Source organism: Narcine bancroftii, chromosome 6, assembly GCF_036971445.1.
Source record: "Narcine bancroftii isolate sNarBan1 chromosome 6, sNarBan1.hap1, whole genome shotgun sequence".
Lineage (NCBI taxonomy): Eukaryota > Metazoa > Chordata > Chondrichthyes > Torpediniformes > Narcinidae > Narcine > Narcine bancroftii.
This window is the reverse complement of record NC_091474.1, coordinates 234,708,644-234,997,001: the sequence shown is the minus strand read 5'-3', so window position 1 is coordinate 234,997,001 and position 288,358 is coordinate 234,708,644. Positions and strand designations below refer to the sequence as shown.

General features: G+C 44.5%; 1 protein-coding gene across 2 annotated transcripts; it reads left to right on the top strand.

Moving 5' to 3' along the window:
• The first annotated feature begins 55,415 nt into the window (after positions 1–55,415).
• plb1 (phospholipase B1) lies at positions 55,416–247,440 on the top strand. Of its 2 annotated transcripts, XM_069887716.1 has the most exons (56): positions 55,416–55,474; positions 67,152–67,210; positions 67,301–67,329; positions 73,289–73,332; positions 75,734–75,833; positions 77,141–77,192; positions 79,262–79,342; positions 84,296–84,361; positions 85,252–85,343; positions 85,490–85,565; positions 86,481–86,585; positions 88,010–88,105; positions 97,145–97,219; positions 97,352–97,432; positions 101,097–101,157; positions 102,766–102,824; positions 102,910–102,983; positions 105,583–105,626; positions 106,525–106,633; positions 107,728–107,779; positions 109,484–109,564; positions 113,493–113,558; positions 114,381–114,481; positions 116,457–116,538; positions 124,262–124,366; positions 125,535–125,630; positions 129,251–129,322; positions 133,420–133,515; positions 147,574–147,634; positions 151,903–151,961; positions 166,634–166,707; positions 169,168–169,211; positions 172,482–172,590; positions 174,264–174,315; positions 182,423–182,503; positions 183,158–183,223; positions 185,003–185,103; positions 186,460–186,541; positions 188,008–188,112; positions 191,303–191,398; positions 204,912–204,983; positions 207,213–207,290; positions 207,965–208,025; positions 209,905–209,963; positions 211,987–212,054; positions 212,227–212,270; positions 219,298–219,397; positions 221,032–221,083; positions 225,974–226,054; positions 229,722–229,787; positions 234,550–234,644; positions 238,038–238,119; positions 241,108–241,212; positions 243,371–243,466; positions 245,791–245,865; positions 247,159–247,440. In XM_069887716.1, the coding sequence occupies exons 1-56, from the start codon at positions 55,417–55,419 to the stop codon at positions 247,384–247,386; spliced, it is 4,404 nt and encodes a 1,467-aa protein (XP_069743817.1). In that variant the 5' UTR covers position 55,416; the 3' UTR covers positions 247,387–247,440. The 2 variants fall into 2 exon arrangements, with proteins under 2 accessions (XP_069743817.1, XP_069743819.1); XM_069887718.1 differs by lacking the exons at positions 219,298–219,397; positions 221,032–221,083; positions 225,974–226,054; ... (5 more) ...; positions 245,791–245,865; positions 247,159–247,440 and adding an exon at positions 214,002–214,275.
• The last annotated feature ends 40,918 nt before the right edge of the window (positions 247,441–288,358 follow it).

Below are 288,358 nucleotides of genomic sequence, written 5' to 3'. Positions count from 1 at the left end.
GAGTTTTGTGTGCCCGATGGAGATGTGGGGGGGCTTGTAGTCATGGTGGGGAGCTGGCTGATGGAGGACCTCAGTTTTCTTCAGGCTGACTTCCAGGCCAAACATTTTGGCAGTTTCCGCAAAGCAGGACGTCAAGCGCTGAAGAGCTGGCTCTGAATGGGCAACTAAAGCGGCATCTTCTGCAAAGAGTAGTCCTTCTATACCTTCTGGCAAACCAACAATTTTCACATTATTCCTTCTGCTTTGATTTTCCAAATAATCTATTTTTCTTTCTAGCTCCTTCTCACGATCTCCTAATTCTATGACTGATTTTTCCACCTTCAACACTTTTTCTGTGTTAGAAGTCACTTGTTGTTTACAGTCCAAAAAAGCAGTCTGTAATTTTTTAAATTCTTCAAAAGATGCATCCACACGTGTCTTAACTATATTTAATTCTGAACTTATACCAGCATTCATTTGAACCATCTCATTCATTAGAGATGTAAACATAGGTTGAATAACTGCATTTAGTTGCATACAATGTGAATCCGTAAATCTCAGCTCTGCTCTCTCTGACATGGTGGCAGAACAAGGTAACTGGAGCTCCTGCTGCAATTCAACAGAAGGCATTTTAAAAGTTTTACTGCGGGTCTGGACTCCCAGCAACAGCATCCCGACTTCTTCAGGGAGTCGCCGCTGGTCTCCCCCTGCATCTTGTTGTCTTCTCATCCATTCGCAAAGAAAAATGACTTCTTCAGATTGTAATGCTGCCTGATGCATTTCCTTTTCAGCCTCCACAGGCGATCCTTGGGATTTAGGCAATGAAGAAATTGAGCCTGGGGCTGCTTCAAGTCGTCTAGGTCCCAAATCTTCAGCACTTCGAAAATGTATTTTCTTTTGAACTTGAGATTTAGTCTTTTTACTATTAGTGGCCATAATAATTACTTAATACTTTAAACTAAAATGTAAAAAGTTTAAACTTGGAAACAAAGGGTTAAAAAACGGGTATTTAAAAGTCTGGCCAGAGAGGTCGAGATTGCACGTCTAGAATCTACGCCATCTTGCCACGCTCCCCTGGAAAATTTCTAAAGATGTGTGATGGAAAGTGTGCTGACCGGCTGCATCATGGTCTGGAATTGGGACACAAATTCCACTGAGCGTAAAGCCCTGAAAAAAGGTAGTGGACACACCCTAGAACATGGCAGGCAAAACCCTCACCACCATCAAGAACATCGACAGGGAACGCTGCCGTCAGGGAGCAGCAACAATCATCAAGGATTCAAACCACCCAGGACATTCCCTGTTCTCGCTGCTGCCATCAGGAAAGAGGTCTAGGGGCCACAAGACTTGTGCCACCAGGTTCAGGAACAGCTGCTCCCCCTCCACCGTCAGACTCCTCAACAACAACCTCAATCAGGGACTCATTTAAGGAATCGTAATTGTGCACTTTATTGTATTTTTTCTCTCTCTAAATTGCAGTTTGTTTATGTTTCTTTATTTGCTTACAGGTATATATACCTTTTTGTGTACAGTTTTTTGCACCACCAATTAGTGGCAATTCTGCCACGTGGCTGCAGGAAAGAGGAATCCAGGGTTGTAAGTGATGTCATGTATGTATTCTGGCAATAAATCTGAACTTTCGACATGATTAGACCAGAGGAGAGTTAAGCCAGAGCGTCTGCAGAGCTGGGGTCGAGTCCAGTACACAAACTTGCTGGAGAAACTCGTTTGTATTCTGGCAATAAATCTGAACTTTCAACATGATTAGACCAGAGGAGAGTTAAGCCAGAGCGTCTGCAGAGCTGGGGTCGAGTCCAGTACACAAACATGCTGTAGAAACTCAGCAGGACACACAACATCCATATGAAGCTGAGGTATATAAAGGCCTGTAGTGCTATCAATTAGACCCGACAGACCAGAAGTCGAGATTAATAGGCTTTAATCGCTATAAATTTACAGTCATATCCTACATGCTGTTGACAAGGCAATACTAAGTGAGGGGATTGGGTGGCGCTACCTTTATCAGGAATCCTGAAGGGGAGGAGTTACAGTGTCAGGGGCGGGCCAACCAGTACAATGACTACAACAATGTTCTACCATGTTCACCCCTTCTTTTGGCAGGGTGAAGTGTCAAAGTCCATTCAGAGTCTATTCACAGGTTTAGCCTGTCCAGTGGTTTCGCCGGTCGAGCTGACCGTCACAGTGCCAGTTGTCGTGTTGGTGAAAGCTCCTGGGCAGTGCTCTGTGTGATTGGCTGTGATTTGGCTCAGTTGGAGCTGGTTCTGGGGTGGGTTTGGGTTGGGGTTGAGGCGGTGCAACTGGTGCCAATGATGCGGTCAGATCTTTGATCGTGTCTCTGGTAGTCACGGGGAAAGGAAGGGGTGCTGGTTGATCGACCTTGGTCGGTTCAACGAGTGCCTCAGTGGCAGGGGCTTCAGGATTTGTTAGCGTCTCACCATCCATCCTGGTACTGCATGTAGGCATACTCGGGGATCGCATGGAGGAGATGGACCTTCTCGACCAAGGGGTCTGCTTTGTGAGTTCTGGTGTGTCTTCAGAGTAGCACAGGTCCTGGGGTCGTCACCCATTGTTCCCAATGCAGACCTCCTGGGGAAGGAGAATAATTTTTCATGAGGGGTATTTGTTGCAGTACAGAGGAGGGATCTGGTGGCATGGAGTGCCTCTTGGCACTGGGAAACGGATGACCCTTTTGACTGGAGGGCCAGGACTGCCCTCTAAATGGTGCTGTTCTTCCTTTCCACCTGGCCATTCACTCAGGAGTTAAAGCTGGTGGTCCTGCTCGTGGCTATGCCTTTGGTCAGCAGGTATTGGCACAACTTCTTGGTCATGAATGAGGACCTCCGGTCTCTGTGGATGTAACTCAGGTATCCGAAGATCGTGACGAGGTTACAGAGTGACTTAATAACAGAAGCTGTAGTCATATCTGGGCAGGGGATGGGGAATGGCAATCATGAGTATTTGTCAACAATGTTGAGAAAGCACATGCTCCGGTTCGTGGAGGGGAGGGGGCCCTTGAAGTCCATACTTAGATGTTCAAAGGGGTGAATGGGCTTGCTCAGGTGAGCTTTCTCCGGCCTGTAGAAGTGTGCCTTGCACTCCCTGCAGAGCAGGCAGCTGCGGGTCAGCTCCCTGATGTCCTCAACCGAGTACAGGAGGTTATGATAGAACCTAGTGACCCTGGGATGGCAGAGGCTGTTGTGAAGGGCTTGGAGGTAATCTGCTTGCACGTTGGATAGGGGATCGGGAGGCTTGTTGAGCTTTCCAGGCTTGTTCAAGCTCTCATAATTGTAGATGGACAATTCAATTCTCCACCTCATAATCTTGTCATTCTTAATTTTTTTCCCCTCTGGTTGTTGTTAAAGGTAAATGCAACTGCACATTGGTCAGTCTGGAGGGTGACTGATGGTTTGATAACTAGATAATGCCTCCAGTGGTGCACAGCTTCCACTATGGCCTGGGCAGTTTTCTCAATGACTGAGTGCCAGAGTTCGGGGCCCTGGAGGTTACGTGAGTAAAATGCTACTGGCCTGCCTGCCTGGTTCAGCGTGACAGCCAGGGTGAAGCTGGATGCATCACTCTCCACCAGGAATGGAATGGATTTGTCTACAGCGTGCATCACCGCCTTGGGAATGTTGCCTTTGATGCGAGTGAAGTTTGCTTGGGCTTCTGCTGACGGGAGAAAGGTAATGAGCGGGCATTGTCTGTATAATTAGGGACCCATTATGTATAGTATAAAAAGAACCCCAGGTACCTTTACAGAGCCTTGTGGTTATGGGGGAGTGGGAGCTCCAGCAGGGGCTGCATAAGTTCATGGTCAAGTCCAATGATTCCATTCTCCATCATGCACCCTAGTATAGCCAGACGTGAAGTGCAGAACATGCATTTCTTCTGGTTATATGTGAGGTTTAGGGCTTTAGCTGTCTGACGGAATTTTTGCAGGTTTGCATTGTGATCGTGCAGGTCATGGCCAAAGATGGTCATATTGTCCAGGTAGGAGTCCACCATTCAGTCCATCTCCCGCTCGAAGACTGAAACTCTATTCATGACTCCAAAGGGGACCCTGAGGAAATGGTAGAGACGGCTGTCTGCCTTGAATGCTGTGTATGGGCTATCCCCTGGGTGGATTGGGAGCTGGTGATAGGCCGTCGAGGTCAATGGTGGAGAAGGCCCAGTACTGGGCAATCTCATTCATGGAGCGAGGGAGTAGGTGTCCAAGAGGGTGAACCAGTTGATAGTCTGGCTGTAGTCTATGACCATCCTGTGCTTCTCTCTGCTCTTTACCACCATACCTGCTCTCCCCAAGGGCCGGTGCTGAGCTCTATGATGTCCTCTGCCAGGAGTCACTTAACCTCAGCCTTGATAAAGGCTCTGTCTCCAGGACTGTAGCTCTTGCTTTTAGTTGCCACAGGCTTTCAGTTGGGAGTGAGGATTTTGAACAGGGGGGTGGTGGGACCTGGACGGTAGACAGATCTCCCATCATGAGTGGTCGGGTCACTGATTGGCTCTGTTCGGGGAGACAGGTGGGTGGTTTAAGAGTTGGTTATTACAGACCATGAGGGATGGATATGGGCTGTCATATTTCATCAGAACACTTTTAAGTTGGCACTGGAAGTCCAGCCCCAGTATGACCAGTGCGCAGAGTTGTGGCATCATGAACAGTTTAAAATTCTTGTGGTTGGTGCCACCCTCAGGTAGCGTTACTGTGCAACTCCCTCAGATTTTGGTCGAAGGGGACTTGGAGGCCAACGAGATTTACACTGGACTGGGGTCACTGTGAGGGAGCAGCACTGTGTTCAGTGCCTAGATGCATGAAGGTTTCTGTGCTTCTTGTGTTGGACAAGCAGTTCATAATGTGGCCATTTACCTCGATATCCATGGAGGACCTTGCTAATTGATGTGGGCTACTCTGGTCCAGAACAATAGACGCCAGTGTCAGTTTGTTGTTTGACTCGCTGCTACTGTATGTGTGCATTGGCAGCCTCCAAGATGTCCGCCCCGAAGATGGGTGCCCCTATGGTTTGTACACGGTCACCACTGAAAATGAATCCTGGGCATGGATGAGGACCTGATGTTAGGCCGACTTTAGGTCAATGGTGGAGAAAACCCTGTTCTGGTCTATCTCATTGACCATGTCGGCAATACGGAGTAGTGGGTGGGCGTCCAGCTGGGTGTATCAGTTAATGGTCTGATTATAGTTGATGACCATCCTCAGTTTAATGTCCCCTTTGACCACCAGGACCTGGGCTTGCCAGTGCTGAATTCTATTACTTCTTTCAACAGAAGCCATTCACCTCGGCCTTGTCACCTGCCCGGTAACCCCTGATCTTGGCTGCAATGGGCTTGCAGCCTGGTGTCAGGTGGTTGAAGAAGAAGGGAAGGGGTACCTGTAGGGTGGACAAACCACAGGTGGGGCTGGGGCGGTTGCTAGGTTAAGTGTTGTGGACAGTGAGTGGGGAAAGCTAGAGTGATACGATGGAGATGGCACTGGAAATCTAGTCCCAGAATAATCGAGGCACAGAGCTCTGGCATGACCAGAGCCTGAACTCTTTGTACGTTTCTCCTCCCATAGTTAAATTTACAGAACATGTAATGGCGTGGTTCTGGGAAGCAAAAGTGATGGAAAAGTTCGTTGGGTTTACTTTGAGCTCTATTGTACAGACCACATGCAGGTGCACAAAGCTTTCAGTACTACCACTATTGAACAGGCATTTTATTACCTTCCTGATAACAGTAATGTCCATCATTGAGCAATGGCGATGTTGTCGGACAATGTGGTGGATGCTAGGACTGACTCGGGATCCGTGTCACTGCTCCAAGCTGGCGGCGGCGAGTAGCAGTTTGTAGGTGCAGTCCCGATTAGCTAGGATGGTGGAGGCATCATCAACTGTGCGGCGTGGTGGGTCTGATATGATGCGTGTGCTGGCGTGAGGTGCATCGAGTGCGCAGTCTGGGGCTGGCTGTGTGCATACACGTTGACCACGTTGTCAGGTCAGTGGGGCGGAAGTGATGTGTTCGGTGCGGATGGAAGTCAGCCTGTCCAAGATGGCAGCAGCGTGGTTTGACGGCCGAGCCGGATGTGACGTCACCGGTGCAAGGGGAAGTGACGGGCAGAGCAATGGCGCTGCCCAATAATTGCAGGTGGAGGCGCCGGAGGGTCGAGGGGAGCTTCCAACTGGTGGTGGAAGGCTGCAGCACTCCTGGCGGGTTTGGAGAGGCACACTTTGGCAAAATGGCCTTTCTTACCACATCGGAAGTAAAGCGAGTTCCTCACAAGGCAGTTCTTCTGGGAGCATTTGTTGGACCCACATGAGGTCCCGAAGTACTTACAGCAGCAGGATGCATCACTGGTGGTGATTGTTTCTCCACAGTAGGGCCCCTCAACGGCAGGGGTTGTCTGCATCAGCCAGGCCGGGGGAGGAGGCAGGCAAGCATTGAAGACTTCTGTGTGATGGGCTGCAGCTTCCAGAGAGCAGATACATCAATGACCCTCGCAAGGGAAGCATTGCTTTTCTCTAGCAGTTTCTGTTGCGTCACCCTCAATCGTAGGCCTTGCACACATGCATCCTGGATGAGTCCCTCCACTTCCCCAGTGGGCACCCTCAGTTATGCATGGACGCACCAGTTCACGCAGTGCCCCAAGGTAAGCCTCTACGGTCTCACCTGGTTGTTGCAGCCTGATGTTAAGCAGGTATCTGGAGTAGAGTACGTTCACTGGAGGCTGGTAGATATTTTCCAAGATGGCCATTGCCAGTTCGTTCTCGGTGCAGTCACGGACCACCTGGAATGCAAACAGCCTCAGTTTTGTGTGCAGAACCGTGTCTCTTTTGGACTGAATTGATGACCTCAGCCTGAATGCAGATGATTGCCCTGATCGCATGCTTCCAGATCTCAAAGTGGGCTGGAGCTTCCAGGCATTAGGGGTCACGATCCAGCATTTTTTATGCTGAGAAACTTCTCCATGGTTCTTTAAAGTTAAGCTAATTAAATTGTGATGCGCTGCAGTAAAACAGGATTTAATTAGCTTGAAACTTCCATACAAAGTTCAGTATCCCTTCTGGGTCCATGTGCTCTACTCCTGCCCAAGGGCTGGCATGAGCCTTTATATGGGGCTAGTGATTGGCAGGGAGTAGGTGGAGTCAGCCTCCCAGGTTACCTCCCTGCAGATACAGTGTGATTCCCCCTGAGTAGGCAGGAAGGAATGCAGACAGGTGTAGGCAGTCACAGACAGTCCAGTGGTTGTATCACCACACAGGGCCATCCACATGACCTCACCTGTGATTGGGAGGTGAGGCGACTTCCGACTAGGTTCTTGATGGAGAGGCCACATGACCTTCCACAATCCAAACTACAAGTGAGACCTGAAAATTCAGGAATCAGGACTGATAGAGTTTGGCTTTGAACCATTTCTGGGATGTGTTCTTGTGCAGTTTAAGGAGTACCCCATGAAGGCAGCACATTCGGTAATTTGAGTGTCCAGGATCACAGAAGGCTGCTCAAAGCGGCAAACCAATGTGACCTCCTCTACGTCGGGGAGACTGGATTCAGACTGTTTCATTGAGCACCTTCACTCTGTCCACAGCTACATCAAGGACCTCCCGGTGGCCATCATTATAATTCCACGCACCGACATGTCTGTCCATGGCCTCGTGCACTGCCATACCGAGGCCTCCCACAAATTGGAGCAACAGCACATCACATTCCTTTTCGGCACTCTTCAACTGGTGCCCACTGGGGAAGTGGAGGGACTCATCCAGGATGCATGTGTGCAAGGCCTACGATTGAGGGCGACGCAACAGAGACTGCTAGAGAAAAGCAATGCTTCCCTTGCGAGGGTCATTGATGTATCTGCTCTCTGGAAGCTGCAGCCCATCACACAGAAGTCTTCAATGCTTGCCTGCCTCCTCCCCCGGCCTGGCTGATGCAGATGACCCCTGCCGCTGAGGGGCCCTACTGTGGAGAAACAATCACCACCACTGATGCATCCTGCTGCTGTAAGTACTTCGGGACCTCATGTGGGTCCAACAAATGCTCCCAGAAGAACTGCCTTGTGAGGAACTCGCTTTACTTCCGATGTGGTAAGAAAGGCCATTAACATCGACTTCACCAATTTCGATGACCCCCCCTCCCCCAAGTCTCTCTCTTTCCCCATCCCTCTGTCTCCTTTCCTTCAGCTCCCCCTTTCCCTTCATTCTATCCCCTCTGCCCTCTCCCCCTCAGCTGTTTTCTCTTTCACTTTCTCACCTGTATCCACCTTTTACCCATTGGCCTGTGCTCCTCCTCTGCCCCTCTCTCCCTCCTCTCCCCCTCTTCCCACCTTTTTTTATTCAGACGTCTGCCTGTTTTTCTTGGGACGAAAGGCCCAAGCCCAAATTATTGGTTACCGTTCACATCCTCTGGATGACCTACTGAGTTTCTCCAGCACTTTCCTGTATCGCACTCGCCTGCAGACTTTCACCAGTGAAATTGTTTTGTTTTTCTCTGCCCCAGCTGACCTCTCTCAGTCACCCGGCTTTACCTGCTGTTGTGTTGACTAGCTGGACTGCTCGCTAAACACGCTTTCCCACTGCCCCTCGGTACATGTGACAACACTGAACAATTTTCCATCAACGCCCCCCTGGATTCTCCACACTCAGGACACTTCCAGTGGGCCAATCGACCCACCAACCCTCACATCTTAAAGACGTGGAAAGGAACCAGAGGACTTGGGGGAAAAACCCACCCGTGCACAGGAAGAACATGCAAACTCCACCACAACAGGAGCTGGAAGGTCTACTAGCTGCGGTCTACCCCTGGAAGTTTAGATGAGGGCTGATTCTGTAACACCTTGCTCCCCCTTTTAAAAGGCAAATGGTAAGAACTTGATCGGAAAGTGAAAAAGCAGGGAGAATTAATCTAACTTTTTATGAAGGGGCTGGCAGTAATGATAAGATTTCCTGCTGTTGGGACAGACATCATTATTTAAAGGACAACTTCCTTCTTCAATGACAGTCACTGGTTGCAAAGTCCAAAATAAATTAAGGTGATTATTATGGCTTCCCTTCCTTTGATGGATCAGACTTGCATTTCTATAGCATCTTTTGCGTCACTTTCAAGCCATCCGAAAGGACATTACAGACCACGTGGTCGTTTCTAAAGTGCAGTTATTGTTTCAATCTAGCTAACGTTTTCACTCAGCAATTTGTTATAGATTTAGCTGGCGTAGTGGTTCACGACATGCTGTTACAGTGCCAGCGATCGGGTCCGTGGTTCGAATCCCGCGCTGCCTGTAAGGAGTTTGCACTGTTACGAGCCCAGAGGACCCCAAAACTCGGCAGCAATAGATATTCACCAAGAGAAATGGTTACTTAAACAAAAGTTGCCTTCAACCATCCCCAAACATAAAAATAGAATCAAACTCTAACATCACTAATTGACTTACTGAACCTAACTTAACCCCTCTTCGAATTCCAAGCGCACGTGTATGGAATGTGTGTGTAAGTTCAGAAAAATTCTTTGATTCACACTCCAATCTCACTTCTCATTCCTCCAAGTTCACTGGTTGCAGGCAATTCTTTTACTGTGCACAGAATTTAACATTGATAAAGTTCCCCAGGCTTTGTTGCTTTAAAATAAATGGTTACCGCTCAGGAAGGTTCTTGCCAGCTTTCAGAGAGAGATTTGTTGTACAATGGACACCCAGCCACTTCAGTGTCTTGCTGACGAAACTTGCCCCCTTCAGGGTTCTCCAGATGATAACCTCTTCCTTTCAGGTCCTTTTTGTTTCCCTCATTCCAAGTGAGATATTAGACAGTCAGTCTTCTCCTCTTGCATGAACCACACGGGCTTTGACCAGGCTGAGCTAAGAACTCACAACTCATCTTCCAAATGGGGTTTTCCACAAGCTTGTCAGCTTGTCCTGTTCCAGTCCCAGCTGCTGTTGCTGCCTGTAACACTGTAGAATTGAACTCTGTGTATGTGTCTTTCTTTCTCTGTCTGTCTGTCTATCTCTCTCTCTCTCTCTCTCTCTCTCTCTCTCTCTCTCTCTCTCTCTCTCTGAGAGAAGGCCTGTTTGACTCTCTCTGCTTGCAACACCACATGACCCTCTTAGAACAGCTCTAGACAATCTGTGGCTCCAACAAGATCTTTCATCTGTTGCCTTTTGTAAACAACAATCTATTAGTGAAGTCTCTTGGGCACTCTCCAAGGCTCTTGCAAAAGCTGCGGAGCTGATATGTCTAGCATTAGCAGGGTTCCCATATTTCAAATAAGATCTGTTTTAAAGTGTTTGTATGTGACCTACACTAACAAACCTTACAAAGGAACATAGGAAGTAGAAACAGGAGTAGGCCAAAAATGGCCCATCGAGCCTGCTCCACCATTCAATATGATCATGGCTGATCTAATTTATGACCTAACTCCACCTACCTGCCTTCTCCCCATATCCCCTAATTCCTCTATCATGTAAAAATTTATCTAACCGAATTTTAAATATGTTTAATGAGGCAGCCTCAACCACTTCCCTGGTTAGAGAATTCCAAACATTCACTACTCTCTGGGAAAAGCTATTTTTCCTCATCTCTGTCCTAAATCTACTCCCCCGAATCTTGAGACTGTGTCCTCTCGTTTTAGTTTCCCCGGCCAGCTCAAAAAACCTTCCTACATCTATCCTATCCATACCCTTCATAATCCTATATGTTTCTATAAGATCTCCTCTCATTCTTCTGAACTCGAGCGAATACAATCCTAGACGATTTAATCTTTCGTCGTAAGTCAACCCCTTCATCCCAGGGATCAACCTAGTAAACCTCCTCTGGACCGTCTCCAAAGCCAGTATATCCTTCCTCAAATATGGAGACCAGAACTGGACACAGTACTCCAGGTGCGGTCTCACCAGTACCTTATACAATTGCAAGATTACCTCCCTACTCCTGAATTCAATTCCTCTAGCGATGAAGGCCAACATTCCATTTGCCTTCTTAATAACCTGCTACACCTGCAACCTAACTTTTTGCGATTCATGCACAAGCCCTCCCAAGTGCCTCTGCAGTTGTTTTTCACCCTTTTTGAAACATGCTTAACAATATCAGATATATTAGTGGATACATCGGGCCGTGTCCCCCACGGGCAACTCCCTCGGAACGTCCTCGACATTACAAATCCAATTGTTGGCATCAAAGCAGCGGTTAAGCCAGATCAGCAGGAGCGCAAGATGGAGGACCTGCAACAAAGAAGCCTGACATATGTCACTCACGATGCCGTAAGTGTTCAGTATTTAAACAAACTAAACCATTCTGCCCTCAATAGCTACCCACCGAGGGTTACCCTGGGCAGGTGTCACTATTTCCCCTTTTACAGGAGGGCCACTACCTGGTGGTGCCACCCATACCTTTTGCCGACATTCTCTAGCTCGGGAATGGGGGGCAATGACAGTTTTTCCTCTGGAATAGGCTGTAGTTCAGAAGCGTGAAGAAGTCGGTGAAAAGGTGTACCTCCTTTTAAAGAGCGATGATTTCAAATTGTCGACTGCCTGCTGCAGCACATGGGACCACCCCTTCAGGGTCCCCAGTGGTGTTAACAAACGAATTTGTTCCTTCAGTAAGCCATTCATTCGTTCAACTAACCCGGCAGGCTGTGGATAATAAGGAATATGGTGGACCCATAAGATACTGTTGTCAGCTGCCCAATCACAGATTGCCTTCCCGGAGAAGTGCGAACCATTATCAGACTGAATTTCTTCTAGTACATCATAACGAGAAATCAAATGGTTTAGTCCTTGGATAGTGCTAGCTTGGTCAGCCGTCTTGGTGGGAAAAGCAAAAACCAGGCCCGAAAAGGTGTAACGTTTACCCATACAGTCTGGCATGAGGCCTATGTAATCAATTTGCCAGACTGCATCTGAGCGAGCTCCCCATCTTATTCAGCCTTGCGGACCAAGAGGAACGGTGCGGAACTTCACAAACTGACATGTTGGGCATGTACGCACGACCATGCGGACATCGTCCTGATGGACGGGTAAGGCAAGTGTACGGGCCCACATAGCTGATCCCTTCTCCCCCAAATGGCCACTCTGTTTGTGTGCCCATCGAGCCAGGGGGACAGTATCGGCACGGCTGATAGTGGCAAGCTGATCTGCTACTGTATTATGTTGTGCCATGTATGTCGTCGCATTGGTATGGGCGTCAATGTGATATACGGTTATCTCACGATGTTGGGAAGCATCCCACAACAGCTGCCACAACTCTTTGCCCCATACTGGGCAGTCATGTATCAGCCAGTCATTCTTTTGCCAATCAGGCATCCATATCACTAGTCCATTAACCACAGCCCAGGAATCAGTAAACAAGCGAAAAGGGAGATCATGGGGGTCTAGTGGTAAAGTGACCGCCTTCAACTCAGCATACTGACTGGAGCCACCATCCCCCTCCTCCAATAAGTGAGTTCCTGACCTGGGATGGTAAGCCACTGCCTTCCACTTCTGCTTTCCTTGCACCCACCGGCTGCTACCATCAGTAAACCAGGCATCCTCTTGTTCTGCTGGAGTGAGCAAATCATATGGTTTACCCCACTGAATTGGTAAAGGGGGTAGGGGAGAGGGCAAGGCGGGTTCAATGTCCTCATGAAGATCAGCAACCTATTCATGTATGCGGCCCACCCCTTCAGGCCCTCTGATTGCACGACTCTGAATATACCACTTCTATTTAACAATAGAAGACTGCTGAGCCCGCCCGATCTTTAGATTAGCGTCATTAGCCAGGACCCAGTTCATTATTGGAAGTGCAGGTTGTAATTGAACATCTGCATCGCCTGTCATTCTTTCAGTTTCCAGCAGGGCCCAGTAACAGGCTAGTAACTGTTGTTCAAAAGCAGAATAACAAGTGGCAGCCTTGGGCATGGTACGTGACCAGAATCCCAGTGGGACTCGGCGGCCCTCTTGTTTCTGCCAGAGGCTCCAGGATGCCACATCATCAGTAACGGAGACCTGTAGTTCGTAGGGTGTATCTGGGATGCGGGGAGCAATGGGCAGGGCCTGAAGTATAGCCTGCTTGGCGGACTGGAACGCCCTTTCCTGATCGTCACCCCATACAAAGTCTATTTTCTTTTGGGTAACCTTATATAGAGGACGTAAAAGCAATGCCAAGTGTGGAATATGGCGTCGCCAGTATCCCAATTAGCCCAGGAAACACTGGGTCTCTTTTTTTTAGTAGGAGTGGCCAAGACTGCGATCTTATTGCGAACTTTATCGGGAACCACCTGTTCTCCAGCATGCCACTGAATTCCAAGGAAGATAACTGTCTGGGACGGGCCCTGCACCTTGGCGGGGTTAATGGCCCACCCTCTTTGCATCAGGGTATCAGGGTATCTTGGACACTCTCCATACCTTCCTGTACCATCTCTTCCGTGGCCCCTTGGATCATCACATCATCAATATAATGGTGAATTGAGAGGGAAGGCGATACTGTCACCGTCTCCAAATCACGGGCAATTAGGCTGTGGCAAATAGTGGGAGAGTGTACGTAACCCTGAGGGAGGCAGGTGAAGGTATACTGGCGCCCCTTCCAGGTAAAGGCGAACTGATCCTGTGAGACTTCGTCTATAAGAATACTGAAGAAGGCATTAGCGAGATCAATGACAGCATACCATGTTCCCGAGTTCCCAGTAGCAATGTTTTCAATAAGGGTAACAATGTCCGGAACTGCTGAAGCAAATGGTGGGGCATGTTTGTTCAAAAAGCGATAATCAACTGTCATTCTCCAGGATCCTTCCAGCTTCTGGATTGGCCAAACAGGGCTATTAAAGGCGACGTTGCGGGCCTCACTACCCCTTCTTCTTGCAGAGCATCGATGGTGGCAGTAATCTCTTCCTGCCCCCCAGGGTGGCGATATTGTGGAATGCATACAGGTTTCATGTGGGGGGAGGCACCATCACAGGATCCCACTTAGCCCGACCCACCACTAGTCTTTTAGTAATAGTCCAAATTCCAAATGCAAATCCCCCTTGGCTCGTATTAAGGGCCGTACCGGCCAACATATTAATACCCAGGATACACTCGTCAATGGCAGCCACCAGGGCATGTAACCATATAGGGGAAGGGCCATCACCCACCGTGGCGCAGACTTTTATTTCCTTCGCCAGGGTGATCGCTCCTCCCATCCCCTCTATTCGAAATGTTGGTCCAGTCCAGAGATCAGGGTTACCAGGAATCACCGAGTGCTCCGCACCGGTATCGACCAAAGCCAAATATTGGCAATCATTACCCCCACCCCAATGGACTGTTAACAGTATGTAGGGCCGTGGGTCCCGGTGTATCCGCCGTATCTCAAAGGAGTAGACACGGGGGCCCTGCCCACACCCTCATGCTTTAGTAGGGTTCGGGGGCTTCCAGGCCCACATGCCACTATTATCCATAAGAGCCTTTTTAACCATTTGTTGTATCTCATCACAGGTAACTTGAGCAGGAGAAGCCGGCTCGATAGAAGCAGCAGTAGGAGCAGAAGGCACAGATGGGCCAGAAGGACTCAGCAACTGGGGAAGATGTTCCCCTGCCTTCCTCTTATAAAGGACCGCAGTAGGTTTCCCATCAATATCACTTTTAGGTACGCCCAACTTTAACAAGGTTAGAAAAAGGTCCTTTCTTGTCGGTCCGTTACTAGCAGCAGCCCCTCTCTTTTCATCCTGCTTGTCTGATTTAACCTGGGTTGTACGTGAGTGGATTTTACCTCCCAACTCTAATTCTCGAAGCCCAGATAAGGCGTGCACCGCCTCAGACACAGGGTGCCCAATTAGCGGACTAGTTACGGACAGAACCAGTCCCCGTACAGTGGGTTGGGTGGAACGAACCAATCTGGTATGCATTCCGGCTGTGAATATCTCTTCATCAGGGCTCCCCCCATGTACCCACAGCTTCAAACGCCCTGGATTCAAGGCAGAGGCCAGGGCCTGCTGATGAATTACTGCTATATCCTCCTCTGGGGTGCCCCAATTGTTCTGCAAATGTAAATCCCAATCTACTGGTGATGGGTATACTCGTAGCAGGGCATCCCCTAGAGTGGCAAGTAAGTAATCCACCTCTCTTCCTCTACCCCGCAGCTCAGCAGTGACCCGGATATCAGTAGTCAATGTTCCTAATCCCAACAATTCCTCAGGGGTTAAATATACATTACCCCCTCCTTGTTCCCAGACACGCAGGATCCAGGCTGTCAGAGTTTCTCCTGCCTTTTGCCTATATCGATCTCCAATGGCAGCCAGCTCTTTTATAGAGGTCACGTATCAATGACTTCTCTTGACCTCTGCTCCCACTTTGGCCCACAGGGTCCTTTGCCCAGTGGACGGGACGAGGCCTAGGTCATCCCGTAGAGGGGGTGGGAGATTGAGCATAAGCAGGGGTTTGGGTATTTTCCCCTGGATCCTCTTGGGAGATCGGGGTATCTATCCCTTCAATCTCTACCCTTACATCATCCCCCCTTCTGTCTGTTTGGGAAGTCCGCTGCCTTATGAGGTGAGTGTGAATAGCAGAGGAGTATCTACATTATTACCATGGTCATCTTTCCAGATATTCCCGTCCCATTCATCAATTACATCAGATCGTCGCCATTCCTCATCATGACACGAATACGATGTGGATCGGGTTCTGCTCCATGCCTTTCTTTATCTGCACAGAGCTGCTGCCGGAGTTTAATATTACGGCAGATCGTTTGGACATGCTTATCCTCCCATTCTTTTGCTCGGTCCTGACTGGTGCAAACAATCTCACTCATCATGGAACAGCGTTGTCGCAGGGCTTCTAGCTCCTCCTCTAGTTGCTCTCTCTTACGCTGAGATTCTACTTCTCACTGAACTGATTCTACTTCACGCTGAACAGAGTGGCGTAAGGCTGTGGCCAGCAGCCAAAAACCATCCATCGGCGTCCCGTTTTTAACAAGAAATTTACCTTCTCGAAGGAGAGTGGCAACCTGCTCTCCCAGAGGCACACTTGATGGATCTAACCTCATCCCAACTGAGGGGTGGCCCCAATAAAGACAGGGTATTGGCCAACATGCCAAACCCATCGTCTTTGGAAGTCCATCCTGGAATCAAGAACTGCTCAGGGCTCACCTCTTTCTTTTGGCGAAACATCTTGAGACCAACCCTGCTCACTGTGCCAATTGTCTTGGGTAAACTTGTACCTCTCACTTTGTTCGTTTTAGATTGGTCACAGTGTTTTAGCTACCGAAAGAAAATAGACACACACACCGAGAGCAGTTCAGTTTATACAAGTCTTTATTACTAAATCTAAAGCTGAATTCACACTACAATATGCAAGCCCTTCCCAATTATACTTATCGATGCCTGGACTGGTCTCAACTGCCGAAGCGAAGCAACGACTGCACACTTGTAGTAGGTTGTCGGGGCGCCGGTAGCAGCTTCTCTAACTCCTAACTCCCTCGACCGGGACGTTAGCTGGACTCTTGAAGTTCTTCTTCTTGCTGAGAGATGTTGCCACCTCTTGGAGAGTCTCTCCCTTCAGCAGTGGGACCATGGCTTATATTACCCAAAAGTTGTTTACTTCAGAACTTATCTCTGAACAAATGGTTTAATTATCTTCAAAGTCTCCTGACAGTCTGCGACCAACAAAAGAAAACTGCAACTCTGGGCCTCATGGTGGAATTTAGATGTGTCTACTAAATATGCATCCTGGGCCTCAGTGTAAACCAGATGTGTCTACTAAAAAAAACAGGCAATTTCTCAGCCTTGCAGAAGCAAAGACTGCAAAAGTAAGAAACACGGTTTAAATCTTCCATTACACTTTTCCTCTGCATTTGGATCCTTGTATGCAACTTGCTTCCTTCTTTCATCTCACATTATGTGAAGGTGTATAGGTTCCATGTCCAGTATACAGATGTCGGAATCCTCATTATTGTTTCCTTTTATATGGTGGATCTTCTTGTCTTTTTCCTTCACTGGAATTACTGTTTTCTTCACACCAGACATGTGTCGGACTCTGGCTTTACCTTACTCTTAATTTAGTCTATGTGTAGTCTGAGTCCAGCGTGTTTTTTGAATGAAGTGATAGGAGAAGGTATTCGGTTCAACAGTCAATTTATTACACAGCACAAGAATAAAACTTAACAGAGCTCTGGGTCACTCATTAGTTCATAGGTCACCTGCACAGTGAGCTACTCCCCAAGACTGACCCCTATTGTCCAGTTGGCTCAGTTTATATAGATCAACCTTATCATACAGAACAAAAGTTGTCTTCCTTTGCTAGATCTTTTTGCATAAGGGTTATCACAAGTCATCTCCTGTTTTGCAGATATCTGGGGTGTAGCGCTCCCATCTTAATCCTCCAAGCCAGACTATCCTGTTGATTGGATCAGAAATTAATTCATCCCCAGACATTTATAATCACCATTCTGTTCTTGTCTGGCCAATTTCTGCTGTTCTCTTTAACACCTCCTCCTGCCTTAATCTTCCTCCTAGACTGGTTTTCCATTCCCTTTGTTTCTTGCAGGCCATTCTTTGTTCTGATCTGGCCTGTGTCTCCTGTGCTTCTCACCACCTCCTTTAGTTTGAGCATTCCTCCTAAATCGTTTTATGCATTTCCTCTCCCTGTATTTGGGAGCAGACCATTTTGCTCAGCCAACTTTGCTCCATGCTGTGATTGCCACTTAATCACATTCCTCTTTTTCCCTGACCCATGCAGTACATATAAACTTATTAATTAATCATTTCTTTCATAATGTTTTAAATCCTAGATTCCAACACATGCACATCTTTGCCCAGTGGTTTGCTTTACCACAGGCTCTACTTTCAGAACCATATGAGGGATGTTTGTTTCGGTTATCGAAGGGGTGTTGTCTGCCGCACTTCCTGCAGGTCTTGGCCGTTTGCACTTTTCTGATTGTGTTCTTCATAGCATCAACCCTTCCTTCTCTTTGCTGTGGGTGGGTCTGCATAGGTAGGGATTTCATTTGCGTCCTCGTGGCTTCAAAAGCTCTGGCTGTGTCCATTCCTTTGGCCAGCTTCAAGCTATCCTTCCCTATAAGAGACTTTTGCACTTTGGAATGGGTACTCCCCCATATTAGTTGATCAACTAATCTATCCTTAAATCTGCATTTTGCAGCAACAATTTTTAGTTGAGTGAGGAAGTTATTAATAGCTTCCTCAGTCTCTTGCATTAAGCCTTGAAATTCATAGCATTTAATTCTATGATTAGACCTGGGCTCAAGGTGAGAAGCAAACTTTACAAATATCTGCTCTGGATCATTTTTCTCCCCCTCTGTAAACTCCCAGCTATTAAATAAGTCAAGGCCTCGGTCCCCTGTCCAGAGAAGTAAATAACTGACCTTCTCCTCTGCTGTTACATTTCTTTAAATAGCTCTTGAATGGTAAATTCCACTTCTGCTGAAACATTTTAAACGATTCAACAATGTCTTCACCCTCCACGTCCATCACTGGGTGAACTGCTGTTGTTCCAGCCATTTTTTCTCAGTAATGTTTTTTCTCTTCTTCCCCTTCGTATTTCAGTGACTTACAATCAATTGTATGACTTTATTCCTGTTCTCTTATACCACTGCCACCATGCTATGTCTCTGTGTTACTTAGAAGGCTTCTTAAAAAACTTAGAGATGCAAGGTTCAAATTACAAAAGAGACTTTACTTACTGATGCCTTCCACCATCTCAGGAAACTGTTCACACCCACACATATACACACGCCCCACAGTGGTGCACTACAGTAACCACAGTGAGAAGGGTGTATTGTTATGCAGCTACAAAATAGTTCACATTATCCTGACTATATAACACAGGGAATGTGAAGGAACACAGACAGATGGGGAAGCAGTTGATTGGCAGGACCCAAACCAGAGAGAGGTAAGAGGAAAAGGAAGATGAGTCATACAGGGTGTGATTGGAGGTGACTTGAGGTGGGGGTGGGTGCTTTTGGGGAGGGCACTGGGTGATGAGTGGAGATCAAATGCTACAGGTGCTGTCATCTGAGGAATAGTGAAGGCGATCATGTAAGACATTAGGGGAGAGACAAATAGTCCAGATGCAACTGAAAAGGGGGAAGGGAATCCAAAAGGTGGAGGAAGATGGAGAAAGGGAGAGGGGGATAAGAATGGGTAGGTTGTGTTGGATTGGGGGTGGGTATCATGGACAAAACGGAAGTAGCTCGGAAGAAGAAAGAGGGAATGTAATATGTGATAATTAATTGTGATAATGACCTTGTTGGAGTGTTACTGTTTGAAGGATAAAGGAGACCTGATCTTTGAAATTCATTCGTGGGTTGCGGTTATCACTGGGAGGGCATCCCTGATTTCTCTTTGTATTGTGTCTTCTTGTGCCATTCAGAGGGTAGGTGAAACTCAACCCCTTTTAACTGTGGTCTGAACCCAGACAGAGGTCAAGATGGACAGAGGCAGTGAATCTCCTATCAGAGGGTAATGAGCAAATGGATTTTACAACAATCTGGTCATCAACACCATTCCTAAAACTAGAATTTTACTCTCTATTTACTTGGCTACTAAAAATTCCCCCATGTTGAGTTTTAAACCCATATGTTCGGATCTGGAATCCAGTAAATGGAACTGAATCCTACTATGCCAGCAAAGGTGTTTTTTTAGACATATAGCATGGTAACAGGCCCTTCCAATTAAACTACAACCCCTGTATGTTTTGAAGGGTGGGAGAAAAGCAGAGCACCTGGAGGAAACACACACAGGCATGGGGTGAATGTACAAACTCCTTACAGACAGCTCCAGATTTGAATCCAGGTCGATGGCACTGTAACAGCATTTGCTAAACTGCTACGCTAACTGTGCCAACCAGTTTTATCAACTGCTTGGATGAATGAACAGGAACTTAGTTTAATAGCTCATCAGGAAGGCACTGTCGTGCCTTGACAGTGGACTCTGTGCTCAAACTGCTCGGAGTCACACTAAAAAGTCTGCAGATGCTGGGGTCGAGTGCAACATTCAAGCAAGCTGGAGAAACTCAGAGGGTCTCGCAGACTTCATAGCAAGTAAATAGTAACCAATGTTTCAGGCCTGGTCCCTTTTTCAGGTATGACCTGGTGAGTTTTCTCCAGCACGTTTGTGTCTCGCACTCAAACTGCTCCAAGTGCATCACGAGTACATAATGTTCTAACTCAGAACCAAGAGTTGGAGTCACTGAGTGCTTGGCCAAAGTGCCATCTGAGAGAGCACATGGAACATGGGCTAAAATATTGGAAAATGTGATTAATTTGCTTTGGTTAGTGTAGTAGTTAGCACAACTCTATCGCAGCGCCAGCGACCCTGGTTCGAATCCGACGTTCTCTGCTAGGTTCCTCCCCATGTCCAGGTGGATTTCCTCCAGGAGCTCCAGTTTCATCCCTTGTTCAAAAGACATGCAGGGTCAGCAAGTTAATTGGTCACATGGGTGTATATGGGGCAGCACAGGCTCATGGGCTGGAAGGGCTGTGTTTCTAGATTTAAAAAAAATTAACACATGATGGCATTGACAGGATGGGCCAAAAATCTGCCTTCTGCACAATATGGGTCAATACTCAGAAGCTGAGGATGGTGTGAGGGGAATCTGCATGTGGTGGTGTGTCTTTCCTCCTGCTGCCATTGGTTTATTGGTTCATAGGGTCCATGACTTTAAGAGTGCTGGTTACAGAGGAGGAAGTGCTTGGTGTCTTAAAGCAAATAGGAGTGGATAAATCACCAGGGCCTGACAAGATATTCTCTTGGATGTTGTGGCTTGTGTAGAAATTATAGGGGCTCTGGCAGAAATATTTAAAATGTCCTTAGACATGGGTGTGGTACCAGAGGATTGGAGAGTAGCTCACGTTGTTCCGTTGTTTAAAAAATGCTCCAAAAGTAACCCTGGAAGTTATAGACTGGTCACCATGATGTCAGTAGTAGGTAAATTATTGGAAGGGGTTCTGAAAGATCGGAATATCAATTATTTGGATAGCCAGAAACTGATTAGATATAGTCAACATGGTTTTGTGCATGGTAGGTCGTGTTTAACTAATCTTAGTCTTTATCGAGGAGGTTACCAGGAAAGTTGACAAAGGGAAGGCTGTAGATGTTGTCTGCATGGAGCTTAGTAAGGCCTTTGACAAGGTCCCACATGGGAGGTTAGTCAGGAAGGTTCATACGTTAGGTATTCATGGTGAAGTGGTGAATTGGATTTGACAATGGCTGGACGGGAGAAGCCAGAGAGTAGTGGTGGATGATTGCTTCTCAGACTGGAGGCCTGTAACTGATAGTGTGCCTCAGGGATCATTGTAATGTGTCATCTATATCAATGATCTGGATGATAATGTGATAAATTGGATCAGCAAGTTTGCAGATGACACTAAGATTGGAGGTGTTGTGGACAGCGAAGAAGCTTTTCAAAGCTTGCAGAGGGATCTGGACCAGCCGGAAAAATGGGCCGAAAAATGGCAGATGGAATTTAATGCAGACAAGCGTGAGGTGTTGCATTTTGGAAGGACAAATTAAGAAAGGATGTACACATTGAATGGTAGGGCCACTGAGGAGTGCGGTAGAACAGAGGGACCTGGGAAATCAGATATATAATTCCATGTAAGTGGTGTCACTGGTGGATAGAGTTGTAAAGAGAGCTTTTGGCACGTTGGCCTTCATAAATCAAAGTATTGAGAATAGGAGCTGGGATGTTATGGTGAAGGTCTATTCGTTTGTGAGTTGTACAAACACTCAGCTTAATGGTTTAACAATTTGGTTCACACATTAAGTTTAATAATTCAGCAGGTTCAGTTCAAATGTCATTACCATGGTAGAAAACACAAGCTGACATAGAGAGAGGAAAACCAATTGCCCAGCCTCGCGCTACCAATCTACTGCTTCGACCCCATCACGCACCAGGCACCCACTCTTGTGAGGGCCGGAACCTTGAGAATGAAGTGGCACAATCTGCCACATGACACCCCCCTTCCCAGAACCGGAGTATTAGAGGTGGTTAGGTTGCTGACGGGAGGGTGGGTTTAGTTGTGATGGTGGACACCCCCTGTGGCATTTGTTGGTTAACGTCCAAATATGCCGGCTTGAGATGGTCCACAGGAACAGCCTCGTGTATGCCGCCCATATTGAATATGAAACCGTGGTGTCATTTTGTAGTAAACTGAACGGCCCTTTCTATGGCTTTTGCAGAGGTGTGCGGTGGGAATCTCGGGGAAAGAAAACATACTGGCAGTCCTGGAGGTTGGGTGGGATGGAGGCGGTTGAGAGACCATGTCGAGACATTGGGACTGGATAAAGCGTGCCCACCTTCTCATAGAGGTGCATCAGCATGGTCGTGGGCATTTCTTGAAGTCCACGCGCTGCCGGGATGAAGTCCCCTGGACCGTAAGCGGGGCACAATACACCACCTCGGCCGAGGAAGTTGTAAGGCCCTCCTTTGGGGCAGTGCATATGCCTAGCATGTCCCATGGCAATTCATCCATCCAGTCTGGGCCCATAAGCCATGTCTTGAGGGAGGCCTTTGTGCTGTTGAAAACGTTCCACTATGCCATTTGCTTGTGGGTGGTAGGCCGCTGTGTGGTGTAGCTTAGTGCCAAGCAGCTGGGCCATTGCTGACCACAGCCCAGAGGTGAACTGCGCAGCTGTCGGAGGAGATGTGTACTGGCAAGCCAAAATAGGTTATCCAGTGGGCGGTGAGGTTCACAGGTCACAGTGGAGGTGTCTGAGAGTGAGACAGCCTCTGGCCATCTCATGAATCTGTCCATGAACTGCCAGCTGAAGAGTTGAACGCAGGCTCAATTTTAACATTTAAGAAGAATTTGGACAGGTGCATAGATGGGTGAGGTATGGAGGGTTTTGGACGGGGTGCAGGTCAGTGGGACGAGAGAATCATAGTCTGGCACAAAATAGAAGGGATGAATCGGCCTGCTTCTGTGCTATAATGTTCTATGGTTCTAAGAAGAAAAACCTGGCCCTTTTCTTTTATCAGAAATAGATACAGGTGCATGTAATTTATTCTGGTTTTTTAATTTTTTTTTATTTTTCACACTATGAACCATATTAACCAAAATACACACAAACATTTCCTTCTTGAATATACACAGTGTCATTTACCCCCTCCCCCTCCCCCCCTCCCCCCTCCCCCCTCCCCCCTCCCCCTCCCCCCTCCCCCTCCCCCCTCCCCCTCCCCCCTCCCCCTCCCCCCTCCCCTCCCCCCTCCCCTCCCCCCTCCCCCTCCCCCCCTCCCCCTCCCCCTCCCCCTCCCCCTCCCCCCCTCCCCCCCTCCCCCCTCCCCCCTCCCCCCTCCCCCCCCCCAGACATCAAGCTAGTTGGCCAATATTTTCCAGTCTTCTGCCTACATCCCTTCTTAAAAAGTGACGTGACATTTGCTGTCTTCCAGTCTGCCGGGACCTGCCCAGAATCCAAGGAATTTTGGTCTATGACCACCAATGCATCAGCTATAACTTCTGCCATTTCCTTCAGAACCCTTGGATGCATATCATCAGGACCAGGTGATTTGTCTGGCTTTAGTCCCATTAGTTTCTCTATCACTACTTCCTTTGTAACAACTATTTTATCAAGGCCCTCTCCAACATTCGCATCCTGAACTCCATACTTGGGCATGCTGGACATGTCTTTCACTGTGAAGACTGACACCAAATATTTGTTTAATGCCTCGGCCATTTCCTCATTTTTTGCTACCAGTTTTCCTTTCTCATCCTCCAAGGGCCACCCTCTTCCATTTGATATATTTATAAAATTTTTTGCTTTCTGTTTTTATATTTTGTGCCAATTTACTTTCATAATGCTTTTTCCCATTTCTTATTACCCGCTTTGTAACCCCTTGTTGTCTCTTAAAGTTATCCCAATCTTCCAGTTTCCCACTGCTCTTTGCAGCTTTGTACACCTGTGCCTTCAATTTTATATTCTCCTTTATTTCCTTTGTTAACCACGGTTGATTTTTCCCTCCCTTGCTGCCCTTTTTCCTGACCGGAATATATTTTGTTGAGCATGACAATATTTCTTTGAAAATCTTCCACTTTTCCTCAACTGTTTCATCAATTAGCCTGTGCTCCCAGTCCACTCTGCCCAATTCCTCCCTCATCCTATGGTAGTCACCCCTGTTGAAGCATAATATATGAGTTTTAGATCTAACTATTTCCCCTTCCATCTGAATGAGAAATTCAATCATACTATGATCGCTATTTCCCAGTCTCTGACTATTACATCATTTACTCGACCTATCTCATTGCACAACATGAGATCCAGAGCATTTTCTCTTGTGGGTTCCTTAACATGCTGCTCAAGAAAGCTATCGCAGATGCATTCTATGAAGTCCTCTTCCAGACTCCCACGACCAACTTGATTTTCCCAATCTATGTGGAAGTTAAAGTCCCCCGTGACGACTGCCGTATCATTATTCCATGCCTCACTTATCTCTCTATTTATTTCCTGTGCCACTAAACTATTGTTATATGGTGGACGATAGATAACACCCACCAATAATTTTTCCCTTTGTTATTCTTTATCTCTACCCAAATGGACTCAACATTATGCTCTTTAGATCTTGTATCATCCCTCACTACTGCCTGGAGCTCATCTTTGATTAAGAGTGCAACTCCACCTCCCTTACCATCCTGTCTATCTCTTTGCACCACCTGATACCCTTGAAAGTTTAATTCCCATTTAGGGTCACCTTGTAGCCATGTTTCCGTGATGGCGACCCAATCATAGGCATAGGTACCGATTTGGGCCTCAAGTTCACTAACCTTATTTCTAATACTGCCGGCATTCAGATAAAGTGCCCTTATGCTCTTTGTCCTTTTAATATCTAGTGACTTCTGTAACCTTTTCTTTTGATTTTTCTGCCCACTATTTTTCTTTGTAATTTTCTTAACACTGTCATTGACCCGAAAACTCACTGCACCATCTGATTTTTTACTTTCTCCTCCCAACATTACTTTTCCTATTTTACTTTTCCTGGCCATTACTTTATCTTCCCTACCCTTTTCCCTATCACTCTGGTTCTCATACCCCTGCCAAATTAGTTTAAACCTTGCCCCACTGCTGAACCAAACATACTTGCCAAAATGTTGACACCTTTTGGATTTAGGTGCAACCCGTCCCTCTTGTAAAGATCATGCCTTCCCCAAAAGAGATCCCAATGATCCAAGAAGCCAAATCCTTGCCTTGTACACCAGCCCCTCAGCCACACGTTCATTTTCCTTATCCTTACATTCTTTTCATCACTTGCATTTGGAACAGGTAGTAATCCCGAGATCACCACCCTAGCGTTCCTGTCTTTCAGCTTTCGTCCCAGCTCACTATAATCCCTTTTCATTATCTCCTCCCTTTTCTTGTCAATGTTGTTTGTACCCACATGTACCAAGACATCAGGCTGCTCTCCCTCTCCTCAGAATATTTTGGACCCGATTTGTGATATCTCGTACCCTTGCACCAGGGAGGCAGAACACCATGTGGGTATACTTATCTGGCTCACAGAAACTCCTGTCTGTACCCCTGACAATGGAGTCCTCAATAACTACTGTATTTCTCCTTTTCCTTTTCTTTTGCACCACTGCCAGGCTCATTGCCATTGACCTGGTGCCCGTGGCCATCTTTTGTCTGGTCATCTCCCTCAACAGAATCCAACACAACATAACTGTTGCTGAGTGGGATAATCACTGGTGTGCTCTCCGTTTTTCTCACTTTTTTCTTTCCCCCCCTGACGGTTTCCCACTGAGTTCTGGAGTATTTATCGGCCTGAAAGTTGAGTCGATTAACTCCTCACTCTCCCTTACAAGCTGCAGGTCATCAATCTGCAACTCCATATCCCTAATTCACTCCCTTAGTAACTGCATCTCAGTACACCTCGTGCAGATGTGGTCATTTGGGAGGGTGGAGGTCACCCATTGTTCCCACATCTGACACCCAGTACAGAGCACTAACCCTATTGGCATAACTCTGAATACGAAGGCAAATAACTCAGCTTACCTTGTCTCCTTGCCTGCTTTCGCTGAAGCCTGATAAGCCAAAGCCAGGAAGTCTCACTCCTTCACTGCTCCACTCACTCACTGAGCCACTCCTCGCTGGCCGCTCCCTCCCCCTTTCACTCCTTTTATTGCCCCCTTGACCAATTAACCCTGTCACTTTCAGCAAGCTCCTCCTCCTCCGACTCACTTTCAGCAAGCTCCTCCTCCTCTGACTCACAGCCCGACTCTCCCCAAGCTCCTCCTCCCACTCCCAGCCGAACCAAGTAGGCCTGGGATGGAGGTCCGCGGTAGGCCCTCTCTGTTGTGTTCCATGTACGGTTTCCAAATTTGTTCAAATAATGTAACTTTATTTTTTAAATTATATGTTATTTTTTCCAATGGAATACATTTATTCATTTCCATGTACCATTGCTGTACTCTCAGGCTCTCTTCTGATTTCCAGGTTGACATTATACATTTTTTTGCTACAGCTAAGGCTATCATAATAAATCTTTTTTGTGCTTCATCCAATTTGAGGCCTAGTTCTTTACTTCTTATATTACTTAGAAGAAAGATCTCTGGATTTTTTAGTATGTTGGTTTTTGTGATTTTATTTAATACCTGATTTAGATCTTCCCAAAACGTTTCCACATTCTCACATGCCCAAATTGCATGTACTGTTGTTCCCGTTTCCTTCTTACAGCGAAAACATCTGTATGATACTGTTGGGTCCCATTTATTTAACTTTTGGGGCATGATATATAGTCGGTGTATCCAATTATATTGTATCATGCGTAACCTCGTGTTTATTGTATTTCTCATAGTTCCGGAGCATAGCTTTTCCCATGTTTCATTTTTTATCTTTATGTTTAGATCTTGTTCCCACTTTTGTTTGGGTTTACAGCTTGTTTCCTCATTCTCTTTCTCTTGCAGTTTGATGTACATGTTTGTTATAAATCTTTTAATTATCATTGTGTCTGTAATCACATATTCTGATTTTTATCAAACAAGGGAAAAACCAGATTGGACCAGGTTAGAGCTAGATAAAATAGGGGAGAAGGTACCAGAACATATACTTTATAAGTGGGATGAAAAGATGGTGCAACATAGAAGTTCACCAGTACTGCACCATCTGCTCAACATTTGGAAGAAGATTCAGGTAGAAAGGAAAAAAAACAAATTACCAACTACCAAAATTATTATTGACGCAAAATCAGCTAATCCCTTTCACAATAGATAACCTTTCCTTTCGAGAATGGGAGAGAAAAGGGATCAAAAGAATAGAAAATTGTTTTTTGGGAAATAATTGATTATCTTTTGAACAAATGAAGAACAAATATGGTATAACTCATGGTAGAATGTTTGCATACCACCAACTGAAAACCTACTTAAAGGACAAATTGGGAAGCAGGCTGAGGTTACCAGAAGGAAGCAGCTTTGAATATGTGATTTATTCTGGTTTTTGAGTCCAGGAAGATCATTAGCTGAACTGAAAGCAGCTCTAGTGCAAGTCTCACCATTTAGAAATGTGACCGAGCTCCACATTAAATTCTAACTCAGTGTTAAAGGCGGGGTCAATTTTAACATTTAAGAAGAATTTGGACAGGTACATGGATGAAAGAGGAATGGAGGTCTTTGGACTGGGTGCAGGTCAGTGGGACAAGGCAAACAAAAATGGTTTGCCACAGACTAGAAGGGCCAAAGGTGCCTGTTTCTGTGCTATTTTGTTCCATGGTTCTATGTCTGAATATTTGTCATGCGTATGGCTGGCGTATGGCTGGCGTATGGCTTGCATATGGCTGCGTATGTGCGTTATACCCTGTGTGTCTGCAGGTTTTGCACCGAGGACTGGAGAAAGCCATTTCATCAAAGTTACCATCACATGATGGTAAATCTGAACTCGGGTGGCTTTGTTGAAGGAACCCTGCTGAGTCATGCCTTCTGCTGGAGTGAGTGTCTTTCTGGTTCTAATACCTCCTACTTGTGATTGTGCAATTGTTAGAGAAAGTGAATCTTTATTGCTTGATAACACCAGCACCGTTTATTAAGAAATTCTTCACATGATATATGTTCGGCATTGTCCTGCTTTGCAATCAGTTATTTCTGGACATTTGCCAAAGCAGCAAAGTCTGGTAGGGGTAAGGGGAGGAGAGTTGACCTGATATAAGCCAGTTGTCAGCGTTTGGAAGCAGAGTGAGATCTATCTGACTTCCCCGTGTGACAAGTTCCTCTGAGAGTTGCCAAACTAAAAGATGGGACTTCGGACTACAAATGTATTGATTCTATCTATTTTTTTTCAGTTAATTCAAGGTAGGGTTTTCCTGGTTTAACTTGTTAAGACTTTATATCATAGGTGGCCTTCTACAAATGTTTAACCTGTTAAGACTTTATATCATAGGCAAATCCAAGAAGGGATTGAATTGAAGTGAATTGTTTATTGTCACATACAGATCAATACCGTAAAAAATTTCATTTTGAGCGTTATCTCAGTAGATAAATGGTGCACGAGGTAATGTAAGGGATGGAAGGGAAACTTTTGGAGAAAGAGAGACGCAGGGCTTTAGAAGAAATTTGAACATCACAAATGAGAATGAATTATATTGGGGCAGATTAAGTGGAGTGAGTTGCACAGAGTTTAATGCAGAGCAAGTTTGAGTTTCAAGATTAAATTTATTGTCACATGTTTTGAACATTCAGTGATGAAAGTTAATTTGCAAGCAGGCCTGTTGACATCTCATACATGGTGCAGCAGTTAAATCACAGTATAAATGTACAAGGGTGCAGAGTTACATGGAGAGATCAGTCGATATGGAGCAAAGGCAGCCTAACTTTGCTCTTTCGGAGTTTAATCAGGAATCTGATAATGGCAGGAAAGTATCTGCCCTTGAATCCGATGATGCGTAATCTTACACTGGTGAATCTTCTGCCTGACGGGGTTGGGGGAGAGTGGGGGTGGGGGGGGTGGGGGGGAGGTGAGGAGAGTGTGGCTGGCGTGGAATGAGCTTTTTAATATGTTAGCTACTCTTGCAAGGCGCTGGGAGTTCCAGATAGAGGAGGGGAGTGTGTGCCTGATGGGCTGAGCTAGGATTACAACCCTCCGCAGTTTCTTGCAGTCTTGGCCAAAGCAGCTCCTGTCCCACCCTGACAGGATGCTTCCAACAGGGCCCCTCCCCCTCCCCGTGGAGAGGCTGATGGGCGCTAGTGACGTGCCAACTTTCCTCAGGCTTCTGAGGCAGTACCTGCATGGATCTATTGGGCTAAATGTCTTGATTCTGTCATAATTAGGTCCACGCAAAGACTGAGGCAACCGGGTTCAAGGACAGTTTCTTGCCAACATCTGACGATCTAGCAAACCTCAGAATAGTAAAAAGGGGCAGCCCTGCAAGCGGATCTCTCTCTATATTCTGCACTTGTCCGTGTCTGGCATGGAGTAACTGGTCTCTTCGCATAATAACCTCTTCACTGCATCTTTGCTACACGTGACTGAAGCATCATCAATTACTTGAAAGACTGTTGTTGAGAAACCAAAAAACAAAGGCATGTCCATGCTGCTCGACTGTCCTGAATTCAGGAAGTGGGTGTGGAACAGTCACCTTGATACAGGAACCTGTGGGGAGAGACCACAAGTACAACCAGCCAAAAGGTGTGCCTGACCAGACAATTACATGCAACAGTAGTTTACCACATTCACTCCTTGGGGTGAAGTGGAACTTACAAAGCCACAAGTTTATTCTTTCAGGTGGTCTGGGACCATCGTAGTACCGGTTGTGGCTGCGGTGCAGTGGGTCCTGGATGATCTCAGGTGTGGTGCTGGTGGGTAGGCACCGATGAGACTGCCGGTGTATCCTCCCTCGGGGCAGAGGTAGGGTACCAGGGCTCAGGTGCATCATGTGTGTTCAATGGTGAGGGGGCTGTGGGGTGATCACAGCAGTCTCTGCAGTCCCTGGGGGAGCCGTCCCTGACAGAGATGGTGTCTTCATCAGGGTATACCACGTAAACACACTGGGGGTTGGTGTGGAGGAGGTGGACCCTTTCGACCAGGGGGTCAGACTTATGGCTCCTCACATGTTTCCGGACAGGTCCTGGGGTCATCAGCCACCCCGGTAGTGTGGTCCCTAGCATTTGTGGCAGTACATAGCAGGGACCTGATGGAATGGAGAGCCTCTGGGAGGACTTCTTGACGGGGGGAGACTGGGAGGCCATTAGACCACAAGGCTAGGAGGACTGCCTTCCAAACTGTAGCATTCTCCCTCTCCACTTGCCCGTTACTCCAAGGGTTGTAACTAGTGGTCCTGCTCATGGCAATGCCTCCGGCCAACAGATACTGGTGCAGCTCATCACTCAATAAGGAAGTCACTGTGGATGTAACTGGGGAAACAAAACAGAATGAAGAGGCTGCACAGGGCCTTGATGACTGTGGCAGCAGTCATGTCCGAGCAGAGTATGGCAAATGGAAAACGGGAATATTCATCGACGATATTAAGAAAATACACATTGTGGTCAGTGGAGGTCCTTTAAAATCGACACTGAGTCGCTCAAAGGGGCAGGTGGCTTTAATTACATGTTCCCTGTCTGGCCAGTAGAAATGTGGCTTGCACTCAGCGCAGACCTGGCAGTTCTTTGTCACGGACCTGACCTCGTCGATGGGGAATGGCAGGTTGTGCACTTTGACAAAATGAAAAAACCTGGTAACTCTGGGTGACAGAGATTGTTGTGGAGGTTTCGCAGTTGGTTGATCTGTGTGCATGCACAGGTCCCACTGGACAGGGTGTCTGGCGGCTCACCTACAATATCGTAATTGTAGGTGGACAGTCCAATCCTCCACCTCAGTATTTTGTCATTTTTGATTTTTCCCCACTGTTAATTATTAAATGTGAACACAACTGCTCGTTAGTCAGTCAGGAGGGTGAATCTCTTACCAGCCAGGTAATGGTGCCAATGCCGCCCTGCCTCGACAAAGGCCTGGGCCTCCTTCTCAACTGTCAAATTTCTGGGCCCTTCAGTGTATGGGAAAAAAAATACGACTGGCCTGCTTGCCTGGTTAAGGGTGGCTGCCAGGGCAAAGTCTGATGCATCACTTTCCACCTGAAGTGGGGTGGATTTTTCCACAGCATGCATCATGGCCTTGGCAAAATCTGCCTTGATGCGATTGAAGGCAACAAGAGGGAAAGATGTAGATTTGATGAGGGGGCTGGCCTTGTCCGCATTATGCCCCATTGGGCATAATAGGAAAAGAACCTAAGGCACCTCTTCAGGGCCTTGAGGCTGTGTGGAAGGGGAAGCTCCAGGAGTGGCCAGACACGGTTCGGGTCCAGGCCAATGACTCCAAGGATGGCCGGACGGGCTGTGCGAAATGCACACTTGGCCTTATTATATGTAAGGTTAAGGAGCTTGGCTGTTTCGAAAAATTTATGGAGGTTGGCGTCATGGTCCTGCAGGTTGTGGCGACAGATGGTGATGTTATCAAGGTACGGGAAAGCAGCCTGCAACTCGTACTGATCCACCATGCAGTCCATCTCCCGCAGGAAGACCGACACGCCATTTGACACTGAAAGGGACCCGCATAAAGTGGTAGAGGCAACCATCCACCTCAAATGCCGTTCACTGGTGTTCTTCTGGGCAGATAGGGGGCTGATGGTATGCTGACTTCAGGTTGATGGACGAAAAGACCCGACACTGGGCAATTTGGTTGACTGTCGATGATGTGTGGGAGGGGACTTGCATCCAATTGCGTGAAACTATTGAAGCGCAGCACCTCAGATGAAATCCCAGGTTGGCGAATAGCATGGGGGGCGGGGGGGGAGATAATTTTAAGTGTGGAGAGCCTGCAGGTCATGCGTAGCGAGCAGTTGGGTTGTTGGCTGTGTACAATAGGGGGCTGTGGAACACGGTGGTCCGTGAGGGGTGGATGGGGCCCATCGAACTCCATCGTCTCGCTTTTAAGGTGACACTGAAAATGCAGTCCCACTAGCGCAACAGCGCAGATCAACGACAGTACCATCAGTCTAAAGCAGGGTTTCCCAACTAGGGGGTGCGAGATAGCATTCCAGGGGGTGCAAGATAACATTTCAGTTTTTTTGTTTATATTAAGGGTACTGTCCTATATATTCAAGATAAAAATATCGATTTTTAAAAAAAAATCCAAATTACAGATGGAGATGTCCTCTTTTTTCTCTATTCAATAGAATGAGATTCTCTATGAATTTTAGCGCGTTTCGACACACTGTTTCCTTTAAAATGGCACCGCCCTATAACTTTTTTTTAATCGGGACATTCAAAGTGGGGGCCAAACTTCTTGTTTCGTGTTTTGTAGCAAATTACATTCGATTTTTATTTCTTATTATTTATTTGTGTTATGTAAATTATTAATTAAACCTTCATTATGTCAAAGAAAAGGAAATGGAATGACAATTATGTGCAGTTTGGTTTCACTTGCACTGGAACAACTGAGGATCTGCAAAAACCCCAGGGCATGCTTTGTGACGCTGTCTTTTCAAACGCAAATTTGAAGCCATCTAACACTTCAACAACCGGCATGGTGGAGCAGATGTTGCAGGCCATGATGTTGAATCATTGAATGCTGAAAGGGCCCGCTTTGATTCTCGAGCAACCCTTCTAAAATTAGGTTTTATATCTGCTGACAAACCACCGCTGATGGCTTCATACCATGTGGCATATAAAGTAGCCAAATCCAAGAAGCCCCATACAATTGCAGAAGAGGTGATAAAACCATGTGCATTCGAAATGGCAACAATTGTTCTTGGAAAAGAAGCCTCAAACAAGCTTAAATTACTGCCATTATCAAATAATGTTATTCAGAGCCGAATTGGTGATTTGAGTTTGGACATTTTGGACCAAGTTATCACAGATATCAGGTCTAGTCCCTTGAAAATCTCTCTCCAGTTGGACGAAACAACTGATATTGCAAATTGCAGTCCACTCATCCCATTAGTGAGGTATGTCCATGATGGTGTCATAATGGAAGATTTCCTGTTCTGTGAAGATCTGAAAGCAACCACAAAAGGAAAAGATGTCTTCCAGTGTGTGAAGGACTTCTTTGCAAAATATGACTTAGATATCCAAATTATTGGTTCTGTGTGTACTGCCGGTGCCCCTGCGATGCTAGGAAATAAATCAGGATTTTTTGCACTGGTGAAACCAGAGATTCCGCACTTGCAAGGTACCCACTGTTTTCTTCATTGACATGCTTTGGCATCAAAAATATTGCCTCCAAAGTTGAAAAATGTTCTTGACACTTCTGTGAAGACCATCAACTGGATTAGGGGTCGTGTTCTGAACCACTGCCTCTTCAAGTCGTTTTGTGAAGATTTTGGAAGATTTTGGATTTCCACACGGAAATCCGCTGGCTGTCACGTGGGAAAGCTTTAACGCACTTCTTCGAAGTGCAAGAAGAAGTCAAAGCTTTTCTGAAGGAACGTGTCTAAGATCTGCCCGGGAAAATGGAATCACAAGAATTGCTAGCCTATTTGAGTGATATTTTCACTCGTATGAATGACCTGAGTGTATCTATTCAAGGGAAAAACATAAACCTATTGAAATTCTGCAAAAAGTTAAATGCTTTCAAAGAAAAGCTACATCTTTGGTGTCGATGAGTTGAAAGAGGGAATCTTTCAAGTTTTCCACATCACTCGAAGAAATGGTTGATGACGATGAATCCCTAATTCCAAGTGTGTGTGAAGAAATTGTGGATTATTTGGAAATACTATCAAAGTCATCTGATGGATATTTTGGAGGAGGAGAACTGGAAACTTCTGAAGAATGGATTATAAATCCATACTCCTTCAATTTGGATAATATGTCGGATGATGAAGAGCTGAAGGAAGATCTTATTGAACTGCGTACAAATCGTGTTCTTGAAATGCAGTTTGAAAGCAAAACTTTGGAACAATATTGGAGTTCGGCGATGGACATGTTTCCAAGACTTTGTGAAAAAGCGCTAACTGCTCATCTCATTCGCGACGACATACTTATGCAAGTCTGGATTACGTGCCCCTTTGTCAATGAAGTCAAAATCTAGAAATCGCTTGGGTGCACAGGCAGACCCGCGGATTGCCATCAGCAACAAAGTGCCACGTTTTGAATAACTCGAGCAATAAACAGGAACAAAAGAGTCATTAAATTTAAATTGGCATTTGAACATTAGTTCTTTAAATTTTTTAAAAGAAATTTCATGCATGGATGAAAATTTAATCTTTTTGTAGGGTTTATACATCTTTTAATTTGTTGTAATATTTTTTCTTTTCCATATGTTTCATTTTTGTTTATATATTATTAAAAATTGATTATACAAATTTGTTTTGGTCACCTTCACCTTTATTCTTAAATAAATTAATACTTTAAGGGGTGTGAGAACATATGAAAATTTTTTAGGGATGCGGGGAATAAAAAAGGTTGGGAACCATTGGTCTAAAGTCTTTATATTCAGTACCCTGCACTATTAGACTCACTATGCAGAAGCCCCGGGTGTCCGCTGTGTGCGACTTGGATGCCAAAGAGACCTTCTGGTTCACTAGTAATACTGTAAGGGAAAGGCGCTGCACTGTATCCAGCTGTATGAAGCTCTCCGCGCTCCCACTATCGAATAAGCAACTCATCACGTGGCCGTTTACCTGAATATCCATCATCGACTTGGTGAGTTGATGTGGACCATTCTGGTTGAGTGTGATGGGGGCCAGTGTCAGATCATTGCACATTGTTGCTGTGGAAGACTGCAGTGCTTGATCCCAAAGATGATGCCCAGGCCTGCACGCAGTGCTACTGGTTCCCGAAGGTGATGCCCAAGATGACAGCCCCAATGAGTTGCACATGGCGCTGCTGGCCCCGAGTATCTAGGACAGCGGCCCCCATGACCCGCACGCGGTGCTGCTAGGAAGAGGTTTCAACTTACACACTTTGGTGATGCTTTCCCAGGCTGCAGAAGTAGCACTTTGGGTGCTCCCGTAGCACCGCGGTTGTGCTTGGGTCACCACTGGAGCCAGACAAAAGTGACGTGGTTGAGTCGTTAGCGGAGCGAAGGGGTGGCGGTGCATCCCAAGGTGCTGGTGCCTGGGGTAACCATGAGGCAGCTGCATTGTCACAGTGTACCTGCCAGCTCGACTGCTCTCCACAGACAGAACTCCCGTTGCTCCAAGAGCCTCTGTCAGGTGTAGTTCAACCTGATCCCCACAACGTAGTTGTCCTGGATCAGGTCCTCTGTGTACTCCACAGCGGACACAGCCTTACATTCGCAGATCCTGCCGGAGGCTTGCAGGGCCCAAAGATATTTGGTGTTGGACTCACTGGGTCATTGTTTGCGGGCCACTAGATGGTGTCTGGCACAGACAACATTGATCTTGTGCAGATACTGTCCTTTGAGTATGTCCATGGCTTCCAGGTACAATGCAGCATCTCTAATCGTGGAATACCCAGGATGCCGACCCAGGAGTGCAGCACTTGTAGTTTTTCGGTCTCTGATCGCACATTGGGAGAGGAAATCCTTCAAAACAGCTCAGCCAGACCACTCAAAGTTGGTGGATGCCTCAAGTGATTGAAGGTTCGCTCTCCAGCTTTTCTGGCTTCAGGATCTGCCCCATTGTGGGGAAAAAAAATGTAAGTGAATACAATTGACTGCTGTTGAGAAACCAATAGGCTTTTAGTCACCTAAGAACAAAGGCACATCCATACTGTTTGACTGTCCTGCACTGAGAAGGGGGCTGTCCTGCACTGAGAAGGGGGCCACCTTGATACAGGGGTCTGTGGGGAAGGGCCACGGGTGCAATCGGCCAATAGGTGTGCCTGATCAGACAATTAATGCAACAGTGGTTCACCATAGTGACAAGTTCACAAGGTGCTGTTGCCAACTCCTCTGCTCTCTGCACTACAATGGCTCCCAGCTGCCCCCAGCTTCAGTTCCTATGGCCCCTCACTCCTCCTTGTCTCTGAGCCTCCAAGCTAACTTGATGAGCATTTACCACCTTCTTTCTTAGTTTTCATTCCCTTTCTCCTGTGATTGGCTTTAATATTCTGGCGTGCACCCATCAACAGCAAGAACTTCAACCACACATGGAGGGTGCCATCACATGGAGGGCAAGGCAGGGAAGGATAGCGGAAGAGAAAATTGGAAATGCTAAGGCCAGGCACCATCAGTGGAATGAGAAATAGTCAAGATTTCAGGCTTTCAAAGCTTGCAGCAGGATCTGGACCAGCTGTATTTTTTTAAAAAAGGGCTGCAAAATGGCAAATCTAATTTAATGCAGACAAGTGCGAGTTGTTGCACTTTGGAAGGACAAACCAAGGAAGGAGATGCACAGTAAAAGGAATGGCACTAAGGAGTGCAGTAGAACAGCGGGATCTGGGAACACAGATACATAATTCCCTAAAAATGGTGTCCCAGGTAGATCGGGATGTAAAGAGAGCTTTTGGAACATTGACCTTCAAAAATCAAAGTACTGAGTACTGGAGTTCGCATGATGTGGGTAAAGTTGTATAAGGCATTGGAATTGAGTCCAATTTTGATGGAGAAAAACTACCCTGCATTACTGATGATCTTTGCATCCTCCTTGGCCACAGTGGAGGTGCCAGAGGATTGGAGAATGGGAAATGCAGTTCCCTTATTTAAAAAAGGTAATAGGGAGAATCCTGGGGATTATAGGCCAGTTAATTTTACGTGAGAGGTGGGCAAACTATTGGAGAAGGTTCTTAAGGACAAGATTTATGTGCATTTAGAGAAGTTCAGTCTTCTCAGGGAGAGTCAGCGTGGCTTTGTGAAGGGAAGTTTGGGCCTCACAAATTTAATTGAGGTTTTTGAGGAAGTAACAAAAGAAATTAACGAAGGCAAGGTGGTAGATGTGGAGTATATGGATTTAGTAAAGCATTTGACAAGGTCCCCCATTGGAGACTGATTTAGAAAGTCATGACTCATGGGATCCATGAAACCTTGGCTGTGTGGATTCAGAATTGACTTGTCTGTAGAAAGCAGAGTAGTAGTGGATAGAAAGTATTTTGCCTGGAGATCGGTGACTCGAGGAGTTCCACAGGGATCTGTTTTGGGACCCTTGCTCTTTGTGATTTTTATAAATGATCTGGACGAAGAAGTAGAGGGATGGGTCATTAAATTTGCAGATTGGTTAGATGATTACAAATGTTGGAGGTGTTGTGAATAGTGTTGAAGGCTGTTGTAGGGTACAAAATGATATAGACTGGATGCAGAGTTGGGGGAAAAATGGCAGTTGGAGTTCAATCCGGATAAGTGTTGTGACAGGTTATATTTTATATATGCTTTAAAGGAGATAGATTGTGGGGTTTTTTAAGTGTAGGTCACAAACAAACAAACACTTCACAACACAGATCTTATTTAAAAGGCCAGAGCTCTGTTCAAGCCAGACAGTCCAGGCTCCCAGTGCCTTTGTAAAGACAATGGAAATTGCTTTGCTAATAAAGGGCTTCACAAGTAGGTATTAAATGGACATGCTGTGGAGTAATGGATTATTGTTTTGGAAAGCAATAGATGAATGGACTCAGTAGAATGGGTCTAGTGCCACAGTCTGTCTGAAGGCAGTTTGCTGTTCTAAGAAGGTCATGTGGTTTTGGAAGCAGAGAGAGTCAAACAGGTTTTTTTCTGAGTGTGATAGAGAGGGAAACTTCTGGTTTTCTGTAATAGCATTTGGAAGCTTGTTTGAAACCCCATTTTGAAGATGGGTTATGAGTTCTGAGTTCAGCCTGGTCAAAGCCTTTGTGGTCCATACAAGAGGAGATGTCTGGCTGTATAATGTTTCACCTGAGATAAGAGAAACAGAAAAAGAACTCTGTGGTGACCTGAAAGAAAGAGGTTATCATCTGGAAAACCTTGATGGGACAAATTTCTTCAGCAAGACACTGAAGTGGCTGATCGGAAGGAATCAGTTTGTGTGTGTCAGACGAGCAACAAATCTCTCTCTGAAAACCAACAAGAACCTTCCTGAGCGGTAACCATTTACCTTTCAAGCACCAAAACCTGGTGAATATTCATAAATGTTAAATTCTATGCACAGTATTAGAATTGCCAGATACCAGTGAACTTGGAGGAGTGAGGAGTGAGATTGGACTGTGAATCAAAAACTTTTCTGAACTTATACACACATTATATTCATGTGCACTTAGAATTAGAAGGGGGTTAAGTTAGGTTAGTTAAATTAATAGTAATAAGTTAAAGTTTGATTCTGTTTTATGTTTAAAGAAAATTAAAAGTAACTTTTGTTTAAGTAACTATTTGTCTTGGTGAATTTCTATTCCTGCTGGGTTTTGGGGTCCTCTGGGCTCATAGCAGTGTGAGGATATGCATTTTGGTAGGTTAATCTTGAAGGCAGAGTACATGGTTAATGGTGTGAGTGTTTAACAGTGTGGAAGGACAGAGGGACCTTGGGGTCCAAATCCATAGATCTTAAGGTTACCATGGAGGTTGATAGGATTGTCAAGAAAGCCTATGGTATGCTGGGCTTCATTAATTAGAGGATTGAGTTCAGAAGCAATGTTGGAATTCTATAAATCTCTGGTGTGATCACACCTGGAATATTGTGTTCATTTCTGGCTACCTCATTACAGGTAAGCTGTGGAAGCTATGGAGATGGTGCAGAGGAAATTTACCAGGATGTTGCCTGGATTGGAGAACATGTCTTATGAGGCAAGGTTAGCAGAGGTAGGGTTTTTCCTCTTTGGAGCGTAGGAGGATGAAAGGTGACTTAGTTGAGGTCGAGAGGATTATGAGAGGCATGGATAAGGTACACAGCCAGCTCTTTTTTGCTAGGGTGGGAATAGCAAACACCAGAGGACATCTGTACAAAGTGAAGGGAGGAAAGTTTAGGGAGACATCTAGGATAAGTTTTTTACACAGAGAGTTGTTGGTGTCTGGAATGCATTGCCAGGGGTAATGGTGGAGGCTGGAACAATCGTGGCATTTAGAAACTCTTAATCAGGCACATGGGCAAAAGGAAAATAGAGAGTTATGATGTAGGGAGGGTTTAGTTTTTTTCTGGTAGGTGTACAGTATATGGGTCGGCACAAAGTCATGGGCTGAAGGGCCTGTACTGTGCTGTAATGTTCTATGTTCCAATAAGATTGAAAGGGAGCAGAAAAGATTTACAAGGATGTTGTCAGGACTTGAGGAGCTGAGTTCCAGGGAACAGTTAACAGGTTGGGATTTGATTCCCCGGATCTCCGGAGAGTGACAGGAGATTTGATAAAGATATTCAACATAATGAGGGGTATAAATAGAGTAATTGTGAGCAGACTTTTCCCACGGTGGTTAGGTGAGACAAGGATTGGAGGACATGAGTTCAGCGTGAAAGGTGAAAAGTTTAAAGGGAACTTTGGGAAGGAGCTTCACACAGGGAGTGTGGAACAAGCCGTCAGGTGAAGTGATGAATGCGGCTCATTTTCAACATGTAAGGTGCATGGCTGGAAGGGGTATGGAGGGCTATGATCCAGTGCAGGGCAATGAGACCAGGCAGAATGGCACAGGCTAGATGCATTGAAGGACCTGTTTCTCTGCTGTCATCTGCCTTAAATCCTGCCCCCCCATCCCCCACTTTAAAACTGACTGATCAAAGAGAAGTGAGAAAATCCAACACATTAAATACACTGATTATATTTTTTAAGTTTACCAGTAAATATCCTGCTTGGCTGTTTCGTCTCCCCGTCCCCCACTTTTTAAATAGGGATAAGGTTAAATTATCCCAGAGGTGTGATTATGGAAGTAGGACTTGGCGCGGACGACGTACCTGCCCTTTTCTTTTCAGGTCCTTAGTTTTCTTTTTCTTTTGGGTTTCTTTCTTTTCTTTTGTTTTCTTTGAATGGTGTTGCCATTGTGATTTCTTTTCATTACAGGCCTTGATGGGGGTCGTGTACCCCAGGATGAGTGGGATTGAGATAAGTTTCTGGAATATATTTGCTGTGGTGGGTGGGGGGGGGGGGGGAGGTGGGGAAGGGTGGTTTGGGATAAGTACAGACTCTGGGTATGGATATGTACATGAATGACTTTGTTTGTTGGATTTTGTAAGTCTTTGAAAACTAAAATCACATTTTCAAATAAAAGTTTCAAAATAAACCTATTACATATATAAATTACCAAATCCATGTCCATTAAAGACATCAATGTGAAACGCTGCCTCAAGGGACCCCTATCAACCCTGGTCACAAACCTCTTCTCATGGCTACTTTTAGGCAGAAGGTACCTGAAGACCAGCACCTCACCGTTCAAGAGTAGATTTTCTTTCCACCAGGTAACGGGCTCTTGATCCTTCCCGTAGTATCCCAATTGGAAACTGCTCCAGGACCGCAAGCATCCTGTCTGCACTATTGACTTGTCACTGTTCATCGTGCACTACGTGCAACTGTGAAGATTTATTTGTTCTTCTCTCTCCCTCTCGAGGCATATCACGGTAATTTAGTTTTTCTGTTGTAGTTGGTCCATTTTGTGTGCCAGAGTGGCGGCAGCAAGTACACATTCTACTAATGTGTATGACAATAAATATCATACGGGTTTTTAATTTAAAAGTTGGTAGCGCTTTAATACACAATTTACCTAGTGTAGGAAAGCTTGTAGCACTCAATTTATGTAGTAACCATATAACCATATAACCACTTACAGCACAGAACAGGCCAGTTCGGCCCTACTAGTCCATGCCGTAACAAATCCCCAACCTCCTAGTCCCACTGACCAGCACCTGGTCCATACCCCTCCAGTCCTCTCCTATCCATGTAACTATCCAGTCTTTCCTTAAATATAACCAACGATCCTGCCTCGACCACATCTGCCGGAAGCTCATTCCACATCCCCACCACCCTTTGCGTAAAGAAATTTCCCCTCATGTTCCCCTTATAATTTTCCCCCTTCAATCTTAAACCATGCCCTCTAGTTTGAATCTCCCCCACTCTTAATTGAAAAAGCCTATCCACATTTACTCTGTCTGTCCCTTTTCAAATCTTAAACACCTCTATCAAGTCCCCCCTCAATCTTCAACGCTCCAGAGAAAAAAGCCCCAGTCTGCACAACCTTTCCCTGTAACTCAAACCTTGAAATCCTGTCAACATTCTCGTGAACTTTCTCTGCACTCTCTCTATTTTGTTTATATCTTTCCTATAATTTGGTGACCAAAACTGTACACAGTACTCCAAATTTGGCCTCACCAATGCCTTGTACAATTTCATCATAACCTCCCTACTCTTGAATTCAATACTCCGATTTATGAAGGCCAACATTCCAAATGCCTTCTTCACCACACCATCTACCTGAGTATCAGCCTTGAGGGTACTATTTACCATCACTCCTAAATCCCTTTGTTGCTCTGCACATCTCAATAGCCTACTATTTAATGCATATGACCTATTTAGATTTGCATTTCCAAAATGTAACACTTCACATTTATCTGTATTAAATTCCATCAGCGATTTCTCAGCCCACACCTCCAGCCTTCCTAAATCACCTTTTAATCTACGGTAATCTTCCTCACTGTCCACAACACCACCAATCTTTGTATCATCCGCAAACTTGCTTATCCAATTCTCCACCCCTACTTCCAGATCATTAATATATATAACAAACAATAGTGGACCCAGGACCGATCCCTGAGGAACTCCACTAGTCACCGGCCTCCAATTAGACAAACAATTTTCTACCACTACTCTCTGACACCTCCCATCCAACCATTGCTGAATCCATTTCACTACCTCCTTATTTATACCTAATGCCTCCACCTTTTTTCCTAACCTCCTGTGGAGAACTTTGTCAAAAGCTTTACTAAAGTCCAAATAGACAACATCCACAGCTTTCCCTGGTTAACATATCGGTTAGCGCAATGCTGTTACAGCACCAACGACTAGGATTAGAACCTGACGCTCCCTAGAAGAAGTTTGAACATTCTCCCCGTGACAGCGTGGGTTTCCTCTTGGCGCTCCAGTTTCCTCCCACATTCCAAAGACGTGATGGATTTGGGAGGTGCAGCCACATACCTAGAAGGGCCTATTACTTTACTGTATCTCTAAATTAATTTGAACTCTCACCTCATTCCACCTGGCACCATTCCGGCAAAGTCTCTCCTCACCTGTAACTAATCTCATTACCTGCCTCTCCACTGGCAATGAAGAACCACTACATTTTATCCAATCTATGTTGGTTGAAGAAGAGGTGTCCAGCCACAGTTACCATCCGGCTCTCGGTCTGTCGGCCTGCCACTCACAGTTCTTACAAGCACACAAAACAGAAATCTAGAAGCAGCAGGATCTGGAAATCTGAGATAAAAACAGAAGATGCAATACAAAGGGAACCATTGTAGGCCAGGCAGCATCCATGAAGACAGGGTTAATGTTTGAGATCAAACATCTTTTGTCAATGGTGAAATGTTTAAAGGGATAATTGGAAAGAAATTATTCATATATTTCAAATAGGAAGACCACATTTTAACAAAAATTTTATAATTTTATGCAAATTACATGTAATTTTTTTCTATATTAATACAAGCTCTCAATTCATTAGGCCAACGTGCTATATTAACCTCCACATTATCTTTCCAAGCACTAGCTGCACTTTTTCGTGCTACAGACAACACTAAACGTACAAATGCAATTTGAAATTTATCCAAACCCAATCCCTTCAAAGAGACCATATAGCCCAACAAAAAAAATCGATGGGTCTAATGGTAATTTCATTTTAAATAATTTTTTCCAAAACCAACTTAATTCCTTCCCAAAATGTTTGCACTTTAGCACAAGACCAAACGGCATGTAAAAAAGTTCCAGTACATAATCCACATCTAAAGCAAGAGTCCAAATTACTAAACCCATATTTTTTCAGTTTCTCTTGAGTCAAATATAACTGATATAAAAAATTATAATTAACCATTCCATATCTTACATTCATCAATTCACTTACACTTTCATGACACATAACTTCCCAATTCTCTTGAGGGATAATATAAGTTAAATCTCTTTCCCATTTATTCCTAGATTTCTCCCATTCCGGTTTATCCATAGTTTCTTGTAACCATTGATACATATCCGAAATGTAGCCTTTCTTTGGTACAGGGGAAATCAAAGATTCAAATTTCATCAACTTAGGTAAATTCATCTCTTTACCATAATTATCTTTTATCAAAGCTCTGAGTTGATAATACACAAATAAAGAATTTACAGATATATCAAATTTCTCCCTCAAATGATTAAAAGAAAGAAACGGAACTTATTCAAAACAGTCCTGAACTATCGTTATACCCTGAGAATTCCATCTCTTTAAATGATTATTGAACATTGAAAAAGAAATAAGCTTGTTATGTTATAATGGGGTTTGAATTGATAATTTACCCTTCAATCCTAAAACCATATTTCTTTTAACCCATATCTTTAACAAGTGTTTTGATACCGGCATGTTACATTCCTGCAATAAGTTCATATTCTACTTAAATATAAACTGATGCACCTCAACTTCAGAAATACAAGCCATTTCCACCTTCGCCCAACTCGAGGGTTGGTCAATATCCATCAATCTACTGACAAATTTCAACTGAGCAGCTTCATAATAATTTTGAAAATGATGTAACTGAAAAGCAAAGCTACTCGTGCTAATTTTCCCTTCCATAAAAATTCCCGCACTGCCCTGTTCAAATCCTGAAAAAAACCCTTTGGAAGTAAACATGGTATCGACGGCAGAACAATTGTTTGGCACAGACTAGATGGGCCTGTTTCTGTGATGAGATATGGTACTAAGGCTGATCTGAAATGTTAACAGTTTTTCTCTCCTCTGAGTCTGTCTGACCCCTTCAAATGCATGCATCCTGAAATTGTTTCAATGAGTCTTTCTGAAAGACTGTACCAGGTCCTGACAACCTCAAGGTGACAAAATATCACCTCATGTGGCCTCCAAGCCTTCTGTCTCTGATGACCTTCCCTGATGGTGAGTGCAGATGAATAAAGGAACTGTCAGCTCTGCAAAGAGCAGGAACGATAAAAGGGCTGGAAGGAATACTCAAAATCACAAACGACTAGGCCTTGATATATTATTGGGGCATATCCTGTCATTACTGTGGTTGGCTGGCAATGTTATGGTTAAGTTGCTGGACTGGCATCCCCACGCTGACCCGGAATATGTTCAAATCCTACAATGGCAGCCGAGTGATCTCTTTTTAATTTAATGTCTACAATTGTAGTTGTTCTCTTTTAATGAAGTTGCCGTAGCAGTTAGCGCAACACCTTTACAGCACCAGCGATCGGAACTGGGGTTTGAATCCCGCACTGTCTGTAAGGAGTTTGTACGTTCTCCCTGTGTCTGCATGGGTCTCCCCCAGGGGCTACAGATTCCTCCCACCATTCTGAACTTACCAGGGGTGTAGGTTAATTGGGTGGTACAGACTCGTGGGCCGAAATGTCCTGTTACCGTGCTATACATCTAAATTAAAAAAAATTAAAAGCACATGCTTGCCTGAATTTTGGTGCATTTGTACTTTCTACAAAGTGTATGACAATAAACGTATTTAATTTTATATTTAGTGTTATGAGCCCAGAGGACCCCAAAACCCAGCAGCAATAGATATTCACCAAGACAAATGGTTACTTAAACAAAAGTTGCTTTTAGTTATCTTTAAACATGAAAACAGAATCACTCTTTAACTTATCACTATTGACTTAACTAACCTAACTTAACCCCTTTCTAATTCTAAGTCCACGTTTATGTAAGGTTAGAAAAGTTCTTTGATTCACAGTCAAATCTCACTTCTCATTCCTCCAAGTTCACTGGTTGCAGACAATTCTTATACTGTGCACAGAATTTAACATTTATAAAGTTCACCGGGCTTTGTGCTTGAAAGGTAAATGGTTACCGCTCAGGAAGGTTCTTGTTGGTTTTCAGAGAGAGATTTGTTGCTTGTCGGACACACACAGACAAATTCCTTCTGATCAGCCACTTCAGTGTCTTGCTGAAGAAATTTGCCCCATCAAGGTTTTCCTGATGATGACCTCTTTTTTTCAGGTCACCACAGTTCCTTTTCTGTTTCCCTTAACTCAGGCGAAACATTATACAGCCAGACATCTCCCCTTGTATGGACCACAAAGGTTTTGACCAGGCTGAACGAAGCAGTCACAACCCGTTCTCCAAATGGGGGTTTCCACAAGCTTTCCAGCTTGTCCTGTTCCAGTCTCAGCTGTTGCAGCTGCTGACTGTAAAACTGCAGGACTGAATTCTCTCATTCTCTCTCTGAGTGAAAGCCTGTTTTACTCTCTCTGCTTGCAAAACCACATGACCCTCTTAGAACAGCAAGTTCCACTCCAGTCAGCCTGCAGCTCCGAGAGTTTTTTATTCTGTTGTCTTTTTGAAACAATAATGAATTAGTGATGTCTCTTGGGCACTCTCCAAAGCTTTTGCAAAGGCTCTTGGCGTCATCATGTCTACCGTTAGCAGAGCTCCAATATTTTAAATCAGATCTGTTTTAAAGTGTTTGTGTGTGACCTACACTAAAAAACCTGCCCCAATTTATCTTCCAAAATCATATCTATTTCCAATACAAACACAACATAATCTATCACATTGGACATTCAGCACAGTAACAGGCCCATTTGGCCCATGAGCCCATGCCACCCAATTGACCTACAACCACCGTACATTTTTGAATGGAGAGAGGAAACTGGAGCACCTGGAGAAGGCCCACACAAACACGGAGAGAACATGCGAATTCCTTACAGACAGCAAGGGATTCAAACCCTGCAGTTGGCACTGTAACATTGTTGTGGTTAGCACCATGCTAACCCTGCCATTCCTCATGACCAGGTTATGATAGCAACTGGTGCTCGGAGACCAGCTATTCACCGCCAACTGACCGAGGTAACAAAATATCATTATTTCAAACTTGCTCACTGTATCAAATGGGAGTGTGATTGCAAAGGAGGAAGTTAAAAAGACATCGTGGATATGGAGGAGTCATTTGGTGAGAAGATTGAAAATAATGAGGAAAGATGAATAGTTGCCCTGTTTGGTGCTGGGTAGTTGTTAAGCGGTGAGAGACTGGGTAGCACTGCTGTTCCAAGGGATGCAAGTTACTGAAGGTCAGCATGCGGACAGCCGACAAGCAAATGCACCAACACCTTTACTTCTGCAGGGGCCTGAGGACATTTGGCCAGTCACCTGCATCCCGCAACAACTTACAAAGGTGCATCATTGAAAGTATCCTACTGGGAGGTGACACTGCATGGTGCAGGGAATGCTGCACCCAAGAAACTGTAGAGGATTGTGAACTCCCTCTCTCGCACGCATGCACGCACACACGCACAGTCCCCTCCCTCCTAGATGGAGGATGAAAATCTGAGGTATAACTTGATGAAGGTATTTGTGGAGAAATGGGGCAGCCACAAAGGTGGAGTTAATGAAAGGGAATGCCCCTGCCTGGTGTAACCCAGGATACCACAATGAGCCATAGAGACCCTCCCATGCCAGAAATCCTTCCCATTGCCTGGGACCTCCTCCTCCTTCAATACTACTAATGAAAGTGAATTCCCTTCCCTAGAGTAACCACGGCTACCACAATAAGCCAGAGATCACTCCCATGCTACTAATTGCATTGACACTCGAACATCTGGAGCACCCATCAATGTAAATGGGTACCAGTTATAGATGATCAAGGTTCAAGGTTCAAATTTATTGTCAGAGTACATGACATCACGTACAATCCTGAGATTCTATTACCTATGGGCATGGCAGAATTTCTAATTATCGGAAGTGCTAACTAAAAAAAAAAAAGCATCTCCAGGACATTTTGGCCCATGAGTCCATGCCGCCCAATTTACACTCTGTTAGCCTACATTCTCCGGTACGTTTTGAATGGTGGGAGGAAACCAGAGCCCCCAGAGAAAACCCACACAGATTCGGGGTTAATGTACAAACTCCTTACCGACAACATGGGATTTGAACCTTAGTCCCAAATGCTAATGCTGTTAGGCCAATGCATTAAGCAAAAAAAAGAAATGTAAACAAACTAACAGTGCAATATGGAAAATGAATATTCAATAATAAATAATGTGCAAAATATGAGTTCTTAAATTAATCTCTGATTGAGTTTATTGTTTAGGAGTCTGACAGTGGAGGAGTAGTGACCCTGGTGGTATGACCCCTGGATATCTGTACCTCTTTGCTGATGGCAGCAGCGAGAATACAGCAGGCCCTGGGTGGTGTGTATCCTTGATGTTTGCTGCTTCCCTCTGATGGCAACGTTTCATATAGGTTTTCTCATTGGTGGGGAAATTTGCCTGTGATGTCCTGGGCTATGTCCATTACCTTTTAGAGGGCTTTCCTCTCAGAGGTATTGGTGACCCCCATACCAAGCCATGAGGCAGCTGATATAAATCTCTAACCTTTGTGAAATAAGGAGAGGGTGATTTTGAAAAAGGTAGCCCACCATCACACTTTGGATTGATCTCTCATGGAGGGCATGTCACTCGACACGGTATGGATAGGAATAGACATTGTGACCACTTAAAGTTCACCCTTTAGTTAGACATTCTCTCATCAGAGGAAACAGGCTAAGAGGAGTCACGTGATGGAGTAGTGGCCGGACGGTGAACTCCAGCCCTCTCCAGAAAAGTCGGGAAAAACAAGAGAAAATACAAAGGCACAGAAATAAAAGTTAAAGAAAAGTGAGTATAAAGGTGGAAAGAAGATGGCGACAAAAAAAGAAAAATCAAAATCAACGGTAAGAAGAGAGGAAGAGAAGACAACGGAGGAAGAAAGAGAAGGCCTTACCTGTCCGAAGAGGCCCGCTGTGGAGAGAGAAGCCCGCTTCCTCAGGTCGGTAGAAAAAGAACTACAACAATGGCTCGCAGAGCCGAGTAAAAGTGCGCAACCGCGCATGAAAAAACACACACCGACGGGAGGGGGGACCAGCTGGGGAGTCGATCTCCACAGCCGGCAACGACAGCTGCAGAACACCTGCAGCAAGAAGAGACCACAGAAAACAATGAAAACAAGAAAGAAGAGAAGGAAAGGGCATCAAAGAAACAACAGATGGCCAACCCAGAGGAAGAAGAAGAGGAAGAATACAGTGAAATAGATGAAGGGAAAGGCAAGGTAAATGATATACTTTCTCTTGTTAAGGATACATGGAGTCATTTAAAGAATGGCAAACACAGGAATTCAATGATTTAAGAAGAAGAATAAACAACACAGAAGAGAAAGTGAATAAAATAGAGATGACCTTAACAGAAATGGGGAAAAAAATGGACAAGATGGAAGAACGGGCAGTAGCAGCAGAAATGGAGGTAGAAGACTTAAAAAAGAAATTGGAGGATTCTAATAAAAAAACTAAAGAGACACAAGAACTACTAGCTCAAAAAATAGATATAATGGAAAATTATAACAGAAGAAATAACATAAAGATAGTGGGCCTTAAGGAAGATGAAGAAGGCAAGAATATGAGGGAGTTTATAAAAGAGTGGATCCCTAAGACCCTAGGATGTCCAGAACTACAGCAAGAAATGGAAATAGAAAGGGCACATAGAGCATTGGCCTCTAAACCACAACCACAACAAAAACCAAGATCTATTGTAGTAAAATTCCTAAGATATACTACAAGAGAAAAGGTTCTGGAGAAGACAATGGAAAAAGTAAGAGAGGGCAACAAACCACTGGAGTATAAAGGGCAAAAAATCTTCATTTATCCAGATATAAGTTTTGAACTCCTAAAGAAGAGAAAAGAGTTCAATACAGCAAAGGCGATTTTATGGAAGAAAGGGTATAAATTTATACTGAAGCATCCTGCGGTATTGAAAATATTTATTCCAGGACAACAAAACAGACTGTTCTCGGATCCAGAAGAAGCACGAAAATTTGCAGAACAATTACAAAAATAGACTGAGGGATGAAGACGGGTAATGAGAGTAAAAATGACCACGATTGATATGTATGCGGGTAAAGAGGTATAAGAGTGAATAGAGACAATGTGCATACGTGAATGTATCTGTAATTAGAGCAAAATATAGATAGTATAGACAAGAATTAATAAGGGAAGGTAATGGAATAGAGAGAATAAGGAGGGAATTAAAAGAGTGACCTTTGTGACATATGAAAAGTGAAATCTTTTCTGGGGGGGGCTGGGTGGGGGAAAATAGCGGTCACTGCAAAATCAGTTGACGCTTGCGAGTGGATTCGCAAATCCAAATGGAGAGGGGAGATGTGGTTGTCCGACAAGGGATAAAGGACAACTCAGGAGGGGAAGGGGAGATTGGGGATAAAGAAGATAGAAATAGGAGAATAAGGAAAATGTTGGATGTTGTAGGAATGTTGTCTGGTAAAGAGTTCAAAATAAGAAAACAGAAATGGAAAAGGAGGAAAGGTAATGATGGAAAAACGGAAAGAGAAGATAAACAAAATATAAAATGGCTACGCTGAACTATATGACTTTAAATATTAATGGAATACATAACCAAATTAAAAGGAAGAAACTACTAAATTTACTGAAAAAGGAAAAAATAGATATAGCATTTGTCCAAGAAACACACTTAACTGAATTGGAGCACAAGAAATTAAAGAGAGATTGGGTAGGACATGTAACAGCAGCATCGTATAATTCAAAAGCAAGAGGAGTGGCTATATTAATTAGCAAAAATGTGCCATTTAAAATAGAAGAGGAAATAATAGATCCAGCAGGGAGATATGTTATGATAAAATGTCAGATATATTCGGAGCTTTGGAATCTACTTAATATATATTCACCTAACGAAGAAGACCAAAAGTTTATGCAAGATATCTTTTTGAAGGTAGCTAATACGCAAGGGAACATACTAATACGAGGGGATTTCAATCTGAATTTGGATCCAAATATGGATAAAATGGGGAAAAAAATTAACAGGAAGAACAAAGTAACCAAATTTATAATTAAATCAATGCAAGAAATGAAACTTGTGGATATATGGAGGAAACAAAACCCAAAAGAAAAGGAATACTCATACTACTCGACTAGACATAAAACATACTCAAGAATAGACCTATTTTTGTTATCAGCTAGTATGCAGGATAGAGTAAGAAAAACAGAATATAAAGCGAGAATGCTATCGGACCATTCACCCTTAATACTGACAGTAAAGCTAGAGGACATCCCTCCAAGAATGTATAGATGGAGATTAAACCCCATGCTACTTAAAAGACAGGATTTTAGAGAATTTATTGAAAAACAATTAAAAATGTATTTTGAAGTAAATACGGAATCAGTGGAAGATAAGTTTATACTATGGGATGCAATGAAAGCATTCATTAGAGGGCAAATAATAAGTTATGTAACCAAGATGAAGAAGGACTATAATCAGGAAACAGAGCAGTTGGAAAGGGAAATAGTAAACATAGAAAAAAAATTAGCAATGAAGGAAGATACAACTAAAAGAACAGAATTGGCGGATAAAAAAATAAAATATGAAACATTACAAACATATAAGGTAGAGAAGAATATAATGAAGACAAAACAGAAATATTATGAACTAGGTGAAAAAACACACAAAATCTTAGCATGGCAGCTTAAGACAGAGCAAACTAAGAAAATGGTATTGGCAACAAGGAAAAAAGACAAACAAATTACATATAATCCAAAAGAAATTAAGGAAAACTTCAGAGAATTCTATGAACAATTATACCGAACTGAAAACGAAGGGAAAGAAGGGAAAATAGATGAATTTTTGACTAAAATTGAACTACCAAAACTACAAATAGAGGAACAAAATAAATTAACAGAACCATTTGGAACAGTAGAAATACAAGAGATAATAAAAAAATTACCAAATAATAAGACACCAGGAGAGGATGGACTCCCAATAGAATTCTACAAAACATTTAAAGACTTAATAATACCGCCCCTCCTGGATGTAATCAACCAGATTGATGAGACACAAAACTTACCAGATTCATGTAAAACAGCAATAATTACAGTGATACTAAAACAAGGGAAAGATCCACTCTCACCAGCGTCATATAGACCAATATCTTTGCTAAACACAGATTATAAGATAATAGCTAAACTATTAGCAAACAGATTAGCAGAACAGGTACCGAAAATGGTAAATTTAGACCAAACTGGATTTATCAAAAAAAGACGCACAACAGACAATATTTGTAAATTTATTAACTTAATTCATGCAGTAGAAGGAAATAAAGCACCTGCAGTAGCAGTTGCTTTAGACGCAGAGAAGGCCTTCGACAGGGTAGAATGGAATTATTTGTTCAAAGTATTGCAAAAATTCAGTTTACTGGAGAAGTATATTAATTGGATTAAAGCATTATATAAGGGACCGTTAGCGAAAGTGACAGTAAATGGACATGTATCAAAGCAATTTAACTTAAGCAGGTCAACGCGGCAGGGATGCCCACTATCACCGTTATTGTTTGCGCTAGCTATAGAACCACTAGCAGAATTGATAAGAATAGATAATAATATAAAAGGAATAAAAATAAAAGACAGGGAATATAAAATCAGTCTATTTGCGGATGATGTGATAGTGTACTTAACAGAACCAGAACTATCAATAAAAGAACTATATAAGAAATTGAAGGAATATGGAGAAGTGTCGGGATACAAGATAAACGTAAATAAAAGTGAAGCAATGCCTATGAATAACGCGGATTTCTCAAAATTTAAGAAGGAATCCCCATTCAGATGGCAAATGCAGGCAATAAGATACCTAGGTGTACAAATAAACAAAAATCTAGGCCAATTATATAAACTCAATTACAATCCACTAATGAAAAAATTACAGGACGATTTAGAGCATTGGAAAGAGCTACCACTAACACTGATAGGAAGGATAAACTGTATTAAAATGAACATTTTTCCAAGAATACTATACTTATTTCAGGCATTGCCAATACAACTGACAGAAAAATTCTTCAAAGAGTTAAAGAAAATAATAAGGAGATTTTTATGGAGAGGGGGGAAACCGAGGATAGCACTAGATAAATTAACAGAATGGTATAAACAAGGAGGCTTACAATTGCCAAACTTCAAAAATTATTATAGAGCCACACAATTAAGATACCTATCAGATTTTTATCAAACAAGGGAAAAACCAGACTGGACGAGACTAGAATTAGATAAAATAGGGGAAAAGATACCTGAACACATATTATATAAATGGGACGAAAAATTGGTACAACATAGAACTTCTCCAGTATTACACCATCTCCTCAATATATGGAAGAAGATTCATGTAGAAAGAAATAAAATAAATTATCAAATACCAAAACTAATATTGACGCAAAATAAGCTACTCCCTTTTACAATAGACAACCTTTCCTTTAGAAAATGGGAAAAAAAAGGGATTAAAAGAATAGAAAATTGTTTTTCAGGAAGTAGATTCTTATCCTTTGAACAAATGAGAGATAAGTACAATATAACTGGAGATACAGCGCTGGCATATTACCAACTGAGATCCTACTTGAAAGATAAATTAGGAAGCAATTTGAGTTTACCAGAGGGAAGTAACCTTGAATATGTGATTACAGATACAATGTTAATCAAAAGATTTATAACAAATATGTATATCAAACTGCAAGAAAAGGAGAATGAGGAAACAAATGGTAAAACTAAACAAAAATGGGAACAAGATTTAAATATAAAGATAAAAAAGGAAACATGGGAGAAATTATGTTCTGGAACGATGAGAAATACAATAAATACGAGGCTGCGTATGATACAATATAATTGGTTACACAGACTATACATTACACCGCAAAAGTTAAATAAATGGGACCCAACAGTATCTGATAGATGTTTTCGATGTAAAAAAGAAAGGGGAACAACAATTCATGCAATCTGGACATGTGAGAGAGTAGAAAAATTTTGGGATGATCTCAATCAGATATTAAATAAAATAACAGAAAACAATATACCAAAGAATCCAGAGATCTTTCTCCTAAGTAACATAAAAAATAAAGAATTTGGAATTGACTTGGAGGATGCACAAAAAAGATTTGTTAAGATAGCCCTAGCCGTAGCAAAAAAATGTATTATGTCAACCTGGAAATTGGAAGATAATTTGAAAATACAACAATGGTATATAGAAATGAATAAATGTATTCCATTAGAAAAAATAACATATAGTTTAAGAAATAATATTGAAATATTCGAACAAGTATGGGAGCCTTACATTAAATACAATAGCGAAAACCTACCGGGAACAAACATTACCTAAGTTGATGGAAGGAGAAGAAAAGAAAAGAATGGACTCAGTAGAATTTCTGGTGTATTTTTGTTGAATGACAACATTGTCTGACTGGCTTAATGCAACCTAGATTGTATACCTAAAATGGATGAGAGGGGGGGTGGGGGGGTGGCTTGGGAGGAGTGGGGGGGGGGGGAGAAAAAGACACTGTATATGTGTGAAAAAGAAAAAGTGTATATCATGGCTAACGTGATTTATGGTGTGAAAAATAAAAAATTAAATAAAAAAAAAGAGGAAACAGGCTTCAATTCCTTTCCTCCATGGGGAAAATTAATTGTAAGTTACCATCAGTCCTTCAGCTAACTTTAAAAAGTCACCTCCTATCATGTTAATGAGACCTTTCCTTTATGTTCTTGTGTCCCATGTCCCAATGTTTCTGATTTACTCAAGCTTCGCTCTGTGATCTTTCTCCACAGGCCTTACAGAGAATGCAGCTGAAAGGAAGTATGAAGGAGAGAAGGAGAACGACATTGACACACTGAGAAATGGGGGGGTAAGAATGGAGTGCTCAGCTTCTCTCTGTTCGACCTTACTGTGCATGTCGTCAGAATCCCTGTTCAAACTCTTGTTTTAAGGAGACTTTGTCCCACAGTAACCTCACACATAAATTGACCAAACACAATTTGATCTATTCTTGATGAGTTGTGTGTGTGTGTGTGTGTGTGTGTGTGTGTGTGTGTGTGTGTGTGTGTTTGTGTGTGTGTGCGCCCACGCGCGTGCATGTGTGTGCTTGTGTATGCATGTATGTTTGTGTGTGTCTGTATATACGTGTGTATGTGTGCGTGTGTGTATATGTGTGTGTGTGTCTGTGTGTGCGTATGTGCATGAATGTGTGTATATTTGTGTGAGTATGTATGTGTGTATGCATGTGCATGTGTGTGTGTATGTGTTGATGCATGTGAGTATGTGTGTGTGCATTTGTGTGTGTTACAAACTAACTACTTTTGGGACTAAAGGGACTTTGTTAGCACTAACACAGGAACAGCAATGGAAAATTCACCAACAATGGTAAGTTCAAAATAATAGTTTTTTTAATTAAGCTATTAATAATATAATATTTCTTACTTATATTTGAAATTACTTAACTCTAAACTTAACCCCACTATGTTCAAATGTAAGTGTGTGTGCGCGCGTATAAAGTCCCACTCTGAAATGTCCATCGTTAAAAGTTCAGCATCATTTTAGTCTTGCTTGAAGGTCTTAAATTCTCCATTCAGAAATAATTATAAAGTGCTTTTAAACATTATTCAGGCCTATTTATTCACAATAGTTATTTTCTTCCACGATGAATTCACAAACCCAGACAAGGGTTAAACAAATGTGGTTATCCTCTTCCATGGTGAAGTCACATACCAGATAATGGTTAAACAAAGTGGCCAAACACAAAAATAGATCCAGTAGAAATCTGTCCAAAGAGAAAGCAAAAAGGTTTTCCTTATTTCAAAAGCCACTGATTCTATATTACCCTTTTCCCAGGAGTAACACTCAACAACAGCACCATTTCTGGTTACTGTAATTCAAACCTGTCTTTCACAAGGTTTCAACCCCTGAGTCACAGGGGTTTTGACTTCTGTCCTATCCAAACTGAACTCTTCCAAAATTGAACTCAAAATGTCTGAATTCGGTAACATAGTTCTCCAAACCATGTGACTGTTACATCATCACTGAGGTGAGTCCCAATTCTTCAAAACCACAACTATCAATTTTATTTCTACCAAAATTCTGTTTCTTTTTCAAAACCATTCCATATCCATAACAACCTCTGACCTCATCTCTGTTCAAGAGGCTTAACTGGCTTTGATTAAAAACAGATGGCTTCCTCAGCAGTTCTTGAATAATTAAGACCCTCTTGAAATCCATTAGCTCTGTCTGTCCCAGACACGTTGACTCCGAGAATTAACACTTTTATCAGAAGATGATGGTTCTTTATAAGTGTGCTGTGACGTCTGTGTGACCCAGTACCAACCACCGCTAACTTACCAAAAATACAGATACAATATTTTAACTCTATAATTTGGTAAGGCATTTTTATAAAAGAAATATTAAATTAAAGGTTAACATAAAAGTTAACATGTGTGTTTTTGTGTAGATGCGTCTGCTTTTGTGCATATTTTTTGTGTGTATTTTTGTCTGTGTGTGTATGTGTGTGCACACACATGTATATGCATGTGTGTGTATGTGTATGCATGTGAGTGTGTGTGTGGCTGAACTACCTTCATACCTAGGCATAACCCTGCCCCATTGTGTACCTCTGTTGTGTTGATATGAATGCATCTGACTGTGGACCTTTCTCTTCTAGTGCCTCATGGATCCTTGGATTGGACAGATTGAGGGGACACTTTCTAGCCCAGCTTCTGATTCTGGTAAGTGTGATTTGGAGAAATGAACAATATCGGGTCATGGGCAGGAACTGGAGAAGTCTAGAATGTTCTTCCTTGGGTTAAGATTACCAACAGATTCAATACTCCTCAAGTCTGTGAAGGGTTCTGATCGAGCACCTTGGGAAAACATTTTGTCAAAATGCTGCAGGGAAGCCAATGGGAATTATATTTCCTGGCCAAGCTACGATCTGGTATGTGCTGCCTGGAAGAATATTGGAGGCATTTGGGATCATCACTGACCAACACCTGAAAAGGAAAATATTCACTGGGCAAAGGGCAAAGAGGGTAAAGAATCAGGATGATTCTCCTCTCTTTCAGAGAGCTGGCATGGGCACAGTGGACCGAATAGCCAGATTTTGTGCTTTGAACTTACCTCAATGAATGTTTCAAATCTGAAGTGAATGGCAAAATGTGCTGGTAAAGTGTGGCAGCTCCACTTCATGCTGGTGTACAGAGTCTGGGCAACAAGTGGGTGGTCTACACGTCTCGAGGTGTGTCACAAAATGCAAGTTGTTGTTGTTGCTGGTGAGGGTAGAGTGCAAAAGGGTGAGGGGATTGATAAAGTAGATACAGCTATTTCAGATTTCAGATGTATTGCCAGAGTACATACATCACATCACATACAACCCTGAGATTCTTTATCCTGCGGGCAAAACAGATTTACCACTTATTGGTAGGCAAAAAAAAACCCCGATTCAACATGCACATGTAAACAAGTAAACACAAACTGTGCAATACAGGTAGTCCTCAACTTAAGATGGGGATATGTTCTGGCACTCCCATCGTAAGTCCAAAAAATTGTAAGTTGAAAAAGTGCAGTGGGATCAGTGTGGGAACCGACACAGGGCTGTAGGGAGAGAGCAGGACAGTGGAATCAGTGTGAGGTCTGTTACGAAGTAGCAAACTTTATTAGTACTAACAAAGGAACAGCAATGGAAAATTTAAGAGGACAATGGAAAATTCAAAGTAATAATTTTTATTAAAATATAAATAACAAACTGTTTCTTACTTATCTCTAAGCTTAACTCTACATTTAACCCAACTATGTGTGTGTGTTGAAGCGCAACCCATTATAGTTTCAGCTTGAGACTGAAAAGTAAATTTTTAAGTCCAGTTTCAAACATTTTGTTGAACTTGAGGATCTTTTTAAAATCACAGTTCAAAAGTAATTATGAAACACTTTTAAACATTATATCTTCAGATCTCTTTAAACTCACAAGTCTCTTGATGAGCTGCCTTTCAGAGACATATTTCTTCTTACGGGTTTTTTTTCACAAGTTTCTCCCCATCTTGTTGCGAAACTGTGATTTTCCTGATTTCTTTTTCAAACAGGAGTGACCATCTTCTGGATATAAATGAGGCTGCCTCTCTTTTCTTAAAAGAGCAGTCGGAAGTGGTCTTATTTATTTCAAAGCTACTTATGTTGTGTATCCCCAATGATAAGGAGGATAGAATACAGAGCAGCATCTCCCTCCCTTTTCAGAAACTATTGTTTCAATCCTGTCTTTTCACAGGAAGCATGGTTTCTGCCATCTGGTTTCAAAATGTCTCTCTGCCTTCATTTTATGGTTCTCTGACATTATATAATGTGACATCGCCACAGTTTTAGTTTCATTTCTGCAAAACCTCCTGCCTTTCCTCAAATTCACTCCATATCCATAACAACCTCTGATCTCATCCCTGTTTCAAGAGGCTTAAGTGGTTTACTATGCTGGGAACTCTGATGACCACAAGCAAAAACCTGTTTTTCTTTAAACAGATGCCCTCCTTTAACACTTCTTCTTGAATACTTGAACACTTCTTCAACTTTATGGCTTTGTTTTTTCCCAGATGCAAAGACTCTGAAAATGAACTCTCTCTCTTAGTTCAATCGTGTATCTGGAAATGTGCTGTCACCTATGCATGATCTTGTATCCAACCCACAATTCTCTCACTAGAAATATTTTATAACTTACTTTTACTAAGAAATACATATTTTATAGCTAAAAGATTTTAATTTTAAAGATCAACACATATCTGTTACATGGGGCTGTGGGGAGAGAGCAGGGCAGTGGGATCAGTGTGGGGACTGATATGGGCTGTGGGGAGAGAGCAGGGCAGTGGGATCAGTGTGGGGACTGATATGGGCTGTAGGGAGAGAGTAGAGCAGTGGGATCAGTGTGGGGACTGATATTGGCTGTGGGAAGAGAGTAGGGCAATGGGATCAGTGTGGGGACCGATTTAAGGCTGTTGGGAGAGAGCAGGGCAGTGGGATCAGTGTGGGGAGCGACACGGAACTGTTGGGAGAGAGCAGAGCAGTGGGATCAGTGTGGGGACTGATATGTGCTGTGGGGAGAGAGCGGGGCAGTGGGATCAGTGTGGGGACTGATATGGGCTGTGGGGAGAGTGTAGAGCAGTGGGATCAGTGTGGGGACTGATATTGGCTGTGGGAAGAGAGTAGGGCAATGGGATCAGTGTGGGGACCGACTTAAGGCTGTTGGGAGAGAGCAGGGCAGTGGGATCAGTGTGGGGAGCGACACGGAGCTGTTGGGAGAGTGCAGAGCAGTGGGATCAGTGTGGGGACTGATACAGTGTTGTTGGAAGACACTGAACATCATAGCTTAGCCAAAATTCAAAGTACATGTACAGTATGGATTTGAACCATCAGAGAAGTATAGAACCATCGAACATTACAGCACAGAAAAACAGACCATTCAGCCTTCTAGACTGTGCCAAAACATTACTCCTGTAGTCCCACTGACATAACATAGCATAACATAACAATTACAGCACGGAAACAGGCCATTAGGCCCTTCTAGTCTGCACCGAACCAAACACCCCTCTCTAGTCCCACCTCCCTGCACAATGCCGATAACCCTCCATCTTCTTCTCATCCATATACCTGTCCAACCTTTTCTTAAATAATACAATTGACTCCGCCGCCACTATTTCTCCCGGAAGATCATTCCACACGGCTACCACTCTCTGAGTAAAGAAGTTTCCCCTCATGTTACCTCTAAACCTCTGCCCCTTAATTCTTAACTTATGACCTCTTGTTTTAATCTTTCCTCCTCTTAATGGAAATAGTCTATCCACATCCATTCTGTCTATCCCTTTCATAATCTTAAATACTTCTATCAAATCCCCTCTCAACCTTCTACGCTCCAAAGAATAAAGACCCAATCTGTCCAATCTCTCCCCATACTCCAGATGCTTAAACCCAGGGAACATTCTGGTAAACCTTCTCTGCACTCTCTCCACTCTGTTTATATCCTTCCTATAATTAGGCGACCAGAACTGCACACAGAACTCCAAATTAGGCCGCACCAACGTCTTATACAATCTCAACATCACCTCCCAACTCCTATATTCGATGCAATGATTGATAAAGGCCAGCATACTAAAAGCCTTCTTCACCACCCTATTCACGTGAGTTTCTACCTTCAGGGAACGATGTACCGTTACTCCTAAATCTTTCTGCTCTTCTGTATTCCTCAATGCTCTCCCATTTACCACGTATGTCCTATTCTGATTCTTCTTACCAAAATGAAGCACCTCACACTTATCAGCATTAAATTCCATCAGCCCACTTTTCTAAGCAGCCGAAATCCCTCTGCAATCCTTGAAAACCTTCTTCATTATCCACTATTCCACCTATCTTAGTATCGTCTGCATATTTACTAATCCAATTCACCACCCCATCATCTAGATCATTAATGTATATAACGAACAACAATGGGCCCAATACAGATCCTTGAGGCACACCACTGGTCACCCGCCTCCAACCTGACAGACAATTATCCACTACCACTCTCTGGCCTCTCCCTTTCAGCCAATGTTCAATCCATTTGACTATCTTAAAATTTATACCTAAAGACTGCACCTTCCTAACTAACCTTCCATGTGGTACCTTATCGAAGGCCTTACTGAAGTCCATATAGACAACATCCACTGCGCTACCCTCATCCACATTCCTAGTCACCTCTTCAAAAAATTCAATCAGATTGGTCAAACATGACCTTCCTCCCACAAATCCATGTTGAGTGCTCCTGATCAGACCCTGTCTATCCAGATGTTTATAAGTACTATCTCTAAGAATTTTCTCCATTAATTTACCTACCACAGACGTCAAACTTACAGGCCGATAGTTGCCAGGCTTCCTCCTTGAACCCTTTTTAAATAACGGAACCACATGCGCAATGCGCCAATCCTCCGGCACTATCCCCATATCTAATGACATTTGGAAAATTACCGCCAGAGCCTCTGCTATTTCCTCCTTCACTTCTCTCAATGTCCTGGGGAAGATCCCGTCTGGTCCCGGAGACTTATCCACCTTTATATTCTTCAAAAGCCTTAAAACTACACCTTTTGTAATCTCTATATTCCCCATATTTACCCAATTTGCTTTTTTTTATCCCACACCTCCCAATATCCTTCTCCTTAGTGAATACCGAAGAAAAGAAACTGTTCAATATCACCCCCATTTCTCTAGGCTCCACACACAGTTTTCCACTCTGATTTTCTAAGGGACCAATTTTGTCTCTAGCTTTCCTCTTACCATTAACATATTTGTAGAATTCTTTTGGATTAGTTTTCACCCTGCTTGCCATAGTTTTCTCGTACCTTCTTTTAGCTTTCCTAATTCCTCTCTTAAGATTCCTCTTACATTCAATGTATCTTTCAAACATCTCCTTAATTCCATGCTTCTTATACCTAATGTACGCCTCCCTTTTTCTTCGAACCAAGTTTCCAATATTCCTTGAAAACCACGGCTCTCTCAAACCTTTTGCCCCTCCTTTTAACCTAACAGGAACATAAAGCTTTTGCACTCTCAAAATCTGATCTTTAAAAGACTTCCATCTCTCTACTACATCCTGCCCATAAAACAAATTGTCCCAATGCACACCCTGCAAGTCCTTTCGCATCTCCTCAAATCTAGCTTTTCCCCAATCAAAAACCTCAATCCTTGGCCCTGATTTCTCTCTTTCCATAATGACATTGAAGCTGATGGCATTATGATCACTGGACCCGAAGTGCTCGCCAACACTAACCTCCGTCACTTGACCCATCCCATTTGCCAACAGTAGATCTAACACTGCTCCTTCTCTGGTCGGCACCTCTACATATTGTTGTAAAAAACTATCTTGCACACATTTCACAAACTCTAACCCATCCAGTCCTTTCACAGAATATGTTTCCCAATCTATATGTGGAAAATTAAAATCTCCCATAATTACAACCCTGTGCTTATCACAAATATCTACTATCTCCCTACAGATTTGCTCCTCTAGGTCTCGGTCCCCTCCGGGTGGTCTATAATACACCCCTACAAGTGTAACCTCTCCTTTCCTACTCCTCAGTTCCACCCAAATAGCCTCCGTGGATGTGCCCTCTAATCTATCCTTCCTAGGCACCGCTGTAATATTTTCCCTGACAAGCAATGCAACCCCACCTCCTCTTGCCCCTCCGACTCTATCACACCTAAAACAACGAAACCCAGGGATATTCAGTTGACAAACACATCTCTCCTGCAACCATGTCTCACTAATCGCTACCACATCATACTTCCAAGTATCAATCCACACCTTCAGCTCATCCACCTTTTTTACAATACTCCTGGCATTAAAATATATGAATTTCAGGGATTTCCCAATTTTTAATCCCTGTTTTCCCTCATCTTTAAGAACAACATTATTTACTTTTCCTGCAAATTGCCCTTCATCTTCTTCCAGAGCATTTCCCTTCTCTATCACCTGCCCATCCATATTCAAATACTTACTCCAAACTTTCTTTGTTTGCATTCTAACCTTCTCCTTACTGCTCTGTACTATTTTGTTCCCTCCCCCCAACCATTCTAGTTTAAAGGATCCTGAGTAGCCCTAGCAAATACCTCTGCCAGGATTCTGGTCCCCCTGGGATTTAAGTGTAACCCGTCTTTACTGTACAGGTCACATCTCCCCCATAAAAGGTCCCAGTTATCCAGAAACTTAAAACCCTGCCCCTTACTCCACCCCTTCAGCCACGTGTTAATCCTCCAGCTCATTCTATTTCTATTCACACTGTCACGTGGCTCAGGGAGTAATCCAGAGGTTACCCCCTTTGCGGTCCTTCTTTTTAACTCCCTACCTAACTGCCTGTACTCACTTTTTAGGACCTCTTCTCTAATTCTCCCTATGTCATTGGTACCTACATGTACCACGACCTCTGGCTCCTGTCCCTCCCACTTTAGGATATCCGGGACACGAGCAGCAACATCCCGGACCCTGGCACCAGGGAGGCAAATCACCATCCGGTTCTCCTTGCTGCGTCCGCAGAATCCCCTATCCGTCCTCTTAACTATGGAGTCTCCTACCACAATTGCCCTCCTCTTCCTTTCCCTCCCTTTCTGAGCTACAGGGGCTGACCTCGTGCCAGAGGCACAGCCACTGTCGCTCCCCGCAACCTTGATGTCCCCCTCAACAGTACTCAAAGAGGCATACTTATTGCTGAGGGTTACATTCACAGGGCTCCTCTCTGGTACCTTACGTTCTTTTGTCCCTCTCCTAACAGTTACCCACCTTTCATCCTCCCGTGGCTGTAACTCCTGTCTATGACTACCTCTGTTTCCCTAACCAGCCTGAGGTCATCGAGCTGCAGCTCTAGTTCCCTAACACGGTCCCTGACAATCTGCAACTCGACACACCTAGTGCAGATATGGACATCCAGGAGTCTGGAAGACTCCAGGACCTCCCACATCCGGCACTCCCGACAACACACAGCCTTAACACTCATCCCTTACCCCAATGAAGAAGTAATGAAGACTATCTTAGCTTTCTCTCCGCCTGCTTTCGCCGAAGCCTCATGAGCCAAAGCCTGGAAGTCCCACTCCTTCACTGGGCCACTCACTCGCTGGGCCGCTCGCTGTCCCTCTTATTTATTGGCCTTTTACCAATGAACCCCTTCACACTCTCCTGTACGCTGGCTCGACCAATGGCCGCCTCCGACGCCGACTCCTCCCCGCAGACCCTGGTAAGAGACTTTTAAAAAAGTTTTCTTACCTGCCCCGGACTCTTTTCTTTTCTGTCCTTCTCCTCTCCTCTCTCCTCTCCTCTCCTCTCCTCTCCTCTCCTCTCCTCTCCTCTCCCTACTGCTAAGCTCTGTCCCCAGTAAGAGTCTTTAAAAAGACCTTACCTTCCCATCACACTCTCCTGTATGCTGGCTCGACCAATGGCCGCCTCCGACGCCGACTCCTCCCCGCAGACCCTGGTAAGAGACTTTTAAAAAAGTTTTCTTACCTGCCCCAGACTCTTTTCTTTTCTGTCCTTCTCCTCTCCTCTCTCCTCTCCTCTCCTCTCCTCTCCTCTCCCTACTGCCAAGCTCTGTCCCCAGTAAGTCTTTAAAAAGACCTTACCTTCCCGTCACACTCTCCTGTACGCTGGCTCGACCAATGGCCGCCTCCGACGCCGACTCCTCCCCGCAGACCCTGGTAAGAGACTTTTAAAAAAGTTTTCTTACCTGCCCCGGACTCTTTTCTTTTCTGTCCTTCTCCTCTCCTCTCTCCTCTCCCTACTGCTAAGCACCCAATCCATAATCCTCCAGACTTCTCTCATCCATGTATCTATCCAATTTATCCTTAAAACTTAAGAGTGAGCCCACATTTACCATGTCAGATGGCAGCTCGATTAACACTCCTGCCACTCTCTGAGTGGTTCCCCCTAATGTTTCCCCTTTCACCATAAAGCCAACGTCCTCTCATATTTATCTCTCGTAATCTAAGTGAAGCCTACTCGCATTTACTCTGTCTATCCCCCTCGTAATTTTGCAAACTATCAAATCTCCCCTCATTCTTCTACGCTCCAAGGAATTAAGTCCTAACCTGTTTTGTCTTTGTCTGTATCTCAACTCCTGAAGACCCAGCAACATCCTAGTAAATCTCCTCTGTACTCTTTTAATGTTTTGTAATTTTGAAATATCGTAAGTCGGGGATTATCCGTGCAGCGAACGAACTTTCACAAAGAGGTGGCTCGCGACTGGTTAAAAGAAACCAAACGATTAGAGAGAGAGAAGAAAAATATTGCATGTAGCAAGCTTGAATTTTACTCCATGAGACTCTCTGTGGGTGTAAAAGCATGGTTCAATGACTATTAGTTTTTTGCCCTGCTTGTCAGCAATGGAATGAAGGCAATTCCTGCCGGGGGTGAATCTGTCTGCCTTGCAGCAGGTAAAAATTAATTTCATGTAATACGACACTGTTTTATTACTATGACAATAAATTGAATTTTGAGTCAGCTCACTTCACACCCCCACCACTCTCAGGGGAAAGTTTAATTAATTGCTCACACACAAATTATAGCTATTAAATTAGAATATGTGATAATGCTGTCTGTTGTCAATACATGAAGATTCAAAAATCAAGATTCCAGATTGCTTTTATCGTCAGGTAATAAAACAGGTGTAATATTACACAAAATTACATTTAGTCGGCTGTAAGACAGATTCTCCATCAGCAGAAATTGCCCGGCACTCCTCACAATCAGAGAACCAGAAGCAAGAAAAAGGCCCTTCAGAGTCACTGAGTGTCCATGAATTCACCACCCGCGCTCCCCTAGCCTCCGCAGCCGCACAGACTTCGCTCCAAACCATCGACGATCCAAGCTCTAGATCCAAACCTCCAATACGATCAGAAAGCCTCCGGCATCCGACGCCCCTCGGGAGGCCCTCCCGCGCTCGACATCCTCTTGCGTCCCGGTTCCGATACCTGGTACGCCTCCAGCCCGCCTTGTGCCAGTCACTGGCAGCCTGCAGCCTAGGTGGGTTCTTCGCCTCGAGTCACAAAAAGCCAGCTGCCTGTGTGTTCATCAGTCGCAGAGCCCCTCCCTGGTTCGCCGTCTCATAGGGTCATCTGATCTGCTTCTCCTTCTCCAATGGGCAGTATTCTCCCCATTTTAACATTTTTTTTAAACTTTGGCATACAGCACGGTAACAGGCCATTTCAGCCAATGAATCCGTGCCACCCAATTTACACTCCATTAACCTATGCCTCCAGTACATTCTGAAGGGTGGGAGGAAACTAGACCCCCCTGGGAAAACCCACGAGGAAACGGGGAGGATGTACAAACTCCTTACAGACAGCACAGGATCTGAACCCCGGTCATGATCTCTGCTGCTGTAAAGGCGTTGCGCTAATCGGAACGCCGACCACGCCCCGCTTTGTAATGCCCTGCACCAGTCCTCTGCTCCATCCCGCAGAGTCTGCACCCCCTCGAGGCCGCTGCCGAATACGGGTGGCACCATCTTGTGGCCAGACCCAGGGCTGCAGGATTTTACATTTGAAGCCTGTACGGAGCTGTCAGCAGTCGGACTGGGCGGTAGGACCCTGCAGGGGAGCGCTGTGTGTCTGCTCCCGCTCTCCCTGAGTCCACACCAGTGGCAATGCTGCCATAGCACCAGCATTCAATTATACTATTAATTATAAACAGAACACTAAAAGATAATCAGAACCTCGATATCTGGGACTAAGACACAAAGATTACATATCTCGCTCCTGTAAATAAATGGCATTAAAATCATCTCTACATCTCTATTGAAATGAGAGATAATCTTTAATTGTATTAAGTTATTCTGGATTTATTGCACAATTCATTTTCTTGGTATCTTCAATGGCTTTCTGCACCGGGGAGATATTTGTTTACCTTATCTCTGACATTCTGTATATATGGTAAGGATGCCTTTTCTTACTGAACAGGGCTTGAAACAGATCACTGTCACCCTTAAAGTTGCTGCGTTTGCTGATATTTTGGTAATTTTTAACAACCGAATCAACCACACCTCACACCCTCCCCTCCCCCACCCCTCCATCCTCCTGCCCCATTATTACGGGGCTATTAACCTGGAACCTTGAACGCGCACAACAGGAACAGGTCCATTCGCCCACGCATCTGCGCCAAAGATTTTGCTCGTTAAATTAAATCACTTCTGCCGCTGCATTTCCCTCTGATCCTGCATACGGTTTACAGAATCAAGGGGTCAAGATTCAATATTCCTTCATTGTCATGTCATACTACAGAACATATACTACAGGGAGAAGGCCACAGTGTGGGGTTGAAAAGTCAGCCATGATGGAATGGAGCGGTGATCACGATGGGCTGAACGTCCTATGTTTTATGGTCTTATCAAGCCCAGATTGAGGCCAGCTGAAACCCTAAGCACAGCCCAACAATGATCCCCCCCCCAGACCCTCCATTTGTCTAACTGACAAGACAATGAGACTCAATTAGTACTGAATGTGAAATAATAGATTAAAAATTCCGCTTTCCTCCAGGCCAGGCACCACTTTGAATATAACCTGTATATATGTTTTTTTTTTCCATTTATCGTGGAGACCCCCTTTTGGTGGGGCTCTAGTCCAGTTGCACCATGGTAAATCCGACACTGGAAAAAACTCTGTGCTGCCCCTTCCCTTGGTGCCCTAAGCACATGGTTATTTTGCTTAATGGTTAATCCAGGCCTGGGTCTTCTAGACATAGAACAGAGCCGCCCCTTCAGCCCATGATCTTGTACTGACCTACTCCAGAACAATCTAATCCTTCCCTATCTCACACCCTTAACACTCTATAGGCTGCGTGTGTCTATTTCAAAGCCCCTTAAACACTTTGAACGAACCTGTTTCCACCATTACTTCTGGAAGCCCATTCCAGACCCCTGCCACTCTGTTTAAAAGAAAAATCGCCCTGCTCATCTCCTTTCGCCCTAATCATGTTGGAGAAAGGTACCGGAGACTTTCCTTCCAAGTTCCTTTGAGTAAATGGAGTTAAACAAGAAAGTCTGCAGATGCTGGGGTTGGGTGCAGGGCACAAACGTGCTGGAGAAATTCACACAGCATCTGGTAGCCTGGGTCTGAATTGGGTCTGAACTGACTCATTTTAAAGCATAGGTTTTGATTATCTTTTGCGATTCATCTTTTTTAATTTTCAAAAAATATTAGCTTTGATTTTCTCGAGGTAGTCAAAGGTAGCCTGCCAATACCTAGCCTGAAACATTGGTTACCCCTTGACTTCCTATGGATGCTGTATGACTTGCTGAGTTTCTCCAGCACCTTAGATACATTGAGAGGTCAGATTTTCCATACCCATTTCTTACTGTGTATCTTTTGCGTGAAAATGTGGATAATTGGGGACCAGTGATGATATCCTGATTTTGCATAAAACTCCACACCAAGCACACATTTCAAACAAACGATAAATCTGTTGGGTTTATTTTTCACCTGTTCTAACTGCTGAAGGCGTCAATGTGAGACGCTGCCTCATAAGGGGCCCTGACACCCTCTTCTCACTGCTACCTTGAAGCAGAAGCCACAGAAGCCTGAGGTCCACCATCTCGAGGTCCAAGAACAATATTTATTTCCAATAGCTCTTAGGCTCTTGAACCTTTCTGTAATGCCCTTATCAAAAACTGCTCCAGGGCCAAAGTGTAAGATCTGTGCACTATTAAAACGCTCCTTTATTCTTGCACCAGCTGCTACTGTGAATATGTTTTTCTCAATCCTTCCATATTTACTATCTATGTTTGTTTTTCGGTCTTGGCATTGTCATTTCATTTACACGTTTGTTGCTGGTATGTCTCGTGCACCTGCGTGCCTGCAGCAGAACCTCGATTCCTTGTACCTCTGTGCATGACAACAGACTCTCATAATTCTCCACAGTCCACACTTTGAGACCGTCGGAGATCAAAGTTGTTGCAATGATGGGAGCTGCATTGACTGTGAGTAGCAACATTTGCATAATTTTTCTTGGGGAATCAGTCGGGGTGGAATATATTAACTGTTCATTAATACCCAATGTTTACTTCCAGGCAACAGAAGGCACCAGACAATTGGCAAGGTAACGGTTGAACCAGAAGATTACAATTTATTTTGCTTTGATTTCTCCCCTTCCCCACCCCCAATTCCCCACCCCTCTCCTCCTCCTCCCTTGCGATTGCTATCACAGTAAGTTGCTAGCCTCAACATAAGGGGGAGTCAGGATTTCGGGACAACGGTATACTGCAGTGAGTAAGGTAACAGTGGCAGGAATGAAGTTAACCACTTGTAACTTGCAATTGTACAAAACCAGGGGTGTAACTCTTACCACCTGGATGGATGAACAAACTCAAGGTAAAACCGCTAATTGCAGAAACTGCAAATGCTGGAATCTGGAGCAAAATACAAACTATCTACTGGAGGAAGTCAGCAGGTCGAGCAGCATCACTGGGAGAAAAAGAACGGTCGTCGTCTCGGGCCGGAACTCTCCATCAAGACCGGAAGCGTCGACTGCTCTTTATCTCCCACTGATGCTGCTCGACCTGCTGAGTTGCCCCAGCAGACTGGTTGTTTGCGCCGCCATCTGTGGCCTCCCTGCCTGGGCAGTCGAGTTCTGATCTGGAAGTATATCATCAGTTCTGCTCAGCTTCTGGATCCAGATTGTCAATGCTAAGCACCTCCATCTTGCAGAAAATCATGGAAAAGATGGCGGTGCTTACACCGCTTGAATGAGGGCAAGTTTCTTCGCACTTTGGCATAAATGCAGCAATACCAATGGTTCACCTCCAGGATCCAAATTGAACATGCTTCCTGCAGTGTGGGTCCTAACCTGTTTAACCTTCCCCTGTAACCCAGTCTCTGAAGTCTGGGCAACATCCTAGTAAATCTTCTTTGCACTCTTTCTATCTTATTGATATCTTTCCTTTAGTTAGGTGACCAAAACTGCACACAATACTCCAGATTTGACCTCACCGATGTTTTATACAACTTTACCATAACATCCCAACTCCTGTAATCAGTACTCTGATTTATGAAGGCCAATATGCCAAAAGATCTCTTTACAACTCTGTCCACCTGCGATGCCACTTTCAAGGAATTATGTATCTGTATTCCCAGATCCCTCTGTTCTTCCACCCTCCTCAGTACCCTACCATTTACCACCTATGTCCTTTCTTGGTTTGTCCTTCCAAAATGCAACACCTCACACTTGTCTGCATTAAATTCCATCTGCCATTTTTCAGCCCATTTTTCCGGCTGGTCCAGATCCCTCTGCAAGCTTTGAAAAGCTTCTTCACTGTCCACAACACCTCCAATCTTAGTGTCATCTGCATACTTGCTGATCCAATTTGCCACATTATCATCCAGATCATTGATATAGATGACAAATAACAATGGTCCCAGCACCGATCCTTGAAGCACCCCCAAGTCACAGGCCTCCAGTCTGAGAAGCAATCATCCACCACTATTCTCTGGCATCTCCCGTCCAGCCATAGTCAAATCCAGTTCACTACTTTACAATGTGTGTCTAGCTTCTGAACATTCCTGACTAACCACCCATGTGGGACCTAGTCAAAGGCTTTACTAAAGACCATACAGACAACATTCAAAGCCTTTCCATCGCCAACTTTCCGGCAACCTCAAAAAACTCTGTAAGACTGTTTAAACATCACCTACCACGCACAAAGCCACGTTAAGTATCCCTAATTAGTCCTTGGCTGTCCAAATAATTGTATATCTATTCTCTTAGAACATCTTCCAATAATTTACCTATTACTGGCATCAGGCTGACCAGCCTATAATTTCCAGGGTTACTTTTGGAGTATTTTTTAAACAATGGAATAATGTGAGCTACCCTCCAATCCTCTGGCACCACACATGGGGTTAAAGACATTTAAAACATTTCTGCCAGAGTCCCTGCAATTTATACACTAACCTCCCTGAAGGACCAAGGGAATATCTTGTCAGGCCCTGGGGATTTATCCCCCCCTTATTTGCTTTAAGACAGCAAACCACTTCCTCCTTTTTAATCTCTTTAGGTTCTATGACCTCACTGCTTGTTTTCCTTACTTCCCATGACTCTGCCATTTTCCTGAGTGAATACTGATGAAAAAAGACCTCTCCCATCTCTTTTGGCTCCATACAAAGCTGACAACTCTGATCTTCAAGGGGACCAATTTTGACCCTAAATATCCTTTTGCTCTTAATATTCCTATAGTAACCCTTAGGATTTTCCTTCACAATGTCAGCCAAAGCAACCTCATGTTTTCTTTTAGACTTCCTAATTTCTTTCTTGATGTTTTTCTTGCATGTTTTATACTCCTTAAGTACCTCATTTGTTCCATGTTGCCTATACCTTCTATACAGCTCTCTCTTCTTCTGAACCAGATCCCCAATATCTCTCAAATACCAAGGTTCCCTATGCCTGCTAACCTTGCCTTTAATCCCGACAGGAACATATAAACTCTGCACTGTCAAAATTTCACCTTCAAAGGTCCTCCACCTTGAAAACAACATCCCAATCCATGCATTCTAGATCCTTTCTCATTTCCTCAAAATTAGCCTTTCTCCAATTTAGAATCTCAACCTGAGGCCCAGACTTATCCTTCTCCATTATTCTTCTTCTTCTTTGGCTTGGCTTCGCAGACGAAGATTTATGGAGGGGGTAAAAGTCCACGTCAGCTGCAGGCTCGATTGTGGCTGACAAGTCCGATGCGGGACAGGCAGACCCGGTTGCAGCGGTTGCAGGGGAAAATTGGTTGGTTGGGGTTGGGTGTTGGGTTTTTCCTCCTTTGCCTTTTGTCAGTGAGGTGGGCTCTGCGGTCTTCTTCAAAGGAGGTTGCTGCCGGCCAAACTGTGAGGCGCCAAGATGCACGGTTTGAGGCGAGATCAGCCCACTGGCGGTGAAGGCATTATGATCACTGGACCCAAAATGTTCCCCTACACATACTTCTGTCACCTGTCCTATCACATTCTCTAATAGGAGATCCAGTATTCACTCTTTTTTTGAACATTTTATTTTCAAAATTATACATAGTGACATTTTAAATATGCAATATATTAAACTTTTTCTCACAAGCACAACAAACAAAACAAAAACAAAACAGTCGCTCCCTCTGTATTGCCCTCTCTTTAGTTAGTACCTCTATATATTGATTTAGAAAACTTCCCTAAACATATTGGACAAACTCCAAACCATCCAGCCCTTTTATAGTATAAGGGTCCCAGTCAATATGTGGAAAGTTAAAATCCCCTACTTTCACAACCTTATGTTTCCTGTAGCCGTCTGCTATCTCTCCACAGATTTGCTCCTTCAATGCTCACTGACTATTGGGCGGTCTATAGTACAACTCCATAAGTGTGGTCATACCTTTCCTATTCCTCAGCTCCACCCATGGTAGATGAGCCCTCTGGTCTGTCCTGCCTGAGCACAGCTGTGATATTTTCCCTGACAAGAAATGTCACTCCTCCCCTTTCATCCCCCCACCTCACTCCCTCCCACCCCCTCCCCTGCCTTGTTCTATCGTGTCTAAAGCAATGGAAGCCCGTGACATTAACCTACCCGTGATGCCCGTCCTGCAACCAAGTTTCACTAATGGCCACAATGTCATAATTCCACGTGCCAATCCACGCTCTAAGCCCATCTGCCCTTTCTACAAAACACCGTGCATTGAAATAGATACATCTGAGAACATTTCCACCACGTTCAACCCTTTGACTTGAAACAGTGCCTGCAATTTTAACATAGTCTTTTCCCTCCTCCACTCCTCTATCTGCTTTGGCACTCTGGTTCCCCTCCCCCTGCAAATCTAATTTAAATCCACTGGAGCAGCATGAGCAAACCTTCCTGCAAGGATATTTGTCTCCTTCCAGTTCGGATGCAAAACATCCCATTGAAACAGGTCCCACCTTCCTTGGAAGAGAGCCCAATGATCCAGAAACCAGAAGCCCTCCCTCCTGCATCATGCCTTTAGCCACATGTTAAGCGACATTATCCTCCTATTTCTAACCTCACGAGCTTGTGGCCCAGATAGCAAAATGGAGATCACTACCCTGGAGGTCCTGTCCTTCAACCTAATGCCAAACTCCTTGAACTCTCCTTACAGGACTTCCTTCACGTTTGCTACCCATGTCATTGGTCCCTACGTAGACCACAACATCTAGCTGCTCACTCTCCCCCCTGAGAATGCCGTGAATTCAATCTGAGATATCACAGAACCTGGCACCAGGGAGGCAACAGACCATCTGGGATACTCTTCTGCAAAACCTCTTAACTGTCGCCAAAACTATTGTTCCTTCTGCAATCACAGTGTCTGCAGACTTCGTGTTTCATGCCACTCCATAGAGTTCTGTTCCAATCTCGGTGAAAGGCTAGTTCATTCAAGTTTGTCAAGTTCAAGTTTATTATCATCTGACTTTACATATACAACCAGAAGAAACAGCGTCCCTCCAGACCGTGGTGTACACACATACGCACACAATGCACATCACATAATAAAAACACAGAAACGCTGGAGGAACTCAGCTGGTCTTGCAGCATCCATAAGAGGTAAAGATCTATTACCGACATTTTGGGCCTGAGCCCTTCTTCAGGGTGGGAGAAGGGTAAAATATTTTTACCTCCTAGAGATGCTGTGAGACCTGCTGAGTTCCTCCAGCATTTCTGTATTTTTACTACAATCACAGCATCAGTCTTTCATGCCTCTTCGCACTTAATAAACTGCTACGAGCCCAGACAACCCCCAAACCCAGCAGCAACAGACAACGTTGCCATGACAATGGTAACTTAAACAAAAGTTGCTTTTAATTATCTTTAAACGTGAAAACAGAATCACACTTTAACTTATCACTATTGACCTAACTAACCTAACTTAACCCCCTTCCAATTCTAAGCGCACGTGTATGTAATGTGTGTGTAAGTTCAGAAAAGTTCTTTGTTTCACGGTCCAATCTCACTTCTCAATCCTCCAAGTTCACTGGTTGCAGGCAATTCTTATACTGTGCACAGAATTTAACATGTATAAAGTTCACCAGGATTTGGTGTTTGAAAGGTAAATGGTTACTGCTCAGGAAGGTTCTTGTCTGTTTTCTGAGAGAAATTTGTTGTTCCAGGACATCCACAACTGATTTACTTCCATCAGCCACTTCAGTGTCATGCTGACGAAACTTTCCCCCTCAAGGTTCTCCAGATGATAACCTCTTTCTTTTAGGTCACCACAGACTTCCTTTTTGTTTCCCTTATTCCAAGTGAAATATTAGACAGCCAGTCCTCTCCTCTTGCATGAAGCACAAGGGCTTTGACCAGGCTGAACTAAGAACTCACAACCTGCCTTCCAAATGGGGTTTTCCACAAGCTTGTCAGCTTGTCCTGTTCCAGTCCCAGCTATTGTTGCTGCCTGTAACACTGTAGAAGTGATCTCTGTGTGTGTGTGTCTCTCTTTCTCTCACTCTCTCTCTCTCTCACACACACACACACACACACACACACACACACACACACACACACACACACACACACACACAGAAAGCCTGTTTTACTCTCTCTGCTTGCAAAGCCACATGGCCCTCTTAGAATAGTAAGTTCCCTTCCACACAATATGCGGCTCCTCTTTCATCTGTTGCCTATTTGTAAACATCAGTCCATTAGTGAAGTTTCTTGGGCACTCTCCAAAACTTTTGCAAAGACTCTGAGGCCCTGACATGTCTAGCATTAACAGAGCTCCAGTGTTTTAAATAAGATCAGTTTTAAAGTGCTTGTGTGTGACCTTTACTAACAATATCTGCCCCAATCTATCTCCCAGAACCATAACTACATTCTGTCACAAAACACATACTGTATAAACATGAAGATATAATTTTAAATAAATGTATATAAATATTTTGGGATGATTTACACACTTACAGGAAACTTCAATTTTACAGCCTGTGGGAAGAAACTAGTTTCCCAGAGAAGCTATTTCTAAGAGCCAGCATTGGTTGGTTGTTTGGTTGATACCAAGATAGTAAACATAATCCTCTTCTTTGTTTTTTTTTCTTAACTGAAGCATCAGCAAGGATCCAAATCCCACGACGCAAAGTTCCTTTCCAGGTACGTGCCAGCAAGAATTAACAGCACACATATTTTCACTCAGTTAAGCAGGACTGAGTGTAGGATCCACTTTACTTTCTGGGCTTGATAGAGAGATTGGCCTGCGGCTGGGTCGAGGGTTGGGGAAGTGATACACCGGCCCAGAGCTGAAGAAGAACCACGCTTCACGTGGAACCAAGTTCTCCTTTGCAACGGTGAACAGCTCAGTAGTGGACCAGGAAGTGCTGCTGCCTTCCAGCACAACTAGCCGGGCTCCAACCTGACCTTTGGTGTTCTCTACATAAGTTCAACCCTATGGGTTTGACCCCCACCCCCACCCTCTGCATCCTCAGCATCCCTCTCACATCTCAAAGGCATGCAGGTTGGGAGGTAAAGATTTGAAACAGATTCTTGTCACGAGCACCAGGTAACTTTGTTTCACGTGCTAGCCAGTCAGTTTCCACTCAATGCCACAGATGGTGCACTATTTGGCCCCAGTGTGCAGGTGAGTGGCAGAATCAGTGCTGGTGGGGGATTTATGGGAATGTGAGAGACTTGGTTACCAGGGACCAAAGGAATGCTCCAGATAACCAGTATCCACTTGATGGGCCAGATGGCCTCCTGAGGATTCCAGTGGAGCAGATGTGTCACTCGTCAAAGAGCAGTGAGTCCTGTCCTTGATCACCAACCTGTTTGACCAGTATTCTTGCTCTGCTTCGATGGTTGTGTGTGCCTGGGCTCTGAAGGCACACTACATCAACTACCCAATATTCTGCTTTGATGGAAGGGTAGGTTCACTGCACAGCCACTGACCAACTTCATCTGCTTTTCCCTCACACAGAGGTTGCCTCCATGTGTAAAGGCGAACCTTTTAAGCCTTTTAAATATTTTTACAAGCCCCTCTTGTGTACACAACCCAACACTCTGTCATTCAGGCTTATCATCATCTGTACATATACAACCAGATGAAACTGCGTTTCTCCGGATCACTGTGCACTCGTGTACGCACACAATGCACAGCACATGATAATCACATACATACATAGAAATATAATATAAAATAAATATGTAGCAATATTTCAGAATAATTTATTTGTTTCATTTAATGCAAGAGCTAAAGTAACAGTTCATCAATCTCACAGCCTGTGGGAAGAAGCTATTCCCCAGTGGTAGGGATCCTCGATAATTGTCTATCTTAGAAAAGCACTTGTTTATTGGCCTATTTATTAAAATTTAGTGTCCACTTTTTGCATTGTCAGAGGTCCCCTGGAGTTTTTAAGTTCAGTTTCAGTTTATATCTGAATCAGAATCCTAATCAGAATTTATTGTCATGAACATGTCACAAAATTCATTGTTTTGCGACATTACAGGTGCAAATATTGACATGTGCTACATTTTAAAAGTAAATAAATCAGTGCAAAAAGACGAGAACAAAGTGAGATAGTGTCTGTGGTTCATTCAGGAATCTGATGGCGGAGTGGAAGAAGCTGTGCCACTGGGTGTTCGTCTCCAGGCTCTTGTACCTCCTTATTGATGGTAGCATTGTGAAGAGAGCATGCCCTGGGTGGTGGGGTCCTTGAGATTAGAGGTGCCAAGGTACCCAATAACGTCAGAGCCTCAGGAACTTCGTGTTGCCCTGGCAACAGAGGTGCACACGTTCTACAGAAGCCGAGAACGTGACTGGGTACCATATGCACACAGGTATCATGTGAGCTCAGTGATGATGTGGCGTCACTGTGATGCCCGATGCAGGCAAGCATCCCAGGCACCCAGTGTTGCCGTGGTGCCAGAGATGGGCAGATATCCCAGGAACTCAGTGTTGCCATGGTTCTAGTGGTGTCAAATATGGACAATTGTCCTGGCATTCCAGGTGCTGTGAAGGTGATTCCTGTGAACCACAGATACACCAGGAGCTCGGAACTGCTGAGGTGCACACCCTGTAGAACAAACCAAAGCTGCAATTTGCTATCTATTCCTGTGGGCCTGTCTACTGGAGAGAGGACATACCACATCACTGTCAGTGCAATCAGTAACCCTGGAAGATCAGGTGAACGCCTTAACAGCACCTGAGTTCGAATCCCGCGCTGTCTGTAAGGTTTTCCCCGGGGGCTCTGGTTTCCTCCCACCATTCGAAACATACTGAGGGTGTAGGTTAATTGGGTGTAAATTGGGCAGCACGGACTCATGGGCTGAAATGCCTGTTACCGTGCTGTATGTCTAAAAATTATAAAAATTGTAAAAAAAATCCACCAGTGTCTGAGGCACCAAACAGAATTACGCCTTAATGCCAGGAGTCCTGCATCATCCAACTCAGCTCCCTGGGGCTTGTGGGAACACTCCAAAACAAGCAATCTTGTTTGAATGACCATATCTGAGAAATGTTGCAACGGATAATATTCCTGACCCTGTTTCTGATCCACAGATATTTTAAAATCATTTAATCCTGACCTTGTTGGATACTCTCCAGGCAGCAGAAACTTCGACAGCTCGTTGGACCAGTCTGCCCTGAATGGAAAAGCTGAGTATGTTAACTCTGTTTGGGAATGGCGTGCCTTTGTTGGCTTGTGCATGTGTATGAGCAAGTGATTACTCAATTTCTCTCACTTTCAAAAAGCCATGAAGTTGCGAGATTCAAGCTAAGCTAAGTGCCATGAATACCAAACCTGGCAAGAGCCTTTGCAGCAGCGTTCCTCTTCTGTCTGAGTGTAAAGGAAAATGGAAAGGGGCAAAATAGCCACAGGGGAGTTGATGGGCAACTGAGTGGGGTACAGGAGAAATTCTACAATCATGGAATATCTGCAGCACTGAACGAGAACATTCAGGCCATCCTGTCTATCCTAAAGACATATTGATAGATGGAGTCCATGTGAGCACTGAGGTTGGGTGAGACAAGAACTAGAGGCCATGGGTTAATGGTGAAAGGTGAAATGTTTAAAGGGTGTATCGGGGGGGGAACTTCTTCAATTAGAGATGGGAACGAGCCGCCAGTGGAAGTGATGAACGTGGGCTCAATTTTGACATTTAAGAAGAATTTGGACAGGTACCTGGATGGGAGGGGTATGGAGGGTGATGGTTTGGATGCAGGCCAATGGGACTGGAAAGAAAAATATTTCTGCATGGACCAGATGGACTGAAGGGCCTGTTTCTGTGTTGCAGGGTTCTGTGATGCATTAATTAGTGTACTTGTAGGCTAATTGACAGTGGTAAAATTTATTCCTGAGTGTAAATAAGTTACAAAAAGAATCAAACTAGAATATACTGTAGAATATAGAACACTACAGCACAGTACAGGCCCTTCAGCCTTTGATGTTGTGCCAACATATATTCCTACAAAAAAAACTCAACTCTTTCTACCCTCTATTTTTCTCCCATCCATGTGCCTGTCTAAAAGTCTCTTAAATGTCCCTAATATTCCAGCCTCCACCACCATCCCTGGCAAGACATTCCAGGCACCCATAACACTCTGCGCTTTAAAAAAAAATCTTACCCCTGATGTCTCCCCTTCACTATGTACAGATGTCCTCTGGTACAGATGCCCCAGTGAAAACACAATGCTGGTCAAACAGCTTACTGTATATAGCAAAGATAGAGATACCTAACCAAAGTTTCAGGCTTGAGCCCTTCATTAAGGTATGAAAGGAGCCCTAGAGTTGAGGGGATTTTGAAGTGAATAAGTTGCAAGGAAATAAAGCGAGAGGGAAATGGCTCTGCGAGGAGCTGGAATGGACCTGATAGGTTGAAAAGCCTCCCCTTGTGTTGTAATGTGTAAGCATGTGCTTGTCTTCTATAACATGAATTCACCAATAGTCATATAATCTGTTTTTTTCAGGGATTTGCCGGGGCAGGCTCTAAAACTGGTGAAGAGTTTAAAAAATAAATCGGTGAGTATTTGATTCTGTTGGTTAATGGAAATTCATTGTTCAGTTGAAGTTACAGCTTGATAACCAATGACCAGGGCTTGCAAACTGGATTATGGTGGTGGTTGTAAAAACACAATGGTGGAGAAACTCATGAGGTCAAACAGTGTACTTTATATAGCAAAGATAAAGATACATAACCAAAGTTTCAGTCTTGAACCCTCCCTTAGCAAGCCCATACCTTGATGAATTTGTTTCTGCTGGAATGAGACATGAACATTGAGATTTGTTTTTAATAAGGACTCCCAAATCTGTTTACCTTTAGAACCTTGGGGTCTAGAACTTTTTAATTTTATGGCCTCTTGGATCTGCAGTGAAGATTTAGCTTTCTTTGTGATGTGGGGGCCAGAGCTCAAACGGATTTCTCCTCGACCAACTTTGGCATGACCCCAGAGCCTGCAGGTCCTCTTGAATGTGTGGGCCAGTGGGAAACAAGAGGGTGTCAATTGTCCCTGAACCATAACATCCAGATGGGGGAAAAAATGAATTACTGACTGCAAATCCCCAACAACATTTAATACATTTGCAGTGAATCACAAAAGTCTGCAGGACACAGTGAATGAAGTAAAACACAATGGTGGAGAAACTCAGCAGGTCATACTGTATATGGCAAAGATAAAGATACATAATCAACATTTCGGGCTTGAGCAAGGTATGAGCAAAATGTAGGCAGATTTGGCAGCGAAAGAGTTGAATATATTTGTGACATATTTAACACATAAATTCTCTAAGGTTCTATGGATAGAGAGGGCTAATTGACAGGGAAATGGCGAGAAACAGAGAGTGGAAGGTTATTTATTGAACAAGGAAGGGTGTACCGTGGAGTTTCTCAGTAGTACAGGTCACCTAACTACAGGAAAGATATCAATCAGATAGAAAGAGTGCAGAGAAGATTACTGGGATGTTGCAGGAACTGAGTTACAGGGAATAGTTAGGGCTTTATTCCCTGAAGCTTAGAAGAATGAGGGGAGATTTGGTATTTAAAATTATGAGGGGGGTAGAGAGAGAAAAGGTAGATAGGCTTTTTTTCCACTGAGGGAAGGTGAAATACAAACCAGAGGACATGAGTTAAGAGTGCAAGGGGAAAAGGTTAAGGGGAACATGAGGGGGAACTTCTTCACACAGAGAGGGGTGGGGGTGTGAAATGATCTGCCAGCTGAAGTGGTGAATGCAGGCTCTATTTTAATATTACTGGAGAATTTGGACAGGAACATGGATGGGAGAGGTATGGTGGGCTATGGTTCTAGAACCACCTTTATACGTTTATTAATAATTCAAACATGTGTAGAAATAGCCGTGTCTGAATTTGCAAATGAGGCAAAGCTTGGAGGTGCAATGAGTTGTAAGGAAGTTGCTGAAATGAGCATACGGAGACTGGGCAGCCCAATTGTCCTACCAACCCAGTGCGTTTGGAGGGTGGGAGGAAATCGGAGCACCCGGAGAACATCCACACAGGTCACAGGGAGAATCCGGGTAGTTGACACTGTAACGGCGTTGCATTGACCACTACGCTAGAGTTGCTTGGTACATTGAGGAAAGGGTTAAGGAAAAAGTCAAGATCCTAGACTTTACAAATAGAGATACAGGGTTCATTAGTCATTCTCAAGTAAGCCACATTATCTGGTCTTTGGAATTGTGATGTGGATGAAGATGGTTGATTAGACCAGGCCTTTGCTCAAAAATTCCTTTCACACAGTTAGCAGAGACGTTGGGATGTTGCAGCATTAGTGGTCCTTGATTCTTAATTTTCTTTACCTCTTCACTCCCAATGCTTTTTCTTCCACGGTCATGAGGACGATCCAAGATTGTTGTTTCCAATTGTGCGTGTCATCAGTGAAACTCCTCATTGTGAAAGAGAAGAAGAACTTCTTAACTTCTCAACTTGAAGAAAGACTCAGGCCTGAAACATCGGTCATACATCTTGACGTTTCAAGGCCGTCTGAGTTCCTCCAGTGTCTCTGTTTACGCTGCAGTTACGCTGCCTGCAGACCTTCATGTTTCACAGCAGTAACCAGAGCCTGTTTCTTTTCCAGCATATTGACTTTCAGCGTGATTGGAAGCTGATTACTGTTTATATTGGCGTGGCTGATCTCTGTGCCTACTGCACAAATAAGGTAACGTGCTATATACTCTTCTTAAGGAGAGAACATGGATGAAAGAAAAATAGAGGGTTATGAGGTAGGAAGTGTTTGGTACTTTATTTTTGGTAGGAATATATAGGTCGGCACAATATTGAGGGCCGAAGGGCCTGTACTGTGCTGTAATGATCTATGTTCCAACGCTGTCAATACAAACTGGAGCAATTTTGTTCTGGAACCAACAGGAGGCACATCATTCTGGTTAAGGGTGCTTGTGCCAGATTGAGCCAATAATATAACAGTAATGGAACTTTATCTACTTTGAATGTTTAGAATTTGGGAAAGAAAGAAACAATTTAAAAGAGTTGATACATTCCTGCATTATGGCAAGGCTAATTTTACCATAAAATATAGGAGCAGAAATAGGTCATTCAGCCCATTGAGTCTGCCCCACCATTTAATCGTGAGCTGATCCATTTTCCGACTCTACCCACCGCCTGGCTTTCACCCCCAGATCCTTTAATGGCCTGGTGAATCAAGAACCCTATCCATCTCTGCCTTAAATACACCCAACGACTTGGCCTCTACAAATGCCTGTGGCAACAAATTCTATGGAATCACCAGATTGGGAGAAACAAATTGAACTGTTCAAATAAGAAATAGACTTAGCATCAGGTTGCATAAGAGCTCAGATACTATCAAGTACAAGGTTGCTTGTCCGTTGACTTGCGTGAATGAGTTATTCTGCACGATGCAGAATAAAGGAATGTTAATTATATAATTAATGGTCAAGTATGCCCACACCAACCAAAATGTCCCACCTGCACTAGTCCCACCTGCCTGTGTTTGGCCCATATCCCTCTAAAGTCTAATCCCATCTTATCCATGTGTCTGTCCAAGTTTTTCTTAAACAGGGCAATAGTACCTGTCTCAGACACCTCCTCCGACAGCCCATTCCATACACCCTCAGATTTCAATTAAATCTCTCCCCTCCTCACCTTAAACTGATGTCCTCTGGTTACCAATTCCCCTACTCTGGGCAGAAGACTCATTGACCAAGGTTCCTCTCTCTGGTGGTTCTCTCCTACATCCTCTGCTTCTTTTATTTAACTATAAGTAGTCTTGGTGTTATCCTTAATGTTATCTTGCTGGAGCTACCTTTTGTCCCCTTTTTGTCCTCATTAACATCTGTGGAATGTACATACATTTGCAGAAGGGGTTAGGAAGGGTTTCACTTAAGAAAACATAAGATAGAATTAACCCTGATGGAACTGAAACATAAGAAGTAAGTACTTTATTATCATTGCATAAAAAAACACAATGAAATTAAAAACGCAACCCGTGGTACTCACAAATACAACATACAAGAGCATATTAAAACAAGAAAAATACCCCAGAAGCATTAAAACAATACAAAAATACTCTAATTGGCAGAGTTTAATTCTCAAATCGCTCTGGGATAGAAACTGTTCTTGGGTTTGTTCATCCGTGATTTAATGGACCTGTATCGTCTACGCGAGGACAGTAAGTCAGATGATAGCCCGGGTGAGTAGGGTCCTTAAGGATATTGACTGCCTTCCTGATACAGTAAGATCAAAATAAATCCTCCAAATGGGACAAGGAGGACCCAATGATCTTCTGAGCTGCACTGCACAGATCCCTCTTATCTGCTGCTGTACAGAGGGCAAACCACAAAGCACGCTTTCAATAGAGCAGCAATAAAAGGACACCATTAACTTCTCCTGCAGATTGATTTTCCAAAGAATTCTCAAGAAATGGAGATGTTGATGTGATTTCTTGACTATACCGGTGGTATTCATAGACCAAGAAAGATCCTCGGCCAAATACGTTCCCAGAAACTTAAAAGTCATGACCCTTTCCACACAGTCACCATTAATATACATTGGAGCTGGGGCCATAAGAAATAGGAGGAGGAGTTGGCCATCGGGTCCATCAAGTCTCCTTTGCCATTCAATTAATTCATGGCTGATCTCGCCGTGGACGCAGGTCCATCTTCAGAATCAGAATCAGAATTTATTGCCATGAACAAGTCATGAAATTTGGTGTTTTGCGGCAGCGTCACAGGGCAAACATTCATACCATCTTATGATATTACTATAATAAAATTAAAATAATAGGGCACAAAAAGTAAGGCGGTGTCTTTGGTTCATTGAACATTCAGGCATCTGACGGCAGCGGGGAAGAAGCTGCCCTTGTGCCGCTGAGTGCTCGTCTTTAGGCTCCTGTACCTTTTTTCCAATGGTAGCAGAGTGACGAGGGCATGGCCTGGGTGGTGGGGGGGTCTTTGAGGATAGAGGCTGCTTTTTTTTTAAAGACACCTCTTCATGTAGATGTCCTCAATGGAGTGAAGTCTGGTGCCTGTGATGTCGCAGGATGAGTTAACAACCCTCTGGATTTTATTCTTGACCTGAGAGTTGATGCCTCCATACCCAGGCAGTGATGCAACCAGCTCTCCACAGTACACCTGTAGAAGTTTACGAGAGTCTTTGGTGACGTACCGAACCACCCCAGATACCTCACAATGTATAGCCACTGGTGAGCCTTCTTTGTGATTGCATTGACATGGAGGTTCCAGGACAGATCCTTGAAGATATTTTCCCCAAAACCCATCATTCCCTTACGATACAAAAATCCATCTAACTGCATCTTAAATATCTTTAGCGTGGCAGCCTTTGTGGCTTCCTTCAGCAGAGAATTCCACTATTCTCTGTTCCTCCTCATCTGTATCCTAAATCTATTCCCCTGAATCTTGAGAAATGTCCTCGAGTTCTAGTCTCACTATCAGTGGAAACAAACTTCCTCTCCTCTACCTTGACCTCACATTAAAAACAATTATGAAATATGAGTGGCATCACGGCCAGAATAGCAGTTAGCAGAATGCTTTACAGCTCCAGTGACTCAGGTTCGAATCCCGCGCTGACCGCAAGAAGTTTGTACATTCTCCCTGTGTCTGCGTGGGTTTCCCCCGAGTGCTCCAATTTCCTCCCACCCTTTCAAATATTCATGGGGTTGTGGATTCATTGAGATATTTGGGCTGCTTGGGCTTGTGGGTTGGAAAGACCTGTTTCTGTGCAGTATGTCTAAATTTAATTTTTTTTAAATTAAATTTCATATAAAATCCAATAGAATCATTGCCAAGAAATAATTAAAAACTAATAGATAAGGAGATTTGCATTTTAAAATTTATAAATCAGTTTAAAATCTTATGTTTGTGACCATACCAAGTTTGAATTCCTGTTTGTCCACCTCCAACTAATTTTAAAGTTAAATTATTGAAACATGAAATTAGTTCAATCCCCCATTTCAACCAAAGTAAACCTGAACAACACAGGGCTAGGATTTATGTTTAAAGAGCTTTGCCTGAAGAACACTTGCACTCAGCAAGAAAGTCTCCCATCTTTTTCAAGAATCACGTGGAGTTAATTCACTTGGCCAATGACACAGGTAAAATAATCCTTAAATGATCAACCCCTATCTTTTGGATCTCAAAGAGGTTTGAGAATTTGAGAATATTCTTAGGTTATAGTTTATTTCAGACGACTGCAAGAGCGCTCTTAATACTTAGGTCAGGCAGCATCTGTTGAAAGAGAAACGGAGTCAATAGGCCCTTTCAGGTGGCCTGAAAACCCCCCCAGAACCCCCCCCCCAGTGTAAAGCCGCATAATCTCCCACATTGCAGCTAAAGACATACTCACCTGAATGCAGCAGAAGCCTGGAGGTGGACTAATTATTCCATCAGCTGGCGACCCATTTCACCGCTGCCTGACAGCACCAACCCTGCCCCGCTACCTGACATACCCCTGCCCTGCTACTTAACAGTGGCTTGTGTGGGCTGTCACAGCCCAGCTGGCTGCTCCTCACCAGGGCCACTCTCTGTGGCTCAAAACGTGGCAGAGCAATGGCGGTCTTCCCTACCCATAATCCCCCATGCAGCTGGAACTGTTGTGGGAAACACAGCAGTTCCACCTGCATGGGAGATTTTGGTTATGGAAGATGGCCATTGCTATGCCGCATATTTATGACGCGTGGCGCTGCGGCACTAGTCGCCACCACCCCCCCCCCCCATCAGATCCAGAGGTGCTACAAGGCTCCTCGAGATATGAATAGGTCCTTTCAGTTGGACCAGGCAATGCTGCAGCAGCCTTTTAGGGCTGCCACCTGAAAGGTGAGTCCGCAAGTTTAGATCCACTCCTGCAGCCGCCCTCAAGGTGGAGGGTCCACCTGAAAGGGCCTAATGTTTCAGTAAAATCATTCAAATTTCATTTAACTTTAATTTAGAGCTATGGTTCTCAACCTTTTTCTTCCCACTCACATACCACTTTAAGTAATCCTGATGTCATTGTTGCTCTGTGATTAGTAAGGGATTGCTTAAGATGGTACGTGGGTGGGAGGGGAAGGTTGAGAATCACTGCTCTAGACCCAATTGTGACTGAAATATTTTGCTTGAGAAAAATAGTTATTGGCCCATTTCCTTTGGAGTTCTGAAACCACACACATAACGAGTCAATGAGGGACAATTAAAACAGTGGTTTTCAAACTATTTATTTCCACCCATGTACCACCTTAAGCAAACCCTTACTGATCACAGAGCTCCGATGGCATAGGGAATATGTAAAGTGGTATGTGAGTGGAAAGAAAAAGGTTAAGGACCATTGATTTAGAGATAGGCCTTTGCAGCCTATGTGCCCACACCGTTCAAATACACCCATGTGACCAATTAGCCCACTCACCCTGTAAGTCTTTGGAAGGTGGGCGGAAATCGAAGGGCCCAGAGGAAACCCATGAAGATAAGGGGAGAGCGTACAAACACCTTATAGACAGAGTTGGAGTTGAACCTGGGTGGCTGGTTCTGTGATAACTGCTACAGTAACCAATCAATTGCAGAAACACCCAACAGAATTGAGCAGTAAAATTATACATTGGGAAGGGGTGCTCTGCAATATGTTTTAAGTCTTCTGTTTCTTTCAGGAATATTACTCACCGGAAAATGTTGTATTCAGAATTAAAGAGGCTCTGGATATATTATATCAAGAGGTAAGCGTGATTATAGCTTTTCACTTTGATGAGCATTCCTGCAAATGTAACTACGGGTTTGTGGTGATAGAACCACTACACTGGCCGCATGCCTACCGGCCTATTGCAGGGGGAAACCGCTGTACCTGAGGGTAGGCCACCTGGGAGACTGGCTCCAGCTTCCTGCTGTCAATCACCAGCCTGTAGAAAGACTCGAGCCAGCCCCTTTGGGAGCAGTCAGACACCTGGAGCCAGAAGTGTACTGAGACCTGGTGTGTGCAAGCTTAAGCTAATTAAAGCCTGTTGTGCAGGCTGTGGACTTTGTGTCAGAATTATTCATGTAGCAGCACTCACAGGGTTAATACAAACATTCTTCATGATCAATCATTTACCTTCTATCCTCAATGGAATTGAGATACTTCTTAAGTGTGGTGAAGATTTCTGCCCCCCCACTTTGTTTTTTCAAACATTGTGTTCCAAACTCCCAAGATTCATTGAGTAAAATAAGATTCCTCAACTCACCACACATTGCTTTATAGTTTCCGCAGTGTAAAGGTAAGGGACAAGAAGGGGAAGGGAAGTTTCGACTATCAGAGAGGTTGGAAAACCCATGATATTTTCTACCCAAGGTTCCCTCTCGTTCATCTTAATAAAAAAATCCCCGGCCCTCTTGTTTCACATTTGTTCTACTTTAACATAGCCTCTGTGAGGTTGGAAGTTGACCAAGGAACATGGGCGAAGAAAAGGTCCCACCTCCCAACCTGTGCTCTGTAACAAGAATGCACAAATACAAGTAAGCCATTGAACCCTCTAGCCTGGACCCCCATCCTGCAGCGCATGACACTTATCCATTGCCTGTCATTTCTCTGCATCACCCCTTACGCGAACCAATTCTTGATTTCCCTCTGCAGGTGCCACGAGCCTTCGTAAATGTTGTGGAGATGCAGAACATTGACAGCGTCCTCCAGTGTCATGACCCAGGTCTCCTTACACATGAACCAAGGTAAAACCTTCAGTGAGGATGTATGGTTCTACTCGAGCTATCAATTATAGAATGAAAACGTGTTTCTAATCTGTCTATCCCACAGGGATATTTTGTGATTTTTATAATCTGCAAAGACATGTTTATGATCTTTTTTTGAATCCCAGGAATATTTGTGAGTGCCTGGTCAAACTCCACAACTCAGGAGAGTTATCAGTGCACAACATTAGCAGAATCTACAGGGTAGGTAACACTGCCATTTCTTTAATCGCCATCAGTAAATTCTGCAAGAAATAGTATTTACGAAATAATGAATTGACAAGGCAATTATAGACACTTGAATGGCAGGTGAGTTTGATCTGTACACACAGAATATGAAGACCCTGTACTAATAAATTGCATCCATATTTTGGTTGGGTAACTATTTTGGGAGAGTATTTCCCTGCCTGGGCGAACAACTTAAAATGAGTGACATGTATGTTTGTGCATGAGGTGTAGGTGAAGTTCTCCATCGCACCCCTGAATTTGGTGTTGTAGTTGCCTTGTGTACTTCTGACTTTGTGCACGCATCTTTGTGTGACTGGGTTGTACTTCTGTCTTTGTGGCTTTGGGTAAGTGGTTCTACGATTGTGTGTGTGGTTCCAATGCCCAGTCTTCTCTAAGATGAGTGGTTTTCAAACTTTTTCTCTCCACTCACATACCACCGTAAATATTCCCTATGTTATCGGTGCTCTGTGATTAGTAAGGGATTGCTTAAGGTGGTATGCAAGTGGGGAAAAAAGTTTGAAAACCACTGTTTTAATCATCCCTAAATGACTCATTATGTGTACAGTTTCATAACTCCAAAGGAAATGGGCCAACGACCATTTTTCTCAAGCAAAATATTTCAGTAACAATTGGCTCTAGAGCAGTGGTTCTCAACCTTCCCTTCCCACTCACAGACCATCTTAAGTAACCCCTTACTAATCACAGAGTCCCAATGGCATAGGGATTACTTAAGGTGGGATGTGAGTGGAAAGAAAAGGTTTGAAAACCACTGCCTTAGACTGATAGAAATGAGGCATATGGAACTGCCCTACAAGGTGACAGAAGAAAAGGCAAGCGGGGTTTCTGTTTTATCGAGCAATTAATAAGACGTTGCTGTGGTTGTTGTTGCAGAATGCCCTTCAGGAACTGGTGTATTCTGGAATCTATGAAAAGCGTAAGGATTACACAGTGGTTCTGCAACCCTTCCTCGGAAACCTGGAGTTCCCACTCACTGCAGTAAGTTTATCAATTCAATTGGTTCCAGTGTGCACGGAGAGGCAGGCGGGGTACATGGAGAGCAGAGATCGTAAGGGAGAACCTTGAAACATAGAGCATGGAAGATTAGAACACAAAACGTTACAGGGCCCTTCACCATACTGATGTTCTGCCAATCTATATGAACATTCTCCACAATCATCTAACCCTTCCCTACCACAGACCCTTTATATTGTCTTACATGCATGTTTCCACCACCATCCCCGGCAATATATTCCAGGTACCCAACACCCTCCTTTTCTCATGAGACCTGCGACTCCCACCAATCCAATGGATAGACCAAGAGAGGTAGGCCTACTTCACAACAATCTAGTTTTTCCCTACCTAATACCCATAAGCCTCTATTTTTCTTACATCCATGTGCTTATCGAAAAGTCTTGTGTATGTCCCTATTGTACCAACCTCCACCACCACCCCGGCGATGTATTCCAGGTGCCCACCACTCCAAGTAAAATAATTACCTCTGAAGTCCTTCAGTGGACTTCCTTCTCTCAACCCGACAGATAGACCAAGAGAAGCAGTGAGAGAGAGAGAGAGAGAGAGAGAGAGAGAGAGAGACAGCCAAACAGACATAAAGATAGATAAAGAGATGAAAATGTGAAAATATGTTGTCAGAAATAAATATCAGTAGCTGGCCGTGGCTCCAACAATAATTGTCAATAAGTCAGGAAGGCACAGTGCCACAAGCTGTGGTCAGGAGAATGTGCGTGACTTGGGGCAAAGATGATGGTCGTTCCATGAATTCATTGGTCCTCAGTGGCAGGACTCTCTATGGCAGGGAGCTGCTATGACATAAGCCTTATGAAAGACTGCACCACAGATTGTACATAATACAGCCACAGAGCATGTGAACAGGTTGTGAATATTGATTGCACAGAATGTCGAGCAACCTGTTCTGTTCTGAGAGTAAATACAGACTGGAGAAGTTCAGGTAGTTTATTTATAGAATTGTAGATATCAGCCAGTGGGCTGATATCACCTCCAACCGTGCATCTTGGTGCCTCACAGTTCGGCGGGCAGCAACCTCCTTTGAAGAAGACCGCAGAGCCCACCTCACTGACAAAAGGCAAAGGAGGAAAAACCCAACACCCAACCCCAACCCACCAATTTTCCCTTGCAACCGCTGCAACCGTGCCTGCCTGTCCCGCATCGGACTTGTCAGTCACCAACAAGCCTGCAGCAGACGTGGACATACCCCTCCATAAATCTTCGTCCGCGAAGCCAAGCCAAAGAAAGATACCCAGAACGGATTACAGACTAGAATCTGAACTGGTTTCTACATAATCAGTTGTTATGTGTCCAAAACTGCAAAACGTTTGTTTGTTTGTTACATGTAGCATTGTCCATGCTGACTTAAATTTGTCTGTGTTTAATTTTTCTTGCAGAATGGCAAAGCTGATCTCAGGTACCTTTCACCGGATGGCCTCCGTTTCAGCGTCAGGAGCCGCAGCCTTTTAGCCAGGGGTCTTTGGAACAACATGGTGCGTGGAACTTACCTGCTGTGCAATCAGCGCTGCCTAGCTCAATTCCCTGATCCTTCAAATATTTGCTTCCAGCTGATCCAGCTTCACCACCCTCTGAGACAGAGAATGCCAGAACTTCCCCACCTCTCTGTGAAAATAAGTTACTGCACGCCTCAGTTTTAAATTACGGCCAACTAATCTTACAACCACACCCCTCTGTCCAAAATGGGAAATGTCTTGGCACCACCATGTTTATGCTCCCTCACAATCTTGTATGTTTCAATAAGGTTACTCCCACCACCCCTCGTGTTCTTAACTCAAGAATAAATAACTAATTTATTTCATTGCTGACGACAGTACCACCCTCTTGTGCCAGCAACTAGCCCAGAGAATCTGCATCCAATGCCAGCACATCCTTTAAAAACAGAAAATACAGCACAGCTACAGGCCCTTCAGCCCATCTACCTGACCTAATCCCAATGACCCAGCCCACTGCCCTCCATGCTCCTCCAACTCAAATTTTTCTTAAATGTCAAAATTGAGTCCGCATTCACCAATTCAGGTGATAGCTTGTTCCACACTCCCACCACTCTCTGCATGAAGAAGTTTCCCCCAATGTTCCCTTTAAACATTTAACCTTTCACCCTTAACCCATGTCCTCCAATTCTTGTCTTACCCAGCCTCATTGGAAAAAGCCTGCTTGCACTTACTTCATCTATACTTCTCATAATTTAAGTACCTCTGTCTAATTTCCCTTCATTCTTCTACGTCCAGGGAATTAAGTCCTAACATGTTTAACCTATTATTGGTGTAACTCAGCTCCTGAAGTCCCAGCAACATCCTAGTAAATCTTTTCTGCACACTTTCAATCTTATTGATATCTTTCCTGGTGTTTGGTGACCAAAACAATACTCCAAAATTGGCCTCAGCAATTCCTTAAACAACTTCACCCTAACATCCCATGTCCTATATTCAATACTTTGATTTATGAAGTATACCACAAGCTCTCTTTACAATCCAACTTGTCTGTGATGCGACTTTTAGGGAATTATGTATCTGTATTCTCAGATCCCTCTGTTCTACTGCACTCCACATGTGACCTGCCACTTACTGTGTATGTTCTACCTTGGTTTGTTCTGCCAAAGTGCAACACCTCACACTTACCTGCATTTGTGATGCGCTATCGAGCAGAAAAGCAGACATAAAACATAAAGACTGTTCAATAGGCTTTATTCCACACAAACCTCCACAGAGCTGGCTGTAAGAGTAGGTGTGCTGGCTCTGAGACTGACCTCGAGGGGCCAGATGTAGCTTATATTCCGGAGGGTGATTGGCAGCCAACCGGGTGGGGCTTGGTCCATTCAGGTCAGCTGAGTGACACCCTTTACTCCAAAATTCCTTCAGCAACTTCACCCTAACGTCCCATGTCCTCCAGTGCTCTTCCTGCAGGTACACAGGTCGCCCCCTGCAGTAGGCTAGTGGTGTGTCACCGCAGCATTAAATTCCATCTACCATTTGGCAGCCCATTTCTTCAAAAAGTTTTGAATGCCTTCCCTGCTGTCCACTACACCCCAACCTTTCTTAAATAAGGGCCACAAAGATGTGGCTTCACCAACACCCTGCACAATTATATTTATAAGATACATGGTTAGCGCAATGCTACCAGCAACACAGGTTTGAATCGGCGCTAACTGTAAGAAGTTTGCATGATCTCCCTGCATCTGCATGGATTTTCCTTGGGTGCTCCGGTTTCCTCCCACCCTCCAAAACGTACGGGGTTGTAGTTTATTTTGGCGTGAAATTGGGTGGCACGCACTTTAATGGATGGAATTGGATTCCTTCGTGCTGCAAATAACATTTAAAAATTTAAAATTGAAATACCAGCCCTCTTGTAATAAAGCCCAGGTGCCATTTGCTCTCCTGCTTAAACCTGCCTGGTAACGTTTGGCGATCCAAAAAACATTTCGACCCTTTGCATTTTGCTTGTTTGCACCTATGTCCACATCTCCCCTTTCACCAAAGTGCATGACCGCACTCGAAACTCCTCTTGCCCTGTCTTTACACACCCACTAAATGTGCATTTGCTGAGTCTGGACATTGCAACATCTCCTGCCACCTAATTTTAATCTGAATGACCAAAAGCCAACAATTGCTCGATAGACAACTGCTGCTCTCCAATCTTTGCAACTCACCTTGATAACAGCAAAGGCCTCTTTCTTGGCAAGCACATCAGCAGCAATTTTGAAAGATTCCACATTAATGATTGAGGTCCATTGTCCTGTTAGATTGCTGCTTTCTGAGCGGAAAATAAGCAAAACAACATTATCTCATTTGGTGACGCTTTGGATAAGATAATTGTTAATCGATGAACTGTGTTATCTGTCATTGTTCTGTTTTTCACTGTGATGTGGAGAGATTTGTTCCGATCAGAAGGGTAAATTCCTCAGTTGTTTGCATATCTGTTTTATCTTTCTAAAAAATGATAAGGATCCCATATGGTTTCTGAAATCAGGACCACCAGCTGAAATTTGGAAAATGATAACCCATTTGAATGAAGATGTCGATAATTACATTGGTGCTGGCTCAGGCACCCATGATAAGCTTGTTGACTTTATCCATGTTCCTTAAAGAAGGGCTCAGGCCCAAAACATTACGTATTCCCTATGCCATATGTGCTCTGTGATTAGTAAGGGATTGCTTAAGGTGATATGTGGGTGGAAAGAAAATGTTTAAAACTACTGTTTTAATCGTCCCTAATTGACTCATGATGTGCACGGTTTCAGAACTCCAACGAAAAGGGGCCAATGACCATTTTTCTCAAGCAAGATATTTCAGTAAAAATTGGGTCTAGAACAGTGATTCTCAACCTTCCCTTCCCACTCACGTACCACCTTAAGCAATCCCTTAAATCACAGAGCATCAATGGCACAGGGATTACTTAACGTGGGATGTGAGTGGAAAGAGAAAGGTTGAGACCCATTGATTTAGGTGTTGAGTTCCTCCAGAATATTTGTGTTTTTACTTCAATAAAATCCGTAACCTGTTTAACCTTTCCCTGTAAGTCAGTGCCTCCAGTCCTGGCAACAAAATGGTTAGTTCATGAGGAGATTAATTTTACATTTGTGATTGACAGAGGTCAGGATTTCACACCACCAAGGAGTTTTGTGCCTAGAAACTCCCTCTCAGTCAGATGCCCCTAGTCTGGTCTAGTGCTTCTCAACCTATGGTCCACAGTGCACTGCACTGCACTAAGGTCTGCAGCATTGGGAAACCTAGGCCTGGAAGTGGGTGGGGGATTGGGAAATGACCAGCCAAACCTCCCCCCGCCACCCAAGTCCTCGCGGCATCTGTAAATTTAGTGGATTAGTCGAAAATTCTCAAAAAAATGTTCCCACCCTGTAACAACCTGTCTGTAGTCAGGGAAAAAGTTTGAGCTTTCTAACAATTCCCTCCACCCCCACAAGTGGTCCTTGAGTTTGTTTCAGGTGATTTGTGGGTGAAGGAAGGTTCAGAACTATGGGAACAATTTTCAAAGGGTCAGCTCACTGATGCTATGGCAGTGTTGCGGAAGGGATGAATCTTGTCAGCTGAATTTCCTAAGTCAAGAATTTTAAAAGATTGAATGGAGGTTTTTGTTTCAGGTTTTGGAAAAGTTTAATATTGGGCCCGTTTTTACTGGTTGGATTAAGGCTTTGTATAAAAATCCCACTGCTAGAGTGGTGACAAATGGACAGATATCTTTACCTTTTACATTATCTAGATCAACCAGATACAGCTGTCCTTTGTAACCAGCTCAGTTTGCATTGGTTATTGAATCTATGCCACAGATGACTAGGCAGCAGGATAGTGCTGTTACAGGTATTAAGGTGAATTCCGATAATTTTAAGATAAATTTGTTTGCAGATAAAATATTTTGATATATTTAACACAGCCTTTACAATCTTTGGAGATCTTATATAAATGTTTGGAATAGTATGGAGTGTTATCTGGTTATAAAGTAAATTGGGAGAAGAGTGAAATCATGGGATTACTCATCATGTAGACAGTTTGTGAAGTTTAGATGGTGTGATCATATTAAATATTTGAGTATTATTATTGATAATAATTATGATCATTTATTTGCATTGAATTATTTACCTTTATTGACTAGAATTATGAGTTATTTAAATAGTTGGAAGGATTTACCTATAACGTTGATGGGACGGGTGAATTGTATTAAAATGAATATCTTTCCCCAAGTTCAATATTTGTTCCAATCTATTCCATATAAGATACCTCATAAATTTTTTGAAAATTTGAATACTTTGGTGAGAAAGTTTTTGTGGAAAGACAAAATGGCGAGAGAAATTAATTAAAAAAAAACCCAAAGAACTCTAGTTTGTTGACAATAAGAATAAATCCGATGAGTTTATTGTCAAATACATTATACAATGTGCACATGCTCTGGAATTCTTACTTTCTGCAGCCAAATATTTTGTAAAGGAAGAAAAAAGCAGCCACAATATTACACTTTAAATTAAAAATATATATAAATAACAAATATTCATGGTGCCAAAAAAGTGGTATTACAATAGCGCTGACAGTCCTTTTAAGTAAAAACACAAAATGCTGGAGAAACTCAGCAGGTCAAACAATGTCCTTGATGTAGCAAAGATAAAGATACCGAACCGATGTTCTGGGCTTGAGTGTTTTTACTTCAACCACCATGTCTGCAGACTTTCATGTTTTACATCGGACAGTCCTTTTGTGGTGTCAGAGCAGTCCACGATCAGTCTAACAAGGGAAGTTCAAGAGCATGATAGCTGTTGGAAAAAAACTGTTCTTGAACCTTGAGGTGGTGATCTTCATGCTTCTGTGCCTTGTATCTGAAGGTAGCAGCAGGAATGGGTGATGGCCAACTTGACTCTTTCATGGTTTCCTGATGAAATCCCATTTTTTCTACCTTATATGAATATGCATATCTAATGTTCTTCTCGCAACAGGGCTCCAAGTCTTGCCCTTCATGGTCATTTTCACAATGAATCCTTCTAGGCTGCAGTCGCTTTCCTCAGTGGGCCAACATTGAGTGGCCACACTCAGACCCCTAACTGGCCACAGGTTACCAACATGTTGGCCACTGTAGCTCCCTCCAAGTTGCCCAATGGTCCGTCAATGTTTCAAAGTTAAGGAAGCCCCTGGTCAAACCCTGAGATGTCCTCAACCCTTCGGCTGCTCCATTCCATGGTCCTGTCTTGTTAAACCTCACTGTGTGTGGGAAAGGTTTCTGACCTGCTCTCTGCTTCCTCCCAGATTCTGCCTGACCCACTGGGAGTTTCCCAACTCTGTTATCTCAGGAACAGCCTGGTGCAGGTGTTTGGAGGAATAGCCTTGCCCTCAATTACCCATTTGTGATATTGTGTGCTAAAGGTTATTGGAGATCAGAGAACAGCAATGAAGTTATTGAGGAAAGATGTACCAATCCCTGATAATGTCAAGTTAATTGGTGCAGTGATATTGATACAGTCCCACAGTTTAACTGAGATAAACATCAGCTGCTGGTGTTATCTTCACTTCCCTCTGTCATATAGCTGTTCACATATCCTTTGAATATTTTTGTTTATTGCCATCAACAACCTTCAACCCACTTCCAAGCTATCACACCCCTTTTTACATTCCTCTAGATGAGGCCAAATTGGGTAGGTCAACATTAAAGGCCAATCTCCTATCGCCCTCAATGAGCTGTGAGGTGGTGAGCTGTCCTCTTGAACCACCAGAATACATGGAGCAAAGGACCTCACACTGATCTGTTGAGGAGTCAGTTCCAACTCTTTGCAATGCCTCAGACCTTCCTGCCATTGCCACCATCACAGGAATGATAGGAAGAGCAGAAGCCCATGACCTTCCCATCGATGATAGCTGACCTGGCCCTTAACTCTACTTCAGCTACGTGCACCTTGCTAGTGTTCCATTATCTTTTGGGAAGAGGAGTTGAAAATTCTGATGATCTCTACAATTTGGGTAAAGAAGGTTGACAAGAGCTAAGCATTGCTCTTTGGAGTGACAAAAGATGAGAGGTGACTCAGTAGAGGTGTAAGAGATTATGGGCTGCTTCTATAGGGTAGACAACCAGCACCTTTTTACTGGAGTGACAATAGCTAGAACCAGAGGACATCCATTTGAGGTGAACTGAGGAAAGTTGAGGGGAGACATCAGGGGTACATTTCTTTACACAGAGAATGGTGGGTGCCTGGAATGCATTGCTGGGGTTGGTGGAGGAGGCTGGTACAATTGAGAGGTTGAAAACATTCTTAGATAGACATGGGTGTGAGGTAGGGAAGGATTAGATTGTTGTGGGATTAGTTTACATGAAAGCCCTGCACTAGGCTGTAATGTTCTACGTGTCAATCCCAATAATTGGACTCCCACTGCAGGCAGCTCCTCGACGTGCTCATCAATGACATGCATATGCAAATTTAGCCTTTGCAGATTCAACGATGGTGAGCTCCCTGAAAGCTACGTCCACGTCCCAAACAATGCAACCCTGCACCGCAACCAGTCCTGGACCAGGCCTGCACTCCACCTGCTCATACTTCAGCAGCCAACAGAGCTACGTATCACTCCCTCCTCCTTCACTTATCTGACCGTCAAACCTATGCTAAATGTTGACTACCCCGAGAGGCTTTGAAACATTCAAAGACCATTGAAAGTGTTAATATTGGTCAAAAAATATTTTTAAAAGTAATGACAGAAAAACAGAAGTAAAAAAACACTATATATTATACAGAAAAGGTTTATGGAAAATTCAGGAAATGCTCAATAGGTCAGGTAGCCTCTGTGGAGAGAGAAACACAATGTTTTATGTCCAAGACCCAACAGGCAAAGAAAGAAAATGAGTTTGTGAAGGAGGCCACATAAGTGTGAGAGAAGGATGGGAAATTAATGCAGCAGGCAACCAGAATCTCTGTGTCAGCCTTGCAGAGTGAACGCAGGTGCTTCCCAAAGCAATGGCCCAATCTGCAGCCTTGCGGACTCGATTATGACAGAATATAGACATGTTTTTGGGAGATAAATTGGGACAGGGTTTTAGGGTAGGTCACATACAAACACTTTAAGACAGATCTTATTTAAAATACTGGAGCTCTGCTCATGTTGGAGCCAACAGTCTTTGCAGAAGCTTTGGAGAGTGCCCAAGAGACTTCACTAATGGATTGTTGTTTACAAAAAGGCAACAGATGAAAGAGCTTGTCCGAGCCGCAGATAGTCTGCAGTGGAATTTGCTGTCGAAGAGGGTCATGTGGTTTTTCAGGCAGAGAGAGTCAAAGAGGCTTTCTCTCTGAGAGAGAGAGACAGACAGTCAGACACACACACAGAGATCAGTTCTACAGTAGTACAGTCAGCAGCTGGAACTGGAACAGGACAAGCTGGCAAGTTTGTGGAAAACCCCATTTGGAAGATGGGTTGTGAGTGCTTAGTTCAGCCTGGTCAAAGCCTTTGTGGTTCATGCAAGAAGAGAGGACAGGCCGACTAATGTTTCACTTGAAATAAGAGAAACGAAAAGGCCCTTGGTGGTGACCTGAAAGACAGAAGACCCTGAGGGGTAAGTTTCTTCGGCAAGACACTGAAGTGGCTGATTAAGAAGGAATCAGTTGTGGGTGTCCTGGAACAACAAATCTGTCTCTGAAAACCAACAAGAACCTTTCAAGCTCCAAAGCCTGGTGAACTTTATGAATGTTAAATTCTGTGCACAGTATAAGAATTGCCTGCAACCAGTGAACTTGGAGGAATGAGAAGTGAGATTGGACTGTGAACCAAAGAACGTTTCTGAACTTACACACACATGACATACACGTGCACTTAGAAATAGAAGGGGGGTTAAGTTAGGTTAGTTAAGTCAACAGTGATAAGTTAAAGTGTGATTCTGTTTTCATGTTTAAAGATAATTAAAAGCAACTTTTGTTTAAGTCACCATTTGTCTTGGTGGATACCTACTGCTGCTGGGCTTGGGAGTCCTCTGTCTCGTAACACAATATTAAATTCTCAAGCCTTGTGTAACTCGCTCTTTCCATCTGAATCAGAACCAGCCATTTCTTGCTCTACTTGTATCATCTGGCCTACTGTGCGTGTAAGTCATGCTGTAAGCACCACTTCACAAAGAAACGTACTCTAATTCTAACTGCTACATGGATTTATTTAGTCTCAATCTATCAAAGATATTCCCTTTGTTCTACCCACAGCTCCACTCCTCCACCTCTGTCAACTGCATTCTTCTCTCTCTTTCCTAATTCTGAAGGGTGCCAGACCTGAAACGTTGAATGCTTCCCTTTCCACAGATGCAGTCTGACCTGATGAGTGTTTCCAGCATTTTATCTCAGGTTTTTGGCATCTGCAGTTTTTAAAATTAATTTTCACCTTTTACTTGCTTGTTCTTCCTCACCAGCATTGTCCTTTCAAGTGAACAAGCTTGTGGACCCTGATCTGGATTTGAACAGGTACTGTCTGTGTGGAGTTCACATGTTCTCCCTGTGAATACATGGATTTCCACCCAGTGCCCCCATTTCCTTCCACGTCCCAGAGATGTGCTGGTCAGTATGATAACTTGTAAGCAACTGCAAGTGCAAGGATAAGTAGTAAGGGAGCAATTAATGGGAGTCTCTGCCCTACTTTGTATTATTTCTACTTGCCCCTGCAAATTATACTCTGTTGGAAACTGGTCATTGGACATGGAACCAGGTTCTTCCACCCACTAAGTCTTTGTTGACTCTCAAATCTGTTACACACCAGTTCTTCTCTAACCCTATTTTATCTTTCCCACATTCCCATTAATTCTTCTCACATTCTACCTCTCATCTACACTGCAGATACCAATCACTCTACCAACCCACACGTCTTTGTGGGGCAACCAAATCACCTGGACAAAATTCATGCAGTTCACAGGGAAAACATGCAAACTCCGCACAGTCAGCACCTGATGTCAGGATCAAACCCAGGTCTCTGGTGCTGTGAGGCAGTGGTTCTACTAGTTGCGCCATTGCATTGTTTTTTTTCTGCTCAGCAAGGAATATCTGTTCCTGTTCACAGCTCGAGCCTGTTGGACAGAAAAATGCAATCCTGAAATTGTCACCCACAGCTCCTCAGCTGCGCTGTCCAACCCAGGTAAGATCAGATCAACGATGCCTTCTGTTTTCAGACACCAAAAGTGTCTCTGTGCTGTCAATAATTTGTCTCGTCTTTACTGTATACATGGGAAGTATTACTGAATTGCTTCAACTCCTCTGACTTTCACAGGAAAGACCCTACCTCTTCACTTATCAGAACAGTGACTACGGACTAACCTCGCCAACGGAGGCCAGGCAGTCATATGGGAAGGTAAATATCATAAGAAAATAGGAGCAAGAATAGGCCACTCGATTTCTCAAGCCTGTCCAACTGATCTGCCCCAAGCCTCAACTCTTCTGTACCAGGTCCTCATTGTCCCCTGATCTTTCAGTAAGTTCACCCCTTCCATCTTAAATATTTCTAAAATCCAACCTTCACATCCTTCTGGAATGGAGATTTTCAGAACTTCCTACCCTCTGCAAAAAAACATTTCGTCGCACCTCCATTTTAGATTCCAGTGTTATGATCTTGTTACCATGTCCTTTCGTTTGACACTCTCCCACCATTGAAAGCATCTACCCCGTCAAGCCCCACCAGGGAACATAACTTTTAGAAACAGGAGCAGGAGTCGGCCATCTGGCCCATCGTGCCTGCTCCACCATTCAATAAGATCACGGCTAATCTGGCCGTGGGCTCAGCTCCACTTACCCACCTGTTCCGCATAACCCTTAATTCCCCTACTATGCAAAGATATATCCAACTGTGTCTTAGATATATTTCATGAGGCAGTCTCTACTCCTTCCTTGGGAAGAGAATTCCTCTGATTCACATCTGGGATGAGCAGTCCCCCTCCCCTCTCTGTCTTAAATCTACACCTGCACACCTTGAAGCTAGTTCCAGCCTCACCTGCCCATGGAAACAACTTTCCCGATTCTCTCTTACCTACTTCTTTCATGATGCTCTTCTAATTCTGTGGGATCTCCGCTCATTCTTTTAAACTCCAAAGAATAGAGTCCTTGGTGGCTTCATTTCTCCTCATTAGCTACCCCTCCTCATTTCCAAAGTCAATCTGTGCACTGCCTCCAAAAACTAGTTTCTCCATTCTCAAGTAAGGAGACCAGAACTGCACACAGTCCTCCAGATACAGCCTCACCAGAACCCCGTACAGTTGAAATTCAATCCCTCGAGCAATGAAGGCTAGCATCCGATTTGCCTTCATGCTGCACAAACACTCCGGATGTCTGCACAACAGCATGCTGCGACCTTTAAAAAATAATCCAATCTGTCTTCTCTTCTTCCAAAGTGGATGTCCTCATATTGTACTCCACCTGCCTGACCCTTGTTCATCCCTTTAACCTATCTCTATCTCTCTGCAGGCTCTCTGTGTCCCCTGCACAATGTGCTTTTCAAATAAGTCTGAGTTATTTTAAAATTTAGCACAGTAACAGGCCCTTCTGACCCATGAGCCCATGCCACCCAAATACACCCATGTGACCATTTCACCTGCCAAACCAGTGCATCTTTGGATTGGATTTTTGAAGTTTCTAAACTCCTGCAGACTCGATCTGTTTAGCCTCGCTTGATGGGTCCATCCTCTCACCCCAGGTGAATCTCCTTGGACAGCGTCCAATGCTTCTATATCCTTGTTTATAAGGTTTGGGGAACAAGTCTGCGTGTCGTTCTCCAGGCATGGTCTCGCCAACACCCTGAACATGGTCAGCATAGCGGTTAACGCGATGCCATTACACCACCAGCGACCTGGGTTCAAATCCAGTGCTGTCTGTAAGGAGTTTGGACGTTGTCCCGATGGCCCACACGGGTTTTCCCCAGGTGCTCTGGTTTCCTTCCACCCTCCAAAATGTTCGGAGTTCATAGGTTAACTTGATGGAATTGAGATCTCAATAACCCACATTTGCTTTTTGCAAGTTGAATATAAAATTATAAAAAAACAATTGTAAAAAAGAGCATCTGAAGAAACTTCCCATCCCCTCAAACCTCTTTAATACTGTGCTTGAAAGCCAGGTATTAGCCACCTTTTGAGCGCTGTGTGAACACATTGAAGGTGGATTGGAGGGGTGTAAACTTAGCTGGCTTCAATCCACCAAGGTACGTAATATCAGAGGTGGAGTGTATTGATGCGGGACCAGTCTAAACGGGCAAGCCGTGTTGCCAGGCTGGTGTGTTACACGTCCCGCCTCTTTTGCTTCAGGAAGCCTGCTTGTTGGGTAAAAGGACTCACAGACCCAGCTTTTCTTCTGCTTTGTGTGAACAAGCAAGCGGTTTTCAGAGACGGGTCATGTATACTTCAACCTTTATCACTTTCCTCCCACTTCCCAATTTGTGGCCGAATCTCCCCAAACATGTTGATCTGCTTTGCCACCACACACATAATTCAGCACAAGACTTTTCTCTTGAGCTTTACTGCTGCAGGGATGAGCTTGCATTGGGATGTCCTGGCCCCACCACCTGTGGTCATGGTGCCACCAAAGAACCTCTGCCTGCACTGTACTGGTCTATGCCCCAGCAAGGAGAACACAGCTCTATTTATCATCTATTCTCGCATTTGAGTAACCGTGGAGGGGGGTGGGAGGGGCACAAACTGCTGTTCAAGGACTCACTCAGTAGGGGTGTGAGCAGGTACCATACCATATCTACTGTGGACCTTCTCCATCCAGCATGCCATCACACTTCCCCTTCCTTCCGACGCTTCAGACAAACACGCATGGGACGAAACCATGGGATTCATTTTGGTGACACCCCCTCTGATGGCGTCACCCGCTGTGGTCCTCAACACCCTAGTGACACTAATGCTGCAGGCTGATGGGGGAGGGCACAATAACTTGGCCCGCGAATGCCTCCCAAGATGCCGAGCCTAGATCTAGTCAAACATTGAGCTGTTTATTGTCATGTGGGCAACGATAAAGTGAAATGTTTTGCGTGTTGTTTTCAATTCGCTAAAGAGTGTTCTCAGAAAATGGTAGCAAAATGAAGAATGATCATGGTAGCATTTAATGTTAACATTTCCATTAACGTAACAAGCAAATCAAATTTAAAATTTAAATGTAAAATGACAGCTGCTTCCTGGCGGGAATCAGGAAGAATCCTTCACTCCAGTGATGATCCCAGGTCTGGTCCGATCCAGCCTCTGACGCCAGAGACCATCCTCTTGCTCCTCGTAACTGATACCATTCCCTCTCAGGGGTTCCCCGACAGACTCTCCTCCACCGTGCCACTAGGGTGGTCCCCAATAGACCACCCCTACCCTGCACCACTCAGGTGGTCCCTAATAGATCCTCCTCTGCCATGCCACTCGTTTTCCCCAATAGACCACCCCTACCCTGCTCCACTCAGGTGGTCCCCAATAGACCCTCCTCTGCCATGCCACTCAAGTCTTCCCCAATAGACTACCCCTACCCTGCATCACTCAGGTGGTCCCCAATAGACACTCCTCTGCCATGCCATTCATGTTTTCCGCAATAGACCACCCCTACCTTGCACCACTTGGGTGGTCCCTGATAGACCCGCCTCTTGCACACCACTCAGGTGGTCTCCAATAGACCTTCCTCCCCTGCACCACTCATGTGGTCCCCAATAGACCCTTCTCCCCTGCACCACTCGGGTGGTCCCTGATAGACCTTCCTCCCCCGCACGACTTAGGGGTTCCGCGATAGACCACGCCTCCTCTACACCACCATGGTCCCTTGGATAGACTCAGTGGAATACAGGTTCGCCGAAAGGTGCCTCAGGCCCGATTCTGGTCCATGTCGCCTCTGCCACCATTAATCCTGGCCTCAGTCCAGATCTTGACATGAACACAGATCCAAGCCTACTTGCTCACTGTCCAGTAATCATTGGGTCTTTCCCAATAACCTCTATTAATCCATTCATTTATGTGCATTGTAAACCAACAAATTTGCATCTGATTTTTAACCAGGAGTGTGGCAGTGAAGTGACCTGTATAGACCGTGAACCGTCCATAACAGTTCCGACCTCAGGTATGGTGAAAGTATACCGTTTGAAGGAAAAGAGAACATAAGAAATCAAAGGCTCTCTCATGCCTGTTCTGCCTTTCAATGAGATTCCAGCTTATCTTTATCTCTGTGTCTCTCCCCTGCACTAACCCGTTAATTCTCTTAATATGTAAAAAATGTTATCGATAGGCCAGAATGCAGGAGAGACTCAGCAGGTCAAACCATGTACTTTATATAACCATATAACCATTTACGGAGCAGAAACAAGATAGACACATAACCAACATTTTGGGTTTGAGTACTTCACCAAGCTCTTCGCCATGCCTGGATGAAGCCCAAAATGTTAGTTATGTCTTTTGATCTTTGCTATATAAAAGCCACGGTTTGGCCTGCTGAGTTTCTCCAGCATTGTGTTTTTACCTCAGTGTTTTACTATTGTAAATTATGCTTAATTTTTCATCACTGCATTTCCTGAGATTCCTCTTATCCAAATCCAACATTCAATTGGTGATTCCAAATTGGAAAAGTCATGTGTTCCACGCCATTTACTGTTGAAGTCAGCCCTGTGCTGTAAGAAAACAAACAGAAGAAAACACTGCAGAACCAAGTAAACGCACAACAGCTTCTTTATGAACCCTTTGTAACGCTAGTGGGGGTAAGAAAGAGTTCAGTGACTCGTTTTCTGAACTGAGGCCCACACACTCAAAGCATCCAAGTGTTCACTGTACATTTATACACCTTTTGGGCAGGGGTCTTCGCAAGACCCTGACAAGAATCATATGAGTTAAGCACACCTGCATTTTGCGTTTACCATTACGTTATCCTGTAATGCAGTGATTCTCAACCTTTTTCTTTCCACTCACGTACCACTTTAAGTAATCCATATGCCATCGGTGCTCTGTGATTGGTAAGGGTTTGCTTAAGGTGGGATGTGGGTGGGAAGGGAAGGTTGAAAATCACTACTCTAGACCCAATTGTTACAGAAATAGTTTGCTTAAGAAAAATTGCCATTGGTCCATTTCCTTTGGAGCTATGAAACCATTCACATAACAAGTCAATGAAGTACGATTAGAACAGTGGTTTTCAGACTTTTTCTTTCCACCCACATCCCACCTTAATCAATCCCTTACTAATCACAGAGCATGTATGGCATAGGGATTACTTAAAGTGGAATGTGAGTGGAAAGAGAAAGGTTGAGAACCACTGGTTTATATCCCAAGGCATATGAACATTCTTGTGGATAAGTTACTATCTCACTTCAGCAGAGATGTTAAGAAGCAATTAGGTTCCCACCAACTTAGAAGTAGCTTCTGTATTTTCCTACTTAATTCATTAACCCTTTGTAAAGCATATTTGTTAAATGTATTATTTCACATGACAACACCCCAAGGTGACAACAGAAAAATAGACCCTTCAGTCCATTGTGTCATTGACCCAAATCAACAAATCTATCTCTCTCTCCACAGATGCCCCCTGCCCTGCTGTGTGTTTCCAGCACGATCTATTTTATTTCAGATTTCTGGCATCTGCAGATTTTTCTTGCATTTCATTTGGATAAGTGACTTTTGGCCACTTGCGTGCCTCGATTAATGTGTTTTGGTCGCTCATGAGATCCTTTCTTTCTTCCACCAGTGCACCAGCTCAGACCAGCAGACATCAAAGTGATTGCTGCCCTTGGAGACTCGCTCACAGTAAGTACAGTGACAGCCTTGGGTACTGTAGAACACAATCCAATTCAGTATTTAATTAAGCATTATCTTTTATTCGATGGCACAGGCAGGTAATGGGGCAGGAGCAAAGCCCAATGATCTCATTGGAGTTATCACCCAGTTCAGAGGTCTCTCGTGGAGGTCAGTAACATTTTGCTGTTCCTTTGCAGATTAACTTTGTGAATATGATTCCACCAATTGTAGATTTTCTCATCACAAGGCAGGGAGGCCATTTGGGCCATCGAGTATGTCAAACCGCAGGACATTCCCATCAAGCCTCCAATGTTTCTCTTGCATCTCTCTTGCATATCCAGCAACTCTTTTCTCCTCCCATTCCCATCTCTCCTTAGTTCTCCTGCCACCCACCCACACTTGGGGCAACTTGGGGTCAATTAATCAATCAACCAGTGGGTCTTTGGGATGTGAGACCGGAGCCCTGAGAGCTCGGGTCACTAGAGCTGTGAGGCAGCCGCACTAACTGCCATTCTGCTGCGCCACCTAGCTGTTCTCAGCCCCATGTTTATTTTAATTAATTTTTAATTTGGGCCCTTCCGGCCCATCAGTCCACGCAGCCCAATTTCACCCATGTGACCATTTAAGCTAACCCTGTAAGTCTTTGGAATGTAGGAAGAAACCGGAGCACCCGGTGGAAACCCACAGGGTCACAGAAAGAGCGTACAAATTCCTGACAAACAGCGCCAGATTCTAACCCGAGTCACTGGCGCTGTAACACATTGCGCTAACTGCTACACTAACCGGGCCGGCCCATTTGCTGCTCTTGAAATAGATGATGACGACGATGCCATATCGTTCAAAACTAACCCTCGTGAATCACAATCCTGATCTGAAGTTAGATCTCTGAGTTGAGTTCGGAATCTTGTCACCAAACATTCTGCTGCTTAGAGCTTAGGGGAAATTGTCCCACCACCGTCAATTACAATTAAAACCCCACCAGCTATGTGGAGTAACTGAGAGATCCATAGGACACTCAAAGCTGCTACACAGGTTAATAGTGAAGATGTACTGTGCGTTGGCCTTCATTAACTGTAGGATCAAGTTCAAAAGCCATGAGGCAATGCTGCAGCTATACAAGAACTTGGTTAGACCCTACTTGGAATACTGTGTTCAATTCTGGTCACTGCAGAAAGGATATGGAAGCTCTAGCAAGGGTGCAGAGGAGATTTACAAGGATGTTACCTGGATTTGAGTGCATGCCTTGTAAGGACAGGATGAGTGAACTTGTCACCTTGGAATGACAGAGCATGAGGGATGACCTGATCTTTTAAGAGATTATTCAACAGGTAAAAGGAATTATAAAAATGGAGGGTTATGCAATAGGGAAATTCTGGGCAGTGGTAAGAGTAGGTTATTAGGTCAGCACAGCACCATGGGCCGAAAGGTCTGTGCTGTGCTCTAGATTTCTATATTCTTTGTTCTAAATTAAGGGAAAGCACCAAGGCATCTCATTATTGTTGGCTTGAATTATAAGGACAGGCTGGGATTTTTCTCCTTGGAGTGTGGAAGGGTGAGGGAGGGAAAGGGGGGGAGTGGGCCTGATTAAGGTTATAAAGTCATACATAGTCATAATCTTTTACCCAAGAAATCTAAAATAAAGGACAGATTGAATAGGACTCGAGGGGGATCTTTTCATACAGAGGATGGAGGGAAAACTGAACAAGTGGCCAGAGGAAGTGGTGGCAATGGGTTCAATTGACATGTTTAAAAGGCTCATGATTGGAAAGGTTTAGAAGGTTATGGGTTGCAGAGGGATCTGAACCAGCTGGAAAAATTAGTATATAAATGGCAGATAGAGTTTAATGCAGACAAGTGTGAGGTGTTGCATTTTGGAAGGATAAACGAACGCCAATGGTAGGGCACTGAAGAGTGTGGTAGAGCAGAGGCATATGGGAATACAGATACATAAATAGTGTCACAGGTAGACAGGGTTGTAAAGAGAGCTTTTGGCATCTTGGCCTTCATAAATCAAAGTATTCAGTATAGGAGATGGGATGTTATGTTAAAGTTGCATAAGACATTGGTGAGGCCAATTTTGGAGCTTTGTGTTTTGGTCACTTAACTACAGGAAAGAGATCAATAAGATAGAAAGAGTGCCGAGAATATTGACTAGAATGTTCCTTGGACTTCAGGAATTGAGTTACAGGGAAATATTAAACAGGTTTGGACTTTATTCCCTGGGGCATAGAAGAATGAGGGGAGATTTGATAGAGGTATTTAATATTATGAAGGGGATAAATAGAATAAATGTAGATAGGCTTTTTCCACTAAGAGTAGGTGAGATGCAAACCAGAGGACATGGGTTAAGGGTGAAAGGAAAAAGTTTAGTGGGAAACATGAGGGGGAAATTCTTCACACAGAGAGTGGTGGGGGTGTGGAACGAGCTGCCAGCTGAAGTGGTGAATGTGGGCTCAATTTTAACATTTTAGAAGAATTTGGATGGTTCTATGATCCTTTGGGTTGAGTGCAGGCAAGTGGGACTAGCCTAAGTAGACATCTTGGTCAGCATGGACTTGATGGGTTGAAGGGATCATTCCTGTGCTGTAAAAGTTCATTAACTATAGTCGATCTACACCCAGCAAGAAGGTCAAAATGCATGACTTTTTGTACCCCGACATCTCGAGGGCATCAATGACTGTATTTCACTCCCATTCGAGAATGGAAGAATTTTGCAGAGGATAACAATAAATGTGAAATGAACTTTTCCATCTTTTCTTTCTCGCAGCATCGGGGGAGACAACAGTATTTCAACTGTCACTACACTGACTAGTAAGTGAGACAGTTCCTGATGATTTTGTTTAATCGTGGCCTTTCTCTTCATTCACTCACGTACCACTTTAAGTAATCCCTGTGCCATCGGTGCTCCGTGATTAGTAAGGGATTGCTTAAGGTGGGATGTGAGTGGGAAGGTAAGGTTGAGAATCACTGCTCTAGACCCAATTGTAACGGAAATATTTTGCCTGGTCTTGAGCCAGCTACAACAGTCCACAGCCAGGTTGTGAGTCCTTTGACTACAGTTGCCAGCAGCCCACGGCCTACGTGGGTTCCTCGTCTCGAGTCACCAAAAGCCCTCCGGCCATGTGTTCTTCAGCCTCAGAGCCCTTACTGGTCTACCACTGTAGTCACCACCCTGTAGGATCATCTCCTCTCCTTCTCAAACAAGTGGTGTTCGCTCTTTTTTCTGGAGCCCCGCGCCAGTCCTCTACATCCCTGGAGTCTGCTGCTGAATGTAGACATCCTGGGCCCAGATCCCACAGTCACAGGATTTTAAAAGAAATCATCGTTGGCTCCACCAGGTCGTTTAAACCCTGGACAGAGCTGTGAGCCATGAGAAAGCCACGCACTCCAACACACAAGCACAATGAGAGCTGGATAGGCCACCACACCCCTCGAGCTTGTACTACTGTTGGACATGATCATAACCAATCAATGCTCATCTCAACTCCCTCGTAACAGCAACGCCACATCTCAAACCTATTAAGGAAAGAGGTGTGTGGGTCAATAGCGCACATGGATGGAACTGATACCTGATCTTCCCTGACCCAGTGAACTTCCAAAGTTCTGTTAATATTTGTCAGGTGCTGATATCAGTGACACCTCTTTGGTTTGCAGATATTTAGCAGTTTAGTTTTTCAATGACTGGATTTTCATCTGATTTTCTATGTAGACATTCTCCGTGAGTTTAACCCTTTGTTGTTTGGATATTCCTCTGGTGTTGGTAATGAAGGCACTCCACAATCTTTCTTGAACCGGGCGATTGCAGGAGCTGTTACGGGGTAAGTCTATTTCATCTGGATGCCTGGTCATTTCATTTTCTTGTTATTGCATGGGGTGCCTGATGCTCAAATACCTGAGTTAATACCTGGGCTGTCTGGTGCTTATACCTGTTCACATGTCTATCCATGGCCTCATGTACTGGCCAACAAAGACCACCCATAAATTAGAGGAACAACTTTTGATTTTCTGTCTGGACACTCTCTGGATGGCATTAACATCGATTTCTCTGGTGTCTGCTTGCCTGCTCTCCATTCTCCCACCTTTCCCTTTCACTTTGTCTTCTTTCCTCCAGCTCTCCACCCCTTCCCTCTCCATTCTCAGAACCATCTCTCCTCCCCCTGCTTGCTGTCATGCCCTCTCTCCCTTATCCACCTATTCCCTCCTGCCTGTGGGACTGTGCTCCTCCCCCTGTCCCTCCCCCCCCCCACCATTTTGTTTGGGCACCCGCTGAGATTTTGCTCATACATTGATGAAGGACTCAAGCCTGAAACATTGGTTATATTTCTTTATCTTTGCTCCATGAAGTACACTGTTTGACCTACTGAGTTTCTCCAGTTTTGTGTTTTCACTTATTACATGGGACTGCCTGGTGCTTGCACCTGGGTTATTACATGGGCTGTCCTGTATTTACACCTGGGTTATTATTTGGGGTGGCTGATGCTTGGACACCTGGATTATTACATGGGGTATCTGGTCTTAGACAGCTGGGTTATTAAATGAGTCCTTAAACACCTGGTTTTCACACAGCAAACGTCCACAATATGCAGGGTAATAATGACATGATAAAATACTTCAGAACGGGTGTTACTGTAGCTGGGATAGTGTGGGATGTGGGAAGTTTGCTGAAGGTCTCTGGACAGATTGGGTTTGGCAGGTGAAGGGTGACCATTCATCCCAGATTCATTTCGTCACTGGTCCACTGATGATGGAGAACCTTCTCGGTGTCAGCTGTCACAGAGTTGTCCTACCTTGCACTGGTGACGTGGACATTTTTAATCAGAAGGGAGAGCCATTTTTAAAAATATCTAAATTCACAACAGATTATACTTATACCTTCCTAATGTGTCTTCTTTTATTTCCGTACATTTCCTAGGGATTTGATGGGCCAGGTCAGAAAACTACTGAAGCTGATGAAAAATGATTCGGTAAATATTCTTTTTCAATCTCTTTATAAGGGTAATAAATAATAATAAAACAAATTAATATTGAGTTACAAGTATCAAATAACAATGAACAAGATACATGTGAACCCATGTTATTAAATGGAAAGTAAAAGGAAATAAAACATATATTTCTAACCCCACCCTATGAGGGTTGCTTGCCAAGTTAAGGAGTCCACTAGGTAAACATTAATTACATCCTGAAACTTTAATAGTCCACAAAGGTGTGGGGGGAGGGGGGGGGGGGGAAACACACATCCCTTACTGAGAGATTAGGCTGTTTTGTGTTAATGAGCTATAAATTCAAAACTCTGAACCAATTCACTTTGGAAGGACTAACCAAGGTAGAAACATACATGGGAAACAGCAGGGCACTGAGGGACTGGGAATACAGATACATAATTCCCAGAAAGTGGCGTCACGGGTAGGTAGAGTCGAAAAGGGAACTTTTGGCAGGTTGGCCTTCATCAATCAAAGTATTTAGTACCAGCGTTGGGACATTATGATGAGGCCAAATTTGGAGCATTGTGTGCAGTTTTGGTCAAACTGTTCTTCTGCCTTGTCCCTTTGAACTGGGCCAAGTCCATACCCCTCCATGCCCTTCCCATTCATGTACCTGAACAAATTATTCTTAAATGTCAAAATGGAGCCTACTTTCACCATTTAGGCTGCCAGCTCATTCCACACTCCCACCACTCTCTACCTGAAGAATTCTCCCTTCTATTCCCTTCAAACTTTTCCCCTTTCATCCTTAACCCATGTCCTCCAGTTTTTATCGCACTTAACCTCAGTGGAAAAAAAAACTGTTTGAATTTACACTCTCTACACTGTACCCATCATCATTTTGTATACTTCTATCAAATCTCTCCTCATTCTTCTATGCTCTAGGGAATAAAGTCTTACCCTATCCAACCTTTCCCTGTAATTAATTTCTTTAAGTCCTGGCAACATCCTTGTAAATTTCCTCTGTTCTCTTTCAAACTTATTGATATCCTTCCTGTGGTTAGGTGACCAAAATTTCACACAGCACTCCAAATTTGGCCTCACCTCAGTTATACAACTACACCATAGCATCCCAACTCCTGTACTCAATACTTTGCTTTATGAAGGCCAACATGCCAAAAGCTCTTTTTAGACCCTATCTACCTGGCAGGGGAGACGAGAACTAGGGGATGTAGCTTCATGATTCAGGGAAGTAGATTTAAGACGGACAAGGAGAGTAGTGAATCTGTGGAATGCTCTGTCCAATTAAAAGGCTGCCTCATTAAATGTATTTAATGCACAAATAGATTTTTTTCAAGAATAGGGGAACTAAAAGGTCAGGTTTATGAGGTACAGAGGGAGGGGTAATATAGAGAGGTGAGTCCACGGCCAGATCAGCTGTGATCTTATGGAATGGCTCCATGAGCCAGACAGTCAATGCCTGCTCCCATTTCTCATGTTCATAATGTTCACCAAGATGGCTAACAACAGTGGTGCTCAATCCCTGCAGGCTTCAGATTCATCTTGGACAGCTGGCTACAAGAAAACCAACCAGATTATGGGAGGAATTGGCTATAAATCCAGGCAGCAAGTGGGACCTGGTGTGGAGAGATCAGCAGGATGATGAATCAGTGAGAAACAGGGAACTGGGGTGTTACCTGGGTAGTGAGCCAATGTATTAATTTCCATGTAATTGTGTTTCAACAGAGAATCAATTTTCAGGAAGATTGGAAGATAATTACCTTGTTTATTGGAGGGAATGATCTTTGTGACTATTGCAAGAATACTGTAAGTGGCATTTATACAGACTAACATTGAACCCTGACGACAGAACCATAACATCTGGTTCCTGTTAAATACCTTCTCCTTCCTTTCTCTCCTGACTGCAGAAGGGCTCCATGGATTGAGTTCGTTTTGGTCAGATTATGTAAAAGCAAAGTTAGAGTCTTGATGCATGGAAACAGACCCTTCACCCCACTGAGTTCACACACCATTTCTACTAATATTTTATTCTCCCCACATTCCCAGATGCACCTCTCTGACTGCCACCCATTTACACATGAAAGGTAATCGCTTGTCCTGACTGAGAATTCCTGGGTTTCTCCCGGGTGCTCCAGTTTCCGCCCACATCCCAAAGAGGAGCAGGGCTGTTCTGTTAATTTGGCCGTGTGAATGCCCCTATTGAGAGGGGCCAGTATGAATGGGTGGTTGAGTGTCGGTGTATTCTTAGAACATTACAACACCGTACACATCCTTCAGCCGACAACGTTGTGCCGACCTATGTAAACCTACTCCAGAACAATCTAATTTTTCCCTACCTCATACGCGTTACCTTTTAGTTTTATTACATCCATGTGCCTATCTTAGAGTCTTTCGAATGTCGCTTTTGTGCCAGCCTCTACCACCACCCCCAGCTATGCATTACAGCATTGATAGGCCAAGGACCTTCTTTTGGTGCTGTATCTCTCTGACTGCCACCATCCATGGAACATAGAACCACAGAACATAGAAACAGGCACTTCGGCACATCTGGTCTGTCTCAAACTATTTTTCTGCCGAGTCCCACTAACCTGCATGTGGACCATATCCCTCCCATCCATGCACCTGTCCAAATTTTTCTTACATGTCGAATTTGAGCTTGCATTTGCAATTTAGCTGGCACCACATTCCACCACCCTCTGCATGAGGAAGATCCCCCTAATGTTGCTTTTGAATTTTTACCTTTTCACCCTTAATCCATGTCCTTTAGTTTTTCATCTCACCTTCTCTTTCTTTGGCTTGGCTTCATGAACGAAGATTTATGGAGGGGTAATGACCATGTCAGCTGCAGGCTCATTTGTGGCTGACAAGTCCGATGCGGGACAGGCAGACACGGTTGCAGCGGTTGCAAGGGAAAATTGGTTGGTTGGGGTTGGATGTTGGGTTTTTCCTCCTTTGTCTTTTGTCAGTGAGGTGGGCTCTGCGGTCTTCAAAGGAGGTTGCTGCCCGCCGAACTGTGAGGCGCCAAGATGCACGGTTTGAAGCGATATCAGCCCACTGGTGGTGGTCAATGTGTCAGGCACCAAGAGATTTCTTTAGGCAGTCCTTGTACCTCTTCTTTGGTGCACCTCTGTCACGGTGGCCAGTGGAGAGCTCGCCATATAACACGATCTTGGGAAGGCGATGGTCCTCCATTCTGGAGACGTGACCTACCCAGCGCAGTTGGATCTTCAGCAGCGTGGATTCGATGCTGTCGGCCTCTGCCATCTCGAGTACTTCGATGTTAGGGATGAAGTCGCTCCAATGAATGTTGAGGATGGAGCGGAGACAACGCTGGTGGAAGCATTCTAGGAGCCATAGGTGATGCTGGTAGAGGACCCATGATTCAGAGCCAAACAGGAGTGTGGGTATGACAACGTTAATCTTTGTGCGGTTTTTCAGTTGGTTGTTTTTCCAGACTCTTTTGTGTAGTCTTCCAAAGGCACTATTTGCCTTGGCGAGTCTGTTGTGTATCTCGTTGTCGATCCTTGCATCCGATGAAATGGTGCAGCCGAGATAGGTAAACTGGTTGACCGTTTTGAGTTTTGTGTGCCCGATGGAGATGTGGGGGGGCTGGTAGTCATGGTGGGGAGCTGGCTGATGGAGGACCTCAGTTTTCTGCTGGGACCAAGGAAAGCTGCCTCAGGACCTTCGTGATGCCATCATCATCACCCTGTACAAAAACAAAGGTGAGAAATCAGACTGCTCAAACTAAAGGGGAATCACACTGCTCTCCATTGCAGGCAAAATCTTTGCTAGGATTCTCCTAAATAGAATAATACCTAGTGTCGCCGAGAATGTTCTCCCAGAATCACAGTGCGGCTTTCGCGCAAACAGAGGAACTATTGACATGGTCTTTGCCTTCAGACAGCTTCAAGAAAAGTGCAAAGAACAAAACAAAGGACTCTACATCATCTTTGTTGACCTCACCAAAGCCTTCAACACCGTGAGCAGGAAAGGGCTTTGGCAAATACTAGAGCGCCTCGGATGCCCCCCCCAAAGTTCCTCAACATGGTTATCCAACTGCACGAAAACCAACAAGGTCGGGTCAGATACAGCAATGAGCTCTCTGAACCCTTCTCCATTAACAATGGCGTGAAACAAGGCTGCGTTCTCGCACCAACCCTCTTTTCAATCTTCTTCAGCATGATGCTGAAACAAGCCATGAAAGACCTCAACAATGAAGACGCTGTTTACATCCGGTACCGCACGGATGGCAGTCTCTTCAATCTGAGGCACCTGCAAGCTCACACCAAGACACAAGAGCAACTTGTCCGTGAACTACTCTTTGCAGACGATGCCGCTTTAGTTGCCCATTCAGAGCCAGCTCTTCAGCGCTTGACGTCCTGTTTTGCGGAAACTGCCAAAATGTTTGGCCTGGAAGTCATCTCACCTAACCACAGTGGAAAAAGCCTGCTTGTATTTACTTTACCAATATCCTTCATAATTTGTATACCTCTATCAAATCTCCCGTCATTCTTCTACACTCCAGCGAATAAAGTCCTAACCTGTTTAACCTTTCCTTGTAACTCAGTTCCTCAAGTCCCAACAACATCCTTGTAAATCTCTTCTGCACTCTTTCTATCTTATTGATATCTTTCTTGTAGTTAGGTGACCAAAACTGGACACAATACTCCAAATTTGGCCTCACCAATGTCTTATATAACTTTACCATAACATCCCAATTCTTATTCTCAATATTTTAATTTATGAAGGTCAACATGCCAAAAGTTCTCTTTATGAACCTGTCTTTCTATGATACCACTTTCAGGGAATTATATATCTGTATTTCCAGATCACTCTGTTCTACTGCACTCCTCAGTCCCCTCCCATTTATAGATCTCTGGTAATCTCTCATCCCCCAAGGTTGTCAGGCATTCATTTTCTCTAACCTTAAAATTATTCAAAGACTTTCTGGAGTACTGCGTGCAGTTCTGGTCTTCTTACGTGAGGAAGGATGTACTGGGTTGGGAGCAGTACAAAAGAGGTTCACCAGGTGGTTTCCAGAGATGAGGGTGAGATTGAGTCATCTAGGACTGTACTCGCTGGAATTTAGAAGGAGGAGAGGGGATCTTATAGAAACATATAAAATTATGAAAGGCATTGAAAAGTTAAAGGTAGGTAAGTTGATTCCATTGGTGGGGGAGGCCAGAACTAGGGGACAAGATTCAGGGTAGTAGATTTAGGATAGAGATGAGGAGGAACTGCTTTTCCCAGAGGGTGATGAACCTGTGGGAATTTGCTGCCCATTGAAGTAGTGGAGGCGGCCTTAGTAAATGTATTTAAGACAAGAGTGGATAGATTTTTACATAGTTGGGGAATTAAGGGATATGGGGAAAAGGCTGGTAGGTGGAGATGAGCCAGTCATCAGACCAACCATGATCTCATTGAATGGTAGAACAGGCTCGATGGGCCGGATGGCCGACTCCTGCTCCTATTTCTTATGTTCTGATGTTACTGCTCTAGTGCAGGTAACTGATGCTGTGGTGCCTTTTAATGAATGGAAGTGCTGGTTCAAAAGGACACAGCTCTTTCTTTGTTCACATTCTTGGGTACACAGAGCCTGCATATAGAGCAGCACTTAGACTCTGAACAACAGTCATTGCACTTTAGATCTTATTTCGTGATGTACTTTGTGCCCATAATTGCAATTGGGATAATTATGATTAATTATTATCTGTTCATTTGCAAAACACAGCCCAACTTCTCTCCAGATAACTTTATCAAGAACATACAGGAAGCATTGGATACTCTGCACAGTGAGGTAAGGGGATCAAGTTCTTTTATTTAACATACCACGGTTTAGGATGATCAGTGCCTATCAAGCCATCCTCCAGCCCTGCTGCTTGACCTGTGTTCAGCACCCATCTGACACCGAAACCCAATCCAGACCCGAACACTTCCACAACATATAACACCTGGCTCAAAACTGACCCTTTAAGCAGAATGTGCTCCCAATATAAACCCAGGTGTCTGAGCAAATGTATTAACATCTGAGTTCATGATATTTTAAATCCTGACATTGATGGCTCTTTGTTAGAATATTAAGTATCAAAGACCAAATAGAATCCCTCTCATTTTTTTTGTTTAATTTCAAAACTTCACTTTATCATAAATACAATCAGAAAACATCTTTTTCTCCATCAATTCAGTGTATTCTCTTACAAGGCAACATTACCATTTATGTCCTAGTGAAGCATTTTGGAGACTGTTAGACGGGGGCTCTGTGGGAGCCTTGAGGGGTTGTCGTTGTCTCCTATTTCAATGTGTTAGACGCATCAGGATCAATTGCATTAAACACACACCTTTGTACATTCAGACTGAGTCACAGTTCACTACAGAGGAAATTGCTTGAGATGGCACATTGACGAACTAACGATGAGGTGTGCCAATTTTAAACTTCTGCATCTTTTACTTAATTATTTTCTACGATTTGTTTGCTGGTTGAGAGCCACCATGACCTTGACCTGACTCTTTGCATTCCCTGATCAAACAGAAGTCAGTAGTAATTCATAATGAGTGCTTGCAGTTAATTAACTAGCAAATGCCGGAATAAACCAACCTTTCATTTTCGTTTTGCTTGCAGGTCCCGAGAGCCTTTGTCAACTTGGTGACAATTCTCAATATTGTCCCATTACGGGAGCTCTTCACCGACACGCGATTGAAGTGTCCACAGATCCTTTTGAAGTTTGTGTCCCAGTTTATCCCCTACAATTTAAAAGCTTCACGCAAAATTGTGTTTTACGTCTGTCGAATTTGATTGGCAATCTTAATAACAGGAAATGAGGGAGGGAGAGTTGAGAGTTAAAAGGAGCCCCTGTTAAACACTAAGTGGGCCATTCCTGAGACCCCTGGAATCAATCTTTATATAAAGTCATTCTGATAATAAGAGTCATTGAGAAGCCGACTGGTGCTGTCTGTGTGGAGATTGCATGTTCTCTCTGTGATTGTGCATGTTTCACCTGAGTTTGGTCTTTGAAAGTGGAAATGTAGGGAAAGAGTACAGTTAAAAATGTATACAGAATGCTGGGCTTCATTCATCAGGACATTGAATAGAGGAGCAGAAAGACGTGATGGCACTGGAGAGGGTGCAGAGGTGATTCACCAAGATGTTGCCTGGGATGGAATGTTTCAGTTATGAGGAGAGACTGGAGGGTCTGGGTCTGTTTTTCCAGTTTCAGAGGGACTCGAATGAGAGAGAGGTATATACAGAAAACCCCTGGTATCCAGCGCCTATGGAGGTTGGTGGATGCCAGATGTGAATTTTCCAGTTGCTTGAGATCACACGTTGCGTGATTGGCGAACTAACGATGAGGCGTGACAATTTTAAACTTCCACAATTTTTACTTATTTATTTTCCACGATTTGTTTGCTGCTTGCTTGAATTCCAGATTACAGGGGTTTCACTGTAATCACAAGAAACTTTGCTCTATCTGATAGGTAGCTAAAACTATATCTTCTTGATTTAGGGTAAGGCATGAGGGACTTGAGGAGATTTCAGGAGGACCGTTTCACTTCGAGAGTGGCGAGGGCCTGGAATAAACTGCCCAAGAGTGTCGCTGATGGAATTTAAGAAGTGTCTGGATAAGCACTTGAATCACCAAGATATTGATGATGGAATTAATACAAAGGGGTCTCCACTGGTTAGCAGGGGCATGACAGGGCGAATAGCCTGTTTCCATGCCATATGAACCCCCCCAACCACAACATTCCCAAGGTGTGAGAAGATGGGTTGGCCTCTTCATATTACCCTTCAGTAAGCAAAAGAATTTGAAAGGGAGATGATGGGTGCATGAGAGGAAAATGTTGCAGGGATTCAAAGAAATAGGACCAGTGGAATTGCTATGCTGTGAGTTGGCGTGGAACCAATGGACTGAATGGCTTCCTTTTCTATTGAGCTGAGTAAATTACCCAGCAGGAATAAAGGAAGTGGAGCCAAGCATGTTGATGAGGAGGTAAAGCAGTATCACTTTAATGACAATTAGTTTGTTGTTATATACATTATGCAATGTACTTACGCACCAAAATTCTTACTTGGCTAGTGGAGTGGTAAGTTGAGGATGAGGGGAGCCCTGTCCTTGTTGAGTCTTGGAGGGGGAGAAGGGGAAGGGGTCAGGCCAGATGTCCAGGAAACAGAGGAGATACGGGTGAGGGCTAAGTTAGGGGTGAGTTGAGGGGAAGCCACATTTTCTGTAGACAGAGGATATCTCAGATGACCTTGAGTGGAAGGCCTCATCCTGGGAGCAAATGCCCTGAAAAGGGAGGGACTGTGAGAAAGGAAAGAGGTTTAGTTGAGGGAGTTAGTGGATTTATAGGAGATGCCTGTGGATAGTTTGTCTCCTGAGATGGAGAGAGAAAACAGGCACAGATGCTTTCAACTTCAAGATGGAAGGGCATCTGCTTAGAACAGAGATGCGGAGGAATTTCTTTGGCCAGAGAGTGGAATTCGTTGCCACAGATTCTTGATTAGTCAGGGCATCAAAGGTTATGGGCAGAAGGCCAGGCTGTGGGCTGAGTGGGGAATGGATCAGCTCGTGATTAAATGGCAGAGCAGACTCGATGGACTGAATAGTCTATTTCTGCTTTTATATATCTTATGGTCTTATTATCTTACCTAGTATCCTACACATTTGATTGGTATCTACGATTTGTTTTTCCACAGGCTGCTTTGTAAGTGTGTTGTTAGTCCTCCAAACAACTCGACACAGCTGAGTGAACTGCAAGCCCTGAATCTGGAATATCAGGTATTAGAAAAAGACTTGCATTCAGGCCCGACCTTCCAAGATATTAGAACATCCCAAAATGTTCCACAGCTAACAAAGTGCTTCAGTGAGATCTTTGCTAGTAGGTCAAAAACAATTGATTCACTGTGAGCCCCCATTGACACTAATGCAGTTATCGCTGGATACTCTGTTATTTGGCATTAAATGGGAATCATGGAGTTGTACAGCAGAGGACAGGCCCTTTCGCTCAAGTAGTCTATGCCACCGAACTTGATATCCTGGACTAATCCTGTTTGCCTGCATTTGGTTCAAGCCCCTTGTTACAAGCCCAAAGGACCCCAAAACCCAGCAGCAATAGACATTCACCAAGACAAGTAGTTACTTAAACAAAAGTTGTTTTTAATTATCTTTAAACATGAAAACAGAATCAAACTTTAACTTATCTCTAAACTTAACTAACCCAAATTAATCCCCTTCTAATTCTAAGAGCCAGTGTATGTAATGTGTGTGTAAATTTAAGAAAAGTTCTTTGGTTCACAGTTCAATCTCACTTCTTCTTCCAAGTTCTCTGGTTGCAGGCAATTCTTATAGAATTGTACAGAATTTAACATGTATAAAGTTCACCAGGCTTTGGTGCTTGAAAGGTAAATGTTTACCACTCAGGAAGGTTCTTGAAGGGTTTGCAGAGAGAGATTTGTTGTTCCAGGATTTCCACAACAGAGGTACCACCATTAGTCACCTCAATTTACCGCTGATGAAACTTTCCCCATCGGGGTTCTCCAGATGACAACCTCTTTCTTTCAGGCCACCACAGAATTCCTTTATGTTCCACTTATTCCAAGAGAAACATCAGACAGATAGCACTTCCAGCCATCCACGGCTCTGGAGCTTTTAATCAGTTTCAACCAGCTCTTCCTGGCTTGCACTGTTCAGCAGCTTTCAGTATCACACACACTAGCTGACTGAGAGAGCTTGTTGAACTACTCTCTCTCTCTCTCTCTCTAACTGAGACTCCCAGAAAGCCCATGTGACTCTCTCATTTGCAAAAACCACCACCTTCTTCAACAAAACACAGGAGATCTCCCCCTTGGCCAAGCTGTTGTCTTAGGTAAACAAAACCCAGGGGTGACCCTTCTGTGAGCACTTTGCAAAAAACGTCAGAAGCCTTATAGTTATCCAACCATCCAGCCTGTCTCCAATTCCAAACAATGGTCTATTCATTTCATGACATCATTTCAATTAGCACCTACTTGAGAAATTTGCATAGAAGTCTCCAAAGATCCTGCAATGTTACTGAATATGAATTTTTCAGTCTTTCAAGTAAGATCTGTTTTAAAATGTGTGTATGTATGTAACCTACTCTAATTTTACCAAATTCCTCGCAATATTTATCCATTGCACCCTCTAATCTATATATCTGTCCAAATGCCCGGTGAATGTTGCTTTTGTACCCATTTCTACAGTTTCCCCTGGCAGCTAATTCCAGACATGGACACCCTCTGAATGAAATAATTGTCTCTCAGGACCCTCCCAAATCTCTCCCTTTTCATCTTAAACCAATCTCTCATCTATAATCATCTACCCTAGGAAAAAGACTGTTTACATTCACCTTATCCCTGCCTCTCACGATTTGTAAACCTGTGATATTACCCCTCAGCCTCCTTCGCTCAAGGGAATAAAGGCCCAGCCTAGCCAGCCTCTCCTATATAAATCAACCCCTCCTGTCCTGCACCTCTTTCAATTTATTGATGCCCTTCCTGTAGCTGGGTGATCAGAATTTTGCAGAGTTCTCACCAACGCATCACAAAGTCCCAACACTTGGACCCTTAAACACTGCCCAATGAATGTCAGCAAGCCAAATGTCTTCTACATCATCTTATCCACCTGAGAGAACTAAACACCTGTACCCTGGGTCAATTTTTAAAAATTGTTTTTATAAATTTAGAACCACAAATAAAGAATATACATGATTAAAAATAATGCAAATCAATACAAATACATGTGGCAATAAAAAAAAGAAAGACCCCCATCTCCCCCCTCTATCCCCCTACTAAAGAAAAGAGAAGAAGAATGGGACAAGAGACCCTCAACAGGATCTTTAAAGTTTAAAGTTTCTTATAGTATACTGAGACCTTAAGGAGAAAGGAATGTCAGAGCTTCATTTAAATATTTACATCTATATTTTGTTAATATGGACTCCATAGCTTCCAAAATATATAGTTTTTGTCCCTTAAATTATAAGTAATTTTTCTCGAGTGGTACACAACTCCAAACCTCAGCACACCATCTTTCTACACCCAGGTCCATATCAGACTTCCAAGTTATGCCAATGCATTATCTTGTTATTGCAAAAGTAACTTGAACAAACTTCTTTTGGACATATTGAATTTCAACTTGGGTTCAACACCCTTAACATCACTCAACAAAAATAACATTGGATCCTGTGGAAACTTATACTTCATTATTCATTCCAATAAATTACCTATTTCTAACCAAAAAGGTTTAAATTTAGGGCACTGCCAAGTAGAATGCAAGAATGTACCAATTTCCTGTCCACATCTAAAATATAAATCCAAAAAAGTCTGATTATCCCAGGCCTCTCTGTCCTCCAACACCCTCCTAACACTTGCTGTGTAAATCCTACCCTGGATTGACTTACCAAAGTGAATCACCTCACACTGCCAAAGTTAAGTTCCATCATCCACTCCTTCCCAATTGATCTAGACCCTGCTGTTATCTCAGCTATCCTTCCTCTCTGTCCATCACACCAGCAATTTTGGAGCAGTCAAGTTAATTACATGGCCTTCCAAATCATTAACAGTAGTGGATCCAGTACTGACCCAGATCAGAAATATATCTTTCTAGTACTGCAATACACACAGGTGCTGGAGAAACTCAACAAGTCACGCAGCATCCATAGGGATGCCTTCCACTACCACCTCCTTTCACTAAGCCAGTTTTGAAACCAACAGGCCAATTTACCTGTGATTTAACCTTCCAATCTAACCCACCAGGCAAGATCTTGTCAAGGCCTTGCGAAAGTTCAAATATACAGCAACCACTATCCTGACCTCATCAGTCCTCTCTGTCATTTCTTCAAAAAGCCCTATCAGATTCATGAGACAGGATCTACTGCATACAAAATCCATGCTGCCTACCTCCAAATCAGCCCCTGACTATCCAAAACCCAGTCGATCCTATCCCTCAGAATCCCCTCCAGCAACGTTCCGACAAATGAGGTCGAGCTCTCTGGCCTACAGTTGTCTGGATTGACCTTGTTGCCCCATTTAAAGAGCAGCACAATGTTAGACAGCCTCCAGTCTTCTGGCCCTTCACCTGAGCCCAAAGACGACGTAAATATCTCAGGAGTGTCCTCTGCATTTTCTTCACTTCCTTCTCAAATAATGGGAGGATGCACTTCATCAGGCTCTGAGGATTTGTCCTCACGCCAAGGCTGCTAGGATCTCCTCTCTGGTAGTTTTCAACACCTCATCGTTTGGTTCCTCCTATTCCCTTGGCCTCCACAGTCTTCTCCACAGTACAGACTGATGAGAAATAATCATTCATCTCCTGTGGGAGATGACTGGGGTCCATGGCACCTCCCCTGCTCTCCTGCAAAACAGTGTTACAACACAGAAGATTACAGCACAGTACAGGCCCTTTGGCCCACATGTAGACCTACTCCACAATAATCTAATCCTCCTTCACACCCCTAACCCTCTATTTATCTTACATCCATGTGTCTATCTAAGAGTCCTTTGCTGGTCCCTATTGTACCAGCCACCACCCTTGGTAATGCATTCCAGGCATTGATCACTTTTTGTGCAGAAAATGTACCTCTAACATCTCCCCTAAGCTTTCTTCCACTCACCTTAAATAGATCCCCTCTGGTATTGCCGTTGTCACCCCAGGAGAAAGATGCTGCCTGTCTGCCCTATCAAAGCCCCTCATAATCTTATATGCCACTATTAAGTTGCCTCTCATCACTCCATAAAGAAACGCCCATGCTCGGTTAACCTTTCTTCACAAGACACTTTCACCAATCCAAGCAGTATCCTGGTAAATCTCCTCTCTATTTGTGGAATATTTGTTATTTATTCATTTTCTGAGCCAGGATTTATTGACCATCCGTACCACAATGCTCCTGGCAAAGGAGGTCCCTGATTTCATGTCAGGAAGGGAGTTTCGGGATGTGGGCCCAGTGACGCTAAAAGAATGCATGGCCAAGACAGAGTACCAGGGACTTGCAGGGGAACCTGTAGATGGTGGTACACTCATTGACTTGCTGGTATGGGCTTGAGTAACTCTGATGGAGTAACCCAGATGAAGAAGTACACTTCGATGGTGGGTTGTTTATGTTAACCTAAGTGGGGGGGGGGGGGGGGGGGTGCAGTCAGGACCTCAAAATCTTACCTCCAGTGGCATAGCTCTCTATACAGATGAGATGAAGGTAGGTGGAGGAGCAAGTAGTGTTGAGGAAACAAAGAGGCTTAGTCAAATTAGGAGAATCGGCAGAGAAGTGGCAAATAAAATACAATGCTGGAAAATGTATGGTCATGCATTTTGGTCGAAGGAATAAAAGGGCAGACTATTTTCTAAATAGAATTGAAAATATCCAAGTGCAAAAGGACCCGAGGGTCCTCGTGGAGGATAACCTTGGCAGGTTGAGTCAGTGGTGATAAAGGCAAATGAAATGGTGGCATTCATTTTGAGTGAGCAGGGATATGATGTTGAGGTTATATAAGGCATTGGTGATACCTCATTTGGAGTATTGTGAGCAATTTTGAGCTCCTCACGTAAAAAAGGATGTGCTGACATTAGAGAGAGTTCAGAGGAAACTCACAAGGATAATTCCAGGAATGAAAATGCAATGCGATGCCTTTATTGTCATTTAAGGCCAGACTGTAAAATAGTGCACAGTAATAAACCAAATGACATTCCTCCAAATGTAATGCTACCTACACATCACGAAATTCCACAAAAACAACGTGGATAACACAAGACTACGCCATTCCTACACCAGACAAAACAAAATAAACTGAAACACACCTACACAGAACCAAATCGTGAATAAAAGTGCATTCAATACAGCAAAAGATTTAAAAAACTAGACAACAGCGGAGACAAGTTACATTTCATAGACTTAGATTTTAAAAAGTCTAGTAGCTTGAAGTGAAGAACCACCACATAGTTCAAGTGTCCATACAGACCTGCAAGCTTCACCACAATAGAGAAAGAGAGATCCAATGACCTCCTCACCAACCCCACTATCCACTGTAGGGCCATGCTCTTCAAGACAGCAAACCCTCCAGAACCTCTGGGCCTGGCACTCGACGCGGCTGCTCTAAGCTCTCCGACACTTCCACCGCAGAACACACAGACTTCCACATCCTCCCAGCCAGGCGCGCATTGCAGTCCACTCCAGCGCACCTCCTCAAAGCCCGCCACAGCGTCTCCTCCCCAGCTACCGGCACCAAACGGCATCAAAGTCTGGAGGGCAAGTCCCCACAACAGAAGCCTTATCACCACAGCAGACCAGGCTGCGCAGCTTCATAGGTGTTTACCTTACTTTGCAGTTCACACATTTCCACAGCTCCACATCTCCATATCGCTCTACCATCCAATGTTCATGAATTAAGAAATGTTGCATGGCACCTTCCTTAACCGTTGCTATAGCATCAGGTTCAGAGAAGCCGCTGCAGCCACCGCCACACCGCCACCATCCAGATCATATGAGGAATGTTTGATGGCTCTTGGTCTGTACATTACAATTTAGGAGAATGGGGGGGGGGGGGTCTCATTAAAACATTTGGGATGTTGATAGGCATGGACAGACTAGATGTGGAAAGGTTGTTTCACATGGTGGGAGAGTTTCGGACAAGAGGGCACAACTTCAGGATTGAAGAGAGGCCACTTAGAACAGAGATGAGGAGCAATTTCTTCAGCCAGAGGGTGGTGAATCTATGGAATTTGTTGCCATAGGTGGTCATTCAGGAATCTGATGGCAGCAGGAAGAAGCTGTCCTTGTGCCTCTGAGTGCTTGCCTTAAGGATTCTGTACCTTTTTTTGATGGTAGCAGAGTGAAGAGCACATGGCCTAGGTGGTGGGGACCTTGACGGTAGAGGCAGCTTTCTTAAGACATCGCCAAGAATCCTCAGCAGATGCCCAAAGGTAGCCTGAGATGTGATTCCTGAACAAGACCCATGGGGGTTGCAAAGGAGCCACATTCATGTAACATGGAACGGAGAACAGCACAGGACAGGAACTGGCCTTTGTGGCCCACAATGCTAGCATGAAAAGGATGCTAAATTAAATGACTGTATATTTTGGAGTATAAGGCAACCTTCAGATAAGATAGTTCCCCATTTTCAGCCTGATTTTCATGGTTTTATCATATGTGGGCGTATCCTTGTCTGCAAGGAACGGCATGTAGACTGGTGTCCGGGCATCCCAGCAGCAACCCAAACTTTGTTAACACATTCCAATTGCCAAATAACAAATCTGTAAATTAACCAAAGAAGTGATTTCAGTAAAAAAAAAAGCCTTTGCTTCTAGCTGGGAAGATGCCAAACGGAGCTGGGTCCAAATCTTCAGGATCGGGTGCAGCTGGAGTCGGCGACAGCGACTCCATTCTCAACAGCGGGTGCGGTGCCGTCCGCATCGAAGAAGTTGTCTCACTTCCCAAATGTGACAATAGACAATAGGTGCTGGAGTAGGCCAATTGGCCTTTTGAGCAGGGATCACAGCCTCGTGTCAGCCTTGGGGGGGGGGGGGGGGGGGGGTTGGGGCACCAGTTTCCAGGTAGGAGCAGGGTCTCAGGCTCCCCAGCAGGAGTGGGAACCTGGGGCTCTACAATTGTAAAATATCTGGGTGGGTTATGGGGGTGTTGGGGAGCAGTGGCGCCGGCAGTGGGGAGGTGCTTTAAGGATCATCTTATATGCTGAATAGACGTTGAGTGGTTTTTTTGAGTAGAATTTAAGGTCTTGTTTTTGTCTTTGGCATATAAGGCAATCCGTATTTTTTGTGTGTTTCAAGGGTTGTCATAAGCTGAAATTTACAGTGCCCTGCTGCAAACCATATCCTTCCATTCCCTGCATCTACATCTAAGAGAAGCCCATTAAATGCTACAATCGGCTGCTTCCACCACTATTCCTGACAGCCATTCCAGACATCCACCATTCTCATTCTAAAAAAACTTGCCTTGATTATCTCACCCCCATCCCCCATCTTGAATACATGCGCTCTACTATTTGACATTTCAGGGAAGGATTCTGACTGTCTACCCCAGTGGATCTCAACCTTTTTCTTTCTACTCACACACCACTTTAAGTATTCCCTATGCCATACATGCTCTGTGATTACTAAGGAATTGCTTAAGGTGGTATGTGGGTGGAAAGAGAAGTTTGAAAACTACTGCTTTAACTGTACCTAATTGACTCATTATGTGCATGGTTTCAGAACTCCAAAGGAAATGGGCCAATGACAAATTTTCTCAAGCAAAATATTTCAGTAATAATTGGGTCTAGAGCAGTGATTCCCAACCTTCCCTTCCCACTCACATTCCATCTTAAGCAATCTCTTACTAATCACAGAGCACCAATAGCAGAGGGATTACTTAAAGTGGGATGTGAGTGGAAAGAAAACGGTTGTAAACCATTGGTCTACCCTACTTACTCTTCTCTGAACCGTATAAACTTCTATCAAGAAATATGCTGCTTAAAACTAGTGCATTTGTGTCTTTTAGAAACGAACACACTTGCTGGTCGAGTCAGGAAGATATGATAGCAGGGAAGACTTTACCGTGGTCATCCAGCCATTTCTCGAGAACACTAAACTACCAAGAGACAAGGTAAGCACCTGCCTCCGGACCTACTACTGGAACCAGAGAACACCCAGCACTTCATCGATCCTTTGTCTACTGTTACTGCGCCTTTGGCCAGAGGAAGGTTCTGTGCTGCAGGCAGGTGTAGGAGACCCTGGAAGCCATGCAGGTGAAGCCCTCACGGGTTTCCGCCCACAACCTCTCTGACTGGCAGGCAGGAGGCACCTCAGGCAGAAGAGTCAGGAGATGTCCAGTTGGGTTAGGGGGAAAAAGATGGGGGAGGAAAGGGATTGGTTGGATGATTGTGAGGCTGGGATCCCAAATGCAGCTGAGGTTCCCATTGTATTAGTCCTGCAGAGAAAGCTCAGTCCTGCTCCTCCTGCCCCAGTGAGTCATCCCCCCCTCCCTTGTGTCGTCGGCTGTTTGCAGCCAGTGGTCTGGGATAACACTTGCCAATGAAGCTTGATCATGGTGAATTGAATTATTTGTCACATGTACCAAAATGGAGTAAGAAGCTTTGTATTGCATGCTATCTAGATGATTATTTAATAATAAAAATAAACTAGTTAATTCTCCGGCCTGCTTTCTACAAGCAGACTAGTTGCTGGCCCCTTTATCCTGCCTCTATTAAACTGGCAAATGGGTGTGCTTCAAGCTGCCACCTTTTCTGTGTTCTGTCCTCTGATGGCCCTCAAGTTATTTGGGATCCATGATTCCTATCGGGCTTGCTTTCACTGCTTCCCTGGGGAATGGGAGCACAGTTCCCCTGGCTGAAGAACCATACCCTTCTCCCATTGCACACATGGGTATGTGTGAATGAAATTTAAGTACTGAGAGAGATATGGAGGGTGACAGTTTGGAAACAGGTCAATGGGACAAGTCAGAAATGTAGTTTGGCATGAACTAGATGGGCTGAAAGGCCTGTTTCTGTGCTGTCCTGATTTGTGGTTCTCACTGCAGCAATTGGAATCTTGAGCAAACAAAGAGAAGTTGGAGGGTCTGAGCAGGTCAGGCAGCGTCTGAGAGAGAAATGGTCAGTCAACATTTCGGGTTGGACCTTTTACCGACATGATAAACCTGGCTCCTCATTTCCTTCCATGGATGCTGCCCTGTCCTGCTGAGTCTCTCCAGCTTCTGTGTCTGTGCGGGTGACCACTGACTTACCCTGTTGACAAACCTATCTCCCTCTCACCAGAATGGCATGCCAGATAAAACCTACTTTGCTCCGGACTGCTTTCATTTCAATGTGAAGGCCCATTCACAGGTAGCGCGAGGTCTGTGGAAGAACTTGGTGAGTATTAGATCATTGGACGTTCAGGCTTGTTGTTCATCTGCACTTGGGCATGCGCGCGTGTGTGTGTGAGAATATGGGTCGATGTGCACAAATGCACATGGGTGCAGGTGCTCTTGGCTTCTAATAAGTTCCAAGTCATACAGCATGGAAACAGGTCATTCGGCCCACCACATGCAGACTCATCAGTAGGCACCCACCTGATTTAATCCCTTGTAGCACTTGAATTGCCTAGAGCCCTCAATGCCCAGACAATTCAAGTGCATGCTTTGTAATGGCATCAGTGATTCTGCTTCCACCACTCTTTCTTTCAGGCAGATCCTCAGATCCTCTCTAAATATCTTACCCTTTACCCTAAATCTATATTCACTTGTTTTATTGACCTCTGATCTGGGGAAATGTTTCTGTCAGTCTATCCTACCCATACACCTCATTATTTTAGATAGCTCAGTTATCTCCACTTCAGGGAAAACAGGTAAACAGTAAAATCTGCAGATGCTGGGGTCTTGCACAGTGTGCAGAATGGGGCTGGAGAAAATCACCAGGTCATGCAGCATCATGTGATGCAACAGGTTGTCAACATTTTGGGCCTGAGCCCTTCTTCGGGAACATTGAAAAACAGCCAGACTGCTTTAGATGAAGATGGGGAGGAGGGGAGAGGAAGGGGTAAGGGAAGGAGCCCAGGTCAACAGGTAAGATGGACACAGGTGAGCGGGCAGAAGAGAAAGGAACTGAGAAGCGATAAGGGAAGAATGATAGGAGAAAGAGGGAAGGGGTGGGGGTGGGAGCTGGGGTAAGGGAGATGGGGGAGGGAAAGAGAGAGACTAGGGTGAGACAATGGAAACTGGAGAAGTTGACATTGATGCCGTCTGGTTGGAGACCGCTGAGTTAGAATACAAGCTTCTCCAACTTGTGGTGGCCTCGATTTGGCAGTACACGAGACCATGGACAGATATGCCGGTGTGACATTAGTTTGTGCAGCAAATGAGAAAATAGAGCAAGATTAACCAGTCTCTCCTCATAACTAAACCCCTCCATCCCAGTCAACAATCCCGAAGAATCTCTTCTGCACCCTCTCCAACGCTATCACATCCTTCCCAAAGAGAAGCCCCAACAATAAGCTGCTGGTGGATTCGCTCTCCAAGGAATGAAATGTTGCTTCCCACATGGTCATGCACAGGTTGTGTCGAAGGGCCTGTCTCCACACTGTATGACACCATGACCCGTGCACTTGAGCAGAGGCCAGGTGTACACACGAGGGAGGAGAGCGGGGGGTGGGGGCGCCATGTTAATTGGGTACAATGAAGAAGTATGGGAGGAGGCTTTTGGAACCACAATCCCCCCCCCCCCAACCCACCCCGAAAGGCCATCTCTGTGCCATAAATTACATGTTTAAACTTCAGAAGCAGTTCCAAAAACAGGAACCACAGGTTTAGCTTAAAGATTCAAGAAATAGTTCAGCCCTCTCCTACTCTTGATAGGGAGTAGAGTGTTGAGTCTGGAGTAAGTATTCAGCAATACAGTAACACCCCTGTTATCCAGCACCTACGGGAACTGATGGATACCAGATAAGTGTACAGGCAAACCCCGCTTTACGCGATTAATTCTTCCCAATTTTTACTCGCGTAAGACAGATTCCCGTTAAGTGGAATATCAGAATCAATGGGAATAATTATAATGAATCCTTCCAAATCGCCCATCAAGACTCCTAAAAATGTGTATTAAAAACAACTTTTATCTATATTTAATACCAAAACTGTCAAGGTTAATAAAAATAATTATGATATTTTTCATTTATTTCATAATTACATCATAACTGAACTATTAGAAAAAATACTTGTCCAAAGTTGACTGCACCGATTTCATTGTACAATTTCCTGTAGCTAGCGATTGTTTTTTCTCAATTGTTGTGGATTTCCACACTTCTTTCCTCGTTAGGATCGACATTTAGATAAAATTCCTTGACGACTTCAACAGGTTCAAATCCTTTTTGAGACATTTCTGGAAATTTTGCACCAGCATTTTTTTTATCATGGCCGGCAGCGTCCCCTGTAACTCTCACCCTGTGTAATCCTTTTCAATATTTAAAGCGGTCAAACCAACTGAAACTTGCAGCAAAAGTTTCCGTGTCCCCTCGAAATTGATTTTCTTTAAGCATCGAAAAGATGTTTAAAGCTTTGGTTTGAATGTTTTTTTGTACAAAGTGGTATTTGCTTTTGGTTACAATCTTCGATCCAAAGATGAAGTAGTTGTTCCATTTCAATCCTTAATGTTTCGAGTCATTTGAAAAACCAACGCACCTTTGTTCTTTATATTTGTGCTTCTTAGTTGAGATTTTGCGGACTGTTGACTCATTGTAGCCCAGACCGTGTCCGATTTTTACATTGCTGGCACTATCTTCATGTCACTTAATGACCTCAAGTTTTTCTTCTATAATCATTGCTTTTCTTTTCCTTTTAATAACACTGTCAGATTCTTTTCCACATTTTATTTTATGCCTGAGGGGGAGGGGGGGCACACACTGAGCCTGACTGTCATTTGCACATATTTTATTTAGGGCCGTTCACACCATCTACCCGTAACTCGAGTTTTCCAGAAATTTCCAGAACTGAATAATTACAGGCATAAAACAGGAAATGGTTGCAGTTTTCCAAATCTGAATTTCGCGTTGATTCAAGTAGCGTACTGCAGGGTTTGCCTGTATTTTCCAGTTGCTTGAGATTTCCTTTTCCAATGCCCAACTAATACACCTGCATTAGGAATAAACAGTTTAAAAGACAAAAATACTAGACTGTAATTACTCTGGACAAACTTCACTTGCATGAATATATAAACCTTAAAGCATTTTACTTTATTTTCATCACATTCTTTGAAAATATTTAACTGTTGCTGCATCTGCAGGTTCCTCCCCCTCCACAGAGCCATCCAAAAGACAAATTATATTATATTATAATAAAGATTACAGCTATACTCTGATTTAAGAATAATCAAACTGCGAAAATTCGCTTTTGCGAAAGGATTTGAATGGGTTTTTGTTTTTATAGAAATAGCCTCCAATAGTAGTGAATGGGTCTTTGTTTTGGCTTATGAAAGATTTCCTTGGAATGCTCTAGTTTTGTAAAGCGGGGTATACCTGTATAGATAATGAACACTCCCTCCCTCTAGTTTACAGTTAAAGCCTATGACCGAGACGACCCTTACTAAGCAGGGATAAGGAGACACTTTAAGAGAATCACCCCAACAGTGAAGTGACATCAACCATCTCCTGGATGGCACCATTTTATTCAAACACACCCTAATTCAGACAGCTGCTATGAGGAAAGCCCAACCAAAGCACTCCGCTGGCCAAATATTTGCTCCCATCTTTACCAAAGGTTTATGCATTAGTTCAGAGAACATTTACTTTTACAATTTTAAACTTGCATATTTTTTACCTATTGCCCCTTATTCTTATTTATTTAAATTTTTTATGTTTATTTTCCTCGATATTTTTCTTTTGCTTGAGGCTGCCAGTGGCTTGAATTCCGGATACCAGGGGTTTTTCTGTAAATGGTCAGTCCAGGCTCAGAAATGGAACCGGTTCAATCAGATTAATTAACTCCCAGGTCTTTTTTTTTCAGCTGGAACCAGTGGGCTGGAAGACCACTGGCCTGTCGCTTGATAATCCCATTTCTATTGCCTGTCCTTCAAAGGTATGGACTGTATGAGAAACGTTCTCTTTAGGTACAATCAAAAACAAAAATGAGAAGACAATGGAGTCCAACAGGGAAGTGTGCAGACGCCATGGTTGTAGTCCAATGCATAAAAGTGTTGGAGAAACTCAGCAGGTCACGTAGCATCTACAGGAAGTTATGGTGAACTAACATTTTGGGCCTGAACCCTTCATTGAGAGCAAAAAGCAGGCAGGCACCTGAATGAAAAGGTGGGGATAAAGAGATGAGAGGAGGTAAGAAGGGACAGACAAAGAAGCCCAACAGGCAAGCGGCCAAAGGTGGATTTCTTGGGGGACTGTAGGGATTGCAGAGGGAAAGCAGTAAGAAAGATCCACCTGTGGCCTGTCCTCCTTCCCCTGTCCCTTCTTCCCTCTCTGCTCTCCTCCCTGTGATATGCCATAGACATAGACCAATCAAGTATTATCCCAATGTAGGGCTTTTATTAACAGATTAGAGCCACCTCTAAACTGGCCAGTGGGAAAGCATTTCCATCTGTTATACCAGTAGAGTGGAGTATCTCCAATAGTAAGCGGTCAGTGTCATAAGCTCCCCCCATTACATCATCAAACCCTGCACCTTTTTTAGCCTGCTTTTTGCTCATACCTTGACAAAGGGCTCAGGCCTGGAATGATTATTACTCTTTACTTCCTTTAAATGCTGTGTGACCTGTTGACGTTCTCCTGAACTTCTGTGCATCGCCCAGAGATTAGAGTTTAATTTAAAAAAAAATTCAATATATTATTTCCATAAACAGTCACAATTTCCGAATGGTTTGAGCAGTCCATCCACTCCAGGACCCCGTAGATCTATCTGCACCTCTGAAACAGTACAATTTTTGCAATGATCATTATTTATCTTTTTATTTATATCTGGTTTTTTTGCCTTTTGCGGTATGTTATGTTAATTTAATTTGAACTTCTAGTTTGTTAGGGATTTTTACGTCACTGCAAAAGTCTTCCCCTGTATCTACATTATACTCATGTATATAGAATCATAGTTCCACTGACCTGAACCTAGAGCATTGCCCTCCATCCCCCTCCCATCCATGTACCCAGTTGATAGGCTCTATCAATAACCACTAAGTCGAGAGCAGGGGAATGATAGGATTTAATAAACACAAGACATTGGCTGGCCAGGATTCAGGTGCAGGAATGCCAGCAGGGGGGAGGGAGGTCGACCTTTATGGCCAGGTCATAAGGGGAGGAGACATAGGAGATGAGTCACTAGTAGGTGGGCCAGCCTCATAAATACAACAGCATAGGTAGGGGCTAATGTACAAGGAGAAAACAGATCACTACACCATCCATATTTTCCTTATATGTCAAAATGGAGCCCACATTCACCACTTTAGCTGTCAACTTGTTCCACACTCCCACCACTGTGTGAGAAGTTGTTCCCTCCAATGTTTACTCTAAGCACCTCACCTTTCATCCTTAACACATGTCCTCCTGTTCTTGTCTCACACAACCTCAGTAGAAAAAGCCTATTTGTATTTATTCTATCTATTCTCCTCATAACTTTGTATACCCTCATTCTTCCGTGCTCCAGGGAATAACCTGTTTATCTATATAATCAATTTAACTTTTCCTTGAAACTCATCCACACAGGTCTTGGCAACATCCTTATAATCTGCTCTGCCTCTTTCGGTCTACTGATATCTTTCCTGATGAACAAAACTGCACACAATACTCCAAATATGACCTCATCAAAGTCTTAGACAACTTCACCAAAACATCCCAATTCCTGTATTTAGTACAGTACTTTGATTTAAAAGGTCAATACACCAAAAGTTCTCTGTATGACCCTACCTACCTGTGACACCATTTTCAGGGAATTATTTATCTGTACTCCAGATTCCTCTGTTCTACTACACTCCTCAGTGCCCAACCATTTACAGCAGTGGTTCTCAATCTTTTTCTTTCCACTCACGTACCACTTTAAGTAATTCCTATGCCATAGGTGCTTTATGATCAGTAAGGGATTGCTTAAGGTGGGATGTGAGTGGGAAGGGAAGGTTGAGAACCTCTGCTCTAGACCCAATTGTTACTGAAATATTTTGCTTGAGAAAAATTGTCATTGGCCCATTTCCTTTGGAGTTCTGAAACCGTGCACATAACAAGTCAATGAGGGATGATTAAAGCAGTGGTTTTCAAACTTTTTCTTTCTACCCACATCCCACCTTAAGTAATCCCTTACTAATCACAGAGCACCAATGGCATAGGGATTACTTAACGTGGGATGTGAGTGGAAAGAGAAAGACTGAGAACCAGTATATGTCCTACCTCAGTTAGTCCTTCCAAAGTGTAACACCTCCCACTTGTCCCCATTTGCCATTTTGCAGCCCATTTTTCCAGCTGGTCCAGATCCCACTACAAGCATTGAAAGCCTTCCTTGCTCTCTCCTGCATCTCTAATCTTAGTGTCATCTGCAAACTTGCCAATCCAAATTACCAGAATTATCATTGATACAGATGACAAAAAATAAAGGACCCAGCAGGGGTCCTTGAGGCACACCACGAGTCACAAGCCTACAGTCAGAGGGGCAATCATCCACCACCACACTCTGGTTCTTCCCATAATGCCAATGAAAGCCTTCCTCACTGTCACCCTTGCCCCCAAACCGGGTGTCATCTTCAATAAGCTCTCCGTGGTTCTTATCACCGCCCTGCAGCCAGCTTTGTCAGAGACGGCTTCAGGTGCAGATCAAGCCTGCGAGCTTTCTCCCAGGTGTTTCAGGAGTTGCTGGAAATCTGCAAGATTTTGTGGAAAGAGGAACAGAGATAACATTTCTGGTTGGTGATAGTGGAGCTTTGGTGTGCACGCCAAGCTGTGCCGGTCAAACATTACGCAAGAGAAGAAGAGCAGACGAAGGATGTATATTGAGGGGGGACTCAAGGTGATGACCGAGGAAAATGACAGTCATGGAGTCATAGAGTTAATCGGCACAGAAACAAGCCCTGTGACCCACTGAAAGATGCCAATTTTGCCCATCCCATTTATCCTCGCTCCTCATAATTTTACAAGGCCACCCTCAGCCTCCCATGCTGCGGAGTGAAATGCCCCATCCTCTTCTAAAACGTTAACTTAGCACTTCCACCCGTGGATGGTGCCTGATCTGCGGACTCCTTCCAGTTTCTCGTTGTTTGCTCTTCTCACAACATGAGTCCCAGTAACCCGTTTATGCTGGAAGAGTGCGTCTACAACCAGGTGAGAGGGTTCAGGCAAGAAGAGGCCACTTCATGGAGCTGGAAGATGGAAGATGACCCTGGCTGTGTTGACCAGAGAGGTTATAAGGAATAACACATCATGAATAGCAGCCAACAGAATGAGAATGGATGCACAGAAAATACCAAGGGGAATTGAAAGATTGGCCTGCACTCATTGGAGTTCAGGAGATTGGGGGAGGGGGGGAATCTGATTGAAATATTCTGAATGTTGAAAGGCATGGCAGAGTAGATGTAGAAAGGTTGTTTCCCATAATGGGAGAGTCTTAGACAGGAGGGCATAACAGGATTGAAGGGTCTCCACTTAGAACAGAGATGTGTAGGAATTTCTTTAGCCAAAGGGAGGTAAATCTGTGGAAAATGTTGGCCACAGGCCATTGTTGCAGTTTAGTGGCTGCATTTAAGGCAGAGATTGATAGGTTCTTGATTAGCCAGGGCATCCAAGGTTATGGGGAGAAGGCTGGGCAGTGGGGCTGAGTGGATAAATGGATCAGCTCATGATTAAATGGTGGGCAGGCTCGATGGGCTGAATAGACTACTTATGCTCCTGTGTCTTGGCAATATTTTGAGAATGGCAGGGTATTCAGTGATAATGAAACAATATATACAGATCACAATTTGTAAGATATATGGAGTGAATGCTAGAACCCAGCACTGAATTTCTGACCAAGGTAGAGTGGTTTCCAATCTCTCTTTTGGAGGCAGTGATCAAAAGAAACATTCTTTGAGGGATGGGGAAGAATAATTAATTCTAAGCAGTTAACAAATGAAAATACAAATATTCAGTGAAGTGCAGTTTGAGGTTCACAACAAGCAAATAACATTTTTCTCATTTCTCCTCTGGCTACCCTAGGACTATCCTTACTTGAAAACGTACAGAAACAGTAACTCCGAGCAAAAGTCTCCAGTGACCACTGAGAAAATGAAGACTACAGGTGAACCATCACAGGTCAGTGACCAATCCGGCCTTGGCTTGCTTCATTGAACTCTTCTTTAAACAAGGCACAAAGCCTGGCTAATTGATCTGAGCCCACTAACATCTCCTGTGCTCAAGGTTGGGACGGTGAAAATTCTCGTGAATGATTTGCGCTTGAGTCAGTTCTGTTGAGCAGAGAACTAGAGATGCGGACAGGCAAAGAAAAAAGGTTAAACAAGATCATCTGCAGGCACTGTGATTGTAGTTGAATAAGCAAAAGTGCTAGAGTATCTCAGCAGGTCATACAGCAACCATAGGAAGCATAGGGATGCAACTTGTGTTTCAGGCCTCAGCCCTTTGTCATAGTAGAAGCAGTGAGCAGACAGGCACCTGAATAAAAAGGGGAAGGAGAACAAACTGACAGGCAAGAGGTCATAGGTGGATATGGGAGAGAGGGCATTGTAGCGCCGGTTGGGGCTCAGCTGTTGGCTCCTGGATGATCTGTTTATTGTCGGCGGGTGGAGTGTCCGGCAATTGAACTGAGACAGTCGGGGGCTGGGGCAGGGTGATATGGTATGTGATGGGTGATCAGGGTGGGTGGAGGATGGTCGGCCAGAGCCCCAGGGTTTCCCGCACACACCAGGTCCCAGATTGACACAGAGTCCTCGCGCATATCCAGTTATATAGACGTATTGGGGGTTGGCGTTCAGGAGATGGACCCTCTCGACCAGTGGGTTGGACTTGTGGCTTCTCACATGCTTCCAGAGCAGGACTGGCCTTGTGGCATCAACCAGGATGACAGTTTGGACCCCGACCCGGACTTCCTGGGGAAGGGAAACAACTGTCCATGAGGGGTGGCATTGGTGGTGGTGTATAGGAGGGATCTGATTGCATGGAGTGCTTCAGGGAGGATCTCTTGCCAGTGGGAGACAGACAGGCCTTTCAACCTCAGGACAAGGAGGACGGCCTTCCACACGGTGGCATTCTCCCTTTCCACCTGGCTGTTCCCTCAGGGGTTGTATCCAGTGGTCCTGCTTGCGGACATACTTCTGGCCAGCATATATTGATGCAACTCATCGCTCATGAAGGAGGACCCCCCAGTCACTATGGATATCGCAGGCATGACAAAACAGGCATGAAGAATTTGCATAAAGCTTTGATGATGGAAGCAGTGGTCATGTCAGGGCAGGCAATGGCAAACGGGAGCCATAAGTACTCAGCAATGATGTTGAGGAAGTGTATGTTGCAGTTCGAAGGTAAAATGTGATTTGCACTCCACACAGACCTGGCAGTTCTTGGTCATCATCCTGATGTCCTTAACTGGATAGGGGAGGTTTCAGGCTTTGGTGAAATGGTAGAACCTGGGGACCCCAGGGTGGCAGAGGTCATTGTGGAGGCCTTGTAAATGGGCACTGATGCAAGTCCCTTGGGACAGGGTATCTGAAGGCTCATTGAGCTTTCTGGACCGGTACAAGATATCACAATTGTTGGTGGAGAGTTTAATTCTCTACCTCAGAATCTTGTCATTTTTGATTTTACCCCACTGTTTGTTATTGAATATGAAAGCGACTGCACATTTGTCATCAGCAGGGTAAATTATTTGCTGGCAACATAGTCCCTCCAGCGCTGTACTGCCTCAATGATGGCCTGGCCCTCCTTCTCGATGGAGGAGTACCAGATTTCGGGGCCTTGCAGGGTGTGAGAGAAAAATGCTACGGGTCTACCTGCCTGGTTGAGAGTGGTGACCAGGGCAAAGTCAGAAGCATCGCTCTCCACCTGGAACAGGGTGGATTCATCCACAGCATGAATTGTGGCCTTGGCAATATGGACTTTGATGCAGCTGAAGGCCTCCTGAGCCTCCTGAGGAAAAGAGGTGGCTTTTACGGGGGGCGGGCCTTATCCACATAGCCAGGGACCCACTGGGCATAATAAGAGAAAAATCCCAGGCACTTTTTCAGGGCTTTGAGGATCTGTGGAAGAGGCGTATTGTGAGGAATACACAGTTATCCTTGATGTAGGTGAGGTTAAGGCTTTTGGCTGACTGGAGGAATTTCTGGAGGTTGGCGTCATGGCCTTGCAGGTTGTGGCCGCAAATAGTGACATTGTCAAGGTAGGGGCCTGCAGCCCGTGCTCATCCACCATTTGGTCCATCGCCCTCTGTAAAATGGAGACTCCAGTGGTGTCCCTGAAGGGGACCATCAGGAAGTGATGGAGGCATCCATCCATTTCACATGCGGTTCACTGGCAGTCCTCCTGGTGGATAAGGAGTTGGTAGTCTGTAGTCGATAATCATTCTTAACCACCACTACCTAAGCTCTGGGGCTGGTACTGGGTTTGATGATCTCCTCAGCCAGGAGCCATCTCACCTCTGATTTGATAGAGGTCCTGTCCCCAGTGCTGTACTGCCTGCTCTTGGTGGTAACAGGCTTAGAGTCAGGGATGAGGTTGGTGAACAGAGGCGGGGCGGGGGGGAGGGGGGGACCCAGAGGGTGTGGAGAGCTTGCAGGTCAAGCGCGGTGGGCGGATCACGGGTTGCTGGTTGGGCACGTTCCGCGGGGTGGGCGTGGAATTTTAAAACTTTTGGTTATATTCTGTGAGGGGTGGATGGGGCCCATTATAAGCCATGGTGACGCTCTTAAGGTGGCACTGAAAGCCCAACCCCAGTAGTACGGCTGCACAGAGTTGCGTGTCACCAGCAGTTTAAAATTTTGTACTCTGCGCCATGCACGGTCAGCATCACCACGCAGCAGCTGCGGATCTCTGCCGAGTAGGACTTCGAGGCCGTGGAGACTCTGTAACTCACTGGCCTAACTGCAAGGGAGTAACGCTGCACCATGTTGGGGTGGATGAAGCTCCCCGTGCTCTCACTATCGAACAGGCAGCTCGTCTTGCGCCCATTTACCTCTATCGACCAGGAATGCAAGAAAGAAAAGTTTCATGGACTCATCAACTCTGACTGGACACTATAGGGGTGCACCAAACCAGGACATGGAGAGTGATGGTGAACACTTCGTAAATTTAGAAAACACAGTGGATGATGTAATCGACTTTATTTTCTAGATTGATAATCTAAGTTAAGAAACAATCTCCAAAGATAAAATTTGAAAACAGTACTTTTCCTCTCTAATACATATTTTCTACATTGCAAATATAATTGGAATAAAGACCTAACAACTTATTTTTTAAATTCCAGCCATCTACATCACAAGTGTCCTTCCAAACAACTCCATCCATCCACCTTCTATTGAAAATCGATATTTTGCCTCTGTAGTATCGCAGCGTCCCCACCAAATGAGAGAACAAGCACCCGACTTTCCCTTGGGGTTTAGACCATGAACCATAAGACAGAGGAGCAGGAAAAGGCCATTTGGCCATTCCATCAGGACCTGATCTATTCTCCCACTTAGTCCCACTCCTCTGACTTCTCCCCATCACTTGTCATATCCTGATGATTTAAATAATTATCAATCTCTGCTTTAAATCCACCCAACAACCGGGCCTCCATAGTTGCCCATGGAAGCAAATTCTAGAGATTCCCCACTCTCTGGATAAAGAAATTCCTCTGAATCTCTGTTTTAAATGGACACCTTTCAATCTTGAAGCTGTGCCACTTGCCATCAACTCCCCTACAATAGGAAACAACTTTGCCACATCTACTCTGTCCAAGCCTTTCAACTTTTGAAATGGTTCTGTGAGATCACCCTCATTTGAGGGAACTCCAGGGAGTACAGTCTACAAACCGTCAAACATTCCTCATATGCTAATCCCTTCATTCCAGGAATCATTCTTGTGAATCTTCTCTGAACCCTCTCTAATGCCACCACGATCTTCCTCAAATAAGGAGCTCAAAACTGTACCCCGTACTCCCAGTGAGGCCTCACCAGTACCTTATAAAGCGTTAACATCACATCCCTGCTCTACTACCCTATTCCACTAGGTATGAATGCCAACATTACATTCACCTTCTTCACCATCGGGATTACCTTTGCATTTATATGAATTGGAATATCTTGGCCAAATCCTCCAAGTTTTTTGGAAGGATGAGTAAAGCAATATCACAGTGGTAGTTAACACAATGCTATTTTACACCAGCAACCTGGATTCGAATCCGGCACTGTCTGTAAGGAGCTTGTACCTTCTCCCCGCATCTGCGTGGGTTTCATCTGGGCACTCCAGTTTCCTCCCATGCTCCAAACACGTAGGGGTTGGCATGTTAATAGGGAATAATTGTAAGGCACAGGTTTCAATGGCCAGAATTGGCTTCTACCATGCTGTAAATATTTTTTTTAATGGAACCTTCTTTTACCCATTCCTACAAGTGAGACCCAGAATTTTCATAATGCCATCAGCATGCAGTGAAAACCTAGTTTCCTGCTTTGTGCACAAATTTCTACAAAATTATTTACACCATCCACAGAAATCTTGCTTATCTGATTTAACTTAATCCCAATTCGTTAAGAATTCTGATTCCGGAGGGTTATCATAGAGATACAGCACAACCTGGTGGTGTTTCAGGAGTTTTACAGTGATTTTATTTACCTGTGAATGGTGTTACAAGCCCCCAAACCCAGCAGCAATAGGTATTCACCAAGACAAATGGTTACTTAAACAAAAGTTGCTTTTAATTATCTTTAATCATGAAAATAGAATCACATTTTAACTTATCACTATTGACTTAACTAACCTAACTTAACCCCCTTCTAATTCTAAATGCATGTGTGTGTATGTAAGTTCAGAAAAGTTCTTTGGTTCACAGTCCAATCTCACTTCTCATTCCTCCAAGTTCACTGGTTGCAGGCAATTCTTATACTGTGCACAGAATTTAACATTATTAAATTCACCAGGCTTTGGTGTTCGAAAGATAAATGGTGACCGCTCAGGAAGGTTCTTGTTAGTTTTCAAAGAGAGATTTATTGTGCGATGACATCCACAACTGATTCCTTTTTAATCAGCCACTCTAATCAGTGTCCTGCTGATGAAACTTTCCCCCTCAAGGTTCTCCAGATGATAACCTCTTTCTTTCAGGTCACTACAGAGTTCCTTTTTGTTTCTCTTATTCCAAGTGAAACATTAAACAGCCAGTCCTCTCCTCTTGCATGAACCACAAGGGCTTTGACCACGCCATCTTCCAAATGGGGCTTTCCATAAGCTTGCCAGCTTGTCCTTTTCCAGTCCCAGTTGCCTCTGCTGGCTGTAACACTGTCAAAGTGATCTGTGTGCGTCTCTCTCTCTCTCACTCTCCCTCACTCTCTCACTCTGAGAGCCTGTTTGACTCTCTCTGCTTGCAAATCCACATGACCCTCTTAGAACAACAAGTTCTCTTCCAGAAAAGATCTTTCATCTGTTGCCTTTTGTAAACCACCATTAGTGAATTCTCTTCAGCACTCTTCAAAGCTCTTACCAAAGCTCTGAGGCCCCGAATTGTCTAGCATGGGGCAGAGCTCCAGTATTTCAAATAAGATCTGTTTTAAAGTGTTTGTATGTGACCTACTCAAACAAACCATTCCCAATTTATCTCCCAAAAACTTATCTTTAGACTCTGTCACAATGGTGCTTAATGGTCTGGGGTTATGAACTAACTGGGTGACTATTTCCTGAATATGCTGGTTTCCTGACTTCCATCAATTTTCCGAATCTTAGTTAAATTGCCCTCTGCCTGGCTGCTATAATGCTTTGATTTTTGCACCGTTTTAACGTCCATATGTGTTGTTGAGATTCTCAGGAAATGTTGGTTTCAATTTGGATTTGCAAATCCCACGTGGAAAACAATGTCAGTCATTGAACATGGAGCATCACAGCACATTGCAAGGTCTTTTCCTGCCCACCTCTCCCCTCTGAGCAGTTGCAGTGTTCCTTTCACATCCCACCCACTCTGTCCACCCTCGTCTCGAACACTAATCCTGTAGGAACCCCAGTATTACTGAGAACAGCAACACCTTCCAAAGACATGGACAAGAAAGGGCGGCTCGGTTGGCGTAGCGGTTAGCACCACATCTTTGCAGTGCCAGCGATCGGGACCAGCGTTCAAATCCCGCACTGTCTGCAAGGAATTTGTACGATTTCCCCATGTCTGGGTGGGTTCCTCCGGGTGATCTGGTTTCCTTCCACCCTTCAAAAAGTACCAAGGATTGAAGTTCAAAGGGGTTTAATTGGGCAGCACGGACTTGTGAGCTGAAGGGGCCTGTTACAGTCCTGTATATCTCATTTTTTAATTAAACACTTAAGCATTTTTAAAAATGTAGAATTTTAACATTTGATTTAATTTTTGTTTAATTATAGGCTCTTCAGCCTACGATGTTATGCTGACCTATGTAAACCTACTCCACGACAATCTAGTCCTTCCCTACCTCACACCCATAACCCTCTATTTTTCTTACATCCATGTGCCTATTCAAGAGTCTTTTGAATATCCCATTGTACCACCACCTCCAGCAATGCATTCCAGGCACTCACCACTCTACCCCTAAACCTTCCTCTGCTTGCCTTACACAGATGCCCCCTGGCATAGGGATATTGTTGGCCCTGGAAAAATGGTGCTGGTCATCCACCCTATTGGTCATTGGAATTTTGAGCAGATAAGGGAAAACACTCTCGCCACAGGCATGGGAGAATGTATTGAACTTATTAAATGAGTTAGGAGTGAATTTATAAATAATTCCTTTGATTCCTCTGGTTCCGTGAAGTTTTCCCTCAACGACTTATGTTTTTATTTGTGAAAATGTTTTTATGTGAGATCTTCGAGTGTTTCCAAGAGAAATCCAACTTCATGAGTATATTCATTATACTTTTTTCAGTATTTTAGTGTTTTTTACTTATATATTTTTTTACAAGTTATATTATATATGAATATGTTTTTAAAAGAGATAGATTGGGGGAGTTTTGTGTAGGTCGCTTCACAAACAGATACTTGCACCGCATCTCATTTGAAATGCAAGGTCTTTGCTGAAGTTGAACATTCAGGCAGAGACAATGGAACTGCTTTGGAAATAATTTCCAAAGCAGGTGCAACTGGAACAAATCCGGGCTCAAGTGCTGATAAAGATCTTTCATGGATTGTGTTTGGAGCCTTGGTAGGGGTTCTGGTCTTTCTTTACAAGCAGAGAGAGGAAAGAAAACAGGATTCTTCTCTCAGAGATGGAGAGACTTCAGTTCTGCAGTAGCTTTTGAGGCTGCAATATGGCAAGCTGGCAGGATTGTTGAAAACCCCATTTTTTTTTATTTTTTTTTTAAATTTTTTATTTTTCACACCATAAATCACAATAGCCATGATATACTCTTTTTCTTTTCCACACATTTACAGTGACTTTTTCTCCCTCCCCCCTCCCTCCTCCCAAGCCACCCCCCATCCCCCCCCTCTCATCCATTTTAGTTATACAATCTAGGTTGCATTAATTCAGTTAGACAATGTTGTCATTCAACAAAAATACACCAGAAATTCTACTGAGCCCATTCTTTTCTTTTCTTCCCCTTCCATCAACTTAGGTAATGTTTGTTCCCGGTAGGTTTTCGCTATTGTATTTAATGTAAGGCTCCCATACTTGTTCGAATATTTCAATATTATTTCTTAAACTATATGTTATTTTTTCTAATGGAATACATTTATTCATTTCTATATACCATTGTTGTATTTTCAAATTATCTTCCAATTTCCAGGTTGACATAATACATTTTTTTGCTACGGCTAGGGCTATCTTGACAAATCTTTTTTGTGCATCTTCCAAGTCAATTCCAAATTCTTTATTTTTTATGTTACTTAGGAGAAAGATCTCTGGATTCTTTGGTATATTGTTTTCTGTTATTTTATTTAATATCTGATTGAGATCATCCCAAAATTTTTCTACTCTCTCACATGTCCAGATTGCATGAATTGTTGTTCCCCTTTCTTTTTTACATCGAAAACATCTATCAGATACTGTTGGGTCCCATTTATTTAACTTTTGCGGTGTAATGTATAGTCTGTGTAACCAATTATATTGTATCATACGCAGCCTCGTATTTATTGTATTTCTCATCGTTCCAGAGCATAACTTCTCCCATGTTTCCTTTTTTATCTTTATATTTAAATCTTGTTCCCATTTTTGTTTAGTTTTACCATTTGTTTCCTCATTCTCCTTTTCTTGCAGTTTAATATACATATTTTTTATAAATCTTTTGATTAACATTGTATCTGTAATCACATATTCAAGGTTACTTCCCTCTGGTAAACTCAAGTTGCTTCCTAATTTATCTTTCAAGTAGGATCTCAGTTGGTAATATGCCAGCGCTGTATCTCCAGTTATATTGTACTTATCTCTCATTTGTTCAAAGGATAAGAATCTACTTCCTGAAAAACAATTTTCTATTCTTTTAATCCCTTTTTTTTCCCATTTTCTAAAGGCAAGGTTGTCTATTGTAAAAGGGAGTAGCTTATTTTGCGTCAATATTAGTTTTGGTATTTGGTAATTTATTTTATTTCTTTCTACATGAATCTTCTTCCATATATTGAGGAGATGGTGTAATACTGGAGAAGTTCTATGTTGTACCAATTTTTCGTCCCATTTATATAATATGTGTTCAGGTATCTTTTCCCCTATTTTATCTAATTCTAGTCTCGTCCAGTCTGGTTTTTCCCTTGTTTGATAAAAATCTGATAGGTACCTTAATTGTGCGGCTCTATAATAATTTTTGAAGTTTGGCAATTGTAAGCCTCCTTGTTTATACCATTCTGTTAATTTATCTAGTGCTATCCTCGGTTTCCCCCCTCTCCATAAAAATCTCCTTATTATTTTCTTTAACTCTTTGAAGAATTTTTCTGTCAGTTGTATTGGCAATGCCTGAAATAAGTATAGTATCCTTGGAAAAATGTTCATTTTAATACAGTTTATCCTTCCTATCAGTGTTAGTGGTAGCTCTTTCCAATGCTCTAAATCGTCCTGTAATTTTTTCATTAGTGGATTGTAATTGAGTTTATATAATTGGCCTAGATTTTTGTTTATTTGCACACCTAGGTATCTTATTGCCTGCGTTTGCCATCTGAATGGGGATTCCTCCTTAAATTTTGAGAAATCCGCGTTATTCATAGGCATTGCTTCACTTTTATTTACGTTTATCTTGTATCCCGACACTTCTCCATATTCCTTCAATTTCTTATATAGTTCTTTTATTGATAGTTCTGGTTCTGTTAAGTACACTATCACATCATCCGCAAACAGACTGATTTTATATTCCCTGTCTTTTATTTTTATTCCTTTTATATTATTATCTCTTCTTATCGATTCTGCTAGTGGTTCTATAGCTAGCGCAAACAATAATGGTGATAGTGGGCATCCCTGCCGCGTTGACCTGCTTAAGTTAAATTGCTTTGATACATGTCCATTTACTGTCACTTTCGCTAACGGTCCCTTATATAATGCTTTAATCCAATTAATATACTTCTCCGGTAAACTGAATTTTTGCAATACTTTGAACAAGTAATTCCATTCTACTCTGTCGAAGGCCTTCTCTGCGTCTAAAGCAACTGCTACTGCCGGTGCTTTATTTCCTTCTACTGCATGAATTAAGTTAATAAATTTACAAATATTGTCTGTTGTGCGTCTTTTTTTGATAAATCCAGTTTGGTCTAAATTTACCATTTTCGGTACCTGTTCTGCTAATCTGTTCGCTAATAGTTTAGCTATTATCTTATAATCTGTGTTTAGCAGAGATATTGGTCTATATGACGCTGGTGAGAGTGGATCTTTCCCTTGTTTTAGTATCACTGTAATTATTGCTGTTTTACATGAATCTGGTAAGTTTTGTGTCTCATCAATCTGGTTGATTACATCCAGGAGGGGCGGTATTATTAGGTCTTTAAATGTTTTGTAGAATTCTATTGGGAGTCCATCCTCTCCTGGTGTCTTATTATTTGGTAAATTTTTTATTATCTCTTGTATTTCTACTGTTCCAAATGGTTCTGTTAATTTATTTTGTTCCTCTATTTGTAGTTTTGGTAGTTCAATTTTAGTCAAAAATTCATCTATTTTCCCTTCTTTCCCTTCGTTTTCGGTTCGGTATAATTGTTCATAGAATTCTCTGAAGTTTTCCTTAATTTCTTTTGGATTATATGTAATTTGTTTGTCTTTTTTCCTTGTTGCCAATACCATTTTCTTAGTTTGCTCTGTCTTAAGCTGCCATGCTAGGATTTTGTGTGTTTTTTCCCCTAGTTCATAATATTTCTGTTTTGTCTTCATTATATTCTTCTCCACCTTATATGTTTGTAATGTTTCATATTTTATTTTTTTATCCGCCAATTCTCTTCTTTTGGTTGTATCTTCCTTTATTGCTAATTTTTTTTCTATGTTTATTATTTCCCTTTCCAACTGCTCTGTTTCCTGATTATAGTCCTTCTTCATCTTGGTTGCATAACTTATTATTTGCCCTCTAATGAATGCTTTCATTGCGTCCCATAGTATAAACTTATCTTCCACTGATTCCGTATTTACTTCAAAGTACATTTTTAATTGTTTTTCAATAAATTCTCTAAAATCCTGTCTTTTAAGTAGCATGGGGTTTAATCTCCATCTATACATTCTTGGAGGGATGTCTTCTAGCTCTATTGCCAATAACAGGGGTGAGTGGTCCGATAATAGTCTAGCTTTATATTCCGTTTTCCTAACTCTCCCTTGTATGTGGGCTGATAACAGGAATAGGTCTATCCTTGAGTATGTTTTATGTCTAGTCGAGTAGTATGAGTATTCCTTTTCTTTTGGGTTTTGTTTCCTCCATATGTCCACAAGTTTCATTTCTTGCATTGATTTAATTATAAATTTGGTTACTTTGTTCTTCCTGTTAATTTTTTTCCCCGTTTTATCCATATTTGGATCCAAATTCAGATTGAAATCCCCTCCTATTAGTATGTTCCCTTGCGTATTAGCTACCTTCAAAAAGATATCTTGCATAAACTTTTGATCTTCTTCGTTAGGTGAATATATATTAAGTAGATTCCAAAGCTCTGAATATATCTGACATTTTATCATAACATATCTCCCTGCTGGATCTATTATTTCCTCTTCTATTTTAAATGGCACATTTTTGCTAATTAATATAGCCACTCCTCTTGCTTTTGAATTATACGATGCTGCTGTTACATGTCCTACCCAATCTCTCTTTAATTTCTTGTGCTCCAATTCAGTTAAATGTGTTTCTTGGACAAATGCTATATCTATTTTTTCCTTTTTCAGTAAATTTAGTAGTTTCTTCCTTTTAATTTGGTTATGTATTCCATTAATATTTAGAGTCATATAGTTCAGCGTAGCCATTTTATATTTTGTTTATCTTCTCTTTCCGTTTTTCCATCATTACCTTTCCTCCTTTTCCATTTCTGTTTTCTTATTTTCAACTCTTTACCAGACAACATTCCTACAACATCCAACATTTTCCTTATTCTCCTATTTCTATCTTCTTTATCCCCAATCTCCCCTTCCCCTCCTGAGTTGCCCTTTATCCCTTGTCGGACAACCACATCTCCCCTCTCCATTTGGATTTGCGAATCCACTCGCAAGCGTCAACTGATTTTGCAGTGACCGCTCTTTTCCCCCCACCCAGCCCCCCCCAGAAAAGATTTCGTTTTTTATATGTCACAAAGGTCACTCTTTTAGTTCCCTCCTTATTCTCTCTATTCCATTACCTTCCCTTATTAATTCTTGTCTATACTCTCTATGTTTTCCTTAATTACAGATACTTTCACATATGCCCATTGTCTCTATTCACTCTTATACCTCTTTACCCGCATACATATCAATCGTGGTCATTTTTACCCTCCTTACCCGTCTTCATCCCTCAGTCTATTTTTGTCTTTACCCACATACATATCAATCGTGATAATTTTTGCTCTCATTACCCGTCTTCATCCCTCAGTCTATTTTTGTAATTGTTCTGCAAATTTTCGTGCTTCTTCTGGATCCGAGAATAGTCTGTTTTGTTGTCCTGGAATAAATATTTTCAATACCGCAGGATGCTTCAGTGTAAATTTATATCCTTTCTTCCATAAAATCGCTTTTGCTGCATTGAACTCTTTTCTCTTCTTTAGGAGTTCAAAGCTTATATCTGGATAAATGAAGATTTTTTGCCCTTTATACTCCAGTGGTTTGTTGCCCTCTCTTACTTTTTCCATTGTCTTCTCCAGTACCTTTTCTCTTGTAGTATATCTTAGGAATTTTACTACAATAGATCTTGGTTTTTGTTGTGGTTGTGGTTTAGGGGCCAATGCTCTATGTGCCCTTTCTATTTCCATTTCTTGCTGTAGTTCTGGACATCCTAGGGCCTTAGGGATCCATTCTTTTATAAACTCCCTCATATTCTTGCCTTCTACATCTTCCTTAAGGCCCACTATCTTTATGTTATTTCTTCTGTTATAATTTTCCATTATATCTATTTTTTGGGCTAGTAATTCTTGTGTCTCTTTAGTTTTTTTATTAGATTCCTCCAATTTCTTTTTTAAGTCTTCTACCTCCATTTCTGCTGCTATTGCCCGTTCTTCCATCTTGTCCATTTTTTTCCCCATTTCTGTTAAGGTCATATCCATTTTATTTATTTTCTTTTCTGTGTTGTTTATTCTTCTTCTTAAATCATTGAATTCCTGTGTTTGCCATTCTTTAAATGACTCCATGTATCCTCTAACAAGAGCAAGTACCTCCTTTACCTTGCCTATCTTTTCTTCTTCTATTTCCCTGTACTCTTCCTCTTCCTCTTCCTCTAGGTTGACCATCTGTTGTTTCTTTGCTGCCCTTTCCTCCTCTTCTTTCTTGTTTCCATTGTCTTCTGTGGTCTCTTCTTGCTGCAGGTGTTCTGCAGCTGTCGTTGCCGGCTGTGGAGATCGACTCCCCAGCTGGTCCCCCCTCCCGTCGGTGTGTTTTTTTTCATGCGCATCGCGCATGCGCGACTCCTCGCGCATGCGCGGTTGCGCACTTTTACTCGGCTCTGTGAGCCATTGTTGTAGTTCTCTTTCTACCGACCTGAGGTAGTGGGGTCTTCTCTCCACAGCGGGCCTCTTCGGACAGGTAAGGCCTTCACCTTTTTCCTCCGTTGTCTTCTCTTCCTCTCTTCTTTCCGTTGATTTTGATTTTTCTCCTTTTGTCTCCATCTTCTTTCCACCTTTATATTCACTTTTCTTTAACTTGTATTTCTGTGCCTTTGTATTTTCTCTTGTTTTTCCCGACTTTTCTGGAGAGGGCTGGAGTTCACCGTCCGGCCACTACTCCATCACGTGACTCCTCTCGAAAACCCCATTTTGAAGACGAGTTGTGAGTTCTGAGTTCAGCCTGTTGAAAACCCTTGTAGTCCTTACAAGAGGAAATGGCTGGCTAGAGTGTTGCACCTGAAATAAGGGAAACAAGAGGAACTCTGTGGTGACCTGGAAGAAGAAGTTATCATTTGGAAAATCCAAGATGGAGCAAGTTTCTTCAACAAGACACTGAAGTGACTGATCAGCGAAATCAGTTTGTGTGTGTCCAATGAGCAACAGATTTCTCTCTGAAACCAACAAGAACTTTCCTGAGCCGTAACCATTTACCTTTAATCACTAGAGCCTGGTGAAAATTCATAAAAGTTCAATTCTGTGCACAGTATAAGAATTGCCTGATACCTGTGAACTTGAAGAAGTGAGAAGTGAATGATTGGACTATTAAAGCAAAGAACTTTCCTAAACATATGCACATTACATACACATAAGCTTAAAATTACAAGGGGGGTTAAGTTAAGTTAATAGTAATAAGTTAACGTTTGATCCTGTTTTCATGTTTAAAGAAAATTAAAAGCAACTTTTGTTTAAGTAACCCTTGCCTTGGTGAATTTCTATTACTGCTGGGTTTTGGGGTCCTATGGGACTGAAACACTTTTTTTTGTCGTTTTAGGGTTTTTTTTGGGTAGGTAGTGGGGGGTTTTGGGGAGGGGGTGGGAGGGTGGATTAGTTCATTTTTTTTCTAGTTTTTCTTTCCTTATATAAAATTAGCATGTATTTAATCATTCTTTTCATATAATACTTTGATATATGAAAACTGTATCTATAATAAGCATGTGCTTATTATAAATAAAATATTTAAAAAAAAAGAAGAAATTAAATGTGATCTTTAACAGGTCTATGGCAGTGAACTGCTCTGCAAAGACAAGGCTCCATCAGATGTCATCCCAAAGTCAGGTAACTATGGAGATTTAAAGTATTATTTTTTAAATGTTTTATCACTTTCATGAATTGCCCGTTAATATACATGTCATTCCTGACATGGGTGATAAAGCTTCACTGTAACTGACCTGCAGAAAACTAACATTCCCTCCAACATCCTGAACTCATGTTGTGTTTAGCTGATCATTGATGACCTTGAGGCCAATGCGCTGGGGATCTCCAACAACTGGGTGAGATGCACTGTATTCTGTGAGTCTCTCATCGAGCCAGGAATTGCATTAAATGCCACCCTTCATGCTATTGCACTGCTGTCCTCTTTAGCAATTACAGTGTTCAGGTGCAGAGCAGGCGTAGTTTAATTTGGTACGGGGCCAGCAATGATCACGGATACCAAAGCATCTTTCTGAACTCTTATAGCCTGTAAAATAAAGGCCCGTTGAGCAGGGAGCTCAGGACATGTCCCAGTGAAGGAGTGGAACATTTCCAAGTCAGCTTGGTGTGAGAGTTGTTGGTGGCGACACTTGGGCTCCTTGCAGGGGTCACGGGCAATTCAAAATTGGCTGACCCGCCTTCTCTGATCATTCATAAGTAAAGCCACCAAGAAGAGATGTGGGTGCCATTTCACTTCTTATCAAGAAGGTAGTGCAGCACTCCCTCAGTGCTTGTCGGATTCTGTCTGCGCTTCTGGATTCTCCTTCACAGCCCCGGTGACATGGGTTCAATCCTGGTGCCCGGCACTCTTCGCGCATCCTCCCCGCGATCATGTGGATTTCCTTCGGGGGCTCCTGCTTTCTCCCCCATCCTGACGACTTGTGAAATGGTGGATCAATTGACAGCTGTAAACTGACCCCCAGTGGGTCGATGAGCGGCAGAAACTGGGAGGAGTTAATGGGAATCCGGGGAGGCGCTACAGGACGTTAGTGAAAGATAGGCCAAATGGCCCGTTCTGTCGCTTTGGGGAAAAATGGAATGATCTGACAGCACATGGGGTCATTAATCTTGTTCTGGTCCACCATTTACCACGTTTGGTAATGAATTTGACGCTAGTGTTTCTGTAGACACAAGGACTGCAGTTGCTGGAATCCAGGGCAACACAGTCCTGATCCAAAACGTTGACCATGTCTTTGCCCCTGCAGATGCTGTCAGACCCGTTGAGTTCTTCTAGCAGTTGCTTTTTAAAAAATTTTACTCCTGCGTCTGTCATGGCCGATGGTAATATACATTCTCCACCATGCGCACAGTGGCCCATGGTAATATACACTCTCCACCATGCGCACAGTGGCCCATGGTAATATACACTCTCCACCATGCGCACAGTGGCCCATGGTAATATACACTCTCCACCATGCGCACAGTGGCCCATGGTAATATACACTCTCCACCATGCGCACAGTGGCCCATGGCAATACACACTCTCCACCATGCGCACAGTGGCCCATGGTAATATATACTCTCCACCATGTGCACAGTGGCCCATGGTAATATACATTCTCCACCATGCGCACAGTGGCCCATGGTAATATACACTCTCCACCATGCGCACAGTGGCCCATGGCAATATACACTCTCCACCATGCGCACAGTGGCCCATGGTAATATACATTCTCCACCATGCGCGCATTGGCCCATGGTAATATACATTCTCCACCATGCGCGCAGTGGCCCATGGTAATATACACTCTCCACCATGCACACAGTGGCCCATGGTAATATACACTCTCCACCATGTGCACAGTGGCCCATGGTAATATACACTCTCCACCATGCGCACAGTGGCCCATGGTAATATACATTCTCCACCATGCGCACAGTGGCCCATGGTAATATACATTCTCCACCATGCGCACAGTGGCCCATGGTAATATACATTCTCCACCATGCGCACAGTGGCCCATGGTAATATACATTCTCCACCATGCGCACAGTGGCCCATGGTAATATACATTCTCCACCATGCGCACAGTGGCCCATGGTAGTATACACTCTCCACCATGCGCACAGTGGCCCATGGTAATATACACTCTCCACCATGCGCACAGTGGCCCATGGAATTATACACTCTCCACCATGCACACAGTGGCCCATGGTAATATACACTCTCCACCATGCGCACAGTGGCCCATGGTAATATACACTCTCCACCATGCGCACAGTGGCCCATGGTAATACACATTCTCCACCATGCGCACAGTGGCCCATAGTAATATACACTCTCCACCATGCGCACAGTGGCCCATGGTAATGTACATTCTCCACCATGCGCACAAAAGGCAGACTAACTACAACTCAGGTTGAGCTTTAGTAAAGCCTTGCCCCCCCCCCCCCCCCCCCATCCCCAGGAGATGCTCTCCCCTCACATATTCAAAATTTATCCGCTGGATATGTACTTGCGGGGTGTGCGGGTAGACGTTATGCTCAGCGGTTGATGGGCCGGGTGGCAATAGCCTGGTGGAGAGGGATACATGAGGAGGGGAGGGGTTGGGCCAGAAATGGGGTGCCTTGGTGCCAGCAGTTGACAGGACCTCATCGCCGGGCTCTGACACTGACGACTGCCTATATAACCAGTTCGGCCGTGTTGGCATTTTATCCTCTGAACCTTCCGGCTCGGGTTCAGAAAAATAACCAGAAACAAAAAAAAACAGCTGGCTAAAAATTCAGGCATTGTCAAATTCCAAAGATGCAATCTTTTATATAATCTGTTATTAAACGTATATTTCTCTTTCCGCATGACCCCCCGGCCTTGCCTTTCCTCTAATTACATCGATTAAAAAAGAACTCTCTGTCCAGGGTCAGCTTTTGCTCGTGCCTTGACAACACGATTGAAAGCTTCTCAATCGATCGGTTCAGATTTATTAAATCATAAATAACACACTGGAAATGCACAGATATATATTTTGTTCGGTTGGGAGACTTGCAAGAACAAGCTTATTTTTATGAAGCACGTTAACTTGGGACACCATTGGGATGTGAGAAGCTCTCAGGAAATGCGAGGTGACTGCAGTTTGTGCATTGAAAGGCGATGACTTTACCCATGTCTTCATGGCAGAACGTAGGCTGAGATAGGGGTGAAGTTCAGGGAACGAAGATAGGTTGCCCTCCTCCTCTGGTCTCTCCCCCCCACCATGCCCTTGGGACACAAAGTCAGCCTATTCGCTTTGAAATGTTCCCCAAGAAGCCAACTTTTCCAGGCAGTGCGGCGTGGATCACAGTGTGATTCGTGAGGCAAATAAAATCCTTAGCAGCCCTTTGCAATTCTGACTCCAATGACCTTAAATCAGAGCACCAGCCTGGGTTGTCGTTTTCGTCGTGAGGGGCTCTTAAACTCTTCCTTGTTATGATGTTATCCAGCATACTGGAGATTACAGGCAGGATTCAACCCTGTCCCCCACCCCCCTCCCAATCCTCTACCTTCCCACAAGCCTATTAGATTCTTAATGTCTCTCTGACTAAACTGGATGTTAAAAATCTAATAATTTGGTGGTGGGAAAATGGGGGATTGGGAAACGTTCCATTATTGTCATAAAATACTACATTTAGAAATGAAATTTTTTAACTTTTGTCTACCGTGAGGAACACAGAGGGTTGACACTTTGTCCAGTGCCCCTCACAGAAATGAGGCCCAAGGGAGGAACGACCTCACGACCCCTGGTTTACAAGACCAGTGCCTTAACCACTGAGCTATCGGAGTGGGAGAGGGGGGGGGTTGAAGTAAAGCAGCTCACCTAGAGCACCCGGAAGCAATTAGTGGCACTCTGGTGGTGGGGCAGGTAGGCGCCGCTGGATGATTGGCTGAGAGGCTACACCTCACCCAGCAGCACCCGCCAGCCCCACCAGAGTGCCACTAATTACTTAATGACCTCCGGGTTCTCTGGGCGAGCTGCTTTAATTCAACCCCCACCCCCCCCCCCCCCCATCTTCCTCCACCTTCCCACCAAACTATTAGATTTTTAATGTCTCTTTGAATGAATTGGATGTCAAAAATCAAATGGTTTGATGGGAAGGTGGAGGATGGCACATGCCGCAAATCTTCATGCCGCTGGCCCGCTGCTGCCGACTCCCAGAAGCTGCTACATGCATCACCCCAGCAATGGCGCGACCCCCGACCCTGGCCCACAGTCATCGGCTTCATCTGCGCAATAAGTAAACGATAAACTGAGACCAAGCTACCCTTTACTGAGTAGACTGAGGCCTGGGGGCGCGGGCCCCCTTACCGTCCGGGCCCCTAGGCTTCAGCCTAATGGTTAATCCGCCACAGAATATGTCTGATGCTTTTTTTCTTTCAGTTCATTCTCTGCGGCCAGCAGATGTGAAGGTTATTGGTGCAGTGGGAGACTCTCTGACAGTAAGTGTGGGCTCTGAGACATTAATGTCAGAGTGTATTATTTTAAGAGCAAATTAAGATCTCCATTTGTGTTTTATATTTAATAACCTTAATGAGCCATAAAAGAATAATTTAAAAAATTATAACATATTAACTGCTCTAATGGTGTTTTGTCCAACTTAGTTGTTAATCCCCAATGTATAATGTTATTTATACATTTATTACCATAGAGAATCAGGACTTTTTAAAATGCCATTAACATTATAAAGGTGTGTCTGACATTAGCAAAATGGACATTCAGGCTCACCCCAGTGTTCAGAGACAGGCTGTTAAGTCCCAAGCAGTCCCCAGAAAAATCCAACCCCCCACAAGAGTGAGCTGAGATTCACAATTTCAAAATTGTGTTTATTGAAATGTTAACAAAAAAGTTTTTTTTTTCCTTTGTTTGCCCTCTAAACCATCCATTCTCAACCTTGTCTTGGCTATGATCCCTCCCCCCCCCACCCCCTGCCACTAAGGACTCCCGTTAAAGTTTATGGTCCCTATGAAGCAGTCAAGTTTAGTTGGTTTCTTCTGTACGTCTCTCCAATTTTAACATTTCCGTGGTTCTCCCCACCCCCTTAAATGTGCTATGCACCTGGGGGGGGGGGGGGGGATGGTTGTGTGGCTCCATTGAGAATGGCTGTACTAAGCCACCCACCAGCGTTCAACCCTTTACTTTTGGCATTGAATTGAGTTTTTTGTTGTCACATGTACTGAACAATTTTGTCAGTGAAAAGCTACATTTTGTGTGCTGTCCAGGCAAGCCAACCCATACTTGGGCCAAGACCCCCACCATCCATATACTGGTGGTAATTTCTGGCCCGAAACAGAACCAAATACTGTGCCTAGCAGAGTTTGTTCAAGGTTATTATCATCCGATTGCCTGAGTACAGCCTGAAGAAACAGCGTTCTCTGGTCCTCAGTGCAAAACAAACAGACACACAACCAGACATAACACACATACAGACAAACAATAGATGCGAAAGACAACAAATGTACATAGATAAGATAAATAAGTAAACATCGTTTCATCAATATGAGAATCTCGGATGGTTAGTGGGATTGATTCCTTTGGTCGACCAGCACTCTCACCGCCCGTGTAAAGAAACTGTTTCTCAGTTGGGTGGTGCTGGCACTTATACTCCTGTATCTCTTCCCCGACGGGAGCAGCTGAAAGAAGCTGTGTGCAGGGTGGAAGGGGTCCTCCATGATTTTGAGTTCCTTTTCAGGCAACAATCCCAGTAGATCACATCGATGGTGGGGAGGGGGACTTCAGTGATCCTCTTTACCACTCTTATGGTCCTGTGGATTGACCTCCAATCCATTTCTCTTCAGCGACCGTACCAAACTGTGATGCAGCCAGCCAAGACTTTCTATAGAAGGTTGACATGATGGTGTCTGGTAGTGTCGGACTCTGGCTTTACCTTACTCTTAATTTAGTCTATGTGTAGTCTGAGTCCAGCGTGTTCTTTGAATGAAGTGATAGGAGAAGGTATTCGGTTCAACAGTCAATTTATTACACAGCACAAGAATAAAACTTAACAGAGCTCTGGGTCACTCATTAGTTCATAGGTCACCTGCACAGTGAGCTACTCCCCAAGACTGACCCCTATTGTCCAGTTCGCTCAGTTTATATAGGTCAACCTTATCATACAGAACAAAAGTTGTCTTCCTTTGCTAGATCTTTTTGCATAAGGGTTATCACAAGTCATCTCCTGTTTTGCAGATATCTCGGGTGTAGCACTCCCATCTTAATCCTCCAGGCCAGACTATCCTGTTGTGTTGATCAGAAATTAATTCATCCCCAGATATTTCTAATCACCATTCTGTTCCTGTCTGGCCAATTTCTGCTGTTCTCTTTAACACCTCCTCATGCCTTAATCTTCCTCCTAGACTGGTTTTCCATTCCCTTTGTTTCTTGCAGGCCATTCTTTGTTCTGGTCTGGCCTGTGTCTCCTGTGCTACTCACCACCTCCTTCAGTTTGAGCATTCCTCCTAAATCGTTTTATGCATTTCCTCTCCCTGTATTTGGGAGCAGACCATTTTGCTCAGCCAACTTTGCTCCATGCTGAGATTGCCACTTAATCACATTCCTCTTTTTCCCTGAACCATACAGTAAATATAAACTTATTAATTAATCATTTCTTTCATAATGTTTTAACCCCAAGATTCCAACAGTCCCCCTTTTGGTCTCATGAAAATGAGACCAACCACCAGTTAACTTATTCGGCCGAGACCTCTGGAGTTATTGCCAGGATCGGCATCTCTGACCCCTTGTTAAACTTAACCTTACAAACTTGGCCATTATGAACACACTTCAGTCCAGTGGGGGCCCCAACACAGTGTTCAGGAACGTCAGTCCAATCCGCAAAGTACTGTTTCGGTTCGTTATGGGCCTCCCAGGCTGACCACAAACACTTTGTACAGTTGTTTCCTTCTCCAGATGCTTCAAGGGCTAGGAACAACATCACCCATAGTCCCCACATAGTGTCCATCACAGCTCCCTTCATTGTTTTGATGCTAATAAATCGATTATGCCGTCAACCACTGATACACAGTCACCGTAGTCCAATAGTCTCTTTAAAAAGGGACGTTAAGTGTTCTTAGTCCGTGGTTGCTTCACAGGTTCTCAGTCACCTCCATTCGAATCTGTTCCAGTGTCCGTGTCGGTGGGTCCATTGCTGCACACTGACTCCAATGATACCACGTCTCGCCTTTTCCTTGTAGTCGAACCGCGTGGGACGTCCTCTCCACCACTCTGTAGGGTCCTGTCCACCTGGGCTCCGACCACTTTCTTTTGATGACCTTTAGCAGAACCCACTCCGCGACTGAAGGTATCGGTGTTTCCCCTTCTCTGTTGGGACTTGTGACCTGTTGTGAAAAATCTGACACCAGAGCCGTTAGTTTTTCATAATAAAGCTTGCATCCCATTGAACTTACCTCATTCTTCGTAGTCTGAATTCCGGCTCCCGGTCCCGGAAACTAGTGCCCCGTTTGTAGTTCATATGGAGTAAATCCTGTCACAGAACTTACCGAACTCCTTATTGACATCAATGCCAGGGGCAACGCATCCACCCAATTTAGTTTGGTCCGTGCCTGTACTTTCCCGATCTTACTTTTTATTGTTTGGTTCATCCTCTCCACTTTCCCTTGGGATTGCGGATGGTACACCGTTCCAAAGGCATGTTTCAATCCCAACATTGCTTCTACCTCCTGTAGATCATTATTCTTAAAATGACTTCCATTATCAGACCTAATTTTTCTAGGAAATCCGTGTCTCGGAATATACTGGTTGATCAGGAATTTACATACCGTCCTTGCATCTTCTCTTTTGTCAGGGATTGCCTCCGGCCACCCTGTGAACACATCTACTGCTACTAAGAGGTATCGATAGCCACTTACCCTCTCAATCATGTCCGTATAATCAAGTACGATTTCCTGTCCTGGTAACTTAGGTAGCGGGAACTGACCTTCATGTGGCTTTACAGTCGCCTTTACATTGAAAGCTATACATACCTCACACTCTCTAATATGGTTCTCCACCATCGCCGGCAGGAAGGGGTGCCACCAATGTATCAAGTACCTTATCATCTGCTTCTTTCCACAGTGTGTTAGCCCATGCGCCTCCTCGAGGAGGGGTTTCATGAGTTCAGATGGTAAAACTGGCCTCCCGTCTATCGATCTCCATAGTCCTTGATCCTTGGTTGCCCCACTTTCCTCCCATACCATCCTTTCCTGAGGTGATGCCTTTGCTTGTTCCTGTACTATTACTTCTACCCTACACGGTGGTAATAAGTCATGTGCTGTTCTGTCTGCCTGTATCATAATAAACTGAGGGCCGTATCCTGCTGCCCTTTTAGCGGCCATGTCCGCTTCCTGATTTCCCCGAGCCACCATCGTATCTGTTCTATCATGTCCTTTACATTTAAGAACTGCTAATGCCCTTGGTTTCAGGAGGGCCTCAGCCAGTTTCCTAACATCCTTCTCGTGTTTAATTGGGGTCATTGCTGCTGTTAAAAACCCACTTCTAATCCATTGACTAAGCTCAACCTGTATTGTCCCTACCACATATGCCGAGTCTGTATATATATTGACCTCCTTCCCTTCTGCCCATTCTAATGCTGCTATCATTCCCTGTAGTTCTGTGAGTTGTGCTGACTCCTTTCCTCTCACTGTCCCTGTAATGATTTCTTCAAATCCTCCTGTAGTTTTTCGTACCACCGCATAGGCAGCTTTCAATCCATCTGTGGGGTGTCTGTAACAACACCCAACTGTAAACAAGGTTTCATCTGGTTCTCTTAAGGGTGTAGCCTGTAAGTCAGGTCTTATTTTAATATCCTTTACTACCCTCTTCTCACAACAGTGTGGTTCTCCCTCTCCCATATTGTCTGCCATGTTAATGCCTTCATGGGTAAATGTAACATTTGGAGCATTCAGGATCTTTTCTAGTCTCGTCTGCCTTAGCGAAGTCATTGTAAATGCTGTCGAGCTCACAAATGCTACAATGCTATTTGTTGTTAATACCGTCAGGCCATGTCCCATTACTATGTGTGCCACCTTTTGTAGAATCTTTGCTACTCCCGCTGCATGTCTCGTACATGGTGGGTGTCTGTCTTCTTTCGGGTCTAGTGTGATACTCACATACATGAGCACACATCTTCCACCCCCTTTTTTCTGAAAAAGAACACCATCAATTGTGTCTGCTTTTTCAGAAACATCCAAAAAGAAAGGTAGTTTATAATTTGGAATCGCCAAATCTATAGCTGTTGTAAGAGCTTGCTTCAATAGAATAAAACTCATCTCAGCCTGTGCAGTCCAATCAAGTGTAGCTCCCAGATTCCTCATCCCCTGCTCATTCACCAAAGTTCGCAGTGGATGTGTCAACTCACCATACGATGGGATAAACTGCCTACTATAACCTGACAAACCCAAAAACGATAGCATTTCCTTAACTGTCTTTGGTTTTGGATGATGTAGTATCGCTGTTCGATGTGCAGGGGAAATCCCTGTGCCTTTTGCTGAGACCATTCTACTTAAAAAGGTGACCACCTGTCTGCAGCATTGCAGCTTTGAGCGAGAGACTTTAAAGCCTGCCTTGAACAGCTGCACTAGCAGGAGACAGGTGGCCTCCAAACAGGAAGTATGATCAGGTGCTGCTAATAGGATGTCATCTACATACTGGATCAGAACTACCCCACCTGGCAGTGCTAGCCCCCCCAGCTGTTCTTTCAACACCTGATTGAAAATCCCTGGAGATAAGATAAAGCCCTGCGGAAGCCTAGTATACCGCAACTTTCTACCTCTATACGTGAACGAAAACACATCTCTTAATGGTTCTGCCAGCGGCAAGCAAAAGAAAGCATTCGCTAAATCTATGCAAGAGAACCACTTGTGGTTGGGGGTTAAAGCAGTCATGGCAGTATATGGGTTTGGTACTGGAACTGTGGGTGTTCTCACAATACCATTGATGCACCTTAAGTCATGGGCCATCCGATATTTGCCCGTGTCTTGTTTAGGAACAGGTAAGATGGGTGTATTCCAACTAGAACACGAATGTTCCAACACCCCTGAATACATAAGGCCATCAATGGTATCTGCCAAACCTTCCTCAGCTTCAGGTTTGTGGGGATACTGCATCTGCCAAATAGGGGTGTAATCTGACAGTTCGAAGGTTATGGGATCAACCTGCTGACAAAAACCCACATCTGCTGATCCCACTGACCACAGGTTCTCAGGGAGAGAATCTAGCATAGGGGCCGAGTCTGGGTGATCCATCTTCTCTCTACCATGAAAGCGTTCAATCTGTCTATGCTCAAGGAGGACTTGATCATATGTTGGAGACATATGCCTGACCAGATGAGGAGAACTGCACTGTCGGTATTTGGGTGTCAGACCAGTCACTAAGGGACCTCAAGTTCCGACACATCGGTCCCAAATCTTTTGCCTGATGAGTAGTGCCAATTGCAAGGATGACATGAGGAATGGCCTCACCTGCCATCTCATACCATTCCAGCTGTTCAGATGTCAGTGCTACCGTAGCGGCCACTCCCTCCTTTCCTACCACTATGTAGTCCGAATTAATCTCCCATTGCATGCCCTCTACCTCTTCATAAAAGGCATGCTGATAAATTTCATCCCCATCCCTATCATAAAAGAGGGTCATATGGGGAGGGTCCGAGGGAGGGGTATACGGGTGTAACGTCTGGATCCACGGCTTCCATTGATTATAAAGCTTTAGCAGCCCTCCCTTCTGTGGGTCCTCTGGTTGCAACAACCCCCAGTAAATGTCAGTCCATTGTCCCTCAGACGTGGATCCTCCAGCTGCCGCCAACAACATCTGAGAACCGGAATGAAGTGTAGTTACTGAACAGTTCATAGAATATCCATTTGGAAAGGTGACCTCTATTCCGCTGGGTCCACAAAGGATCGATGCTCCGCACTTGACCAACAGGTCTCTGCCCAAGAGATTGGTAGGGCACCTGGCTGACAAAATGTATTGATGTGTAAAAGTCTGTCCCGCCACAGAAGTGACTAGTGGTGTAGAAAACGGCAGATTTTCTGGTGTACCCGAGAACCCTATTAGCTGGACGCAAGAGGATGATGTTTTATCTTGAAACTCAGTGCCAGTGAGTGTTGAAAATCTGGCTCCCGTATCCACTAAAAAGGATACTTCCATGTCCATTACTTTAATCTGCAGGAAAGGGTCTGCCAACCTAGCCTGCTCATGGGTGCTCGGGCTCCGTCACTGTGGGCAATATTGCTCCTCCTCTGTCAGCCAAGGGAATTGTCTCTTCGGAGCTAGAGCCGCATAGGGTGCCTGATGTACCGGGGGTGGCACTGACGATCTCTGGGGCTGGACCCAATGCTCATTTTGTGGTGGTCCATATCCCCTTCCCCCAGTGTCCCGAGGATCCCAAGCCAGGGGGCAGTCTCTCTTCCAGTGTCCTGGCTGACCGCATACAAAACATACGGCTGGTTGCATTCGTGGAGCACCCCGACCTCTCCCTCTTACTCGGAATCCCCCCATTGGACCTCCCGTACTGCCCAAATAGGTGGGACCCGGTGCCCAATATGGGGCCGGGTGCCAATTAGTATCATTCCCTTGTGGTGGCTGCGTTGGCTGCTGAATCATCTGGTTCGCACCCTTTGAGGAATTCTTTTTTTTTTCCTCATTTGCCTTTTGCCTAGCCTCTTCCAATTGAAGCTTAAGGAGTTGCACTTGTGCCGACTCCGTAGTTTGTTTGTCCTCCTTTTGCTTAGCCCTATAACATTTCATGTGATGGGTCAAATGTTTTTCCCATTGCTCACTCGAGCAACCAGGAATATCAGGGTTATTCTCTAACGCCTCCCTAACTACAGCTGGCAGTCCGCTCGTTACTGCAGCCCTAAAGAGTGTAGTCTGCAAGGGATCTGTGGCTGGGTGTACTCCTGCTTTATCCGTCCAACTCTCCTTACACTGACTCAAAAAGGTCAAGATCTCCTCATCCTCTGACTCCTTTTGTCTATTGTGAGGAGTGGGGGTCGCGTGATCCTGTGACATTCCTACCGAGAAGGCATTCTCAAGTGTCTGATCTTGCTCTCGCTAATTTGTTTTTTCCAGTCGCATACTAGTTTCCCTTACTTTACATACATTCTGTATTTCCTTTGTTAACTCCTTCATTTCCTCCACCCTTTCCTGCATAACTCTCTTAAGTCTCTCCTTCGCCTCCTGGAGTTCGTGACCTGCTAATTCAGTGACATTCACTATTCCCTCATTTGTCTGCATCACTGGCATCTGGGGAATCGGATAAGGTGGTGGCAATGTCTCTGGTAACTTTGGATATAGTGGGGCTGACAGCTTAACCTCCCCCGTATTCTCCTTAGTGATATGGGATCCCTTTTTAATATCATGTTGAAGGTTCGCTTCCACAGCCATGCAAGCCAATGTCATATTGTGTAAATCTGCCCTTCTCTGTTCCTTCACTTCTTTCTGTTGTTTAAGCCTTCTTCTATTCCATATAGATCCTTGTCCCTTTGCCTCATGTTCCTGTATCTCCTTGGCTGCTTCCCTCTCTGCTTCTCCTAAGTACAATACCAGCCGGATTTTTTCAAATCCTTGAGGTACCTTCCCCTGACTCTGCAGCTCTTTCCATATCTGTTTGTACCGTGCCATAGCCTGTACCTCCTCTCCCTTCGGTAATCCTCCCAGTAATTGATTTCTTGTTTTTTCCCACTGTCGGTTTACAGATGGGGGAACTCCTCTGTCTTCCCCGAGCTCTTGCCCTACATCCCTATTTACTCCCTCCATCTCTGTTCCGATTTTTAACCCTTTAGACTTCGTACTTCACTGGGTCTCTCCCCGGGTAGGATTTTGACACCCTGCAATCTACTTCGACCCTTCCCACGTTATTATAAACACCAGCGGCACACTGTACACAATCCTTAAACAAATACTTATTATAAACTATTATGATACACTATACGATTCTTAAACAGATACTTATACACTATAGAAACAAATAACTATAACACAATACACCTTATACAGATACTTATTATACACTACTATGGTACACGATCCGTAATCAAATACTTATTACACACTATAGAAACAAATAACTATCAAATGCACCTTATACAGATACTTATACACTACTATGGTACACGATCCTTAATCAAATACTTATTACACATTATAGAAGCAAATAACCATCACCATACACCTTATTCTAATTGGCCAAGTGTCTAAAGCTATCTCTCGAGATCGCTACGAGGGGACTCCAACCCCGTTCTACTAAGAGGACTCCAACCCCCTTTCTACTAGGAGGACTCCAACCCCCTTTTTACTACAGGGGACTCCAACCCCGTTCTACTAGGAGGACTCCAACCCCCTTCTACTACAGGGGACTCCAACCCTGTTCTACTAGGAGGACTCCAACCCCCTTCTACTACAGGGGACTCCAACCCCGTTCTACTAGGGGGACTCCAACCCCCTTTTGTTTTATTCTTTGGCTTTAACGAGGGCTTTTGCAGAGTAGTGACAACACACAATTTATCTTTGCCAATAGCAGAACTTCGTTAAAACAGGCGTCTGCTTACCTCCCTTTGTAGGATGGTCACATGTTGTTATCACCACACCACAATCGACCGGTGTTTCGTATCTTTTTCTTCCGTCACTTCTCCATCTTCATCACGTCGGGGTCACCAAATTGTCGGACTCTGGCTTTACCTTACTCTTAATTTAGTCTATGTGTAGTCTGAGTCCAGCGTGTTCTTTGAATGAAGTGATAGGAGAAGGTATTCGGTTCAACAGTCAATTTATTACACAGCACAAGAATAAAACTTAACAGAGCTCTGGGTCACTCATTAGTTCATAGGTCACCTGCACAGTGAGCTACTCCCCAAGACTGACCCCTATTGTCCAGTTCGCTCAGTTTATATAGATCAATCTTATCATACAGAACAAAAGTTGTCTTCCTTTGCTAGATCTTTTTGCATAAGGGTTATCACAAGTCATCTCCTGTTTTGCAGATATCTGGGGAGTAGTGCTCCCATCTTAATCCTCCAGGCCAGACTATCCTGTTGTGTTGATCAGAAATTAATTCATCCCCAGATATTTCTAATCACCATTCTGTTCCTGTCTGGCCAATTTCTGCTGTTCTCTTTAACACCTCCTCCTGCCTTAATCTTCCTCCTAGACTGGTTTTCCATTCCCTTTGTTTCTTGCAGGCCATTCTTTGTTCTGATCTGGCCTGTGTCTCCTGTGCTACTCACCACCTCCTTCAGTTTGAGCATTCCTCCTAAATCGTTTTATGCATTTCCTCTCCCTGTATTTGGGAGCAGACCATTTTGCTCAGCCAACTTTGCTCCATGCTGTGATTGCCACTTAATCACATTCCTCTTTTTCCCTGAACCATGCAGTAAATATACACTTATTAATTAATCATTTCTTTCATAATGTTTTAACCCCTAGATTCCAACAGTAGTCTTGCCCACGTCGGTCTTCTCAGAAAGTGCAGTCACTGTTGCACCTTCCTGACAAGTGAGGAGATGTTGTGTCTCCACAATAGGTCACGAGTTAAATGAACTCCAGAGCAGATAGCCTTTAGTGACCTTTTCATTTCCTGACATCCCAAGCCTGCTTTAGCATCTACAAGACATAAAGCAGATTAAGGAATGCTCTCCAATTATCTGCATGAGTGCAGTGATAATGTGATTATAGAACATAGAACAATACAGCACAGTACAGGCCTTTCAGCCCATGATGTTGTGCCATCCCACATAAACCTACTCAACAATCTGAATCTTCCCTACTTCCCTAACCTTTTATTTTTTTGGCATCCTTTTGCCTGTCTACGAACTTTTTAAATGTCCCTATTGTACCAGCCTCCACCAGCAACCCGTGCAATGCATTCCAGGCACCCACTCCTTTCTCATGTTAAAAAAAATCTTAATCCTAACATCATCCCTAAACTTTCCTCCCCTCACCTTGTACAGACGTCCTCTTGTGCTTGTTAATAGGATGTTGCCAGGGTTTCAGAAAGTAAGTTACAAAGAAAGATTAAACAGGTTAGGACTTTATTCCCTGGAGCATAGAAGAATAAGAGGAGATTTGATAGAGGTATTTAATATTATGTAAATGTAGATAGGCTTTTTCCACTGAGGTTAGGTGAGATACAAAACATGAGGACATAGGTTAAGGGTGAAAGGGAAAAGTTTAGCAGGAACATTAGGGGGTGCTTCATTCAAAGAGTAGTGGGAGTGTGGAAAGAGCTGCCAGCTGAAGTGGTGAATGTGGGCTCAATTTTAATATTTAAGAAGAATTTGGACAGGTATATAGATGGGAGAGGTATGGAGAGATAGTGACTGGGTGCAGGTCAGTGGGACTAGACAGAATAGAAGGGCCGAAGGGCCTGTGTTCTGTGCTGTTGTGTTCTATGCTTCTATGGTACTCTCACCCTGGCAGAAAGGTGCCTGCTGTTCACCCTTTGTATGCCCCTTATGATCTTGTTAACCTCTATTCTGTCACCTCTCAATGATAACAAGTTTATTGTCATACACACTGTACAATATACATAAGCCCAAAATTCTTACTTGCTGTAGCTAAACAAGTACTTGCAAAGATAAACTATAAAAGTAAATGAACTGAACTAAATTAAAAGAGACTATAAATTCAAAAGATAGAAAATAAATATTCATACTAATCCTCGTGGAAAAAAAGAGGCTTGCAGTTATGCAAAGAGTCCACAAATAGTGTACCAAGGGCAGGGTCTAGAGACCGAAAGCTGTTCGAAAGAAACTGTTCTTGAACCCAGAGGTGCTGGTTTTCAGGTTTCTGTACCTTCTGCCTGAAGGTAGCAGTGGGAAGAGTTTGTGACCAGGGTGATGTGGGTCCTTTATGATGTTGGCTGCCTTCTTGAGCCTGTGATGGACCTGGCTACTTTTGCTGACTGTGCCAACAACACTCAGTCATCTCAATCCCATTCAGGCGGCTTGATTGGGCCCCCTGCCCAAGACTCAGAAGATTTCCTTCCTCTGCTGTCAATTCACCATGCCTGCAATCCTCAAGCTAATCTGTGCTTCCTCGCCAGACTCCTTTAGCAGCACCTCCCAAACCTGTGGCCCTACCAGCATGGAGGGGAAGGGTAGCAGGTCCCTTGGAACATCTCCAACTGCAGATCCCTCCTCCAGGCCGTGTGCCATCCCAATCCAGCGCTGGATCCAAATCCAAACTCCCAAGGAGGGAGGTAGTAATTTAAATGGCAGCTCACTACTACCTTCATTCACCGAGCCCAAGAAGGCTAAAGGTCACAGGTGGCCTACCCATGGCTCACGAGCCACATGCGGCTCTTTGGCATATCATATGCGGCTCACGGAAATGTGTTAGCTGAGTCAGGTACAAGCCGCACATTAACTGTTGAAGAGCCGCATGTGTCCGGGGATTCTAGTCTAGGCCCAGGCCACCATCCCATCCAAGCTCCCTTTGTCCTGCCCTCCCTCCTATCCGACGCCCCGAACAACGCTGTACTTACCGCGATCAAAAGTAGTATGTGTGTAATATTTGACACGTTAAATTTTACTCTAAAATATTGGTCCACAAAAATTGACTACTACACACACACACATATATATATATATATATATATATATATGCAATATATACAGTATGTGTAATTTTGTTTACTGAAACTAATACAAATTAGGTTTAAAAACTATATACATTAATAAATATTATTATGTACATGTATTTCTTAATATTTAAATAAATATTTGCAGCAAAATGTGCATGTAAGAGTAAAATCGTGTATGTAATATTTTTTCATGTCTTGCGGCTCTCAAACATCTGAAGTTTATCATATGTGGCTCTTAGAGACGTTAAGCAAGTTTGGCCTTCCCTGCTACCAATGGATACTCAATGGCCAGCATGTACGTAATGGGCTAAAGGGCTTGTTTCTCTGCTTTATGGTTCTCTGGTCTTCTTGCAGGTAATCAGGGATAAGCAATCCTTCCCCTTCTGCTAAAGGCCACATCCTGTAAATAAATTTTTGGAAATGTTTAGAACGTAACAGCAGAGTACAGACCTTTCAGCCTTTGATGTTGTGCTGTCTCTATATTCCTACAAAACAAAAAATGCTAAACCCTTCCTACCTCATAACCTTCTTTTTCTTTCATCTAAGTGCCTGTCTAAGAGTCTCTTAAATGCCCCTAATGCCTCATCCTCCACCAACACCCCTGGCAAGGCATTTCATGCATCCACAGAACATACCCCTGATGTCTCCCCTAAACTTTCCTCCCTTCCCTTTGAACAGGTGTCCTCTGGTGTTTGCTACTCCCGCCCTGGGAAAAAGGTGCTGGCTGTCCACTCTGCCTAGGCCTCTATTAATTCACCTCTCATCCTTTTACGCTCCAAAGAGAAAGTTCCTAGCTCTACTAACCTTGCCTCAATCCAGGCAACATCTTGGTAAATCTCCTCTGCACCCTCTCCATAGCTTTCACACCCTTCCTATAAGGAGGTGAACAGACTGAAGTCAATCCACTGTTTCTCACTGGTCTAAGTTTGGCATCCCACTGCCCCAATTTATCCTGCAATTTACTTGGCCTTTGATTTGTATCCTGGACCACAACCCACTTTTCCCAATGCATGTAGTCCAGTGGTTAGAGCCATGGACTTGTACAGCACAAAATGGGCCTTCAAGACCAACTCAGCCATGCCAACCAATACTAACTCATTTGCTTGTGTTGGCCCCCATTCCTCTACATCGTAGAGACTGAGTGCAGACCAGGAGATCGCTTCGTTGACCACCTACGCTCTGTTTTCATCAGTGACAGGGATCTCCCAGTGGCAATTCTGCACCCCTCCTCCATGCTGACATGTCTGTCCATGGCCTCATGTACTATCCTACCAGGACCACCTGTAAATTGAACGAAAAAGCACTTGATTTTCCATCTGGGCATTCTCCAACCAGGTGGCATTAACATTGACTTCTCCGGCTTCTGCAAGGTTACTCTCCATTCTCCCTCCCTTCCCTTTCCCTCTGTCTTCTTTCCTCCAGCCCTCCACCCCCTTCCCTCTCCATTCACAGAGTCACCCCCTTCCCCTCCTTGTTGATGTGCTCTCCCTCACTTATCCACCTAATATCTCCTGCCTTTGGGGCCATCACTCCACCCCCCCCCCCCCCCATTTGGGAACCTGCCTACAATTTTTCATACCTTGATGAAGGGCTCAAGCCCTAAACTTTGGTTATGTATCTTTATCTTTGCCCTATAAAGGACTCTGTTTGAGTGAGTTTCTCCAGCACTGTGTTTTTACTTCAACAACAGTCTCTGCAAACTATCACGTTTTACTTCCCTCTACTCCTGAAGTAACTGCCCAGATGCCTTTTCAATTACTGCATGATTTGTTGTCATGGCATGCTCCCTCAAAGAATTTTTTTTCTAAGTTACAGCTATTATCCATAACACCAAACCCCACACACCACACTTGAAGCATAAGATCAAACGCAGTCCATCTGAATCCTTGAGCTAATGGGACCAAGATTAGACCAGTCAGTACTCATGTCTGGCCTGCCATTGAACTAAGTCCATGTATTACCTCTTTCTACCCGCCTGGGCTTCATTTGTCCTCATCAATATTGCCAATGTGGAGTTGATAATGGTCCGTGGATGAGGATTAGGCCTTTGTGATCGAAAACACTGGTGATGTAGCTGAGTAAAAAGGGTGACCTGTTTCCTGATCTGTTAATACTGATGATGTAACTGAGGATAGAAAGGACTGTTTCATGTCTAAAGTGTCTAAAGGTAACAAATCACTTTTAATACAGAGACATTGGTCCATTGAGCAAGATTATGCAAATCATATTGTCCAAAATTTTGTCATTTAAGAAAAATTTGGACAGGTACATGGATGGGAGAGGTATAGAGAGATATAGTCGGTGGGTCAAGGCAGAATAATAGTTGGTACAGACTAGAAGGGTCGAAGGGCCTGTTTCTGTGTGGTAGTGTCTATGGTTTTAAAGAGTGTTTCTTTGTTCTGCAGGGAAGGTGTGAGTGGTTGAACTTACCCATTCTCTACTCCATGTTGTCTACTCACCAATGTCTTCCCTGAGAGCTATCAGAGGAGAACTTATCTTGCTTTTGAAAGAGAAATAAACATTGCTCCTTATGTTTTACAGGCAGGCAATGGGATAGGTTCGAAACCCAATGATGTTCTGGATGTGTTAACACAGTACAGGGGCCTATCTTTCAGGTACTGGGTGCTGCGTCCTACAGAGCAGGGAACAATGAGCGGACAGTTGGCCACACAGGAAAACAGCTCTTCATGCACAGGGGTGGGGGGGGGGGGGGGGTGGTTCTAGGTGTTCCTAAACAGTGCCTGGCTCCAATTTGTACATGCACGCATACAAACTCCAAAATATGAAAGTAAATCTCGATACCTGCTCTGGAGTTGGGCTTGTTTTGTGGATTTTCCTTCAGTATATAATCCAAACTCTGCCAACAAGTAGTGAGAGACTGAGTGAGCAAAATGTTTCCCTCACTTGGCTTTTACGGAACAGCTTTGGTCAGTGAGGTGACAGCCCTTGCTATTGGATAAAGTGAGAAATGCACCCAAATGACCATGTGAATGAGGGCCACTTGGTCCACCTGGGGTAGCCAATAGGTATCCATCTTTCTTAACTCCCTATCCTCTTCCCCAATCACTCCGTAGCTTCCTTCGCTTCTCCCCTCTCACCTGTGACCCTTTCCCCTTCCTCCCTCTCGCTTCCTCCCCCTCCCTCCACCTTTTTTATTCAGACGTCTACCCATTTGTCCAGATTCCTGATGAAGGGCTCAAGCCTGGAACCTTGACCGCCTTTTACTTACCGTGGATGGTGCTGGGTTTCTCCAGCACTTTTGTACATTGCGTCTGTCCCATTTCCCATCTTCCCCTGTCTGCAGCAGAGGTGAACCGTGTGTCAAGGTTTTTAACCAGACCAATTCCTGTAGGGAAGCACTGAGTAAGGTGGGGACATGTTTATAAAATTCTCAAAACATTTTTTGTTAAATTAAATATTTATGCCAAAGCTTAATATTAACAGCGCCAGCATTTATTGTCATCACCACCATTTCCCTGAACAGCATAGATGATGCCCCTTTTCAGACAGTATTTAATTTTAAATCCCATCCCCCCACCCTCAAGTACCCCAATTAACCTACAAATCCTGTACATTTTTGTAGAATGGGAGGAAACTGGAGCACCAAGCAGACATGGGGAGAATGTGCAAACTCCTTACAGACAGCGCCAGATTCAAACCTGGGTTACCGGCGCTGCAATAACATATACTAACTGTGCCGCCACAAGCCACATATAGGCCGGACTCTTTGACGAATGTAGATGATGAGCCAAATTGTTTTTTGTGACCGTCCAATAATTTCACGCTCACCCACTCAAAAACGCTTCTAATTCCAGATGTTTTAATCACCAGAGAGATCGTTCCACCAACGCCAAGTTGGGAGTTAACCTCTGGTCCTGGATATGAGTGTATTAACTTAACCGTTATTGTAGGTACTGTTCCCTCCAACTGTCTCAAGCTAGGCAATATGATTTCTGGTTAAGGGATTGGCTAATTAGGAAAAAGGTGGAGGAGAAATTTCCTTACTCAGTGGGTTGAGAATCTCAAGAACTCTCTATCCCAGAGCCTGGTAATGCCCAAATCAAAGATTTTTTGACAGCAAGCAAATTGAGAAGTGTGAGTAATGGTTGGTTATATGGGTGAAGAGGTGGATTAGCACTGGTCACAATGAGGAGTGGGCAGCTTGCAAGACAAGAGTGCTCACTGAAAGTGACAGGAAGCTTGAACTGGCCAACTGACTTTGTTGAATAGTGCGGGCACGAGTGACCATAGACACCATAAAACTTGCCCTTGCCGGACTGATCCCATAACAGAGTAACTTGATCCAGCCAATATTCCTCCCTCAGCCAGGTGATTACCTGCTCGTTCCTTCTATGTCTTCCTCTACGTGAGCGCAATAATCCACAGAGATGTGACGTCATAAAGAAACACAGCACAGGAACAGTCTTTCAGCTCACCAGGCTGTAAAGAAATTATATGACTGATTTCCCAGAGATAGAATAGTAATAATAAATCAGGTAATGGTTAAAGGTGCAGCCTCACAGTTTCAGTAACCTGGCTTCAATCCAGTGTTTTCTGCCGAGAGAGGAGATGTTTTCCCAGTGAGTGCGCAAATTTCCCCTGGGAGCTCTGGTTTCCTCCCACATCATAAAGACATGATGGTTGATAGCACCGCAACTTGCCCCCGGGGTAGGTGAGTGGCGAGAGAATTTATGAGCATGTAAGCGGGAAATAAGCGGGCGATTGGAATTGTTTGGATCACTCTGGATTCTCTGTTGTAAGAAAATCGGAGAAGTTTATCGGAGAAATTGGGTGGCACAGTTTGCACAATACTACCATTAGAGTGCCTTGACCTGGTTTAAATCTGCCGTTGTCTGTAAGGAGTTTGTACGTTCTCCCCACATCTGCGTGGATTTCCTTTGGGTGATCCTATTTCCTCCCACCCTTCAAAACATATAGGGATTCTAGGCTAATTGGGGCATTTTAGGTAGTATGGGCTGGTGGGCCAGAAAGGCCTGTCACCACGCTGTAATGATAAGTAAATTAGAAATGCTTTTTGAAATCTACTTTATTCCAGAATCTTTTTTTTTTTGCAGCATTGGAGGGGATGGATCGCTGAAAACAACCACAACTCTACCAAGTATGTGCCTCAATATGATTCCTTCAGTATTCCAGTGTTTCTAAATGTTCCCATTGGATTTATTTTCAAGAACAAAGGTTACTTCAAATTAGTGAAAAGCAACTACGCATGCAATAGTCGATACCCTGTAAATGTTGACCCCCCCACTATTTATGGCCCAAATATCTGGTCAAACCCAAAATCTTTAGCCCCAGCTGCCCACTCTCAAGATCTCCCAATGCCTTGACCGTGGACTCGCGCCTAGGCTCCATTCATCTGCCCAGTGGAGCTCCCGACCCTTCAACCGTAGACTTACTACCCAATCCTGGCTACCCACCTGCCCATCTGACCTCCCAATGCCCTGATCGTGGATTTGCAACCCGGTTCCAGTTGCTCGCTGGCCCACCAGAGCTCCCGACCCCTCAACCGTGGACTTACCACCCAAACCCGGCCACCCACCCTCCCTTCCAAGCTCCAGGTGCCTCGAATGATGCAGGTACTTTGACGTGGTGAAAAATAGTGTGCGTGTAATAGTCGATCCCCTAAATTTTATCCTAAAAATTGGTCCACAAAATTCGACAATGACACGCGCACATACAGTAGTCATAATCCAGCAATTAAGCAAGAAAGTCTGCAGATCCTGGGGTCGAGTGCAATACATAAACGTGCTGGAGAAACTCAGCAGGTTGCGCAGCGTCCATAGGAAGTAAACAACAGTTGACATTTCAGGCCGGAGACATATCTAACAATGGGCCCAGGCCCAAAATGCTGACCGCCCTTCACTTCCTGTGGATGTTGCATGACCTGCTGAGTTTCTCCAGCACGTTTATGTATTGCAATCGTAATCCAGCAGTTCTGCACATAGAAACAGGTCGACATTTGGAAATTTCATGGTGCAGAGCAAAGTCAAACTGCTGGAAACGACTGAAAAAATAATGCTGCAGATGTTTAAAATCAAAAAATATCAACAGGAAGTGCTGCAAGTTCATGGCAGCACCCAATAAAGAATTCAACCACTGCTAGGAAAGTCCAACAGCAACAACTTGCCTTTGTATAGCAGCTCTTCTGGAATTTCTTAAGGCACTCTACAGGACACTAATGAACCAAAATTTAACACTAACCACAGAATGTGAGATTGGGATGAATTGCATCAAGAATATATGTGTCAAGAAATAATCCAAAGGGGGAGAGGGAAAAAGGGGGAAAGGTTTGCTCTGGGGTTTGAACTTCAAATGAAGGAAAGCAAAATCAAAGTAGCTCTTGACAATGACAGCAAAAATGCCTTGGGTCAAAAACCAATGCACATGAGGATCAGATGTTCATTAGGGTGGTGGAAGAGATATCCCTCGAATTAATTAAGCCAGCTCAAGTCAAGTTTATTGCCTTCTGATGGCACAAGTACAACCCGACGAAACAGCATTTTCCAGTTCTCGCTGCAAAATATTCAGACACACAATACATATGCATGACAAGTATTCATATATACAGTTCCCTGGATTCTGGGCAGGTCCCGGCAGACTGGAAGACAGCAAATGTCACGCCACTTTTTAAGAAGGGATGTAGGCAGAAGACTGGAAATTATCGGCCAATTAGCTTGACGTCTGTAGTTGGAAAAATGCTTGAAGCCGTCGTTAAAGATGAAATAGTGAAACTTTTGGAACGAAAGGGTTCAATCAGGCAGACGCAGCATGGTTTTAGAAAGGGAAGGTCTTGCTTGACAAACTTGTTAGGATTCTTTGAGGATATAATGGGTGCAGTGGATAGAGGGGAACAGGTTGATGTTATATATTTGGATTTCCAGAAAGCGTTTGATAAGGTGCCGCACAAGAGACTTCTCAGTAAGTTACAGGAAAGTGAAGACTGGGGAAGTATATTGGCCAGGATTGAAAATTGGTTGTCTGACAGGAGGCAGAGAGTTGGGATAAATGGGAGTTTTTCAGGTTGGCAGAGAGTGGTAAGTGGGGTGCCGCAGGGGTCAGTGTTAGGCCCACAACTGTTCATCATTTACATTGATGACTTGGAGGAAGGGACAAAATGTGGTGGAGCCATGTTTGCGGATGACACCAAATTGAGTGGAAGAGCAAATTGTAATGAGGATGTGGAGAGTCTGCAGAGGGATATAGTTAAGCTGGATGAGTGGGCAAAGGTCTGGCCGATGGAGTACAATGTTAGTAAATGTGAGGACATCCACTTTGGCAAGAAAAATAAAAGAGCTGAATATTATTTGAAGGGTGAAAAACTACAGCATGCTGTTGTGCAGAGGGACTTGGGAGTGCTTGTGCATGAATCGCAAAAAGTTAGGTTGCAGGTGCAGCAGGTTATTAAGAAGGCAAATGGAATGTTGGCCTTCATCGGTAGAGGAATTGAATTCAGGAGTAGGGAGGTAATGTTGCAACTGTACAAGGTACTGGTGAGACCGCACCTGGAGTACTGTGTCCAGTTCTGGTCTCCATATTTGAGAAAGGATATACTGGCTTTGGAGACAGTCCAGAGGAGGTTTACTAGGTTGATCCCTGGGATGAAGGGGTTGACTTATGATGAAAGATTAAATCGTCTAGGATTGTATTTGCTCAAGTTCAGAAGAATGAGAGGAGATCTTATAGAAACATATAGGATTATGAAGGGTATGGATAGGAGAGATGTAGAAAGGTTTTTTGAGCTGGCCGGGAAAACTAAAACGAGAGGACACAGTCTCAAGATTCGGGGGAGTAGATTTAGGACAGAGATGAGGGAAAATAGTTTTTCCCAGAGAGTAGTGAATGTTTGGAATTCTCTAACCAGGAAAGTGGTTGAGGCTGCCTCATGAAACATATTTAAAATTCGGTTAGATAAATTTTTACATGATGGAGGAATTAGGGGATATGGGGAGAAGGCAGGTAGGTGGAGTTAGGTCATAAATTAGATCAGCCATGATCGTATTGAATGGCGGAGCAGGCTCGATGGGCCATTTTTGGCCTACTCCTGTTCCTACTTCCTATGTTCCTACAAATAAATAAGTATATATTGTTTCATGAATATAAGAGTCTTGAATGGTTAGTGTGACCAGTTCCTTTGGTCGTTCAACCTTCTCACTGCCCATGGGAAGAAGTTAATTAGGAAAGGGGGATCTGTACCTCTGTTCTTGAGCAAGATGAGCAGGACTCCTTTGAATTGTTCTTATCCATAGTGTTCTGCTAAATATGTTGATTGGAAAGTCTGCCCATCAACAAATAGTGTCTTCAATTTGAGGCACCATTAGGCAGGTGCCAGAGTCAGTTCTCCAGGTAATGTCTTCCTGAATCTCTCCCTCAGATATCCTTCGGGAGTTTAACTCTAATTTGACTGGATTTTCCACTGGAAAAGGAAATCTTGAGAGCCCAAACGTGTTCCTGAATCAGGCTTTTCCTGGAGCTTTGGTCGGGTAAGTCCTTTCGCCACAGCAAGGAGTTACCCTGGTGCCTCTCCATGACTTGTGCAGAGTGAAGTTTGAGAGGAGATTTTTTTCTGACCATCCCTCGCTCAGACCTCGCACTTCCCCTGGCTGGATCAATGTGGAGGGTGCAATATATTCCAACCTAAATATAATGGGGTATTATTGGGGAACCTAGTGGCAGGTATTCAGCAATGTTGCATGCTGGGAGGATGGAGAATGAGCGAGTTAGTAGCTCATTGGAATCCACCATTGGGTGAGCGGCAGAAAATTGGAGATGAGACAGGAATTTATTGTCATATACATAAATACAATATACAGATTTAAAAATCTATTAGCTATAAACCCAATACAGATTTCTAATATTTATCCCTTTAGACTCCAGCCATTTTTAACCTTCATTATAAGTACTCTGGATTGCGTCCATGGCCAAACTGCAATACAAACACCTGTACTAACCAGCTGGAGACATGGAGTATATGAGCTTGTTGATAGTCCCTGAAAACAGGGACATGGAGTCCAAAGGGTGAAAACAAGGCATTCTTAGAGAAGGAAAGATGCCAACAGCCACCTCACCCCTCACATAGTGTCATAGAATTGTGCATAAGAGCATGAGGAATAGGAGCAGGAGTCGGCCGTTCGGCCCGTCGAGCCTGCTCCGCCATTCAATGAGATATTGGCTGATCTGATCATTGACTCAACTCCACCCACCTGCCTTTATCCCTTAATTCCCTTTTTATGTAAAAATATATCTAAATGAACCTTAAATATGTTTAATGAAGTCGCCTCAACCGCTTCCCTGGGCAGAGAATTCCACAGATTCACTACTCTCTGGTAAAATCAGTTTTTCCTCATCTCCATCTACTCCCTGAATCTTGAGGCTGTGTCCCCTAGTTCTGGTCTCACCCACCAGTGAAAACAATTTTCCTGCCTCTATCTTATCTATCCCTTTCATAATTTTATATATTTTTATAAGATCTCTCATTCTTCTGAATTCGAGTGAGTATAATCCCAGGTGATTTAGTCTCACCTCATAGGTCAACCCCCTCATCTCTGGGATCAACCTGGTGAACCTCCTCTGGATGGCCTCCAAGGCCAGTATATCCTTCCTCAAGTATGGAGACCAGAACTGCACAGTTCTCCGGGTGCGGCCTCACCAGTATCTTGTACAGTTCCAGCGTGACCTCCCTGCTCTTGAATTCAATTCCTCTGGTGATGAAGGCCAACATTCCTGTTGTACTTACAACCCAAATTTTTGCGATTCATGCACAACCACTCCCAGGTCTTTCTGTACTACAGCATGCTGCAGTTTTTCACCATTTAAATAATAATCTGCTCTTCTATTTTTCCTACCAAAGTGGATGTCCTCACATTTACTAACATTGTACTCCATCTCCCAGACCTTTGCCCACTCACCTAACTTAACTATATCCTCTCCACATTCTCTATACAATTTGCTTTTCCACTCAATTTATAGCATTGAAACCAGCCCTTCGGCCCAAGATGTCTATGCTGATCAAGTTAGTTCCACTCTCCTGCATTTGGCCAATATAATTTTAAACTTTTCCTATTTATTTAAGTGTCTTTCAAATGTTCCAATTGTTCTACCATGTTCACAGAAGTTTTATTATTTAGCAAGTGAATTTTCTCCCTCCTAATTCTAGAGATCTTGCAGGTCAAGTGCGAAGATTGGTGGACATCATGAAAAATAATTCGGTAAGATATGCTCAATCAGATACCTTTTTTTCTTTTTTTGTACCTTTGTTCTAGTTGGTGATCTGGTCCATTTATTCATCTCCAGTTTCATGTTAATGCCCTCGGGCAGAAATTCCAGCCCAACAAAAACCTCGGCCCTTCTTCAGTGCAGAACTGAGACTGGGCTACAGGAGGTGTTGAGCCAATCTCTGCTCAAAGACATGAAAGGGTTCACCTTGAGGAGATTGGAGGGTGATTTAACAAAAGAAATGAAAATGCTGGGAATCCTCAGTGGGCCTGAGAGGTCCTGTGAAGAGAGAGGCAGAGATCACACTGTAAATTAATGACCATCCATTATGTTGGAATTGGGAGCCATTCAACACTCTCAACAGTCCTTACTATAGAATAAGAAAGATCTTGGTTGATCTAAATGTAACTTCCACTGGCTGATTGGCAGGAAACAGAGAGTGGGAATAAAGGGATCCTATTCTGGTTGACTACTGATTACCAGTGGTGTTTTTTTTTAAATTTAGACATGCAACACGGTTACAGACCATTTTGTCCCACGAGTCCATGCCACCCAAAATACACCTACATCCCCAGGTCATTTCGAACAGTGGGAGGAAACCGGAGCCCCCAGGGAAAACCCACGCAGACACAGGGAGAGCATGCCGACTTCTTACAGACAGCATGGGATTCGAACCCCAGACCCAATTGCTGGCACTGTAAAGGTGTTGTGCTAACCGCTATGCCAACCGTACTGCCCCGACACAAACCGTGCCCCCCCCCACCGTGTTCTGCAAGGGTTAGTGTTGGGGCTATTTATTTTTACGTGGTACGTTAATGATTTAGATTGCTGAATAAATGGCTTTGTGGCTAAGTTTGCAGATGATAAGAAGATAGATGGAGGGGCAGGTAGTGATGAGGAAATGGAAAGGCCGCTGGGAGACTTAGATTAGGAGACTGGGCAAAGAAGTGGCAAATGTATGGTCAAGCACATTGGTAGAAGGAATAAAATGGTTGGCTATTATTTGGATGGGGAGAAGATTTAAAACCTGCAGTTGAGTCGGTAAAAAAGAAGACTAATGCAATTTTGGTATTCATATCTCGAATAAAAGTACATAAAAACAGAGATGCAATGTTGAGGCCTTATCAGACACTGGTGAGGTCTCACATGGAGTACGGGGTACAGTTTTGGGCAACATATTTAAAAAAACGATGTACTGGCATGAGAGAGGGGACAGAGAACATTCACAAGAATCATTCCTGAAATGAAAGTATGAGCATATGAGGAACGTTCGACGACACTTGGACTGTACTCCTTGGAGTTCAGAAGAATGAGGGGGGACCTCATCGAAACATTTTAAATGTTGAAAAACCTGGACAGAGTAGATGTGGCCAAGTTGCTTCCCATGGTGGGGGAGTCTAGGACAAGAGGGCACAACTTCAGGACTGAAGAGACACTGAGGAATTTCTTAAGTCTGAGAGTGTAGAACCTCTGGAATTGCTGCCACAGATAACTTTGGAGGCCAGGTCATTGGATGTACTTAACATAGTTCATAGAACACTACACCATAGTACAGGCCCTTTGGCCCTTGATGTTGTGCTAACCCATATAATTCTTTCAAACAAAAAGTACTAAATCCTTCCTGCCTCATGACCCTCTATTTTTTCTTTTAACCATGTGCCTGTCTAAGAGTCTCTGATCGGCTCCCCAATGTTTCAGCCTCCACCAGCATCCCAGGCAAGGTATTCTAGGCACCCACAACTCTCTGTGTAAAAAAAACCTACCCCCGATTTCTCCCCTAAACCACTCCCTTTGCTTTGTACACGTTTGTCTTCGTGCCCTGGGAAAATAAAAAGGTGCTGGTTGTCCATCCTATCTATACCTCTCAGAATCTTGTAGACATCTCCTCTCATTAAGTCTCCTCTCATCATTCTTTGCTCCAAAGAGAAAAGTTCCAGCTCTGCTAACCTTGCTTCATAAGACTTATTTTCCAATCCAAGCAACACTAGTGGTAACGAGTTGGTTCCTCACTGGGGCCTCATTTTTGTGAGGGGCACTTGACAAAGTGGCGACTCTCTGTCTTCCTTACGGTAGACACAGTTAAAGAATTTCATGTATGTTACATTCTGACAATAATGGAACCTTTACCTTTACCTTTTCATCCTGGTAAATTTACTCTGCACCCTCTCCATAGCTTCCACATCCTTCCTGTAATAAGGTGTCCAGAACTGAACACAATATTCCAAATGTGGTCTCACCAGAGATTTGTAGAGATGCAACATGACCTGTCGAGTCTTGACCTCAATCCCCCTATTAATGAAGCCCAACATCCCATAGGCCTTCTTAACTATCCTATCAACCTGTGTGTTGACCTTGAGGGATGTATGGATTTGAACCCCAAATACAACCCTCTGTTCATCCACACCTTTAAGTAATTGACCAAAAACCCTGTTCTAAGCCTTCTGGTTTGACCTTCCAAAATGATTCACCTTACATTTATCCGGATTGAACTCCCTCTGCCATACATCGCCTAACTCTGCATCCTGTCTATATCCTCTTGCAACCTTTGACAACCTTCAGCTTCATCCACAACTCCTCCAACCTTCGTATCATCTGCCATCCTTCTGCCTCTTTGTCCAGGTCATTTATAAAAACCACAGAACAGGGGTCACAGAACTGATCCCTGCGGAACACTAGTAGTCACTGACCTCCAGGCAGAATATTTTCTATCCACCACTACTCACTGCTTTCTATATGCAAGCCAATTCCTTATCTACACAGCCAAAGCTTCATGGATCCCATGCCTCATGACTTACTGAAAGAGTATCTCATGGGGGACCTTGTCAAATGCCTGACTAAAGTCCATATAGACCACACTTATCAATTTCTTTTGTTACCTCCTCAAAAAACTCAGTTAGGCTCATGAGACATGACCTTCCCTTCACAAATCCATACAGACTATCGTTGAGTAGACTAAATTTCTCCAAATGATAATAGATTCTATCCTTAAGAATCCTCTCCAATAGTTTGCACATCCACTGACATAAGGTATGTCCATATTACCTTGTTTAAACAAGGGGATCACATTTGCCATTCTCCAATCCTATGGCACATCCCCTGTGGCCAAAGAGGACTGAAAGATCATAGCCACTTCCTCACCTATCTCTTCCTTCACTTCTCACTGCATCCTGGGATAGATCGCATCCAGCCCCAGAGACTTATCAATCTTAATGTTTTTAAAATCTCCAACACTTCCTCCTCTTTAAGTTAGGGTTAAGTAAGTTAATAGTAATAAAATAAAGTTTGATCCAGTCTTCATGTTTAAGGATAATTAAAAGCAACTTTTGTTTAAGTAACCATTTATCTTGGTGAATATCTATGGCTGCTGGGTTTTGGGGTCCTCTGGGCTCGTAACACTACCATATAATTTTCATGAGTACTTCCTGTTTCCTGCTTCCTAAATCTAATGCATGCTTCCTTCTTCCCCTTGACCTGCTGCCTTACCTGTTTTTGCAACCACATTCCTTTTCCCTACCATCTTTTCCCGGTCCCAGTGGAACAAACCTATCCTGAACCCAGCACAAGTCATCCCTCAACCTCCTCCACATTAGATCTGTGCTTTCACTCTTGAACATCTATTTCCTTTTTACTCTCACTAGTTCCTGCCTCATCCCATCATAATTAGCCCTTCCCCAATTAAACACTTTCCAATTTTGTCTTCTTTTATCCTTATCCGTAGCTACGTTGAAGCTAAGTGAGTCGTGGTCCCTCTCAATAAAACGCTCCCCCATTGAGCGGTCCGCCACATGACCAAGTTCATTACCCAAAATTAAATCCAATATGGCCTCTCCTCTCGGTGGCTGGTCCACATAGTTGAGCCGACCTGACAAATTCATCCCCATCTATCCCTTTTGCAGTCGGAAAGTGCCAGTCAATATGAAGGAAATTGAAGTCACCCATAAATGCAACCCTATATTTCCTGCACCATTCCAAAATCTGCCTGCTTATCTGTTCCTTAGTATCCCGAGGACTATTTGGGGTTTATAGATGACTCCAGCATAGTGATAGCTCCCTTCCTATTTCTGAATTCCACCCACACTGACTCAGTGGACACTCCCTCTGCAGCATTCTCCCTTTCTATAGCCATGATACTATCCCTGACAAGTAATGCTACTCCCTCACCACCATCCCATGCCCAGGTCTTACCTCCCATCCTATTCATTTTCAAACACCTGAACCTTGGGTACCTGCATCAGTCAATCCTGCCCTTCCTCCAGCCAAGTTTCTTTAATGGCGCCAACATCGTAGTTCCACCTTCTGATCCATGCTCCTTGCTTTTAAATACTTCGAGCATTGAAATAGACACATTTCAAATGCTGTATCTGAGTACATTTATATTTTGTCCCCTGCCTGTCCCTCCTCACAAACTTAAAACACATTGCTCCATGTTTTTCGCCTTCTGCCCTACTCTCTGCTCTCACATTCTTGTTCCCACCTCCCTGCCAAGCTCATTTAAACCCTCCCCAACAGTTCTAGCAGACCTACCCACCAGAATATTGGTCCCTCTCCTCTTCAGGTGCGGTCCAACCTTTACATGCAGGTTAGATCTCCCCCAAAAGAGATCCCAATGATCAACAAATCTGAACCCCTGTCCCCTCCACCAACTCTTCAACCACACATTCATCTGCCACAACTTCCTATTCCTCCCCCCCTCTAGCGTGTGGCACCGGCACAATACTGAGACTGCCAGCGTTGAGGTCCAGCCTTTCAACTTCTTTCCTGACTCCCGTTACTCCCTCTTCAGGACATCATCTCTACTCATTTATATAATTGGTCCTCATGTGGACCATGATATCTGGCTGCTCACCTTCCCCCTCCAGAAGGCTGTGACCTCGATCAGGGACGTCCCTGACCCTGGCACCTGAGAGGCAACATCCCATCCAGGAGCCTCAATCTCATTCACAAAACCTCCTATCTGTTTGCCTAACCAACAAATCCCCCATCTTTTCCCCCCTTCCCTTCTGAACCGAGGGATCAGACTCTGTGCCAGAGATGTGACCACTATGACTTGTCCCTGATAGATCATTCTCCCCCCCCAACATAATCCAAAACAGTATACTTATTGATGACGGGAATGGCCATAGGGGTGCTCTGCTCTGTCTGCCTCTTCCCTTTCCCTCTCGTGACACTCACCCAACTACCTGCCTCCTGACCTTTGGGGGTACCCATCTCCCTGAAGCTCCTATCACTGCCTCCACCTCCTGAATGATCTGGAGTTCATCCAGCTCCCACTCCAGTTCCCAAAATCGATCTCCCATGAGCTGCAGCTGGATGCACCTCTTGCAGGTGAGATTAAGGCAGACATTGATAGGTATTTGAATTGTCAGGGAATGAAAGCTTATGGGAGAAGGCAGGGCAGTGGGGCCGAGTTAGAGAATTAATCAGCTCATGATGGAATGGTGGAGTATAAGGCCGAATTCTCACCCTTATAGTATTATGGTGTTTGCATACCAGCCTTTAGACTGAATCAAAGACTTAACCATGGAGCTCTGAACTATATTTATTCTTTAATCAATGCCAATGAGATCAGTTGGATATTGATTATTATATTTCTATGGGAGCATAAATAGGCAATAGCATTTACTTGGGCATAATCTTGTTTTAAAACCATAAATTAATTGGCTGAAAAGAGTTTTTGGGATGCCTTGAAGTTGTGAGAGGCTCTATGTAAAAGCAAATCATTCAATGAATAGCCCCTTCAAGCCGGGAATATTGCGCCACGCCATTCTGTGTAAAAGGTACGCACATGGAATTGGGGGGGGGGGGGGGGGCATGGTAGTCCTGCCTTTAAGCCGGCAGTGAAAGTGTTCACATTGTCAAATCGCACTATGCCAGCATTGTTTGGTTCAGCGTAAAAAAAAGCAAAGCCGGCTTAATGATGGGTCTTCTTTACAGTGTATTGTGGGATCTCTGTGTAAAAAGGGCTATTGATGGATGCAAGTGGGAGCAAACAAAGCTGTGGCATTTATTTACTCCAAGTGGCATGGTGTAGGTGAGCTCAGTATCACAAAATACCTGCAGCATGTCGCAGAGTCCTTGGAATTTTCCATCCCCATAAAAGCAAGAAGGCTAAGTCATGAAATATATTCATCTAAATTCAAGATTCCTTTAATAGTACAGAATACATAATAATGCATTCCATGAAAATGAATTTGCCTTCTGCTTGCTGTAAGGTAGACAAAGAATCAGCATTAATGTCACCCTTAAAGTAAGAGAGAAGGAGAAGCAAAAGAGAGTCCCTTCAGAGACACTGGGTGCTTGTGGATTCACCTCCAACGCTCCCGCAGCCTCTGCAGCGTACAGGCTCCTGGTCGATTCAGATCCAAATCCAAATCCCAATCCAGATCCAAATCTCTGACAAGGTCAGGAAGCCTTCAGCGCTTGAAGCCCTTCGGGAGCCCTTCTTGCCCTCAGCACCCTCTAGAATCCCGGCCCCCCTGAGCCAGTCCCCAGTAGCCTGTAGCCAATGCGGGTTGCCCGACCGCAAGTCACCCGCAACCTATGTGGGTTCCTCAGCCGCTGAGCCCCTCGCTGGTCCGCTGTCGTGCTCGCCGTGATGTAGGGTCTGTCAGCTTCTGAGCCCCTTTCTGCTGCTGCCGTGGTCACCATCCAGTAGGGCCTTCTCCTTTTTAACGGAGGGTGCTCTCCCCATTTTTGGTCCACTATGCCCTGGAGCCTATAACACCTTATGGCTCCTGCCAAACGCAGGCTCCGCTATCTTGGGCCCAGACTCTGCCATCAGTTCCATCATTTCCTTTAACAGGCTGTTTGAAGTCTGTACAGAACTGCCAGCATTAGGACCGGGCAATTACACCCTTAAGAGCAGGGCTGTGTCTCTGCTCTCCCGGATCCACACTAGCTGTGGTGCTACCTTTTACAGCAGTTCTGGCAACGACGGCATTTTCTTTGGCCACACAGGAGAGTGGAGTGGAGACCAAGATCAGCTCACCTTGATCTGATGGAAAGGTAGTCAGGGTCGAGAGCTTGTGGGGGCCACCTTGCTCCTGTTTTGCGTATGATTTGAATGAATTTGCCTGACTCACGAGGGTCGCCAGCAACTGAACTGCACCTTTGTCCGTGTTTGCTTATAGCAAGCCTGATGTATCCTTGAGGGAACCAGTTAGAGTGCACTTAAAGAAGTAAATCTCCAACTAGTCAACTCCCAGGAGCTAAAGGGTGGCCGAGTCTGCACCACTTCCTGTTTTGCCAAGTTATCAGTGAGCCACAGGCCTGCAGCAGTTCTGGTTTCTGTTTGGATTTTAATTTAGAGTTACAGCATGGTTACAGGCACTTCCGGCCCGCGCAGCCCAATTACTCCCAGTGACCAATTAACCTTACTGACCCTGTACGCCTTTGGAGGGTGGGAGGAAACTGGAGCACCTGGAGGAAACCCACGCAGATCATGGGGATGTCATAAAAACTCCTTACGGACAGTGGCGATTCAAACTCAGGTCGCCAGCGCTGTGATAGCGTTATACTAACCGCTATGCTAACCATACCGTCTTTAGCGTGGTCTCCCCAGGACCTGCATGGGTTTGCTCCGGGTTCTCCAGTTTCCTCCCACCTTCCGATAATAGGTTAATGGGTTAGATGGGTGGAATTGGGCAGCTTTGGCTCATGGGCCAGAAGGGACTGTTACCATGCTGTGTCTCTAAATTGAAAACCAAAATTAACCATGCCACCGGGTTTACTCATAGCATGTGGATGTCACTGGCAAGGACAAATTTATTGCTCTTCCCCCATTGTCCTGGAACTAAGTGTCATGGTGAACCATATCAGAGGGCAGTTGAGGATTACCAGCGTGGGGAGGCGTGGAGGATCTGGGTCAGGTTGGCAGAGGGAGCAGAGTGGAGATTTCCTACCCTGGTGGACATTGGAGGTGGAGGGGATCAGTTTTCTGATTACCATTGGAGAACTAGGTTGTAATTACAGAATTTATTTAATTAACGGACCGACCTGCATAGAAGTTCAGAGGTTCTGCTTGCCCCAGAGTGAAAGGATATTCATCAAGGGCCCATTTGGTGGAACCGGCTGAAAAGTCTTTCTTGTTTTCTTTTCCAGAAAATTGATTTTCAGAACGACTGGAAGATCATCAACCTGTTCATCGGGGGCAACGACTTGTGCAATTACTGCACTGATTCGGTAATTGAGCTGTTCACTCTGAGTGAGGGTGAAGGGAATGCCCCAGATTTTGGCGATCATGTGAATCTCAGTGAGGAGAAGGGGAGGCAATGGAATTAGTCCTTAACCTCATGCTCTCAAACTCTCGGAAGAATGCAGCCGTAAGGCGCAGGAGCGGAATTAAGCCATTCAGAACATCGAGTCCACTCTGCCATTTCAATCATGGCTGATGTATTTTTCCTCTCAACCCCATTCTCCTGCCTTCTCCCCATGACCTACGACACCCTTACCAGTCAAGAACCTCCGCTTTAAGTGACTTGGCTTCCACAGCTCTTTGTTGCGGTGAATTCCACCGATTGATCACCCACTGGCTGACACCTCTATCCTAAAGGGAATTTTTTTAACCCTCTGGACCTGGGCCCTCCCGCCACCAGAAACCTCCTCTCCACATGCACAAATGGCTGGCTTAGCAGATTCAAGATTCATCACGATATCTTCTCTGGTGAGCAGAATTCAGCGGGTCATGAGGCAGCGGATAGGATTCAGTTAGGGACTGTAAACGTAAGCCTCAAGCAACCAGATAATTCACTTATCCGGCATCTACCCTGGATACCAGGGGTTTTACGGTATTTACAGATTGCTGACCTTAAGCCGCTTTCCTTTTCCTCTTCCTAGGCTTATTTCTCCGCTATAAACTTTGCAAAGCGGATAGAAGAAGCATTGGACATCCTGCACAATGAGGTAGGTTCACAATAACTCTTGTATCTCGCACCCCAACCCACTGAGTGATGGCCAGTTTCTGTGAATTAATTTTATTTTTGATGTGGATCTCTTTTTGGAGTAAAATTGTGCTGGGGCTGAAATAGAATTTTCATGAAAGTCGTCATATATGCGATTATGAACGTTCCGCATCCATGTCGAAGGTACTCGGGTGACTTTAGTAATGAGGGTGCGATGAACGGAGCCATTTGTTGGCTTCCTTGATACAGCTTCTCATTCTACTGACTGAGGGGTCAGAAGCCCCAGGTTACGTGTACATATGTGATTTCTGAAGTCGAATGACACTTAGGCACCATCCAACGAGGAAGTTAAACAAGATAGTCTACAGGCGGTGTGATTGTAGCTTAAAACATAAAATTGCTGGAGAAACTCAGCAGGACACACAGCGTCCATAGGAAGCAAAGATTATGACCACCGTTTCAGGCCTGAGCCCTTTGTCGAGAGCGACAAGGACACCTTTATTCAACTGGACTGCAAGCATTGGTTCAAACAACGGTATCAGTGTTAAACATGTGGCATTGTTAAACATTGTTTCCGAAACAACCATCAACGTCAAGTAGGTGGCTTCCGTAGCAGCACATCAGTGGAGGCTGCGGCTTGAGAAGGAACCTACTGCTTTGCCACCTGTGTAAAAAATCTAGCCTGAGTTCCAATAAAGGAAGGGGCAGATTCATCCTGCACCCACCTCTATTGCGTGTCTGAGAACTCTGGCCAGCTCAGCCTGACCCTGCCCCAAAACAACCATGTTCTGTGAGAGAAGGCTGGGCTTCATCCTAGCCCTCAGTCCCAAAACCTTGGTAATTGTCGTGTATGTACTTAAAACAAGTGAGTATACCATGTGATATGATCATGTGATATGGCTTTGATACAATCTTGTATCAGACACTGACCTTCGGTTGTGAGACATTGCCATCAATAAAGTTTTTTTTAATGACTAAAACTACACAGGCATGACCAAATTCAAGTTTCCTTTATCGCCACATACATAATACTCAAAATTTGTCTTGCCGTAAAGGAACATCAGGAGGTGCCCCCACCGGTAAAGAACAAGCCACAGAGAGTCCCTTCAGAGACGCTGAGTGGAGTTCATCTACAAGAATAGCAAATCTCCATTAGCCTACACCCTACAACAAAATTCCTTCCCTTGATGCATTATATTCTTTCACAACAGCGCCATGCAACTCGGGTTCGAATCTGGCACTGTCTGTAAGGAGTTTATACATTCTCCCCATTGTGGTGACTAGGAGTTGGTGATCCTCCTAACCACTAGAGGGAGTCGGAGATAAACATTGGATTAGATGCCCCACAAGGTTGTGAATTGTTAATAAAATATTATTAATATGAAAGAATCTAAGTTTCTTTATAACAATAAAAGTACCAGGAATGGGGTAGACACCTGTGTCTATGTGGGTTTCCTACAGGTTCTCAGCTTTCCTCCCAACTTTCAAAATATATGGGGGGGTCATAGATTAATTGGGGTATTTGGGCGACATGGGCTTGTGGGCCAGAAGGGTCTGTCACCATGCTTTATGTATAAATTTAAATTTAAATTTTACATTAATTTAAATTTAGTCACAGAGCAAGGTAACACGCCCTTATGGCCCATGAGTCCGTGTTAGCGTCTTTGACTATGGTTAAGGCTACACCTTAGCTTTTAAAATTAATATCTTGCTGAGCAGATACTGTGTTAAAATGGGCTGTTTGCCAATTATGTAAATGACAGTGTCGATCCTTCCATAGGTTCAAAGAGTATTTGTCAACCTTATTGAGGTTTTGCAACTCATTCCACTACGACGTCTTTACCAGGATCAGAAGATGAGCTGCCCCAGAGCACTTATGAGGTACATTAATTCCACCTAATGTTTCCCTTCTTGACACTTTTCCCCACCTTTGGAAGCTAATTTTGTGCACGAGAAGGTCAAAAGAGTATCTGCATTTTAATTTATTCCTTCATGGCATCTGCCATTTACTCTCCATTTTTAATTGACACTGAGCTGAAGAATTGGGCCATGTCTAAGAGCAGGTCTGAATTAATGAGGGGTCTGGTATCAGCCAGACCAGAAGAGGGTGTCACTTTGCATTCCAGAGGAACACTGGAAAAACCAGAATTTCTCTGTGGTGAATGTCTGCCAAACTGCCTGTCTCCCCTCTAATTAGTTTTGAGTTCAAACCCATGACATTTTTATTCCAGAACTGCCCTTCTTACTAAATTTAAATTCAGATTGCTGAAAATCTGAGATAGAAAGAGAAAATACTCGGCAAGATCAACAGCATCTGTGGAGAAAAGAGATAACATGAGAGGTCACGACCTTTCATCGCAACATAGAACACCACAGCATAGAAGCAGGAGCAGAATGAGACATAATTTAAAAAAAATCTTTTTATGTAGAAATGGAAGAAACCAAAACTTGACCTCTTCATGGGATATATAGAACAATACAGCACAGTACAGGCCCTTTGGCCCTCGATGTTGTGCCAACCCATATATTCCCTCCTAAAAAAAATGTTCTAAACCCTCCCTAGCCCATAACCCTCTATTCTTCTTTCATCCATGTGTCTAAGAGTCTCTTAAATGCCCCCAATGTTTCAGCTTCCACCACCATCCCCGACAAGGCATCCCAGGCACCCACAATTCTCTGTGTAAAAAAAACTTACCCCTGATGTCTCCCCTAAACTTTCCTCCCCTCACTTTGAACACATGTCATCTGGTTTTTTTGCTGATCCTGCCCTGGAAAACAGGTGCTGGCTGTCCATCCATCTATGCCTCTCATAATCATGTAGACCTCTATCAAGTCTCCTCTCATTATTCTATGCACAAAAGTGAAAAGTCCCAGCTCCGTTAACCTTGCCTCGTAAGACTTGTTTCTAATCCAGGTAACATCCTGGTAAATCTCCTCTGCACCCTCTCCATAGCTTCCACATCCTTCCTATAATGAGGTGACCAGAAGGGGGCACATATACTTTGAGCAGAGTCCTGGGAAGGAGTGGGGGAGGGGGGCATAGCCAAATAAAAAGGTTTTGAATAGGTGGTCTAAATAGTTGTTGAGCAGAAGACGGACACAGCCTAGATGATAGGAGATATGGAGTCTGATCAGTGCGACACACTGTGCCTGATTCACGCCATTGGTGCTGAAGATGATGGAATACGCGACATGTAGAAACCCAAAATGAGTAAATTGTCTGCTGTATATTTGCAGGATGTTGTGCTACTGTGTGGTAAAACCCAGCGAAAACTCTCCAGAATTGGAGATGATGTCTGAAGCAAACAGGGCCTATCAGGTATGGCCATTGTTTTAGCAATCAAGATCAAGGTTTCTTTTGTAATATACATGATCAACTTCTGCCTGCCGTAAAGCAAGCCATGAGCATTACTCAGCACCTCTAACAAGAGAAAGAGAAGCAGAAGAGAGTCCCTTCAGAGGCACTGAGTATAAGTGGATTTGCCTCCAGCTCTCCCATAGCATCTGGAACTGCACAGACACCTGTTCCAACTATCAGTAACCCAAGCTCCAGGTCTATATGATCAGAAAGCCTGTTGCGCCCGAAGCCCTTCTTGCACTCAGCACCCTCTCAAATCCTGGTTCTGATACCTGGTTTCCATGAGACAGTCTACCGGAGATCGTGGGCTGTGTGAGTCCCTCCACTGTGTTCCCAACAGCCTGTATTGATCCCTCAGCCATTGAGCTCCTCACCGGTCCACTACGAGGGTCGCCGGCCTGTAGGATTGTCTCCTCTTCTTCTCCTCAACAGGGGCATGGTTCTCCCCAACTTCTGGTGCCCTGCACCGGTCCACTGCTCTCTGGGAATATGCAATCTCTCATGGAGCGCAGCCAAGCACAGGCGTTGTCATCTTGGGTAAAGAACTCCATGGTTGCAGGATTTTTAAAAATGAATTCTGTTGATTCCTCTCACAGGGTGTTTAAAGTCTATAATCAATTAGGGGCAGTAGGACCCTGCGGAACACTACTATGTCTCCACTCCCTGATCTCCCCGAGTCCACACCACCAGCAGCACTCCTGTTACAGCGGGTCCGGCAGCGCCACCATATTATTTTTAATAAGTGATTCAGCACTCCTACTACCTTAGTCAAAGCTTTACAGGGGCTCTGTATTATAATTCTGAGCTGAGTCGCAAAGTTACTCAGCTGAGGTAAAACCGGTGCTGTGACCGAACGAACCTCTTCCTGCTACAGGATCTGAATGAGTCGGGCAGAATCAGTGGGAGAAAAGGAATGGTCAATATTTCGGCTGGAAACCTGAATCATCACTGAGTCTTGATCGTTCTAAACCAGTGGTTCTCAACCTTTTTTTTCAGCCACTCACGTGCCACTTTAAACATAGGTACTCCGTGGTCAGTGAATAGTTAATATGAGTGGGAAAAAAAAGGCTGAGAACCACTGACATAAGACAGTGAAAAACGTAGTTTGAAAAAATCAGTTTTGTAGTCAGGTAATTCCTGAAATTACAAGATTTTAATTTTAATTCAAATCTGTAACATCATTGTACTAACCGCTACATTAACTGCGCCGCCATCACAATGAACCACCCCCCTCCCCCTGCCCAATCCCCGTTTAAGGCTGTCCTCCCTTGCGCCTCGTCCCGAACCTCTGATACAACTGGGAAAAGGCCTGAGGTCCTTCAGCGCCCTCACGAGCCCCAACCCTCAATGGGGAGTGGGGTTCTCCCTCTGGGACTGGCCCTCATTCATTTCTTTTCTTACTCTTCCCCCCACCCCCGACTCCTCAGCACACCACTCGAATGCTCGTCGAATCAGGCAAATACAACACCCGAGAGGATTTCACAGTCGTCTTGCAGCCGTTCTTTCACCACATGGAAATCCCGATGTTAGAAGTAAGTGTCGATACCCATTTATTGCGGGACATAAGGACCCCCTCCTCTGTTCTCCCTCCCCCTCATCTCCTACGTTTTTTAAAAATATACAGTAAAACCCCTGGTACCCAGCACCTATGGGGATTGGTAGATGCTGGATAAGTTAATTTTCTGGTTGCTTGAGATTGTGTGTTGCTTGATTGGCGAACTATTTTAAACTTGCGTATTTTTTTCCCTATTTCTAATCCACGGGTTGTTTGCCAGTTGCTTGAGGCTGCCAGTTGCTTGGATTCTGGATAACAGGGGTTTTACTATATATATTATCTCGGGAGGTGGACCCCACCAGGAAGGTCAGCATTTATTGCACATCCACCTTTGCCCTCATGAGGGCACTATTGAGCTGCTCCCCAGAACAGCGGTCAGTGAGGGTAGGTAGGAGGAGTTTGTTACAGGTGAATCACTTGGAGGTTGTTTTCGAAGGCATTCAGGGCTGCACATGCTCACACTAGGTGCTGGGTCTGGGCTTCAGAGATCCCTCCCTGAAGGACAATGTGGAGCACCGTTCATACTTAACACATCTCTAATTTCACTCCAGCAAACCTTACTCACCAAATTTAAATTCCTCACCTAAAGCGATGAGTCATTAGTTTTAGATGAAATGAGGTTATGTAGGGCTATGATAGGGTGGACGGCCAGCACCTCTACTTTGGGGCAACAATAGCAAATGCCAGAGGATATTGGTTTAACCCTTTGGACTCTGCGTCCCTGTTTTCAGGGACTACCAACAAGCACACATACTCCGTGTCCCCGTTTTCCACGACTGGTTTTATACCCAACCACCAGTTGGTTCGTATTGGTGTTCGTACTGTAGTTTACCCATGGACCCAGTCTGGAGAATATATTATGAAAGGTTAACCCAGACGGTTAAAGTGAGTGGAGGTATGTTTAGGGAAAGGTCAGGGACACGTTTCTTTTTAACACCGAGAGTGGTGGATGCTGGGATTGCATTGGCGGGGGTGATGATTGAGGCCTGGTACAATAGGAGCATTCAAAAGAGTCTTAGTCAGGCACATGAATGTAAGAAAAATAGAGGGTTATGGGAGAGAGGTCGGGAAGGGTTAGATTGTTGTGAGGTAAGTTTGCATAGATGGGTGTAACATGGTGGGATGAAGGACCTGCACTGTGCCGTAATGTTCTATGAAGGTGAGTTACTATAACCACTACCCTCTGTTTGACAACAGAATGGTGCATTTCGACAGAGTCGGCATCAGAAGAGATCTAATTGGGGGGCATTAGGGTTACCGCGAGGGGGGCACAAATTACCATTCGAGAACTCACTCAGTGGGTACCATACCTGCCATGGACCTCCTCCATCCACCACACCATCACCCTTTCCCCCCCCACTCCCTCCAGCGACGCTAGTGCTGAGGGTGAGTGGGGGGAGCGCAATAACTCTCGGGGGGGGGGGCATGGCCAGCGAATGCCCTCATGGTGCAGAACCTGCAGTTAGAGCAACTGCTACCGCACAGCTCCAATGAGCAAGCTTCGATCCTGACGTCTGGTGCTAAGTACAGTTCAAGTTCGTTGACACATGCACCAAGGTGCAGAGATGGAGGTTGTTTGGCGAGCAGATCAGTTAGCAATCTCATGCATAGTACAAGTTAAGCCACTGTACAGAAGTGTACAGTTACAGAGAGAGAGAGCAGTTGGTACGGAGCAAAAGCAGTGCAGTTTCATTATCTTGAGATTCATTCAGAAATCTGATCACAGCAGTTAAGAAACACTCTCCTTGAATCCGGAGACCATAAAACCAAAAGAAATAGGAACAGAAAAAGGCTTTTCAGCCCATCGAGTCTTCCCCACCATTTAATCATGAACTAATCCATATTCCCTCAGTCACACTGCCCGGCCCTCTCCCCATAACCCTTGATGCCCCAGATAATCTAGAACCTATCAATTTGCCTCAAATATATCCACTGACCTGGCCTCCATGACCACCGGTGGCAACACATTCCTCAGATTCACCACCCTCTGGCTGAGGAGATTTCTCCACATCTCTGTTCCAAGTGGCCGCTCTGCGATCCTGAAGTTGCGCCCTCTTGCCCTAGACTCTCCCACCCTGGGAAGCAACCTTTCTACATCTACTCTGCCCCTGCCTTTCAACATTTGAAATGTTTCAGTGAGATCCCCCCCCCCCTCCCCGTTCACCTAAATTCCAATGAGTACAGGCCAAGAGCCATCAAATACTCCTCACGTAATTACCCTTTCACGCTCAGAATTGTCCTTGCAAACCTCCTGTGGACCCTTTCAAACTTTAGCACATCCTTTTTAAAATGAGGAGCTCAAAACTGCTCACAATCCTCCAGGTGAGGTCTCACCAGAGCCTTCCAAAGCCTCAACATCACATCCCTGCTCCTATATTCTATTCCAGTCAAAATGAATATGGCAGCCTTGCATTCACCTTCTGCACCACTGACTCAATGTGGAGATGCCATGATCTCACACTCTTGAGTCTTCTTCCTGACAGAAGGATGGGGAAGAGTTTGGGTCAGGGATAGGATGAGCCTTAAAATATGTTTGTTGGTTTCCTCAGACAGCGAGAGTTATAGGCAGAGTTGATGGAGGGGAGGAATGTGTGTGTGATGGGCTGAGTCTGATTCCAAACCCTCTGTGGTTTCTCGCAGTCTTGAGCGGAACAGTTTCTGTACCACGCAATGATGAACCCTGAACAGGACGCTTTCAGTAGAGCATCTTGAGAAATTATTAAGGGATGTAGGTAGCACGTCAAATGCCCACGGGCCTCTGGGGGGAGTAAAGTTGCCAGAAATGCTTTGCATGTCCTCTCCTGTCGCCGCACGGGTTTCATCCTGGTGCTTCGGTTTCCTCCCACAGTTGAAAGATATGGGAGTTGGGAGATTAATTGGCCTCTGTAAATTGGGTGTGGGTGAGGCATAGAGTCTGGAGGAAGCCTGGTGGGAGAGTAGGGAGAACAAAATGGGGGGAGTGTGTGATCAGTGCAAGTGGGTGGTTGAAGGTCAGCGCGGATCTGGTGGGTCCAATTTCCATGATCTGATCTATGATTGTATCTTTATTTATTTGATGCAGTTGAGTGACTGTCTTCAGATCTTTTGGCTATAGCTGTTTCTATTTCTAGTTCTGTGGTGTTATCAATGACCCATTCCATCATGTACACCTCTTCTTCTTCATTTAGAATGGGCATCCAGACACCTCGTTTTTTGCCCCAGACTGTTTCCACTTAAGCAGGAAGTTCCACTCACAGGTGGCAAGATCCCTCTGGAATAACATGGTAAGAAATTATTGGACAAATAAGTGACAGACATCACTGGCAATAGTTCAAGTTCATTATTATTTGACTGTACATGTACATCCAGACTAAACTGTACAACCAGACGAAACTGTGTTTCTCTCATGCATGGAGCACACACAAGAAACACAATGCGTAATAATCACATCTATACATTTATTTTATAACCATAACCATTTAACAATTACAGCTGGAAAACAGGCCATTTTGGCCTTTCTAGTCCACACTGAACTAAGTACGCTCCTCTAGTCCCACCTACCTCACCTTACCCATAATCTTCCATTCCCCTCCCATCCATATACCTATCCAATTTTTCCTTAAATGACAAAATAGACCCTGCCGCCATTACTTCTCCCGGAAGCTCATTCCACACGGCCACCACTCTCTGAGTGAAGAAGTTCCCCCTCATGTTACTTCTAAACTTTTTCCCCTTAACTCTTAACACATGACCTCTTGTTTCAAACTCTCCTACCCTCAAGGGAAAATGCCAATCCACATCAACTCTACCTATCCCCCTCATAATCTTAAATACCTCTATCAAATCCGCCCCCTCAATCTTCTAAACTCCAAGGAGTAATGACCTAATTTGCTCAGCCTTTCTTTGTAATCTAGATTCTGAAACCCAGGTAACATTTTCGTATATCTTCTCTGCACTCTTTCTATACCTTGTTGTATCCTTCCTATAATTCGGTGACCAGAACTCCAAATTTGGCCTCATCATGCCTTGAGCAGTCTCAACATCACTACCCAACTGTATTCTATGCTTTGATTTATAAAGGCCAGCATACTAAAAGCCTTCTTCACCACCCTATCCACATGAGATTCTACCTTCAGGGAATGATGAACCATTATTCCTAGATCTTTCTTCCACTGCATTCCTCAATGCCCTCCCATTTACAACGTATGTCCTGTTTTGATTATTCCTACCAAAATGAAGTACTTCACACTTTACTCAGTTCAGGATACTGTTCCAGTTACAGGCTACAATCTCACAGCCTGTATGAAGAACTTATTCCCCAGCCTGGCAGTCCTGATTTTGATGCTCCTGTATCTCCTTCTTGATGGTGTGCTGGATGGAAATGATCTTCTATAATTCTCCTATTTAAGCAACATTCCTAGTGAATGTCGACAATAGAGGAAAGGGTGACCCCAGTGATCTTCTAGGTCATTTTGGTGATCTCCTGTGTTGACCTGATCTGATGCATTGCGGCTACTGTACCACCCAATGATGCAGTCAGACGGGACACTCTCAATGGGGCTCCTGTAAAATGTTGTCAAGATGGGGGTCGGTAGCCTTGCCCTCCTCAGCCTCCTTAGGAAGTGAAGGTACTGCTGTGCCTTCCTGACTAATGAGAAGGTGTTGTGAGTTCAGGACTCTCCCTTTCCTCAATCTCTCTGTCTCCATCTCAAGAGATAGCTCTCAACAAACACCTGCTCCCACACCTACCTAGACTACACCTCCTCTCACCATGCCCCCTATAAAGATTCCATTCCATTCTCTCAATTCCCCTGTCTCCATCACATCTGCACCCAGGATGAGGACTTCCATGCCAGATCATCGTAGATATCTTCCTTCTTCAAGCAATGTGGCTTTCCCTCTACCACCATCAACTCAGTTCTCACCTGCGTATCCTCCATTACTCGCATATCTTCCCCCATGCACAACAAGGACAGGATTCCTCCTGTCCTCACTTACCACCCCACCAGCCTCTGCATCCAACACATACTCCTCCACCATTTCCACCACCTACTACATAATCCCACCAATAGACACATATTCCCCTCTCTTCACTCCCTCCATGAATCCCTTGTCCACTCCTCCTTCCCCACCAATTGTCTCCTCGGGATCTAACAACCTAGAGACCACAGGAGATGCTTCTCTTGCACCCACACCTCCTCCCTCAGCACCATTCAGTGCCCCATACAGTCCTTCCAAATGCAACATTTCACTTGTGAATCTGCAGGGGTCATCTACTGCCTCCGGTGCTCCCGCTGTGGTCTCATCTACCTTGGAGTGACTGGACACAGACTGGGAGATCACTTTGTTGAGCACCTCAGCTCTGTCTGCCACAATTGTGCAGATTTCCCAGTGGCCACTCATTTCAATTCTCCATGCCATTTCCTTGCCGACATGTCTATCCATGGTCTCATGCACTGCCAGACTGAGACCATCTGTAAATTGGAGGAATAACACCTCATCTTCTGACCGGTCCCCCTCCAAACAGTTGGCATTAATATTGACTTTTCTGGCTTTCATTAAACCTCCACCCCACCCCTTTTTTCCCCCATCGTCTCTTCTTTCCCTGTCTCCTTACGCACAGACATGATAAATTCTCACGTAGTCCCTTATCACGTCCAATTAATACCTTCTGTGGGTCTAGATTCCTCCGCCACTGTTTCTGAGACTTTCTGATACCTCCCGCTTCTGCCTTTACTGAGTTTTCCTCGAAGAAGGGCTCAGGCCCAAAACGGCGGCAATATATCTTTGTCTCTGAGAATGCTGAAAAGACAAGCTGAGTTCTTGCAGCATTTTGATGGTGTGTTTATGCCCATTATATATACTCCAAACTTTGTGCTCTCCACTCTCTCCCAATCCTGATGGTCCCTGAACTGAGAAAGCAGTGAAAAGATACACTGTTATGTCTGGAGGTCCAGTCCACATTGGGTGAGTTGGTAAATGTCGTTTCCTGGAGGATGATGGGGGGGGGGGGGGTGTGGGTGGGTCACAATTAAGTCTTTGGGTTAATCCAAAATAGGTTTTATGACTGGACCAGGCATTTTCTTTTAAACTCCAGATCCCAGTGACACAGCTCCGCATGGTGCCACCTCAAATCATCAGTGACATAGGGATCAATCCTGACCTCTACAACTGTCTGGGTGGAGTTTGCACCTTCTCTCTGAGACCGCGTGGGCTTCCTTTGTCCAGTCCAATCTCCTCCCACGTCCCAACCTTGCCGGGTTGAGTGGCCAGTTTAACTGGCTCTCAATGTGAGTGGTGGAAACTAGAGGGGAGTGGGGAGATTATGGGAAAATTAGGTCGTGGTGCGGTACAGCAGAGAAACAATCCCTTCAGGCCGAATTGCTCATCTGAGTGATTCAAAGTTGCTTGGATTTCACCCGTAACCCTCTAACTCCTTTCCGACGTACCTGTCCAAAAGTCTTTTAAACGTCGCATTTGCATCTGCGTATGTAGCTACTCGTTCCATAGACCCACCACTGTGTGTGGGAAAAGTTGCCCCTCAGGTCCCCTTTAATCTTTTCCCTCCCACCTTCGAGTTATGCACTCTAGTTTTAGACTTCCTTACCCTAGGTAAAGGCTGTCACCATTCTCTTTGAGTATACCCTTTCATGATTTAATATATAAGTAAAAGGACACCCCTCAACCCCCTATTGTTCAGAGAGAAAAGTCCCAGCATATCTAGCCTCTCCTTATCACACAAGACCTGCAGTCCCAGTAATAGCATCCTTTCCAGCTTAAACTAGTGGGAGATTGGGATTGCTCTGTTGGCTGCCGTGGGCTCAGTGAGTTAAATAGCCTCCTGTGCGGTAAAGAAATTTAGAAAGTTTTAGGCTTTAAGCTGGGCAGAATTCAAATTCCATCTACAAATTTGCTGATGACCCCGCGGTCTTCAGCAGAATCACAAACACCAATGAGGAGGTTACAGGAGGGAGATCAGCTGTCACAACAAAAACCTTGCACTCAACATGAGCAAAACCAATGAGGAGGCTACAGGAGGGAGATCAGCTGTCACAACAAAAACCTTGCACTCAACATGAGCAAAACCAATGAGGAGGCTACAGGAGGGAGATCAGCTGTCACAACAAAAACCTTGCACTCAACATGAGCAAAACCAATGAGGAGGCTACAGGAGGGAGATCAGCTGTCACAACAAAAACCTTGCACTCAACATGAGCAAAACCAATGAGGAGGCTACAGGAGGGAGATCAGCTGTCACAACAAAAACCTTGCACTCAACATGAGCAAAACCAATGAGGAGGCTACAGGAGGGAGATCAGCTGTCACAACAAAAACCTTGCACTCAACATGAGCAAAACCAATGAGGAGGCTACAGGAGGGAGATCAGCTGTCACAACAAAAACCTTGCACTCAACATGAGCAAAACCAAGGAACTGATTTGGGCTTCAGGGAGGGGAAACCAGGAGAACGCAAACCTGTCCTCATCAAGGGGTCAGCAATGGAAAGGGTAAAAAGAACTTCAAATTTCCGGGTGTAAACATCTCTGATCTACCCAGGTGCCTCCATGTTGATGCAATCACGAAGAAGTCTCGCCAGCGGGTATAATTTTTTTAATTTTAATTTTTTTTTTAGTTTAGACATACAGCATGGTAACAGGCCATTTTGGCCCAAGAGCCCATGCCGCCCAATTGCACCCAATTAGCCTACAACCCCTGGTACGTTTTGGTACGGTCAGGGCACTGTGAATGGCTCTGCTGTGCAAGAGGGCCGGAAAAAGAGTGGTAGGACAATAGTCATAGGGGATTCAATTGTAAGGGGAATAAACAGGAGCTTCTGTGGCCGTAAACGGGACTCCCGGTTGGTGTGTTGCCTCCCAGGTGCAAGGGTCAGGGCTATCACGGAGCGGCTGCAGGGCATTCTGGATGGGGAGGGTGAACAGCCAACTGTCATGGTCAATGTTGGTACCAACAACATAGGAAAAATGTGGGATGAGGTCCTACAAGTAGAATTCAGGGAGCTTGGAAGCAAGTTAAGGAGTAGGACCTGTAGGGTAATAATCTCTGGATTATTGCCAGTGGCACGAGCTAGTCAGAGTAGGAATTGCAGGATAGATAGAATGAATATGTGGCTTGAATGGTGATGTAAGAGGGAAGGGTTCAGATTCTTGGGGCATTGGAATCGGTTCTGGGGCAGATGGGATCAGTTCAAACAGGACGGTCTCCATCTGGGCAGGGCTGGGATCAATGCCCTCGGGAGAGTATTTGGTAGTGCTGTTGGGGAAGGTTTAAACTAATGTGGCAGGGGGATGGGATCAGGAGTAGAGAGACGGAGGGGTTTAGCATGAGGGAAGAAGTCGGAGATAGGAGGGTGAAAAGCAAAAGAGGAAGGCAGGTAACCTTAGGGCAAAAATGTAAAAGGGCCACTTTACAGTATAATGGTGATAGGGTTAAGGCTCTGGTAAAAACAAGCTTGAAGGCCTTGTGTCTTAATGCAAGGAATATTCTTAATAAGGTGGATAATTTGAATGTGCAGATAGCTGTAAATGACTATGATATAGTTGGAATCACAGAGACATGGCTTCAAGGGGACCAAGGCTGGGAGCTTAACATTCATGGATTTTCAATATTCAGGAGGGACAGACAGAAAGGAAAAGGAGGTGGGGTAGCATTGTTGGTTAGACAGGAGTTAAAAGCAATAGAAAGGAAGGATGTTAGCTTGAATGATGTGGAATCAATGTGGGTAGAGCTGCAAATTGCAAGGGGGCAGAAGACATTAGTGGGAGTTGTATATAGACCACCTAACAGTAGAAGAGAGGTTGGGGATGGCATTATACAGGAAATTGGAAATGCATGCAACAAAGGCAAGGCAATTATAATGGGTGACTTTAATCTCCATGCAGACTGGATGAATCAAATTGGTAAGGGTACTGATGAGGACGATTTCTTAGAAGGTATACGGGATCATTTTCTAACCCAGTATGTTGAAGAACCAACGAGGGAACAGGCCATTCTAGACTGGGTTCTGAGTAATGAGGAAGGGTTAGTTAACAATCTTGTTGTGCGAAGCCCTTTGGGCAAGAGTGACCACAATATGGTGGAATTTTACATTAGGATGGAAAGTGACAGGGTTAATTCTGTAACTCAGGTTCTGAACTTAAAGAAGGGTGACTTTGAGGGTGTGAGTCACAAATTGATTAAGTTAGATTGGCAAATGTTACTTAAAGGATTAACTGTAGAAAGGCAATGGCAAGCATTTAAGGATAAAATACAGTGTTTGTTCATCCTGGTTTGGAAAAAGAATAACTCAAGGAGGATAGTACATCCTTGGATAACAAGGGAAATCAGGGAGAGAATCAAGTGTAAAGAGGAAGCGTATAGACTAGCCAGGAAAGACAGAATACCAGAGGATTTGGAGAAATTCAGAGTTCTACAGAGGAAGACAAAGGGATTAATCAGGAAAAGCAAAAGAGATTATGAGAGAAAGTTGGCAGGGAACATAAAAAATAACTGCAAAAGTTTTTATAGATATGTAAAGAGAAAGAGACTAGTAAAGACAAATGTGGGTCCATTGCAGTCAGAAATAGGTGAATTGGTCATGGGGAACAAGGACATGGCAGACCAATTAAATAACTACTTTAGTTCGGTCTTCACTAGGGAAAATATGAATAATCTTAAGGAAATAATAGGGGACCATGGGGCTAATGTGACAGAAGGACTAAGTGTAAGTTATGAGGTTGTGTTGGATAAATTGAAGGGATTAAAGGCAGACAAGTCCCCAGGGCCAGATGGTCAGCATCCCAGAGTGCTAAAGGAAGTAGCCCATGAAATAGTGGATGGATGCATTGTTGATAATTTTTCAAAACTCTTTAGATTCTGGAGTAGTTCCTGAGGACTGGAGGGTAGCTAATGTAACTCCACTTTTTAAAAAGGGAGGGAAAGGGAAATCAGGGAATTATAGACCAGTTAGCTTGACACCGGTAGTGGGGAAAATGTTAGAGTCAGTTATTAAAGATGTGATTGCGGCACATCTGGAAGGTGGTGAATTCATTGGTCAGAGCCAGTATGGTTTTATGAAGGGAAAATCGTATCTGACTAATCTTACTGAATTTTTTGAGGATGTAACTAGTAGAGTGGATAGGGGAGAACCAGTAGATGTGGTTTACCTGGATTTTCAGAAGGCTTTTGATAAGGTCCCACACAGGAGATTACTATACCAACTTAAGGCACATGGTATAGGGGATATGGTATTGAGGTGGATAGAGAATTGGTTGACAGATAGGAAGCAAAGAGTAGGAATAAACGGATACTTTTCGGAATGGCAGTCAGTTACTAGTGGGGTACCACAAGGCTCAGTGCTAGGACCCCAGTTATTTACGATATATATTAATGATTTAGATGAGGAAATAGAAAACATTTCCAAGTTTGCAGATGACATGAAGCTGTGTTGAGGCTGTTAAGTGTGTGCAGGGTGACTTGAACAGGTTGGGTGAGTGGGCAAATGCATGGAAGATGCAATATAACGTGGATAAGTGTGTGATTATCCACTTTGGAGGAAAGAATGGGAGGGCTGAGTACTATCTTAATGGTATCCAATTAGGAAAAGGGGAGAGGCAAAGAGACCTGGGTGTCGCTGTGCATCAGTCATTAAAATTGGGCAGGCAGGTGCAGCAAGCAGTAAAAAAGGCAAATGGTATGTTGGCATTCATATCAAGAGGATTCGAGTACAGGAACAGAGAGGTATTGCTGCAGTTGTATAGGGCCTTGGTGAGACCTCACCTGGAGTATTGTGTTCAGTTTTGGTCTCCTTATCTGAGGAAGGACATCATTGCCATGGAGAGAGTGCAGAAAAGGTTGACCAGATTGATACCAGGGATGGCGGGACTTGCATATGAAGAAAGGCTAGAATGACTGGGTTTGTACTCACTGGAGTTTAGACGATAAAGAGGAGATTTAATAGAAACGTTCAAAATTCTTAAGGGATTTGACAGGCTAGATGCAGGAAGATTGTTCCCAATGTTGAGCAAGTTTAGAATCATGGGTCACAGTTTAAGGATAAAGGGAAGTCCTTTAGGACTGAGAAGAGGAAGAATTTTTTCACTCAGTGGGTGGTGAATTTATGGAATTCTCTGCCACAGGAAGTGATTGAGGCCGGTTCCATAGCTATATTTAAGAGACAGTTAGATTTAGTACTTGTGACTTGGGGGATCAGGGGGTATGGAGAGAGAGCTGGAACAGTGTACTGAGTGGATGATCAGCCATGATCAAAATGAATGGCGGTGTAGGCTTGAAGGGCCAAATGGCCGACTCCTACACCTATTTTCTATGTTTCTATGAAAGGTTGGAGGAAACTAGAGCTACCGGGGAAAACCCATGCAGACAATGTACAAACTCTTTACAGACAGTGCAGGATTCGAACACCAATCCCAATCGCTGGCACTGTAACGGCGTTGCGTTAACTGCTACACCAACCGGGCCGCCCCTTCATTAAGAGTTTGAGGAGATTTGATACGTCACCAAAGACTCTTCAAATTTCTGCAGGTGTACCGTGGCGAGCATTCTGACTGGCTGTATCACCATCTGGTATGGGGGTACCAATGCACGGGACAGGCTGAAGGTGCAGAGAGTTATGAACTCGCCCATCGCCATCATGGGCACTAGTCTTCACTCCATTTAGGATATCTATGAGAGGCGGCGTTTCAAGAAAGCAGCCTCTGTCCTCAAGGACCCCCACCACCCAGGCCATGCCCTCGTCACACTGCTCCCATCAGGAAGCCTGAAGATGAACACCCAAAAGTACAAAAGCAGCTTCCTCCCCTCCGCCATCAGATTTCTGAATGAACAGTGAACCACAGACATGACCTCACTTTCTCTATTTTGTACTAATTAATTTTTTTTTTTAATAGCCTATTTATGGAAATGTAACCTATCGCAATGTTTTGCACATGTAATGCAGTCCAGAACAATGAATCTCGTGTAACATGTTCAGATTCTGATAAACTCTGATTCTGGCCTGCCGAGGTAGATTGCTCAGTGGTTGTGACAGGCCTCAGACAGGTACCTCTGCACCAGCAGTGTTTGCCTCTGCCTTCTCATCCATTATCCAAAGCTGCGTCCATAAAATAAAAGGCTCACGGTTACCATCGGGGTTACCACGGCGCTGTTATGGCACCAGCGACCTGGATTCGGATCCGACTCTGTCTGTAAGGAGCTTGTACGTTCTCCCCGTGTCTCCGGGGTTTTCCCCAGGTGATCTGGTTTCCTCCCACCTTTCAAAACATATGGGGGTGTAGATCAGAATCAGAACTTGTGGTCTTGTGATTTGCAGCATCACACAGAGCAAACATTCATATAAACCACCTGACAAAAATAATGTGCGAAAAGTCTAAGTCAGGCAGGGTCCTTAGATCATTGATTATTCAGGAATCCGATAGCAGCGGGGAAGACAGCGGGAAAGAAGCTGACCTTTCATCTTTAGGCTCCTGAACCTTTTTCCCGATGGTAGCAGAGTGAAGAGGGCACGGCCTGGGTGGGGGGAGTCCTTGAGGACAGTAACTGCTTTCTTAAGACACCGCCCCTTGTAGATGTCCTCGATGGAGAGAAATCTGGTGCCCTGTGATGTCACAGGCCGAGTTAACAACCCTTTGCAGCTTTGGGTGTAATTTGGCGGCATGGACTCAGAAGGACCTGTTATTGTCAAAAGAAAACTACACCACACTCTCCTTCAGATTGCATCAGGTAGCAATCCTACTCTAATGCTCATCTATTTGCCCTCTTGCTTTGATATCATGGGCTTCGGCGACAAGACTGGTTGTTTGAGAGATCAGACACATCCATTAATATTAATAGCTCCACATTCTCCTGAATTCATGAACTGTTCTCCTGGCACCTGCGGCTCTGTCCTGACAACAGGGCTCTTCTATAGCCATTGTATTGTTAGTCTTGGGAGTGCAGATGTCATTAGCAAGATAAAGAACCCATTAGTACCGGGAATACAGGAAGAAACAAATATTTAACCACACATCGCCTGATGTGATATGCAAACTGGCTCCTCAAATAACAGAGTTCATTCACGCTCCATGAACCAGTCCTTTCACCCGCTGATTGCTGCACTGGTGGAGCTGCCACATCACAATGCTGACCTCCAGCGTTGTCTATGAGCACTTCACATGTTCTCTCTATGACCACAGGGACATAGTATAGCACAGCATAGGCCCTCCAGTGCACAATATTGTGCCGACCTACATAAATCAACCTAGCCATTCTCTTCCTCAACAGTCCATAACCCCTTTATTTTTCATGCATCCATGTGCCTATCTAAGAGACTGTTGAATGTCCCTATTGTACCAGCTTCCACCACCACCTTTGGCAATGCATTCCAGGCACCAACCACCCTCTGAGTAAAATAAAAATACCTCTGACATTTCCCCTAAACTTCCTCCACTCACCTTTAACAGCTGCACCCTAGTATTGGCCATTGCCATTTGGGAAAATGGTGCTGGCTCTCCACCCCATCTCTGCCTTTCATTATCTTGTACACCTCTGTTACGCAAACCGAGCATCTTGGCGCCTCACAGTTCGGCAGGCAGCAACCTCCTTTGAAGAAGACCGCAGAGCCCACCTCACTGACAAAAGACAAAGGAGGAAAAACCCAACACCCAACCCCAACCCACCAATTTTCACTTGCAACTCACAGTTCGGCAGGCAGCAACCTCCTTTGAAGAAGACCGCAGAGCCCACCTCACTGACAAAAGACAAAGGAGGAAAAACCCAACACCCAACCCCAACCAACCAATTTTCCCTTGCAACCGTGTCTGCCTGTCCCGCATCGGACTTGTCAGCCACAAACGAGCCTGCAGCTGACGTGGATATTGCCCCTCCATAAATCTTTGTCCGCGAAGCCAAGCCAAAGAAGAAGAAGACACCTCTGTTAAGTCACCTCACATCCTCTATCACTCCAAAGAGAAAAGCCTTACTTCACTCAACCTGTCCTCATAAAGCATGTTCTCTAATCCAGGCAACATTCTGGTAAATCTCCTCTTCACCCTCTCTAAAGCCTCCACATCCTTCCTATATTGAGGTGACCAGAAACGAACACCATGCTCCAAGTGTGAAACACAAAAATCTGTAGATGCCGTGGTTGAAGTAAAAACATAATGCTGGAGAAACTTAGCTGGTCAACAGTGTACTTTTTGTAGCAAAGATAAAGACACAAAGCCAGCCCTTCATCAAGTTTTTCAGTTTGGAAGCAGTGAGAGAGAATCCCACAGAACTCCCTTCGGAGAGCAAAGGAGAACTTCTTCAGGGTAGGCAACCCTCTTAGAGATTTTGGAGTAGACAGATGTAAAACACAAAAGGCTGTAGACACTGTGGTTGAAGTAAAAGCACAACTCAGCAGGTCAAACAGTGTCCTTTATGCAGCTGGGATTAAGAATGATTGGGAATATGATTTGAACATAACATTTTCAGATGATTCTCAGTTTGATTAATGATTCTTCATTTTGTGCAAGACATTGTTTATTACAATTTAAGGTGGTACATAGAACACATATGTCCAAACGTCAGTTATCTCGTTTTTATGCAGATATTGATCCACTCTGTGAGAAATGTAAACGTTTTGAAGCTTCACTGATCTACATGTTTTAGGAGTGCCCAAATTTAGAGAGATTTTGGAATGACATTTTCCAACCTTTATCAACTATTTTTAAGATCAAAATGGAACCATGTCTTTTAATTCACGTGAGCCGAGTACACCTCTATCTGCAACTCAGGAGAAAGTTTCTCCCCTTACCACGCAGATAGCCAGACGAACTATTTTATTGAGATAGGTGATGGCTCTTCACCTACCCCATACCCAGTGGTTACATAATGTAATGTCCTATTTAAGCTTGGAGAAAATTAGATACAGTTTCAATTGGAAAGGATATGGGGCCCGTTCATTGAATACTGTCATAATTGGAAGAATTAAAGAATTTTTGAATGCCCTGGAGTTTCTCTGTCCGATGTCTGGAGGTCACTATCCAATCCACAATATCCCTTTTCTTTTACCTTTGATTAGAGGGAGGGGGTCGATTAGATTTAGTTTTTACGGGTTTTTTTGTTTGTTTTTTTTATTTTCATAATTTTTTTATTTGGATTAATTTGGTGAATATGGTTTTCAACCCTGTTATCATAGATAACGCAATAACTTGTTTCTCATGTGGATTAAGGAACTGTCCAATGTCGTTCCATCCATTTTCTTTGAACTTGTATGTATGTGTTTTTCGTTAAATTTTGTATGTAAGTTCATTTGTTAAACTCAACATAAAATATTTGAGAAAGGAAAGAGAAACCAAAGGTAAAAATACTCAGCCCACTGTTTCAATCTTTATGAAGGGCTCAAGCCCGAAACATCGGTTACACATTTTTACCTTTGCTATATAAAGGACACTGTTTGACCTGCTGAGTTTTTCCAGCTTTATTACGTTACTCCATGTGTGGTCTAACCATCCCTCTTGACTCTTGAACTCAATCCCTGATGACTGACAGTCAACTGGCATCTGTGATTTTTTTTTTTATGTCTCAGATTTGCTCTCTCCATTGGTTTAGCCTGGTCATGTCCCACAGTCCAGCTGTTAGCACAGCATAATGAATGCAAGGAAGCAAAATGTACTCTCGCGAGAACTTAGTTGATCTCACCCTATCAGCGATATTCTCTTTGTCTGCCCATCCCCCTCCCACCTTCACTAACACTTTTGGGTAGAACAGTTAGTGCAACACCGTTACAGTGTCAGTGACCTGGTGCTGTCTGTGAGGAGTTTGTACGTTCTACCCATGTCTGCATGGGTTTCCTCTACCCTTCAAAACATACAGGGTTTTCTTTTAATAACAAAAGCACAGAAATGCTGGAGGAACTCAGCTGGTCTCGCAGCGTCCTTAGGAGGTAAAGATATATTAACGACGTTTTGGACCTGAGCCCTTCTTTCCACAGAAATGCCGAAGGAACCCAGCCAGCCACTACAGACCCATTTCAAACGTCTTCCTCCTTCTGGACACGTTCTTCCAGTCTTCTGCCTGCACTGGGCATTTATATTTCCAACTAATCCTACCCTCCGGGTTTTTTTTATTGGATGTACAACATGGTTACAGGCCCTTCTACCCATGCTGCTTAATTACACTCAATTAACCTAAACACCGGTACATTTTGAAGGGTGGGAGGAAACCAGAGGAAACCCCCGCTGACACGGGGAGAACATACAAACTCCTCACAGACAGTGCCAGATTTGAACCCAGGTCGCTGGACCTGTAACAGCATTGCATGAACCATTAAGCTAGCCTTGCTGGTTGTGGGTTAATTGATGCATTTGTGGAGGGGAGGCCATGGACTCACCGTGCTGCATGTCAAAAATTTTACATTTTATAACTCCCTTGTTTTCGCTCTTTCCCAAATCTGACAATGAACTTCAGACGTGAAACGCTGACGGTTTCCCCCCCTCCACCTCCTGTGAGTGATGAACCAAGTTCAAAAGCTCAAAAGGCCCATCTACCGATTTATCCCTGTTTTTGTGACTCAGGAACAAGTCATTGGATCTCGAATTCGACCCACAAGTCAGGGCTATTCCCCAACTCAACTTTTGGACCAATTCCCTCCACATCAGCAACTCCAGAATTTGATGCTCCTCTGGCCCCCGTTTACACAGGGATCAAGCACATTATCTGTCCCCAGATATCAGGAAAAGATCAGGGGCCTCGAAATACGAGAGAAGGCACATCATTCTTATCTTTGGGAAGAAAAATAACAGTACTTTTCTTTTAATCTTAGTTACAACCTGTCGGTGAAAAGTCCAATTTCCAAGATGTCACAAAGAACATCTCCCTTAGCTGCCCATCACAGGTATGTACCTGAATTACTATGTTCCTATATAAGTGGGCAGGGTCCAACCACCCAATTTGACTGCTATCAGCTCCGTACAGGGTTGGGACAGCCCGTTAAAGGAGCCGACAGTAGTTTTATTTAAGATCCCACAGCCGCGGGGTCTGGACCCAAGATGACAACACCTAGCAGCCATGAGGGGTTGCAAACTCCAGGGAAGTGGAGGACTGGCACAGAGTTCCAGAAAACAGGGAGACCACCCCTCCCACCCCATCTGAGAAGAAGCAGAGGACCCACGATGGCCATCCTGTGAGAGGCTCCATGGCTGAAGGAACCACGCAGGCTGTGGGCTGCTGGATACTGTGTTCTAGGGACTCACAACTGGCTGCCGACTGCTGGAGAATGGCTCAAAACTGGCTGAATGGGTGCTAGGTATCAGAACCAGGATGTGAGAATGTGCCGTGGGCACTCAAGGGAGGTTCAGATCTGGAGCTCAAGTTGCCGAAGGGTTCGGACTTGACTTCGTGTAGCTGTGGAGGAGTTCTGGACGTGAATCCATGGACATTTGATGACACTGAAGGGACTTCTCTTTCTCTGACTGTAAGTGGCACTTCAGGCAATTTCTGCCAATGGAGAATCTGTCTGCCTTATCACAGGCAAAAGCAATTTCATGGAAAATGACACTTATTGCATGACAATAAATCCAATCTTGAATCTTGAATATCTTGTGATCTTGAAATACCGCCCCAGACATCTACTCTCCTCTCCCCTCCAATCCATTTCAAGTATGTGAAATCCTGTGCCGTCAGAGTTAAAGACAGTTTCTTCCCTGCAGCCATCAGGCTCCTGAATGAACCCCACAAGAGAGCTCTAATGCTGCCCTTGCTATGCAGTAATTGATCTTTTTCATAGTAACCCTGTACTCTCTCATTGTGCTCAGGTCCTAATTTGTACAGCTTTATGCAGGTTAGAGTTGCCTTGTTAGAATTTGTACTTCCTCCTTGTGTCTGTGTGAGTTTCCTCTTGGTGCTTCGGTTTTCACTCTCCACGGTAGATCAATTGGGTGCAATTGGACGCCATAGGCTCATTCTACTTTCTGTACCAGGTGTAATACGGCAATAAAATTGATCTGAACTGTTAGCCCCACAGTCGGGAAAGTTTTTATAGGTTTAATATGCCCCTCCGCCAGCAGCCAAGTTCAGGTTCCCGAGTTTTGTTCTGAATTCTCATCAGATTTAGTAAAACCGAGTTCCGATGAGGTTGATATTGTGAATGGATTCTGGAGAATCCAATTTTTTTTGTCACAGCCTTTGATTGTTTCCAAGGCAGGAGCAGATGGATATTTGGAAACCACAGCAAGGGTGAGGGGGGTGAACGGTTGCCAGACGTCGACGGAAATAAGGAGACCTGACGTGAGCCTAGTGCATGGCGGAGCGGAATGTAAGGGATTGTGATCGGCTCCTGCTCCTCACCTATGTGCCTATGGGCTTGAAAACATTGCTGAAAAACCTTTCCATTCAGAACAAGGCGCGACATCAGCCATTCCCTCAACAGGGGCCCCAACGGCCCTCCACGGGGCTAGAGCACATCTAAGTAGAAGCCTTGTTTTCTTTTCACCTCATGTAACATGAATATATTTTTGTAATCTTTTTTTCTGTAGTCAGTAGGAGAGAAGTACAGAAGAAACCAAATCTTAACTGCTTCACAGGGATGGGGTTGCATAAACTTTGAGCAGAGTCCGGGGGGGTGGGGTGGGGAGGAGAGACATAGCCAAAAATAAGATTGAGAATGGCTGCTCTACATTATATCCAGAGGAGTCTTTCCATACCCCACCCAAAATTAGGGAGATTTCAATTCAAAGTGCTGTGGAAAACTTTCACATGGGTGTTTGTGTGTTTTTTATGGTTTTTAGACTGCAGGCATGTAATGGCACAATCCAGGAATTTTGCCGCTACGCGGCCAGTCTAAAAAGGAACGTGCAGGGATTTGGAGTCAATTCCTGCACCATGATTTATCCTGCAGGACCCCTACAACTTTTTGGAGGAAGCCTGCAGTGTAAATCGTACCAGAAAAATTTGTTGACGTTTGTCTACTCAACTGCACGTCCAACCCCCGGGGCCTGTTGCACTCAGGTACTTGCAGTCTAAAAAGGCACCCAGTGTGAATGACTGCCCAGGCAGTAATTATATTAATTTTTTTTCTGTGATTTCCCAACATTGCAGTCTAAAAAACATATTTGTGTCCTTGCAGGATCAACCCTTTCTTCGAACATTCAAGAACAGCAATTACACATACCAAGGTGCTGTCCCGACTGTTAAACCCCCTGGGGTACGTTGTCATTCAGTGTGATAGAGGCTGCTATGTAAAGACTGTGGATAAAGAAAAAAAATGTTGAAGCAAATTGGCGATCAGAGAAAAGAAAATACTTCAATTTACAAAACCCCTCTCCTACCTCAATGGGTCCCAAGAGACTTCTCAGTCAATGCTGCAGTAACGATTCATAGCTAAGTACATGGAATCCAAGCGCACGTAATCTCATACAAGCGGCAATGTAACAATATAAAAACTTTCCTCCTCACGACATGAGATCATCTGAATTCCAGGTCAGATCAAACTACTGAAATGCAGTAAATACAATTGAACTCAGATATAAGCATTTCATATTTTGTATGAAAATTAGCTTTTAATCGAACTGTTTAATTTGTCAGTATTTCTGAATCACGACTTATCTGCAGCTTATTATCAAGAAAGCTCATGTCACAGCCATGAGGTGGTTATAGCTCCCTGGTCACCCATTCACAAGATTCTGTTTCTAACACCACTATCATGCCTTTATTACAAAGATGAAATTGCAATAAAGATCTGTTATTATAGAGTTGTGACTCACACCAAGATATATTCTTCAGAGGTGTTGATTTTGCCCAGGGATTGATCTGGTCTAACACAGTTCCCAAATTACAGGGCACTGAGATTTGCTGACCCTGCATTTCATTCTCTTTCAGAATTGGGGGAGCGACCTCTCCTGTTCGGAAAACCTACCGTCAGAAACGGTACCGACATCAGGTCAGTGAAAGTCAACAATGAACTATTTCCAGTGGTGTTTCTCTTTTACATTGGATTTCACAAATTCATGCAAAGTTACTTATTCAAAGCACAATCTCTCTTGGGACTGATTAGGCCATTTTGGGGATCAGGACTTTTCAGGAATTATCGGGAAAGTTTATATTATCAGATACCTGGCTGTGATTACAGGCTAGGATCTCATCAAAGGGTTCAGGGGGTTTATATACACAATAATTGATACCCAACCCCAACCAACCAATTTTCCCCTGCAGCCGCTGCAACCGTGTCTGCCTGTCCCGCATCGGACTTGTCAGCCACAAACGAGCCTGCAGCTGACGTGGACTTTTACCCCTTCCATAAATCTTCGTCCGCGAAGCCAAGCCAAAGAAGAAGAATTGATACCTTGGAGGAATTACAGGGTAGAATCTAATCAAAGAACATATAACATTACGGCCCACAATGCTATTCTGACCCATATAAATCTGCTCAACAATCTAAACCCAGTGGCTCTCAAACTTTTTTGGACTGCCATCCCCTTGGCCTCCAGGCCACATCCCGAATGCCCCTCCCCACATGAAGGCTCTTGGGAGGGCGTTAGTAGCATTGCCGAGGGTGTAATGGCAGTGATGAGCGGGATTGGGGCAGCGGGTAATGGTGGCGCTGAGTGAGGTGGGGGGGGGGGTAGTGGCAGCACCTGAGCAAGGTGGGGGGGGAGGTAGTGGTGACGTTGAAACAGGAATTAGTGGCGGCATTGAGATGGGGGTTAGTGGCGGCATTGAGATGGGGGTTAGTGGTGGCGCTGAGAGGGTGGTAGTAACAACATGGCAGCCACTGAGTCAAGCTCTCGCAAGAGTGCCTTGGCGCCGTTTATTTTGCTCATTACGGCCACCCCGAATCTGACCATAAAATTACTGCACTGAATTCTTCATTAAACTCTGCAGCAGACTGAATAATAACAAGACGGAAGTTTCGGAACTCCCCTTTTTCCCTCACCGCCCCTTAACCACCCCCTGTTCCCTCTCTGCCCCCTTGGATTTTTCCACGGTGGGGGGACTGCAATGCCCACTTTAGGAATCACTCGTCTAAACCTTCCCTACCTCACACCTATAGCTCTCTATTTTTCTTACATCCATATGCCTGTCCGTCTTTTAAATGTCCCTCTCATACCAGCCTCCCCCACCACCTCTGGCATTGCATTCCAGACACTCTTTGTGTAAAAGAACTTGCCCCTGATGCCTCCACTAAACATTCCCACCCCCCCCCCCCCACCTTTGCTAGTGTCACCCCAAGGAAAGGGTGCTGGCTGTCAGGGGGTTGTATGTAGGGTGGTGGAGCTGTTAGCACAACGCTATTACAGCGCAAGGGACCAGGGTTCGAGTCTGGTGCTTGTCTATAAGGAATTTGTACTTCCTCCTTGTGTCTGTGTGAGTTTCCTCTTGGTGCTTCGGTTTTCACTCTCCACGGTAGATCAATTGGGTGCAATTGGACGCCATAGGCTCATGGCCTGAAAAGAGCCTGTTACCATGCTCTATATCTAAACAATAACCTGGCATTGATTACATGCTGGAATTTAATGAAAGGATTCAGGGGTTTATGTGCGCAATAATCGAAACCCGGGATTGACTACAGATGGGAATCTAATCAGTTCGGATGCAGGATATCTTTTAATATATATATTATTGTATGAGGTTTTTAATAAAATAAATTTGTTATACATATACAAAATGGTTTGATCTCCCAAGAATGGGTTCGTTTTATGTGTCAGCCATAGTGTTCTGAAGTGTTAAATCAATCCAGCCTCTGTTTGTCTCCATTGCCTTGACCACAGTCTCTCCCTGCTGAGTCCTGCTTATTCTCTGCCCTGTTATATTGTCTGCAGTTCACAGGATTCGCCCTGCTGATGTTCAAGTCATAGCCGCACTAGGAGACTCAATATCCGTAAGTCTAAACCTTGCAGGTTAGAGTGAATGAGGGGAGTGGAGATGCGGGCAGGCATGGATGGAGCAAACCGACTGAGGTGAAATCTAGTTTCTCCAAACAAGAAGCCTTTTGTTTCATTCCAAGGGCCATTACCGGCCGGGCCGTTCCGAGATGCCCCTTGATGAGGCGCTGCTGACAACTGAATGTTTAGCAAGCACATTTCAAAGGGCAGTTAAATGTGGAACCATGAATCCCTTTAGTCAATGAGAGGAGTGTTTACAGAAATGCATTATTTTCATTAGACTGGTCTTGTTCTCCCTGTTGATCATAAGTAGATCAGTTGCTGTGGTGGGTGTGTGAACATGATTTGGGATTGTTGGAGCTGTTTCCATATTTAATTATAAAATTGAAAGAGGCCATTCTGCCTGTCAAGTTTTTTTTTGGCTCATGAATCACACTTCCCCATTTGTTTTCCCTGTTGTCTATTCTTCCAGCAATTCAACTGATCCCCAGCACAACACGGGACGATTGAGAGTGACCAATTAACCGATGTTTCGGGCTCAGGCCTGAAACGTCGGTTATGTATTTTTACCCTTATAAAGGGCAATGTTTTGACCTGTTGAGCTTTTATGCTTTTACAGTTAGCCCACCACCAACCTGCCTGTTTATGGGATGGGGAAAGGGGCAGAGGAGCCGAATCACCTGGGGAATTCCACACAGTCACACTGACAGCATATAACATATCACCATATAACAGTTTATGGCATGGAAACAGGACGTCTCGGCCCTACAAGTCCACGCCGGTTCACTCAAACAACTCCGCTAGCTCCCCCCTGCCTATTCTCCGCCCATAACCCTCTAACCCCCTCTTATCCATGTATATATCCAGCCTCCTCTTAAATGAAATAATTGACTGCCTCAACTAATCTCCGGAAGATTATTCCATTCAGATACCACTCTCTGAGTGAAGAAACATCCTCTAATGTTTCTCCTAAAATTCTGCCCCCTTACCCTCAACTTGTGTCCTCTTGTTTCAACCTCCCCTGCTCTCAGGGAGAAGAGTCTACTTGCATCTAGTCTGTCTATTCCCTTCATAATTTTAAACACCTCTATCAAATCCCCTCTCAACCGTCTACGTTCCAATGAATAAAGTCCTAACCTCTTCGATCTTTCTCTGTATTCTAGGTATTTTAAGCTAGGCAACATCCTTGTAAATCTTCTCTGCACCCTCTCCACCTTATTTATATCCTTCCTATAATTTGGAGACCAAAACTGAACACAATACTCCAAACCTGGCCTCACCAACACTTTAAACAGTCGCAGCATCATTTCCCAGCTCCTATACTTTATGCTATAAGTTATGAAGGCTTATACCAAATGCCTTCTTAACTACCCTGTCAGCATGGGAATCCACCTTCAAGGAATGCTGCACCATAACTCCCTTTGTCTTGTGAATTCCCCAATGTCCTCCCCTTTACTACATATGTCATATTTTGATTATTTTTACCAAAATGAAGCACCTCACACTTCTCCAAATTAAATTCCATCTGCCATCTTTCAGCCCAACTCTTCAGACAAACCAAATCCCTCTGTAATCCCTGGAAACCTTCCTCACTATCCACCACTCCCCCTATTTTTGTATCATCTGCATATTTACTTACCCAGTTGACCACCCCATCATCCAGATCATTAATATAAATTATGAACAACAGGGGATCTAGCACCGATCCTTGAGGCACACCGCTCGTCACAAGCTTCTATCCTGACAGACAGTTGTCCACCATGACCCTCTGCTGTCTCTCCTCCAGCCACCTCTGAACCCATCTTACTATTTCTCTATTAATCCCTAATTCCTTACTAACCTTTCATGTGAAACCTTATCAAAAGCATGGGAGGTGGATTAAATTTGGGCCACAGGAGCTGAAAGAGCTATGTCACTGGGCCACTCCAGGTGAAAGTTGTCCTCAGAAGATCCATGATAATTTCAAGTCCTTGCTATCCAAAATTGTAATAAGAATCTTATTCTACTTTTGACATAAAGGTTGGATTCGGAGCACGGGCGAAGAACTTGTTTCAATTGAAAACCCAATATCAAGGTGTTTCATGGAGGTAAGTGTTTGGAGAGGATGTGTCAATGCAAATAAAACACAGGACTGGTCTAGGTAATGAGGCTTTTCAAATGAACGGAAACAAGTTTAATTAAGCCAATGTCTACAGAAGAGCTCTTGAATGACACACCCACCCACAATGCCCACAATTTATTGCTCTGTTTACTTCACAGCATTGGCGGGGACAAAACTCTGGAGACGGTAACGACGCTTCCCAGTAAGTCTTCAGCTCCAACCTGCCTTTGGGATCACTCTTCTCCAGCCTTGCTTACTTACTGATATGCAGCGGCCCAGGGTTCAAAATCCTCTGTGGAACACGTGGCATCTGAGGATTTAAAGTCCTCCGTAAGACCAACAACATCCTAGGATTTGAAGTCTGACTAGGTTTAGATAGTGGAAGCCCAGGTAGCCTGAGTAGTGAAACTACTTTATGAACCTTTTAATACAGTGAAACCAGTTGGATCATTGAATTTGACCTGCAGTTGAGACAATACTCAGGCTGAAAATGGAGAGATCTGAATGAATTGAAAGTTCTGCATTCAAGTTGCATCTGAAAAATAATCACACTTCTTTTTTTTTTGTTACGTCTTTGCTCACAGGATGTCACACAGCTGACAATCCTAAATTATTCCTGCATTGAAGAGAACCAACCTTATTGCTTGTAATTGCAGAAATGGTCAATGCACACAAAGCCATCTAACACCAGGCTACACAGGAGATTATTGGATGGGGTTACTGTGGATTCTAAGGATGAGAGGCAGAGAGATGGAGGGAGGAGACTCTAGAATTTGGGGAAGCCTGCTGATGGTAGTATCTGGAGTGAACAAAGAGAAGGCAGAAGGACTCAATAGGACAGGAGTAGGAATGGCCAGTCAACGTTTGGGTTGGGGTCCTTTCCCTCAATCCGACCCACAACGTTTATGTCCACGGGCGCTGCCAGACTCGTCGAGCCCCTCCAGCTTCTCTTCATTCACTCCAGAATTTGGGAACTTGGGATCGGAGAGAAGGACAAGGGTCAGAGGGAGGCGAATCGAAATCTGAAAGGTGCACAAGCTGAAGGGATGAGCAGTAGTTTCTGAGGGTCATGGCATTGAAGGTATGAGGGGCAGGAGGAATTTTCCGAATGAAGGCATGAATTTCAAGATCGGGGCATTGAGGACGTGGTGTGAGTTAAGAAGAGCCATAAAGTTATAAAGTCGTACAAGGCAGAAACAGGCCCTTCAGCCCATAATGTACGTGCTAATAGGAGAGCAGAAATCCTGAGAGCTCGTCTATGGAAAACATGAGGGTGAACAGTTGGAATGAGGCAGGGCTAGAATGATAGAACATTTTATGTTTCTTATTCTTTCTTTTTCTTCTCTCTTCTTGCTTCTTGGTGGGGGTGAGGGTGGGAGGTTCCTCTTATTTTGTTTTTCTTTCTCTCTATTATCTTTTTATTATCTTTTGCTCCCTTTGGATCAACATGGGCATTGAATTTGCATCTTTGCAGTATTATTGTAATGTTTCCTTCTTTATAACAATTGAGTAAAATGTTGACTCTTTAATATAGACACGTGGATCGATATTTGTATTACATTTTTAATGTTACAGATCTCGATGATTTCTTTTTGATTATTCTTCATTTTGACTGCACATTGAAAATTCTCAAAATAAAACATTCAAAACAAAAAAAAGGGGCGTAGAACGTTTTTGCCTCTCTTGTGGCGAGGCAAGCGATTTTACTTCAAGGGCAGGATGCTGCCCCGCCTACTCAGTGACATCATTTCCTGTTTTAATATGGAAAAGATTTGTTATTCAATTAATAATTCAGATATAAGATACCAGAAGTTATGGGGGGGGGGGGCATTTAGGATTCACTTCAATGTAATTAAATTATATCTTTTCCACGTTCTTTTTATGAGTTTTTTATTCCTTTGCTATCTTCTTCTCTCTTTTTTTTGTGCTAAAGGAGGTTTATTTGGATTTCCAGAAGGCATTTGATAAGGTGCCGCACAAGAGAATTACCAATAAATTACAGATGAATGGAATCGGGTGTAGTGATATGTTTCTTCCATTGTATATAATGATCATTGTCGGTTGTATATATGGAGCTGGCCCGCCCATGGATGACTCATAACCTATGACTCCTCCCCCATGGTCCTGGGCCATAAAGGTCAAGGCACCTTTCCCTTGCTGCCATTCCTATCCTGGGATCCGGGCCACCAAGGTTCTTCTATGTATTAAAGCCTATTGTTTCCTCAGCTTGTCTCTGTGGTTACTGGTCATCCCCTACATTGGGGAAAGTATATTGGCATGGACTGAGGATTGGTTAACTGACATAAAACAGAGAGTCGGGATAAATGGATGTTTTTCTGATTGGCAGACAGTGGTAAGTTGGGTGCCGCAGGGGTCGGTGTTGGGCCCGCAGCTGTTCACCATTTACATCGATGATTTGGAAGGGGGTTTGCGGATGATACTAAAATGAGTGGAAAAGCACATTGTACAGAGGATGTGGAGAGGCTGCAGAAGAATATAGTTAAGTTAGGTGAGTGGGCAAAGTCTGGCAGATGGAGAACAACATTAGTAAACAAGAAGTCATCCACTTTGGTAGGAAAAATAGAAGAGCAGATTATTATTTAAATGGTGAAAAACTGCAGCATGTTGTAGAACAGAAAGACCTGGGAGTGCTTGTGCATGAATCGCAAAAAGATGGGTTGTAGGTACAACAGGCAAATGGAATGTTGGTCTTCATTGCTAGAGGAATTGAATTCAAGAGCAGGGAGGTCCTGCAGCAACTGTACAAGGACCTGGTGAGGCTGCACCTGGAGTACCGTGTGCAGTTCTGGTCTCCATACTTGAGGAAGGATATACTGTCCTTGGAGGCTGTCCAGAGGAGGTTCACCAGGTTGATCTCAGAGATGAGGAGGTTGACCTACAATGGGAGACTAAATCACCTGGGATTATACTCACTCGAATTCAGAAGAATGAGAGGAGATCTTATAAAAACATAAAATTATGAAAGGGATAGATAAGATAGAGGCAGGAAAATTGTTTTCAATGGTACGTGAGACAAGAACTAGGAGACACAGCCCTGATGATTCAGGGGAGTATGTTTAAGATGGAGATGAGGTAAAACTTTTTGCCAGAGATTCATGAATCTGTGGAATTCTCTGCCCAGGGAAACGGATGAGACGACTTCATTAAACATACTTAAGGATCAGTTAGATAGATTTTTACATAAAAAAGGAATTAAGGGATATGGGGAAAAGGCAGGTGGGTGGAGTTGAGTCAGTGATCAGATCAGGACATGAATGGTGGAGCAGGCTCGACGGGCCAGCCGGCCAACTCCTCCTCCTTTTATATATTTATGCTTTTGCAAAAATGATATATATCATTTTGAATATGATTTATGGATATGATTTACAATTCATTTTTTTGCCTTATTAAGTCTGTGCAACATCCATATCATCTTATTGAATTGCACCTTTTTGTGCAAGTTCTTTATTAAAATCAATAAAAATGTTTTAAACAAAATGAACCACGGTAGCGCAGAAACAAGCTCTTCAGCCCATTCATACCATAATAATGCATTTTTAACATTTTAACTCAAGACAACAAAGTTTTTAAAAATTTGTTCAATTGTATGAAGCACAAATCCAGCTTGAGGCTCAGTGCTGCCCCCAGATGGTTGAGGATGGGAGGACAGACACCCAACATCTTCACCGCGCTGCCTGCTCTGGATTTCCAGTTTATACATGGGCTGATAGGTCTGTGACAAACTCTTATTTTGTCCAGTCCCACTGAGCTGCACCTGGACCATATTCCTCCATCCCCCTCCCATCCATCTACTGGCCCAAACTTTCCTTACATGTCAAAATTGTGCCCGCATTCACCACTTCAGCTGGCACCTCGTTCCACACTCCCACCACTCTCTGTGTGAAGAAGTTCCTCCTCATGTTCCCTAGAGGTAACATTGAGCATATTTGATTGGCAGTGGTAAGCTCAGTCTCTTCTGAGACAAATGGTCATTGGTCCAAGTCCTGTTCCAGGGCTTAGCCACTTAACCTAAACGAGCAATGCAGTGGAACGCTGCCTTCAGGTAGTGTCAGAATCAGAATTTATTATCATGAACATGTCATGAAATTCATTGCTTTGTGGCAGTCTTACATGTTCCAGACAAGATTACAGCAGCTCGAGTATCTCACAGTGTTTCCTCTGGACGAGTCCATGTTATATGTTAAGTTGAGAGCTGTCCACAATTGACAAATAGGAGGATTGGACAATTGGAGCATTGAGGAACATCTAGAATTCTAGAATTCAACAACAGCACCGGGATACCGCCACGTGAGGTTCACAACCCTGCTATTCAACTGGCCCATCGCTGAGGAAGCGGGCTCTCCAGTCCTCGGTGTTGAATAGTGTCGGCAGTCGAGAGAATGGATGTCATGTGAGATGCGGCTGGCAGAGTTCAGGAAGCGGTGGCAGAATGACCAGTTTGGATCTCAAAGAGACGAGAGTCGGGACTTCCATGCGGGCTTTCATGGAGACCTGCGGCCGCGAAGACTGGAAAATTTTGTGGAGACCAACAGGGGAGTGCGATGGTGAGGTTGGCCGGCAGGCGACAGGACTACCGGATGCAGCAGGCACTTCGGAGAGCGATGTTGGAGGGAGTCGAAGGCGACATTACCAGCCATGGACATGGTGTGGGGGTTTACCCTTGTAGACACTGGCACAAAGTTGCTGAACTCTGTGGAACTCATGGGTCAATTGACTGAATACATGTCTGTATTGGAAGTAGTGGTTGTTTAAGATCTTGCCTGCTACTGTTGTGGTGTCAAGCCTGTTGTCTGGTCCTACTGACCAAAGAAAAGGTACAAGGACTGCCTAAAGAAATCTCTTGGTGCCTGCCACATTGACCACCGCCAGTGGGCAGATATCGCCTCAAACCGTGCATCTTGGCGCCTCACAGTTTGGCGGGCAGCAACCTCCTTTGAAGAAGACCGCAGAGCCCACCTCACTGACAAAAGGCAAAGGAGGAAAAACCCAACACCCAACCCCAACCAACCAATTTTCCCCTGCAGCCGCTTCAACCGTGTCTGCCTGTCCCGCATCGGACTTGTCAGCCACAAACGAGCCTGCAGCTGACGTGGACTTTTACCCCCTCCATAAATCTTCTTCCGCGAAGCCAAGCCAAAGAAGTCACTGTGCAGTAATGAGTGGAGTGGATTGGGGTCCTCTGTGAATTTTGTGGTTGTTTTTGTGTCTGTTTGGTGTGTCCTTGCTACAAGAGTGTTCAAAATGACTGCATATATCTACGGCAGCTTCGTGGGCAGGTAAAGTGGTTTGGACTTGATTGTCTGTCTTCTCTGATGTTCATGCTTGCTATTTTGCTTGCTCGCAATGGCAGTGCATGAATTCGCAGAGGCTTCTGTTGTTAGCTGAATGGCGTTCATGGGTTGTCTTGGTTAGTCTTGTTTGGACATGTTTGTCAGATTGTTTTTGGTTGGGCTTTGTCTCGTGTTCATGTGCACTGTTTTGGAGAAATACTGTTTTGTTTTTATGCTTTCGGTATGGAAATGACAATAAATGACTCTGACTAGTAGAATTACATTTAAAACTAAATAAAATTAGTGCAGTAGAAGAGAAAGAGAGGTAGTGTCTGTGGTTCACTGTCCGTTCAGAAATCTGATGGCGGAGGGGAAGAAACTGTTTTCGTTCCATTGGGTGTTCGTCTTCAGGCTCCATCAGTACCTCCTTCCTAATGGTAGCAGTGAAAAGAGGGTCTAGATGGTGAGGACCCTTGATGATGAGTCTGCTTTCTTGAGGCATGGCCTCTTAAAGGAGTGAAGGATGGTGACCGCGATGGCGCTGGCCAAGCTCACAGCCAAGCTGCCTTGTGCTGAACCCTCATGTGAAGTCCCTTCGGGCTCTTCTGGCTTCACTTTTATCGGAGCTACAATGCCTTCATCTCCTGAGTGCCACACATGGAACCTTTCCCAATGCACCCAGGCAATGACCATTCAGGCCATGAAGCTTAGGTTCTAATTGGCTCATTTGCAGAATAGACGGCCTGTGAGGCAACCTCCCATGGCCAAGTGACCCAGAGACTTCCCAGAGGAGCCGAGGATCTGCAGTCAATTTTTTCTACTGAGTTATATCGTGCCAGCTGTCGTCTGAAGCAGTTGCTGAACACCTGGTAACTAGATTTGCCACCTACTGTCCGTTCACATTGTATGGAGGTCAATCCACAGGACCACAAGAGTGGCAGAGAGGATCACTGGAGTCTCTCTTCCCCACCCCCCCCCCCCACCCCGCAGTCAACGTAGTCTACCGGGATTGTTATCTGAAGAGGGCGTGCAAAAATCTTTGAGGACCTCTTTCAGCTGCTCCCGTTGGGGAAGAGATACAGGAGTATCAGAGCCAGTGCCACCAGGCTTCTTCCCATGGGCAGTGAGAATGTTAATCGACCAAAGGAACTGCTCGCACTAACCATCAGAGACTCTCATTTGTAGAAAGCTTTATTTATTTATTTATTTTTACAGATCTAATACGTGTCCTGCATGTGAATTGTTCATCTGTATGTGTGTTGTGTCTGGTTGTGTGTCTGTATGTTTTGTACCAAGGACCAGAGGACACTGTTTTATCAGGTCATACTTGTACAATCAGATGAAAATAAACTTGACTTGACTTGACTTGACTACCTGTGAGAAGGATTCGTTTTGCATGTGGTCCAGCAAGGCAACATGCAGCAGTAGAGTAGAGTAGAAGACCAAGAGTACAATGATGGAGTATAGTGTTGCAGTGAAAGATCAATTAGTACGTGGCAAGGGGAGCATGTGATTACTGTTGTGGGGTTCATTCAGGAGCCTGACAGCTGGAGGAAAGATCCTTTAATCCTGTTGGCACACCATTTCACATTATTGGACTTTCTCCCCAATGGGAAGAGGGTCCTTCAGTACATTGACCTCCTTCCTTTGGCATGGGAGATGTAGGCAGAGTCCACAAAGGGTCGTGAGAGCTTTGCTTGATGTTCTCAGCTGCATTCACTAACTTCCGCAGCTTCTTCTGGTCTTGGGTGGAGCAGTTCCCATGCCGTGCTGTGGTGCATCCAGTCAGGGCGCTTTCAATAGTGCACCTCTAGTGGCTGTTAAAGGAATTGAAAGTGGGGGTGGGGGGGGGGAGGTGGGGAGAGATGAGTGGGGTGGGAACATGCCAAGTTCCTTAGCTTCCCCCATTTCCTGACTCTGCTTGTTTTCCTTCCCCAGACATATTGAAGAAGTTTAATCCGAATATCTACGGCTTTTCCTCAGGAATTGGAAAACGGAAAAGCAAATTCAATGTGGCTGTCCCAGGGTCAAAGGCCAAGTGAGTCACCCAGAGGGGTTTTCAGGTTGGCCACGTGCTCACTGGCCAGATCAAAGGCTGTTGTTGCTCAGGGTGATGTGATCGTTGAGCAGATTTTGTTTTCACACTTGCCACTAGAAAGGCTGATTGGCGTTCGATTCCTGGGATCACTGCCAAGTGTGCAAGGGGCCTCTGTCTCCATCTCTCTCTCTCTCTCTCCCTCCTTCCTTTTGTCTGGCATCCACCATTCAACTTCCTCTGTCTCCCAACTCCATCAATTGCTCTCCCCATCTGTCTGTCAGCCTTTAACCCCTCTCTAGTTCACCAGTTCCTTATTGGCGCCTGTCCAACACCTCCTCACTTTTTCTTCATTAGAACATTTAAATCTACATCACAGAACTTTAAGCCTCCATAATAACCTACTCCACCAACTGCCTAGAATTTCCCTAGAGAATGTGGGCCATATAAAGGCTATCTCCCCTCTACACTCTCAGTCCTAATGAAGGGTTGAATCATCAACTGTTCTTCGTCTCCCACATATTGACCCGCTCAATGCCTCCAGAAGATTGTTTTTTTTTAACTCCAGATTCCAACATCTGCAGTCTCCTTTGCCTCTTGCAAAGTTGGAGGAGATCACAGAGTTACGGAGGAGTGAATCCATGAGGGGCTCATAAGTGAAAAGGGAGTATGCAAATATGGTGGTTAAATTATTGGAGGAGCATCAGAGGTTTGGACCACTGATCCAGACATGCACATTGATGCACTGTCAATAACTTCAAAGACTGGTAGGACTTTACTCACAATGGAATGGATGTCCATCCATGCTGGTCAATGGTCCTGGGCTGAGGAGAGGGCTGTGGTACAGTCGCCTTTATTCCCTCCCTGTGGGAGGGATCTCAGGCACAGACAGCAATGGGGTGGGGGGGGTTGTCCTAGCACATCCAAACATATGTGCAGTGGTTTACCACACGTACAGACCCAGGAAAGTTCAATTGCATCAAGAATAAAGCTATTATCATCAATCATGACCATAAAACTGCTGCATTTTTTCCAACCCTATCTGGTTGACTAATGTTCTTCAGGAAAATAATTTTATTGAGTCTCACCTTTCAATAGGCCCTTTCAAACTGCCGTGTAAAATGGGGTCAACCGGGCAATTTGCCCAGTTAGCGCCCCAGTTACGCAGCGGTTAGAAAGGGTCCGACCCGGTCCACCCTGTTGGAACCCAACCGACCCACCTCAGAGGTAGTCAGGGAACCCAGTTATACTTACCTAGGTCTCGTCCACGGGCAATTTGAACAGGAAAGTGGCCGGCCCGTTTATTCCGGTGGTGTCAGCGCTTTCGTGCGTCACCGGGCAGCCAGCATCCGAACGTCCAGGGAGTGCGTGACTTGTCATTGCTGGGGGGTGGGATCCCCCTCAAATTGCCAGGTTAGTGATTTAATGGGCCTCTCCCCCTGCCATTTGAAAGGTGCTTCCAGTAATCGCACCTGGGTCCCAGGAGGGCTACCTAGGTGCTGCAGTTTAAAAGGGGCACGTGACTCCAAAATTATTCATGCAATGGCTTTTAATCGCCTCCTACGTTCAGGAACATACACACACAGTGCTTAACAAACATGAATGATCATTGTGTTTCCTGTGTTTTTTTTAAATAGTGATATGTCAGACCAGGCACGTACCCTGATTCAGCTGATGAAGAACAGTTCTGTAAGTAACTAAACCCAGTTAGGTTGCTGCCTAGTTAATAGTGCAGTGGCTCAGTGCTGTCACCTACAGGGTGGCAGTGGGACTGGCTTGATTTGCTACTCAGAAAGAGAAGGTGATCCCAACATCCACGGTTCTTGGGAGAACCCGGTAGATGCTGGAATCATAAAGCAACAAGAAGCTGGAGAGGTCAGGCAGAAATTCACGGATAAGAAATGGCCAGTCGGCAGTTCGAATCAGGACCCTTAATCAAATGGATAGTCTCCATGACAAGATACAAGATTCTTTTATGGTCATGTAGAAGTACAGAGCCTGAACGTTACACAAAATTGTCTTCTGCTTGTCGTAAGGCAGATAAAGAGTCACCATTAGTGTCGCCCCTTACAGTAAGAGAGAAAGAGAAGCAAAAGACAGTCCCTTCACAGTCACTGAGTGTCGGTGGATTTGTCTCCAGCGCTCCTGCAGCCTCTGAAGCCCCGGAGACCCCTGTTCGATCCGTCAGCAACCAGAGCTCCAGATCCAGGCCTCCCACATGATAAGGAAGCCACAGGGTCCCTCAGCGCCCTCTGGAATCCTGGTTCCTATACCTGGTTCCCCTGAACCAGTCTCTGGCAGCCCACAGCCCTTGAAGGTCCCCTGACCACAAGCTGCTCACAGCCCATGTGGGTCATTCAGGTGCTGAGAGTACCCTGTTGGTTTACTGCTATGGCCACCGTCCTGTAGGGTCATTTCCTGGGCACCCGTCCCCGGAGTCTGCAACCCCTTACAGTCACTGCTGAGCACCAGCACTGCCATATTGGGCACAGACCTGTGGCGGCAGGATTTTAGTTTAAAATCACCATCAGCTCTTCTAACGGACCGTTTAATGGCCAGACAGAGCCGCCAGCATTAGAACTGGGCAGATGAACCCCCCGAGCAGCACTGCGTCTCCAATCTCCTGGGTCACGCCAGTAGCACTGCTGTTGTTACAGCAGCTTTGGCAGTACCGTCATTTTGCTCTTTATCTCCCTCACCTACCCAATCCAGGCTGAAGCCTCTCTGTATCCTCCACCGTATTCTCACTCCCACCCAGCTTTGTGTCATCTGCAACCTTTTAAAGAATATTACATTTAATTCCCTCATCCGAATCATTCATATAAATCATGACTAGCTGGGATCCCCACATTGATCCTGGTGAAAGCCCCCTGCCTCTGATCTTTACTCTTACTCAATTTTCCCTGTCAGCCAACAGCTCTACATCCAGATCTGCACCTTACCCATTCCCATCGGCTTGAAATTTGCAAGCTAATCCCTTATATTGGGAATTTTGGGGTTTTCATTGCACTTCCTGGGTTGACTGGCCTGGCTAGCACACAAAATAAAGATTTTCATTGTATCTTGGTGCACACAACAATAAGCAATTCAATTCAAGTTATTTCAAGCTTTTCTGAAAGTCCAAAAACAACACACCCATCAGTTCTGCCTCGTCAAATCCACACACAAAAATCCGATGTATTTGTGCAGTGAGAAAGGTTCTTCTGTGAGCAATTGAACAGGCCACCTCTAACATTCATAGAGCAAAGTAAAGAGTTACAATGAAATGAAAGATCAATCAACACCAAGCAATGGGGTTCATTCAGGATCCTGATGGCTGTGGGGAAGAAACTGTCTTTACCCCTGTTGGTGAGCACTTTCACACTCTTGCACTATCTTCTCAGAGGGAGGAGGGAGGAGAGAATGTGTGATGGCCCCTTCAGTATGGTGGCTCTCTTTCCAAGGCAGCAGGAGATGGAGATAGAGTCCATGGAGCTCCTTTCACCACCTTCTGCAGCTTCCAGTCTTGAGAACAGCAGCTCCTGCACCACACTGTGGTGCATCCAACGAGTCTGCTTTCGACAGTGCACCTGCAGGATTTTGGGGTTGGATTAGCTAGCCTTCAGTCTCTCTTGCAGAGGCTGAAGAATGTTGGAAAATTACCACCAATGCATCAACAACTGCTCGGTGATTTCCTTCTGTAGTCCTGGGGTGCCAACTCAAGGGATTTATCAATCGTTAATCCCTTCTATTTCTCTAACACCATCTCCCAACTAAAACTGATTTTTTTTTTAGTTTCTCCCTCTCCCCACACTCCATGTTCACTTATATTCTTGTGAGATTATTTGTATCCTCTGTGAAATTGGAACAAAGGTATCAATTCAATTCGCCTGCCAATTCTTTTCTCCCACGATAAACATCACATTTCAGACTATGAAGGGCCAATACATGACTTCACTATCTTCTTTTCTCCACTTGTCTCTACTTCACTACTTCATCTGGCAGCTTGTTCCATACTCTCACCACTCTCTATTTTTATTTTATTTTTAATTTAGACATACAGCTCGGTAACAGGCCATTTCACCTCACGAGTCCGTGCCACCCAATTTACACCCCCTTAACATACACCCCCCGGAACATTTTGAATGGTGGGAGGAAACCAGAGCCCCTGGGGAAACCCCACACAGACTTGGGAGAACGTATAGACAGCATGGGATTCAAACCCCCTGTCCTGATTGCTGCCGCCAAGAAGTTCCACCTAATGTTCCCTTTAAATATCTCACTTTTAAAAAGCCATGTTCCCTAGGTCTTGTCTCATCTAACCTCAGTGGAAAAAGCCTGCTTGAATTGACGATCAATAAGTCTTTTAATTTTGTATTCCTCTATCAAATCTCCCTCATTCTTCTACGCTCCAGAGAATAAAGTCCTAACCTGTTAGACCTTTCCCTGTAACTCCGTTCCTGAAGACTCAGCAATATTCCAGCCGCAGACCCACCAAGATGGCAAGGGAACATCCACTTTTCGGCACAAGAACAGGAGTAGGCCATTTGGGCCGTCAAACCGTCCTGCCATTCAGTATGATCATAGCTGAATTGCCCGCAGACTCATCATCTCCTGAGTCAATTCCCCGTCGCCCTCAGTTCCCTAATCAGTCATAAATGTACCTACTTTGAACTATTTCCCACCCCCACCACCTTCCAGGAGAGGGTATTCCAGAGGGTAATCTGTGAGGCGAGCTGGACAAAGTGGTGATTCTGTCTTCCTTACCGTAGACCAGTAGTTCTTTCCACTCTCATACCACTTTATTCCCTATTCCCTGTGGGTAAGTAAGGGATTGCTTAAGGTGGGATGTGGGTGGAAAGAAAAAGTTTGAAAACCACTGTTTTAATCGTCCCTCATTGACTCGTTATGTGCAGGGTTTCAGAACTCCACAGGAAATGGGCCAATGACAATTTTTCTCCAGCAAAATATTTCAGTAACAATTTGGTCTAGAGCAGTGATTCTCAACCTTCCCTTCCCACCCACATACCACTTTAACCAATCTCTACCAATCACAGAACATCGATGGCACAGGGATTACTTAAAGTGGTATGTGAGTGGAAAGAAAAAAGGTTGAGAACCTCTGCGATAAACAAAGTTAAAGAATTTCATGTGTGTTACATTTTAAATGTAGTATAATGGAATATTGGAAAATATGGACAATATGGACAATAATTAAACCTTCACCTTTACCTCTTAAATAAGAAGTTCTGAAGCAACCACTTTTCAATGATGTTAATATTGAAAATGCTGTGATTGTAGTGCAATGATCAAAAGTGCTGGAGAAACTCAGCAGGTCACAAAACGTCTATAGGAAGTAAAAGATATTCTGATGAAGGGTTCAGCTCTGAAAAGCTGGTTATATCCCTTTGGACGCTGCGTGACCCTGCACTTTTGTGTATTTGTGGTTATATGTGTATACTGCTGTGTATGAGTGGCTGGCCCACCCACTGATGACTCATTCCCCAGTAGTTCCTCCCCTTGTGACCTGGCTGTAAAGGTCGACCTCTCTCTCCCCCCCCCCCATCCATTCATTCGTGGAGTTGGGCCAGCTACAATCTAAAGTCTCCCACTCAGTCTTTGGAGTCATTGATAGAGTGTATCAGTATTGCAGTTTAAATGATCGCCCCTTACCTTGTAAATGTATCTTGTGCTCAAATCCTCTTGCTGGAAGTTCAGCTGAACCAGTTGCCTTCCAAATTGCTTGCATATAAACCTTCAGTGATTCAGCTGCTAGATCCTTCAGGATGCCAATGCCTTTCGATTCTCTTGTGACAGTTAGCATTGATTTCTGGATCACTTTGGAAGTGACAGGCCTTGTTTATCTTGACTCTGGAGCTACTCTGTGTACTCTCTCCCTTCCCTTTCCCTCGGTCTTCTTTCCTCCAGTTCTCCATCCCCTTCCCTCTGGATTCACAGAGCCATCCCCCCACCCCTCCTCCTCCGCTTACTGGTTTGCGCACCCTCCCTCCTCCTGCCTTCATGACTGCTCTTCCCCAAGCGCCTTTGTTCATACCTTGATGAAGGGCTCAAGCCCGAAGCGTTGATTATGTATCGTGGTGTTATGAGGTATTGCACCACTGTATGCACTGACCTAGACCACCCCTTCTTTCCTTCTGACCCCTCCCAGGAGATTCCTAATAAAGGTCCTGACCTAAGACCTTGACCCCAGATCACTTCCTGCTCAGATCCAGACCAGATGCTCACTGAGCCCCAGCCAACGTCTAAGCTAATAAAAGCCTTTTGACTCCAATCTACTGCCTCGTGGAGTCACTTGATTGCCCATCATGTATCTTTACTACGTAAAGTACACTGAGTTTTCCCAAAACTTTGTTTTTACCTGGTTCAACTTCCCTATCCCCGTTATCCCATCCCATTAGCAAAGCCCAGAGAGGAAGCCGGCGCGTGGTTTTGTGAGGAAGACGTTGTCTTCTTCAAGGGAAGAACTGATCCAGATAAAATGACATGTTGTTCCCTGTTGAAGAGGAGTAAGAAGGCCTGACTCATTGCTTGAAGAGTAAGAAACAAACGGTGAATGAAAACTACTTTTCTCCCCTGCAGCAAATTAATTTCGAGAAGGATTGGAAAGTGATCACCCTTTTCATTGGAGCCAATGACCTCTGTGATTACTGCATGAATAAGGTGGAGCATTTCATTCCTTTCATTCCATTTGTTCTTTTTCATGTTTTAAACATTGGTGAATCTGCAGATTTTTGTTATTTTTTTTTTAGACATGGCCCTTCTGGCTCACGAGTCCATGCTATCTAAATGCACCTACCAGCCTTGCACATCTCTGAAATGTGGGAGGTAACCGGGGCCCCCAGAGGAGAGCGTAGAAACTCCTTACAGATGGCGCCGGGTTCAAACCCTGCCACTGGAATAGCCTTGCCTTAACTGCAATGCTAACCATGCCCCCGCTTCTCCGAGGGAATTGGGATTTTGGATTCCCCCAGAAACCCACTTCCAGTCCAGTGGCTGAGTTGTCGTCCAGTTAGAGGCGGACACTGAAGTTTGAAAAGGGTGGCTTTTGGATCGAGTGGTGATTGCTGTCTTAAATTCATGGCACATCAACAGGCCATTTGGCCCAGCACGTCCATGCTGCCTGTGGTACCTATCTACTACACCAATCCCATTATCCTGCACTAGGTCCATAGCCTCCTATGCTTGTCTAGATGTTTCTTGAGTGTCATGAGTGTCCAAAGGTTGAATGAGCTAAGACATTTATTTAGAACAACGGAAATGAGAGGCAAATTGATAGAGGTGTATAAGTGAGACACAGATAGGGTGGACAGCCAGCATCATTTCCCCAGGCCAACCATAGCAAACTCCAGGGGACACTGGTTTAAGGTGAGAGGAGAAAAGTTTAGAGGAGATGTCAGATGTGTTTTTACACATGGAGTGATGGACACCTGGAATGTGTTGCCACTGGCAGTAGTGGAGGCTGGTACAATCGGGACATTTTTAAATCTTAGTTTTAAGCCCCTTTTCCACTGGCACCCTGTCCCAGAAATTAACTGGGAATTTACTGGAACAGGGTCCAGTGGTAAAGGAACACTCTCCGAATGCCGGCATCTAAAGACGTCATTTCACACTGAGGATTAACCGCCTTGACCCCCCCCCCCACTCATATCCCCGGCGTTTGCTGATGCCGGCGTGCTGATAAAACCAGTGGAAAAGGGTCAGTTGAAAGTCCCCCATTTCCCATTGAAGGGAGAACACCATTTCCCGGGGATGAGTTGCGTTCAGTGAAAAAGCAATTAGTGTCCCAGTTAAAGGGGGGCCCAGTGGAAATGACACAAGGGGCTTCCTATCCCGGGACACTGCACGACCAATTAACGGGGTTGCCAGTGGAAAAGGAGGCAATAGATAGGTGCATGGATGGAAGGAAAATAGAGGGCTATGGGTGTGAGGTAGGGAAGGATTAAATAGTCATGCAGTAGGTTTAGAGGTCGTGGGTTGAAGTACTGGGTTATAATGTTCTATATTTCAGTACACCTGCCTCCACCACCTTGCTCCAGATTCTTGCTCTCCTGAACTCCCCTCTAAAGCCCCTCCCTCTCACTCTATACCTTTGTCCACACGTCTTTAACCATCAAGAAGTTTCTGATTCCTGGCCCGGATTGTCGACTGCCTTCCACTTCCTGCGGATGTCCTGCTCACAATACTCCAAGTGAGGTCTCACCAGTCCCTTTTAGAGACTGTGATGTATTGCCTGTATCTGATGGGGTGTAGCCAGGATTACCATGGTGATAACCTGTTGTAGGATGAGATGTTAATGAGGGCGGTTAGAGAGAGGGCAGAGAAATGAACAGGTTAAAACTATGAATGTGGGTCAAAAGTGCCCAGCATATCAAGTAGTGCAAGTGGAGAGAATAAAACAATGTTAAAACTGCAGAGATTGACCTGTAGCAACAACAAAACTGCTGGAAGAACTCAGTCAATCAACCAGCATCCATGGAAAGTGACCCCACTTGACGTTTTGAGTCAGCGACCCTTTCCCAGAAGAACAGATGTTCGGCTTCTGGAGTTCCTCCAGCATTTCTATTCTTGTTTCAGCTTTCAGCATCATCCGGTATGCTTGTTTTAAGACCATAAGACATAGGAGAAGGAACAGGCCATTCAGCCCATCGGGTCTGCCCCACCATTTAATCATGAGCTGATCCATTCTCCCACTCAGACCCAACTGCCCGCCCTTCACTCCATAACCTTTGATGCCCTGGCTAATCAAGAACACATCAATCTCTGCCTTAAATGCACCCAATGACCCAGGCTCCACAATTGCCTGTGACAACAAATTCCACAGATTCACCAGCCTCTGGCTGAAGAAATTTCTCCACGTCTCTGTTCTCACCGGACGAGCTTTAATCCTGAAGTTGTGCCCTCTTGTCCTAGTCTCTCCAACCATGGGATACAACATTTCTACATCTACTGTGTCCATGCCTTTCAACATTCAAAATATTTCAATTAGATCCCCCTTCATTTTCCTAAATTCCAACGAGTACAAGCCAAGACCTGCCAAATGCTCCTCGTATGATACCCCTTTCATTCCCAGAATCATCCTTGGGAAACTCCTCTCCAATGTCAGCACATCCTTTCTTAAATGAGGAGGTCAAAACTGCTCACAATCCTCCAAGTGAGATCTCACCAGCGCCTTTTAGAAACTCCCTGCTCTTATATTCTATTCTTCTTGAAAGGAATGGCAGCATTGCATTTGCTTTTCTTAACCCACAGTAAAACTGGTCAACTTGGCTACAAACAGATAAGCAAATGACCTGAAGTTGATGAACTTGGGTCTAGGAGGCCTAAAACACATCTGTTTATTTAACTTTACAGGGGTGTAGAGGTAGCCTGAGAGAGGACTGACAGCAGGTGGGTGGAATCCTGAGGCACTGCCCTGGTGATAATCAAGTACTCACTCAGTCCTACCCATTCCATGTTCAAAGGTCCCTCTACCTTGGGGATACAAGTCCTCATCTACATACAGTATGGGGATTGGTAGATGCTGGATGAGCAAGTTTTCCATTTGCTTGAGACATTCAATGCCTAACTAATACACTTACATTAAGAATAAACAATTTAAAAGACAAAAATATGCTACTGTAATTACACTGAACCAACTTCACTTGCATGAATATATAAAGCTCAAAACATTTTACTTTATTTTCAGTCGCATTTTTTGAAAACGTTGCATCTGCAGGTTCTTCCTCCTTCACGGAGGAAAGATGAATAATAACATCATAATTTGCCCACCCTCCCCCAAGTTTACAGACAAAGCTTTACTAATATACAAAATAATATACCAATAAAAATACAGGCTCTTACTAAGCAAGGATAAGAGAGAGTTATCAAACAGCTCTTCATCCTGGGTGACGCCATTGCTATTTCACACACTTTATTCAAATAGCTGTCAATAGCAAAGCTCTTCTTCCTGGGCAATGCCATTTTATTCAAACACAGCTTAATTTTTGTGAGAGTATCTGACTTCTCCAGATTCCAATCACCTTTTTTTTGTGAGATCCTATCAAAACCATCCACCAGGTTCAATAGTGTTGTTTGAGGCATTTGGACAGGCAAAGAATGGAGCAATGTGGATCATGTGCAGGCATTTGGGATTTATTTAAATTGACATCCTGGTCAGCACGGACATTGTGGGCTGAAGAGGTTGTTCTTGTGCTTTTCTATGTTCCATGTAATCCCTTCCGTAAGCCTGTGCCCTCTGGTTTTAGATACTCTACACTATGGGATCAAGATTCCTCCTTTCTCTTCTGCCTATTTTGTATAGTTAATGCCTGTTATTCTTTGTTCTCAGGAGACCTATTCAGCTGATAATTACGTGAAACATATTCAGGAGGCACTGGACATCCTACAGAAGGAGGTAAAGTAGGTCCATGCAGAGGGTAGATCACAGACCGGGGACGACCTGCCAACTAATTGGCACTGGATGCCAATTCAGGGTGAAAGACAAAGAGGGTGAAGTCCACTTGGGCTAAGTCTTCCTTCCAGCCTCATCCAAGCGATTGGCTCTGCCCTTCAAACTCCTTCCACTGTGGGGAATGAAGTCAGTGACGAGTGGGATCCTGTTCTTGGGGTAAGTCAGATGAGGTGTCTGAGAGCTGTCATCTGGCCTGAGGTCCCAGACAGCCAAGGCCAGATATCAGCTCTCAGATGCCTCCTCTTCCTTACAGGGTCCCAAATAGATGCATCAGGCCACCGACACCCAAACATCACTTGGATGTTCTTCCCCGCAGCGTTAGAAAATGAGGGGAGATTTGATAAAGGTGTACAAAATTGTGAGGGGTATAGATAGAGTAAATGCAAGTAGGCTTTTTTTCCCCATGGAGGTTAAGTGAGGTAGGAACTAGAGGACATGGGTGAAGGGTAAAAGGTGAAATGTTTAAAGGGAACATTAGGAGAACTTCATGCAGAGAGTGGCCAGAATGTGGAATGAACTTCCAGCTGAAGTGATGAATGTTGCCTCATTTATTGACATTTAAGAAAAATGTGAGTAGGTACATGGATGGGAGAGGGATGGAGGGATATAGTCCAGGTGCAGGTCATTTGGAAAGGCGGATTAAAAGTTCAGCACAGAAAAGAAGGGCTGAAAGGCCTGTTTCTGTGCTGTGGTGCTCTTTGGTTATATCACTGACCTTAAATTAGTTCCCCAGTGTCTGCAGGATTGTTTAGTGGGGAATGAAGCCTTTTCTCACCAAGCCTCTCATCTCCCGTAAACTGCAAATGATCCTTTTAAGCTGCTGCCTCCGTCAAACCTAAAGGAGGATCTGAATGGCTGCCCTGTGGGTCACATATCAGTTCAGAAGCTCATTAATTGACTGCCCTGTGGATCACGTCAGTCCAGATGTTCGTTAATTGGCTGCCCTGTGGATCACAGCTCAATTAAGTCGCTCATTAATTGGCTACCCAGTGGATCACATGTCAATCCAGATGCTTCTTCAAGGCTCATGGGTTTTCTCTTACTGATTCTTCGCAGCTGCGGCTGGACAGGGCAATTTCTGGATGAAGCTGCCTCCCTATGTTCCTTACTCTCAGCCCCAGTAATCTATTAGACACCAGTGAGAAATGCCTTTGATCTTGTAGCCAATGTTACCAGCTGCAGCTTCTCAAAAGTGAAACATGACAAGTTTCGTTAAAGAGCAGTGCCTTTTTCACTGAATCTCAATATGAGGTGGTATCACACTCATAACATGTAATCCCGAACTCCCGTTGCGCTGCATTTCACTTTGTTTCATCCCAAAGTTGTTTATTTTTAACTTCCATTAATTAAAACATCATTGCTGTCTCCATTCTGAAGGACAGGGAAGAGCGTTGTTCAGCATCTTAAATACAGTTGAATCATAATACTGGCTTCCCCATACTCCGTGGCTGTGTTCAGGGAAGAATTTTACATTTTAAATTTAGACATACAGCACGATATTAAGCCCTTCTGGCCCACGCCGCCTGTTTACCCCCAATTAACCTCCAACCCCATACATTTTGAAGGGTGGGGGATATGGGAGCACCTGGAGGAAACCCATGCAGACACGGGGATAAAATACCTTACAGACAGCGACGGATTTGAACCTGGGTCGCTGGCACTGTAACCAGAAGCAAGACTATTCCACAGTGCAGGGTAAAGTAGAGGATTAGCAGTCATTGTTGTGGACCACTGATCGAGAGGCACGAGCTCTAACCCCACCACAACATCTGAGGAATTTAAATTCAAGACATTAAGTCGGCCTGGATCTTTCGAACATCTCAGTAGCGTTCACCATGAGGTTTCTGGATTGTTATAAAAGGTCAGCTGGTTCACTGATGACCTTCAAGAGTTTGGGCTGGGGGGTTGAAACTGGCTGCTCTTCTCTATTGTAAACTTCTGGTGAATCCAGGCACACAAACGTGGTGGGAGACAACGCAGGAGACTGCAGATGCTGGATACTGAAGCCAAACACAATCCGCTGGAAGAACCGTTGAATCCCCCAGCATGTTGTGTTCTACACAAACATGGTTGACTGTGAACCCTTGGCAGTTTAGGGAGGAGGGTGGGGGTGAGGTGGGAGAAGTTAGAGGTGGACAATCAATGCCTACTTTACCAGGGACATATACATTCTGTAAAGGGATAAAATTGACTGCTGAGGTCTGGAGACTTTGATCAACCTATTGTCCTCAAGTCAAAGACCCCCATGCCCCTAACAGTTTGGTTTGGACTTCTGCCCCACTTTGACCCACACTCTAGCACAGAGGACCTGACATCAGATATCCTGTAGCTGGTGCCTCACTGATGTCCGAAGGCTGCTGATGGAGTGTGGCTTCCAGCCGGCAAGGCCCCTGTCCCATTGATCCTCCTGCAGAGAAAATTCATTGCAATGCACAAACGTGTTGGAGAAACCCAACAGGTCAGGCACAACTTCCAGCCTGGGCCCTTGGTCGGGTAGGAGAAAATCCATCAGTATACCAACAGGGGAATAAGTTCAGAGCGTAACCTCTTTGGAATAGGACAGAGATGGGAAGGCAGAGTGGGCTCCTTGTGGCAAGTAGGCCTCAGGTTGACTATCTTGACCACCCCCCACCCCCCCTCCCCATTCTATAGCCATTCAGCAGCTCAATTCTGTCTACAAAGGAGTTCACAAATGTTGTGGGCATTTCAAATCTATTTCAAATATTTAAGTTTAATTCAAAACACACTGAACCGCTAGAAATTGTAAGCTGAGTAAAGCACTTTTATACACATCCCCTTGTATAACTGGCTGGTTCCATTTGGGAGGTACAGCTTGTAGACCCACTGCCTCACTGTGCCTGCGTCCGCCATCCAGGTTCCCTGGTTCAATTCTGACCACGAGAGCTGTCTGTGTGGAGTTTTCACATTCTCCCTGTGGCTGCCTGGATTTCCTCCGGTTCCCTCCCATATCCCCAATACCTGCGGTAAATTGTCCCTAGTCTGTGGTGAAATGTAGGGAGGGAGGGAATTGATGTGAAGGTGGGGAGAATCAAAAGTGGGATCAAGGTGGGATCGATGTATGTGGGTGGTCGGTGGTCAGGGCGCTGAAGGTCCTGCATCAGTCTGTTACCTAACTGGACAGAGTTGGTGTCTGCATCTGAGCCACCCCCACTCTAAACCTGAGGGCCAACGTGATGCCTCTACCCCTCCTGCACTCTGCCACTAAGCTGATTGTCAGTGATTCCCCACTGAACGATTGGTGAACACCATTCAACTCAAACTGCTAGGGCAGGCCAGCTCCTCCGACATTGCCAGCCGGACTTGACACAATTTCAATGTTTATCTTATTTTAGTTTGGAGTAACAGGCCCATCCAGCCCATGAGATGACGCTGCCCAAATACACCCAGGTGACCAATCAAACCTCTAACCCCATATGGAGCGTGGGAGGAAACCGGAGCACCCGGAGGAAACCCACGGACATGGGGAGAACATGCAAACTCCTTACAGGCAGTGCCAGATTAAAACCCTGGTCACAGGCTCTGTAATAACATTGAACTAACTGCGACACTAACCATGTCTCCCATAGAACCATAGAACACTACAACACAGAAACAGACCTTTGGCCATTCTAGTCTGTGCCAAACCATGTTTTGTGCCTAGTCCCATTGACCTGCACCCAGTCCATAGCCCTCCATACCTCTCCCATTCATGTACTTGTCCAAATTTTTCTTAAATGTTAAAATTGAGCCCACATTCACCATTTCAGCTGACAGCTCTTTCCACACCCCACCTGTGTGAAGAAGTTCCCCCTAAACTTTTCCCCTTTCACTCTTAACCAATGCCCTCTGGTTTGTATCTCACCTAACCTCAGTGGATAAAGCTCTGTCTACCCCCCTCATCATTTTAAATACCTCTTTCAAATCTCCCTCATTCTTCTTCCCTCCAGGGAATAAAGTCCTAACCTGTTTAACATAGTTCCTGAAGTCCAGGCAACATCTTAGTAAATCTTCTCTGCCCTCTTTCTATCTTATTGATATCTTTTCTGTAGTTAGGTGAATAAAACTGCATACAACATTCCAAATTTGGCCTCACCAATGTCTTATACAACTTTAATATAACATCCTAATTCCTATACTCAATACTTTGATTTATGAAGGCCAATGAACCGAAAGCTCTCTTTACAACCCTATCCACCTGTGACACCACTTTCAGGGAACTATGTATCTGTATTCCTAGATCCCTCTGTTCTACTGCACTCCTTAGCGCCCTGCCATTTATCTTGTATGTCCTTTCTTGGTTTGTCCTTCCAAAATGCAACACCTCACACTTGTCTGCATTAGATTCCATCTGCCATTTTTCAGCCCATTTTTCCAGCTGGACCAGATCCCTCTGCAAGCTTTGAAAACCTTCTTCGCTGGCCACAACACCTCCAATCTTAGTGGCATTGGCAAACACGCTGATCCAATTTACCACCTTATCATCCAGATCATTGATATAGATGACAAACAACAACGTTCCCAGCACAGATCCCTGAGGTACACCACTGGTCACAGGCTTCCATTCTGAGAAGCAATCATCCATCACGACTCTCTGGCTTCTCCCATCCAACACCCACCAGTGCTGGGATTCATGTAGAGGTAGGTGGTGGTGGCTATGTCAACTCTTGGGTGTAATTCCTTCCTGAGATCTGACTCCTCTTCACAGGTACCAAGAGCTTTTGTAAACATCATGCAACTACTGGAGATGAATGGCATTCGTAGGATCAAGAAGAACACGATTGGATGTGCATTGCTTCAGAAGTAAGTGCCTGCATCTGTTTCAAGTTGAACAAGATTACCTTACCCCATTGAAGAAGTTATCAACCTCCATTTTAAATATACCCAATGTCTTTGCCTCCACTGCCGTATGTGGCAACAAATCCCCCAGATTCCCCATCTTCTCCACATCTCTGTTCTAAAGGGATGTCCTTTTATTCTGCATCTGTGCCCTCGAGTTCTAGACTCTCCCACTACTGGAAACATCTCCATGTCCACTCGATCCCACCTTTCACTATTCAGTATGTTTCAATGAGATCCCCTCATCCTCAAAACCCCAGCGGGTACAGGCCTGGAGCCATCAAATGGTCCTCCTACATCAACCCTCTCACCCCGGGTTCATTCTCATAAACCTGCTCTTGTCCCTCCGCAATGCCAACACATTCCTCCTTTGATACTTGGCCCAAAACTGCTCACAATATTCCAAATGTGGTCTGACCAATGCCTCATAAATCCTCAGTATTATATCTTTGCATTTATACTCTAGTCCTCTCGAAATAAATCATTTGCCTTCCTTATTAATGATTCAACCTGCAAATGAATCTTCAGGGAATCCTGCACCAAGCCTCTTCGGAGCTCCGCTTTCTGATCAACAGTCCCAGGTTCCACCACTCACCTACACTCTCGGAACAATTCACGATGGCCAAATAGCCCATTGTCCCTTCTGTCCTTGTGACGTGGGAAGAAACTGGTGCACTCAGAAGGAGCATTTGGGAGAACATGCAAACTCCACGCGGATGGCCCCGGAGGTCAGATTCGATTGGCTGGAAATGCGAATCACCAGCTCCACCGACTGCACCACTGTGATCCCACAAGGTGCAGCCCATCTTCTGCATGCTTCCTTCCTGCCTATCATGCAGATTGCTGTATCAGTCATCACCTCATAAGACCAGTGCAAAGTCACCCTACAAACCTGCAGTGATATCACCCTGTCCACATTGGGCAAGGTCACCCGCTCCACCTGGGGCTGCGAGACCTGCTGAGTCGTCACCCTGTCCACATTGGGCAAGGTCACCTGCTCCACCTGGGGCTGCGAGACCTGCTGAGTCGTCACCCTGTCCACATTGGGCAAGGTCACCCGCTCCACCTGGGGCTGCGAGACCTGCTGAGTCGTCACCCTGTGCACATTGGGAAGGTCACCCGCTCCACCTGGGGCTGCGAGACTTGCTGAGTCGTCACCCTGTCCACATTGGGCAAGGTCACCCGCTCCACCTGGGGCTGCGAGACCTGCTGAGTCGTCACCCTGTCCACATTGGGCAAGGTCACCCGCTCCACCTGGGGCTGCGAGACCTGCTGAGTCGTCACCCTGTCCACATTGGGCAAGGTCACCCGCTCCACCTGGGGCTGCGAGACCTGCTGAGTCGTCACCCTGTCCACATTGGGCAAGGTCACCCGCTCCACCTGGGGCTGCGAGACCTGCTGAGTCGTCACCCTGTCCACATTGGGCAAGGTCACCCGCTCCACCTGGGGCTGCGAGACCTGCTGAGTCGTCACCCTGTCCACATTGGGCAAGGTCACCCGCTCCACCTGGGGCTGCGAGACCTGCTGAGTCGTCACCCTGTCCACATTGGGCAAGGTCACCCGCTCCACCTGGGGCTGCGAGACCTGCTGAGTCGTCACCCTGTCCACATTGGGCAAGGTCACCCGCTCCACCTGGGGCTGCGAGACCTGCTGAGTCGTTACCCTGTCCACATTGGGCAAGGTCACCCGCTCCACCTGGAGCTGCGAGACCTGCTGAGTCGTCACCCTGTCCACATTGGGCAAGGTCACCCGCTCCACCTGGGGCTGCGAGACCTGCTGAGTCGTCACCCTGTCCACATTGGGCACGGTCACCCGCTCCACCTGGGGCTGCGAGACCTGCTGAGTCGTCACCCTGTCCACATTGGGCAAGGTCACCCGCTCCACCTGGGGCTGCGAGACCTGCTGAGTCGTCACCCTGTCCACATTGGGCAAGGTCCACCTGGGGCTGCGAGACCTGCTGAGTCGTCACCCTGTCCGCAGTGGGCAAGGTCACCCGCTCCACCTGGGGCTGCGAGACCTGCTGAGTCGTCACCCTGTCCACAGTGGGCAAGGTCACCCGTTCCACCTGGAGCTGCAAGACCTACTCAGTTCTCATGAACTGCCAGACTGAGACCACCCACAAAATGGAGGAACAACACCTTACCTTCCACATGGAATTAATTAACATCGACTTGTTTGGTTTCCTTTAAACCCCCTGGCCCATTTTTACCCCCATCTCCTTTCCTGTAGCTCTCTCTCATTCTATACTGCTCTCTCTCTCTCTCTCTCTCTCTCTCTCTCTCTCTCTCTCTCTCTCTCTCTCTCTCTCTCTCTCTCTCTCTCTCTCTCTCTGCCTTTTCCCTCTGTCTCCTTTCACAGAGCCAAAATCAATTCTCACTTCCTGTGGATGCTGCAAGACCAGCTGAGTCCTCCAGCCTTTCTGTGCTTTGATTACAATCACAGTGCCTGCAGACTTGCGTGTTTCACTCAGAATAATAGTTCAGCATAGACTAAATGGGCCAAAGGGCCCATTTCTGTGCTATAGTGTTCTATAGTGCAGACAGTGCCAGATAAGCACACACAGAAAGCATCTCTGTGTGACCTGGAATGGCTTCAATAAACTCCCCCCACTCCTTGCATTTTGCCGCTTGGTTGACCTGCTGCCATGGTTACTCTATGTATTTTTTTTTATCCCCATTTGCTTATTTGCTCGTTTGCTCGTTCATCTTGAGTTCACACAAGGATTGGGCATTTTTCCATTGGGCCACCTGGAAATTTTTGGTATCACCATTATTGAAAGTGGAACGTAGAATTTGGATTCCTGAATCCCTTTATGTACATCTAATACTGGATCTAGGAGACATCACCTCAGGATTCAGAATTTGGATGGAGAAGAGTAGGAACTGCATCTCCCAGAAAGCAGTGGGGCCGTGGAATTCTCTGCCCAAGGATGCGATAGAGGCTGTCTATTTTTTCCACATTTAGACATCCAGCACGGCAACATGTCCTTCCGGCCCAAGAACCTGTGCTGCCCAATTGCAGCCAATTAACCTATAAACCTCGTACATTTTTGGAGGGTGGGAAGGAAACCGGGGAGCCCGGAGAAAACCCTTGCGGATGCAGGGAGAACGTTCACAGTCCTTACAGTCAGCGGCGGATTCGAACCCGGCCACCGGCGCTGTAACCGCGCCATTTTAAAATGAGACATTTTTTGAAGAATAGGGGAATTAAGTATTCTGTGGCAGGTTAAGTGGAGCCAGATTAGCCATGGTCTTATCAAATGGCGGAGCAGGCCCGATGGGCTGGATGGCTAACTCCTCCTGCTCCTGTTTCTGATGCTCCTTGCAACTCATGGAGATTTTGTGTCATTTTCCCCAGGAATATCTGTCCCTGCTTTCTAAAGATGCAAGATAATTCTCCCGAATTGAACGAAATGTTGAGAGTTAACAGAGAGTATCAGGTAACTCTAAGTTTTAAACTTATACAGTAAGTTTTCCTCCTTTTATTTGTTATCACTTGCATCAACTAATAAATTCATGAGGTAGCAATTGATATATATTCCTCACACTTCCTTTCTCTTGGAGTCTGCATCTAATGTTGGAAATGATCGAATTTTACCAGCAAATGTTGGTGACAGTTTAATAATCGACATTCTTTCCCCTTCCAAAAGTCCCTTAAGTTCAGCATCGCTGTGCACTATGGGCTTACGCAGTATAAGCCAGTCTGCTGAATCGGCAGGAAGCAAGTTTGAATTTATTTTTTTTAGTTTTTCATTTAATGTGGAGAGACAGCACGGTTAAAAGGCCCTTCAGGCCTACGAGCCCACATTGCCTAAATACACCCATGTCACCAATTAACCCACTAATTCTGTTCGTCTTTGGAACATGGGTTGAAACCGGAGCTCGATCACGGGGAGAGCGTGAAAACTCCTTACAGATAGCGGCTGTTCAAACCCAGGTCGCTGGCGCGGTAATAGCTTTGTGCTAAACATGCTGCCACACCATCAGACATTACAGGACAGTGCAGGCACTTCAGCCCACGATGTTGTGCCGGCCTATGTAAACCTACTCTACAACAATCTAATCCTTCCCTGCCTCACAGTTGTAACTCTCTATTTATCTTACATGATCGTGCTTATCCAAGTGTCCCTATTGTACCAACCTTACATCAACCCTGGCACTGCTTTCCAGGTACTCACCACTCTCTATGTAAAAAAAGGTCTCCCTTAAACTTTCCTCCCCTCACCTTAAACAGATGCCCTCTAGCATTTGTTATTGTCACTCCAGGAAAAGGTGCTGACCATCCAGCTTCTCTAAGCCCCTCATAATCTTACCCTACCCATCCAGCACCTGACAGCTTACATAACTCTATCTCATCCTTCATGGCTCCAAAGCAAAAACCCCAAGCTCTGTCAACCATGCTTCATAAGACACGCTCTCCAATCCTGGTAAATCTCCTCTGCACCCTCTAATCCAGTGGTTCCCAAACTTTTTCAAGCTGCCACCCTCTTGGCTCCCAGGCCACATCCCTGGTGCCGCCCAACACCCCCCCACCAATACACATACCACGAACACACATCTCTTTCTTGGTATTAGATCTACCACAAATTCCAAACAACTAATCTAACACTATATACAAGTGTATGTATTTCACAAATAAAACTTCGTAAACCAATTTAGCAATATGGAAAGGTAACTACATTGTTTTCAGTCCATCGGGTGCTGGATGGCGACGGTCGGGGCGAGAATCAGCTGTCGGGAGCTCGATGGGTGGGTGGTCGGGGCAAGGATCAGCCATCGGGTGCTGGATGGGTGGGGCGAGGATCAGCCATCGGGTATTGGATAGATGGGTAGTCAGTGGGAGGATCAGCCGTCGGGTGCTGGATGGGTGGGGTAAGGATCAGCCATCGGTTATTGGAGTGATGGGTAGTCGGTGGGAGGATCAGCCGTCGGGTGCTGGATGGGTGGGGCAAGGATCAGCCATCGGGTATTGGATAGATGGGTAATCGGTGGGAGGATCAGCCGTCGGGTGCTGGATGGGTGGGGCAAGGATCAGCCATTGGGTATTGGGAGTGATGGGTAGTCAGTGGGAGGATCAGCTGTCGTTGCTGGATGGGTGGCATACGGGTTGCGGATCAGCCGTCAGGTGCTGGATGGGTGGACACCTGAAGCAAGGATCTGCAATCAGGCCATCGGGGCCAAAAATAGGGGGGGGGGGGGAGGATCAGTGTATTTACATATAATTTAAATATACAGTACACCCTGAAGATCATTTGAAATTCTGACAAACCTGGAGCTTTGGCCCTTGCAGATGTGAATGTGGTGCGCGTCCTGTCCAGAGCATGTCACCGCCCCCTTTCTCCTCACCACCGCCAGAGGGGCGGCAGCACCCACTTTTGGAATCACTACTCTAAAGCATCTACGTTCTTCCTGTAATGAGGCGACCAGAATTTGAACACACTGCTCCAAGTGTGGTCTAACCAGAATTTTATAGGGCTGCAATTTTTTGGCATTAATCTTGAACTCAATCCCCTGACTACTGAAGGCCAACATATATTACACCTTCTTAACCACCCTATCAACGTGTGCAGCAACTGTGAGGGATCTATGAGCCTGGACCCCAAGATCTCTCAGTCCCTCCACATTGTTAAGAATTCTGCCATTAACCACATACACTACTTTCAAATTCAACTTCCAAAGTGCATCACTTCATACTTACGACCTCCAACCGTCACTTCTCCACCCAACTCTGTATCCTGCCTATATCCTATTGTAACCTACACACAAACTTCTACAGTAGCACTTGATTTTTTTACTCCAATGGCCCTTTGTTGCATTCACCATCCATCATTAGCTCCATTGGTAGTCAAGGGGGCAATGGAGTTCAGACCAGTGGTAAGTAGATGCGATTAGCCAAACACTATTAGAGTCTTCGGTGCCTCAGTTCAAATCCAGCACTATCTGTACGTTCTCCCTGTGACCTCTCAGTTTTTCCTGGGTGCTTTGGCTTCCTCCCACACTTCAAAACCTATGGGGTTGGTAGGTTAATTGGGTGGGCCGAACTGCCCTGTTACCATGCTGTATGTCTGAATTTAAATTTTAAATTGAACTCCACCCCTCACCCCCACCATCTGTCCATCATGCTTCACCCTTCCCTGGCTCACTAATCCCCTACTGTGCTGTTTCTCTCCTCCCATCTTGCCCTCATTCTATTTGCTACCTCCCCTCTTCCCCTTAGTCTCAATGAAAGGTCTTGACTCGAAACGTCAACTATTTCCTTACCCTCACTTCTCGACCTGCTGAGTTTTTTGTGCTTAAAGACATAACACTGAGTATTGGAAATGTACAGCATCCCGGGCAGCATCTAAGTAGAGGGAAACCGAGTTAAACTTTCAGATCAATGACCCTTCTTTGCGAAGTAATTGAAGTTATGACTTTTTTTTATTTAGACCAAATTGACAACATTGATTTACAGTGGAAAATATGATGCAAGTGAGACCTTCACAGTCGTGTTGCAACCTTATTTCACAAACACGATCATTCCATTGAACATAGTAAGTAGTTTTCTTTTGTGGTCTGAGCTGGGAAGTGTCAATTGTCAATAGTCATTTGGAAGTGAAGACATTACAAAAAGATCAACTTCACTGTATAAAACCTTCTTACTGTGACTGCACCATGTACTGGTACTCCGCAACAAATGTCCTTGTTCCATTCTGGATGGCCGCTCGTATCTTGGATTGGACGTTTGTTGGAATTGTGTACTTACCATGTTAGTTGGGATCTGTGGGCTGGGCGCAGCCATTTTGATTCCTGTGGGCATGCACAAGTCTTGGGTAGGCGTACGTGCGCCGGGATCGCATACTGGAGTTTGGAGGGCACACGCGCGTGAGTTAAGGCACAAATTCAATATCGATAGGGCGCTTAACTCTCAGCCTCCTTACTCTAAGACAGTGGTCTCAACCTTTTTCTTTCCACTCACATACCATTTTAAGTAATCTCTTACCAACCACCGAGCACCTATGGAATAGGATGCAAGTGGTAAGAAAAAGGTTGAGGCCCACTGCTTTAAGGAAAACAAATCCAGCTCATCGAATTATTCCATGATCCTGAAATCACTCCCCGGTCCTCCAATCCATCCCAGCCTAACGAATCACAACCCAGTCCTCCAATCCATCCCAGCCTAACGAATCACAACCCAGTCCTCCAATCCATCCAGTCTAACAAATCGCTCCCAGTTCTCCAATCCATCCAGCTTAACGAATTGCTCCCCAGTCCTCCAATCCATCTAGACTAACGAATCACAACCCAGTCCTCCAATCCATCCCAGCCTAACGAATCACAACCCAGTCCTCCAATCCATCCAGTCTAACAAATCGCTCCCAGTTCTCCAATCCATCCAGCCTAACGAATTGCTCCCCAGTCCTCCAATCCATCTAGACTAACAAATCACAACCCAGTCCTCCAATCCATCCAGTCTAACAAATCACTCCCAGTTCTCCAATCCATCCAGCCTAACGAATTGTTCCCCAGTCCTCCAATCCATCCAGTCTAACAAATCACTCCCAGTTCTCCAATCCATCCAGCCTAACGAATTGCTCCCCAGTCCTCCAATCCATCTAGACTAACGAATCACAACCCAGTCCTCCAATCCATCCCAGCCTAACAAATCACAACCCAGTCCTCCAGTCCATCCAGTCTAACAAATCGCTCCCAGTTCTCCAATCCATCCAGCCTAACGAATCACTCCCAGTCCTCCAATCCATCCAGTCTAACGAATCACTCCCAGTCCTCCAATCCATCCAGTCTAACGAATCACTCCCAGTTCTCCAATCCATCCAGTCTAACGAATCACTCCCAGTCCTCCAATCCATCTAGCCTATCAAATCACTCACCAGTTATTCATGTTCTGACTGTTTCAAGTGATGATAAAGATCACGTAACTCAAAACACCATTGGTTAGAGCTATACAGTCCTATAGGCTCCCTCCTCCCCTCTCCTCATTCCCCCATATCTTGCTCTCACCTTGATGAAGATCTCTGGCCTGAATCGCTGGTTACTCTTTACTTCCTTGAGATCAGTGGTTTTCAAACTGCCCCCCTAAACTCACATACCACCTTAAGCAATCCCTTACTAATTACTGAGCCCTGATAGCATGGGGATTGCTCAAGGTGGAATGTGAGTTTGGGAGGGGGGGGGCAGTTTGAAAACCACAGCTCTAGGTGCTGCTTGGCCCTGCTGAGTTTCTCCAGCATTTTTGCATTATATGACCACCGAAACTGGCCCCATAGCCCAACCCATCCATGCTAACCAGGCTGACTGCCTGATGTAGTCCCATTTGCCTACACATATATGTTTTTATTGTCAAACGCAAAAATGCAACGTATAGAATCTTATTTGCTGCAGCCATACATGTAGGCAAGATGCACCACCAGTACCAATATGAATTAAATTATCATAATATGTCAAGGCAGAAAAGGAGATAATAAATATAAAAGGATTGATAAATATTCACTGGTGCAGTGAGTTCAACCATGCATATCCCTCTAAACCTTTCATAACCATGTGCCTACCCAAATATCCTTTAAATGCTGCTTCTTCCACTTTCTCCAGCAACTCGTTCCATGTCACCAGGTGAACAAGATGCCACGTCTATTATCAGTTAAAAATCATGTTACTTTACGTGGAACATTATAATGTATTTGTCCCTTCCAGATGGGCCTGCCAGACCTGGACTTCTTTTCAGTAGATTGCTTCCATTTAAGTGAACGTGGACAGGCCGAGATGGCGATTGGCTTATGGAACAACATGGTACGGTGTCCTCTCCACTGACTGCAGATTGCCTCACACACCCCACTGCGATTCTAGACTTGGTATTCAGACTTAATTGTCAAAGCCACCATCCAAACTCTGCAAATCTGGAGCTGTCCAAATTTCAGCTGCACATGTATTAACTCTCCCTGTTTCCATCTCTTATTTTCTCACCAATCTACACGAAATCCCAGTTGCCTCACTGTCAAAATGCTCATGACTCTCTGTGGTCTTGCCCTTCTCTAACCATCTGTGAAAGGTTCAAAGGTTTCTTTTATTGTCATGTAGTTAAAAATGTGATATACTTCAACTTTTGCCTGCCGTAAGGCAAACTAAGAGTCGCCTTGAGCATTGCCCAGCACCCCTGACGATAGAGGAAAGAGAAGCAAAAGGGAGTCCCTCTAGGGTCTGAGGATTTACCTTCCGCACTTTCACCACCTCTGCCAGCTGAACAGGCTCTAGTTCAAACCATCAGCAACCCGAGCTCCATGTCTGCCGATGAGGATAGAGATCCCATAATACAATGCTCCATTGGTTAGAGCTGTACAGAGCTCCGATACAAGGACCTTCCTGTCCTCAACTCCCTTTCGAATCCCGGTTCCAATATCCAGTTCCCATGAGCTAGTCTCCAACAGCCTACAGCCTGTTTGTGCCATTCGACCACAAGTCACCAACTGTGTGAGTCCTTCAGCTGCCGAGTCCCTCACTGGTCCATTGGTCTAGTTGACCTTGTTCTTTGGATTTCCCATCCCAGACCTCTCTGTCTCTCCTTCTCCCTTTCCTCCTTGGCTTGGATACCAGTTTGAAGATATTGTTTCGTCCATGACCTGGTAAATTTGTTAGAGCTGTACTAAATATTGGTAAGGCCCTTCTAGTCCATGCTGAACACTTTCTCCCACCTAACCCCACTGACCTACACTCAACCTGTAACCCTCCATTCCTTTCCCCTCCATATACATATCCAACTTAAATGCTAATATCGAGCCTGCCTCCACCACATCTTCTGGAAGTTTGTTCCACACACCCACCACTCTCTGTGTAAAGAAGTCCCCCCTCATGTTTCCTCTAAACTTTTGCCCCCTAACTCTCAGCTCATGTCCTCTTGTTTGTATCTTCCCCTTAAAAGAAAAAAGCATCTCCACGTCCACTCTATCTATACCCCTAATAATTTTAAATACCTCAATCAAATCCCCTCTCAATCTTCTATGCTTCAAAGAATAAAGACCTAATTTATTTAACCTTTCCCGATAACTTAGGCCCTGTAACCCCTGAAACATTCTAGTAAATCTTCTCTGCACTCTCTCCAAATTGTTGATATCTTTTCTATACTTTGGTGATACAATACTCCGAATTTGGCCTCACCAATGCCTTGTACAATTTTAACATATCATTCCAGATCCTATACACAATGCACTGATTTATAAAGGCTAATAAGCTTTCTTCACCACCCTACCCACATGTGACTTCACCTTCAGGGAACTATGTACCATTATTCCTAGATCTCTCTATTCTACTGCACACTTCAATGCTCTACCAATCACCATGTTTGTCCTATTTTGATTAGCCCTACCAAAATGTAACACCTCACACGTATCTGCATTAAACTCCATCTGTCATCTTACAGCCCACTCTTCTAACTGGCCTAAATCCCTCATTATCCACAGCTCCACCTACCTTAGTATCATCCGCATACTTACTAACCCAATTTACCACCCCATCACACAAGATCATTAATGATAGGTTTGACAAGCCCCATATTGTTTGGAATTTGATATTTGAATCATGTCTAATTTTTTTCCAAGTTTAAACAAGACATAATGTCCCTTAGTCATTGTGCATGTGAGGGTGAATCAAAATTGCACGTCTGGTAACATCATCGTCGCAAAGTATTCCAAAAAGAGCTATTAAAGGGTTAGGTTGAATTTAAAAATCACCGATAAAGTTTGAAAAACTTCCTTCCAAATTTTTTTCTAAGCTAGGGCAGGTCCAGAACAGGCACCACCTGTTTTACATTTGTCACAACGAGAATTTATGTCCACATTAGAATGAAACAGTTTAACTTTAGACTAACCCCCGTACGCCTTTGGAGTGTGGGAGAAAACCAGAGCCCCCGAGAAAGACTCACACTGGTCACTGGGAGAACGTACAAGCTATGTATTGGCAGCACCAGATTCGAACCCGTGTCACTGGCACCGTAACCGTGTTGCGCACACCACTACGCCCGTGTAATTCCATTCACCAATTTTCGGTCAAACTCATGGAAGTTGTTATGGAAAATAGTTGTTTTTACTAATTTGGTCTTTATTCCATTTACCCTCCTGTAGCTGGAACCAGTTGGACACAAGCAAAATTACAACAATTTCACCTACAGCAGAAACAAGCTGAAGTGTCCAAACTCTGTAAGTAAAGTAGCTTTGGATAGTGGCTTTATAAATGTTATTGGCGACTGGGCTACTCCCCATGGTTGCTTCCAGTTCATGCATTCTATAGCAAAGTACAGCCATAAAATAAACTATCTTTAACTGTGTTGGGGAAAACTTGTCCCAAATGGAGAAAAAAAACCAAGTATCCAGCACCCATGGAGATTGGTAGATGCCAAATAAGTGAATTTGACAGTTGCTTAAGATTGTGTGTTGTGTGATTAGCAAACTAACCGATAAGTGGCGCCAATTTTAAACATTTGTATTTTTTACCTATTTATTTCCCACAATTTTTTTTTTGCCAGTTGCTTGAGGCTGTCGGTTGTTTGAATTCTGGATAATGGGGATTTTACTGTATTTCAAAATTCAAATTCCTTTATTGTCATGTAACAGTACAGAGCATGTAATATTACACAAAATCGGCATTCGTGTTTCCCGGCACCCCTTACAGTACGAGAGAAAGAGAAGCAAAAGAGAAACCCTTCACAGACACCGAGTGTCCATTGATTCGCCTCCAGAGCCTCCCGCAGCTCCTGCAGCCGCACAGACTTCGATCCAAACCATCAGCAATTCGAGCTCCAGATCCAAACCTCCAACACGATCGGGACGCCTTCAGTGCCCGAGGGTCTTTTGGGGGCCATTCTTGTCCTTTTGAGATGACAATTATGGATAATTGATGAGGTCCTTATTCTAAAATGATTGCTAAAAAAATCAAATTTGTTGTGGGCACCCACATGCTCCCTGCTCAAACAAATCCCATTAAAAGTATACGTAAATATTTCTTTGTTCTCATGTCCTCATGTGACCAGAGCTTCACGCAGTATTCCAAAGCTGCCATCTAAAATGACCAATTTTAACATTTAAGGAAAACTTTACATGGATGGGAGGGACATGAAAGGTCAGTGGGACCAGATGGAATAATAGTTCAGTTCAGTTCAGTCTAGATGGTCCGGAGGGCCTGTTTCTGTGCTATAGTTTTCTCTGCTTCTATACTTTATCCATGATCTGGGAACATGTCTATGGGACAAGGCAGAACAAGGCAGAATAATAGTTCAGCACAAATTAGATGGGGCAAAGGGCCTGTTTCTGTGCTGTAGAGTTCTCTGCTTCTAAATGTGGCCTTACCAACATTTGGTACAGCTCTAACACATTTACCAGGTCATGGACGAAGCAATATCGCAAACTTGTGTAGTATCAGCCTCCACTGCAGAGGTAAAAGTAATGTGATGTGATCACCCCAATTTGTTTTGTTCTTAAATGCTCCCCCTCTAGGATTCGCCTTATTTGTTCACACATAAGAACAGCAAAGGGGTCACACCAGAGGAACCAGAAGCAACCTCGGAGCCCAAGGTGAACCAACGAGTTTGGGTGGCTGTGCTCATAGCCATAGCGGGGGTTCTTGTAGGCGCAACTTTCGTCTTGGTCGTTGCAAAGCTGAGATTCCACAAGTGCAGACGATGTGGTGAGAAACCACTGGAAATGGATACCGTTAAAGCATAAGGCGTGAATTACTGAGATGTCTATTGAATTGGTTCTTTACAATAAAAATACCTCATACAGCAACAGTTTGAAGCCTTCATTTTATACCCTTGGGGTGTTCTCTTGCTGACTGTCATCTTTGAAGGCCCGCATTTGTATTGAACGTGATAGGTTGGTTTTTCATTCATTTCATTGTCAATTGGACATCATTGGAAAATCATCCTGGGCACTTCCCAGGACAGTTGTGTGATTTTTACCTCATCCCAGACACCCAATAAAGTCATCCTTTGTGGTAGTGACCACTTTTACATTCACCGACAAATGCTGGCTGCTGACAGAGCAGCCTCTGACCTGCATACTTTCACACTCAAGGGAAGGGCACTCCTTTGGGGAAGCCAACTGATTGGCCGCCAGTAGCTAGAGGTGTTCCACAGGGGTCGGGGTTGGGGCCGATCCTTTTTATGTGATATATTAATTATTTGGATTATGGAATGAATGGCCCTGCAGCAAAGCTTGCAGATGATTATGAAGGTAGGTGGAGAAGCAGGTAGTGTATAGAAATCAGGGAGACTGAAGAAGGATTAAGAGAATGGGCAGAAAAGTAGCAAAAGAAATATAATGTCAGAAAGTGTACGGTCACGCACTTTGGTCGAAAAAAAAGAAGCAGCCAGACTATATCTTAAATGGGGAGAGAAATGAAAATGCTCGGATGCAAAGGGACCTTGTTGCCCTTGTGTAGGGTAGCCAGAAGGTAAACTTCAATATTGAGACAGTGGTGAAAAAGGCAAATGCAACGCTGGCATCCATTTTAAAAGAGGAATAGAATATAAGAGCAGGGATGTGATGTTGAGTCTCTACAAGACACTGGCGAGACCTCACGTGGAGGATTGTGAGCAGTTTTGGACACCTCATTTAAGAAAAGATGTGCTAATATTGGAGAGGGTTCAAACGAGGTTCACAAGGATGATTCTGGGAATGAAATGGTTATCACATGAGGAGCATTTGATGGCTCTTGGCCTTTATTTGTTGGAATTTAGGAGAATGAGAGGGGGATCTCATTGAAACATTTTGAATGTTGAAAGGCATGGGCAGAGTAGATGTAGAAAGGTGGTTTCCCATGGTTGGAGAGTCTAGGGGCAAGAGGGCACGACTTCAGGATTGAAGCAGATCTGCTGAGAACAGAGATGCAGAGGGATTTCTTCAGCCAGAGGGTGGCAAAACTGTGGAATTTGTGGCCGCAGGTGATTGTGGAAGGCTGGGAGCCAGATCATGGGGTGTATTTAAGGCAGATAGGTTCTTGATTAGCCAGGGTATCAAGGTTTATGGGAAGAAGGCCAGGCAGCAGTGGCAGATTAACCATTAGGCTGAGTAGGCTGGATCCTAGGGGCCAGAAGGTAAGGGGGCCAGATGCATTATGGTCTGATTAAACTGACTTAACCACCCAGTGACTTCCCCCCCCCCCCCCAGGAAATATCTTGGACTAACCGCCTTGGTTTTGATATTGAGCCGGACAGCAAGACCACAGTGGATTTTAGAACTTGCAATGCTAAATGTTTCCACAAAATAAGTTCAGACCCCATCTCACAGTCATTGCCACAATGCTCCCTCCCTTCCCCTTTCTTCTCCCTAGACTGGAAAAAAACACTGCCCTTTCCTCTTTATTCACTTCCAAAAATGATCTCCAACTCTGTGTTATCCTCTGTAATATGGAGTCGACGGAGATTTTAATTGTCACAGTGAGAATGCGATAAATATAATTTGAATATTACTGTGTTTTGAGTGTGTCCACGAAATACAATTCTCCCTGTCTACAAGTTGGAATGAGTGTTGAAGGTTGGTCATGTTACCAATGGGGAACATTTGGAAACAACAAGCAGGGAGATAGTTTTTTTTCCACATGGTCAATGCTTTGGGAGAAAAGAGGTGTGAAGAATGGATTTGAGCAAGAGGGTTCGAGCCGGGAACATTTGGAGGCAGCCAACTGGTCTCAGGACTGTGTGTCTGAAGTCGCGTTGGATGGCTCACGTGAGAGAAGGGCTAGAGACGACTGGAATGAGAGAATTAAAATGTGGAAAATGCAATCCAGAGTATGAATGAGTTTGGACAGCGAGAAGGAGGGTGGGGGTTAAGAGGGAAAAAAACCCTCAGTGTCATTAAACCAAATCTTCGTCCCGTCACCAATAAGATTTCATGTCAACTCAGGTATCCCTCTCTCCCTTAGCTGGCATCGCAACATTTATCCCATCTGTTAAAACACATAAATGATAATTTCCTGCCTCCTTATTTATCTATCAATTTATTTTATCCATCTATATATCATCTATTTCACTGATAACGCTTTGAATATTTCTATATAATGCATGTGTTTGTATCCAGACTGCGTTATCCGAGGAAATTATTAAAATTTTGATCTGGTGATCTCAGGAGGGGACAAAGCCACGTGCAAGCAAGAGTTCAAGATTCAAGATTCTTTTATTGTCATGTAATAAAATTATAAACAAGTAATATTACATGAAATTTCCTTTAGGTAGACAAAGATTCGGCATCAGCAGAAATAGCCCCAGTGCAAAAAAATCAAAAGTGGTGGGAAAACTATGGGGAGAAAATTACCTGGTGAACGTTTTGGAACATACCAGCGTTGCCCACCATAAAGGACGACGAGGAGCATTGAAGGGGTGGGAGAGGGTGTAGTGAGAGGAGGGTTTAAACAGGAGTTTATTGCATTAAACTCATTTGGAGAGCAAAGCCAAACGGTGACTCTAAGGCCCTACTTGAATTAACGGCACGATCACCCCCTTTCATTGATTTATTAACACCAAAAAAGAAATAACAAAATTTAGGCTCATTACAGAATTCCAGGACAAAAAGCAAGAATAATTTTACCCTCTGGTTTAACATTTCGTTGAAATTGGCAGGTTCAGCAAAAAAAAAGGTTGCACATTAAATTAATTGCTGGATTTATGTTAAACTCAATCAGTGATTTCTCTTCAAATAATACAACCAAAGGAGATAGCGGTTGCTTGAACTTGAATACGTCTCCATTTTCAATCATCGCTGTACTGTTATTTTGCATGATCAAGTTTTATTAATAAATGAAAGCCTAATTCGTTCCTTCGCCGCAGGAATATTTGGTCTGTTGTTATTCATGTGACAATTGTAGAAAATGTGTAATGCACTGGTTCTCAACCTTTTTCCTTTCCACTCACATACCGCTTTAAGCAATCCCTATGCCATGTGCCATGCCATGCCATCCCTATGTGTTCTGTGATTGGTAGGGATGGTTAAGGTGGGAGGTGGGTGGGAAGGGAAAGTTGAGAATCACTGCTCTCGACCCAATTGTTACTGATGTGGCGGCACACATCTCTTTGAGCGAACCAGCCCCGTTTGTACCGCCGCGCTGGCAGCCAGCTGCAGAAGATGGCGCCGTCAGGGCTCACTCACTGCCTCATGGCTTAGGCCACTGCTTGCGCCCCAGGCCACATGATGATGTCACCGCTGTGTGGGGTGGGACTCACATTGGCCTTAAAGGGGCGCACGTGAAATTCAAATAAACAGCTCTACTGGAAACCCCATCGAGTCGAGTGGTGTTTTCTGTGTGTAGCAGCCACTACACTGAAATATTTTGCTTGAGAAAAATTGTAATTGGCCCATTTCCTTTGGAGTTCTGAAAATGTGCACATAACGAGTCAATGAGGTAAGATTAAAACAGTGGTTTTCAAACTTTTTCATGCCACCTTAAGTAATCTCTTACTAATTACAGAGCCCCTATGGCATAGGGTATCTGAGTGGAAAGAAAAAGTTTGAGATCCACTGATGTAACGTGTAAATTGTTTTGAATGAAATCTTAGCAAAAGGGAGAAGATGAACTCATGTTTTTTAAATTGAGTTGTAAAATCACAGTGTAGGAGGTAAAGATGCGTTACAGATGTATTACTGACGTTTTGGGCCTGATCTTTCTTCAAGGTATCTTTACCTCCTATGGACGCTACGACACTGGCTGAGCTCCTCTAGCATTTTTGTGTTTTACCACATTCACAGCATCGGACGAATGGTGAGGGCAATGGGACAGGGAGGCAAAGTGGAGGGGTGGGGGGGACCTTCATAAAGCTCAGCATTGGCCCTGGGTGTTAATCCGCCACTATTGGGCAGTGGGGCTGAGTGGGAAAATGGATCAGCTCATGGTGGAGGAGACTTGATAGGCTGAATAGCCTATTTCTGCTCCAACATCTTATGGTCTTCCGATCTTACAATGTCTGTCAGATTGACATCTCATTTTTATTAACAATACAGCACAGTAGAAAAGCCCATGAAACCTGATTATGTCTAATCAACCTACCAACCCTGTATGATTTTGGAGGGTGGGAAAACCAGAGCATCCAGAGAAAATGCAAGCAGGTCACAGGGACAAATCTTGTACAGAGCTGGATTCATGATTGGTCGAGGATATGTTCAGGTTAGGGTCTTATTCTGTGCTCAGTCTTGCTGGTGTTGCTCTGCATTGTGTGTGCGCTAAGGGCAGCCCTGCATTAGGGCAGATAGTCCTGCTGCCTCACCACTCCAGCGAACCAGGTTCAATCCTGGCCTCAGGTGCTGTCAGCTTGGAGTTTGCTCACTCTCCCTATCAATGCCTATTTTTATTAGCTGTTGTAAAACAAGAAAGTCTGGGATCGAGTGCCATACACAAACGTGCTGGAGAAAGTTGCGCACCATCCAATGGAAGTTAAGGGTAACCAACATTTTAGGCCTGAGCTCTTTGTCAGGTAGCTGCCCCTCTTCTTTCCCAGTGCGTTAATTAATTTCTTCGAATTATCCTTTGAATTACGAAGTGTAACTGGCTTGTAAGCGTTTTGTTTATAGGGAGATAAATGAGACAATGGGATTGCTCTGGGAGCTGGCATAGACACAATGGACCCAATGAACTCTTCCTATAATCATATAAACATATAACAATTACAGTACGGAAACAGGTCATATCGGCCCCTCTAGTCCGCACCGATTTAAGTGAAACACCACTAGTTCCACCTACCTGCTCCCTGCCCATAACCCTCCAACCCCCTCAAATCCATGTACTCATCCAACCTCCTCTTAAATGACAAAATTGACCCTGCTGCAACTACCTCTTCCGGAAGGTAATTTCATTCAACCTCTCTTAGGAACCCTCTCTGAGAGAAGAAGCATCCTCTTATGTTACTTCTAAAGTTTTGCCCCCTAACCCTTAACTTATGACCCCTCGCTCCAATCTCCCCGACCCTCAAGAGGAAGAACCTATTCACATCTACTCTATCTATTCCCCTCATAATTTTATATACCTCTATCAAATCCCCCATCAACCTTCTACGCTCCAATGAATAAAGACCCAGTCTACTCAATCTTTCTCCGTATTCTAGATACTGCAATTCAGGCAATATTTTAGTAAATATTCTCTGCACCCTCTCTATCTTATTGATATCCTTCCTATAATTTGGGAACCAGAGCTGCACACAATATTCCAATCTTGGCCTCACCAATGCCTTGAACAGTCTCAACATCACCTCCCAGCTCCTATATTCTATGCTATGATTTATAAAGGCCAGCGTACTAAAAGCCTTCTTCACCACCCTATCTACATGAGAATCCACCTTCAAAGAACGCTGAACCGTTATTCTAAGATCTCTCTGTTCCTCTGCATTCCTCAATGCCCTCCCCTTCTCTACATATGTTGGGTCAAAAACTTGAGGTCCGCTGTACAGTCCACTTTAAAAATCAGATTAAGAACAGGCTGATGCTGAAGAAAGCTACATGTCCCCCTGATGTACAGGTACCCTACGTCAACGCGGCCGAGATGAGGAGAACCCTATCCAAGGTGAAGCAACTCAGAGTGGCGAGACCAGACAACATCTGTGCAGACCAACTAACAGAGGTCCTTACTGACATCTTCAACATGTCACTGCAGCAGTCCATTGTCCTCATGGGTTTCAAGACAGGCACCATAATCTGGGTATCAACGAGGATAACCATAACAGGCCTCAATGACTACTGTCCCGTGGTACTGACCTCCACCATTATGAAATGCTTGAAGTGTCAGAAGATGGGACGCATCAAAGCACATCTCCAAGAGACACTGGACCCATTTCAATTTGTCTACAGACGGAACTGTTCCACTGATGATGCTGTAGCCTTGTCCGTCCACTCAGGTCCTGACCCACCCTGAGAATGATGTCTCATACACCAGGCTGCTGCTAATGGACTTCAGCTCAGCATTTATCACAATCATTCCCCAGAGGCTGGTAGAGAAGCTGTTCTCACTGGGACTCAACTGTAACTGGATGTTGAACTTCCTAACAGAAAGACCACGGCCTGTCTGGGTTGGTAGCAGAGCGTCGAGCACCATCACTGGCGCAACACAGGGCTGTATGCTTAGACCTCTCCTGTTCACGCTACTGACCCATGACTACCTCACCAGATCCAACCCCAACCGAGTCATCAGGATTGCAGATGACAGGGGGGCGTGGCAAGATGGCATAGGGAGCGGACGTGCCTTCCCGGTCTCCCCCAGGCAGTTATATAAATACCCGTTTTAAGAATATTTCTTTTCTGTTAAAAGTCTTTGTTTTGTTTATCAATTGTTTTTAGTTTAAAATGGCAACAAAGATTAAGGAAAATAGAGTTCAAATACAGAACAAAACTACACTCTCCGACTTTGGAAGAAACTCGGCCTACTTGCCCAGACAGAACCACGGAGTCAAGGCTAAGTTGTGCAGCGTTCTGAGTTGGAAATACATCACTGTTTCTTCCAATTTCTTTAATCAGTTTGCCCAACAACAGTGGGGGTGGCCTGTCACTCGAACGTCTGCAACATTTCAAGAAAGCTCGTCACCATCTTAGTAAAATAAAAAGAAGAATTAAACCTCAGTCTCGTAACTCTAAGGTAGAGTTATCAGAATAAGATTAAAAACAGATAAACGCCTGAATAAAAAGAAAGGGGGAGGTGGGTCGAGGAAGGAAGGGACAAGGGGAGCCGCGCTGGCTGACAGGTAAGAGGTCATAGGTGGATACAGGTGGAGAGAGTAGAAGCTGAGTAGTGATGGAGGGAAAGGGTAGCTCTTTAATGAGAGAGCAAAGGGAAGGAGATGGGGAGCTTGTGGTGGAACTACTGTATAGCTGTATGTATGTACTGTGTGAGCTGGCCCGCCCCTGCACCTACGACTCCTCTGCCCCCCCCAGAAATCCCTATAAAGGCTGTTACACCCAAACTCCTCCCTCATTACCTACCTTGGAACCAGGTCAGCAACATGTGAGATGTGCTGATGTCTTAAGGGGATTAAAACCTATTAATCACAATTCTCAGTCTAATGTGGTTGATCAATAATGCTACAGAGCTGGAGGAAAAGAGACAGAGGCTGACTTATGTCTGGACATCATGACTGACCCAATTAATGTAAGGTATTGGCTGGTGCAGAGTAATTTCTTGCATCAGCTAGACCTCACTCCACAAAAATTACATAAATTCAAATCGGAAATATCACACCAATGTTTTCGACGTGGCCAAGAAATAGGTACTTTCTTGCATTCAACCTGGTCATGCCCTAAAGTGAGCCTTTTCTGGGAAGATTTGGGTAATCCCCTGGGGGAAAAATTATTACTAGAATTTGATACCCTCAGGTACCGGAATTATTTTTATTGGCGAATTTAGAAGATGCAAGACCTAAAATGAGGCTGTCGAAATAGCAATTAAAATTTGTTAAGCTCATTTTAGCAATGGACAAGAAATGCATAGCAGTTACTTGGAGATCTGATTCCCAACTGGGTTTAGCCCGTGGACATGATCACCTATAACTTCAGAAACAGTTATTATGTGTTTTCAAGAATATGAAATTCATGCCTAAAGTGCATGGGGGTAAATCTTTAACAATCCCCCTCCCACCCTGTCTCATCCCCCCGGTGCTCGCAGCGCCGACAACCCTAGATAAGTCAAGTTATTTGTCCCTTGATGGGACTGTAGTTTATCTGGCATGAATCCAATCTTTTCTTTTTCTTGTTCTTTCTCTTTTCTTACTTTTAATTCTTGGGGGTGGGGGGGGGGGGGAAGGTTCCTCTTGTTTTGTTCTTCTTTCTCTTTATGATCTTTTTCTCCCTTTTGTTCAACATGAACATTGAATTTGCATCTTTGTCGTATTTATATAACCATATAACAATTACAGCATGGAAACAGGCCAATTTGGCCCTTCTAGTCCGCAATGATCCAAGTAACATCCTCTAATCCCACTTACCTGCACTCTGCCCATATCCCTCCATCCCCCTCCCATCCATATACTGATCCAACTCTTTCTTCAATGACAAAATTGACGCTGCCTCCACCACCTTTCCCAGAAGCCCATTCCACACAGTAACCACTCTAAAGAAGTTCCCCCTCATGTTACTCCTAAACCTTTTCCCGTCAACTCTTGTATCCATCTCTCTTACTCTCAATGGGAAAAGCCTTTCCACATCAACTCTATCTCTCTCATTATCTTAAACACCTCTATCAAATCCCCTCTCAGCCTTCAACGTTCCAAGGAATAAAGACCTAATTTGCTCAATCTCCCCTTGTATTCCAGATGCTGAAACCCAGGCCACATTTTTGTAAATCTTCTCTGCACTCTCTCTATCTTGTTGATATCCTTCCTATAAATCAGTGACCAGAACTGCACACAGTACTCTAAATTTGGCCTCACCAATGCCTTGTACAGTTTCATCATTACTTCCCAACTCCTATATTCTATGCACTGATTTATATAGGCAAGCATACTAAAGGCCTTCTTCACCACCCTATCCACATGTGCTCCTACCTTCAGGAAACAATGCACCGTTATTCCTAGATCTTTCTGCTCCACTGCATTCTTCAATGCCCTCCCATTTACCACATAGGTCTCGCTTTGATTATTCTTTCCAAAATGAAGCACCTCACACTTATCAGCATTAAACTCCATCTGCCATCTTTCTGCCCGCTCCTCTAAGCAGTTTAATCCCTCTGCAATCTTTGAAAACCCTCTTCATCATCCACAATTCCCCACTATTTTAGTATCATCTCCATATTTACTAATCCATTTATTGGAATTTTTCCTTCTTTGTAATAGTTGAATCACATGTTGACTCTTTTCTTCTTTTATTCTCACTTTCTTTAATATCAACACACGGATCGATATATATATTATTTTGTTAACATTATGGACATTGATGTTTTACTTATTGATTATTCTTCATTTTGACAGCACGTTGATTGAAAATTCTCAGAACAAAGGAGAGAGAGAGAGAGAGAGAGAGATGGGGGAAGGAAGTTAACAGAAACCGGAGAAGATGATGTTAATGCCTTCTGGTTGGAGAGCGCCAAGATGGAATATAACGCACTGTTCCCCCAGTTGTGGGTGGCCTCGGTTTGACTGTGCCAGAGGCCATGGACAGATATTTCGGGGTGCAAATGGTGCGTGGAATTAAAATGGTTGGTTGCTGTGAATTACTTGTAGTTACAGCAGACAGAGTGAAGGTATTCACCTACTCAAGAATCAAAATTATTTTTATTGTCATATAATAAAACAGAAAAAGTTATATTGTGACAGAATATAGGTATGTTTTTGGGAGATAAATTGGGGCAGGGTTTGTTAGTGTAGGTCACATACAAACACTTTAAAACAAATCTTATTTAAAATATTGGAGCTCTGCTCATGTTAGACATGTCAGGGCCTTGGAGCCTTTGCAAAAACTTTGGAGAGTGCCCAAGAGACTTCACTAATGGATTGTTGTTTATAAAAAGGCAACAGATGAAAGAGCTTGTTGGAGCCACAGGCAATCCGGGTGGGGGGGAAAGGACTTGCATGACCTGCTGAGTTTCTCCAGCTCATTGGGGTGTTCTCGCCCCTCGCTCCACCTTTTGACTCTGCCATGAAAGAAAATGGCCAGCGGGCGGTGCTGTCTGCCAAGACAATCATTCCCTGCCCCATGAAACCAGATGACAGAGTGTGGGTAAGACAAACACAGCTCACGATTCTGCTGGCAGGTTCATGGCCAGAAATGCATTGGCCCCCAGTTTTTAACCAAGTGCAAACATAAAGCAAAGGAAAGAAGATGCAGTTAGCCACATCCAGAAATTTTGATTTGAAATTTCAACATAGTTTTTACAGATGGCAGCCAGATTGATCATCAGTCTGTGGTACGAGACTATGCAGTACTTACAAATTAAGTGTTACTTGGTAGTTTGTAGAGCTGGGAGGAGAAGACAACATGCTTTTGTTGATTTAAAGGCACCAATTAATTCTACCACCTTGCTCCTCTTACTGACCTGGTTACTATGTTTCAATGCAGGTTTCTCGAAAGGTTTTACCAACTAACATCATGATTGCAACAAAGGAATCACACAACCGGAATGGTGTTTATAAGGTAAAAGCAGTATATAAACTGCAGCCCTCCTGGGACCCAAGTGCGATCAGTGGGGCAAAGGTGCTGGAAGCATCTTTTAAATTGTATGGGGATCGGCCCATTAAATCACCAACCCGGCAATTTAAGGGGGATCCTGGCCCCTCAATGACGGGTCACGTACTGACTGGAAGTACTGCCAGATGTTCGGATGCTGGCCGCCTGGTGACACATGGACGCAAGTGCTGACGTCACCAGAATAAGTGGGTCGGCCATTTTCCCGTAGCAGTATTAGTTACCTCACACTTATTCAACCAATGGGATTGATTGAAATTTCTTGCAGAAATAATCCTTTGACATAATTCTAGCAGTGTCATGAATCCAAATATCTTTGTTTTTGCATCAACAAGTGTCAGATTTGCTACTTGGAGTTGCTTATTCAATGTAGTTAGTTTCTCAAAAATGCCCATCAAGTAACTTACATGAACTTTGCCATCTGTTGTTAGCAAGAGCTTCATTTCAGGTTTGTCCTTCAAAAACTCGCTGAGGAGATCAAACAGTTCCATAAACTTTTTGAAGCAGTTTCCCTTTGGCAATCTCCTTACTTCAGTGTGAAGCAATAATCTCCCGTGTTCTGCATTTTTATTGACACAAAACTGCTTAAACAGACATTCACATTTGGCATTAGCTTTGATGGTATTAGGCCCTTTCAGATGGCCTGAACACCCCATTGTAAAGCTGTATATTCTCCCTCCATGAGGATAAGGAAGAACTAACTTGAATGCTCCAAAAGTGCCTCCGAGGCGCCGACACCAACCCTCCTCCGGGAGGGATAATCGGCAGAATGCCGTGCTCCACTGATGCACCTGAATGTGCAGCCGCTGTAAATGGCTGCCTGGGGGCGGGCTAATGACTCTATAAGCCAGCGACCCAACTCCCCACTACCTGACAGCCCCCCTTCCCGCTGCCTGACAGCCGCCCCCGCCCTTTTGCCTGACATCCCCTCGCCCCGCGGCCTGACAGCCACCCTCCGCACCGCTGCCTGACAGACCCTGCCGATTGGGAAGGGGAGGTGGGCAGGGGCTGTTGGGGCAGGGGTGGCCATCGGGGAATGTTGGGGCAGCGGCAGCTGACGGGGAATGTGTGGGGGCAGCCGGTGTGGCTGTCACAGCTCGGCTAACTGCTCCTGCACCGGGGCCGCTCTCTGCGGCTCAAAATGCGGCATAGTAATGGCGGTGTTCCCTGCCCATAATCCCCCATGCACCCATTGCTTTACCGCATATTTATGACGGGTGGCGCTGCAGCATCAGTCACCCCTCCTCCATCAGATCCGGAGGTACTACTAGGTACCTCTGGATGCCCTTTCAGGTGGACCAGGCAACGCTGCAACAGCCTTTTAGGGCTGCCACCTGAAAGATGAGTCTGCAGGTTAAGATCCGCTCCTGCCGCCGCCCTCAAGGCGGAGGGTCCACTTGATCACAGAAAGCAGTACCTCGTGTAGAACAGGGGAAACTTTCTTGGCAACTAGGTTTTCTCGGTGGATAACACAATGCTCAACCAACCTGTTTCGATTTTCATCCTTCATTCATTTTAAACATCCTGGGTTTTTCATCATGGCAGGTGCACCATCTGCAGCACAAGATACAGTGTTTCCTTTCAGTATTTCATTTTCACTCCAAATAATTTTTGAGCTTACTGTAGATATCAACTGCAGTAGTGGTTGTTTCTTCTTTGGCTTGGCTTCGCGGACGAAGATTTATGGAGGGGGTAAATGTCCACGTCAGCTGCAGGCTTATTTGTGGCTGACAAGTCCGATGCGGGACAGGCAGACACAGTTGCAGCGGTTGCAGGGGAAAATTGGTTGGTTGGGGTTGGGTGTTGGGTTTTTCCTCCTTTACCTTTTGTCAGTGAGGTGGGCTCTGCGGTCTTCTTCAAAGGAGGTTGCTGCCCGCCAAACTGTGAGGTGCCAAGATGCACGGTTTGAGGCGATATCAGCCCACTTGGCGGTGGTCAATGTGGCAGGCACCAAGAGATTTCTTTAGGCAGTCCTTGTACCTCTTCTTTGGTGCACCTCTGTCACGGTGGCCAGTGGAGAGCTCGCCATCTAATTCACATATGATTCACAAAACAACATCTCTTTTTGAAACACTTCCTGATCAATATATCTCACATATGCCAATAACCATGCCTGTACGGTAGAATCAACCAGTTGTATTGATTTGTATATTCATGATCTCAACTTCTCAATAAGCTGTTTTTCAACATCTTGACCTATGTCATCTATTCTGTTGCAGACCGTACTATTATTCAATGGCATTGCTCGGACATCTATGTCATCCTTTTGCAGAACAGTTTTGAGAAACAATGTTAGTACGGGTTTAATTGGTTCTTCCCCAATCGTATGATTCTTCCCATATTTTGCCATCGGCAGTGAAATTTCATAGGGAGCTTCAAGGGTACGATTCAGGGCTGTAGTTTGTGCAGTGAATAATGAAGTGGTTTTTGATCTATTTTCAAACTTCTTCAGTGATTTAGAATATTCCAATTTCAAATTGACAAAGTTAGGATATTTTACCCTCAAATGAGCTTCAAGACGGCCTGCTTTCAGTGATTCATTTGTCAAAGTCTGTTGGCATAATAGGCAAAAAGGTGCACCTTCATCATGTATAGCAGCTATCAACCCAAACTTCAAGAACTCCAGCTGGATATTGACGAACCCTTCACTTGCTTGGACTGTTCATTTTGAATACACAACAGCGCAAGCACCCCGAAACAGATTAATGCAACAGCGTGAGCATATGCCCCACCTTGAGAATCTATGAGGTACCTGAACCAGGATTCGAGGGGGTACCGAAGTCAAGAAGATCTCGCAAATGGGCCTCATATCAGAGGTTTGGATCTGCAGCTCGGATTGAACATGAGTCTGTTTGGCTGCAGAGGCTGCAGGAGCACTGGAGACGAATCCAGTCTCTCTGAAGAGACTCCCTTTTGCTTCTCTTTCTCCTATTGTTAGGGGCACTGGGCAATACTCACGCCAACTTTTTGTTTGCCTTACGGCAGGTAAAAGTTGAAGGACATCATGTCTGTTACATTTTTAATGTATTATTGCATAACAACAAAAGGAACTATTGAATCTTTGAACCTTGAAACATTCAGGCAACATCTGATGAAGGATGATTGACTCTTTCTTTTGCCATGCTCTCTTCATTTTAGCATGAAGGGGAAGATTTTGATGACCTCCCCTCTCTATGCCTTTTCAGTCTCCTTCACTCCAGGGAAATGAAGCCTAGCCAATCTAATCTCTCCTCATAACTGCAGTCCTCCAATGCAGACAGCAGCCTGAGGAGTCTCCTCAGCACTCTCTCCAGCACAACCACATCCTTTCTGTAGTGCGGTGACCAGAACTGCGCATAATACTCGGGGTTTTGGAAGTCCCAACTCTAATACTCTATGTCCCGACTTATGAAGGCAAGCTTGCCATGTGCCTTCTTCACTACCCTATGGACTTGAGCCCCTCCATTCATTAACATTCCTTTGCACCCTTCCACTTATTGATATGCCTGACCCCTATCTGAATTCTCAAGGAGCATCATCTTGCACTTGTCAGGATTACATTCCAACAACTTTGTGGGATCGTTCTCTGGCAGAATCACATGACAGCAATGACCATTCTCAGACAGCATTTACCGGCCATGAAGGACTCTGGCAACATAACTTCAAGTTCTTATAAATGTTGAAACTTCTGCCAGCTTTTCTGATCCGACTGAGATATAAATTCTTGTTCATTTAATAAAGATATTGCTGAATGGCATGAATTAGTTCATCAGTCACCCAGTCCATGCTCTGTTCTCGCTGCTGCCATCAGGAAAGAGGTAGCCAAACAAACTGTGCAATACAGAGAAAAAAACCAATAAAGTCCTTAAATGAGTCTCTGATTGAGTTTGTTGGTGAGGAGTCTGATGGTGGAGGGGGAGCAGTTGTTCGCACCACCAGGTTCAGGAACAACTGCTCCCCCTCCACCATCAGACTCCTCACCGACAAACTCAATCAGAGACTCATTTAAAGACTCTAATTTCTGCACTTTATTGATTTTTTTTCTCTGTATTGCACAGTTTGTTTACGTGTACACTCTGCATACAGTTTTTTTTTTGCACTACCAATAAGTGATAATTCTGCCGTGCCCACAGATAAAAGAATCTCAGGGTTGTATGTGATGTCATGTTTGCACCCTGACAAGAAATCTTAACTCAGTCAGAATACTCTCCATGTTACTCCTGCAGAAATTTGCAAGTGTCTTTGGTGACATACAGAATCTCCTCAAACTCCTCATGAAGTATGGCCGCTGGTGAGTGTTCTTCATTACATTTCTTTATTTGTTTACATGTGCACCCTGTGTACAGTTTTTTTTCTGCACTTCCATTTAGTGGTAATTCTGTCTCGCCCGCAGGAAAAAGGAATCTCAGGGTTGTATGCGATGTCATGTATGTACTCCGACAATGAATTTGAAATCTCAATCCGTAACCATCTAAAGGAGGAGGTATAAACAATGCATAATGAGCATGTTCCTGTAATTTGCAATACAAGGTGACCTAAATAATACTTCCAGAAAGCTTTTGGTCACAATCCATGACATTTAATATGACACTTGAAGCCATAACAAATTCAGCTTCTGACATCAATGCGGATATATTTGATATTGGAAAGACACACTTCTGCTTCTGTGACAATAGAAGCTCATTGGTAAATTTAATACTGTTGTCACTCAGTCGGTGATGGCATTGTCTGAATTTTGAATCCATTGTCAGGGATTAAGTAAAATATATGCACGGCATTGTAAAGTTAAAAAGTTGGATCTATTTTTAATGTCAATGAATAACTCACTGCCTTGACCTTCTGAGAGATGTCCTTCAGCTTTAATCCCAATTGCATGTCCTATCATTCCAAATGTTTTTAATAGCAAAGAAATTGAGGCATTGAGTATACAAGTAAGGAACTCATGTTGCTGCTAAATATAACTTGGGTCAGGCCGCCCTCAGAGTGTTGCGTGCAATATCTGGTTGCCCCACTTACAGGAAGAAGGTGGAGACTTTGGAAAAGGGTCCAAGAAGGATGCTGCCTGGATTAGAGGGTATGAACCAGCAGGAGAGTTGAAGGGCTCAGACCCAAAACATTGGTTGCCCTTTACTTCCTCCGATGGATGTGGCGCGACCTGCTGAGTTTTTGGATACTGCGCTCAGCCCCAGCTCCTGCAGACTCTCTTCTTTAACTGAACTCACTTGGGTTGCACTCCCTGGAGAGTCGAAGTCTGAGGGGAGACACGATAGAGGTGCATAAAATTATGAGAGGCCTAGATGGGGTGAACAATCAAAATCTTTTCCTCAGGGTAATAATGTCAAATCTGAGAGGACGTATAACTAAAGTGAGGGTAGAAAGGCTGGTTTAGGGAGATGTGCAGGAAAGTTTGTTTTTGTTCACAGAGAGACTGGTAGGTGGCCAGAACCTGGAGCAATGGTGAAAAAAGATAAACAGTAGCATTCAAGAGACTTCTATATATTGAGGGATATGGATCATTTGCAGGCAGCAGAATTTTTGTTTAGTTTGGCCAAAATGTTCAGTGCAGGCATGATGGGCTGAAGGGCCTGTTCTTCTGCTATGCTCAATGCTCTATATTCCCTGCACTATGGTCTGTGCTCTCTGCTCTGTGTTCTATGCTCTATGCTCTATATTCTATGCTCTATATTCTCTGCTCTACGCACTATATTCTACTTTCTATATTCTCTGCTCTATGCTCTATATTCTATGCACTATATTCTCTGCTCTATGTTCTATGCTCTATATTCTATGCTCCATACTCTATTTTCTATGTTCTATGCTCTATGTTCTATGCTCTATGTTCTATGTTCTCTGCTATAACCTCTATGCTCTACATTCTAACCAGCATCCTGAACGATTCCATCATTGTTTTGCATGGATGTGCCAATGCTCAGGTCAAGAAATAAATCCAGAAGGTTGTTAACTCGGCCTGAGACATCAAGGGCCCAAGTCTTCACTCCATCGAGATCATCTACAAGAGGCAATGCTTGAGGAAAGCAGCCTCCATCTTCAAAGACCCCCACGCCAGGCCCTCTTCACTCTGCTATCATTGGGAAGTAGGTACAGGAGCCTAAAGACGAGCACTAATGGCACAAGGACAGCTTCTTCCCCACTGCCATCAGGTTGCTGAATGAAGAATGAACCCCAGACATGGCCTTACTTCATCTTTTTCTTTTTTTTTTGCACGATTTTTATTTATTTTTGTAAGGTGGTTGATATAAACGTTTGCACTGTGGCACTGCCCCAAAACAATAAATTTTGTGATATGTTTGTGACAATAAATTCTGATTCTGATTGTATACTCCATGTTATCTTTGCTCTAAGTTCGTAAATGTGAAAATGCGCGTGTGTGGCTGTGTAAGGGAGTGAACGTGCCATCGTGTGAGGCCAGCATCCAACAGAGCTGCTTCATCTACCTGCAAACCATGCACAAGTTACAGAAGCACTTAATCATCCACCAGCGACTATCAGGGCATATGCAAACAATGTGCAGCTCACTCGATTATAACGTGAGGTGAGATTCTTTCAACCATTATGCCATTCAGAATTAGAATCTGAATTTATTGTCATGAACAAGTCACGAAATGCAGTGTTTTGCTTCAGGATCAAAGTGCAAACATTCATATTATGACCATGGTTTAAAAATAAATATAAATAAATAAAATAAATAGTGCACAAAAAGTACGCAGTGTCATTCAGCAAGACAACATTGTTGATGCCATCCACATTACAGACTCTGCCCCCATGGGCACTGGGAGAGTTAAGTTTGGGAGTGGAAAAGTTTCGGAGTTTCTGTTACCTTGCAGTTGTTTCCTGTAATCCCTCTTACACCCAGTGGTTGGCTGACGTACCTATTCCCCTGCATTCCCATCAATAACCACTCACTTACACACCGGAGCCCATTTACAACAGTCAGTTATCCCACCAACCCACACGTCTTTGAGAGCACCTGGAAGAAACCCAAGTAGTCAGAGGGAGAGTCTGCAAACTCCACGCAGACAGCACCGGAGGTAAAGGTTGAACCTGGGTTATTGCTCCACTATAGGTCAAGGTTGAACTTGGGCCATTGCCTCACTGGAGGTCAGAGTTGAACCTTGGTTATCTCTCCACAGGAGGTAAGAGTTGAACTGGTGTCATCACCCCACTGCTCCATTCAGTTATGGAACTACAGGTACGAATACTCGAATTCCAAAATTTTGCTTTTATGAAGAAAGCTGTGCTTTTACGAAAGGATTTGAATGGGTTTTCGCTTTTATGAAAATAGCCCCCAATAGTAGTTGAATGGGTCTTCGCTTTTCGCCATTTCAGTTTACAAAAGGTTTCATTGGAAACGCTCTAGTTTCGTAAAGTGGGATATACCTTATTTATGTTGAAGCAACAATTGCAGAAGAGGATCCAAAATGAGATGCACATGAGACCTACATGGTGGGACCATTCAGTGGGATTACCAGTGTCTGGAGTGGGTATTTTAGAGAAGTCAAGTGAAGAGTTCAGCGAATGTAAAAGTGAAACACAAAAGTCCACAGGTACTGTGATTGAATTGCAAACACAATCCTGAAGAATTTGAGTCCTGGAGAAGAACCAACATTTTGGGCTTGAGCTCTTCATCAAGTTATGAACAAAATGTCGGCAAGCACCCAAACTAAATGGTAGGGGGAACAGCACGGTCACACAGGTAGGAGGTAATAAGTGGATAAGGAAGGGAGGGCACACCAGCAAGTGGGGGAGGGGGGATGGCTCTACGAATGGAGAGGGAAGGGGGTGGAGAGCTGGACGAAAGAAGACAAAGGGATAGGGAAGGGAGGGAGAACAGAAAGTGGACTAGCAGAAATCATTAATGCCGTCTGGTTGGAGAATGACCAGACAGAAAATTAAAAGTTGCTCCTCCAATTTACGTGTGGTCTAGGTGGGATAGTACATGAGGCCATGGACAGACATGTCAGCATGGGAGTGGGGCATGGAATTGAAGTGGAGTTTAGCTGACACACATACACCCGGGTGAATTTACTGTAAGTTGAATTTACAACTAGATTTTGCTGTCAAAAATGAACTGACATTTCAACAGTATTAGGAAAAGCAGCCTTCGTGATCAGTGCCCCAGCCGCCAACAGAAACACTCACACTCTCTGCCATCAACTCAAAATGCCCATAGAGTGTACCCATCCACAGAACGTACTGCAGTTATTCTCTCAGACCTTTTGATGCCATCGCAAAGGACACCACACCAGTCAGTTTGCCTCCAAGGGACTTGGAGAATATATCACGATTCCTTCTTCTGTCTGAGTCTGGCACCAAAACCCACCCCAACCCCCACCACTGAAGGGTGGGGGGGGGGGGGGGTGGGTTACCTGCAACAGATGAATTGCAGTCGGTCAACAAGGTTGCAATACTTTTAACGTCTCAAGGGCAAGTAAGGATGAGTAATAAATGCTGGTCTTCAAACCACAGAACACAACAGTATAGAAATACACACTTCAGCCTTTCTAGACTATGCCCAGCTATTTTTCTACCTAGCCCCACTGACCTGCACCCAACTGATATTCTTACATACCTCTCCCATCCATGTACATGACCAAATTTTTTTTAAATGTCAAAATTGAGCCTGCATTTACCAATTTGTTCCACACTCTCACACTCTCTACATGATGTTCCCCTCTAATCTTCCCTTTAAACTTTTAGCCTTTCACTTTTAACCCACGACTCTTCATTTTTTTAATCTCATCTAACCTCAGTGGAAAAAGACCACTTGCATTTATTCAATCTAAACCCATCATAATTTTGTGCACCTCTATCAAATCTCCCCTCTTTCTTCGGTGCTCCAGGGAATAAAGTCCTGGACTTTAATTTTCCCTATAACGCTGTTCTTCACGTCCATGCAACATCCTAGTAAATCTCCTCTGCACTCTTTCAATCTTATTAATAGCTTTCCTGTAGTTAGGTGACCAAAATTGCACATGATACTCCAAATTTGGCCTCACCAATGTCTTATACAACTTCACCATAACATCCCAACTCCTGTAATCAATACTTTGATTTTTGAAGTTCAATGTGCCAAAAGCTCTCTTTACAATTCTATCCATCACTGATGCTTCATTCAGGGAATTATGTATCTGTATTCACAGATCCCTATGTTCTACTGCACTCCTCAGTGTCCTACTGTCTACAGTGTATTTTCTACCATGGTTTGTCCTTTAACACCTCACATTTGTTTGCATTATATTCCATCGTCTTGTCAAAATGAAATGAAAACGATCCACATATTCATATTCACATTCCCTACTTTATGGAGAAAGCTGGGAGAATGGTGTCAAATATAATTTCATTTCCTGAGTTACTAGCCAATGCCATTGAATGGTAAACAATCAGTATGGAGACCTGATACTGTTTGTTATGCCATCACTTTTGTTCATTCTATGGGGCTCTGGTACAAGCTGCAGGCAAGGACAAAATTCATCAAATCAGTATCCCAACAGCCGTTGATTTGTTCTGACTTCAGCTGTACTTTAGTAATACTGCATGATGAATTTTTCAGATAAGCTAGCATCAAGGAAAATGTGGGCAAAATATTAATGAAGGAATCAGCTCGGAACACCTAGACGAGACATTAACCAAGGTTTTTTTCCCAGCCACACTGCTAATTCAAAGTGCCTCAAAATTCCTCATCAACTGTCCAAGGGAAGTTTCTCCCCAAGGTAAACATGCATTGCTGCGGGATGGTTGTGGAACTGAAGGCTGTTTAGCCCATCGTGCCTTGTACTAGAGAAAAACAAAAGGAAACCAGTTGCCTGCACCATCCCACTCTGTGCCCATAAGCCTTGAGCAGGGCCACTGTATGCCAAAGTTTGCCACTCTTCTAATAGACCAGTGAGTGGTCACATTCATTTTAATAATAAACAAAGGGGCAAAATCAAAAATGATAAAAATCCTCAGGTGGGGAATCGAACTGTCTACTTGCAACGATGATGTCCTGGCAAACTTAACGAGCCCCCGGACGCCCTATCCCATGAAACCTGTGCTAGTCTTCAAATGGACAAACCACAGACTCTTCACAATAACCTCTGTCACCCTGGAGTTACCAGGTTTCTCCAATTCGTCAAATCTTGGAATCTACCTTAGTCCATCAAGGAGGTTTGGACAATGACTAGAAACTGACATAAGGCATTCATGCCTTTCAAGTGCTTACCTAATTCCTTCTTGAATCTCCCTCTGTACCCCATCCAATCGGCTGCATTCTTCATCCTCATTGCTTGCTGTCCAAAAACAATTCCTTATCCCATCCATTGCCATGATCCTATATCTCCAAGTTTTGATCCCTCAGTCAATTAGAACATTTTCTCAAGGTCTACCTATGCTTTATGGTTTACTGTACCTTGATTAGGTCTGCTCCTCTGTTTTAGGAACAACCCCACCTTCTCCAATCACCTTACCATGGTCTTTCATCCCAAAGTAATTTGAGGAAATCATCTACATGGCCTAATCTTTCCTAAACCATGGCCATCAAAACTGGACGTACTACTGCAGTTGATTATCATGAGTTTATTGTTGATTAGATTGTACAATGTACATATACACGAAAACGCTGCAGCCAAACAGGTACTTTGTAAAACTATAATAGCATATATTGTAAGGGCGCCACGGTTGGCGTAGCGGTTAGCGCAACGCCTTTACAGCACCAGTGATCAAGACCAGGGTTGAATCCCCTGCTGTCTGTAAGGAGTTTGTACGTTCTCCCCATGTCTGGGTTTTCCCTGGGGGCACCAGTTTTCTCCCACCCTTTGAAACGTACTGGGGCTTTAGATTAATTGGGTGTAAATTGGCTGGCATGGACACGCGGGCCGAAATAGCCCATTATTGTTCTGTATATCTAAATTTAAATTTAATTTAAATTTAGAAAATTGAAAAGCCATAATAAATACAGAATGTAGATAATAAATATTCACAGTTACCATAGTGCAAGAAAAATGAGTGGCAGTACGACGTGCACTCTTTATCAAAGCAGTCCATGATTAGTGTAACAAGGGGAGATTCAAGGGCCTGATAGCAGTCGTTGCTCTTGAAGCTGGATGTGCTGGTCTTCAGGCTTCTGTACCTTGTTCCTGAAGCAGCAGTGAGAAGAGGCTGTGACCAGGGTGACGGGGGTCCTTTATGATGTTGGCTGCCTTCTTGGGGCAGCGCCTCACATAGAGCATGATAATTAGGATCAACACATACGTGGTAAATCATTGTAATGAGTTTACTGTCATATATATTGTACAATGTGCATCGACACCGGGATTCTTAGTCGTTGCAGCTGAACAGGTACTTCAATTAAAAAAAAAACAACCACAGAGATAGTTGAAAAAACTACAATAGTATATTCAATTGAATTAAAAAGTAATGTTACAAGCCCAGAGGACCCCAAAACCCAGCAGCAATAGATATTCATCAAGATAAATGGTTACTTTAACAAAAGTTGCTTTTAATCATTTTTAAACATGAAAACAGAATCAAACTTTAACTTATCACTATTGACTTAACTAACCTAACTTAACCCCCATCTAATTCTAAGCACATGTGTATGTAATGTGGGTGTAAGTTCAGAAAAGTTCTTCGGTTCACAATCCAATCTCACTTCTCATTCCTCCAAGTTCACAGGTTGCAGGCGATCTTATACTGTGCACAGAATTTAACATTGATAAAGTTCACCAGGCTTTGGTGCTTGAAAGGTAAATAGTTACTGCTCAGGAAGTTTCTTGTCGGTTTTCAGAGAGAGATTTGTTGTACATTTACTTCCATCAGCCACATCAGTGTCTTGCCAAAGAAACTTTCCCCTTCAGGGTTCTCCAGATGATAAACTCTTCCTTTAAGGTCACCACAGAGTTCCTTTTTGTTTCTATTATTCCAAGTGAAACCATAAGGATTTTGACCAGGCTATCTTCCAAAATGGGCTTTACATAAGCTTGCCAGCTTGTCCTGTTCCAGTCCCAGCTGCTTCTGCTGGCTGTAATACTGTACAAGTGATCACTGTCTCTCTGTCTGTCTGTCTGTCTGTCTGTCTGTCTGTCTGTCTGTCTGTCTGTCCGTTTGTCTGTCAGTCTGTCTGTCTCTCTCTCTCTCAGAGAGAAAAGCCTGTTTGACTCTCTCTGCTTTCAGAACCACATGACCTTATTACAACAGCTCCAGACAGAAGTGGCTCCGACAAACTCTTTCACCTGTTGCCTTTTGTAAACAACAATCCATTAGTGAAGTCTCTTGAGCACTCTTCAAATCTCTTGCAAAAGCTGTGGAGCTAATATGTCTAGCATTAGCAGAGCTGCAGTATTTCAAATAAGATCTGTTTTAAAGTGTTTGTATGGACCTACTCTAACAAACCTTTCCCAATTTATCTCCCAAAAACATATCTATATACTCTGTCACAATACCTACTTCACAGATTAATTCTATCAGAGGGCCTCTTCCGTCACAGCGAGCAACGTGGCAATGGTTGGCAGGGAGGGGTTGCCATAACATCATGATTTGGGGACCCCTAAGATTGGAGTGGGGGAGAGTGTCTGTGTTTGTTGGGGGGGATCCTGATGGTGGTAGGTCTCAGATCGAGACCATGTCTTTTTGCCCATCAAGGAAGGGAACATGGCATGCTGGGGGTTACTATGGAGGAGGCGGACTTTCTCAACCAGTGGGTCAGTCTTCGATTGGCTGACATTCTTGCGAAGTAGGACAGGTTCTGGTGAGGTAAGCCAGGTGGGCAGCGTAGTTCCTGAAGCAGACTTCCAAGGGAAAGCAAACATCCGTTCATGAGGTGTGCTATTGGTGGCCATTCATAAAAGTGACTGAACTGAGTGAAGTGCATCTGGGAGGACCTCTTGCCAATGGGAGACGTGGAGACCCCATGACCTCCATGCCAAGAGGATGGTCTTCCAGATGGTGGCATTTTCCCTTTCCACTTGCCCATTACCTCAGGGATTGTAGCTGGTGGCCCTGGTCTTGGCAATGCCCCTGGCCAGCAGGTACTGTCACATCTCATTGCTCATGAATGATGTCCCCCAGTCACTGTGGTTGAAGCTGGGGTACCCAAAGAGAGTGAAGATACTACAGAGACCCTTGTTAACAGTGACCGTGGTAATGTCTGGGCATGGGATGGCGAAGGGGAAACAGGAATATTCATCAAAAACAGTTAGGAAGTAGACAATCAGGTTGAAGGAGGGGAGGTCAATGTTGAGGTGCTCAAAGGGGCAAGTAGCCTTGATGAGATGCACCTTGTCTGGACGGTAGAACTGCAGTTTGCATTCGGTACAGACCTGGCAGTTTCTAGTCATTGTCCAAACCTCCTTGATGGACTAAGGTAGATTCCAAGATTTGACGAATTGGAAAAACCTGGTAACTCCAGGGTGACAGAGGTTATTGTGAAGAGTCTGTGGTTTGTCCATTTGAAGACTAGCACAGGTTTCATGGGATAGGGCATCCGGGGGCTCGTTAAGTTTGCCAGGACATCATCATTGCAAGTAGACAGTTCGATTCCCCACCTGAGGATTTTATCATTTTTGATTTTTCCCCTTTGTTTATTATTAAAATGAATGTGATCACTCACTGGTCTGTTAGAAGAGTGGCAAATTTTGGTGTACAGTGGCGTACAGCTTCCACGATAGCCTGGACTCCTTCTCGATGGAGAAGTGGCAAATCTCAGGGCCTTAGAGGGTATGTGAGAAAAAGGCGATGGGCTGCCCGTCTGGTTGACAGTGGCCACCAGGGCAAAGACAGATACCTTGCTCTCCACTTGGAATGGTGCTAACTCATCTATGGGATGCATGGTTGCCTTGCATCTTTGACCCATTCGAATGCCTTATAGGCTTCTTTTGTCAGGGGAAGCATTGTGGCTTTGACCAGTGGCTGAATCTTGTCCACATAGTTGGGGACCCATTGAGCGTAATATGAGAAGAACCTGAGGCATCTCTTCAGTGCTTTTAGGGTATGTGGGAGGGGAAGCTCCATCAACGGATGCATGCAGTCAGGGTCGGGGCAATGATGCCGTTCTCAACAACACAGCCAAGGATGGCCAGTCATGATGTCTGGAAGATGCATTTATCTTTGTTATAAGTCAGGTTCATGCATTTTGCTGCTCGATGGAACTTTTTGAGATTAGCATCATGGTCCTGCAGATCGTGGTCACAAATGGTAACATTATCTAGGTAGGGAAAGTGGCCTATGGATTGTAGTGCTCCACCATGGGGTCCATTTCCCGTTGGAAAACGGAGACCCTCTTTGTGACACTAAAAGGGATCCGGAGGAAATGATAGGGATGGCTGTCCTCCCCGAATGCTGTATACTGGTGGTCTTCTGGGCAGATCGGGAGATGGTGGTAGGTTGACTTCAGGTCGATCATGGAAAACACCCAATACTGAACGATCTGGTTGATATACGGGGAAGGGGGTACACATCGAACTGCGTATTCTGGTTGATAGTCTGGCTGAAATCAATGACCATCCTATTCTTTTCCCCATTCTTGACCAGGACAACCTGGGCCCTCCAAGGACTATTACTCGATGATGCCCTCGTCCAATAACGGCTGGACCTCTGACTTGATAAATGCCCTCTCAGCAGCTCAGTACTATTTACTCCTTGTGGTACCACCTTGCATTCAGGAGAGAGGTTGGTGAAGAGTGGGGGGGAGGGTGGGGGGTCAACCTTGAGGGTTGAGAGGCCACAAGTCACCTGCAGAAGGTCGTCCGAGGTCTGTTCGTCACAGACGGAGGGGGGGGGTGAGGGGATGGATCCATCAAATTGCAAGGTGACCTCCTGCAGTTGGCGGTGGAAGTCCAGCCCCAGTAACGAGGGGGCACAGAGCCAAAGCATGATGAGCAGTCTGAAGTGTTCATATGCTACGCCTCCAACAGTCAGGGTCACAATGCAGGACCCCTGGGTGGCTGTGGAGTATGACTCGGATGTGAGAGATATTCTGTGTCTGGCGGACCATACTTTAAGTGACAGAGTTTTAGTGGTATCAGGGTGAATAATGCTGTCTACCGAATAAACATTTGATAACGTGCTCATTTACCTGGACACCCATCATGGACCTGGAGAGTTCATGCAGGGCCTCCTGATTCAGGGTGATGGGTGCCAGTATGGATTCAGTGTCTGAGTTACTTGGGTGCTCCCGCTCCCGGAATGGCCGCCCTCAAGATGGCTGGCCTCGATCCTTCGTGGTGTCATATGTCAGGGAAGATGGTATTCAGCGTACAGTCCAAAATGGCATCTCCCATGATTCAGACAAGGCATTGCTGGAGTGCAGGGCAGATGGCACCGATTACAATGCCCAGGGTAATGAATGGCCACACGAGGTGCTACTGGACATCGCAGGCAGTTTAGATTGGCAAACTTTGGCATAATTCCTCTTTTTCCAGCATTGGAAGCATTTTGCAACCTCAGCAGGGGAGCATTCCCTCGAGTGCGTGCCCTTGCTACAAAAGTAACAAGTGTAGAGATTGTCCACAACAGCGGCCAAGGTCGGGACATTAGAGTAATGGGTCATTGTATGGGACCAGTCACTCACGGGGTAGGATGATGCCCCCTCCCAGGATAGCAGCGCCCACGGCAACCAAGCAGCCGAGTCGTCGTTGGAGTTCTGGAGGGTCACCTCCAATTTCTCTGTAAGCTCACCCACCCTTGTTAAATCGAATACTTTTTGCTCCAGTAATCACTGGTGTTATGTACCCGGAGCAGAGGCCGGCAACATAGGCATCTCTAATTAGGTCCTCGGCACACTGGGCAGTGGACACAGGTTTACGGTCACAGGCTCTGCACAGGGCCTGCAGGAACTCAGTGCTAGACTCAGCAGGGCACCGTTTTATGGTGGCCAGGACATACCTGACGTAGACTTCGTTAACCTTCTGGCAATACTGGACCTTGAGGATCTCCATCACTGCCTGGTATGAGCTGGCATCACTGATCATGGGGAAAACTTGGGGCTTGATCCATGAGAGAAGTCTCAGCCAATTTGCGCCCATGGTGATGGTGTCCGTGGCTGCCGCCAAGAAGTTTTCGAAGCATCGAAGCCTCAGCTCAAAGGTGTTCGGGGCGTCCGGTGACCGGGGGTGGTTCAATGTCAAGTTTCTCTGGTTTCAGGTACTGTTCCATACTCCTTTGAAAATTTTAGCTATTAAAATTGATGCACCACAATCAGGTTTTTAATAGCTAGAGACCGGAACTCTATCAAACAATCATCCACCTTCTTGACTGATCAGAGCAAAAAAAAAGGGGTGGCCTGCAAGGTGCTATGGGTAGGATTGGTCTCAGGAGGCGTGTCCAGCCAATCACAGAGTAACAGTGGTTTACCACGGACAGGAAAATGGGGGTGAAAATGGAACTCGCTCAGATGGTTGGCGGTGGAAGTCCAGCCCCAGTAACGAGGGGGCACAGAGCCTATTTAGAACCACAAAAACGGGCCCTTCAGCCCATCTAGTCTGTGCTGAATAACCCAGTTTCCCTGTGGTATAACTCCATGTCTCTATGAACTGAAGATTTAATTTCAAAGAGAGCAAATGACCAGTTGGAGGTAAAATATAATGTGCCAGAAACAAAAGCACCATTTTTCCATAACCATAATTAGAATTCTTGAGCTGAAATCTGAGACAGTATCACTGACGAACAGAAGCTGCTTGCACTCAATGGATTCAATCCAGTCCAGAGTTCTGTGAATAGTATGCTGTGTTTGCTTCATGCATTATTCAGCGAAATCCTGAACGGTAAGCTGACACCTGGCAATTTGAACCATTCAGTCTTTCAGCATATATGTAAACTTGTCAGATCATTTGCAATGGAGCAATAGAAAATGTCTACCTTATCTAAAATGTTGCTGGCTATGACAGAGTAAGCGTCAGTTAGGTTTAGGTTTAGTCTCAGAAATCTGAGCACCAAAACTTGGGTTCCCTCTCAGTGAGGGAGTGTTGGATGAAACATTCAACCTTTCAGGTGGATGTGAAAGATCGCAGGAACCATAGAACAGAAATGGCACTTCTGCCCTTCTAGTCTTTGCTGAACTACTCGGTCCTTCCAGCCCATGAGCTCTTGTCGCCCAATCACAGCCACAGTACATTTTTGAAGGGTGGGAGGAAACCGGAGCACCTGGAGGAAACCTGGGAAGAACGTACAAACTCCTTTCAGGCAGTATCAGATTTGGACCCGACTCATTGGCGCTGTAACAGTTACACTAACTGTTCTGCCCATTTAATGTGCCCCTTAATCCAGTGGTTCTCAACCTTTTTCTTTTCACTCACATCCCATTTTAACTAATCCCTCTGACATCAGTGCTCTGTGATTGGTAAGGGATTGTTTAAGGTGGTCTGTGAGTGGGAAGGGAAGGTTGAGAACCACTGCTCCAGACCCAATTGTTACTGAAATATTTTGCTTGAGAAAAATGGTCATTGGTCCATTTTCTTTGGAGTTCGGAAACCGTGCACATAACGAGTCAATTAGGGACAATTAAAACAGTGGTTTTCAAATGTTTTCTTTCCACCCACATACCCCCTTAAGCAATCCCTTACTACTCACAGGCATAGGGAATACTTAATGTGGTGTGCAAGTGGAAAGAAAAAGGTTGAGTACCTCTGCTTTAAACATGTCCCCTTTCACCCTTAGCCCATGTTGTCTAGTTTGTATCTCAATTCACCTCAATGCCTGCTTGCATTTACTCGATCTATACCCCTCATAATTTTGTATACCTCTATCAAATCTCCCCTCATTCTTCTGCCCTCAAGGGAATAAAGTCCTAACCTGTCCAGCCTTTCTCTGTAACTCAGTTTCTCAAATTCCTGCAATATCCTGGTAAATCTCCTCTGCACTCTTTCAATCAGGGCATTGGTACAGTGCGGAGCAGCAGGATTACATAGTGTAACCTCACCTATATTTGCCCCTCATAATATCGCTGTCAGAATATCTGCTCGGGAAGCTTGCTGTGCAGAAAGTGGCAACTACATGAATGCCCTCTTACTTTGCTACCATTGGGAAAAAGGTACAGGAGCCTAAAGACGATCCCCCAGCGGCACAAGGACAGCTTCTCCACCATCAGATTCTTGAATGAACAAGAACCACAGACACTGCCTTATTTATTTTGTAAGGTGGTTTATAGAAATGTTTGCACTGGTGATGCTGCCACAAACCAACAAATTTTATGACAATAAGTTCTGATTCTGATGCTGGTGGAAGCATTAGTAAAAAAGAAAAATCTGTAGAGACCGTGGTTGAAGTAAAAACAGAATGCTGGAGAAACTCGGGAGATGAAACTGTCCTTTATAGAGCAACGGTGAAGATACATAACTGATGTTTCGGGCTTGAATATGTTATGGATACATGGGGAGGATGGGTTCAGAGAGATATGGGCCAAAAGCAGGTAGGTGGGACTAGTGTGAGTGGGGCAACTTGAACAGGGTGGTCAAGTTAGGCTGAAGGCCCTGTTTCCATGCTCAATGTCTCCCTTGCTGAACCACCGCAGCCCACGCAGTTAAAATATTTCAACAGTTTTTAGTGCAACTTGATGCACCAAAGGAATTAAGGTCATTTCAGAGACATCCAAGCCTGCAGATGCCCCATTTTGGAGCAAAAAAATTCTCTACTCTTTTTTTTGTTGAAAATTTTATTTTGATTTTATCAACAACCAAATTATCATCACAGGTAAGTAATTAAATGTGAATCATTAATACATGTTCCAAATATGACCCCTATCCTCCCTCGCTCTAAACAAAATCACTAATGAAGAAGAAAAAAGGTAAAAAAAGGAAAAAAAAATGAAAGAAAAAGAAAGAGAAGGGAACAGGTGAAAAAAAGAGAAAAAGAGAAAGAGAAGGAATGATCTCGATCTGAAGTCCAATTCAACAAAAAAGAGACTCAATCATTTTTTTGTTTATTTATTTAATAATTCACTGTGAACTTCTACAATAAGAATATACACATTCATCATTAAAATACACAGTGGCATTTTCCCCCATTTTCCTACCACCCTCCCCACCCCTATAATAGAAAGTAAAAGAAAAAGAAAAAAAGAAAAAAGAAAAAAATAAATAAACAGTAAAAGAATACATAAGAAAAAGAGGTTGTGTCGTCTTAAATTTTATATTTAAGTATTTTTATATTTGTCATTTATTATTTTAAGAGGTGGAGGCTTGAAATTGGTGGTTTCTAGTATACTCTATGTATAGTTTCCAAATTTGCTCAAATAAAGCACATTTGTCCCTTAGGTTGTAGGTAATCTTTTCTAATGGAATACACTTATTTATTTCTATGTACGATTGTTGTATTTTTAAGGTTGCTTCTGTTTTCCAAGATGGCATTATGCATTTTTTTTTGCTCTGCAACTGCAATCATAATAAATCTTTTTTGAGTTTTGTCTAATTTTAAGCCTAATTCTTTGTCTTTTATGTTGTTTAACAGGAAGATTTCTGGATCTTTTGGTATCTTATTTTATTTAATATTAAGTTTAAATCTTCCCAACAAATTTTGGCCCAATAATTTTTATCTAAATTTCAATAAAAGGAAGAAAAATAAATAGAAAAAGTTTGTTATTTACTAAGATTTCAACCCTACACTTTGTAGGTAAGGTTCTCGTATCTGCAAAAACTTGTATTTATTCTTTAAATTTAAAGTGATTTTCTCCAGGGGGACACAACCATGCATTTTGGTTTTTGAACGGGCTATTTCCAAGAGAGAATCAGACTTCCAGGTAACTGCAATACATTTCCTGCCCACTGCCAATGCCATTTTTGGAAACTCTAATTGATATTTGAACAGCCTCATTTTAGGTCTTAAGTCCACAATATTTCCTAAAAGAAACAATTCTAGACTTGGAGGCAATAGTTTACCAATAATTTGATTTAATAAAGTTCTTAAGTTTCCCCCAAAGGGTTTCAATTTGGAACATGACCAGGTGGAATGTAAAAAAGTACCCGTTTCTTCCCCACATCTGAAATATATATCAGAAAAGTTAGGATCCAGTTATGCATTTTTTGTGGGGTAAGATAGAGCTGATGCAAAAAATTATATTGCACCAGCCTATATCTTACATTAATTGTGTTGGTCATACAGACATAGCATAAGTTCGACCAGGTCTTATCATCAATATTAATATTTGAGTCTGATTCCCATCTTTGTTTTGATTGAAGTAACTCCTGTTTAGGAGTGGCCCCTGTTTAGGAGTACCCAGTTGGATTGAAGAATACATAACTGATATGAACTTCTTTGTGGTCTCCTTTCGAATTAGAATCTCCATTTCACTGCAGTCTGGTAATGTCCTAATTCAATCCTCTACTCTTTAAGTCCAAATGAAGAGTCTCGACCTGAAAGGCTGACTGCCCATTTCCCTCAATAGATGCTGACTGGTCTTTTTAGTTCCTATAGCAGTTTTTTTTTGTGTTAGTTCATTTCAGAGACCAGCCTATATCGCCAAGGGCAAATGGGTGGCAGATTTCCTCCTGGAACAGGTACATTAAGATGTGATTTTGCAGCAATCCGCTAATTCCACAATCACTCTATTGATACCAGATTTTTGGTCCTGATTTATCAGGTAATAAACCAACATGGGCAGCTGGGGCAAGTGGTAAAGGCCATCTTTCCCAAAAGGCGAATAAACAGGACATATCTGTTATTTGATGCTGTTCATATCATTCTGTCAATCATATGCAGGTCACAGTGTAACTTGGTTCCACAGTCATGTGGAGAAACAAAACCGCTATTCAGTACACTCATCCATGGGTAACAAAGATTGCAATTCAGTGCAAGATAATCCCTGCACCACTCACACTCGATGGTTTTAACTCATGAACACCCATGAGTGAAATCTTCACCTGATGTATTGGATGAGGTTCAGAGGCAGAAGCCCGAATAGGCCCCACTTGCCTGCTCCATCATTCAACATGATAATAAGGTAATGGCAGAATTTTTAACAGTGTGGAGAAACAGCGAGATCTTGGGGCCCAGGTCCATAGATCCCTCAGGGTTGTATCATATGCTGCTATGGTACATAAGAAGACATTTCGTGTGCTGGCCTTCGTTAGTCAGGGGATTGAGTTCAAGACCTGTGGGGTAATTTTGCAGCTCTATAAAACTTTAGTTAGGCCGCAATTTGAGGACAGGTACTCCCCGACTTGTGACCTATGCGACTTACCATTTCACGAAAGTTTCCACCTTGCAGTAAATCACTGTTATGCTATGATTGGTTGATGGCAGCTGGACACGCTTCCCGAGAACGATCCTACCCATAACCCTTTACATGCTTCCCATTCCACTCTGCCTCGATCAGTCAATGAGGTTGACAGCTGTTCCAGTCTATCGTTAATAAAAGTCTTTTGTGATTATTGATGGTGCATCAATTTTAAAGTATATTTTTCAATAAAAAAGCATGAAACAGTATCTGAAATCTGAAAAGCTCAACATTGACCTTCGATCACCTGATGTCCCAAACATGTTCGAACTCTGGCTACGCTGCTTTGAAGACATCCTGATGGCAGCCGCAGGTGTTATCCCCATGGATGCTAACCAACTGAGGTTGAGTCAGACCCCAATGTTCCCGGAGGCTATGGAGATCTTGAAGGCCCAGTATCGTAAGAAAATAAATTAGGTCCTGGCCACCAGAAAGCAGCAATCTGGGGAATCAAGCACCGAGTACCCATGGGCCCTCCAGAGCCTTTGCAGAGCGTGTGACTGTAAGGCCGTGACAACCACCCAGAATGCTGAGAACCTTATCTGGGATATGTACATGGCTGGTATCTTCTCCTGGTACATAAGACAGAGACTCCTGAAACAAAATATACTTGATCTACAGAGGGTAGTTTAGCTGACAGACACTCTGGAAGTAGCCCTCCAAAATTCAGACAATTACTCGGCCGCCACTTGGTCACCGCAGGCACTGATATCCTGGGTGAGGGGATTGTCCCATGCCGGGAGCAACTGGTTCCTCACACTGTCCTACTCGTCTAGTGACCTAACCTCGGCTGCCGTTGCGGGTGATCTCCCCAATTGATATTTCTGCGGGCAGGGTAAGCACCCAAGGAAATGCTGGCCTGCCAAGGAGGTGGAATGTGCTAGGTGCAGGAAAAAGGAACATTTATGCCAAGGTTTGCCAGTTCAACCATCTGCAAAACCTAGCAGTGTCGCTTGCGGACAGTTGTCACTCCTCTGCGAACCAATAATGCCATGTGCGAGTCATGGGGGCTACCATCTTGAAACACGTGTCAAACGCCATCTTCTCAGGCATACATCAGCATGAGGGAGCAACGAGGGCGCCCATCATGAGATAGAGAGTGGCCATCTCGGGTTCGTGAACACCCTTCGGACTCAGACAATGAGTCTACACTGGCCTTCATCACCCTGAACCAAGAGGCACCACGTGAACTCGCCAGATCCATGATAGTCGTCCAGGTAAATGGGCACATTACCAACTGTTTATTCAATAGCGGGAGTATGGAAGGTTTCATTCACCCCGACACCGCTAAGCACCACAGTGAACGGGGATTCACTGGTAGGGTGTTGTGCCGATGGTTGGCTCCGCCTCCCAGCTCCGCATCCCAGCTCCGCCCCATCTGCTCACATATAACCCTGATTCCCGCCTAAACCCAGAACCCTTCTAAAGACTACTGTGAGACCCTACCCATAGTTACAAGCTAATGAAAGCATTTGTTTTCCCTCCAGTCGTGAGAGTTTTTATTCACGCTATAATTTTATTAGTTTATCCCCTATATGATGGAGGCGCTACTCAAGCCAGGTCTACTGCTAATAGACTCTCTGTCCTCTGAAGCAGCTGAGGAGTTCACGTACTGGCTAGACTGCTTCCAGGCCTACATGAAGGTGACCAGAGACATCTTCCACAATGATGAACTCAGCAGGTCCGCACTCGTTTCAGGGATAGAAACGAAAGGGTACGCAGTCATCAGGGACTGCACTACATATGATGCTGCCATCGAGGTGTTGAAGTCTAGGTACATGAAGTCGCAAAACGAGGTCCTAGCGAGGCACCAACTCGCTCTATGTCGCCAACGGCCAGGAAAGTCCATTGATGACTACCTGCTGGATCTGTGGATACTTGCCAAGAAGTGCAGGCATGAAGTGGCTATAGGCTGGGTTTGTGAAGAAGAAGAGATCCAGGACACTCTAGTTGCGAGGGTCCGCTCGAGGTACATGAGGCAGCGACTGCTCGAGTTGGGCAAGAAGGACCTGGCTAGCCACGTTGAACTGGCCAAATCATTGGAACAGCCCAAGCTTTAGAATGACAACATCGAAGCCAACGAGCTCGCTCAGCCAGGAGACCCCTTCCAAGGACTGGCTGCTCCCCCTAACCCAGCCCTAACGGCTGTCATTTCCCATGCTAGGGAGCACTCCTGTGCTAGGGAGGGCTGACAAGAGCCAGCATCCCTGATCTCGTTGCCCAGCAAAAGACTCCTTGTGTTCTCGCTGTGGCAAGAAAGGGCATTGGGCAAGGATTTTCCACACAAGGGGAAGCCTGGGAAGTCCGCAGCCTGCATGGCTCCCAGATCCGATTCCAGCCCCAAGCTGCCTGCCCCAAATTCACCCTAACCCACTTGCAGTGCTACACACCGATGGAGGGTGGCAGTGGCAGTGAGGAAACACCGCAAAAAGGCTTGGCGGCCATCTTGCCTAAACCTAAATTCAAACTCGGCACCATCATCATCGGAGGAGGAAGGAGGGTGCCCATCTTGCCACACCATGAGGTCGACACCATCTTACCCACGCAGGGCAACCCAGGATGGTGGGGACCACTCTTGAGTGAGGAGTATGGAGTCTCCGGGGTCCTTGCCTCTATGGTCCAAGACCAGGACAGACCTCACTAGCTGAGCAACACCATAGTGACTGTGAAGGTAAATGGACATTCTACTAAATTCCTAATCTACACAAGCTCTACTGAAAGCTTCATAGACTCACAGACTGTGAAAGAGTACAACCTAAAGATGTATTCTTCCAATTATCACATATTCCTTCCATCCCATTCGCATTCTACCTGTGTTCAACAACATTGTATAGTACATCTGTCGTTTGAAAGGGGGGGAATTCTGTAAATTTTGCCTGTACATACTTGATGAATTGTGTGCTCTGGTGTTGTTGGGTCTGGACTTCCTGTGTCACCTTAAAAACGTGACCTTGGAGTATTCTGGTCCCCTCCCCCCGTAATGATTCAGAGCTAAAATCAGAACCCCACATGCAGCCTCTCCACACTGATTATCGACCCCCACCCCCACTACCTCTCTTCCCAAATCTGTCCTTGGACTACAAACCTATTGCTTCCAAGAGCAGGAGGTACAGCACACCAGACCGAGATTTCATAAAGTCTGAGACACATCGTCTGCTCAACAAAGGTATCATCGAACCTAGCACCAGCCCGTGGAGATCACAAGTGGTAGTGGTAAAAGGGGAAAACAAGTCCAGGCTAGTAATTGACTATAGCCAAACTATTAATCGGAACACACTCCTGGACGCATATCCCCTCCCTCAAATTTCGGACATGGTGAATGATATGGCACAATATCAGGTCTATTCAACCATCGACCTGAAAACTGCTTATCACCAGCTGCCAAGCCTTTCCGAGGATCATCCATATACAGCTTTTGAGGCTAACGGTCATCTCTATCAATTCCAGAGGGTCCTTTTCGGTGTCACTAACAAGGTTTCTATCTTCTAGAGGCAGATGGACAGAATGGTGGATGAGTATAGGTTGAAGGCTACCTTCCCCTACCCCGATAACATCACCATCTGTGGCCACACCTTGGAAGACTACGACGCCAACCTCCAAGTTTTCTCCATGCGGCAAAAGCCCTGAACCTCACTTATAACTCTGACAAGTGCATGTTCAGGATTAAATGTCTGGCTATCCTTGGCTACATGGTGGAGAATGACATCATTGGCCTGACCCCGATAGGATGCACCCCCTGTTGGAGATCCACGTTCCCAGGACCACAAAGGCTTTGAGGAGATGCCCGTGGTTTTTCTCATATTACGCCCAGTGGATCCCTGAATACGCTGATAAGGTTTGCCCTCTCTTAAAAGCCACTAATTTCCCCCTCTCAGCTAAAGCCCAAACAGCTTTTAACTACCTCCAGAACCACATTGCGAAAGGCACCATGCATGCGGTGGACGAGAATGTACCTTTCCAAATGGAAAGTGACGCTTCAGACATCAACCAGGCGGGCAGAGCAGTGGCACTTTTTTCTGGGACATTACAAGGCCATGAGCTCCAGAGCCCATCTGTGGAAAAGGAGGCTCAAGCCATTGTAGAGGCCTTGAGGCACTGGAGACACTACCTGGCTGGTAGGAGATTTATGCTTCTCATTGACCAGCGCTCGGTCGCATTCATGTTTAATAATGTCAAGAGAAGCAAAATCAAAAATGACAAGATTGCTAAGTGGGGGATCAAGCTCTCCACCTACAATTATGACATTGCCTATCGGCCAGGAGCTCTTCATGACCCTCCAGATGCCTTATTCAGAGGAAGCTGTGCCTCTGTACACACCGGCCATCTGCGGTCTCTACATAATGAGCTCTACCATCCAGGGGTCACCTGCATGGCTCATTTTGTCAAGGCACGCAATCTGCCCTACTCCATGGAAGACGTCAGGGAAATGATCAGGTCTTCTCAGGTCTGTGTGGAATGAAAGCCACACTTCTACTGCCCTGCAAAGGCGCACCTGATCAAGATATCCAGGCCCTTCAAACAGCTCAGTGTCGATTTTAAGGGATCTCTCTCTTCCATGAACGGGAACACTTTCTTACTCTCTGTCATTGATGAGTACTCCCACTTCCCATTTGCCATTCCATGTCCAGACACGTCCACTTCATCAGTCATAAAGATTCCTTTTTTGCACTGTTCAGGTATCCCAGCTATATTCATAATGACCGGGACTCAGCCTTTTTGAGTGATGATCTACGACAGTACCTGCTGGTGAGGGGCATCACATCCAGCAGGACTAATAACTACAATCCCTGGGAGGTCGGGCGGTTGAAAAGGAGAACGCCACAGTCTGGAAGGCTATCAAACTGGCCCTGAAGTCAAAAGGCCTTTCAGACTCAGCCTGGCAAGAAGTCCTCCCTATAGCTTTCCATTCCATCTGGTCACTACTATGTACCGTGACCAACGCTACTCCTCACGAGCTCCTATTCAATGCAGTGAACTGAGATTCAATGGTAGGATGTTATGCTGATGGCTGGCCCCGCCTCCCAGCTACGCCCCCATCTGCTTACATGTAACCCTGGGTTCCCACCTAACCCAGAACCCTCCGAAGACTACTGTAAGACCCTACCCATATTTATAAGGTAATAAAAGGGTTTGTTCTTCCTCCAATTGTGAGAGCTTTTATTTGTGCTGCAAGCACCTATCCCTTAAAGTACAGCCCACCAAACACAAGATATCATTCGCATCCAACTCCCATCCATCCATGGGTCCTGCGTAGTGACCCTGACCATTGGAGGCATAGTTTAAAAACATTTCAGGCTTCTCATCATGCCTCAGCTCTGTGCCCCCATGCTACTAGGGCTGGAATTCCAGTGCCAACTTCAGAAAGTTGCAATGAAATTTGACGGGCCCCATCCCCCCTCAGCATTTGCAATGAACAATTCACAGACAGCCTTCTGCATGCAACCTGTGGCCTCCCAACTCTCAAGGTCAGCACCCCCCCCCCCCCCCCGCCACTGTTTGACAACCTCACCCCCAACTGCAAGCCGGTGGCCACCAGGAGTAGACAGTAGACAAGGCGTTCATTAAGTCAGAGGTTCAGTGCTTGTTGGGCGAAGGCAACATCAAGGCCAGCAATACCCTTTGGAGGGCCCAGGTGGTTGTGGTAACAAACGTAGAAAAGAACAGGATGGTCATAGACTACAGCCAGACCATCAATCAGGTGCACATAGATTGACATGAACATCGTTCCCCACATATCCGATATGGTCAACCAGGTCACACAATATTGGGTATTCTCCATGATTGACCTGGTCGGTGTATCACCAGCTCCCGATCTGCCTGGAGGACTGCCAATATGCTACATTCACGGCGGATGGCTGCCTCTGCCAATTCCATCGGGTCCCTTTCGACACCTCTGGGCCTCCATCTTCCAGAGGGAGATGGACTGCATGATGGACCATTATAATCTGCAGGCCCCCTTCCCATACCTTGATAATGTAACCATCTGCGGCCACGACCTGCAAGATCACGAAATCAAATCACTGCAAGTTCTTCCGGGCAGCAAAATGCCTTACTTATAACGAGGACAAATTTGTGTTCCACACAGCACGACTAGCCATCCTCGGCTGCGTGGTCAAGAACAGCATCATTGGACCCGACCCCGACCACATGCATTCGTTGCTGGAGCTATCCCTCCTACGTACCCTCAAAGCACTGAAAAAATGCCTAGGATTCTTCTCATATTACACTCAATGGGTCCCCAACTATGTGGACAAGATTCGCCCAATGATCAAAGCCACAGCATTTCTCCTGCAGGCAGAGGCCCAAGTTGCATTCAATTGTATCAAGGAAGACATCGCCAGGGCAACCATGCATGCCATTGACAAGTCCACACCATTCCAAGTGGAGAGCGATACGTTTGACTTTGCCCTGGCTGCCACACTCAATCAAGCAGGCAGACCTGTCACCTTTTTCTCATGCACCCTCCAGGGCCCTGAAACTTGCCACTCCTCCATCAAAAAGGATGCCCAGGCCCTCACAGATCAGCGAGCAATCGCATTCATGTTTAATAATAAGCAAAGGGACAAATTTAAGAATGATAAGATCCTCAGGTGGAGAATTGAACTGTTCACTTACAACTACGACATCCTCTACCATATGGAACTCTTAACAAGCCCTCAGTTTCTCTGTCCCGTGGGACTTGTGCCAATGTCCAAATGGACACAGACCCTGCATAATAACTTTTGTCAACCCGGAGTAACTAGGTTTTTCCATTTTACCAAAGCTCGGAACCTACCATACTCCATTGAGGAAGCCCAGACAATGACTAAAAACTGCCAGGTCTGCGCCAAATGCAAACCGCAATTCTACTGACCGGACAAGGTGCACCTGATCAAAGCCACCCGCTCCTTCGACCTCCTAAGCATTGATTTCAAGGGGCCCCTTCCCTTTTTCATCCAGAATGTCTACTTCCTTCAATCATCGATGAATACTTCCATTTCCCTATCGCCATCACCTGCCCGGACAAGACCACGGCCACAGTTTTCAAGGCCCTCCGCAATATCAGCTCATTCATGAGTGATGAGCTGCGGCAGTACTTGTTGGCCAGGGGCATCACCACGAGCAGGACCACCAGCTACAGCCCTAGAGGAAACGGGCAAGTGGAAAGGGAGAATGCCACAGTCCAGAAAACCATCCTCCTGGCACTGAGTTCACGGGGTCTCCCCGTCTCCCAATGGCAAGAAGTCCTCCCAGATGCACCCCACTCCATCTGGTCACTTTTATGTATGGCCACGAACAACACACCAGATGAACAGATGTTTGGTTTCCCTAGGAAGTCTGCATCAGGGACTGCCCACCCCAGGACTGGTCCTGCTTTAGAAGCACGCCAAGCAATCTAAGATTGATCCACTGGTCGAGAGGGTCACCTCCACCACGCAAACCCCAAGTATGCTTACGTTATCTTCCCTGATGGGCACGAGAACACAGTCTTGAACCGGGATCTGGCACCATCGGGTGCCCCTCCTGCTACCATTGACCACTAACAGCCACTTCCCCCCACTTCTGCCTTAGAGGGTCCCTGAGCCTGCGGCTGACCACTCTCCGTCCCTGGCTACTGTTGTCGCCAATGATGCACCAGCACCACACTCCCATACCCCCCTTACCTGTTCATCCCCCTTCCCCCGATGAACTGTAAGTGGCAATGACAGGCCAACCCCACAAGCTGCTCAGGACGCTACGGCAGATCCCCAAACATTACCACATCGCTCACTGCGGCAGAAGAGACCCCCTAACAGACTTAATCTGTAAAATGTATATATGTACAGTTGTATCATTTTTTTTGTCACCCCGCAGGACTCTTCTTAAAAAGGAGGGGTGAATATGGTAAACCACTGTTATGCCATGATCGGCTGCTGCCGGCTAGACACGCCTCCCGAGACCAATCCTACCCATGCTCCCCACTCCAGTCTGCCTTGATCAGTCAATAAGGTTGATGGCTGTTCCAGTCTATAGTTACTAAAAGTCTATCAGTTTCACAACTTCAGACTTTTGTGGTTATTGATGGTGCATCACGCCTCTTCTCTGTAGTGTGCTGCCATGTGAAAAATGAGGTAGTGTCCACAGGTTCATTGTCCATTCAGAAATCTGATGGCGGAGGGACCCCTGCCATGCTTCAGCCTTTACTGTGACGTCTTCCTGTTCTTTGCTTGAGCCTTGACGAAGGGCTCAGGCCCGAAACGTCGGTAATATATCTTTACCTCCCAAGGAACGCTGCGAGAACCGGCTGAGTTCCTCCAGCATTTCTGCATGTTTTCACTCCAATCACAGCATCTGCGGACTTTCACTCTGTAACGCCGAGTGCGCGTCTTCAGGCCCATCAGTTGAGACAGTGGATTTGAGGTCCCATCTCTGGATCGATAGTCTCAGCTTCAGGTAGCTAATCTGGTAAATGAAGGGCAGTATTACCTGCGGCTCACTGATTGGACTGGTTTGCTGGAGTACTTCCATAAATAACCACAATTGCATTCAAATTCAAGCATAGAAGCAGAACTTAACCCCCAAAAAATTCACAAACGACCTTTAATGGAAAATCAACAAAAAAACACATACTGGAGTTGTGTGAAATTTAGCGGCGCAGGCTCGTGTTTAAAACCGTGTTGTATATCTCGACTTTATTTTAAATAAAAACAAAACTGGAAGGTCAGCCAGCAGCTGTATTTTTTTGTGAATTTTCTGTTAAATGTTGTGAAAAGTTAATATTGCAGGATCCTCTGTCAGACCCAAGCCCTGGAGCTGAAATGTTAATAGTTCTCTTACCATTAGCAATACTTAATTGGCGAATTCTGGTTTGGTAACCCACCTCTTCTGGCACCCACTGGGTCACCCTGCTCCCTCCCTGACACAATGCAGTGTCAGCCAATGACACTGAACTTGAACTTGAGCATGCTTCACTGCCATTCCCTTCATGCCCTCCCATTTCCAACACCTCCAATGAGTTGCCAGTTCTAAACATATCTTCCCCCTCTCTTCCCTATCTGATAGGGTGAAGAGACTACTTGTTCCAGGACCCTCTATTTCACTTTTATCTCCAATGTCACTGCAGGCAGCCCTTGTAACTTTCTTCCCAACATGCAGCACCCAAGTACCTTTTTTTTAGACGATAAGGCAGTGTATATTGTTCTTCTTTAAGCTTTTAACATGCTAAATTTCCTGCTTCTAATGTTGTCTCCTCGGCAGTGGCGGAGGTGGAGGGGGTCCTTCATTCACACATTCTCCTGATCAGAGATTACAACAAGATCTAGATGGGCCAAGGAATGGCAAATGGAATTTAACTTGGACAAGTGTGAACTGTTGCACTTTGGTTGGTTAAACCAGCAGTGTCTTAAGAAA

What these genes read in the sequence shown, in the direction of transcription:
- plb1 (XM_069887716.1), top strand. Translation starts at nt 55,417, where the DNA reads ATGGATCCTTGGATTGGACAGATTGAGGGGACACTTTCTAGCCCAGCT. An exon ending in AGAGTTTAAAAAATAAATCG is followed by an intron (nt 77,193 to 79,261) that starts GTGAGTATTTGA and finishes TTTCTTTTCCAG; the next exon opens with CATATTGACTTTCAGCGTGA. An exon ending in TGGATACTCTGCACAGTGAG is followed by an intron (nt 113,559 to 114,380) that starts GTAAGGGGATCA and finishes TTTTGCTTGCAG; the next exon opens with GTCCCGAGAGCCTTTGTCAA.